This window comes from Rhododendron vialii, chromosome 5a (genome assembly GCF_030253575.1).
Source record: "Rhododendron vialii isolate Sample 1 chromosome 5a, ASM3025357v1".
NCBI classification, from domain to species: domain Eukaryota; kingdom Viridiplantae; phylum Streptophyta; class Magnoliopsida; order Ericales; family Ericaceae; genus Rhododendron; species Rhododendron vialii.
This window is the reverse complement of record NC_080561.1, coordinates 32,517,151-32,762,975: the sequence shown is the minus strand read 5'-3', so window position 1 is coordinate 32,762,975 and position 245,825 is coordinate 32,517,151. Positions and strand designations below refer to the sequence as shown.

General features: G+C 38.4%; 15 protein-coding genes, 2 long non-coding RNA genes, 1 other non-coding gene and 2 pseudogenes across 25 annotated transcripts; 14 read left to right on the top strand and 6 right to left on the bottom strand.

The window, feature by feature from the left end:
* The first annotated feature begins 2,387 nt into the window (after window positions 1–2,387).
* Window positions 2,388–3,867, top strand: LOC131327832 (uncharacterized mitochondrial protein AtMg00810-like). Its single transcript, XM_058360961.1, has 2 exons — window positions 2,388–2,838; window positions 3,572–3,867. The coding sequence occupies exons 1-2, from the start codon at window positions 2,388–2,390 to the stop codon at window positions 3,865–3,867; spliced, it is 747 nt and encodes a 248-aa protein (XP_058216944.1).
* Window positions 3,868–10,879: 7,012 nt separating this feature from the next.
* On the bottom strand, window positions 10,880–12,169 carry LOC131327831 (uncharacterized). Its single transcript, XM_058360960.1, has 2 exons — window positions 12,034–12,169; window positions 10,880–11,880 (listed from the first exon to the last, which is right to left on the bottom strand). Exons 1-2 carry the CDS (start codon window positions 12,167–12,169, stop codon window positions 10,880–10,882), a joined length of 1,137 nt encoding a protein of 378 aa, XP_058216943.1.
* An 8,925-nt stretch (window positions 12,170–21,094) lies between these two features.
* On the top strand, window positions 21,095–23,111 carry LOC131327220 (disease resistance protein RUN1-like). The gene is made up of 2 exons (XM_058360267.1): window positions 21,095–21,693; window positions 21,868–23,111. The coding sequence occupies exons 1-2, from the start codon at window positions 21,167–21,169 to the stop codon at window positions 23,009–23,011; spliced, it is 1,671 nt and encodes a 556-aa protein (XP_058216250.1). The 5' UTR covers window positions 21,095–21,166; the 3' UTR covers window positions 23,012–23,111.
* Window positions 23,112–64,951, top strand: LOC131327219 (disease resistance-like protein DSC1). The gene is made up of 3 exons (XM_058360266.1): window positions 23,112–23,528; window positions 23,617–24,522; window positions 64,050–64,951. Exons 1-3 carry the CDS (start codon window positions 23,127–23,129, stop codon window positions 64,761–64,763), a joined length of 2,022 nt encoding a protein of 673 aa, XP_058216249.1. The 5' UTR covers window positions 23,112–23,126; the 3' UTR covers window positions 64,764–64,951.
* Window positions 37,939–41,765, top strand: LOC131327224 (uncharacterized). 4 transcript variants are annotated; one of them, XR_009200238.1, is made up of 5 exons: window positions 37,939–38,288; window positions 38,381–38,450; window positions 38,541–38,633; window positions 40,015–41,304; window positions 41,409–41,765. It is a non-coding gene; the product is annotated as an uncharacterized LOC131327224 (long non-coding RNA). The 4 variants fall into 4 exon arrangements; XR_009200239.1 differs by having other exon boundaries at window positions 37,961–38,450; window positions 40,018–41,304; XR_009200237.1 differs by having other exon boundaries at window positions 37,961–38,450.
* Window positions 42,681–48,606, top strand: LOC131327216 (disease resistance protein RPV1-like). Its single transcript, XM_058360264.1, has 6 exons — window positions 42,681–42,816; window positions 43,821–44,766; window positions 44,968–46,069; window positions 46,201–46,638; window positions 46,728–47,630; window positions 47,715–48,606. The coding sequence occupies exons 2-6, from the start codon at window positions 44,240–44,242 to the stop codon at window positions 48,354–48,356; spliced, it is 3,612 nt and encodes a 1,203-aa protein (XP_058216247.1). The 5' UTR covers window positions 42,681–42,816; window positions 43,821–44,239; the 3' UTR covers window positions 48,357–48,606.
* On the top strand, window positions 60,547–64,951 carry LOC131327217 (disease resistance protein RPV1-like). 2 transcript variants are annotated; one of them, XR_009200236.1, is made up of 5 exons: window positions 60,547–61,304; window positions 61,480–62,581; window positions 62,703–63,140; window positions 63,231–63,986; window positions 64,292–64,412. XR_009200236.1 is itself a non-coding variant. In XM_058360265.1 (4 exons), exons 1-4 carry the CDS (start codon window positions 60,778–60,780, stop codon window positions 63,357–63,359), a joined length of 2,196 nt encoding a protein of 731 aa, XP_058216248.1. In that variant the 5' UTR covers window positions 60,547–60,777; the 3' UTR covers window positions 63,360–64,951. The 2 variants fall into 2 exon arrangements, 1 of the variants encoding a protein (XP_058216248.1); XM_058360265.1 differs by having other exon boundaries at window positions 63,231–64,951.
* Window positions 64,952–71,064: 6,113 nt separating this feature from the next.
* LOC131327215 (disease resistance protein RPV1-like) lies at window positions 71,065–130,602 on the top strand. 2 transcript variants are annotated; one of them, XM_058360263.1, is made up of 6 exons: window positions 71,065–71,117; window positions 126,274–126,877; window positions 127,053–128,154; window positions 128,276–128,713; window positions 128,804–129,709; window positions 129,793–130,602. In XM_058360263.1, exons 2-6 carry the CDS (start codon window positions 126,351–126,353, stop codon window positions 130,525–130,527), a joined length of 3,708 nt encoding a protein of 1,235 aa, XP_058216246.1. In that variant the 5' UTR covers window positions 71,065–71,117; window positions 126,274–126,350; the 3' UTR covers window positions 130,528–130,602. The 2 variants fall into 2 exon arrangements, with proteins under 2 accessions (XP_058216246.1, XP_058216245.1); XM_058360262.1 differs by lacking the exon at window positions 71,065–71,117 and adding an exon at window positions 125,961–126,216 and having other exon boundaries at window positions 126,297–126,877.
* On the top strand, window positions 77,131–77,237 carry LOC131328100 (small nucleolar RNA R71). The gene has a single exon (XR_009200382.1). It is a non-coding gene; the product is annotated as a small nucleolar RNA R71 (small nucleolar RNA).
* LOC131327830 (disease resistance protein RPV1-like) lies at window positions 86,486–90,738 on the top strand. Its single transcript, XM_058360959.1, has 5 exons — window positions 86,486–87,156; window positions 87,331–88,435; window positions 88,557–88,991; window positions 89,080–89,985; window positions 90,084–90,738. Exons 1-5 carry the CDS (start codon window positions 86,486–86,488, stop codon window positions 90,693–90,695), a joined length of 3,729 nt encoding a protein of 1,242 aa, XP_058216942.1. The 3' UTR covers window positions 90,696–90,738.
* On the bottom strand, window positions 102,420–107,029 carry LOC131327225 (uncharacterized). The gene is made up of 3 exons (XR_009200241.1): window positions 106,934–107,029; window positions 103,438–104,096; window positions 102,420–102,795 (listed from the first exon to the last, which is right to left on the bottom strand). It is a non-coding gene; the product is annotated as an uncharacterized LOC131327225 (long non-coding RNA).
* On the top strand, window positions 112,953–115,107 carry LOC131327221 (disease resistance protein RUN1-like; annotated as a pseudogene).
* On the top strand, window positions 114,697–116,875 carry LOC131327829 (disease resistance protein LAZ5-like). The gene is made up of 3 exons (XM_058360958.1): window positions 114,697–115,101; window positions 115,191–116,099; window positions 116,234–116,875. Exons 1-3 carry the CDS (start codon window positions 114,697–114,699, stop codon window positions 116,873–116,875), a joined length of 1,956 nt encoding a protein of 651 aa, XP_058216941.1.
* LOC131327223 (calreticulin-3-like) lies at window positions 120,935–184,542 on the bottom strand. Of its 2 annotated transcripts, none has more exons than XM_058360269.1 (14): window positions 184,379–184,542; window positions 181,951–182,058; window positions 179,686–179,878; window positions 176,799–177,057; window positions 176,571–176,627; window positions 176,439–176,486; window positions 176,055–176,141; window positions 175,897–175,954; window positions 175,634–175,701; window positions 175,442–175,534; window positions 175,295–175,351; window positions 175,102–175,203; window positions 174,114–174,146; window positions 120,935–121,036 (listed from the first exon to the last, which is right to left on the bottom strand). In XM_058360269.1, the coding sequence occupies exons 1-14, from the start codon at window positions 184,479–184,481 to the stop codon at window positions 121,025–121,027; spliced, it is 1,278 nt and encodes a 425-aa protein (XP_058216252.1). In that variant the 5' UTR covers window positions 184,482–184,542; the 3' UTR covers window positions 120,935–121,024. The 2 variants fall into 2 exon arrangements, with proteins under 2 accessions (XP_058216252.1, XP_058216251.1); XM_058360268.1 differs by lacking the exon at window positions 120,935–121,036 and adding an exon at window positions 173,154–173,438.
* LOC131326779 (uncharacterized) lies at window positions 147,256–172,375 on the top strand (annotated as a pseudogene).
* A 5,884-nt stretch (window positions 184,543–190,426) lies between the features above and the next one.
* LOC131327214 (acyl carrier protein 2, mitochondrial) lies at window positions 190,427–195,620 on the bottom strand. The gene is made up of 2 exons (XM_058360260.1): window positions 195,237–195,620; window positions 190,427–190,848 (listed from the first exon to the last, which is right to left on the bottom strand). Exons 1-2 carry the CDS (start codon window positions 195,453–195,455, stop codon window positions 190,672–190,674), a joined length of 396 nt encoding a protein of 131 aa, XP_058216243.1. The 5' UTR covers window positions 195,456–195,620; the 3' UTR covers window positions 190,427–190,671.
* A 2,565-nt stretch (window positions 195,621–198,185) lies between these two features.
* LOC131327828 (uncharacterized) lies at window positions 198,186–204,737 on the top strand. Its single transcript, XM_058360957.1, has 4 exons — window positions 198,186–198,242; window positions 203,872–204,128; window positions 204,212–204,269; window positions 204,339–204,737. Exons 1-4 carry the CDS (start codon window positions 198,186–198,188, stop codon window positions 204,735–204,737), a joined length of 771 nt encoding a protein of 256 aa, XP_058216940.1.
* A 5,123-nt stretch (window positions 204,738–209,860) lies between these two features.
* Window positions 209,861–231,917, top strand: LOC131327210 (uncharacterized). The gene is made up of 12 exons (XM_058360257.1): window positions 209,861–210,067; window positions 211,179–211,234; window positions 211,345–211,378; window positions 214,208–214,306; window positions 214,411–214,559; window positions 215,102–215,140; window positions 216,003–216,095; window positions 217,086–217,184; window positions 220,521–220,622; window positions 222,171–222,254; window positions 231,077–231,142; window positions 231,673–231,917. Exons 1-12 carry the CDS (start codon window positions 209,992–209,994, stop codon window positions 231,757–231,759), a joined length of 984 nt encoding a protein of 327 aa, XP_058216240.1. The 5' UTR covers window positions 209,861–209,991; the 3' UTR covers window positions 231,760–231,917.
* LOC131327212 (uncharacterized) lies at window positions 226,237–229,355 on the bottom strand. Of its 2 annotated transcripts, XR_009200235.1 has the most exons (4): window positions 228,833–229,355; window positions 226,605–228,712; window positions 226,492–226,542; window positions 226,237–226,251 (listed from the first exon to the last, which is right to left on the bottom strand). XR_009200235.1 is itself a non-coding variant. In XM_058360258.1 (3 exons), the coding sequence occupies exons 1-3, from the start codon at window positions 227,986–227,988 to the stop codon at window positions 226,413–226,415; spliced, it is 507 nt and encodes a 168-aa protein (XP_058216241.1). In that variant the 5' UTR covers window positions 227,989–228,033; the 3' UTR covers window positions 226,398–226,412. The 2 variants fall into 2 exon arrangements, 1 of the variants encoding a protein (XP_058216241.1); XM_058360258.1 differs by lacking the exons at window positions 226,237–226,251; window positions 228,833–229,355 and having other exon boundaries at window positions 226,398–226,542; window positions 226,605–226,891; window positions 227,899–228,033.
* A 1,941-nt stretch (window positions 231,918–233,858) lies between the features above and the next one.
* LOC131327213 (AP2-like ethylene-responsive transcription factor AIL1) lies at window positions 233,859–240,357 on the bottom strand. The gene is made up of 8 exons (XM_058360259.1): window positions 239,933–240,357; window positions 238,583–239,168; window positions 237,683–237,765; window positions 237,283–237,371; window positions 236,939–237,012; window positions 236,701–236,751; window positions 235,774–235,850; window positions 233,859–235,117 (listed from the first exon to the last, which is right to left on the bottom strand). Exons 1-8 carry the CDS (start codon window positions 240,210–240,212, stop codon window positions 234,237–234,239), a joined length of 2,121 nt encoding a protein of 706 aa, XP_058216242.1. The 5' UTR covers window positions 240,213–240,357; the 3' UTR covers window positions 233,859–234,236.
* Between the last annotated feature and the right edge of the window lie 5,468 nt (window positions 240,358–245,825).

Below are 245,825 nucleotides of genomic sequence, written 5' to 3'. Positions count from 1 at the left end.
CACAACAATGTGCGGTGGGAGAATGGAGAAGGGCTTGTGCCCAAAGTAGAACAGATTTGATTTGAGAAAATCTGAATCCAACTGCCGAAATTTGATCTAATAATCTGAATAAAGAATCCGAAACTTAACTGACTGGTTTAGATTTATTCGAATCCGAACCGTTTACGAATCAAAGCCGATATCACACCAACTTAAATTTGGTTGTTTGATCCGTTTTTTTACAAGATACAGAACTAGTATGTTTGCCCTTTTGCAAAACGCAAAACTGGGCTTCAATAAAATAAGAAACTATTTTTTCTTTTGATTTGGGTAACTTAAAATATTAATCCTCCTAGCCAATCAAAATAAAAAGTAGTAATCCCATTAAGGTGTCAAGTTTGATTCTCCTTACAATCTAACTCTTGGAGCCACCTCACCTTAACGTGTAAGCGAGGGAAAATGCTGTGAGTTGGGCTATAGAAATTACTCTCTTGTGCAGCAATTTAGTCTTCCTTTTTCCAAACCTTATGAAATTCAGTGTTTTAGTTGTAATAAAGTCAAGAGCCATAAATTGGCCTTTCCTTTGTCTGTCACAAAATCTGCTAAACCTTTTGACTTGCTTCACATGGATGTGTGGGGACCTGCTCCCATTCCTTCTATCAAAGGCTATAGATACTATCTTCTTATAATTGATGACTGCACAAGATATTCTGGTTGTTTCCTCTATTCTATAAGTCTGAAGTGAAAACTACTATTGCTCAATTCAAGGCTTATGTTCAAAACCATTTTCATACTAGTGTCAAAACATTGAGGTCAGATAATGGTAAAGAGCTTGTGAATAATTTTTTGCTTAGTCTGTTTCTCAATAGTGGTATTGTGCATCAAACTTCATGTTCTCACACTCTTGAACAGAATGGTGTAGTTGAGAGGAAGCATAGGCATTTGATGGACACTACTCTTACTTTGCTTGATCAAGCAGGTATGCCCACTCAGCTTTGGTTAGAAGAACAAGTTACTACTGTATACTTAGCAATAGACTTCCTCACTCTTCATTAAATTTTCAAGTTCTCCTTATGTTCTATTGTTTCACACACAACCTGATTATCTTTCTCTCAAACCTTATGGATGTGCTTGTTTTCCTTGGCTCAAACCATATCATACTCGCAAATTGATTCCCAAATCCACTACTTGTGTTTTTCTGGGGTATTGTTCTACCTCAAAAGGGTATAGGTATTTTGATCCTATTACAAATAAAGTCTATATTTCTAGACATGTTAAGTTTGTTGAAAATCAGTTTCCTTATTCTTCTCTTTCTTCTTCTGATCCTACTACAATCTTTGATGATAGTTTATCTTCTTTTACTGTACCTCTTACTTCTTTTCATGAGTTTATTGTAACTATTTCTCATTCCATTCCTCCTGCTTTTGAGTTTGTTCAACCTGTTTCTGTTTCCATACCTCCTAATTCTTCAGTGCATAACTTCTGCTCCTTTTACTATTCCTCGTCTCTGACTGCATTAGTCCTTCTTTTCCAGTTGTTTCGCAGATGCCTATAGCTGCACCTTCATTTGACACTCCAGTGTCTTGTCCTTCTTCTTCCACAACTATTCCTAATTCTACAGCTGCTCCTATTGTTCCTACTCGTACCATGAGAACAAGGTCAAAAGATGGTATTTTTAAACCTAAGCATCCTTTTGCCTTACTTGCTTGTACTTCTGTTTCTTCTTCTTTTCCATCTACAGAACCCAAACACTTCTTTGAAGCCATTTCTCATTATGTGTGGCAAAAGCCCATGGCAGAAGAGTATGATGCGTTAGTTAAGCAAGGGACATGGGTTTTAGTTCCACCTCCTTTGCATGGTCATGTTATAGGTTGCCAATGGATTTACAAAATCAAAAAGCATTCAGATGGCACAGTTGCTAGGTACAAAGCCAGACTTGTGGCTAATGAAAATCAACAAGCACAAGGTATGGATTTTACTGAGACCTTTAGCCCTGTGATTAACAGCCTACTCTAAGGGTTATCCTTAGTCCTGCTGTCCACCATAGCTGGTCCCTTAGACAGTTGGATGTTTCTAATGCATTTTTACATGGAGTAATTTCTGAGGATGTTTATATGAAACAACCACTTGGCTACAAAGATTCAGCACATCCTGATTATGTTTGCAAGCTGTCCAAAGCTCTTTATGGTTTAAGATCACAAGCTCCACGTGCATGGTATGCAATGTTTTTGCTTATCTTATTGAACTTGGTTTTTCTTCTAGTAAATCGGACACTTCTCTGTTCATTTTGACCAAAGGACCTCATATTACTCTAGTGTTGATTTATGTGGATGACATAGTGATCACTGGCAGTGATACATCTTATATATATTCATACCTTGATTCAGCAACGTAGTCAAAAGTTTGTCATGAAAGATTTGGGAACTCTTAGCTATTTTCTGGGTTTAGAGGTTGTTTCTTCCTCTTTTGGGTTGTTTCTCTCCCAATCCAAGTATGCTTCAGATTTGCTTGTTAAAGGTGGGATGGTGGACTGCAAACCTTCCTCTTCTCCAGCCTCAGTTAAACCTGGAATCTCTGAGTATGATTCTCCTTTTTTAGATGTTCAGCTGTACAGAACATTGGTGGGATCTCTACAGTATTTGACATTGACTAGACCTGAAATTTCTCATTTAGTAAATGTTGCTTGTCAACATATGCATGCCCCCAAGCTAAGCCACTTTGTGGCCGTCAAACGCATTCTCAGATATGTCAAGGGATCAGTGAATCAAGGGCTGCATTTTGTTCTAGGCCCCTTAAACTTGACAGCATTTGCTGATGCCGATTGGGCAGGTGATCCAGTTGATAGAAGATCTACCACAGGTTTTGGAATTTTCATGGGACATAACTTGGTTTCTTGGTGTGCCAAGAAATAGCATACTGTGGCTTGTTCATCCACTGAGGCTGAATACAGAGCCATGGCACACACAGCTACGGATTTGGTTTGGTTACAACAACTGTTTTCTGAGTTACACATCCCTTCTTCTACACCACATGTTTTATGGTGTGACAACAAATCAGCATTGCGCTTGCTGGAAATCCTGTTTTTCATGCCCGAACGAAACATATCGAGAGAGATTATCATTTTATTCGTGAGCAAGTGTTGCACAATCAGATTGTTCTGTATCATATCAGTTCCGAAGCACAAATTGCTGATATCTTTACAAGGCTTTGAGTGTTGCCAGGTTTCAGTTGTTAAAATCCAAACTCATGGTTGGTAACCCTCCCATGTGTTTGGAGGGGAGTGTAAGACAGATGCCTACAGCTGCACCTACCACAGCTGATAATAGCTCTTCAGCTGATTAGTTAGTTGGTCCATCGGTTTGTTAGTAAGTAAGTGGTTTGTTACAAAAGTGGTTAGTGAGTGGAATCTGGAGATTCGGTTGTATAAATACTCTGGTGTGACTTCTCTCACACACACATTGAATGAGAATGAAATTATAGTTTGAGTTCCATTGTTTCTCTCATCTTCTCTGTCTCTCATCTTCTTGATTCAGTAGTTAGGTCAAATTTACTCAGAATTCACAAATTCTTCACACCGATCACCTCTACACAGCTTTGGGCCAAGCCGGATTTCACACCTTCAGAGATGATGATGGCATAGAAAATGGGGAAGATATCAAGTCTGAACTTGACAGAGCGATTCGAGAGTCGAGGATTTCCATAATTATTTTCTCCAAGAACTATGCCGCGTCAACTTGGTGCCTCGAAGAGCTTGTGATGATCCTCAAACTTAGGACTTCTGGACACGTAGTTCTACGTGTCTTGTATGATGTGGACCCATCTGAAGTGGGGAAGCAAACCGGCAGTTTCGAAGAATCATTTACAAGGCATAAAGAGAAGCTCAAATAAAAAACAGATGAACTGGCGAAAGAGAAATTGAAGGATAATGTAGGAACATGGAGGGCTGCACTTAGAGAAGATGCAAATTTGACCGGAATGAATTTGCAAAATCAAGTTGATGGGTAATTTTATTGTACTTGTGTCGTTTTTCAGCTCATACTCATTCGATTATTGCAGCAGGGCAGTGGTGACGCTACCATGTAAGTAGTGAGGTCGAGCGATCCCATGGAGAAAAAAAACCAACGAGTAATATGATACTGAATTTTTTTTTTCCAAATTAATAAAGGACCTCATTACAATTTAATGATTTCACACTAAATTGTTTTTTTCTTACTTGAAACCCACCCTTCCCTGTAAAAGTTAGTAAAACTTAAAACACCACCCTAGTGCAATTCGACAATCAATCACACCGCACTAGATAATTTCTCCATTTGAAACCCACACCATCTCTCTGTAGAAAAATTATTTGGTGGTCTTGGGGCATCGCCTCAACACCCCTAAACACCACACATTTTTGTGGAGTCCACCACTAAGTATATGGACCACACGAAAAATGCGTGGTATTAGTTGTTGAAAGGTGTATGGGAACCACATGGTGGTGCCCCAAAACCAATGAATAATTGCCCATTAATAAATCGCAAGGGCCAAAGAAGCATTTGATGTTATCGACAAATAGACTATATAGCATGCAACGATTCCGAAATATCAAACTCCATCGAATGCAATTGCAGAAGTTTTTGAGTTTTATTTATTTATTTTTTGGTGAAACTTAAAAAAGATTATTATTTATTAGTTTATAATTTTTCATATTTTTTTAATGAAATAATTGTTGAGCTTTTGATGCGTTTTATGTTGAAACTAGGTTATTAATTGTCATTACTACTATTGATGTTTTATTTATAGTTGGTAAGAGAAATTATACTTATGAATAACCTCCTGATTTCAAAATTTTGGAATCGCCACTGTGCGGTAGTGCCAGTGATGTGCTAATTTTTTATAGTTATTGCTTTGAAATGATTAATTCTTTGCTTGTGCTATTCAATTATGTATTCTTATTGTTTTTAATATCCCATCTTCATCACAATTTTCAAACACGAGGGTTCGTTTATCAAGAAAATGATAAAAGTGGTTGGAGACAAGCTAACTCGCATGACCTTGAATATTGCCTCCAACTTGGTTGGAATACATTCACGGGTCAAAAACATTCAGCTTTGGTTAGAAGATGAGCCAAGTAACGTTGGCATAGATGCAATTTGTAGAATGGGTGGAATAGACAAGACAACCACTGCAAAACTTCTGTATGATTTGAACTTCTCGAGATTCGAAGCTAGGTGCAACAATATTTAGTATTGTGAATATATATACTATTGAATGTCATTTGCATGAATGCGTGTTACTCAATCATTCTCTCTGATTGGTTCTTTTGTTCTTTGTCCTAAGTAAACGTTTTAATGTTTTATTAATTTAAGGACTCCGAGAACCAATCACAATGAAAGATGATGCGAACCAACAACGTGACAACGTCGGGACCATTTTCAAATAGTGTAGTGAGAGCATGCGCTATGTTAAGGAAAAGCGTTACTCTTCTCTCACATGACTTGTGCTGACCTCTTCTCTCACATGACTTTATTGTCTTTTAAATTAAAAAAAGTTCACTTACTTGTGCTGACCTATTTTCTCACATGACTTGACTTAGCCCCCCCCGTTCTCTCTCTCATACACACACATCTACGACCAGGGACGGATCTAAGAAAATAGTATAGTGGGAGCACCTGTTAATTATAATGAAAAATGAGCATATATAAAATTCCATACAAAAATTTTAAAGTATGTTTTAAATAAATATCGACAAGTTTTAGAATGATCGAGCTAGTTTTGTTAATGACTTAGTTTTACAATATTTCTCTCAGACGGTTAAAAATAAAGAGAATCGAGAAAGAATAGCTTCAAATATACAAACAGCTCATAAAGCAAAAAGTATAAATACACTATATGATGAAATTCAGACAAAAAATTTATTTTGTATGTGTTTTTTCGAGATATATGCAAGTGTGTATTTTTATATATTAGCACACTTTCATAATTATGCTGACTTATACAAAAAATATATTTTAATTTTGAGCGGGGCACGCGTTCGAGTGGAGCACGTGCCCCCGCTTCAGTCCGTCCCTATCTACAACATCTACAACTATATATAGCAGCAGATTGTAGAAAGAAAAACAATGAGCAACGATCGATTTTACTCTCTGGGTCTTGAAGTGGCGATCTTAAAGCACCAATCACCCCCCGATCTCTTCATCGAAAGCTCCAGCGAGCTCGAAACGGGCATCAAAACGGGCTGTGTACGTAGTTATCTCTGTATATACTACTACATATACTCCATGTGTATTATCTTATAATATGTATTAGATATACTCCATGTGTACATTTTATATACTCCATGTGTATTAGCTTGGAGTTAACTACTACTCCGTAAAATAGTGGTCAAGACCAAATGTCGATCCGCAGGGACAGATTGGCTAAGTTACTATAATTCGATCAACTTCTAGATTAATTCGGAAAAGTAAACATTGATTGGTTGATTTGTTTTGAAGAGGTAATTAAACTAAAGAGCAATTTAATTAAACGATTTAGAAACGATGGAGGAAAATATCTAGGGTTTGGAATCCACTCCAACCGCGTAACAACAATATGCATACGTTTCTTGGCGCGAAATTTCATCTTCTCCCTAGACAAGGGGTTTAGCCGGCCATGGGAATGGGAACCATAGAGGTAGGGATTGATGAAATCATGATCGGAATGCTAGAAAATCCACTGATTCGGTCGAGAACCCCACGTCCAAGAACTGGCGCAGCCCCAAAAACTCTGAAAACCTTGCTGTCGACTTTTTAATCAATTGTCGTGTCCCACTTTTCTGTGCCAGGCCATAACTTAATAATAGAGTTATTACGCCCTAGGTCCTTAGACTTTGGTATATGCTACGAGCTGGTCTCTAAACTTCTTAAAGTTTGCACTTTAACTCATTAAATTGTCAAGCCTTCAAATATCTACAAACACAAGAAACACATCACTAATCTCCAAATAACAATATAAATGGACTTAACAAGGCATAAATTAGAAAGATTAAATGGGTGCTTTTCAGCACCTATCACACCCCCCAACTTACACTTTGCTAGTCCTCGAGCAAAGCGAAGAACTAAACAACTAATGAAAGCAATGAAAGATAGGACATTTGAACCCCCGGGTGCTCCGGTAGGACGAGTTTAGTCTGGTAAAAGTGCGAGGGTTATCAGCAGTGAACACCCACAAACACGGGGAACGTTTCAACACAAAAATCACAACCTATCATGCAACTCATCGACATATCAAGCATAGGACATGAAGCTACCACAAAGATATAGCAAGGCAAATATAGTTCCGAGTGCTAAGAATTCAAGAAATAAACTGTGGCACTTAAGCTTAGCGTGTGTGAATACGGGCCTCAATCACATATGAACAATAACCAACCGCTCTCTCCTGACCGAGTCTCGACTTCAATTCTCACCGTGTCATGCACTCACAAATAAAATAACTCGAAACAAGGTGCATTATGAACTCTCAATTGTGCGGTTAGAAGGTATGTAAATGGAAAGCAAAGTACCTCGCACATAAGACAAGAAAAGAACGCTTTATATAGTGGACACACAATCTCATGAACAAAATGCCAAGCATTGGAGCTCTCCACCAATCAATCCTCAACCCAACACCCCTAAGATCAAACAGGACTTTATGCAAAGTTATAGCATTAGGGATGAGATAATGTATCAAGGCTAGGGTAAAAATAGATTCATGTGTGAGAGAATAGGCGAGTATTTCAACTAAACGGGGCAAATATGTAATGTGTACCCCGCTAACATTAATTCAACTCTACATTATCTCTCCTTCTAACCCTTCAATATCTTTCAATTACAAAGCAACCATTCCTCTCTTTTTTCAACTTATCGATGCCCCTTTTTCTCCTTTTTTTTGTATTTTGCTTTTTTTTTTTTAAGGGACACCACCAATACTCCGCAAAATTCAACAATCTGCTTAAAAATTAACCTTTACATTCTCGCCTTTCTCCAAACACGATATGGAAGCTGGAGCTAACCAAGAAAAGGCTAAATTTGTAAGGCTGAATGTGGTTCGCAAGGAATAAATTTGAACACAAAGGAACGAACTAGTCCAAATATCAAGAAAGTGCCTATAATCCTCTCCCAGGGGTGTAACATCCATGTGACAAACAAAACCAAGAGATACTGTTATGTATTCAAGTCCAACACTCAGCGACCAAAGATGATGAGATTGACAACAATTGTTTCTTTCCATGACAAACAAAGAGTTTATTTGACACCACTCCAACAAAAAGCTTAAGGCACGAAAGCTCACTTGGCATAAGTCTCCACTAATCATAGCCTTTAAGAACAGTCAAATCATAGCTCAAAAGCAATCAAGGCCCGACGTGCAATGTGCAAAAATGCTAAAACAAAAGTGCCAACAGTCTAGCAAATTGAAACTACTCTGCCAAAGAGATATCGAAATGGTAGCAGAATGCTTATACTCAAGTAATCAACAAGCGAGCACAACAAACAACAATCTCATGCACTTATCACAAAAATCCTCAGTCATAATTTTTTTTTGAATTTTAAAGACTCTAAACGAAAACAAGCATCAAAGGGTTCACTCCCCCCAACTTAAAACCTTTTCAATGCCCTCATTGAAAACGAGAACACTAAAAGATAAGACATAAGTAGACAAGAGAGGAAAGAGATCACCGTAGGTACGGAGACACGCAAGCGAAAGGCACCGGGGGAGGAGTGAGGCTCCCCCCAACTTAAGCATAGCAACCTACAAAGCGTTATTCTCCACAAAACAAGACTATAAAAGACAATGACAAAAACAAAAAAAAAACACAAGAAATATTAACGACACCACAAAAATTAAGGAGAAAATAAATAAAATAAATAAATAAATAAATAAGTCCACCAACTTTCTTCACGCGAAAGACACGGGTACTACTTTTCTCCCTTCCCAAAGACTGTGGTTCCTTACTTGTTGGAAGAGCAATATATGTAGGATTCAATGATATCTTGAGAAGTGGTGCCATCATCTAATAGGCTGTCACTCCTTCTGGGGCTACTAGATTCCTTACCCACCACTCGGTTTATGAAGCAATCTCCGCCAAGTTGGACACTAAAGTCGGATGGTTCAGACAGATTTCTCACTGCTAACTACGTGCCTGCCACCAAACCCAACCTCCTAAGTACTACATACATAGCTTTGACAAGGTGGCTATACCAGACCGTTGGAAGCCGTTTGAGCACGGCAAACACTGGAGATATCTCATCCTCCATGGATTTAAAGTCTCCTAGACTTGTCACAATGCACCTCACACTTAACGGTCTAAGAATAGTTTTATCCTCCTCTTAAAATTTACACGAGATGGATCATTCCAAAAGACATCATCCGACTCGTCTGGAAAAATGAAAGATAATTGATCACATAACAAAGTCAAAATTGTCCGTCTAGTCACCATACAAATAAAATTATCATGCCAAGGAAAAATGTGCTTAAATGGCAAGGTTTCGAAACTCACCCAAAAAATTAAGACCGGACAAGGCACGTTACTCTCCATCTCTCCCTCTGAACCATGAATGTTTATGTAAGAACCACCTACCCTCCAACTTTGAGTACACTTCGTATGTCTGTAATCTATCGTGATAGCCTCTACGAAATTAACACATGGAGCCAAAGATTCAGGGGGCACATGTTGTAACCCAAGCTCTAATGGGGGCCCTATAAAAAGAGTGGGCGGTTCACCCAGAAGAGTGGGTGCAAGCTCAACTTCGATTTCTTGAGGAGGGGTGGCCATTATGTGTGTGGAACCACGTAAAGTGTTAACCTCCTCGATAGACTGATCAATATCAAAATTCTCAAAGTCAAAATGAGCCAAACAAGCGGCCAGTGGGTCATCAGTCCAAAAATTAGGCAACGCCTCCTCCACTAAGTCCTCTGTGACATCGACTGCAAAGCAGTCTTCCTCCACTCGAGGAGGTCTCGCGGCCTTGTAAACATTAAGCTTAAGGGTCATGTTCCCAAAGGTCACCTCCATCTCCCCACTCCTCACATGAATGTTTGCATTAACAGTTGCCAAGAAGGGACGGCCAAGAATAATTGGAATTTGCTTTTTGAGGGTTTGCACCGGTTCTGTGTCAAGGACTATAAAATCAGCCGGAAAGTAAAAATCATTAACCTTAACAAGAACGTCCTCAACTACTCCACGTGGCACTTTAATGGATCTATCAGCTAATTGCAAGGTTACTGATGTGGGCTTCAACTCCCCAAGCCCCAATTGTTCATATACCGAGTACGGAATCAAGTTGACACTAGCCCCTAAGTCTAAAAGTGCACGCTCTATGGCATGTTTTCCAATGACTATATCAATAGTCGGGGTACCAGGATCTTGCATCTTAAGGGGAGCGTCCGACTGAAAAACATAGCTCACTTGCTCGGTGAGAATGACCTTTTAGACACATTAGTTTTGTTTTTCCTCTTTTGAGTGCAGAGGTCCTTAAGAAATTTTGCATAAGTTGGGACTTGTTTGATGGCATCTAAGAGTGGGATGTTAACTTTCACTTGCTTGAATACCTCAAGGGTATCCTCCATAGATGCTCCCCTCTTAGGAAAAGGAGATAGTGCATTTAAACATGATGGGAACGGGGCTTTGGGCACATAGGGTGGTAGCGTAGAGCCCTTTGACATGGGAGTGGGTGGTGCAGGTGTGATAGGTGTGACTGGAGGGGTTCCCTCCTTACTCTGTGAACTCTCCTCCCCAAAGTCATCGGGGTCGGAGGGAGCCAAATGCTCCTTCGGCCTCTCTTTCTCTGGTCGGGTTTCAACCTCTCTCTTATTGCGCAAAGTCATGATTACCTTAGCATCAGCAAGAGGCGGGTCATGAACCATAAACTGTCCTCTAGGGGGTTGGACAGGTTGACTAGGCAAGCTACTCTTCCGTACGACTTAGCGCATTGGCTATTTGACCCACTTGGGTTTCTAACCTCGCGATGGACTGTGTGTTGGTACGCACCTGTTGTTGGGTGTTATTTAGTTTGTCAAGCGCTTGTAGCACCTTTTCCTCAAAGGATGGATCCCGTGAGGATTGGGAAGGTGCTTGCTGCTGGTTCTGTGAGAGATAGGCCGCAGGGTTAAACTGAGTGTTAAACGGCCTAGGCTGTTGGGCGAAACTATTGCCCTGTTGTTCCGTCTTCCATGAGAAATTGGGATGTTTGCTCCATCCCTGTTTAAAAGTAGTGGAAAAAGGATCATTACCTGGTTTGGAGAAACCCTGCGCATTGGCATACCCTTGTGCAGCGTTAACCTGTTTTTGCACAAACAAAGGGAATTGTGGTATTGCAGGACAGTCAACAATATAATGGGCCGGACTAGCACATAAAGAACATGCCTCCTGATAAGGTGGAGGCTGTGAGGTGGCCGATCCCTTGGTGAGAAGCTGTTCAACTTTCTCAGTCAGTGCATCTACTTTAGACTGGAGGTCATGAGATGGTTTAATCTCATACATACCTCCTGGGTTATCAGAACCAGTAATGACTGACTTAGTTCTCCTCTCAAAAGAAACATTTTGTAGGGACCCTTCGCTCATAGTTTCAAACAATTGCCAGGCTTCCTGTTCACTCTTAACCATCACAAAGCCTCCACACGAGGCATCAACCATCACACGATGCGGTAGAAGTAGCCCGGAATAAAAACTCTGTACTAATTGCCACTTAGGTACGTCATGGTGCGGACACTTACGGATGATATCCCCATATCTCTCACAAGCTTCATAGAACTGTTCGTTCTCAGCTTGTTGGAAAGTGGTAATCTCCTGCAGAAGTCTGAGTGTTTTTCCTATGGGGAAGAATTTCTTAAGGAATGCCGCACTCATTTGCGCCCAAGATGTTATAGAATTAGCTGGCAAAGTACTAAGCCAATGTTTGGCATTCCCTATCAAAGTGAATTGAAACAAAATCAATCTCAATGCATCCATTGGAAAATTATAAATTAAAAGCGTGGAACTGAGGGCTTCAAATTCAGTGACGTGTTGATATAGATCCTCTTGAGATTGCCCTTGAAACTTAGGGAGCATTTGGAGAGTACCAGGCTTAATCTCATAGTTGTTAGCCGTGATCGTGGGTAGTCGTACACATGATGGTGTATTGTACGCTGTGGGGGCGAAGTGTAAGTTAAGAGGGAGGGGGTCAGGTACAACTAAGTCCCTCTGCTCATCAGCCATTGTGACTAAATTGGTCTTTCTATTACCCCTACGTCTCTTTTCTAAGTCCAAATTAAGAGGTACGAGTTCAGATTCCAGTGACCGACGACCAAGCAAGCAAGTTCAATACCCATCGATTGTAAAAACGGGGTACTCCAGACACAGACACTAATTTGTCAAAAATAACAAACTCACAGTGGGTCAACGAAATCGCTTTATATCACGGCACCGCTTCTCCATAGTGATCTTTGCTCGTCTTGTCGCCTCGTAACCTGTAGCTAAGAGTACCAAAACTAACAAACAAAATAAAAATAAATAACAATGAACTAAACTAAAAACTAATTAAATTAACGCAACCGTGCAAACTATCCCCGGCAACGGCGCCAAAATTTGACCGCGTCGTTCCGTGTCAAAAATAAATTTATAAAAGCTTGGAGTTAACTACTACTCCGTAAAATAGTGGTCAAGACCGAGTGTCGATCTGCAGGGACAGATTAGCTAAGTTACTATAATTCGATCAACTTCTAGATTAATTCGGAAAAGTAAACATTGATTGGTTGATTTGTTTTGAAGAGGTAATTAAACTAAAGAGCAATTTAATTAGACGATTTAGAAACGATGGAGGAAAATATCTAGGGTTTGGAATCCACTCCAACCGCGTAACAACAATATGCATAGATTACTTGGCGCGAAGTTTCATCTTCTCCCCAGACAAGGGGTTTAGCCGGCCATGGGAATGGGAACCATAGAGGTATGGATTGATGAATCATGATCGGAATGCTAGAAAATCCACTGATCCGGTCGAGAACCCCACGTACAAGAACTGCCGCAGCCCCCAAAAACTCTGAAAACCTTGCTGTCGACTTTTTAATCAATTGTCGTGTCCCACTTTTCTGTGCCAGGCCATAACTTAATAATAGAGTTATTACGCCCTAGGTCCTTAGACTTTGGTATATGCTACGAGCTGGTCTCTAAACTTCTTAAAGTTTGCACTTTAACTCATTAAATTGTCAAGCCTTCAAATATCTACAAACACAAGAAACACATCACTAATCTCCAAATAACAATATAAATGGACTTAACAAGGCATAAATTAGAAGGATTAAATGGGTGCTTTTCAGCACCTATCACACTTAATGAGAGACACACTTTGTGAGCGAGTATTGATAGGTGGATTGGCAATAAAACTCCATTCAATCGATTGCGCAATAATCCGTTTAATGGTAGGATCTGTGTGATCTCTGGATCGGTCAATATCCGGTTGGAAAAGGGTTTTGTTTCTTAGAATACAATGGTTCCAACAAGCGAAAAGGAAGACAATACGATGGACTACCGGAGTGGTGCTTAGCCTTAGTCACGGAGATCAGGACAAGCCTGGACAGTTGACGAGCCCAATCAAGTTTAAGGGGGAGTGAGTGTGTTGTGAAGTAGTAAACTTTGATTGGGTGGTAGGTGATTCAATTGGAGGGTACTGGAGAAATTACGTGTGGTTATTTTTTTTTGGGTAAATAATTACGTGTGGTTGTATGGCTGTGCTTTGTTTGTGCAGTGTATAGATCTATTCTTGTATTGTTGTGAATGTAATTGGTGTGGGAAGAGAGAGAGAGAGAGAGAGAGAGAGAGGGTGTGATCGTCTGTGTGAAATGTAATTTTGCAATTTTATGAATACAAAACATAAGTGAGTTTGTGTAATATTCACCATTCTTCTCAGTTTGGTTTTAGGGAAAGCCCATAAAAAGCTTATATACGAATATGGTTCTTCTGCGTTCTTGTAAACTTATAAGGCTGAAATTTATTTTGGTACTTTTAACTTTTTGTGACTTTTTGTTTAGTTTTTCGTCGTAATTTTTGGGGTTAATTATTCGTCTCAAATAGATAGATCGAAAAAGTATAAAATGTGGACCGATATTGCAAAAATTCAAATAAGACAGCACTTTAGACAAATACTAAGATAACTGTTTGATACTTTTTTCGTCTTTAGTGAACTTTTTTTTTCTTTCGGTCATGACTTTGTGCTTTTTAAACTCCTCTCGTTGAGATGAATGATTAATCGAAATTATATCACTCGGATTTAACCAAATTAATTATAAAAAAACGAACAAAACATACATTTCTAACAGAATTAGTTCTGATCACTTATCTCGTCCAATCACCAAACTGTATCCTGAGTTTGATTTTCAAACATGCAAACATGTTTTAGGTCCTGTATTTAGCTTAGGTGCGGACCTCTCCTTTTTCGATTAAATTTCGATGATACAATATGTTCAATGTGATCATAACGTAATTTTAAAGGTTCTTGCGAGAAATCAGCAAAAAATATGATCGGGTGCTTCATTTGAACAGTTTTTTATTGAATATATATACACACACACATGTAGTTAAAGTTTTTTGATAAAGGTAACAAAAACATGAACTCAAATGCCTATATCGAGATTAGGGCTGCAAACGAACCGAGTATGTTAAAGTTAACAGAACATTGAACTCAAGTGCATATATAGATAATAGGACTGCAAACAAACCGAGCTCAACACTATAAAGCTCAGCTCGACTATATAAGCTTGGCTCATTTATAGAGGCTCATTAAGTAAATAAAATAGGCCCGGTTAGATTAGAAACGAGCCGAGCTCGAGTTTTTGGCTTGTTTAGCAAATAAACCGAGCTCAAATACTTCAAAGCTCGGTTTTGCTCACCTTGTTTCTGCCCCTAATATAGAATAATCTATTTTCTTAAGGTAATTGCCCTCCAAAAATCTTTCAATTTATACATTATTACCATTTTTTTCCTCTCTCTCCTTAAGTGTTTTTACCACAACCCTTGTTATTGATAAGCAAAATCCTTTGCAAACTCAAGACTCAAATTATATAAGAAGACAAATTTTCAAATCCTCTAATTATTTGAGAAATTCTTGGCAGAGACTCTGATTGTGCAATCGTAAGAGCGACTGAACTAAGATACTCCATTTTCTGTTAATTTTAATGGAAAACTTGGCAGTGCACATAGTACACACACCACAGGGGAGTTATATGCTACAAAATAAAGTTTGGGGGTCCATCCGCAAATTGATGAAACCATAGGGGGGGTGAGTAAAAGTTACCCAATTAGAAAATATATGTCTTTGCACCAATATTTCATGACAACAAATGTTTTGGCTGACCCGACAGCGTATAATTCTCCAGATGAAAGAGACCAATCCAAACTTCCACGAGGAGTAGGTCCTTCTTGAGCACAAGTAGTTGAAAATTGTTGTCTATAGATGACGACCTAAAATATACTTAATCAACGAAGCTTTCTCACTATCCGTTGGCCAATTCGGGTCAGATGTTCTCCCTCTACTTTATTTGATTTGACAGGGGCAGAGAATACCACTCTCTATCAATAACAAGAAAAAAGTAGCAATTCTGTTTCAAATGGTTTAAGCTGGAATTTTAATTCCGTCGTTTTGGAGGTTTTTCTGCTTTTGTTTTATTTGGGTTGTTTCTCTGTATTTCTTGGTATTGTTTAGGTTGTTTTGGGGCTTTTGGTTGCTGGTTTGTTTCGGGTGTTTTGGCTCTTTTTGTGGTGTTTTCGGTTGGAATCTTACCTTCTGTGAGTTTTGATTCTCGAGTGGCGTTTTTTCACTGATGAGCTCGTGGTCCATTTAATCTTTGTAATATCTTCAAAGATTAATAAAATCTTTTTGCTTAGAAAAAAAAAAAGTGGACCTAGGCTAAAAACTTCTCGAATGGTCTTTGAATCGATATTTCCCTTGGCCTTGTTGAATGTAATAATTTTGATATTTTCGTTTGACAAAAAAAAAAAAAAGAATTTAATAATTTTGCCCAATGAGAGAAGAATTGAATGTTGCAATGGCCAATGGGCGCTACTCCTCCACATTCTGTGGGGGCCTCTAGTCAGACTCATTTGCTCCACTTCCGCGTCTACTGGGTAGCGTGACATAATTCTTGTAAGTGAAAAATATTTCAAGAATATTAATTCCAATTTGCTAAAACTTTAGAGTACAAAGATTGAGAGTGCGAGCGCAGAGAGAATTATACGTACGCAAAGCAAAAATGAAGAACACGAGCGGAGGACGTATAGTAGTGCACTCGTTTGGTATGTTCTCCGCATTTTATCCTTATTTTTTATTTTTTATTTCCTAATTCAAGTCAACGAAGTCGATTTCAAATACTTTTACGGAAAAATGAAACCAGCATTTCATCTTTTATGGGGGAATAAAGTCACTTTTCAAGAGAAACCAAGCTTGCCAAGTTAGACTTCTCATTTTTCTTTCCAATTGTGACCTGAGTTTGAACCACACGGGAAATAGGTTTGGGGATCAGGGCTATGATAACCTCTGAACCTCCGTTGACTAACATATTGATATCCGGCTAACTCTTGTTGATGTATAACGTATGACCAAAACAAAAAGTCACTTTCCAAGTGTTTCTTGAGAATATCTCGGCACACTGCTTATGGGAATGTTTTTGTGTGGTACTCATAATACTACCTTTTAATACGGAAGTAACGAATTAAAATTTTGAAGAAATGTTACAATACACAAACTTATATTGTAGATATTGTTGTAATATTTTAATAAATATAAAACATAATACGTGATTTCTAACTCCCATATAACTCCAAACACTACAAGAAAAATGAAAATTTGTGACGAAAAAGTGGCGACGAAATTTAATTTCGTCACTAAATGAGTATATTTGGCGACGAAAAAATAAATTCGTCACTGTTTTGACAACTTCCGTGACGAAATAATTTCATCACCAATTATACTTATTTAGCGACGAAAAAAATATTTTCGTCACCAAAGGTTCTCATTTGGCGACGAAATACATTTTTCGTCGCCGAAAGCTTAATAAAGGTGACAAAATTATTTTTCATCGCCAAAGATAATCATTTGGTGACAAAAAATATATTTCGTCACCAAATGAGACCAATTTAGTAACGAAATATTTTTTTCGTCACCAAATGCTTAACTTTGGTGACGAAAAATAATTTTGTCACCATTTGAACACTTTCAGCGACGAAAAATATATTTCGTCGGCAAATGGGTACCTTTCGTGACGAAATTTATGAATTGCGCTTTGTCACTAAATGTATTTCGGACATAACTCTTTACTAAAAATTCCGATTGAGATAATTCAAATTGGGTTTGAAAAATAACTCAATTGCCTACAACTTTCATGTTTATCAAAATTGCTAATTTTAATGTTTAAAGGTTCAACATTACATTCGAAATATATTATCATGTTAAACATATATGTTATATATTAGATATTTCAAATATTTACTGAAAAGTGTGTGTGGTGCAGTTGGTCGGAGTTTGCGCGAAAAACTTAAGCGACTCGGGTTCGAAACCCAGCAGGAGCAAGAAAGAAGGATTTTTTTTCCATATGAAAAACGCCTTTTGCAACGAAAAATTTCGTCACCGATTTCTTATATTAGTGACGAAAATTTTCGTCACTGATGTGATGTGATCCATCGGTGATGAATTTTTTCGTCGCCAAAAGGAATAATTGATGACAAAAAATTTCGTCGTCAAAAAGCACAATAAGAGATGAAAAAAACTTCGTCACCAATTATTCACTTTTTGGTGACGAAATATTTCATCATCAAAAGGCGTAGATTTCGTCACCAGGTAGGAATCCTCGACAACCTTTAGTCGACAAATTTTTTTTCGTCACCTATATTATTTGTGACAAAAAACATGCAATTTGTGACGATTTTCAGTCGTCACCCAAAGCAAATTTTCTTGTAGTGAAAGAATTGTAACCCCAAAAATGATTGCATATTTCAGTTTTTTTATTTTCCAATAAAACCTTTCATTTACATCAGGTTTTTTTATTTTCCAATTAATCCTCTTATTCACAGCTATTATATATTGGGGGCTATTCTCTCATTTTCAGAGACACAAGTTACTGACTTTTAGGAGGTGACAACTCTAGAATTTATGATAAAATCTCAAAATTAGGTGTGAACATGGAAAAATGAGAGGGGTGCGAATGGAGACTTGGTATTCTTCTTATGTGTTAGAAGATCACTTTCATTTACTTCTTCAAAGTCTTCTCTCCTCGGTCTTATCTGGAGTCTTGACCAATATTCCTAATTTTTACTAAATGGAGTACTAGTGTATGTTTAATGATACTCCCTTCGTCCTATTTTTAGAGTCCAGTATTTTATTTTGGGTTGTCTCTTAATAAGTATCCATTTTATAAAGTTAGTGGGTAAACGTTGCTGAATTTTTCATTTTGCCCCTAAAAGTATATTTCATTTTGAAAAGTTAGTGAGTAAAAATGTAATAATGATGTTTCCATAGAGGGTAAGAAGAAAAAGTGGAGGCAAAAGTTGATGTGAAAGATGTAATGATGATGTCTTTTTAATAAGTTTGAATTACGAAGCAAGACACTTAAAAATGGACAAAAAGAGTATCATGCATTAGAATTCTTTTTGTATCATTAGCGGTGAGTTGGAGATAATTGGATTCGGATCCTCGCTAGTCCATGTTTTGGACTGGAGGAGACAGTTATGATCATGACTAAGGCTGTAAACGAGCCAAATATTAGAATGTTCAGATTCATTCGTTAAGTTTTTTAGCGAATTCAAACTCAAGCCGAATTCAATGAAAATTTGACGAGCTGAGCTCGAGCCGAGTTTGCCAAGATTTGAGTCGAACTGGAGTTTGTTCACAAGCCTTAACAAGCCAATAATTAATCTCATATATTTATGCTATCATACATGTCTAGAGTTGCAAATAAAATGTTGAGCATGTACATAAATACGCTCATACATATAATAAATGATAAAAACATATACATAAATTACGTAGTTTTTAGCAAGTGTAAGCGTTTATACTTTTACAAATTCAAAAAAAAATTATTATGTACGTACATACATAAGTTTATACATATACAAATCATATAAGTTTATAACTTATTGAAGTTCATATATAAAATTTTCATGATACACAAGTACTCCAGGTTCGCGAGACTAATCGAGCCGAATACTATTAGGTTCATGTTCGGCTAATTTATATATGTAATGAGCCTAAAATTGAGGCTCAGGTTAATGTTATTTAGTAGATGAATCGAACCCAAACGAGCCTTTAATAGCTCACAATTAGGACCGTTACCAGCTCTTACTGATCAAAGTTTTAAAATACATTCAACCCATTGATTGCAGCATATGGTCACGATAAGGACTATTTCCTTTAGTTCAAAACATGGACCGGAAAGGATCCGGATTCGGGATAATTGCGTTAATTGAATGTTTCAAATAAAGAGAAATACACCTTCAAGCTGAAAAAAAGACTCGAACCCCAAACCCTTTTTATTTATTTATTAGGGTGCCCGGATTCTGGCCAATTAAGATAGCCTTAATAGTATAGAATTCTTATAGGCTGATCATTTTAACTGTGTATGAAGGAATCCTACTAAAAGTCCATATAGGAGACGCCGCCATCTGGTCAAAATTCTTGTCTCTCATTAAGAGATCAAAAGTTCAAATCTCTCAACCTGTATATGCTTGTCCTTTTCTTAGAAGACTTCTCATTTATTCTTTGTTTGTTTATTTCACGTGATGGGCTTATTTCTGGTATTGGTTATGTTATTGGGTTTGATTATCTCATAGACTCTCATGATTGATGTCTTGTCCCGGATTTATAATCTGCACTTCATAAATGACATAATTTGATCTCTTTTATCGATTAAAAAAAGAGAGAAGGCATCGCCTCTTTAAAGTATGTTAGGATCAAAGAGAAAACACAACAAAGGCTGAATTATAGAGAACACATTGATTTACACTGGCTTGTACTAACTTGGTTATTACAGTAGGTAGAGATCCCTCCTTTTATAGGCGTAAGGAGGGGTAGCTTGCGTCATAACTTACATCATTGAATAATATTACGTATAATTGATTTTTCCTACTTCATACTGTTTCTACATAGACTTTTACTAAAGTCCATACTTACACTTACGACAATACAAGTGGTACCCATAATTGAATATTACTGTTCACAAGACTACATAATTGATCAAGAGTAAAACTCAATAAGAATGCAACTCCATAAGAGACGAATTATTTAAACCTCTCTTATATTTTTGGAAAAAATAGATTTGCAAATAAACTACTCATATATCTGTAACACCAGGGACCCCACCATAATATTCTAGGGAGACTTTTAGTCAATAATTTTTCATATTTATATTTTTTGAGCTCAATGACAAGCATATTTTGCAATCAAACATAAGGACAAATGTGTTATATGAAAGTGCCTAAAATTCTAGGGTACCCTATGAAAGTGCTTAAAACCCTAGGGTACCCTATAAAAGTAACTAAAACCCTATGGTACCCTATATATGAAAAGTGCATAAAATCTTAAGGTACCCTATGAAAATGTCTGAACCCCTAAAATCCTATAATAGAAAAGTATATCCTAAAATCCTATAAAAATGCCTAACCTAAGATACTCTACCTCATCCAAAGATACCTACGACTTTTGTGGGACTAATTGTAGAGAGAGAGTGAGAGAGGAGAGAGAGAGAGTGCAATTGGGATTTGGGACTGCCCACCGCCTGGCAAAAAAAAAAAGCAGGCGTCACCGGTCCTTTTATTGAAAACCAAAAATGACGACATGTCCTTACGTTGGGGAAAAAAGTTACGTGTCCTTAAAAGGATTGAGGTAGTGGAAACTGATTTTTGCACTCTACTTTTTATTGATAGCATTTTAATTTTAACGTGAAGTTATTAGTAACTTCATGAATAAATTAAGTGAGCACCATCAATCAATTTCGTTTGGCTAATTTCCCCATTCTATACCAGGGACCCCACCATAATATTCTAAGTTACTCCTTATTTAAGTCACTTTAAAATATTAAACAAGACATGACCTTTAACCTACAAGTGCACTCTCATATCTTTACATGTCTGAGTCCGAGGTGTGTAAAAGTAGCAATAACAGAGCCCTCTGAACAGATTTCCAGGGACCACGAACACTCCTTCAGTAGTCTTTTTCTTGGGCTTTCTTCAATGTCTGCGATGAAATCCCAAGAAGCCTCGTCTTCGGCTTCTCCATGTAGTTATCATGTGTTCTTGAGCTTCAGGGGCGAGGACACTCGCAAGACTTTCACCGATCACCTCCACACAGCTTTGGGCCAAGAGGGATTTCACACGTTCAGAGATGATGATGGCATAGAAAAAGGAGAAGATATCAAGTCTGAACTTGACAGAGCGATTCGAGAGTCAAGGATTTCCATAATCATTTTCTCCAAGAACTATGCCACGTCAACTTGGTGCCTTGAAGAGCTTGTGATGATCCTCAAGCGTAGGGCTTCTGGACACATAGTTCTACCTGTCTTCTATGATGTGAATCCATCTGAAGTGATGAAGCAAATTGGCAGTTTCAAAGAAGCATTTGTGAGGTATGAAGAGAGGCTCAAATCAGAAACGTGTGAACTGACGAAAGAGAAATTGAAGGATAAGGTAGGAACATGGAGGGCTGCGCTTAGAGAAGTTGCAGATGTGGCCGGGATGAATTTACAAAATCAAGTTGATGGGTAATTTCCTCATGGCTCGCTTCTTTACCTGTCTTCTTTAGCTATATATTGCAGTAGTGCCAATAACGTGCTCATTTTTTTAGTTTCTACTTTGAAATGTTTTATTCATGGTGTGTGCTATTAAATCATGTATTCTTATTGTGTTTTAAGTACCATCTTCATCGCAATTTTCAGACACGAAGCAAAGTTTATCAAGAAAATTATAGAAGTGGTTCGAGATAAGCTAAGTCGCACAACCTTGAATATCGCACCTAACTTGGTTGGAATTCATTCAAGGGTCAAAGACATTCAACTTTGGTTAGAAGATGGGCCAAGTAATGTTGACATAGTTGCAATTTGTGGAATGGGTGGAATAGGCAAGACAACCACAGCAACATATCTATATAATTTGAACTTCTCAAGATTTGAATGTTGCAGTTTTATTGCAGATGTAAGAGAAATTTCAACACAACAAAGTGGTTTACTTCGTTTACAAAAACAGTTTCTTACAGACATTTTGAAGACGAGGAAAGTAAAACTAGACAGTATTGCTCAAGGAACTGCTTTGATTAAAGATGCCATATGTCGCAAAAAAGTTTTTGTAGTTCTTGATGATGTGGATAAACGTGACCAATTAGAGGCACTACTTGGAATTGGAGGTTGGCTTTTTCCTGGGAGTAAAATCATCATAACCACAAGGTATGAGCGGTTGCTAGGCGCTTCTAAATTCTATAAGGTGCATAGGCTTGAAAGTCTGAGTGCCGAGGAATCCTTGGAGCTCTTTAGCTGGCATGCATTTGGAAAATATTGTTGTCCCAACAATGGGTATGGAGAGGTCTCAAAAAGGGTGGTGAGCTATTGTGGAGGGATTCCATTAGCAATTAAAGTTCTAGGCTCTTCTCTATCAGGGAATTGCTTAAATGTATGGAAAAGTCAGTTGGAAAAATTGAAAGCGATTCCCAACAGTCAAATCCTTGAAAAACTCCGAATAAGCTATGACTCTTTACAAGATGACCACGACAAACATCTATTCCTCAATATTGCATGTTTTTTTGTTGGAAGTGATAAGGAATCCACAGTTACAATCTTAGACGGATGTGAATTTTACACAGTGGTTGGGATTCAAAATCTCGTGGATAGATGTTTGATATCAATTGATAAAAGTAATACACTGGTAATGCATCATTTGCTTCAAGAAATGGGAAGAGAAATTGTTCGCCAACAATCACCAAAAGAGCCAGGAAAACGTAGCATCCTCTGGAATCATCAGGATGCATTTAATGTTTTGAGAGAAAACACTGTAAGAATTATACTTTGCTCTTTATGTATTGTTGTATGAAAATATGTGTAGGGATGCCATTAACTAATTATTATTTTTGCCGCACATGCTTCCCTTCTTTTTTTTTTCAATCTTATGTTAGGGCACAAGAGAAATAGAAGGCCTCAAACTCGATATGTGTCCGTTGAAAAAAGATGTTTGTGCTAGTATGGTTTTTGGTGACAATAGGAAACGCCGCTATGAAGAGTTCCTTGAGAAGCCCTTGTTGAATTTCGGTGGTACGCTTAAAAGATATAGTTTCGGTATCTTCTCCTCTCACCTCGAACCCACTGATCCAGTAAATTTAAATTCAGTAGCTTTGGAAGCTGATGCGTTTGCGAGGATGCACAAACTAAAACTTCTGCAGCTCAATCGTATACATATTAGTGGGCCCTATAAAAAGTTTCCCAAAGAATTAAGATGGTTGTGCTGGTGTGAATTCCCACTGAAGTCCATACCTGATGATTTCCCTTTGGAGAGCTTGGTTGCTCTCGACATGCAATATAGCCAACTAAAAAATGTATGGGGAGGAACAAAGGTATGTCACTACTTTTTTCTTCCTTTCAAGTTTCTTTGGGAAGTGACTTTAAGGCTTTCATACCCATTTTTTCCACCTTCTTTTGCAGTTTCTAGGGTTATTAAAAATCCTCAATCTAAGTTATTCATATAACCTTGCCAAAACACCCAACGTTTCAGAACTCCCAAATCTTGAGAAAATGGTGCTTAAAAGTTGTACAAGTTTGGTTGAGGTTCATGAATCCATTGGATGCCTTGAGAGACTTGTTTTGTTAGATTTGGGAGACTGCAAAAAATTGAGGAATCTTCCGAGTAGCATTTGTATGCTAAAACATTTGGAAACGCTTGTCATCTCCGGTTGCTCAAATCTCAATGGATTGCCGACAAACATTGAAAATATGGAGTCTCTAACTGTGCTCAAGGTAGATGGAATTGCTTTAAATCAATCTCTCCCAACCAATGGACAGGCGAATGCAATGCAATCTTTCATCTGGGCTTGGCGGTTGAAACGAAGAGAAAATCAGGAGATTTCATGGCCTTCTTTACCATGGTCCTTGGTAGAATTAAGTCTAGCAAACTGTAATCTTTCGGATGATGATTTTCCCATAGACCTAAGCAACCTATGCTCACTAAAGGAACTAGATTTGTCATCTAATCAATTTCGTAGCCTCCCAGATTTCATCGGAAGTCTTACTAAGCTTGAGTACTTAACCATTTATTCTTGCCCAAGGCTCCGCAAACTTGATGGGGTCCCGGAACTACGTCATTTGGGTGTCGGAGATAATATATTGCTGGAGGAAATAACATTTCAAAACTCACACCGTCCAACAACCACTTGTCTATTGGACGCATGCCACCATCCAGAGACTCTGAGTGCATTCAAATTGGAATCCATAGGTAACATTGAAGCTGAGATTGTTAACAACTTGGGCTTGTGGAAGTTCCAGTCCATGGGAAACCTAACTGTAAAGCTAACGTCATGGGGTGGCATGCAACAAAGGAGGTTTCCCCTCCAGGTGCTCTCTCTCTCTCTCTCTCTCTCTCTCTCTCTCTCTGCGCGCGCGCATATGCGCATGCGTTTGTGTGACAATTAGATTTTCCTTCTATGACACAGGTTTGTTATGAAACACATATAATCTACGCTTATATTCCTGGTAGCAAGGTTCCACCTTGGTTCAGTTTTAAGAATCGAGGATCCTCAATTGATTTTATTGTGCCTTCATGTCTTAATTTGAGGATCCGAGGCTTGAACATGTGTTCAGTTTATGAGCACTCTGGAGATCCAAAACGTGGTGAACCACATACTGTCATAAGTAATACGACAAAGGGCTTGGTTTGGAGCTATTGTCCATTTGTCTTCGGAACTGGAGAAGTTGGTGAAGATACGATGTGGTTAAGTTATTGGAATTTTGGAAATTATTTGGAAGGCGGCGATGAAGTCAATATTTCAGTGTCTGGAGGTGAATTTGTCCAAGTAACCGAGGTTGGAGTCCGGATTCTGTACAATGAGGAACAAGAAGAGATGATCTCCCAATCAACCTATGAAGATAAAATACCCCATCATGAACTCTGTCAATTTGGAAATATCGTTCCCGGAACTGCAGATCAGCCGAGCACAAAATTGTTCCAAATCGGCCCTCATTTCTGCACATCAGCGGAGCACAAAATTGTTCCAACTCGAGCATTTATATTTTATACCCTCCAAAATTGTACCAACTCGGCTTTCATCTTGATGATTGCAAGTATTGTCGGCATCTGTACCCTCCACCTTGGATCCCTACCACTGCTTCTGATTTTGTTTAGCTGCTACACTTTGTATCGATGATATTTTAGTAGTTAATCTGGATAAGTATCTTTTACTTCTCATTTGCTCTTGTGATACTTTAGATTTCATGATACAAATTTAGTGCAACGTTTATGATCGAGTTTACCTTGCGTCCACCAAAATGTAAGTTCTGTCTAACCAAATCAGCTAACTTGATTGCTGCCAAGATTTCTAGAAAAAATTTGGTGTGCACGGCGATTTGGTGCCCCGGGTCCTCCACCTCCACATTTGGTGTGGGGTGCAAAATCAAGTGTATTCTTTTTTATGTCAATCGATGGGAGAGATTTCTTACATCATGTATGAATTACAAATCACTAGCTCGGGATACTTCATCAATGGTGAGAGTTTACGAGATAATCAAGCCTCACAACTCAACCAATACAAGACATAAGTCCATCATAGGGAATATACAAAGAATGAAAGGAAAAGCCGCTCTAAGGAAAAAACATCCACGTGCAGTTAGAGATATTCAAAATACTGACTTCTCAGTAAGATGCAAGAACTATTGCCAACTGCGCTAGCTCTAATTGTTAAAAAAAAAACACTAATGTGTGGTGGGAGAGTGGAGAAGGACTTGTGCCCAAAGTGGGCCTATAAAACTGGATTAAATACGGATTCGATCCGAGAAAATTCGAATCCAACTGTCGTAATTCGATCCAATAATCTGAATACAAAAAATCTGAAACTTAACGGAACGATTTAGCTTTATCCAAATCGGATCAGTTTACGAATCCAAGCCGACATCACACCAACTTAAATTTGTTTCTTTGATCCGTGTTTTTTTACAAAGAGAAGATAGGAAACTGTTTTTCCCTTATACGAATCCAAGCCAATCTTTTAACACCAAACTTTTTCCTACATCACCTCCACCACCATCAAGCTCCATCCCCACCACTACCAGCAAGCGCCATCACCACCACCACCGAGCTCCATCACCCCTTCTCGTAACTCCCTCTCTCTTCTCTCCACCACCCATTCTTATCATTCATTGTCGGCAACACAACAACCACTGGCATTCAATTAGTGTGTCCCGACATTGTCGGATTTTAAAAAATTAAAAATGCACATATTTTTAGATTTTAAAATATGAAAGTTCGACTTATTTTCAGATTTCAATATTTGAACATTGTACATATATTTTGCGAGAAAATTAAATAGGCATACTATATGGAGATCTTATTTAGGTGTCCATCCTAGTGAGTTTAAATACTTATGTTCTCATCCTTAAATTGGTTGAATGACCAATTTTGCCCTTATTTAATTTCTTCATTAATTAACTCTCTCTCTCCCTTCAAATTAATGTCTATCCAAACACATTCTTTCTCTCAAATCTCGGAGATTACATTGCCGGAGAAGTCTCATTTCTCTCGAACACGTACGCATAATCTAGTAAGGGGACCCCATTACTCCCTCTTCCTCTCTGCTCTTTTCTCTGTCAATCCCCATACATTCCAACATGAATCAAAGCAATAATGCACCGAACAAAACAACTCCTCTTGACCCCATCACCACCACCACACGTGCACGCACGTTTCAAATCGAAGCCATGGATTGGATTTGTGTTTCGGCGACCCACTCCCGTCCGACCGTGACCCACCCTGTTCGTCCCACTTCGCACCCGCGGAGACCTACCACTTCAAACCACTCCAGATCTGGGTTTCAAATCAACGGCGGCGCATCCGGGTTATTGAAAAAAAAGGTCGATGGCGACGTTCTAAAATACCATCATCATAGTCATTGATCTTGGAGAAGAACCCAGAACGACACTGTCGTCATCAATTTTTCGTTACATTGATATTTAGAAACGAGAGTGGATGACATCAAAACAGTCATGAACGGTTGAGGTTCTAAGGTTGAGTCACATCGCTTCCGTGCTCTTAATCGCCGCCGTTATCGGATTCCATTGCCGGAATATCAGTTTTAGGTATTATATTTTTTGATTTTTGTCATGCTTGTGAATTGATGATGTTTTGTTTATCTACCTCGATTGAAACCTACACTTCTCAAAACTTGTCACGTTTTTTAATTTTTGTCGTATTTTTTATTTGATCATGTTTTATTCATCTACCTCGATTGAAACCTACGCTTCTCAAAACTTGTCATGCTTTTTGATTTTTGTAATATTTTTTATTTGATCATGCTTTGTTCATCTACCTTGATCGAAACCTACACTTCTCGAAATTTGCCATGTTTTCCGATTTTGTCATGTTTTTTAATTGATCTTTTCTTGTTCATTTACCTCAATCAATTTTTGCCATATTTTGTGAATTGATCATGTTTTTCATGTTTTCTGGCTTACACATTTATGTTTGTAAGAGTAGTATTTTCTTTTTAGATTTTAGGGAAATGAAAATATGAGAGAGAAGATTAGGAGAGAGAAAAAATTCAAAAGATTAGGTGACAGAAATGTTTGAAAGAGAAGAGAGAATTGAGATAATTAGAAAAGATTAAGAGAGAGAGAGAGAGAGAGAGAGAGAGAGAGAGAGAGAGAGAGAGATTTGAAAAATCAGGAGAAAGAAAGGGTAGTTTAGGATTTAATTGAATTTGAGGATGAAAAGATAAGTATTTAAACACATTAGGATGAACACCTAAATAAGTAGGGTAAAAAGGATGGCTAATTAAGTTCCCCCTTTGTATATTGAAAAACGAGAAGGGTGCGAATGGAATTTCCCGTGGCATATGCTCCAAGCTGGCTCGAGATACCCTACATTACCAAAAGCAAAAAACAAAACTTAAATTTTAGTCATGTCCCTTAGTCTTCCTTAGGATTACATCCTAGTTGAAATTCAACATTATGTTGAGATCAGAAATTCAAACAAACCCACACTACCCTTCCGCTCCCTTAATCTTCCAAATCTCTCTCTCCTAATTTTCTCTCTCCAATTCTATATCCCCTAAAAAATTCCAAGTGCTAAATCTCTATATTAAAAAAAAATTCCGAAACAATAATTTTTATTCTAAATCAAACCACTAAAAGAATAGGTAACCCTTAATGGATAGGATAGACGTTGTACTATATATACTGGCCGAACAAACGAACCTACTCGACCGCATGTTATTAAGGAGCATGTCCCCTATCTGTTAACAAACAGTAATTTTTTGTCAATGTTGTATACATAAAGGGAGGATTACCGGAAAATTAGTGTGTTAACAATCAAGGGGGTTGCAAGTGGAGTGGAGTGCACATAGGCAGGGTTTGATCCCTGTAAGCCCCACCCTTCTCCCCCAAGTCCCCTACTGTTTACACCCGTTTTTTGCACCAAATCTTGGGCCAGTACTCGAAGGCTATTTGATTATTATTTAATTAAATTGGGCCAAAAGATAGAAATGTATTGGGTTTAAAATTAATGGGCCAAGACAATATTGAATGGGCCCGGTTAATTTTGATCCAATCTAGCTATGGGTTCGAAGTTATTTAATGGCCCAAGATTATTTGGAGCCCAAAGGAGCAAATAAGTAGGCCTTTTATTATTTAAGAGGCCCATTATCTTATCTTGAAAGAATCTTGCGGAAATTAGGAGAAATGGATGAGGATTTTCAACACATGGCCATTGGACTAGGTCAAATCAAATGGCCTATTACTTATCAGGTGCCCACAAAAAAATGAAGTGGGAGAAGCCCACTAGTTTCTATTAACTGCCCATGACTAAGAAAAGCATGTGGTAAATATGCTTTGCATATATTAACTATCCATGATCCCACTAAATATGTTAGTGGGGAGTTATTTCGGATACTTGGCAACATTTGGAGGTAACTCAGGACACTTGTTAGCTCGTGATGATGGTGAAAAACTTGGCTTAGATCTGGACCAATGCAGTATTTGCCCATGATCTTTTATAACCTTCAATAACTACCCATTATCCCATGATCTTATGAGTTGGAAGTTACAAGAGACACATGGCGCCACGAGAAGAGGACAGCAAGTCCCTTGTATCTAGAAAATCGAAGACCCTTGGCCTATAAATACAAGAAGTCAAGAAGAAAAAAGGGTTCACACGCCAATCAAGCTCAACACTTAATACCAAAGCCTTCTCAGCGAAACAATTATCTCACTTCTCTCACATTCACTCAATTACTTCTTCAAGTAATTCGAGTTTCTATCTCTCTTGTATCCCCAACTTCATTATTACGACATAATAAAGTTATTTCTACATTGTTACTTCTTTTCCTACACGATTAGAAATTACCAAGTTCTCGCTCGTAGAGGCAAAACCACGAACCAATACTACAATCCAGCCCTTAGTTTTGCAGCACGATCACTCTTACAGATTCAAAGTCAGAAAATGAGCATCCAGTCCTTACGTTAGACGCGACAAGTCTTAGCACGCTCGCTCAGTCCTTGAGCCATTTCAGAGCTGGACATCTTTTTGGCACGCCCAGTGGGACCCTAATCGTCTAAGGATTTTATTATGGCAAGGAAGCAACAACAGCAGCAACAAGCGGATCCACCACCACTACAAGAAAAATTGCATTGGATGACGAATGAAAATCGTCGCAAATTGTATGTTTTTCGTCACAAATAATATAGGTGACGAAAAAAAATTTGTCGACTAAAGGTTGTCGAGGATTCCTACCTGGTGACGAAATCTATTTTTCGATTTCGTCACCTATAGTGCCTTTTGGTGACGAAAAATTTCGTCACGGAAAAATGACTTGCTGATGAAATTTTCTTCGTCACCTATTGTGCTTTTTTGATGACAAAAAATTTCGTCACAAATTATTCCCTTTTGCTCGTCAAAGGTGACCCATCGGTGACGAAATTTTTCGTCGCGAAAGACATTCTTATATGTGAAAAAAATCTCACTTTCTTGCTCCTGCGGGGTTTCGAACCCGAGTCTCCTAAGTTTTGCACACAAGCTTTAACCAACTACACCACACAAACTTTTCAGCATATGTTTGAAATATCTAATATATAACACATACATTGAACATTAAAATATATTTTGAACGCCATTTTGAACTATTAAACATTAAAATTAGCAATTTTAATAAACATGAAAGTCGTAACTCTTTATGTTATTGTTCAAACACAATTTAGATTATCTCAATCGGAGTTCTGAGCAAAGAGTTATGCCCGAAATATACTTGGTGACAAAGCGTAATTCATAAGTTTCGTCACCAAAAGATAAATTTTTCGTCACTGAAAACGTAAAAATAAGACGAAAATAATTTTCGTCGCCAAATTGGTTCATTTGGCGACAAAATATTTTTTCCGTCACCGAATAGTTATCTTTGGCGACAAAAAATAATTTCGCCTCCTTTTTTACTCTTTTGGCGACGAAAATTTTATTTCGTCACCAAATAGGAGCCTTTGGTGACAAAAATATATTTTTCGTCGCTAAATAGTTATAATTGGTAACAAAATAATTTCGTCAAGGAAGTTATCAAAACAGTGACGAATTTATTTTTTTGTCGCCAAATATACTCATTTAGTGACGAAATTAAATTTTGTCACCACTTTTTCGTCACTAAACATACTTTTTCTTGTAGTGAGTACCCATCCCAGATCCACCACAGAATCCTGAGGGAGTGGTAGTCGATGTGCCATTACTCGAGGAAGCTGGTCCTCAGATCAGCGCTCAAGATCTTAGCGATGCTACCGACAGTGTCAAAAATTATATGTTTTTAGCAGGACGTGAGTCTCCCACAATGTTACGCAATCAATCTCGCAATCGTTCTCTGAGTTCTTGGAACCTCTGACCATAGCACTCAACAAAATGGTTGCTACGCCTACAGAGAGGCTACCGCTTGCTCCTCAGCAGTAGGGCTTTCCACAGTTTGGTGTTTATGGCAACAGTCAAGACCAAGCTGGCTTATTAGGGGCACCTCCCCTCCTCAAATATTTTACCACGCTACCTCATCTACCAGCCCTACATTCGGGGGGGCAAAAAGAAAAGGGAGTTATGATTGGAGGAGCCCAGACGCCTCCAGCAAATAACGATCAAAGGTTTGTTTTGGTTGAAGACCAATCCAAACTTGACAAATCTGACAAGACGGACAAAAGGCCTTTGCAAAGAGGCCAAGGTTCTGGAAAAGACAAAGAAAGTACTCACACTCCTCAAAGCTCTGATACTCGGGGGGCAAGTCCAGTCCAGAACCAACAAGCACAAGAGGCACGCCCACAGCCGCCTCCTGTGCCAGACCTGTTTATGGGAAGTGATCAAGTCCTGAACTTGCTCCAGGAGCAGTTAGGGCCTAGTTTCAGACCTTTGGAAAAGCCAATGTATAGGAAGCCTCATACTGAAGAGGTGGACAATACACCTTTCCCAAGGGCTATAGAGTCCCAAAATTCCAAACCTTTAATGGTGAAAGCATGCAGTCAACAGTGGAGCACATTGCCAGGTTTCAAGTTCAATGTGGAGAGGCTGGGACCATAGATGCTCTAAAGTCGAGGCTCTTTCTCAATTCTCTTACTGGGACAACATCTACTTGGTACATCAACTTGCCACCTAACTCAATGCAGACCTGGGCACAGTTGGAGGAAATGTTCCACCAACAGTTCTACATGGTAGAACTAGAAGTGACGTTGGTAGACCTGTCATGCTATTGTCAAATCCATCTCGAATCTGTGGAGTCCTATCTCTTACATTTCAAGACTGTTCGATTCAAATGCAAGATTGTCCGTCCAGAGGCTGAATATGTGCGTATAGCATTAAATGGCTTGGGCTTTGAAATGAAGAAGAAGTTCTATGTGACAGAATTTAGAGACTTGTTTGAATTATCCTCTAAGGCCTCTCATTATGAAAAGTTCTTGGCAGAGGAGTAGGACAGGAAGACAACATCCAAGGGAACGTATTACCGTGACCCTAATTACGAGGTTGCTGCAGTGGAAATAGAGGCAGATCCAGATGTGGCAATGGCTAAAATCATGAACAAGAAGCCATACATTTGCAAGGCCTTTGTCAAGATGGAGCCAACGAAGCAGCCAATCCAGAACACTTTTAACAGGCCAACCAGGGCCTATACTTTTGACGTTGGTAGGGCTAAGGCTATCTTTGATCAACTCCTAGCCGACAAGCTGCTCAAACTGCCCTTTGGCCACAAGATTCCAACTCTGCAAGAACTAAAGGACAAAGAGTCTTGTAAGTACCCCAACTCTTGGAGTCATACAACTAATAACTACATAGTATTTAGAAATGATATCCAGGACAAAATTGAGTTGGGGGGGGCGGAGTTCAAATTTCCCGAGAAGGATAAGCAGCCCATGGGGGTGGATGGCAATCCCTTTCCCTTAGGGTTGAGTACAAATATGGTCTCTGTCAACATGAGAGGCATGCCTAGGACTGCTTCTAGGTAGAAGATAAGTTTAGGAGCCCCTTCCAGAGAAGTATATAAGTCCAGCCTAGGCAGGTACTGGGATCCTTATTATGATGAGAGGGATGTTAGGACTGAGCGGGTCAAGAGGTTTGAAAAACAGAATTCATAGTGGTCCAGACCTATAGGGGTGAAGAAACCAGAAAGGCCAACTTGTTCCATGATATGCATAGAGTGTGGCCATCATGTCAGTCCTAGTAAACCAACCCTAATGAGCATTATTGTGGGAAAGGTTAAACCCAATCCTGAGAAGCCACGTAGATCTAAGGGGAAGATGGTTGCACGTGAACCTGTCTTCAACCGAATTCAGCCATGTTTAGTTGAAGTTGAGGATGAGCTGGAGAATTTAAAGATATCTGCTCCTTCCAAGGACAAGCCAAGGGCTATGAGACCTCCAGTCACTTCTCCAGATGAATGGCACAGGGTTGAGCATCACAAGTTTCTTTCTGGACCTCCACCTTTGTCCACATCTCAGAAGAGACGCCGCCAACGATTCAGGCAGACAGCTAGAAGGGCTGAGGAAGAAATAGATTTATTGGACGACCCAATGATTGAAGATGATCCTAAGGGGAAGATGAAGGGGGAAGTCCCAGTTAAAGAGCTTATAGTTGAAAAGCCTAAGGCTAAGAGAGCATATGAGCCCTTGGAAAGTATTGTAGAAGAGGCTATCATTGAGCCTCCTCCAAGGACTTTATCTAAGAAGCAAGTTCCTATAAGGAAGACATACAAGGTGGTTGTTACCAAACCACCTCCAAAGCAAGCTATTGTGCCCAAGAAACAGCCTCTTTTGGAAAGAACTCTTGAAGAGGCTAGGATTGAGCCTCTTCCAAGACAAATGACTTTACTCAATAAGACAACCCTTGAACCAAGGAAGCAAGACTAGAGGGGCAAGTCAAAGTCTCTGGATGGTTGAACCAAGGAAGCAAGACTAGCGCATTCAAATTACAAATAACCGTTAAATGAAAATGTACCCATATGATAGAAGCCAAGGTAAAAACTTGAAAACCTTTGATTTAGTTTCTCTCTTTTTAACGTTCAAAGTTTGATGTGTGTGTGTGTGTGTGTATGTGTATATACACACACACACTAGTGCATGCCCGTGCCTAAAGGCACGGCTCAACGCTTTCTAAACACAATTTAAATGAAGTATCAAGCACCGGTTGTTTTTGGATTAAAACAATAACTTTTTGAAAGTTTTTTTTAGATACAATGGTTGTTTTTAACTCCATCTCATATGGGGTGAATTCCGTGTATATGTATGTCTCGCCCCATATGAGAGGACATTATAAATAATCGTTAAATGAAAACCTTTGATCTGATTTCTCTCTTTGTAACGTTCAAAATTTAAAAATAGCACAAAGAATGTGAAAGGTTGGTCTTTTTTTTTTTTTTTTTTGAGAGGGGGGGGGGCGCGGGAGAGAGAAAATCACAGAGGATTACAATGTAAATAAATCTGAAATCGAAACAAAATTACAAAATTAAACCTTGACCCAAAGTTAAACAATCCTAGGATAGATTGGATAATGGTGGGAGTTTTGCAATCGAAATAGCCATTTAAATTGAGAAAAAAAAATGGAGTCAACCTGGTTTCAAATCAGCTGTGATTAGGAGTGTGTGTAGAAAGAGAGAGAGGAGGAGGAGGAGGAGTCATTGATCTACCCTTGGATTTGTGACCAAAACTGTCTCGAAGAAAATCACAAGGCTGAGGAGAGATGTCGGTTTTAAGAGCGAAAAGCTAGAAAGGGAACAGAGAGAGAGAGAGTGAGTGAGAGGGAGAGCTATAGGATTTATGAGGCAAATTATGTTAGAATTTATGTAGAACATAAGATTCAAAAACCGTTCTCTCTTATTATGTAGATATATTTTTTTTTTTGGAGAGATATCTCAATTTTGAACGTAAAATTTGATTAATGACAATTGTGCAATTACCACTGTTTGAGAAAGAGGGAAGGAGAGGGAGATTCGTAGGATTCATGGAGCAAATTAATGGTTAGGATTTATGTAGGATATAAGATTCAAAAATCATTCTCCCTTATTATGTAGATGGTCATACATTATGTATTTTGTAGAAGTGGCAATCCCAACCCATATTTTGTAACCCGTTCAAATTCGCCCACTTATAACTCAATCCAATCCTCTGAAATCGAAACAAAATTAAACCTTGACCCAAAGTTAAACAATCCTAGGATAGATTGGATAATGGTGGGAGTTTTGCAATCGAAATAGCCATTTAAATTGAGAAAAAAAAATGGAGTCAACCTGGTTTCAAATCAGCTGTGATTAGGAGTGTGTGTAGAAAGAGAGAGAGGAGGAGGAGCAGGAGTCATTGATCTACCCTTGGATTTGTGACCAAAACTGTCTCGAAGAAAATCACAAGGCTGAGGAGAGGTGTCGGTTTTAGGAGCGAAAAGCTAGAAAGGGAACACAGAGAGAGAGAGAGAGAGAGAGAGAGAGAGAGAGAGAGAGAGAGAGAGAGAGAGAGAGAGAGAGAGGGAGAGCTGTAGGATTTATGAGGCAAATTATGTTAGAATTTATGTAGAACATAAGATTCAAAAACCGTTCTCTCTTATTATGTAGATATATTTTTTTTTTTGGAGAGATATCTCAATTTTGAACGTAAAATTTGATTAATGACAATTGTGCAATTACCACTGTTTGAGAAAGAGGGAAGGAGAGGGAGATTCGTAGGATTTATGGAGTAAATTAATTGTTAGGATTTATGTAGGATATAAGATTCAAAAATCATTCTCCCTTATTATGTAGATGGTCATACATTATGTATTTTGTAGAAGTGGCAATCCCAACCCATATTTTGTAACCCGTTCAAATTCGCCCACTTATAACTCAATCCAATCCTCTGAAATCGAAACAAAATTAAACCTTGACCCAAAGTTAAACAATCCTAGGATAGATTGGATAATGGTGGGAGTTTTGCAATCGAAATAGCCATTTAAATTGAGAAAAAAAAATGGAGTCAACCTGGTTTCAAATCAGCTGTGATTAGGAGTGTGTGTAGAAAGAGAGAGAGGAGGAGGAGCAGGAGTCATTGATCTACCCTTGGATTTGTGACCAAAACTGTCTCGAAGAAAATCACAAGGCTGAGGAGAGGTGTCGGTTTTAGGAGCGAAAAGCTAGAAAGGGAACACAGAGAGAGAGAGAGAGAGAGAGAGAGAGAGAGAGAGTGAGAGGGAGAGCTGTAGGATTTATGAGGCAAATTATGTTAGAATTTATGTAGAACATAAGATTCAAAAACCGTTCTCTCTTATTATGTAGATATATTTTTTTTTTTGGAGAGATATCTCAATTTTGAACGTAAAATTTGATTAATGACAATTGTGCAATTACCACTGTTTGAGAAAGAGGGAAGGAGAGGGAGATTCGTAGGATTCATGGAGCAAATTAATGGTTAGGATTTATGTAGGATATAAGATTCAAAAATCATTCTCCCTTATTATGTAGATGGTCATACATTATGTATTTTGTAGAAGTGGCAATCCCAACCCATATTTTGTAACCCGTTCAAATTCGCCCACTTATAACTCAATCCAACCCGCCCATATTATATAATGGGTTGATATGGGTTCAACCCATATCAACCCATATTTATATGGGTTTAAGTGGGTTAAAAATAGGTTCAATATGGGTTGAACTTAAAAAGACCCAAATTAACTTTGTTAACTAGTTACCCACTGTTTGGTTTCAATTAGTGCTATCTGATTATGTACCAAGCCTGGCTTGTCGAGTGACGCAAACCGAAGTACTAATGCAAAATATATATAGACTATAAACAAATCCTACGGGTGTACATGAAATTGTATAGCATTACTTCGGATTCCTACACAAATAATTCGGTTTGTTTCAAATGTGTTTTTCAAGAGTCGGTTTAAAAAATTAGTTCAATTAAATATCGTTAAAAGCTTCACTAGTTCATTTAATTTTTTGTTCTTGAATTTCAAGAGACGAAATATCTAATGAATCGTTTAAGCTTTTATCGATATTCACTTGAGCTAATTTGATCCAAGATCCTTAGAAAAATATTTTAAATGAATTAAACGGCTCAAGTCATTTGTGTGGCATTTCAGCGTATGTCTCGCACAATCTGGTTTACATTTGGTGTACCCATATTCGGGTTGTGGAAAATATAGAGTAGTTCATAGTAGTACTTAATTGAAAATGATTGTTCCTTTTTTCTCCCCAATATTTAATATTGCTTGATGTGTTGAGTTGCTCCCGTGATTCCTCTGTTTGGGTTGGTTGCATCGTCATACACAAAAGTGGTGTTGATGGGAAAGTCTACAATACACACCCCTTAAAAAGGTGTACCATATGCACCTATTTTATAGTTCATTCATAACATTTTAATGTTTTTCGTAACTTTTATTCTAGAATTCATAACCTTTCAGCAGTAAGATTCGTAACATTTTCATTATGATTCATAACATTTTGGTGTATCTCATAACCTTTATACGATTCGTAACTTTTTAGCAATACGATTCGTAACATTTTCTCTATAATTCATAACATTTTGGAGGTGCATATAATACACACCCAAATAAATGGTGTGTATTGTAGTCTTTCCCGTTGTTGATGGTTCCTCTGTTTGCGGACGGAATAAGAAATCTGTACGTAGTTGGAAAATAATGGGGCAGATTTGGGTCTTATCAATTTCAATCAATTTTTTTTTTACTTTTTCAGTTTCTCTCATTAATACGAATCAATAAGTCGCAAAAGTTTGATGCAAAATTAACAAATACGAAAAAATTTAAATGAAGACAAAAAAAAGAAGAAGGTTTTCTTGGTTGTTTTCTCTCAATTCATACGAGATCAAGGTATAATTTTTACATCGTATTTTCCATCATCGGAAGAGCATAAAAAAGATATCACAGATAAGGAAAAGTGTCGGGGAGAAAGGGAGGGAAAAAAAGGAGGGGGGAAAAAAAAAAAAAAAGAAGAAGAAGAAGAAGAGGGAAATGGATCGGGTCGGGCGGGTTTGGGTTTGGCTTGATCCAAATTCGACCCGACTCATTTCAACCCATTTACTATTTGCCCCATATTTGACCCACCCATATTTGATCCGCGACCCATTTCAATCCACCCAAACCCGTCCAGACACTCTCATTCACCACCTCTAATATTTTGCATGCTTTTTTTAGAAAATTCGTGAAAAATCCTTAGGCAAATATATACTACGACTCTCGTCATCGAATAGCCGAAAAAAAAAGAATAGCCGAAAAATATTCTCATTCCATGAGTCCTGGGCAAAGCTTAAATGTGAAAAATTCTTGGGAAAGTTGAAAGCAATTCCATGTAATCCAGCGACTGTCTCCCTCAATCTCCTCCTCTCTGGCGACTCTCTCTCTCTCTCTTCAATCGGCCCACCGCACCACCGCATCCCTCTCTCCCCTCCCTCTGTTGACTCCCTCTCTCTCCCCCCAACCAAACCTTAAGTCCCCGTGGGACCTCTCTGCGTCGACGGCGGACAATCCGTCCACTTCAGTCATGATCAGTAGGCGGTGGCGGAGAGAGTTCTCCGGTAGCAGTAGTGGCCAAGTGGTTGTTGCTTCAGCAGTAGTTGTTGTTTAAGCCCATATGTGTTGCCGTGTGGATTTCCGATGGTGAATCAGAGTGCACCAAATGGAGCAAGTACTACGATTTTCTCTCATCATCATTTATGGAGTTCAATTCTCGCTTCATGTTTGATTTCATTTGTCTAATTCCTTGGTTTTGTGATTCAGTGGTGGGAAACCAGCAAAGGGAACTGCATTTCGATGAGTGGGTGGCCCTTCATCAGTGATCAGAGCAAAGGTTTTATGTCTCTCTCTCTCTCAATCATCTGTACGGAACTGCATTTCTGTGTAATGGCTAAAATGTTTGATTATTTGTGTGCTTGAGTAGACCTACGGATCAGGAAAAAGGTCAAGTTTGGTCCAGAATCGAGTCTGATAAAGAAGTGCTTTTGGTTATGTTTATCCTGCTGTTGATTATCAGGTATGTCAAATTTGGAACCTTTTTGGTTTTCTGTGTGTTTATAAGTTTGTATATGTTTGCTTTTATAATGAAGTTTCGAGCTAGGGTTAAGGTTAAAGCTGCAGAATTGGGGGATTTTATTTTACCGGAAAATGGAAACGATTATCATTTGCGAGCCTTCAAAGTTTGGTGTTTTTACTCGAAAAAAAGAATTCTTCTCTATGTGGCTTTCCTGTACAGAACCCTAACCCTAACTTTGATAATGGAAGAACTAAGTCGATGTCTTGATCTCGAAAAATTGATTGCAGGAAAAGTCGAATTGGGTCTTAGAAACCCAGGGGACGTGCTTTTGGCTACGTTTACCCCGTTGTTTGTTATCAATTAAAAGGGAAATTTATAGAAATGGTCCTCCTAGTTTCATCCTAGTCTCATTTTCGTCCTTCAAGTATGAATTGTAACTCTTTTGACCTTCAAGTTTAATTTTCGTACCAAGTTGGTCCAATTGATAACATATGTCAGCCAAATTGGACCGAAAAAATCAGATTGAGGGCAGACATTATCAATTGGACCAACTTGGTACGAACTGCAACGTCCAAATTGCGATCAATCTAATTTTTTTCGTCCATTTTGTCTGATAGAAGTTATCAATTGGACCAATTTGGTACAAAAATCAAACTTGAAGATCAAAAGAGTTGCAATTGATACTTGGAGGACGAAAATGAGACTTGGATGAAACTAGGAGGACCATTTCTATAAATTTTCCCAATTAAAATTGTTGATTTTAAGGCAAATTCGGATCCTTTTGTTGGTTTGTCAACGGTTAGAATGAAGTTTTGAGCTAGGGTTCAGGTTAGACCAGCTGAATTGGGGATTTTATTTTGCTGGAAATGATTTTCATTTGCCTTCAAAGTTTGGTGGGTTTTCTTAAAAGTCCTTTGGCTTTTAGGTTTTTTTTCTTTATTCAAGACTTTAAAAATTGCATTCAAGATGTTTGTAAGAATGCCTCAATGGAATAAAGAAACACATTTACCTGGGTGGCTTTTAGTTTTCTTTATTCATGCCATTTGAGAGGCTTCGTAATTTGGTTGAATCTGTGAAATTTGGACTGGAAACAAATTTGGTATGAGTGAGAGAATTGCTAATGCTTCAATTGTTTAAACAATAAGAAACACTATTGTTTAATCAAACCCAAACCCAATAGATTTTGTTCTCTATTGGTCTCTCCGTAAAACCTACAAAACCAACCCACCTTTATCTTTCTTTTAACAAACATTTGCAATCCTCTCAATTCAAATTTGGAATGCTTTTTGTCTTCTGTATCGTTTTTACTTTGGATTTATTCTAATATCTTGAATAGTCTTTTGTTTTTTTCCCTTCTGCCTCCTACATGTATTACGAAAAGAAGGCTCAATGGCCTGAGAAAAAAAAAGTACACGAAGTACTGCCAAGGGAACAACTTGCATTAAGGGAAAGGAAAATGCATTGATATGATTCTTTGAATTTGTATAGAGTTCTTACAAAAAAATGTATATGGCATATTTATTTTTTTTATTTACCATACGCAAGTTCAACATCTTTCAAGTCTCTCTATCAACACTACGCAAGTTCGACCTCCCCAACAAAGAAATGTTGGGATTGTGATACGTGACGAGCAAAATGTCAATGGCATCCATAGCAATGGTAAGTCCATACTATTGATTTTCACTTCAATGTATTTTAGGTTGGAACAAACCCTCAAGAAGTGGTACACCTTCCAACAACAATAGGTAGATGTCAAGATCTAAATGAATTATTGTCGACAGTTTATCCCCAACTAGGAGTGGCAAATGCATCAACCCCAACATTTTTAACTGAACGCACAATTCTCTCAACTCGAAATGATGACATGAATGCTATAAATGGCACTGCACTAACTATTTTTTTTTCAGGAAACAGATACACTTACCTTGCTGCCAACAAGATGTCTGAAGATGACGGAATGGATAGAAGCATCACTAACCGGTATCCCAACGAGTATCTAAACTCACTAGATCCTACTGGGCTACCACCTTTTAAGCTAGAGTTGAAAGTGGGTTGTCCTATAATTTTGCTTAGAACCCCAAAGGATGGATTTTGTAATGGGATGAGGATGATGGTTGGAGGATATGGCACCCGTATTGTTGAAGTTAAGATTTTAACAGGCGATAAATTTGGCCACTTGACTTTCATACCAAGAATATCTCTGTCTCCGTCATCTTTAGATTATCCTTTCCATATGACAATGCGTCAATTTCCAGTACGTTTGGCATATGCTATGACTATTAACAAAGCACAAGGACAATCTGTTAAATTTGTTGGGGTCGATTTGCGTACACCTGTGTTTAGTCATGGGTAACTATATGTGGCATTGTCAAGGTGCACGCCTTTTGACCGCATAAATGTCCTCCCCGAAGAAGCAATAGATTCCATTACCAATATTGTTTATCCTAAAGTTTTGTTGTAGTGTGCTTTATCATACCAGGTACAATAGGTTGCATGGTATTAAAAATGTTTTTTATTTTTTTAGTTACCATATATCATCAAATAAACAAATAATTTGGTCTACTAACTAGGTTTCTATTAACATATCACTATTCTTTTTTAGGATTGGGACCAAGAAGCCTTGAAGCTCAGACTGATCAATACAAGTTGAAGAAAACGGTGGACTAATAAGGTGTCTATAGTGTTTGAACATTTTCCATGAACGCTTATTGTCATACTCAAAATTCAGATTATGTGTACTCAAATGTAACCATGTGATGTGCATGCTCGAAATAGGTATGTAGAAGTGAAGCAATGACGTTTCGGACAATCATGTTGAGGATGTGTGGACACGTTCAACATCGGCTGTGTTTGTGTACGGACTTCTCTATAGATACTCTTAGCGTTATGTTTTATCATCCGGCTCTTTTTTGCGAGTATGACATGTTTTTCTATGACAGCAAGGCTTTGTAGCAAAACAGCTTCTTTGTGAGACAGAGTACTCTGTTTTATTCTTTCTGAGTTTGCCAGATTGAATGATGTTAAGACAGAGCACTAGCAAGGCTTTGGTGTTTGGATGGTCTCTTTTGTTTTTTGTTTTGATGTAACGGTTTTTTAATCTTAACTATAACCAACAGTGTACAATTATCTCCTATGAGGCTATCTGCTATGAGGCAATTTTGGCCTTATCTGCTATGAGGCTAAGCTGCCATCCTTTGCGGTGGGTCGTAAATAGATGAAGCTGCATTGTGTGGGATCGTATTATCCAATATGTAATAGTTTCAGGTGTTCTTTTGCCTCTTTGCAACTCCCAACTCTGGGGAGGGCTAAGAGTTCCACTGAACGTATATCTAATGAATTTTTTTTTTGATCCAATAGCCAATGACTTCTGTTGCTGCTATTGATTGAAGAATGTTACGTGTTAGTACAAATCTGACACGTCACCTACCAAAACCAAGGGGGTGAGGGCAAACTAGAAAAAACATTTTTAGAAAGGGGCCACATGGGATACACACTACAATAGGGGATTAGGAAGGAACCCAACAAATAAATAGGACCGGCCAATAATTTCTTGAATATATAAAGGCAAACTACACAAGACCTTCATAAGGTTCACTATTCCACCTACACCTTTGTCTATCAAGTTGGACAATATGTGGTCAGCCAAATAAGATTTCATAGCACACATCTTTTTCTTTTCATTAATTTTTCAACCAAGAAACCAAAGGGGATACAAATATGTGGCTCCCACTGTGGAAATTTTCAGTGAAGCGTCCGATAAGCAAACAATTACTACACCTTGCAGGCTATAGCGACACCACTGAAAAGACAGCCATCCACTACTCTACACGCTCTCCGTTTGAAAAAAAATTCAGGTGGGTAACACGTGTTGCCGCTCAGCGCATCCGAGTCGTCCATTGTATTTTGGACGGCTCGGCTTTGAAGAGAGAAAGTGTAGGAGTGAGAGGAGAGAGCGGGTTTCAATCCGAGCCGTTCAAAAATGTAATTTTGATGGCCCGAATGTGCAGAGCGGGTACCACATGAGATATAAAAATTTCTCACTCTATCTAGACTTTTTGCGTCCCTCTTCGTTCTCTCTCACCTCACCTTCCACACAAGCTTCTCTCTCTCTATTTTCACGTCCACTCCATTCATGGCTTCTGCTATCAACGAACGACTCTAACCTCAGAGTCTAACTCATAAGGTGAGTTTAGAAACTACTTCACTCTTCAAGAAAACAAAATGCCAAACAATGTCTCCCAGTAGTTATCATCTCTTGGAAAACCCCCAAATCTCATTTTAGGGCTTTTTGTTTTTTGTTTTGTAATTGAGAATGATGGATAGACTAATAAATAAACTCCTAATAGTTAATATTTTCTCAATTTTCCAATAATTTCTATGGCATTCTGCTGATTTAATAATGATACTCACCTTTAATGCTTGGAATTTGGGTTCTTAGGATATTTATGCTGTATTTGGATTTGGATTTGAAAATATTTTTTGAAAAATAGTAAGGGTAATAAGTGGAAAGAAGTAGAGAGAGAAATGTCAAAAGTAGGGAGAATTTAGGGGGTATTTTTTGAAAAATGCTTTTTGAAAAGCATAAAGAACAAGGCATAACCTTTGTGAAATAGAACGCCTGAACACCACACCTAGTGTGGTTGGTTTGCTGCTCTCTCTCCCATAAGCGCAAGGTTTTGTTTTCGAGTCCTCAAGGAGGAGGTGCTCAACCCCCGTTGCAATCGCTAACAACTAACCTCTAACATCCGATCGTCGGGCTAAAAAAAGAAGGGAATAGAACGCCTGATTTAAACCAAGGGATTAACTTGCTATCTGGTTCAACGTTGTAGTCATCCGTTTTGATTTCTCTTAACAGGTGGGAAGTTTGGAAGATGGTCTTAAAAAATCACAGCCCATGGGGCTTTTTTCTGTTTTGTTTTTGTTGCAGAAAATGGGTTTTTTTTTTTTTCCCTTGATGGATATGAACCATGATTTTTGTTGATGGGAATGGTACGTATTCAGAATCGACTGAGTACTACTGATAAACTTCAAAACTGGGGTATGAAAGTAGATGACCACTTGTTTTTAGAATGCCCCTATTCCTCCTCTATCCGGAAAAACAGATAACTTATGGTGACGAACTTAGTGAATTGTGTGCCATATAAAATGGTTTGGCTATTGATTGGTTTTTTCTTTTGCAACATGGAGGGAGAGGAAGCAGAGGATCTTTCAAGCATCTTGTACAGAGTTGGACCACATTTTCCTTGATGTTGCAGGCTCTGTCAGAGATTTCTTGAGTTCTTTTCCCCAGGGTTCAATTTGTTCCAAGGATGAGAAACTTAATACTAATGACGAGTGCCAGACGTCCCAGTAGATGCAACGACTGCGGAATTACTGGTTCCATTTGTGTTTAGTTGCTTCTAGCCTGGCGGAAAATCCATAAATTTATCTTTAGAGAATGCTGTTCTTCCAGTCCTAGAGCTTTTCATGAGTAGATTTCAGTTGACTCTCGTTGGTTAAGCTGGCATCTCTCTTCTTAAATACAAATTGGATTGCGTTTGGAGTCTTGACAGATAGCAGTGATCTCTTGGTGCTTGACTCCTTAGTCTTTTCCTGGGCTTTGTTCAATGTCTCCAATGAAATCCCAAGAAGCCACTTCTGCGGCTTCTCCATGTAGTTATCATGTATTCTTGAGCTTCAGGGGCGAGGACACTCGCAAGACTTTCACCGATCACCTCTACACAGCTTTGGACCAAGCCGGATTCCGCTCCTTTAGAGATGATGATGGCATAGAAAGAGGAGAAGATATCAAGTCTGAACTCGAGAAAGCTATTCGAGAGTCGAGGATTTCGATAATTGTCTTGTCAAAGAACTATGCCTCGTCAACTTGGTGCCTCGAAGAGCTTGTGATGATACTTAAATGCAGGGCTTCTGGACATTTCGTTCTACCTGTCTTCTATGACGTGGAACCGTCTGAAGTGAGGAAGCAAAGCGGCAGTTTAGAAGAAGCATTTACAAGGCATGAAGAGAAGCTCAAATCAGAAACAAATGAACTGGCGAAAGAGAAATTGAAGGATAAGGTGGGTACATGGAGGGCTGCGCTTAGAGAAGTTGCAGATGTGGCCGGGATGAATTTACAAAATCAAGTTGATGGGTAATTTCCTCGTAACTCGCTTCTTTAGCTGGGCATAACTTGCATCGCTTTTCACCTCATACTCATCTCATTCTTGCAATAGTGCCAATAACGTGCTCATTTTTGTTAGTTATTCTCGTGAAATGTTTAATTTTTGGTTTGTGCTATTCAATCATATAATCTTTTTGTTTTTTTATGTCTCATCTTCATCGCATTTTTCAGACACGAGGCAAGGTTTATCCAGAAAATTATAAAAGTGGTTGGAGATAAGCTAAGATGCACAACCTTGAACATTGCGCCCCACTTGGTTGGAATATATTCACGGGTCAAAAACATTCAGCTTTGGCTAGAAGGTGGGCCAAGTAATGTTGGCATAGTTGCAATTTGTGGAATGGGTGGAATAGGCAAGACAACCACTGCAAAACTTCTGTATAATTTGAACTTCTCGAGATTCGAAGGTAGTAGTTTTCTTGAGAATGTAAGAGAAACTTCACGACAACAAGATGGTTTAGTTCGTTTACAAAGAAAGTTTGTTTCAGACATTTTGAAGACAAGGAAAGTAAAACTAAATAGTATTTCTGAAGGAACTGCTATGATTGAAGATGCCATAATTTGCAAAAAAGTTTTTGTAGTTATTGATGATGTGGATAAACGTGAACAATTAGATGCACTACTTGGAATGCAACATTGGCTTTTTTCAGGAAGTAAAATCATCATAACCACTAGGTTTGAGCAGTTACTAGGGGCTTTTGAGTTCTATAAGGTGCATAGGGTTGAAAATCTAAGTAACGAGGAATCCTTGGAGCTCTTTAGCTGGCATGCCTTTGGAAAATGTTCTCCTAACAATGGATATGGAGAGGTCTCAAAAAGGGTGGTAAGCTACTGTGGAGGGCTTCCATTAGCAATTGAAGTTCTTGGTTCTTCTTTGTCAGGGAAATTCTTAAACGTATGGAAAAGTCAATTAGAAAAATTGAAAGCAATTCCTGACGGTCAAATCCTTGAAAAACTCCGAATAAGCTATGACTCTTTACAAGATGACCACGACAAACGTCTATTCCTCCGTCTTGCCTGTTTTTTTGTCGGAAGGGATAAGGATTCTACAGTTACAATCTTAGACAGTTGTGAATTTTACACAGTGGTTGGGATTCAAAACCTCGTGGATAGATGCCTAATATCGATTGATGAAAGTAATACACTGGTAATGCATCATTTGCTTCAACAAATGGGAAGAGAAATTGTTCGCCAAGAGTCACCAAAGGAGCCAGGCAAACGTAGCATCCTCTGGAATCATAAGGATGCATTTAATGTTTTGAAAGAAAACACCGTAAGAATTATTCTTTGCCCTTGATGTATTTTTGTATGAATTTGGGTAGGATTTTTCGATTTACTAATCATTGTTCCAGTTGCCTAAGCTTCCTTTTCTTTTTCTTTTTCTTTTTCTCATTCTTATGTTAGGGCACAAACGAAATAGAAGGCCTCAAACTCGATATGTGTCTTTTCAAAGAGGAAGGATATACGTGTACGGTTTTTGGTGATAATAGAAAACGTCGCTATGAAGAGTACCTTGGGAAGCCCTTATTGTCAAATTTGGGTGGTTCCCTTAAAAGATATGGTTTCAGTATCTTCTCCTCTAACCTCAAGCCCACAGATTCAGAAAATTCAAATCGAGTGGCTTTGGAAGCTGATGCATTTGCAAGGATGAACAAACTAAAAGTTCTGCAGCTCAATGGTGTACATATTAGTGGGTCCTATAAAAAGTTTCCCAAAGGATTAAGATGGTTGTGCTGGCGGGGATTCCAACTTGAGTCCATATCTGGTGATTTCCCTTTGGAGAGCTTGGTTGCTCTTGACATGCAATATAGCCGCTTAAAAAATGTTTGGGAAGGAACCAAGGTATGTTACTACATTTTTCTTCGTTCAAAATTTCTTTGAAAAGTGACCTAAAGGCTATGATACCCATTTTTTTCCCCTTTCTTTTGCAGTTTCTATGGTTGTTAAAAATCCTCAATCTAAGTCATTCATATAACCTTGTGAAAACTCCCAACTTTTTAGAACTCCCCAATCTTGAGAGGCTGGCGCTTAAAAATTGTACAAGTTTGGTTGAGGTTCATGAATCCATTGGACACCTTGAGAGACTTGTTTTCTTAAATTTGGAAGACTGTAAAAATTTGAGGAATCTTCCGAGAAGCATTTGTATGCTAAAACATTTGGAAACACTTGTCATCTCCGGTTGCTCAAATCTCGACAGATTGCCGACAAACATGGGGAATATGGAGTCTCTAACTATGCTCAAGGTAGATGGAATTGCTTTGAATCAATCTCTCCCTACCAATGGGCAGGTGAACGCAGTGCAATCTTTCATCTGGTCTTGGCGGTTGGATCCAAGAAAATGTCCGAAGATTTCATGGCTTTCTTTACCATCCTCCTTGGTAGAATTAAGTCTGGCGAACTGTAATCTTTTAGAGGGTGATTTCCCTGGAGACCTTAGAAACCTATTCTCACTGACGAAACTAGATCTATCGTTTAATTGCTTTCGTCGCCTCCCTGATTTCATCAAAGGTCTTCCGAACCTCGAGTGCTTATATATAAGTCATTGCCAAAGGCTGCGCAAACTTGATGAGGTCCTACAACTACGTTATTTGCGTTGTGGAGCTAATAGATTGCTGGGGGAAGTAACGGTTGAAATCTCGCACCATCCAACAACCACTTGTCATGCGGACGCATGCAACCATCTAGAGACTTTGAGCTCATTCAAATTAGAATCCATAGAAAACGTTGAAGCTGAGATTGTTAACAATTTGGGCTTGTCGAACTTGCAATCCATGAGAAACGTAACTGTAGAGGGAATGTGGTTTGGCATGCAACAACTGGGGTTTCCCCTCCAGGTGCTCTCTCTCTCTCTCTCTCTCTCTCTCTCTCTCTCTCTCTCTCTCTCTCTCTGATGCTTAGATTTTCTTTTCGTGACACAGGTATGTTATGAGCCATATATAATCTACGCTTATAATCCTGGTAGCAAAGTTCCAACCTGCTTCAGTTTTATGAATCTAGGATCCTCAATTGATTTTATTGTGCCTTCATATCTTAATTTGAGGATCCGAGGCTTGAATGTGTGTTCAATTTTTGAGCACTCGAATCCACAAGAATATGAAGCACATACTGTCATAAGTAATAGGACGAAGGGCTTGGTTTGGTGCCATCGCCCATATGTCTTTGGAATTGCAGAAGATGGTGAAGATATGATGTGGTTAAGTTATTGGAAGTTTGGAAATCAATTGGAAGGCGGAGATGAAGTCAATATTTTAGTGTCCGGAGGTAAATTAAAGGAGGTTGGAGTCCGCCTTATTTGCAAGCAGGAACAAGAAGAGATGAGCTCCCAATTAGCCTATGAAGATAAAATACTAGGAAATATCGTTCCAGGAAATGTTTCTTCACATCAGCCGAAAACAAAATTGTACCAACTCGGCCATCATCACGATTGCAAGTATTGTGAGCATCTGTACCCTCCACCTTGGATCCCTGCTCCTTACGATTATGATTATACTGTGGAATGTCTGGTTTCAAGACTTAAGATGGCAAAACCATTTTATGTTTCTCAAGACCTTGGGGGTTGATTTATTAAACTTAACAGTTTGTATCAACAATATTTGGGAAAGTCTACAATACACACCTCTTAAAAGGGTGTACCATATGCACCTATTTTATGGTTCATTCATAACATTTTAGTGTGTTTCGTAACTTTTATTCTAGAATTCATAACATTTCAGCAGTACGATTCATAATATTTTCATTATGATTCATAACATTTTGATGTATTTCGTAACCTTTATACGATTCGTAACTTTTTAGCAATACGATTCGTAACATTTTCTCTATAATTCATAACATTTTGGGAGTGAATATGATACACACCCAAATAAGTGGTGTGTATTGTAGTATTTCCCACAATATTTAGTAGTTAATCTGGAAAAAAGTATGTTTTACATCTCATTTGCTCGTGTAATGTATATGATACTGAAGATTTCATGATACTACAAATTTAGTGCAAATTTGTGGGAATGTGATCGAATTTACTTTGGCGTTCACCAAAACATGGCTCTGCCAAAACAAATTAGCTAACTTGGTGCGCACCAGGATGTGGAGCCCCAGGTCCCCCCAACCACATTCGCTGCAGGATGCAACCTCACGACAATCCGAATTTGATTTGAGAAAATCTGAATCCAGGTACTGAAATTTGATCCAATAATATGAAAAAAGAATCAGAAACTTAACAAGACTGGTTTAGATTTATCTGAATCGTTTATGAATCGAAGCCGATATTCCACCAACTTAAATTTGTTGGTTTGATTCGTTTTTTTTATCAAAGATATAATTTAAAAAAAAACTAGTATTTTTTTCCTTTTGCAAGACGCAAAACTGGCTTTCAATAAAATACGAATCTATTTCTTTTTATTGGGGTAACTTAAATATTAATCCTCCTAGCCGATCAAAATAAAAAATACTAATGCTCTTAAGTTGTCAAGTTCGATTCTCCTTACAATATAACTCTTGGGGCCACCTCACCCTGATGTGTTAGCGAGGGAAAATGTAGTGAGATGGACTATAAGAATTAATCCGAGATGTGTGTAAGCTGACCCGAGACACCCTGCAACTTGCATTACCAAAAAGCAACAAACAAACAAAAAAAAAACTTAAATTTTAGTCATGTCCCTTAGTCTTCCGATTACATCCAAGTTGAAATTGAAAAATTATGTTTTGATCAGAAATTCAAAAAAAAAAAAGCCACACTACCCTTCCTCTCCCTTAATCTTTCAAATCTCTCTCTTAATTTTCTCTCTCCAATATTCTATCTCTCCCCTAAAAAAATTCCAAAGTACTAAATCTTTAAAATAAAATAAAAAACATTCCAAAACAGTAATTTTGATACTAAACTAGTAACGAATATTGCAAAAATATTATGATAATTATAGGAAATTGAGATGTTCCTCCATTTGTTTAGAGGTCTCATATTGGTATCCAATATTTTGTCACCCGTGTAGTATTGTCCTGAATAATTGTGCGTGGACATTGCGGAGCTGCATAAGAGAACTGCATAAGCCAATGGACTTGGGGACACTACCAAGCAGGTGTTGTCGAGTGCCCAAAACGACGCCGTTTAGGACAAAAAAGGGACGCCACACCATAAGGCAAAACTACATTGTTTGATCTCTTAAAAACTACATAGAAAAAGCCACGTCGTTTTGAGCATGCAAGCAGTATTTTTGTTTTCCACACTTTATATATTAGCAGGGATTAGCGGGTGTTAGTATGTTAGTCAACAAAGGTTCAGAGGCTATCAATAGCTCTGAACCCCAACCAAGCCCCTCGCGGCCCTTGCATCCACTGAGAGAGGAGGTAAGGCAAACAAACTGTGCTAGCAACTGTTATTAGATTTTAGATTTTTGTGGGGCTCATTATGGGTCTTACAAAGATGATTTTTTTTTTTTGGTCATTTGTTAAACCTAATCTACTCTATCCTAGGAGATTTGGGGAGGGGGATGGGTGCTTACGGGAATCGAACCTTGTCCAAGTGCATAGGAGTATAAGATGATTCAAACTGCAAGTTATTCTTTAAATGTATACTTGTGGGTTTCCTGAAAAAAATGAGCTCAATTCGATATCGGTAAGGGCTATTTCAAAATTCATATTGCACCCTACGATTTTGGAAATAGCCTACGAATTCTGAAATAACTTTTACCGATATCGGATTGAGCTAATTTTTTTCCGGAAATCATAAAAAAATAATTCAAGAATAACTTGCAGTTTGAATCATCACTACAACAAAAATGGCATTTTGAGGCATTCAAAAGTGCCCCAACAAGGGACCTGTTGGGGCAGTTTAGCTATTGAGGCACTATGCCTTTAGTGCCGTGTGTATTGATGCAGCTATAGATGTAATGCGGCACTTTTTATGGGGCACGTTATGGAGCCTCTAAATCTCTGTCACTGCATTTTTAAGTGCCGCAAGAAGTGTTTGAAGAGGCACACAAAACTGCCACATAAGCATATGTATTAAGGCACTTTACGGTGTTGCTACAGCATGTTCATCGTTAATGTTTAACCATGGTTAATCATCTCTGGCAACATTTTAAGGTGCTGCGATAGCTTGATTGATGATGCACTTGGAACTGCCTCCATAAATTTCTTAATAGGGCACTTTTAACTGCCCCCAAAAGAAGTTTTTCTTTTAAAAAAAAATCTACTAGCTAGCTAATTGAATCCCATACTACTCACCAACCATCCAAAATTACGAACCTCTTAAACATATAAAATTCGATTGCCAATCAACATTTACAAATACTTTAATCGAAGTTATAAATACAAGATCCTTCAAATCCAACTAAGTTACGACTAAGATAAAGGGAAATATTCTATCAACCATATTTACAAGTAACTGAAGCTTAAAAATATAACGCCGCAATCACCATCTTAATCCTCCCCGCAATCACTACCTTTATCCTTCGCTACCTGAATTGACAAACAATGATATACAATAAGAAACACTCGCTCATCCAGAAAAAAGGAAATTTAAGGAGTTCTATTATTGTTGCCAAGAATAAAAAACCAGGAAAACTAACGAGAAAATCAGTCACATCTTCATATTCTATGCCCTTTTAACACTATTGTAGTATACCAAACTCAATCTCAGCAAGTCTATGCTGGTACAAGTAGGTATGTTGACCTGGATATCCTGGAAAAAATGATCATCGTAATCCATAAACGAATCCGAATTGATCATTTGTCCAAGAGAGACATATTTGTTAAACATGAAGTAATATATCCATAAATAAATCATTACCGAATTGACGGTTTTTCACATCCAACCCGTTGAGTGTGGGTAGGCTAATGAGGCCAATCTTTCAAAACAAGTGTTCAAGTTAACTACCAAAAAGTCTTCAACTCCAGCTTGGTTAACTATCAAAAAGTAACTCCATTTTGTAACTTACCTATACAAAATTGCAAACAAAAAATGCAATCAGTTAACATATCAAACATTGGGCTACAGCATAAACATAATTGAAAGGTCAACTATTCTGCTCTGTATTGAGTATTGACCCTACTCTAACCTATGGCAACATTTATTTCCAACTCCAACACATGTGGATGAAATGCGATGTAATGAGCTCACCTAGGCATCGAAGTCAACAGGGACCCAGTAATTTATGAGAATAGAGATACACATCTATATATTAATGTGTAAGTAGTTTAGAGGGGAATAGGACAGTCAGATGATATGGCAAGACCTCTATGTAGTATGACAGTACCTGGAAATGGAAAGAAGTATGTGCATCCATTCAACAGAAGCAACAATAAAAGAGCCCAGAACTGGTTGGGGATCGTATTTGTAAAGAGAAATTTAAAAGAACAAGCAAGTTATCTTGCAATCTGAACAAGTAGTGACTTATCAAAAAAAAAAGTAGTAGTGAGCTACACAGCATCACCACTGAAATCATGATAAAAAAATGATGTTCATGTTGTTACCTGTAAGGCTCCTTGCATGCAAATCGAACTGCAGTTTTCACACTCACAAGGTCTAAGAATCGATCATCCTCAATCTTCTCCATCAAAATTTTGTTCGCCTAATACAAGGAAAAGGGACTGATTAGGAGACCAGATTCATAGAACCAATATTGAAGTCACTTACAACGTCAAAACAGCGAAGTAGAGTCAGTAGACCTAATTACCTGTATAACATCAACCCCTATACAGAGATACAAACACACAAATTTCAATCCATTAAAGGGACCCAAAACTTGAAAAGAAACGCAATTGACGATGTTATGAGCCGCAATTAAAAGAACTTAAGCATAACCCTCAACACTCTAAAAGGATCGAGAATACTAAATCTTCTCTGTGAAAATTATAAAACACGAACACGCACATGCCAAAATCCACGCCACATACAAAGATTCATACATACTAGTTAGTGACCACAAATGATTAACGAAATTTGGATCTGGAGGAAAAAAAACTAGGGTTCACGAACTGGGTTTAGTTCCCTGGTAAAACAATTTAGGGTTTACAAATTGGGGGTTGTATACCCATATGTATATCTATATCTATACACGTAGATATATACAATACCTATATACATGAATAGAGGTACATACCTGTTCGTCGTATCTTTCGCAAGGTGTTGCGAGTTGTATCTGTTGCTTGCCTGCCGTGGAGACCGACGGTTGGAGCGAGATAGAGGGAGATGAAGAAAGGGGCGGGGAGTATCTCTGTCAAGAGAGGAGGGATGGATCTAGTGGGGAAAACTGTTCGAAATTTTTTTTTAACTTGGGCGTAATTACTGTTAATCTCTCTGTTGCTTTTCATGTGAAACGGTGCTCTACACTCCAACTACTGCAGCATGTAGTTCGACACATCCTGTTCTTTACTCAATTATATATTTGATTCATTCATTTTGTAGAAGTCATCAAATTAAATCTCCACTCAAAAGTTTAAATTGATCAGACAAATGCGACTACCTCATTGAAACACCTTTATAGAGAAAAATAAATGAGTGTAATCATTTTTTGCATAAATAAACTATTCCAATGATGTGGTTATGGGTGCTCAATAAACTTGATTCTCGGTATGAATGATCTACTCTATCATTTTTAAAAGATAGACCGTTTTGATCGCAAAAAATACCTCGGGCAATGTTCAAGTGATGCAATATCAGACTTTAATTCCTTCAAACATATTAAATATCATTCGACCATGTGTTTTCGATATTCGATGATTTCTGATTTGGGTGACATTGATGAAATTGGTAAAATGTGAAATCCTAACGGTTCAGATCGATCGTTATAATAATAGACTCATCGATGACCTTTAGAATCTATATGTTCAACTTATTTAATAATTAGCTTTGTCTTGTGCTGTAGTTGAACGTATGGTAGCCACACAACCAAGACACAATCAAGATGATCAAGACTGTTGATTTCGTTGTGCTTATTGATCACCTCATTCACGTAAAATTTTAGCTTGATCCGATTTAGAAAACCCTACTTTATAATAAACCAAGTCTTGTGATGTAATTGAATGTACAGTGGCCACACGAGTGTGACACAATCATGACGATCGAGATCGTTGATTTTGTTCTACTAGTTCATTAAATCATTCACGTGAATTTTTGACTCGATCGGGTTTAGAAAGCCACTTCATTGGGACGCAAATTCATTAACAAAATGGCATTTATTGATCATGCTTATAATGATATGCGATTAACTTCATTCTTGATATGAACAATCTAATCTATATTATATCGTAGATAGATGGTTCCGATTGCAACGAAACTTTTCCTGATTTGTTGGTCGCAAAAGTTAGTCAAAAAATCCCTGATTTGTTGTAGTGAGTAATTGTGAGTCCGGGACCTTCCCAATATATTGAAGTTAAAACCCCCTCAAAACGACGTCATTCCATACTTTTTACCCATATTTTTTAATATATAACTAGTCTGAAAAAATTAAATGCTCCAATTTTCAATCTATTTGAACCATTTAACCATATTTTTAATATATAAAAGTTTAAAAAAATTAAGTGCTTTAACTTTTAATCTGTTAGAACTGGTGGAAAGATCTTATTTTAGATTTGGTCATTTTCGGTGACACCCATTTGCAATTCAATCTACCGCCTAAATGAAAATCACCCGCCCATTCAAAATTTCACGACTTTTTGTGGCAAACTAAGAGGTGTTGCCCAAAATAAAATTTCCAGTGACATGAAAGTTGTCGCCAGAAAAAAAATTATTGTCGCCAAATGTACCTTGAGTTTCATGTCACCATTGGCTATAGTTTAGGAATATGACGTGTCTAATGTTTGTAGGAAAATGCCCTATTATGCCAAGTTTTTGAGGCACTCAAAACTGCCCTATTAGATCGACATTCAAAACTATAAAGAGGAAAAATGGGTGTTAACTTGGAATGCCCCATTAGGTTATACAAATGCGGCACTTAGAAAGGGAATGCCTCGTCAATTACTTGATAAGACTGTTTTGTAAAAGTGCCCAAAAATCCCCTTTTTGTTGTAGTGCATCTTTGTAGGATCCGTAATGAGCCCCACAAATTTTTTTTAAAAAATCATTAATTTCTTGCCCAATCGCCACACCATAAGGCAAAACTACATCGTTTTAATCAGTTCAAAAACTAGAAAAAGCTACTGTCGTTTGAAACCAGACTTCAATCCTTAATTTCCAGATTACAATCTTAAAACTTAAAACCTTAGCATTTCCGGATTTCATCGCTTTTAACACTTAAAACTTTCGCATTTGTAATAAGGCAACAAAAACGTGAAATTTATTTCCTGCTTATACTTCCATTTCCAATTGCATTTCCAATGCCAACAGAAACTTGTAATTTGACCATTTAAGATAAAATGATCAGAAAAATAAGATTTTCGCACCGGTTGAAACATAATAAAAATTGGAACACTTAATTTTTTAACTATATTTTTTAATATGTAAATGGTGTAAAAAAATAAGTGTTCCAATTTTTAATCCGTTTGAACCGATGCAAATTTCTTATTTTTCTGATTATTTTATCTTAAATAGTCATAATAGATTTTTGGCTCTAAGACCTTTCAATGAGCACCCTAAGAGAGCTCTGAAACTAAATAAAGAGTCTTCAGGTGCTCGTTGAAAGACCTTAGAGCCAAAAATTCACCACAACCATCCAGGATAAAATGATCAAAAAAATAAGATCTCCTCACCGGTTCAACCGGATTGAAAATTGAAGTACTAAATTTTTTAATTATATTTTTCTGTTAGTTTCATTAATATGATTTTACCAATTTGAAATGTAAAACAAACTATAGGGTTTATGTAGTAGCAATTAAAACTAGAGGGACGACTATGAAAATTTGCCCAATGAAAAATGCCCACACACTGCCTTGCTCAGATAAATACTTGCACCATCCCACAATGTGGGTCATTTTTTAAGAATTTCAACTTTTGAAGTAGGACATAATAATTGCACTCATGTTCAAATTGAACTAGAAAGGCATTAATTTCAATCGTCGCGCCTTTGTTCCCATTTGTAATACACAAAAAATGCCATTTGCGAAGGACAGTTTTGGAAAACTAACAACTTTTACTTGGACTTTAAAACACGGGTTAAGAAGTTGGGACAAACTCAAAACCAACAATTTGGGATGGAATGAGTAACTAATAAATATTCTTGATAAACTTAATGGTTCAGACCCTTGCCCAAGATCTTCCAAGAAGCAATTATTTACTTCGAAAAAGGTGTGAATCCCAGGGGAAAAGCACGAGGGAAAAAGAACTTCTAAGTTCTAAGCATAGAAGGGAAAATTTCACACAATCCAAAGACGATCTCTATCCCAAGACCAGTTATCGTGGGCAATGGTGACACCACTAGGCAATTCCATATGGTGTCATTGACCAATGGGTAAGCACCAAACGGGAGAGTGGAAATCACTTGGTCACTTAGGCTGGAGAAAAGTTGGTGGGTCCTATTCCACATTATTGCGGGTAATCTTTGGTCGGTGACACGATCTAGCACTGAGACAGGCTATAGTTCTTAAGTGTTCAAGCTCGGCAAAATATAGGTCAGCTCCAACTCGGCTCGAGTTGAGTTATAGTTAGCGATAGTAGGAGATACGTACCCTTCTATATCTGTTTTTATAACGCTCCCGATCTCTGTACCTTCGATCATAACCCCTCTCCTTTCTCCTCCTCTCACGTACCTTCCTCTCTTGCTCTTTGAGCTTCCTGCAAATACATAAAAGCAAACCCTTAAGTAAGACCAAAGCTCATAGCTACATTTACCTAATTGTACTGAACATTAAGCCCATGCCACTTGCACTACTCGAAACCAAGCCCTGCCGACAGAAGGAGGGAAGCTCAACCAACGAGACAAATTACTGCACACAAATTACATTGTAACACCAGAATTAACAATATCCCTTAAAATCTAAACCAAACAAAGTCGTGGGTCTCAAAGGGACTCCACCAGGTCTTACCTAGACCCCCCATCCCCCATCCTCTCCCCAACCCAAATACCCGAATTTCCAGAAATACAGTCACCAATCCACCCAGAACACACCGCAATACAACTCAAACTTCAGAGCATGCGCTCAAGCTTAGGTAAAATGTCATTTTAGCCAAAATAGCTAGGCAAATACACAAAATTGGCCTCCCCCAGCCTCAAATCCTTTTTTAATTATTTTTCTCTCTCTCTTTACTCCGGCTAGGATGCTCTCAAGTGATTTGGGAGCATCATGCTTCCAAATTGTACTAGCATATACAAAAATGAAAAATCTAAACCATTGATTTCTTAGAAGGCCAATAGGTTACATCCGCTAACACGTTTCTCTGGACAAATTATTCAGTGCTCCCATTATAAAAAAGAAATTGTGTACTTTGGAGTAATGACAAGTTTTTGCAAACTGAGAGGTGATTTGCTCTATTCAAAATTTATATGTCTATATTCAAAATTCTGGATAATAATCCACCTCTCACAAGTCACAAGTGGATTGTTTTTTGTATCTATTCTGGAAAATTCGCTTGGGTTAGTTTTCCGTTAAATTCTGCAAATTATTTATTTATCTTGACGAGAATAACAAAAAAAAGAACAAAAGTATGAATAAAACTTGGAAAATCTGTTGGAGGTGGCTGTAAATAGTTTGACAATAGAGGACCTATTTAATAGTGAGAAAAATGAACATTAAGAACCACAAAATAAATAGCTCAGATTGCAAAGTAGAAACGTGACAGATTTCCTTTTGGCATCACATGAGGGTTACATGAGAGGATCCCCACTCATTCCCAACTTACCCTGGCAATGTGAAACGTGCATGAAGCAAAACCCCACGAATGGGTTGAGAACAATAATGATGTAATTTTCAAATTAATTATTTTTCTCTCTCTTTTTTCTCCGTATTCATCCCTTTAGCCGATAGACCTTAATTAGGAGCTCTCCTTTCCGTTAGGTGAGGGAATTGGATGCCCAAAGAAGGTGAGGGAATTGGATGCCCAAAGAATGTTCCTGAGGAAGGTGAGGGAATTGGGGACTTCGGGTTGGCACTATGCAGATCTCATCTCATCTCGACCATTAATGATCGAGAGCCGTTCATTGCCAAGATGAGATCCGAGCCGTCGGATGCATAATCCGACGGCTCGCAGGTGCGTAGCACAGTGCTGCGCACATCACTGCACAATATATTCCATTCCCCGATTCGGGAATTGGATGCCCAAACAATGTTCCTAGGGAGATCAGGACTTATACGTAGGTATAAAAGACTTTTGAGGTTGTGGACTGGAAAAGAACTCAATTCCATATTGTGTTTTTTACCGAGTTTCTCTTTTGTTTGATTTAGGACCGTAAAGTATGGTTTACGCATATTTGGATCTTTTCTCAAGGATCCAAGCCATTTATAACGTAGAGATTGTCAAATAATTTATCCACGCAAAAATTCAAGATGATCGGACTCATATAACAACTTGATAAGAACATTTTGTTTTTGCGGAAAATGCTTAGACCATGTATTTTCCCGAATAAAAGTACTTCAATGAAGTGGTTCAAAAAGTCTTATCAACGAAGAAACTTTTAGGTATACCGGGGATACCAAGCCCCATGGTATCCCTTCCGGTCTGTTTCTCATTTTTCGGTCATTTTTTGATCACATTCGGATGATCAGCTCCGTTCATTTTGTAGAGTTTGGCGAGGACCATAACCATTCCAAAAATTGTGTTCATCGGACTTTATTTGATACATGATCGGCACACGTGAAAATTAAAGAAACCAAAACTGAGTCCGAAAACACTAAATCAAAACTCAGTTTTAGTTTTTTTGTGATTTTTCGAGTGTGCCGATCATGTATCAAATAAAGTCCGATGATCACAACTTTTGAAAGATTAAGGTTTTCGCCAAGCTCTACAAAATGAACAGAGCTGATCATCCAAACGTGATTGAAAAATAGCTGAAAAATAAGAAACGGACCGAAAGGGATACCATGGGACTTGATATCTCCAGTATACCTAAAAGTTTTCCCTGATCAACGTTCGTTCTTGCTTTCACATTTTATTCGAAGAGCCCTATTATATTAACAGTTTGGATCAATGAGGAGAGATACGGTACGGGAGTCACAAATTGCACCGGTAGGGACGGAGTCATTTTATTAAGTTAGGAAATATGAAAAAAAAATTGCACTTGTAGGGAATTGAGTCCTTTTGCAAATTAAACGAGTTTTGCCGCTCGGTTCGCTGAATTCTTTTAACTTTTTTATGTTAAATAAAATAGGTTTCCTTTCCCTGGAAACAAAATTAGGACTTTTGTAGTATCTTAATGAAAAAATCAGTGGTGAATACTCAAATATGTCTAGGTATTTTAAATTTTTTGGAAGCACCTATAAATCGCTTTCCATATCTTCGGTGTATAATTGGAGTTTACTGTGAGATTTTTACAGTGAAACGTTCTGTTCGGGTGACTCCAATTTTTATTCACCTTATCATCTTCGGGTAAACTGGGCTGTCACAAAGAGAATAAAAGAGCCTAAGTTGTTTAGTGGTCCATGAAAGAGACTTTTGACAAGTGGTTTTGTGGTCCGGACCATGACAAAAGGCCTGTATTTCTTACAGAAAAATGGAACATGGGACGATAAGATGGGGTGGGCTACAAATAGACATTCACAGGACGAAGCCTCATTATAAAGTCCTAGTTGACCTTGTCCTTTCTATGGTTCTAAAGTACCAAATTTATTGCCTTCCAAAAAAAAAAAGTACCAAATTTATTATTTTATATTTTTTCAGAATTAGGTTATATTACTGTTTTCAAAAAACTCATTTGTCTATAACTAAAGGATTTAGAAACTTTTTTGAGGGACAGTTTTTAGTGAGTGCAGCACATACTAGAACTGTCCTAAACCGAAACACTAAGAAAAAGCATGTTGGTTGAGAAAAGTGCGCTAAAATTAAGGTCTTCAATTGAAAGTAGAGTATACTATTCTTCATTGTTGCGGATAATACGATCGATCACATCATACGTGGGATAGCATCTCTTATCACGCGTAACGGAATTAATCAACAGTTCAATGTTGATGCATTTGACAAATGGTGCCCAACGTTTTCAATCTAGGTACAATGCCAATTGGCAAAAGCTTGTTATTACTACAGGTTTCCGATTATATCTTGCACAATTTTTGCAGAGGTGGGGAAAAACCCTAGCTTTACCTAGTTTGATTTGGACCCAAAAGGTAGTTTAGGTTGGTCATGTTCCAAACGAGTTTGAATTATTTTCCATTATCAAATTACTAGGTGCACTCAACATCCGTCCAGGGCCCTGTTGAAATTGGGAGTGATTTAGGAAATAATAAAATGATTTTGACACTTCATTTTGTAATAAAAACAAACTCCAAAACTTATGGTCTACCATGCTTTCATAATTATGTCATCTACAATTTTGAAACAAACATACGAGAGAGATTCAGAATATTCTCCATCCGTCCCATTATAATATTCTATTCTTAGTATTTCAGATATTTTGGAAAAACTTCTGCGTCTACTAATTTATTTCTATTTGTATGATTTTGAAACTTATGTCTAAATAAATGCCATCATTTGGTTGGTATGAAAAAAATTGATATCTTTTATAGATTACGTTGTTGGTGAACGCTCCTAGAATTTCTATGTCCGCCACTGAGAGGTAACAGCTAGATTTTTTTTTATCTGGAGGTGGCAGCGTTAGTTTGGGATTTTATGTTAATAGTGAGAATATAGAAAAATTTGAGGGGTGCGAATGGAATTTTCCTTTTCAAAGTCTCCTCTTCGGTCTTCTCTGTAGCCTTTTTCTTTATTGTAGGACCTCTTCGATTTTAAGCAAGAATCGATTTCACTCTCTGGGTTTGAAGTGGCGATTTAATCCAGGCGATCTCTTCATCGAAAGCTCCGGCGACCTCAATCTTGGCCGGTACACAGTCCACGACACCTCCAACGGGCTCTGTATGTAGATATCTCTATGTATACATAGTCTTTTTCTTGTGGTTTTTTCGATGTCTGCTACAAAATCCCAAGAAGCCTCTTCTTCGGCTTCTCCATGTAGCTACCGTGTGTTCTTGAGCTTCAGGGGCGAGGACACTCGCAAAACTTTCACTGATCATCTCTACACAGCTTTGGACCAAGCCGGATTTCGCACCTTCAGAGACGGTGATGGCATAGAAAAAGGAGAAGATATCAAGTCTGAACTCGAGAAAGCAATTCAAGAGTCCAGGATTTCAATAATAGTCTTCTCGAAGAACTATGCCTCGTCAACTTGGTGCCTTGAAGAGCTTGTGATGATCCTCAAACGCAGGACTCTTGGACACATAGTTCTACCAGTCTTCTATGATGTGGATCCGTCTGAAGTGAGGAAGCAAATCGGCAGTTTCAAAGAAGCATTTACGAGGCATGAAGAGAAGCTGGAATCAGAAACAGGTGAACTAGTGAAAGAGAAATTGAAGGAAAAGCTAGGAACATGGAGGGCTGCGCTTAGAGAAGTTGCAGATGTGGCCGGGATGAATTTACAAAATCAAGTTGATGGGTAATTTTCTCGTACTCGTGTCACTTTTCGGCTCATACTCATCAGATTATTGTAGTATTGCCAATAACGTGCTAATTTTTATAGTTATTGCTTTGAAATGTTGAATTCTTGGTTTGTGCTATTCTGTCATGTGTCCTTATTGTTTTTTCTGTCTCATCTTTATCGCAATTTTCAGACATGAGGCAAGATTTATCAAGAAAATTATAAAAGTGGTTGGAGACAAGCTAAGTCGCACTTCATTGCACATTGCCCCCAACTTGGTTGGAATGCATTCACGAGTAAAAAACATTCAGCTTTGGTTAGAAGATGGGCTAAGTAATGTTGGGTTAGTGGCAATTTGTGGAATGGGTGGAATAGGCAAGACAACTGCTGCAACATTTCTGTACAATTTGAACTTCTCTAGATTTGAACGTAGCAGTTTTATAGCAAATGTTAGAGAAATTTCACAACACCAAGATGGTTTGCTTTGTTTGCAAATACAGTTTCTTACAGACATCTGTAAGACAAGGAAAGTGGAACTCAATAATATTGCTGAAGGAACTCCTATGATTAAAGATGCCATATGTGGCAAAAAAGTTTTTGTAGTTCTTGATGACGTGGATACACGTGACCAATTAGATGCACTACTTGGAATGCGAGGTTGGCTTTTTCCAGGAAGTAAAATCATCATAACCACCAGGCGTGAGCGGTTGCTAGGGGCTTATGAATTCTATAAGGTGCATAGGCTTGAAAATCTGAGTGACGGGGAATCCTTGGAGCTCTTTAGCTGGCATGCCTTTGGAAAAGGTTGTCCCAACAATGGGTATAAAGAGCTCTCAAAAAGGGTGGTAAGCTACTGTGGAGGGATTCCATTGGCAATCAAAGTTCTAGGTTCTTCTCTATCAGGGAATTGCTTAAACGTATGGAAAAGTCAGTTGGAAAAATTGAAAGCGATTCCCAATAGTCAAATACTTGAAAAACTCCGAATAAGCTATGACTCTTTACAAGATGACCACGACAAGCATCTATTCCTCAATCTTGCATGCTTTTTTGTTGGAAGTGATAAGGATTCTACAGTTACAATCTTAGACGGATGTGAATTCTACACAGTGGTTGGGCTTCAAAACCTTGTGGACAGATGTCTGATATCGTTTGATAAAAGTAATACACTGGTAATTCATCATTTGCTTCAACAAATGGGAAGAGAAATTGTTCGTCAAGAGTCACCAAAGGATCCTGGCAAACGTAGCATCCTCTGGAATCATAAGGAAGCATTGAATGTTTTGAGAGAAAACAGTGTAAGAATTATACTTTGCTCTTTATGTATTTTTGTATGAATTTGCGTAGGGATGTTGTTCACTAATCCTTGTTCATGCTACCTATGCTCACTTTCCCTTTTTTTTCTCATTCATGTGTTAGGGCACAAGCGAAATAGAAGGCCTCAAACTCGATATGTGTCTGTTGAAAGAGGAAGCATATGATTGTACGATTTTTGGTGACAATAGAAAACGTAGCTATGAAGAGTTCCTTGGGAAGCCCTTATTGTCAAATTTGGGAGGTTCGCTTGAAAGATATTGTTTTAGTATCTTCTCCTCTCATCTCGAACCCACGATTCTAGAAAATTCAAATCTAGTGGCTTTGGAAGCTGACGCATTTGCAGGGATGAACAAACTAAAACTTCTGCAGCTCAATCATGTACATATTAGTGGGCCCTATAAAAAGTTTCCCAAAGGACTAAGATGGTTATGCTGGCGTGGATTCCCACTTAAGTCCATACCTGGTGATTTCCCTTTGGAGAGCCTGGTTGCTCTTGACATGCAATATAGCCGCTTAAAAAATGTATGGGAAGGAACCAAGGTATGTTACTACCTTTTTCTTTGTTTTCAAGTTTCTTTGGAAAGAAGAATTGAAGGCTCTGATACCCACTTTTCCCCCCTTCTTTTGCAGTATATACGGTTTTTAAAAGTCCTCAATCTAAGTCATTCATATAGCCTTGCCAAAACTCCCGACGTTTCAGAACTCCCCAATCTTGAGAGACTGGTGCTTAAAAGTTGTACAGATTGTCGACAAACATGAGAAATATGGAGTCTCTCAATGTGCTTAGGGCAGATGGAATTGGTTTATATCAATCTGTCCCTACCAATGGCTGGGTGAACGCAGTGCAATCTTTCATCTGGCCTTGGCGGTTGAAGCCAAGAGAAAGTCCGGAGATTTCGTGGCCTTCGATCTTTACCACGGTCCTTGGTAAAATTAAGTCTTGCGGAATGTAATCTTTCGGATGATGATTTCCCAAGAGACCTTAGCAATCTATGCTCACTGAAGGAACTAAATCTGTCATCTAATCAATTTTTTAGCCTCCCAGATTTCGTCAGAGGTCTTGCTAAGCTTGAGAATTTGGCAATACATTCTTGCCCAAGGCTCCGCAAACTTTATGATGTCCCGCAACTACATTATTTTGATTTCAGAGAGAATAGATTGCTGGAGGAACTAACCTTTCAAATCTCGCACTGTCCAACAACCACTTGTCATTTGGACGCATGCAACCATCCAGAGACTCTGGGTTTATTCAAATTAGAATCCATAGGAAATGTTGAAGCTGAGATCATTAACAATCTGGGCTTGTCGAACTTGCAATCCATGGGAAACCTAACTGTAAAGCTAATGTCATGGTTTGGCATACAACAAAGAGTGTCTCCCCCCCAGGTGCTCTCTCTCTCTCTCTCTCTCTCTCTGTCTGTGATGCTTAGATTTTCTTTTGTGACACAGGTATGTTATGAAACACATATAATCTACGCTTATATTCCTGGCAACAAGGTTCCACCCTGGTTCAATTTTAAGAATCTAGGATCTTCAATTGATTTCATTGTGCCTTCATATCTTGATTCGAGGATACGAGGCTTGAACGTGTGTTCAGTTTATGAGCACTCTGGTGATCCAATAGACTATAAACTACTTCCTTTCATGACTGACCCAAAACATCATGAACCACATACTGTCATTAGTAATAGGACAAAGGGCTTGATTTGGAGCCATTGCCCACAAGTCTTTGGAACTGCAGAAGATGGTGAAGATACGATGTGGCTAAGTTATTGGAAGTTTGAAAATCATCTGGACATCAGCGATGAAGTCAATATTTCAGTGTCTGGAGGTGGATTTGTGCAAGTAAAGGAGGTTGGAGTCCACCTTTTGTACAAGGAGGAACAAGAAGAGATGAGCTCCCAATCAGCCTATGAAGATAAAGGATCCAATCAAGTCTATCAATTTGGAAATATCGTTCCAGGAAATGTTTCTGCACATCAGCCGACCTCAATATTGCACCAACTCGGCAATGATTCTAGTCTTTGCGAGTATTGTGAGAATCTGTACCCTCCACCTTGGATCCCTGTCAGTCCTAATTATGATTCTGATTTGCAATATTGTTGGGCTTCAGCACTTATGGCGGGGAGGTCATTTTATGTTTCTCAAGACCTTGGGCGTTGATTTATTAAGCTTCTAACAGCTTGTATCAACGATCGATATTTCGTAGTTAATCTGGAAAAAGTATATTTTACATCTCATTTGCTCTTGTGTAATGTATATGATACTGAAGATTTCATGATACTACAAATTTAGTAGTACCATTTTGGGGGAATGTGATCGAATTTACTTTTGCGTTCTACCAAAACAAATTAGCTGACTTGATTGCTGTCAAGATTTCTAGCAAAAATTTGGTGCGCGTAGCGACTTGGAGCCTCAGGTCCTCCATCGCCTCATTTGGTGCGGGATGCAAACCTAAGTGTATGAATCTCACAACAATGTGCGGTGGGAGAGTGGAGAAGGGCTTGTGCCCAAAGTAGAACAGATTTGATTTGAGAAAATCTGAATCCAACTGCTGAAATTTGATCTAATAATCTGAATAAAGAATCCGAAACTTAACTGACTGGTTTAGATTTATCCGAATCCGATCCGTTTATGAATCGAAGCCGATATCACACCAACTTAAATTTGGTTGTTTGATCCGTTTTTTTACAAGATAGAAAACTAGTATGTTTGCCCTTTTGCAAAACGCAAAACTGGGCTTCAATAAAATAAGAAACTATTTTTCTTTTGATTTGGGTAACTTAAAATATTAATCCTCCTAGCCAATCAAAATAAAAAGTAGTAATCCCATTAAGGTGTCAAGTTCGATTCTCCTTGCAATCTAACTCTTGGAGCCACCTCGCCTTAACGTGTAAGCGAGGGAAAATGCTATGAGTTGGGCTATAGAACTAAGTCTCTTGTGTAGCAGTTTAGTCTTCCTGTTTCCAAACCTTATGAAATTCAGTGTTTTAGTTGTAATAAAGTCAAGAGCCATAAATTGGCCTTTTCTTTGTCTGTCACAAAATCTGCTAAACCTTTTGACTTGCTTCACATGGATGTGTGGGGACCTGCTCCCATTCCTTCTATCAAAGGCTATAGATACTATCTTCTTATAATTGATGACTGCACAAGATATTCGTGGTTGTTTCCTCTATTCTATAAGTCTGAAGTGAAAACTACTATTGCTCAATTCAAGGCTTATGTTCAAAACCATTTTCATACTAGTGTCAAAACATTGAGGTCAGATAATGGTAAAGAGTTTGTGAATAATTTTTTGCTTAGTCTGTTTCTCAATAGTGGTATTGTGCATCAAACTTCATGTTTTCACACTCTTGAACAGAATGGTGTAGTTGAGAGGAAGCATAGGCATTTGATGGACACTACTCTTACTTTGCTTGATCAAGCAGGTATGCCCACTCAGCTTTGGTTAGAAGAACAAGTTACTACTGTATACTTAGCAATAGACTTCCTCACTCTTCATTAAATTTTCAAGTTCTCCTTATGTTCTATTGTTTCACACACAACCTGATTATCTTTCTCTCAAACCTTTTGGATGTGCTTGTTTTCCTTGGCTCAAACCATATCATACTCGCAAATTGATTCCCAAATCCACTACTTGTGTTTTTCTGGGGTATTGTTCTACCTCAAAAGGGTATAGGTATTTTGATCCTATTACAAATAAAGTCTATATTTCTAGACATGTTAAGTTTGTTGAAAATCAGTTTCCTTATTCTTCTCTTTCTTCTTCTAATCCTACTATAGTCTTTGATGATAGTTTATCTTCTTTTACTGTACCTCTTACTTCTTTTCATGAGTTTACTGTAACTGTTTCTCCTTCCATTCCTCCTGCTTTTGAGTTTGTTCAACCTGTTTCTGTTTCCATACCTCCTAATTCTTCAGTGCATAACTTCTGCTCCTTTTACTATTCCTCGTCTCTGACTGTATTAGTCCTTCTTTTCCAGTTGTTTCGCACATGCCTATAGCTGCTCCTTCATCTGACATTCCAGTGTCTTTTCCTTCTTCTTCCACAACTATTCCTAATTCTACAGCTACTCCTATTGTTCCTACTCATACCATGAGAACAAGGTCAAAAGATGGTATTTTTAAACCTAAGCATCCTTTTACCTTGCTTGTACTTCTGTTTCTTCTTCTTTTCCATCCACAGAACCCAAACACTTCTTTGAAGCCATTTCTCATTATGTGTGGCAAAAGGCCATGGCAGAAGAGTATGATGCATTAGTTAAGCAAGGGACATGGGTTTTAGTTCCACCTCCTTTGCATGGTCATGTTATAGGTTGCCAATGGATTTACAAAATCAAAAAGCATTCAGATGGCACAGTTGCTTGGTTCAAAGCCAGACTTGTGGCTAATGAAAATCAACAAGCACAAGGTATGGATTTTACTGAGACCTTTAGCCCTGTGATTAACAGCCTACTCTGAGGGTTATCCTTAGTCTTGCTGTCCACCATAGCTGGTCCCTTAGACAGTTGGATGTTTCTAATGCATTTTTACATGGAGTAATTTCGGAGGATGTTTATATGAAACAACCACTTGGCTACAAAGATTTAGCACATCCTGATTATGTTTGTAAGCTTTCCAAAGCTCTTTTTGGTTTAAGATCACAGGCTCCACGTGCATGGTATGCAATGTTTTGGCTTATCTTATTGAACTTGGTTTTTCTTCTAGTAAATCGGACACTTCTCTGTTCATTTTGATCAAAGGACCTCATATTACTCTAGTGTTGATTTATGTGGATGACATAGTGATCACTGGCAATGATACATCTTATATTCATACCTTGATTCAGCAACGTAGTCAAAAGTTTGTCATGAAAGATTTGGGAACTCTTAGCTATTTTCTGGGTTTAGAGGTTGTTTCTTCCTTTTTTGGGTTGGTTCTCTCCCAATCCAAGTACGCTTCAGATTTGCTTGTTAAAGGTGGGATGGTGGACTGCAAACCTTCCTCTTCTCCAGCCTCAGTTAAACTTGGAATCTTTGAGTATGATTCTCCTTTTTTAGATGTCCAGCTGTACAGAACATTGGTGGGATCTCTACAGTATTTGACATTGACTAGACCTGAAATTTCTCATTTAGTAAATGTTGCTTGTCAACATATGCATGCCCCCAAGTTAAGCCACTTTGTGGCTGTCAAACACATTCTCAGATATTTCAAGGGATCAGTGAATCAAGGGCTGCATTTTGTTCCAGGCCCCTTAAACTTGACTGCATTGCTGATGCTGACTGGGCAGGTGATCCAGTTGATAGAAGATCTACCACCAGTTGATAGAAGATCCACCACAGGTTTTGGAATTTTCATGGGACATAACTTGGTTTCTTGGTGTGCCAAGAAACAGCATACTATGGCTTGTTCATCCACTGAGGCTGAATACAGAGCCATGGCACATACAGCTACGGATTTGGTTTCGTTACAACAACTGTTTTCTGAGTTACACATCCCTTCTTCTACACCACATGTTTTATGGTGTGACAACAAATTAGCATTGCGCTTGCTGGAAATCCTGTTTTTCATGCCCGAACGAAACATATCGAGATAGATTATCATTTTATTCGTGAGCAAGTGTTGCACAATCATATTGTTCTGTATCATATCAGTTCCGAAGCACAGATTGATGATATCTTTACAAAGGCTTTGAGTGTTGCCAGGTTTCAGTTGTTAAAATCCAAACTCATGGTTGGTAACCCTCCCATGTGTTTGGAGGGGAGTGTAAGACAGATGCCTACAGCTGCACCTACCACAGCTGATAATAGCTCTTCAGCTGATTAGCTAGATGAATAGTTAGTTGGTCCATCGGTTTGTTAGTAAGTAAGTGGTTTGTTACAAAAGTGGTTAGTGAGTGGAATCTGGGGATTCGGTTGTATAAATACTCTGGTGTGACTTCTCTCACACACACATTGAATGAGAATGAAATTATAGTTTGAGTTCCATTGTTTCTCTCATCTTCTCTATCTCTCATCTTCTTGATTCAGTAGTTAGGTCAAATTTACTCAGAATTCACAAATTCTTCACACCGATCACCTCTACACAGCTTTGGGCCAAGCCAGATTTCACACCTTCAGAGATGATGATGGCATAGAAAATGGGGAAGATATCAAGTCTGAACTTGACAGAGCGATTCGAGAGTTGAGGATTTCCATAATCATTTTCTCCAAGAACTATGCCGCGTCAACTTGGTGCCTCGAAGAGCTTGTGATGATCCTCAAACTTAGGACTTCTGGACACGTAGTTCTACGTGTCTTGTATGATGTGGACCCATCTGAAGTGGGGAAGCAAACCGGCAGTTTCGAAGAATCATTTACAAGGCATAAAGAGAAGCTCAAATAAAAAACAGAGGAACTGGCGAAAGAGAAATTGAAGGATAAGGTAGGAACATGGAGGGCTGCGCTTAGAGAAGATGCAAATTTGACCGGAATGAATTTACAAAATCAAGTTGATGGGTAATTTTATTGTACTTGTGTCGTTTTTCAGCTCATACTCATTCGATTATTGCAGCAGGGCAGTGGTGACGCTACCATGTAAGTAGTGAGGTCGAGTGATCCCATGGAGAAAAAAAACCAACGAGTAATATGATACTGAATTTTTTTTTTCCAAATTAATAAAGGACCTCATTACAATTAATTTAATGATTTCACACTAAATTGTTTTTTTCTTACTTGAAACCCACCTTTCCCTGTAAAAGTTAGTAAAACTTAAAACACCACCCTAGTGCAATTCGACAATCAATCACACCGCACTAGATAATTAATTTCTCCATTTGAAACCCACACCATCTCTCTGTAGAAAAATTATTTGGTGGTCTTGGGGCATCGCCTCAACACCCCTAAACACCACACATTTTTGTGGAGTCCACCACTAAGTATATGGACCACACGAAAAATGCGTGGTATTAGTTGTTGAAAGGTGTATGGGAACCACATGGTGGTGCCCCAAAACCAATGAATAATTGCCCATTAATAAATCGCAAGGGCCAAAGAAGCATTTGATGTTATCGACAAATAGACTATATAGCATGCAACGATTCCGAAATATCAAACTCCATCGAATGCAATTGCAGAAGTTTTTGAGTTTTTTTATTTATTTTTTGGTGAAACTTAAAAAAGATTATTATTTATTAGTTTATAATTTTTCATATTTTTTTAATGAAATAATTGTTGAGCTTTTGATGCGTTTTATGTTGAAACTAGGTTATTAATTGTCATTACTACTATTGATGTTTTATTTATAGTTGGTAAGATAAATTATACTTATGAATAACCTCCTGATTTCAAAATTTTGGAATCGCCACTGTGCTGTAGTGCCAGTGATGTGCTAATTTTTTATAGTTATTGCTTTGAAATGATTAATTCTTTGCTTGTGCTATTCAATTATGTATTCTTATTGTTTTTAATATCCCATCTTCATCACAATTTTCAAACACGAGGCTTCGTTTATCAAGAAAATGATAAAAGTGGTTGGAGACAAGCTAACTCGCATGACCTTGAATATTGCCTCCAACTTGGTTGGAATTAATACATTCACGGGTTAAAAACATTCAACTTTGGTTAGAAGATGGGCCAAGTAACGTTGGCATAGTTGCAATTTGTGGAATGGATGGAATAGACAAGACAACCACTGCAAAACTTCTATATGATTTGAACTTCTCGAGATTCGAAGCTAGGTGCAACAATATTTAGTATTGTGAATATACTATTGAATGTCATTTGCATGAATGCGTGTTACTCAATCATTCTCTCTGATTGGTTCTTTTGTTCTTTGTCCTAAGTAAACGTTTTAATGTTTTATTAATTTAAGGACCCTGAGAACCAATCACAATAAAAGATGATGCGAACCAACAACGTGACAACATCGGGACCATTTTCAAATAGTGTAGTGACCTCTTCTCTCACATGACTTGTGCTGACCTCTTTTCTCACATCACTTTATTGTCTTTTAAATTAAAAAAAGTTCACTTACTTGTGCTGACCTATTTTCTCACATGAATATACAAATAGCTCATAAAGCAAAAAGTATAAATACACTATATGATGAAATTCAGACAAAAAACTTATTTTGTATGTGTTTTTTCGAGATATATGCAAGTGTGTATTTTTATATATTAGCACACTTTCATAATTATGCTGACTCATACAAAAAATATATTTTAATTTTGAGCGGGGGCACGCGTTCGAGTGGGGCGCGTGCCCCCGCTTCGGTCCGTCCCTATCTACAACTATATATAGCAGCAGATAGTAGAAAGAAAAACAATGAGCAACGATCGATTTTACTCTCTGGGTCTTGAAGTGGCGATCTTAAAGCACCAATCACCCCCCAATCTCTTCATCGAAAGCTCCAGCGAGCTCGAAACGGGCATCAAAACGGGCTCTGTACGTAGTTATCTCTGTATATACTACTACATATACTCCATGTGTATTATCTTATAATATGTATTAGATATACTCCATGTGTACATTTTATATACTCCATGTGTGTTATTGGTAGGTCTATAATGTCTGAGTCTGAGGTTGGTAAAACTAGCAGAAACAGAGACTTTTTTTCCCGGCAAACCGCGTCCATTTAATAAACTTAAGAGTCATACAAGAGTCTAAGGTATGTAACCCAATTTGAATCATCGCTGAGTTGCGAATTAATACAACCCGGAGCAATATCTAATCTAGAATAACAAAAATCAAACAAGCATCCAAATGCATATTTGCTAAGATATCAGTACATGTGTTCCCTTCCTTGTAGACATGCTCAACCTTCTCTGCTCCAGCATCTGCATCAAATGATCTGCAATCATGAATAAAGTAATTGAGGGGATGTCTTGGTTGATCTTTGCGCATGACAAGTTGGATTACTGTAGAAGCATCCATTTCCACCTGCAAAGGGGTCAAATTTTTTTCCCAGCGCCAGAAGAAGGCCATTCCGTAGGGCCAGAAATTCAGCCTCCAAACTTGTTTTTAACCTGCATAGATCTGTGAAAACCAGCAAACGAATTCCCATTCGCATCGCGAATGAGACCACCAGAAGTAGCCACTTTGGAGCTCTTGTTGAGAGCTCCATCCTTATTGAGTTTGAAACAGTTGAAAATAGGAGGGGTCCTTGACCGCGTCGTTCCGTGTCAAAAATAAATTTATAAAAGCTTGGAGTTAACTACTACTCCGTAAAATAATGGTCAAGACCAAATGTCGATCCGCAGGGACAGATTGGCTAAGTTACTATAATTCGATCAACTTTTAGATTAATTCGGAAAAGTAAACATTGATTGGTTGATTTGTTTTGAAGAGGTAATTAAACTAAAGAGCAATTTAATTAAACGATTTAGAAACGATGGAGGAAAATATCTAGGGTTTGGAATCCACTCCAACCGCGTAACAACAATATGCATACGTTTCTTGGCGCGAAATTTCATCTTCTCCCTAGACAAGGGGTTTAGCCGGCCATGGGAATGGGAACCATAAAGGTAGGGATTGATGAAATCATGATCGGAATGCTAGAAAATCCACTGATTCGGTCGAGAACCCCACGTCCAAGAACTGGCGCAGCCCCAAAAACTCTGAAAACCTTGCTGTCGACTTTTTAATCAATTGTCGTGTCCCACTTTTCTGTGCCAGGCCATAACTTAATAATAGAGTTATTACGCCCTAGGTCCTTAGACTTTGGTATATGCTACGAGCTGGTCTCTAAACTTCTTAAAATTTGCACTTTAACTCATTAAATTGTCAAGCCTTCAAATATCTACAAACACAAGAAACACATCACTAATCTCCAAATAACAATATAAATGGACTTAACAAGGCATAAATTAGAAGGATTAAATGGGTGCTTTTCAGCACCTATCACACCCCCCAACTTACACTTTGCTAGTCCTCGAGCAAAGCGAAGAACTAAACAACTAATGAAAGCAATGAAAGATAGGACATTTGAACCCCCGGGTGCTCCAGTAGGACGAGTTTAGTCTGGTAAAAGTGCGAGGGTTATCAGCAGTGAACACCCACAAACACGGGGAACGTTTCAACACAAAAATCACAACCTATCATGCAACTCATCGACATATCAAGCATAGGACATGAAGCTACCACAAAGATATAGCAAGGCAAATATAGTTCCGAGTGCTAAGAATTCAAGAAATAAACTGTGGCACTTAAGCTTAGCGTGTGTGAATACGGGCCTCAATCACATATGAACAATAACCAACCGCTCTCTCCTGACCGAGTCTCGACTTCAATTCTCACCATGTCATGCACTCACAAATAAAATAACTCGAAACAAGGTGCATTATGAACTCTCAATTGTGCGGTTAGAAGGTATGTAAATGGAAAGCAAAGTACCTCGCACATAAGACAAGAAAAGAACGCTTTATATAGTGGACACACAATCTCATGAACAAAATGCCAAGCATTGGAGCTCTCCACCAATCAATCCTCAACCCAACACCCCTAAGATCAAACAGGACTTTATGCAAAGTTATAGCATTAGGGATGAGATAATGTATCAAGGCTAGGGTAAAAATAGATTCATGTGTGAGAGAATAGGCGAGTATTTCAACTAAACGGGGCAAATATGTAATGTGTACCCCGCTAACATTAATTCAACTCTACATTATCTCTCCTTCTAACCCTTCAATATCTTTCAATTACAAAGCAACCATTCCTCTCTTTTTTCAACTTATCGATGCCCCTTTTTCTCCTTTTTTTTGTATTTTGCTTTTTTTTTTTTTAAGGGACACCACCAATACTCCGCAAAATTCAACAATCTGCTTAAAAATTAACCTTTACATTCTCGCCTTTCTCCAAACACAATATGGAAGCTGGAGCTAACCAAGAAAAGGCTAAATTTGTAAGGCTGAATGTGGTTCGCAAGGAATAAATTTGAACACAAAGGAACGAACTAGTCCAAATATCAAGAAAGTGCCTATAATCCTCTCCCAGGGGTGTAACATCCATGTGACAAACAAAACCAAGAGATACTGTTATGTATTCAAGTCCAACACTCGGCGACCAAAGATGATGAGATTGACAACAATTGTTTCTTTCCATGACAAACAAAGAGTTTATTTGACACCACTCCAACAAAAAGCTTAAGGCACGAAAGCTCACTTGGCATAAGTCTCCACTAATCATAGCCTTTAAGAACAGTCAAATCATAGCTCAAAAGCAATCAAGGCCCGACGTGCAATGTGCAAAAATGCTAAAACAAAAGTGCCAACAGTCTAGCAAATTGAAACTACTCTGCCAAAGAGATATCGAAATGGTAGCAGAATGCTTATACTCAAGTAATCAACAAGCGAGCACAACAAACAACAATCTCATGCACTTATCACAAAAATCCTCAGTCATAATTTTTTTTTGAATTTTAAAGACTCTAAACGAAAACAAGCATCAAAGGGTTCACTCCCCCCAACTTAAAACCTTTTCAATGCCCTCATTGAAAACGAGAACACTAAAAGATAAGACATAAGTAGACAAGAGAGGAAAGAGATCACCGTAGGTACGGAGACACGCAAGCGAAAGGCACCGGGGGAGGAGTGAGGCTCCCCCCAACTTAAGCATAGCAACCTACAAAGCGTTATTCTCCACAAAACAAGACTATAAAAGACAATGACAAAAACAAAAAAAAAAAACACAAGAAATATTAACGACACCACAAAAATTAAGGAGAAAATAAATAAAATAAATAAAATAAATAAATAAATAAATAAGTCCACCAACTTTCTTCACGCGAAAGACACGGGTACTACTTTTCTCCCTTCCCAAAGACTGTGGTTCCTTACTTGTTGGAAGATCAATATATGTAGGATTCAATGATATCTTGAGAAGTGGTGCCATCATCTAATAGGCTGTCACTCCTTCTGGGGCTACTAGATTCCTTACCCACCACTCGGTTTATGAAGCAATCTCCGCCAAGTTGGACACTAAAGTCGGATGGTTCAGACAGATTTCTCACTGCTAACTACGTGCCTGCCACCAAACCCAACCTCCTAAGTACTACATACATAGCTTTGACAAGGTGGCTATACCAGACCGTTGGAAGCCGTTTGAGCACGGCAAACACTGGAGATATCTCATCCTCCATGGATTTAAAGTCTCCTAGACTTGTCACAATGCACCTCACACTTAACGGTCTAAGAATAGTTTTATCCTCCTCTTAAAATTTACACGAGATGGATCATTCCAAAAGACATCATCCGACTCGACTAGAAAAATGAAAGATAATTGATCACATAACAAAGTCAAAATTGTCCGTCTAGTCACCATACAAATAAAATTATCATGCCAAGGAAAAATGTGCTTAAATGGCAAGGTTTCGAAACTCACCCAAAAAATTAAGACCGGACAAGGCACGTTACTCTCCATCTCTCCCTCTGAACCATGAATGTTTATGTAAGAACCACCTACCCTCCAACTTTGAGTACACTTCGTATGTCTGTAATCTATCGTGATATCCTCTACGAAATTAACACATGGAGCCAAAGATTCAGGGGGCACATGTTGTAACCCAAGCTCTAATGGGGGCCCTATAAAAAGAGTGGGCGGTTCACCCAGAAGAGTGGGTGCAAGCTCAACTTCGATTTCTTGAGGAGGGGTGGCCATTATGTGTGTGGAACCACGTAAAGTGTTAACCTCCTCGATAGACTGATCAATATCAAAATTCTCAAAGTCAAAATGAGCCAAACAAGCGGCCAGTGGGTCATCAGTCCAAAAATTAGGCAACGCCTCCTCCACTAAGTCCTCTGTGACATCGACTGCAAAGCAGTCTTCCTCCACTCGAGGAGGTCTCGCGGCCTTGTAAACATTAAGCTTAAGGGTCATGTTCCCAAAGGTCACCTCCATCTCCCCACTCCTCACATGAATGTTTGCATTAACAGTTGCCAAGAAGGGACGGCCAAGAATAATTGGAATTTGCTTTTTGAGGGTTTGCACCGGTTCTGTGTCAAGGACTATAAAATCAGCCGGAAAGTAAAAATCATTAACCTTAACAAGAACGTCCTCAACTACTCCACGTGGCACTTTAATGGATCTATCAGCTAATTGCAAGGTTACTGATGTGGGCTTCAACTCCCCAAGCCCCAATTGTTCATATACCGAGTACGGAATCAAGTTGACACTAGCCCCTAAGTCTAAAAGTGCACGCTCTATGGCATGTTTTCCAATGACTATATCAATAGTCGGGGTACCAGGATCTTGCATCTTAAGGGGAGCGTCCGACTGAAAAACATAGCTCACTTGCTCGGTGAGAATGACCTTTTTAGACACATTGGTTTTGTTTTTCCTCTTTTGAGTGCAGAGGTCCTTAAGAAATTTTGCATAAGTTGGGACTTGTTTGATGGCATCTAAGAGTGGGATGTTAACTTTCACTTGCTTGAATACCTCAAGGGTATCCTCCATAGATGCTCCCCTCTTAGGAAAAGGAGATGGTGCATTTAAACATGATGGGAACGGGGCTTTGGGCACATAGGGTGGTAGCGTAGAGCCCTTTGACATGGGAGTGGGTGGTGCAGGTGTGATAGGTGTGACTGGAGGGGTTCCCTCCTTACTCTGTGAACTCTCCTCCCCAAAGTCATCGGGGTCGGAGGGAGCCAAATGCTCCTTCGGCCTCTCTTTCTCTGGTCGGGTTTCAACCTCTCTCTTATTGCGCAAAGTCATGATTACCTTAGCATCAGCAAGAGGCGGGTCATGAACCATAAACTGTCCTCTAGGGGGTTGGACAGGCTGACTAGGCAAGCTACTCTTCCCTACGACTTAGCGCATTGGCTATTTGACCCACTTGGGTTTCTAACCTCGCGATGGACTGTGTGTTGGTACGCACCTATTGTTGGGTGTTATTTAGTTTGTCAAGCGCTTGTAGCACCTTTTCCTCAAAGGATGGATCCCGTGAGGATTGGGAAGGTGCTTGCTGCTGGTTCTGTGAGAGATAGGCCGCAGGGTTAAACTGAGTGTTAAACGGCCTAGGCTGTTGGGCGAAACTATTGCCCTGTTGTTCCGTCTTCCATGAGAAATTGGGATGTTTGCTCCATCCCTGGTTAAAAGTAGTGGAAAAAGGATCATTACCCGGTTTGGAGAAACCCTGCGCATTGGCATACCCTTGTGCAGCGTTAACCTGTTTTTGCACAAACAAAGGGAATTGTGGTGCTGCAAGACAGTCAACAATATAATGGGCCGGACTAGCACATAAAGAACATGCCTCCTGATAAGGTGGAGGCTGTGAGGTGGCCGATCCCTTGGTGAGAAGCTGTTCAACTTTCTCAGTCAGTGCATCTACTTTAGACTGGAGGTCATGAGATGGTTTAATCTCATACATACCTCGTGGGTTATCAGAACCAGTAATGACTGACTTAGTTCTCCTCTCAAAAGAAACATTTTGTAGGGACCCTTCGCTCATAGTTTCAAACAATTGCCAGGCTTCCTGTTCACTCTTAACCATCACAAAGCCTCCACATGAGGCATCAACCATCACACGATGCGGTAGAAGTAGCCCGGAATAAAAACTCTGTACTAATTGCCACTTAGGTACGTCATGGTGCGGACACTTACGGATGATATCCCCATATCTCTCCCAAGCTTCATAGAACTGTTCGTTCTCAGCTTGTTGGAAAGTGGTAATCTCCTGCAGAAGTCTGAGTGTTTTTCCTATGGGGAAGAATTTCTTAAGGAATGCCGCACTCATTTGCGCCCAAGATGTTATAGAATTAGCTGGCAAAGTACTAAGCCAATGTTTGGCATTCCCTATCAAAGTGAATTGAAACAAAATCAATCTCAATGCATCCATTGGAAAATTATAAATTAAAAGCGTGGAACTGAGGGCTTCAAATTCAGTGACGTGTTGATATAGATCCTCTTGAGATTGCCCTTGAAACTTAGGGAGCATTTGGAGAGTACCAGGCTTAATCTCATAGTTGTTAGCCGTGATCGTGGGTAGTCGTACACATGATGGTGTATTGTACGCTGTGGGGGCGAAGTGTAAGTTAAGAGGGAGGGGGTCAGGTACAACTAAGTCCCTCTGCTCATCAGCCATTGTGACTAAATTGGTCTTTCTATTACCCCTACGTCTCTTTTCTAAGCCCAAATTAAGAGGTACGAGTTCAGATTCCAGTGACCGACGACCAAGCAAGCAAGTTCAATACCCATCGATTGTAAAAATGGGGTACTCTAGACACAGACACTAATTTGTCAAAAATAACAAACTCACTGTGGGTCAACGAAATCGCTTTATATCACGGCGCCGCTTCTCCATAGTGATCTTTGCTCGTCTTGTCGCCTCGTAACCTGTAGCTAAGAGTACCAAAACTAACAAACAAAATAAAAATAAATAACAATGAACTAAACTAAAAACTAATTAAATTAACGCAACCGTGCAAACTATCCCCGGCAACGGCGCCAAAATTTGACCGCGTCGTTCCGTGTCAAAAATAAATTTATAAAAGCTTGGAGTTAACTACTACTCCGTAAAATAGTGGTCAAGACCGAGTGTCGATCTGCAGGGACAGATTAGCTAAGTTACTATAATTCGATCAACTTCTAGATTAATTCGGAAAAGTAAACATTGATTGGTTGATTTGTTTTGAAGAGGTAATTAAACTAAAGAGCAATTTAATTAGACGATTTAGAAACGATGGAGGAAAATATCTAGGGTTTGGAATCCACTCCAACCGCGTAACAACAATATGCATAGATTACTTGGCGCGAAGTTTCATCTTCTCCCCAGACAAGGGGTTTAGCCGGCCATGGGAATGAGAACCATAGAGGTATGGATTGATGAATCATGATCGGAATGCTAGAAAATCCACTGATCCGGTCGAGAACCCCACGTACAAGAACTGCCGCAGCCCCCAAAAACTCTGAAAACCTTGCTGTCGACTTTTTAATCAATTGTCGTGTCCCACTTTTCTGTGCCAGGCCATAACTTAATAATAGAGTTATTACACCCTAGGTCCTTAGACTTTGGTATATGCTACGAGCTGGTCTCTAAACTTCTTAAAGTTTGCACTTTAACTCATTAAATTGTCAAGCCTTCAAATATCTACAAACACAAGAAACACATCACTAATCTCCAAATAACAATATAAATGGACTTAACAAGGCATAAATTAGAAGGATTAAAGGGTGCTTTTCAGCACCTATCACACTTAATGAGAGACACACTTTGTGAGCGAGTATTGATAGGTGGATTGGCAATAAAACTCCATTCAATCGATTGCGCAATAATCCGTTTAATGGTAGGATCTGTGTGATCTCTGGATCGGTCAATATCCGGTTGGAAAAGGGTTTTGTTTCTTAGAATACAATGGTTCCAACAAGCGAAAAGGAAGACAATACGATGGACTACCGGAGTGGTGCTTAACCTTAGTCACGGAGATCAGGACAAGCCTGGACAGTTGACGAGCCCAATCAAGTTTAAGGGGGAGTGAGTGTGTTGTGAAGTAGTAAACTTTGATTGGGTGGTAGGTGATTCAATTGGAGGGTACTGGAGAAATTACGTGTGGTTATTTTTTTTTGGGTAAATAATTACGTGTGGTTGTATGGCTGTGCTTTGTTTGTGCAGTGTATAGATCTATTCTTGTATTGTTGTGAATGTAATTGGTGTGGGAAGAGAGAGAGAGAGAGAGAGAGAGAGAGGGTGTGATCGTCTGTGTGAAATGTAATTTTGCAATTTTATGAATACAAAACATAAGTGAGTTTGTGTAATATTCACCATTCTTCTCAGTTTGGTTTTAGGGAAAGCCCATAAAAAGCTTATATACGAATATGGTTCTTCTGCGTTCTTGTAAACTTATAAGGCTGAAATTTATTTTGGTACTTTTAACTTTTTGTGACTTTTTGTTTAGTTTTTCGTCGTAATTTTTGGGGTTAATTATTCGTCTCAAATAGATAGATCGAAAAAGTATAAAATGTGGACCGATATTGCAAAAATTCAAATAAGACAGCACTTTAGACAAATACTAAGATAACTGTTTGATACTTTTTTCGTCTTTAGTGAACTTTTTTTTTCTTTCGGTCATGACTTTGTGCTTTTTAAACTCCTCTCGTTGAGATGAATGATTAATCGAAATTATATCACTCGGATTTAACCAAATTAATTATAAAAAAACGAACAAAACATACATTTCTAACAGAATTAGTTCTGATCACTTATCTCGTCCAATCACCAAACTGTATCCTGAGTTTGATTTTCGAACATGCAAACATGTTTTAGGTCCTGTATTTAGCTTAGGTGCGGACCTCTCCTTTTTCGATTAAATTTCGATGATACAATATGTTCAATGTGATCATAACGTAATTTTAAAGGTTCTTGCGAGAAATCAGCAAAAAATATGATCGGGTGCTTCATTTGAACAGTTTTTTATTGAATATATATACACACACACATGTAGTTAAAGTTTTTTGATAAAGGTAACAAAACATGAACTCAAATGCCTATATCGAGATTAGGGCTGCAAACGAACCGAGTATGTTAAAGTTAACAGAACATTGAACTCAAGTGCATATATAGATAATAGGACTGCAAACAAACCGAGCTCAACACTATAAAGCTCAGCTCGACTATATAAGCTTGGCTCATTTATAGAGGCTCATTAAGTAAATAAAATAGGCCCGGTTAGATTAGAAACGAGCCGAGCTCGAGTTTTTGGCTTGTTTAGCAAATAAACCGAGCTCAAATACTTCAAAGCTCGGTTTTGCTCACCTTGTTTCTGCCCCTAATATAGAATAATCTATTTTCTTAAGGTAATTGCCCTCCAAAAATCTTTCAATTTATACATTATTACCATTTTTTTCCTCTCTCTCCTTAAGTGTTTTTACCACAACCCTTGTTATTGATAAGCAAAATCCTTTGCAAACTCAAGACTCAAATTATATAAGAAGACAAATTTTCAAATCCTCTAATTATTTGAGAAATTCTTGGCAGAGACTCTGATTGTGCAATCGTAAGAGCGACTGAACTAAGATACTCCATTTTCTGTTAATTTTAATGGAAAACTTGGCAGTGCACATAGTACACACACCACAGGGGAGTTATATGCTACAAAATAAAGTTTGGGGGTCCATCCGCAATTGATGAAACCATAGGGGGGGTGAGTAAAAGTTACCCAATTAGAAAATATATGTCTTTGCACCAATATTTCATGACAACAAATGTTTTGGCTGACCCGACAGCGTATAATTCCCCAGATGAAAGAGACCAATCCAAACTTCCACGAGGAGTAGGTCCTTCTTGAGCACAAGTAGTTGAAAATTGTTGTCTACAGATGACGACCTAAAATATACTTAATCAACGAAGCTTTCTCACTATCCGTTGGCCAATTCGGGTCAGATGTTCTCCCTCTACTTTATTTGATTTGACAGGGGCAGAGAATACCACTCTCTATCAATAACAAGAAAAAAGTAGCAATTCTGTTTCAAATGGTTTAAGCTGGAATTTTAATTCCGTCGTTTTGGAGGTTTTTCCGCTTTTGTTTTATTTGGGTTGTTTCTCTGTATTTCTTGGTATTGTTTAGGTTGTTTTGGGGCTTTTGGTTGCTAGTTTGTTTCGGGTGTTTTGGCTCTTTTTGTGGTGTTTTCGGTTGGAATCTTACCTTCTGTGAGTTTTGATTCTCGAGTGGCGTTTTTTCACTGATGAGCTCGTGGTCCATTTAATCTTTGTAATATCTTCAAAGATTAATAAAATCTTTTTGCTTAGAAAAAAAAAAAGTGGACCTAGGCTAAAAACTTCTCGAATGGTCTTTGAATCGATATTTCCCTTGGCCTTGTTGAATGTAATAATTTTGATATTTTCGTTTGACAAAAAAAAAAAAAAAGAATTTAATAATTTTGCCCAATGAGAGAAGAATTGAATGTTGCAATGGCCAATGGGCGCTACTCCTCCACATTCTGTGGGGGCCTCTAGTCAGACTCATTTGCTCCACTTCCGCGTCTTCTGGGTAGCGTGACATAATTCTTGTAAGTGAAAAATATTTCAAGAATATTAATTCCAATTTGCTAAAACTTTAGAGTACAAAGATTGAGAGTGCGAGCGCAGAGAGAATTATACGTACGCAAAGCAAAAATGAAGAACACGAGCGGAGGACGTATAGTAGTGCACTCGTTTGGTATGTTCTCCGCATTTTATCCTTATTTTTTATTTTTTATTTCCTAATTCAAGTCAACGAAGTCGATTTCAAATACTTTTACGGAAAAATGAAACCAGCATTTCATCTTTTATGGGGGAATAAAGTCACTTTTCAAGAGAAACCAAGCTTGCCAAGTTAGACTTCTCATTTTTCTTTCCAATTGTGACCTGAGTTTGAACCACACGGGAAGTAGGTTTGGGGATCAGGGCTATGATAACCTCTGAACCTCCGTTGACTAACATATTGATATCCGGCTAACTCTTGTTGATGTATAACGTATGACCAAAACAAAAAGTCACTTTCCAACTGTTTCTTGAGAATATCTCGGCACACTGCTTATGGGAATGTTTTTGTGTGGTACTCATAATACTACCTTTTAATACGGAAGTAACGAATTAAAATTTTGAAGAAATGTTACAATACACAAACTTATATTGTAGATATTGTTGTAATATTTTAATAAATATAAAACATAATACGTGATTTCTAACTCCCATATAACTCCAAACACTACAAGAAAAATGAAAATTTGTGACGAAAAAGTGGCGACGAAATTTAATTTCGTCACTAAATGAGTATATTTGGCGACGAAAAAATAAATTCGTCACTGTTTTGACAACTTCCGTGACGAAATAATTTCATCACCAATTATACTTATTTAGCGACGAAAAAAATATTTTCGTCACCAAAGGTTCCCATTTGGCGACGAAATACATTTTTCGTCGCCGAAAGCTTAATAAAGGTGACAAAATTATTTTTCATCGCCAAAGATAATCATTTGGTGACAAAAAATATATTTCGTCACCAAATGAGACCAATTTAGTAACGAAATATTTTTTTCGTCACCAAATGCTTAACTTTGGTGACGAAAAATAATTTTGTCACCATTTGAACACTTTCAGCGACGAAAAATATATTTCGTCGGCAAATGGGTACCTTTCGTGACGAAATTTATGAATTGCGCTTTGTCACTAAATGTATTTCGGACATAACTCTTTACTAAAAATTCCGATTGAGATAATTCAAATTGGGTTTGAAAAATAACTCAATTGCCTACAACTTTCATGTTTATCAAAATTGCTAATTTTAATGTTTAAAGGTTCAACATTACATTCGAAATATATTATCATGTTAAACATATATGTTATATATTAGATATTTCAAATATTTACTGAAAAGTGTGTGTGGTGCAGTTGGTCGGAGTTTGCGCGAAAAACTTAAGCGACTCGGGTTCGAAACCCAGCAGGAGCAAGAAAGAAGGATTTTTTTTCCATATGAAAAACGCCTTTTGCAACGAAAAATTTCGTCACCGATTTCTTATATTAGTGACGAAAATTTTCATCACTGATGTGATGTGATCCATCGGTGATGAATTTTTTCGTCGCCAAAAGGAATAATTGATGACAAAAAATTTCGTCGTCAAAAAGCACAATAAGAGATGAAAAAAACTTCGTCACCAATTATTCACTTTTTGGTGACGAAATATTTCGTCATCAAAAGGCGTAGATTTCGTCACCAGGTAGGAATCCTCGACAACCTTTAGTCGACAAATTTTTTTTCGTCACCTATATTATTTGTGACAAAAAACATGCAATTTGTGACGATTTTCAGTCGTCACCCAAAGCAAATTTTCTTGTAGTGAAAGAATTGTAACCCCAAAAATGATTGCATATTTCAGTTTTTTTATTTTCCAATTAAACCTTTCATTTACATCAGGTTTTTTTATTTTCCAATTAATCCTCTTATTCACAGCTATTATATATTGGGGGTTATTCTCTCATTTTCAGAGATACAAGTTGCTGACTTTTAGGAGGTGACAACTCTAGAATTTATGATAAAATCTCAAAATTTGGTGTGAACATGGAAAAATGAGAGGGGTGCGAATGGAGACTTGGTATTCTTCTTATGTGTTAGAAGATCACTTTCATTTACTTCTTCAAAGTCTTCTCTCCTCGGTCTTATCTGGAGTCTTGACCAATATTCCTAATTTTTACTAAATGGAGTACTAGTGTATGTTTAATGATACTCCCTTCGTCCTATTTTTAGAGTCCAGTATTTCATTTTGGGTTGTCTCTTAATAAGTATCCATTTTATAAAGTTAGTGGGTAAACGTTGCTGAATTTTTCATTTTGCCCCTAAAAGTATATTTCATTTTGAAAAGTTAGTGAGTAAAAATGTAATAATGATGTTTCCATAGAGGGTAAGAAGAAAAAGTGGAGGCAAAAGTTGATGTGAAAGATGTAATGATGATGTCTTTTTAATAAATTTGAATTACGAAGCAAGACACTTAAAAATGGACAAAAGGAGTATCATGCATTAGAATTCTTTTTGTATCATTAGCGGCGAGTTGGAGATAATTGGATTCGGATCCTCGCTAGTCCATGTTTTGGACTGGAGGAGACAGTTATGATCATGACTAAGGCTGTAAACGAGCCAAATATTAGAATGTTCAGATTCATTCGTTAAGTTTTTTAGCGAATTCAAACTCAAGCCGAATTCAATGAAAATTTGACGAGCTGAGCTCGAGCCGAGTTTGCCAAGATTTGAGTCGAACTGGAGTTTGTTCACAAGCCTTAACAAGCCAATAATTAATCTCATATATTTATGCTATCATACATGTCTAGAGTTGCAAATAAAATGTTGAGCATGTACATAAATACGCTCATACATATAATAAATGATAAAAACATATACATAAATTACGTAGTTTTTAGCAAGTGTAAGCGTTTATACTTTTACAAATTCAAAAAAAAATTATTATGTACGTACATACATAAGTTTATACATATACAAATCATATAAGTTTATAACTTATTGAAGTTCATATATAAAATTTTCATGATACACAAGTACTCCAGGTTCGCGAGACTAATCGAGCCGAATACTATTAGGTTCATGTTCGGCTAATTTATATATGTATTGAGCCTAAAATTGAGGCTCAGGTTAATGTTATTTAGTAGATGAATCGAACCCAAACGAGCCTTTAATAGCTCACAATAAGGACCGTTACCAGCTCTTACTGATCAAAGTTTTAAAATACATTCAACCCATTGATTGCAGCATATGGTCACGATAAGGACTATTTCCTTTAGTTCAAAACATGGACCGGAAAGGATCCGGATTCGGGATAATTGCGTTAATTGAATGTTTCAAATAAAGAGAAATACACCTTCAAGCTGAAAAAAAGACTCGAACCCCAAACCCTTTTTATTTATTTATTAGGGTGCCCGGATTCTGGCCAATTAAGATAGCCTTAATAGTATAGAATTCTTATAGGCTGATCATTTTAACTGTGTATGAAGGAATCCTACTAAAAGTCCATATAGGAGACGCCGCCATCTGGTCAAAATTCTTGTCTCTCATTAAGAGATCAAAAGTTCAAATCTCTCAACCTGTATATGCTTGTCCTTTTCTTAGAAGACTTCTCATTTATTCTTTGTTTGTTTATTTCACGTGATGGGCTTATTTCTGGTATTGGTTATGTTATTGGGTTTGATTATCTCATAGACTCTCATAATTGATGTCTTGTCCCGGATTTATAATCTGCACTTCATAAATGACATAATTTGATCTCTTTTATCGATTAAAAAAAGAGAGAAGGCATCGCCTCTTTAAAGTATGTTAGGATCAAAGAGAGAACACAACAAAGGCTGAATTATAGAGAACACATTGATTTACACTAGCTTGTACTAACTTGGTTATTACAGTAGGTAGAGATCCCTCCTTTTATAGGCGTAAGGAGGGGTAGCTTGCGTCATAACTTACATCATTGAATAATATTACGTATAATTGATTTTTCCTACTTCATACTGTTTCTACATAGACTTTTACTAAAGTCCATACTTACACTTACGACAATACAAGTGGTACCCATAATTGAATATTACTGTTCACAAGACTACATAATTGATCAAGAGTAAAACTCAATAAGAATGCAACTCCATAAGAGACGAATTATTTAAACCTCTCTTATATTTTTGGAAAAAATAGATTTGCAAATAAACTACTCATATATCTGTAACACCAGGGACCCCACCATAATATTCTAGGGAGACTTTTAGTCAATAATTTTTCATATTTATATTTTTTGAGCTCAATGACAAGCATATTTTGCAATCAAACATAAGGACAAATGTGCTATATGAAAGTGCCTAAAATTCTAGGGTACCCTATGAAAGTGCTTAAAACCCTAGGGTACCCTATAAAAGTAACTAAAACCCTATGGTACCCTATATATGAAAAGTGCATAAAATCTTAAGGTACCCTATGAAAATGTCTGAACCCCTAAAATCTTATAATAGAAAAGTATATCCTAAAATCCTATGAAAATGCCTAACCTAAGATACTCTACCTTATCCAAAGATACCCTACGACTTTTGTGGGACTAATTGTAGAGAGAGAGTGAGAGAGGAGAGAGAGAGAGTGCAATTGGGATTTGGGACTGCCCACCGCCTGGCAAAAAAAAAAAGCAGGCGTCACCGGTCCTTTTATTGAAAACCAAAAATGACGACATGTCCTTACGTTGGGGAAAAAAGTTACGTGTCCTTAAAAGGATTGAGGTAGTGGAAACTGATTTTTGCACTCTACTTTTTATTAATAGCATTTTAATTTTAACACGAAGTTATTAGTAACTTCATGAATAAATTAAGTGAGCACCATCAATCAATTTCGTTTGGCTAATTTCCCCATTCTATACCAGGGACCCCACCATAATATTCTAAGTTACTCCTTATTTAAGTCACTTTAAAATATTAAACAAGACATGACCTTTCACCTACAAGTGCACTCTCATATCCTTACATGTCTGAGTCCGAGGTGTGTAAAAGTAGCAATAACAGAGCCCTCTGAACAGATTTCCAGGGACCACGAACACTCCTTCAGTAGTCTTTTTCTTGGGCTTTCTTCAATGTCTGCGATGAAATCCCAAGAAGCCTCGTCTTCGGTTTCTCCATGTAGTTATCATGTGTTCTTGAGCTTCAGGGGCGAGGACACTCGCAAGACTTTCACCGATCACCTCCACACAGCTTTGGGCCAAGAGGGATTTCACACGTTCAGAGATGATGATGGCATAGAAAAAGGAGAAGATATCAAGTCTGAACTTGACAGAGCGATTCGAGAGTCAAGGATTTCCATAATCATTTTCTCCAAGAACTATGCCACGTCAACTTGGTGCCTTGAAGAGCTTGTGATGATCCTCAAGCGTAGGGCTTCTGGACACATAGTTCTACCTGTCTTCTATGATGTGAATCCATCTGAAGTGATGAAGCAAATTGGCAGTTTCAAAGAAGCATTTGTGAAGTATGAAGAGAGGCTCAAATCAGAAACGTGTGAACTGACGAAAGAGAAATTGAAGGATAAGGTAGGAACATGGAGGGCTGCGCTTAGAGAAGTTGCAGATGTGGCCGGGATGAATTTACAAAATCAAGTTGATGGGTAATTTCCTCATGGCTCGCTTCTTTACCTGTCTTCTTTAGCTATATATTGCAGTAGTGCCAATAACGTGCTCATTTTTTTAGTTTCTACTTTGAAATGTTTTATTCATGGTGTGTGCTATTAAATCATGTATTCTTATTGTGTTTTAAGTACCATCTTCATCGCAATTTTCAGACACGAAGCAAAGTTTATCAAGAAAATTATAGAAGTGGTTCGAGATAAGCTAAGTCGCACAACCTTGAATATCGCACCTAACTTGGTTGGAATTCATTCAAGGGTCAAAGACATTCAACTTTGGTTAGAAGATGGGCCAAGTAATGTTGACATAGTTGCAATTTGTGGAATGGGTGAAATAGGCAAGACAACCACAGCAACATATCTATATAATTTGAACTTCTCAAGATTTGAATGTTGCAGTTTTATTGCAGATGTAAGAGAAATTTCAACACAACAAAGTGGTTTACTTCGTTTACAAAAACAGTTTCTTACAGACATTTTGAAGACGAGGAAAGTAAAACTAGACAGTATTGCTCAAGGAACTGCTTTGATTAAAGATGCCATATGTCGCAAAAAAGTTTTTGTAGTTCTTGATGATGTGGATAAACGTGACCAATTAGAGGCACTACTTGGAATTGGAGGTTGGCTTTTTCCTGGAAGTAAAATCATCATAACCACAAGGTATGAGCGGTTGCTAGGTGCTTCTAAATTCTATAAGGTGCATAGGCTTGAAAGTCTGAGTGCCGAGGAATCCTTGGAGCTCTTTAGCTGGCATGCATTTGGAAAATATTGTTGTCCCAACAATGGGTATGGAGAGGTCTCAAAAAGGGTGGTGAGCTATTGTGGAGGGATTCCATTAGCAATTAAAGTTCTAGGCTCTTCTCTATCAGGGAATTGCTTAAATGTATGGAAAAGTCAGTTGGAAAAATTGAAAGCGATTCCCAACAGTCAAATCCTTGAAAAACTCCGAATAAGCTATGACTCTTTACAAGATGACCACGACAAACATCTATTCCTCAATATTGCATGTTTTTTTGTTGGAAGTGATAAGGAATCCACAGTTACAATCTTAGACGGATGTGAATTTTACACAGTGGTTGGGATTCAAAATCTCGTGGATAGATGTTTGATATCAATTGATAAAAGTAATACACTGGTAATGCATCATTTGCTTCAAGAAATGGGAAGAGAAATTGTTCGCCAACAATCACCAAAAGAGCCAGGAAAACGTAGCATCCTCTGGAATCATCAGGATGCATTTAATGTTTTGAGAGAAAACACTGTAAGAATTATACTTTGCTCTTTATGTATTGTTGTATGAAAATATGTGTAGGGATGCCATTAACTAATTATTATTTTTGCCGCACATGCTTCCCTTCTTTTTTTTTTCAATCTTATGTTAGGGCACAAGCGAAATAGAAGGCCTCAAACTCGATATGTGTCCGTTGAAAAAAGATGTTTGTGCTAGTATGGTTTTTGGTGACAATAGGAAACGCCGTTATGAAGAGTTCCTTGAGAAGCCCTTGTTGAATTTCGGTGGTACACTTAAAAGATATGGTTTCGGTATCTTCTCCTCTCACCTCGAACCCACTGATCCAGTAAATTTAAATTCAGTAGCTTTGGAAGCTGATGCGTTTGCGAGGATGCACAAACTAAAACTTCTGCAGCTCAATCGTATACATATTAGTGGGCCCTATAAAAAGTTTCCCAAAGAATTAAGATGGTTGTGCTGGTGTGAATTCCCACTGAAGTCCATACCTGATGATTTCCCTTTGGAGAGCTTGGTTGCTCTCGACATGCAATATAGCCAACTAAAAAATGTATGGGGAGGAACAAAGGTATGTCACTACTTTTTTCTTCCTTTCAAGTTTCTTTGGGAAGTGACTTTAAGGCTTTCATACCCATTTTTTCCACCTTCTTTTGCAGTTTCTAGGGTTATTAAAAATCCTCAATCTAAGTTATTCATATAACCTTGCCAAAACACCCAACGTTTCAGAACTCCCAAATCTTGAGAAAATGGTGCTTAAAAGTTGTACAAGTTTGGTTGAGGTTCATGAATCCATTGGATGCCTTGAGAGACTTGTTTTGTTAGATTTGGGAGACTGCAAAAAATTGAGGAATCTTCCGAGTAGCATTTGTATGCTAAAACATTTGGAAACGCTTGTCATCTCCGGTTGCTCAAATCTCAATGGATTGCCGACAAACATTGAAAATATGGAGTCTCTAACTGTGCTCAAGGTAGATGGAATTGCTTTAAATCAATCTCTCCCAACCAATGGACAGGCGAATGCAATGCAATCTTTCATCTGGGCTTGGCGGTTGAAACGAAGAGAAAATCAGGAGATTTCATGGCCTTCTTTACCATGGTCCTTGGTAGAATTAAGTCTAGCAAACTGTAATCTTTCGGATGATGATTTTCCCATAGACCTAAGCAACCTATGCTCACTAAAGGAACTAGATTTGTCATCTAATCAATTTCGTAGCCTCCCAGATTTCATCGGAAGTCTTACTAAGCTTGAGTACTTAACCATTTATTCTTGCCCAAGGCTCCGCAAACTTGATGGGGTCCCGGAACTACGTCATTTGGGTGTCGGAGATAATATATTGCTGGAGGAAATAACATTTCAAAACTCACACCGTCCAACAACCACTTGTCTATTGGACGCATGCCACCATCCAGAGACTCTGAGTGCATTCAAATTGGAATCCATAGGTAACATTGAAGCTGAGATTGTTAACAACTTGGGCTTGTGGAAGTTCCAGTCCATGGGAAACCTAACTGTAAAGCTAACGTCATGGGGTGGCATGCAACAAAGGAGGTTTCCCCTCCAGGTGCTCTCTCTCTCTCTCTCTCTCTCTCTCTCTCTCTCTGCGCGCGCGCATATGCGCATGCGTTTGTGTGACAATTAGATTTTCCTTCTATGACACAGGTTTGTTATGAAACACATATAATCTACGCTTATATTCCTGGTAGCAAGGTTCCACCTTGGTTCAGTTTTAAGAATCGAGGATCCTCAATTGATTTTATTGTGCCTTCATGTCTTAATTTGAGGATCCGAGGCTTGAACATGTGTTCAGTTTATGAGCACTCTGGAGATCCAAAACGTGGTGAACCACATACTGTCATAAGTAATACGACAAAGGGCTTGGTTTGGAGCTATTGTCCATTTGTCTTCGGAACTGGAGAAGTTGGTGAAGATACGATGTGGTTAAGTTATTGGAATTTTGGAAATTATTTGGAAGGCGGCGATGAAGTCAATATTTCAGTGTCTGGAGGTGAATTTGTCCAAGTAACCGAGGTTGGAGTCCGGATTCTGTACAATGAGGAACAAGAAGAGATGATCTCCCAATCAACCTATGAAGATAAAATACCCCATCATGAACTCTGTCAATTTGGAAATATCGTTCCCGGAACTGCAGATCAGCCGAGCACAAAATTGTTCCAAATCGGCCCTCATTTCTGCACATCAGCGGAGCACAAAATTGTTCCAACTCGAGCATTTATACCCTCCAAAATTGTACCAACTCGGCTTTCATCTTGATGATTGCAAGTATTGTCGGCATCTGTACCCTCCACCTTGGATCCCTACCACTGCTTCTGATTTTGTTTAGCTGCTACACTTTGTATCGATGATATTTTAGTAGTTAATCTGGATAAGTATCTTTTACTTCTCATTTGCTCTTGTGATACTTTAGATTTCATGATACAAATTTAGTGCAACGTTTATGATCGAGTTTACCTTGCGTCCACCAAAATGTAAGTTCTGTCTAACCAAATCAGCTAACTTGATTGCTGCCAAGATTTCTAGAAAAAATTTGGTGTGCACGGCGATTTGGTGCCCCGGGTCCTCCACCTCCACATTTGGTGTGGGGTGCAAAATCAAGTGTATTCTTTTTTATGTCAATCGATGGGAGAGATTTCTTACATCATGTATGAATTACAAATCACTAGCTCGGGATACTTCATCAATGGTAAGAGTCTACGAGATAATCAAGCCTCACAACTCAATCAATACAAGACATAAGTCCATCATAGGGAATAAACAAAGAATGAAAGGAAAAGCCGCTCTAAGGAAAAAAACATCCACGTGCAGTTAGGGATATTCAAACTACTGAACTTCTCAGTAAGATGCAAGAACCATTGCCAACTGAGCTAGCTCTAATTGTTAAAAAAAAAAAAAACACTAATGTGTGGTGGGAGAGTGGAGAGGGACTTGTGCCCAAAGTGGGCCTATAAGACTGGATTAAATACGGATTCGATCCGAGAAAATTCGAATCCAACTGTCGTAATTCGATCCAATAATCCGAATACAAAAAATCTGAAACTTAACGGAACGATTTAGCTTTATCCAAATCGGATCAGTTTACGAATCCAAGCCGACATCACACCAACTTAAATTTGTTTCTTTGATCCGTTTTTTTTACAAAGAAAAAAGATAGGAAACTGTTTTTCCCTTGTACGAATCCAAGCCAATCTTTTAACACCAATTTTTTTCCTACATCACCACCACCACCAGCAAGCTCCATCCCCACCACTACCAGCAAGCTCCATCACCACCACCACCACCACCGAGCTCCATCACCCCCTCTCGTAACTCCCTCTCTCTTCTCTCCACCACCCATTCTCATCATTCACTGTCGACAACACAATAACCACGGGCATTCAATTAGTGTGTCCCGACATTGTCAGATTTTAAAAAATTAAAAATGCACATATTTTTAGATTTTAAAATATGAAAGTTGGACTTATTTTCAGATTTCAATATTTGAACATTGTACATACATTTCGCGAGAAAATTAAATAGGCATCCTATATGGAGATCTTATTTAGGTGTCCATCCTAGTGAGTTTAAATACTTATGTTCTCATCCTTAAATTGGTTGAATGACCAATTTTGCCCTTATTTAATTTCTTCATTAATTAACTCTCTCTCTCTCTCTCTCTCTCTCTCTCTCTCTCTCTCTCTCTCTCTCTCTCTCTCTCTCTCTCCCTTCAAATTAATGTCTATCCAAACAAATTCTTTCTCTCAAATCTCGGATAATACATAGCACGAGAAGTCTCATTTCTCGCGAACACGTACGCATAATCTAGTAAGGGGACCCCATTACTCCCTCTTCCTCTCTGCTCTTTTCTCTGTCAATCCCCATACATTCCAACATGAATCAAAGCAATAATGCACCGAACAAAACAACTCCTCTTGACCCCATCACCACCACCACACGTGCACGCACGTTTCAAATCGAAGCCATGGATTGGATTTGTGTTTCGGCAACCACCTCCCGTTCGACCGTGACCCACCCCGTTCGTCCCACTCCGCACCCGCGGAGACCTACCACTTCAAACCACTTCAGATCTGGGTTTCAAGTCGACGGCAGCGCATCCGGGTTATTGAAAAAAAAGGTTGACGGCGACGTTCTAAAATAGCATCATCATAGTCATTGATCTTGGAGAAGAACCCGGAACGACACCGTCGTCATCAATTTTTCGTTTCATTGATATTTAGAAATGAGAGTGAACGACATCAAAACAGTCATAAACGGTTGAGGTTCTAAGGTTGAGTCACATTGCTTCCGTCCTCTTAATCGCCGCCGTTATCGGATTCTGTTGCCGGAATATCAGTTTTAGATATTATGTTTTTTGATTTTTGTCATGTTTGTGAATTGATAATGTTTTGTTTATCTATCTCGATTGAAACCTACACTTCTCAAAACTTGTCACGTTTTTTTAATTTTTGTCATATTTTTTATTTGATCATGTTTTGTTCATCTACCTTAATCGAAATCTACACTTCTCGAAATTTGCCATGTTTTCCGATTTTGTCATGTTTTTTAATTGATCTTTTCTTGTTCATTTACCTCAATCAATTTTTTCCATATTTTGTGAATTGATCATGTTTTTCATGTTTTCTGGCTTACACATTTATTTTTGTAAGAGTAGTATTTTCTTTTTAGATTTTAGGGAAATGAAAATATGAGAAAGAAGATTAGGAGAGAGAGAAAAATTCAAAAGATTAGGTGAGAGAAATGTTTGAAAGAGAAGAGAGAATTGAGATAATTAGAAAAGATTAAGAGAGAGAGAGAGAGAGAGAGAGAGAGAGAGAGAGAGAGAGAGAGAGATAGATTTGAAAAATCAAGAGAGAAAAATGGTAGTTTAGGATTTAATTGAATTTGAGGATGAAAAGATAAATATTTAAACACATTAGGATGAGCACCTAAATAAGTAGGGTAAAAAGGATGGCTAATTAAGTTCCCCCTTTGTATATTGAAAAACGAGAGGGGTGCGAATGGAGTTTCCCGTGGCATATGCTCTAAGCTGGCTCGAGATACCCTACATTACCAAAAGCAAAAAACAAAACTTAAATTTTAGTCATGTCCCTTAGTCTTCCTTACGATTACATCCTAGTTGGAATTCAACATTATGTTGAGATCAGAAATTCAAACAAACCCACACTACCATTCCTCTCCCTTAATCTTCCAAATCTCTCTCTCCTAATTTTCTCTCTCCAATACTATATCCCCTAAAAAATTCCAAGTGCTAAATCTCTATATTAAAAAAAAAATCCGAAACAGTAATTTTTATTCTAAATCAAACCACTAAAAGAATAGGTAACCCTTAATGGATAGGATAGAGGACCTAGAGACCCTGCCAAGCAGGGGTGCTTGGCAGGGGTGCCGAGCACATCTCGGCCGTCCAAAAGTGTTTTGGACGGCCTAGATGTAAAGGTACCGAACGGATTTAAAAAAAAAGAAAGGAAAAGGAAAAAGATGTTTCGATCCGGGCCGTTGATTCCGAGATGAATGGCTGGATTGGCCACTCGACACCCACTTGGCAGGGGTGCCACTCGGTGGGGTCCCCGGGTCCTAGGATAGATGTTGTACTATATATACTGGCCGAACAAACGAACCTACTCGACCGCATGTTATTAAGGAGCATGTCCCCTCTCTGTTAACAAACAGTAATTTTGTGTCAATGTTGTATACATAAAGGGAGGATTACCGGAAAATTAGTGTGTTAACAATCAAGGGGGTTGCAAGTGGAGTGGAGTGCACATAGGCAGGGTTTGATCCCCGTAAGCCCCACCCTCCTCCCTCAAGTCTCCTACTGCTTACACCCGTTTTTTGCACCAAATCTTGGGCCAGTACTGGAAGGCTATTTGATTATTATTTAATTAAATTGGGCCAAAAGATAGAAATGTATTAGGTTTAAAATTAATGGGCCAAGACAATATTGAATGGGCCCGGTTAATTTTGATCCAATCTAGCTATGGGTTCGAAGTTATTTAATGGCCCCGATTATTTGGAGCCCAAGGGAGCAAATAAGTAGGCCTTTTATTATTTAAGAGGCCCATTATCTTATCTTGAAAGAATCCTGCGGAAATTAGGAGAAATGGATGAGAATTTTCAACACATGGCCATTGGACTAGGTCAAATCAAATGGCCTATTACTTATCAGGTGCCCACAAAAAAATGAAGTGGGAGAAGCCCACTAGTTTCTATTAACTGCCCATGACTAATAAAAGCATGTGGTAAATATGCTTTGCATATATTAACTACCCATGATCCCACTAAATATGTTAGTGGGGAGTTATTTCCGACACTTGGCAACATTTGGAGGTAACTAAGGACACTTGTCAGCTCGTGATGAAGGAAAAAAACTTGGCTTAGATCTGGACCAATGCAGTATTTGCCCATGATCTTTTATAACCTCCAATAACTACCCATTATCCCATGATCTCATGAGTTGGAAGTTACAAGAGACACATGGCGCCACAAGAAGAGGATAGCAAGTCCCTTGTATCCAGAAAATCGAAGACCCTTGGCCTATAAATACTAGAAGTCAAGAAGAAAAAAGGGTTCACACACCAATCAAGCTCAACACTTAAAACCAAAGTCTTCTCACTTCTCTCACATTCACTCAATTACTTCTTCAAGTAATTTGAGTTTCTATCTCTCTTGTATCCCCAACTTTATTATTACGACATAATAAAGTTATTTCTACGTTGTTACTTATTTTCCTACATGATTAGAAAATTACTAAGTCCTCGCTCGTAGAGGCAAAACCACGAACCAATACTACAATCCAGCCCTTAGGTTTGTAGCACGATCGCTCTTACAGATTCGAAGTCAAAAAAGGAGCATCTAGTCCTTACGTTAGACGCGACAAGTCTTAGCACGCTCGCTCAGTCCTTGAGCCATTTCGGAGCCGAATATCTTTTTGGCACGCTTGATGGGACCCTAATCGTCTAAGGGTTTTATTATGGCAAGGAAGCAGCAACAAGCGGATCCACCCATCCTGGATCCACCACAGAGTCCTGAGGGAGTGGCAGTCGATGTGCCATTACTCAAGGAAGCTGGTCCTCAGATCAGTGCTCAAGATCTTAGCGATGCTACCGACAGTGTCAAAAATTATATGTTTTTAGCAGGACTTGAAATCTCCCACAATGTTACGCAATCAATCTCGCAATCGTTCTCTGAGTTCTTGGAACCTCTGACCATAGCACTCAACAAAATGGTTGCTATGCCTACAAAGTGGCTACCGCGTGCTCCTCAGCGGTAGGGCTTTCCACAATTTGGTGTTTATGGCAACGGTCAAGACCAAGTTGGCTTATTAGGGGCACCTCCCCCTCCTCAAACATTTTACCACGCTACCTCATCTAACAGCCCTACACTCAGGAGGGCAAAAAGAAAAAGGAGTTGTGATTGGAGGAGCCCAGATGCCTCCAGCAAATAACGATCAAAGGTTTGTTTTGGTTGAAGACCAACCCAAACTTGACAAATCTGACAAGACAGACAAAAGGCATTTGCAAAGAGGGCAAGGTTCTGAAAAAGACAAAGAAAATACTCACACTCCTCAAAGCTCTGATACTCGAGGGGCAAGTCCAGTCCAAAACCAACAAGCACAAGAGGCACGCCCACAGGCGCCTCCTGTGCTAGACCTATCTATGGGAAGTGATCAAGTTCTGAGAACTTGCTCTAGGAGCAGTTAGGGCCTAGTTTCAGACCTTTGGGAAGGCCAATGTATATGAAGCCTCATGCTAAAGAGGTGGACAATACACCTTTCCCAAGGGCTATAGAGTCCCAGAATTCCAAACCTTCAATGGTGAAAGCATGCAGTCAACAGTGGAGCACATTGCCAGGTTTCAAGTTCAATGTGGAGAGGCTGGGACCATTGATGCTCTAAAGTTGAGGCTCTTTCCCAATTCTCTTACTGGAACAACCTTTACTTGGTACATCAACTTGCCACCTAACTCAATACAGACCTAGGCACAGTTGGAGGAAATGTTCCACCAACAGTTCTACACGATAGAACTAGAAGTGACATTGGCAGACCTGTCATGCTATCGTCAAATCCATCTCGAATCTGTGGAGTCCTATCTCTTACGTTTCAAGACTGCTCGATTCAAATGCAAGATTGTCCTTCCAGAGGCCGAATATGTGAGTATAGCATTAACGGGCTTGGGCTTTGAAATGAAGAAGAAGTTCTATGGGATAGAATTCAGAGATTTGTTTGAATTATCCTTTAAGGCCTCTCATTATGAAAGGTTCTTGGCAGAGGAGTAGGACAGGAAGACAGCACCCAAGGGAACGTATTACCGTGACCCTAATTACGAGGTTGCTGCAGTAGAAACAGAGGCAGATCCAGACATGGCAGTGGCTAAAATCATGAACAAGAAGCCATACGTTTGCAAGGCCTTTGTCCAGATGGAGCCAACGAAGCAGTCAATTCAAAACACTTTTAATAGGCCAACTAGGGCCTATACTTTTGACGTTGGTACAACTGAGGCTATCTTTGATCAACTCCTAGCCGAAAAGCTGCTCAAACTGCCCTTTGGCCACAAGATTCCAACTCTGCAAGAACTGAAGGACAAAGAGTCTTGTAAGTATCACAACTCTTGGAGTCATACAACTAATAACTGCATAGTATTTAGAAATGATATCCAGGAAAAAATTGAGTGAGGGGGAGTTCAAATTTCCCGAGAAGGACAAGCAGCCCATAGGGGTGGATGGCAATCCCTTTCGCTCAGGGTTGAGTACAAATATGGTCTCTGTCAACATGAGAGGCATGCCTAGGACTGCTTCTAGGCAGAAGATAAGTTTGGGAGCCCCTTCCAGAGAAGTATATAAGTCCAGCCCAGGCAGGTACTGGGATCCTTATTATGATGAGAGGGATGTTAAGACTGAGCGGGTCAAGAGGTTTGAAAAATAGAATTCATGGTGGTCCAAACCTACATGGGTGAAGAAACTAGAAAGGCCAAATTGTTCCATGATATGCACAGAGTGTGGCCATCATGTCAGTCCTAGTAAACCAGCCCTAAAGAGCATTATTGTGGGAAGGATTGAACCCCAATCCCAAGAAGCCACGTATATCTAAAGGGAAAAAGGTTGCACGTGAATCTGTCTTCAACCGAATTCAGCCATGTTTGGTTGAAGTTGAGGATGAGCTGGAGAATTTAAGGATATCTGCTCCTTCCAAGGACAAGCCAAGGGCTATGAGACCTCCAGTCACTCCTCTAGATGAATGGCACAGGGTTGAGCATCCCAAGTTTCCTTCTGGACCTCAACCTTTGTCCAAATCTCAGAAGAGACGCCGCCAACGATTCAGGCAAACAGCTAGAAGGGCCGAGGAAGAAACAGATTTACCGAACGATCCAATGATTGAAGATGATCCTAAGGGGAAGATGAAGGGGGAAGTCACAGTTGAAGAGCTTACAGTTGAAAAACCTAAGGCTAAGAGAGCATATGAGCCCTTGGAAAGTACTGTGGAAGAGGCTATCATTGAGCCTCCTCCAAGGGCTTTATCTAAGAAGCAAGTTCCTATAAGGAAGACATACAAGGTGGCTGTTACGAAACCACCTCCAAAGCAAGCTACTGTGCCCAAGAAATAACTTATCTTGGAAAGAACTCTTGAGGAGGCTAGGATTGAGCCTCTTCCAAGACAAATGACTTTACTCAAGAAGACAGCCCTTGTACAGGAAAGTTATTCTCAGGAAAAGTCAAGTAAAGTGAAGTAAAGGAAAAAGAAATCTATTTTCCTGTGAGTGTTCATTTGACAAAAGAATTTTGCAAGAATAATTAAGATTTAGTTGTTCATTTGTCAGGAAAAAGAAACTTTCGGGAAAATTTTGTGAGTGTTCACTCATTTTTCTTTTCCCGCGACGCAAAATCCTGTGTTTTTTGCAGGATCACTTTTGCAGGAAAGTAATTCCCGCAGGAAAACTTAAAAACATGTTTCCCATTACTTTCCTGCCAACTGAACACTACAAAAATCATGGGAAAGTTGATTTTCCCATCTTTTCCTGTACTTTCCTGGCAACTGAACGGGGCCTAAGGGGCCAAGTCAAAGTCTCTGGATGGTTGAACCAAGGAAGCAAGACTAGCACATTCAAATTACAAATAACCGTTAAATGAAAATATACCCATATGATAGAAGCCAAGGTAAAAACTTGAAAACCTTTGATTTAGTTTCTCTCTTTTTAACGTTCAAAGTTTGATGTGTGTGTGTGTGTACACACACACACACACTAGTGCATGCCAGTGCCTGAAGGCACGGCGTAACGCTTTCTAAACACAATTTAAATGAAGTATCAAGCACCGGTTGTTTTTGGATTAAAAAAATAACTTTTTCAAAGTTTTTTTAGATACAATGGTTGTTTTTAACTCCATCTCATATGGGGTGAATTCCGTGTATATGTATGTCTCACCCTATATGAGAGGACGTTACAAATAATCGGTAAATGAAAACCTTTGATCTGATTTCTCTCTTTGTAACGTTCAAAATTTAAAAATAGCACAGATAATGTGAAAGATTTGTCTCTTCTTTTTTTTTCTTTTTTTGGGGGGGAAAGAGAAAATCACAGAGGATTACAATGTAAATAAATCTGAAATTGAAACAAAATTACAAAATTAAACCTTGACCCAAAGTTAAACAATCCTGGGATAGATTGGATAATGGTGGGAGTTTTGCAATTAAAATAGCCATTTAAATTGAGAAAAAAAATGGAGTCAACCTGGTTTCAAATCAACTGTGATTGGGAGTGTGTGTAGAGAGAGAGAGAGGAGGAGGAGGAGTCATTGATCTAGCCTTGGATTTGTGATCAAAACTGTCTCGAAGAAAATCATAGGGCTGAGGAGAGGTGTCGGTTTTAGGAGCGAAAAGCTAGAAAGTGAACACACACACAGAGAGAGAGAGAGAGAGAGAGAGAGAGAGAGAGAGAGAGACTTTGAACGTAAAATCTGATTAGTGGCAATTGTGCAACCTGTTTGAGAGAGAGAGAGAGAGAGAGAGAGAGAGAGAGAGAGAGAGAGAGAGAGTGAGTGAGAGGGAGAGCCGTAGGATTTATGAGGCAAATTAATGGTTAGGATTTATGTAGAACATAAGATTCAAAAACCGTTCTCCCTTATTATGTAGATATATATTTTTTTTGGAGAGATATCTCAATTTTGAACGTAAATTTTGATTAATGACAATTGTGCAATTACCACTGTTTGAGAAAGAGAGAAGGAGAGGGAGAGCCGTAGGATTCATGGAGCAAATTAATGGTTAGGATTTATGTAGGACATAAGATTCAAAAACCATTCTCCCTTATTATATAGATGGTCGTACATTATGTATTTTGTAGAGGTGGCAATCCCAACCCATATTTTGTAACCCGCTCAAATCCGCCCACTTATAACTCATATTTATATGGGTTTAGGTGGGTTAAAAATGGATTCAACATGGGTTGGACTTAAAAGACCCAAATTAACTTTGTTAACTAGTTACGCACTGTTTCGTTTCAATTAGTGCTATCTGATTATGTACCAAGCCTGGCTTGTCGAGTGACGCAAACCGAAGTACTAATGCAAAATATATATAGAGTATAAACAAATCCTACGGGTGTACATGAAATTGTATAGCATTACTTCGGATTCCTACACAAATAATTCGGTTTGTTTCAAGTGTGATTTTCAAGAGTCGGTTTAAAAAATTAGTTCAATTAAATATCGTTAAAAGCTTCACTAGTTCATTTAATTTTTTGTTCCTGAATTTCAAGAGACGAAATATCTAATGAATCGTTTAAGCTTTTATCGATATTCACTTGAGCTAATTTGATCCAAGATCCTTAGAAAAATATTTTAAATGAATTAAACGGCTCAAGTCATTTGTGTGGCATTTCGACGTATGTCTCGCACAATCTGGTTTACATTTGGTGTACCCATAGTCGGGCTATGGAAAAATATAGAGTAGTTCATAGTAGTACTTAATTGAAAATAATTGTTCCTTTTTTCTCCCCAATATTTAATACTCTCTCCGTCCCTTTTTAAGTGTCCTGCTTCGTAACTCCAACTTATTAAAAAGACATCATCATTACACCTTTCACATCAACTTTTTCCTCTACTTTCCCTACTTATCCATCATCATTACACTTTTACTCACTAACTTTTCAAAATAAAATTTACTTTTAGGGACAAAATAGACAATACATCAATTTTTACCTCCCCAACTTTACAAAATGGACACTTATTAAGGGACAGCCCAAAATGAAATACTGAACACAAAAAAAGGGACGGAGGGAGTATTGCTTGTTGTGTTGAGTTGCTCCCGTGATTCCTCTGTTTGGGTTGGTTGCATTGTCATACACAAAAGTGTTGTTGATGGTTCCTCTGTTTGCACCGTGTGGACGGAATAAGAAATCTGTACGTAGTTGGAAAATAATGGGGCAGATTTGGGTCTTATCAATTTCAATCAATTTTTTTTTTACTTTTTCAGTTTCTCTCGTTAATACGAATCAATAAGTCGCAAAAGTTTGACGCAAAATTAACAAATACGAAAAAATTTAAATGAAGACAAAAAAAGAAGAAGGTTTTCTTGGTTGTTTTCTCTCAATTCATACGAGATCAAGGTATAATTTTTACATTGTATTTTCCATCATCGGAAGAGCATAAAAAAGATATCACAGATAAGGAAAAGTGTCGGGGAGAAAGGGAGGGGAAAAAATGAGGAAAAAAAGAAGAAGAAGAATAAGAGGGAAACGGGTCGGGTCGGGTCGGGTCGGGTTTGGGTTTGACTTGATCCAAATTCAACCCGACTCATTTCAACCCGTTTACTATTTGATCCATATTTGACCCGCCCATATTTGATCCGTGACTCATTTCAATCCACCCAAACCCGTCCAGACCCTCTCATTCACCACCTCTAATATTTTGCATTCTTTTTTTAGAAAATTCGTGAAAAATCCTTAGGCAAATATATACTACGACTCTCGTCATCGAATAGCCGAAAAATATTCTCATTCCTTGAGTCCTGGGCAAAGCTTAAATGTGAAAAATTCTTAGGAAAGTTGAAAGCAATTCCATGTAAAGAGATTCTTGAAAAAACTTGTGGTAGTATGTCTTTGTGATTTGTAGGATAATCAATGTAATTATTCAAAAACTAAGGGGCTATTTGATAAAACTAAAAACTGAAACTGAAAGCTGAAAAATTAAGTACTGGAAACTGAATGCTGAAATTTTTAAACTGAAAAGTTGTTTGATAAATATATTAAGTACTGAATTAAAAAAATGATGAATTAATTTTATTCCAATTCTATCTTAATTTACTAACGGTCATAATATACTTTTGGTAATGGTGGTGGAGTGGTGGTGGGGGAGTAGTGGAGGTAGTAGGAGCGCTGGTAGTGGTGGTGGTGGAGTGGTGGTGGTGGTGTAGTGATGGTAGTGGTGGTGGAGTGGCGGTGGTGGTGATGGTGGTGGAGTGGTGGAGGTGGTTGATTGTGTATACAAATTTCATTTATTATTTTTTCCTTTATTGTTACTTGATAAAATTTCGTGAGCAAAAAAAAAAATTATCTCTCTTTTAAGATAAAACATATCTACATAATAAGGGAGAACGGTTTTTGAATCTTATTTCTCTATAAATCCTAGCCATTGATTTGCTCCATAAATCCTACGGCTCTTCCTCTCCCTCTCAAACAATATTAATTGCACAATCGTCACTAATTAGATCTCACGTTGTGACGTGCCTTCAGAAACGGGCAAACCCTAGTATCTATATAATAAGATAGAACTGGTTTTGAATCTAAAAGACAACTAACGGTCCAGAACTATACCCTACATAAATCTACACCCTACATAAATCTACACCCTCCATTCTATAATGGCATTTTGGTAAATACCTAATCTATCCAAGGGCTATCCTAAATGGAATTTTTGGTAAAATTTTGATTTGATTTGAAAATCAATCAGCTGAGTGGGAACCCTAGCCGCAGACAAATCCAGCGACTGTCTCCCTCAATCTCCTCCTCCCTCTCTCTCTCTCTCTCTCTCTCTCTCTCTCTCTCTTCAATCGGCCCACCGCACCATCGCATCCCTCTCTCTCCTCCCTCTGTCGACTCCCTCTCTCTCCCCCCAACCAAACCTTAAGTCCCCGTGGGACCTCTCTGCGTCGACAACGGACAATCCGTCCACTTCAGTCATGATCAGTAGGCAGCGGCGGAGAGAGTTCTCCGGCAGCAGTAGTGGCCAAGTGGTTGTTGCTTCAGCAGCAGTTGTCGTTTAAGCCCATATGTGTTGCTGTGTGGATTTCCGATGGTGAATCAGAGTGCACCAAATGGAGCAAGTACTACGATTTTCTCTCATAATCATTTATGGAGTTCAATTCTCGCTTCATGTTTGATTTCATTTGTCTAATTCCCTGGTTTTGTGATTCAGTGGTGGGAAACCAGCAAAGGAAACTGCATTTCGATGAGTGGGTGGCCTTTCATCAGTGATCAGAGCAAAGGTTTTATGTCTCTCTCTCTCTCAATCATCTGTATGGAACTGCATTTCTGTGTAATGGCTAAAATGTTCGATTATTTGTGTGCTTGAGTAGACCTACGGATCGGGAAAAAGGTCAAGTTTGGTCCAGAATCGAGTCTGACAAAGAAGTGCTTTTGGTTATGTTTATCCTGCTGTTGATTATCAGGTATGTCAAATTTGGAACCTTTTTGGTTTTCTGTGTGTTTATAGGTTTGTATATGTTTGCTTTTATAATGAAGTTTCGAGCTAGGGTTAAGGCTAAAACTACTGAATTGGGGGATTTTATTTTACTGGAAAATGGAAACGATTATCATTTGCGAGCCTTCAAAGTTTGGTGTTTTTACTCGAAAAAAAGAATTCTTCTCTATGTGGCTTTCCTGTACAGAACCCTAACCCTAACTTTGATAATGGAAGAACTAAGTCGATGTCTTGATCTCGGAAAATTGATTGCAGGAAAAGTCGAATTGGGTCTTAGAAACCCAGGGGACGTGCTTTTGGCTACGTTTACCCCGTTGTTTGTTATCAATTAAAATTGTTGATTTTAAGGCAAATTCGGATCCTTTTGTTGGTTTGTCGGCGGTTAGAATGAAGTTTTGAGCTAGGGTTCAGGTTAGACCAGCTGAATTGGGGATTTTATTTTGCTGGAAATGATTTTCATTTGCCTTCAAAGTTTGGTGGGTTTTCTTAAAAGTCCTTTGGCTTTTAGGTTTTTTTTCTTTATTCGAGACTTTAAAAATTGCATTCAAGATGTTTGTAAGAATGCCTCAATGGAATAAAGAAACACATCTACCTGGGTGGCTTTTAGTTTTCTTTATTCATGCCATTTGAGAGGCTTCATAATTTGGTTGAATCTGTGAAATTTGGACTGGAAACAAATTTGGTATGAGTGAGAGAATTGCTAATGCTTCAATTGTTTAAACAATAAGAAACACTATTGTTTAATCAAACCCAAACCCAATAGATTTTGTTCTCTATTGGTCTCTCCGTAAAACCTACAAAACCAACCCACCTTTATCTTTCTTTTTAACAAACATTTGCAATCCTCTCAATTCAAATTTGGAATGCTTTTTGTCTTCTGTATCGTTTTTACTTTGGATTTATTCTAATATCTTGAATAGTCTTTTGTTTTTTTTCCTTCTGCCTCCTACATGTATTACGAAAAGACGGCTCAATTGTCACGCTCTCGATTTTCAACATAATTAAGTAATACATTTCAATAAAAGAGAAACCTCGCATATCATATACGTTACCCAAAGGAGTTTCCCACCTGTTTAATTTACACACAAGTCCTTAAGTTTTGATACTTACAACTTTAGTCAAAAGAAAATTCAATAGTAATTATTTACAAAACCATCTTTAACAAAAAGAGATCTTCACAACGATGACGAAATAACCAGTGATGTCAGCTTCCAAAAGTCTTTTACTGTCAAGCACACAATGCATGCAATCTATTGCCCGGGATCAGAACCTGAAAAGAAAGATTTGGTTGAGCTACACTAGCCCAGTAGAGAATTCTAAGCTCAAGCTATATGTAGTTTGAATGAATCATACACCGAGAATGAATGAGTATGGACAGATACGCCTATAGTACAAGTGACTACCAACAAGCTGCAAATTATCGCCTAAGAGTCCTAGACTTCACATCAATGTCACTAGCCGTTTACTTCTTTAACTAGTTATGTTATTAAGCTCACTTCATTCCACATTTGTCTATAATCAAATCAAAACATCTTATTCTTCTTTGTACGGTAGTACAATCTTTCTCGTGTCCACATTGACCTTCATTAAATCCCTTTATTGCAAAACCTTTCTTTTCTTTTAATCCGGTATTTCCCATCAATCATCACTAGGGTCACCTCGGGTCTAGTTCCCTCGAGCGCAGGGTCACCCCGAGTCTTTTCCCTTAACAATAATAATCAGTTGGGGTCACCTCGGGTCTAGTTCCCTCGAGCGTAGGGTCACCCCGAGTCTTTTCCTCCAATAATATGAATCAGTTGGGTCACCTCGGGTCTAGTTCCCTCAAGCGTAGGGTCACCCCGAGTCTTTTCCCTCAATAACGACCACTTGGGTCACCTTTCACACTTTTCACAATCGACATCATTTCATAATCAATTTCATCATCCCTTTGACGGTTATACCACTGAATTTTAATTAATCATTACGCGACTCCACAAATGTACATGTTCATGCCTTTTCACTAGTTTACCCATTCGCATCTGACATAGCGTATCAAACCCGTACGTATAATCCTACCATACTTTATCCATTAGTTTCTACACTTGAACCTCATAGAGAGAGTGTCAAAAGGATTAAAAGACTTGACGAGTCGAGAGGACACAAGTTATTTTATCATCTCAAACAATTCTTTCTCACATCGATTTTCACTTCAAGCATTCTAAACAATCTACCAATCCACCACATTGATTACATCTCAAACCGTTCCTAATTGTCATCCATGTCAAGACTCTGACTAATTAATTAATACACGCCCTTTTCCTTCAAGTACACCATAATCTCACACGTCCTCACCGTACCTCTAAGTACATTTCCCGTACCTTTACAAGCCACATATTAATCCACGACTAGACTCTACGATGCCCGATTATCTAGTTTCTATACTCGGAGTCCGTAAAAGCATGTACTAAAGGAATATAAGAATTTTACGAGTCGGGAGAGAGAACAGATTTCAATACTACTCATTGAATCCCTAGACATGTTCACTCTAGTCCATTGAATGCCACTCTAAGTGAGATACGAGTAATACTCACCAAAACACTTGGAAGAATGCTTAAACACACTCATTAGAGTCAATGAAAAGCTTCGACATGGGAGTTGAAGGATATAAGGAAGCAGCTGAAAGATACAGCAGCTGAAACTCCTGATCTCCTACCGGTAGGCAAGCAAGTCCTACCGGTAGAACTTGAAAATAGAACCTACCAGTAGGCAAGCAAGTCCTACCGGTAGAACTTGAAAATAGAAACGCAACCTACCGGTAGGCAAGCAAGTCCTACCGGTAGAACTTGAAAACAGAAAGGCCAACATTCAAGTTCGTGCTTGACCTACAAAACAGAAAGGCCAACATTCAAGTTCGTGCTTGACCTAAAGGCCAACATTCAAGTTCGTGCTTGACCTACAAAACAGAAAGGCCAACATTCAAGTTCGTGCTTGACCTACCGGTAGGTAAGGAATTCCAACCGGACCTACAAAACAGAAAGGCCAACATTCAAGTTCGTGCTTGACCTACTGGTAGGCAAGGAATTCCTACCGGTAGAAGTTAGGTACGTTGAGCAGCTTTTGAGCTGCTGCTATACGTTTGAGCTGGTTGACGAAATTTCTCAAATGTTCTACCGGTAGGTGAAAAGTTCCTACCGGTAGGGAATCGATTTTCTGGTAAAGTAACAATGTTCTACCGGTAGAAAGAACGGGCCTACCGGTAGGAATCCAGGAAAAACAGACAATTCTAACAGCAACTACGAATTTTCAATCCAAACTTAAACACGATATTACAAGCACGATTCATGCACCAAATCACTCATAAAACATATAAAGAGAGGTAGAATTTCCTACCTCAAGTCGAGAAGCGAAACCCACGCAAGCTGAGCAAGCCCTAGCTCTCCAAACTTCGAAAAACAACTGAATACTCCTCCTCCGAGCAAGACCCACGAGATACGAACCACAATACGCGTAGGGATGAATGATTGAAGGTTGATTTGAGTTGATTTTGAGTGGGAGTGGAGGAGAGCCGAGAGAGGGATATGTGAGAGTTAGAGAGAGAGCCAAGAGATAGAAATGAGAAAGAGGAAAGCATTCCTTTGGGAATTTTATTGGAAAACCAAGGAGAAATTTTCTCCTACTTTTCATACCACACTCTCTCACGTGCACCTTTCGCACATTTACCCTTATATCCTTCCACAAATACGTCATTCCATATATCCACACCGTTTATCTCGACAAGCCGTACAATTATATAAATAAAAAAATAGGCCTAAAATACGGGTCTCTACATCAATGGCCTGAGAAAAAAAAAGTACACGAAGTACTGCCAAGGGAACAACTTGCGTTAAGGGAAAGGAAAATGCATTGATATGATTCTTTGAATTTGTATAGAGTTCTTACAAAAAAATGTATATGGCATATTTATTTATTTTATTTACCATACGCAAGTTCAACATCTTTCAAGTCTTTCTATCAACACTACGCAAGTTCGACCTCCCCAACAAAGAAATGTTGGGATTGTGATACGTGACGAGTAAAATGTCAATTGCATCCGTAGCAATGGTAAGTCCATACTATTGATTTTCACTTCAATGTATTTTAGGTTGGAACAAACCCTCAAGAAGTGGTACACCTTCCAACAACAATAGGTAGATGTCAAGATCTAAATGAATTATTGTCGACAGTTTATCCCCAACTAGGAGTGGCAACTGCATCAACCCCAACATTTTTAACTGAACGCACAATTCTCTCTACTCGAAATGATGACGTGAATGCTATAAATGGCACTGCACTAACTATTTTTTTTCCAGGAAACAGATACACTTACCTTGCTGCCAACAAGATGTCTGAAGATGACGGAATGGATAGAAGCATCACTAACCGGTATCCCAACGAGTATCTAAACTCACTAGATCCTACTGGGCTACCACCTTTTAAGCTAGAGTTGAAAGTGGGTTGTCCTATAATTTTGCTTAGAACCCCAAAGGATGGATTTTGTAATGGGATGAGGATGATGGTTGGAGGATGTGGCACCCGTATTGTTGAAGTTAAGATTTTAACAGGCGATAAATTTGGCCACTTGGCTTTCATACCAAGAATATCTCTGTCTCCGTCATCTTTAGATTATCCTCTCCATAAGACAATGCATCAATTTCCAGTACGTTTGGCATATGCTATGACTATTAACAAAGCACAAGGACAATCTGTTAAATTTGTTGGGGTCAATTTGCGTACACCTGTGTTTAGTCATGGGTAACTATATGTGGCATTGTCAAGGTGCACGCCTTTTGACCGCATAAATGTCCTCCCCGAAGAAGCAATAGATTCCACTACCAATATTGTTTATCCTAAAGTTTTCTATAGGGTGCTTTATCATACCAAGTACAATAGGTTGCATGGTATTAAAAATGTTTTTTATTTTTTTAGTTACCATATATCATCAAATAAACAAATAATTTGGTCTACTAACTAGGTTTCTATTAACATATCACTATTCTTTTTTAGGATTGGGACCAAGAAGCCTTGAAGCTCAGACTGATCAATACAAGTTGAAGAAAACGGTGGACTAATAAGGTGTCTATAGTGTTTGAACATTTTCCATGAACGGTTATTGTCATACTCAAAATTCAGATTATGTGTACTCAAATGTAACCATGTGATGTGCATGCTCGAAATAGGTATGTAGAAGTGAAGCAATGACGTTTCGGACAATCATGTTGAGGATGTGTGGACACGTTCAACATCGGCTGTGTTTGTGTACGGACTTCTCTATAGATACTCTTAGCGTTATGTTTTATCATCCGGCTCTTTTTTGCGAGTATGACATGTTTTTCTATGACAGCAAGGCTTTGTAGCAAAACAGCTTCTTTGTGAGACAGAGTACTCTGTTTTATTCTTTCTGAGTTTGCCAGATTCAATGACGTTAAGACAGAGCACTAGCAAGGCTTTGGTGTTTGGATGGTCTCTTTTGTTTTTTGTTTTGGTGTAACGGTTTTTTAATCTTAACTATAACCAACAGTGTACAATTATCTCCTATGAGGCTATCTGCTATGAGGCAATTTTGGCCTTATCTGCTATGAGGCTAAGCTGCCATCCTTTGCGGTGGGTCTTAAATAGATGAAGCTGCATTGTGTGGGATCTTATTACCCAATATGTAATAGTTTCAGGTGTTCTTTTGCCTCTTTGCAACTCCCAACTCTAGGGAGGGCTAAGAGTTCCACTGAACGTATATCTAATGAATTTTTTTTTTGATCCAATAGCCAATGACTTCTGTTGCTGCTATTAATTGAAGAATGTTACGTGTTAGTACAAATCTGACATGTCACCTACCAAAACCAAGGGGGTGAGGGCAAACTAGTAAAAACATTTTTAGAAAGGGGCTGCATGGGATACATACACACTACAATAGGGGATTAGGAAGGAACCCAACAAATAAATTGGACCGGCCAGTAATTTCTTGAATATATAAAGGCAAACGACACAAGACCTTCATTTATAAGGTTCACTATTCCACCTACACCTGTCTCCTTAGCTCACAAAGTTGGACAATATGTGGTCAGCCAAATAAGATTTCATAGCACACATCTTTTTCTTTTCATTAATTTTTCAACCAAGAAACCAAAGGGGATACAAATATGTGGCTCCCACTGTGGAAATTTTCAGTGAAGCGTCCTATAAGCAGACAATTACTACACCTTGCAGGCTATAGCGACACCACTGAAAAGACAGCCATCCTCTACTCTACACGCTCTCCGTTTGAAAAAAATTTCGGGTGGGTAACATGTGGTGCCGCTTGGCGCATCCGAGTCGTCCATTGTATATTTGGACGGCTCAACTTTGAAGAGAGAAAAAGAAGAGAGAAAGTGTTGGAGTGAGAGGAGAGAGCGGGTTTCAATCCGAGCCGTTCAAAAGTGTAATTTGATGGCCCGAATGTGCAAGCAGGTACCACGTGAGACATAAAAATTTCTCACTCTATCTAGACTTTTTGCGTCCCTCTTCGTTCTCTCTCACCTCACCTTCCACACAAGCTTCTCTCTCTCTATTTTCACGTCCACTCCATTCATGGCTTCTGCTATCAACGAACGACTCTAACCTCAGAGTCTAACTCTGTTTGTTTCCAAAAAGTAACAATTGGCCTAGGAACAGCGAGTAGTGCAGTCCTAGGCCTGATGCGGGCGTGCCAGGGCAGGATTGCTGCCCAAATTCGTATCAAGGCTTGGAAGCCTTAATCCAACTTCTAACTGGACGAAAGTGCACGGCCTAAGGGTGGAGACCGTGAGGAGGTTCGTGGTTTGCCTTTGCGGGCTAAGGACTTAAAATTTCCTAATCGTGTGAAAAATGGAAAGAAAGGTATAGCAAGGCCTAAAACAGAAATAAAAGGACTTCATTAACGGTTTAATAAAGTCTGATTACAAGGAAATGAAATAAAATCTAGGCTTGGCTAGATTGAACGGGAAACTAAAGATAATTGAAAGATAAATATGCATAAGCCGTGGGCTTGATGGTCGGGGACCGAAAGATAAAAATAGTTAAAAGATAATTGAAATGTAATTTGGATAAGCCATGGGCTTTGATGGTCGTGGACCTTTGCCAAGGCCTTTAACTCTGGTATTTATAGGAAGATGTTCTAGGTCTTGAGCTATTCAAGCTGCTTCCATAGGCCTTCATGCATGGCTGCCAAGTGTCCCTTTTGAGCTGCTTCAAAATGCTCCAATGAGAGGCTATTCTTTGATAAAAATGTGCCCTTTACTCCAAGGAAATGGTAAAGGCCTGAAAAGCCCTTCTTTTCTGCATAAAACTTTGTAAAAGAGTAAAAGAAACCTCAGCATCCAGGCCTTTGAGCTGCTTGTGAGCAGCTACTGCTTGACTGGACGTCTTTTGGGCCCACCAATGCTGAAGACCAAGGCTTCTTCAGGCCTTCCCACCATTTTATTGGTCCTTGCATCCCTTATGGGCCCTTAAATCCTCTAATCTTGACCCCTTATGGAAGAAGAATCGAGAAACAAAGGCTCAGCCAGATCTGGGTGAGCTGCTTGTGAGCAGCTTGCTTAGGTCTGCATGAATCAGTTACCAACAGCTCCAAAGGGCTGCATGTACTCCACCTGTCCTTGGTCTTGCTTTATGCTGAAGGATGGGGTCCACTCAGACTTTGAGCTGCTTGTAAGCAACTTACCTAGGTCTGCCCAGCAAGAACATTCTAGGCCTTTGAGCTGCTTGGGATGTCTCCATGCATAGCTGCCACGTGTCCTTGGTCTGGTTGAGTTGCTTGCCTGCATGGATGCTTGTAAAAAAGGGATATTGGGGCCCACCAAGGCCAAAAACGCAGGCCTGGTTGAGCTGCTGGAGCAGCTTGCTAGGGAGAAGCTTCTAGATCTTTGAGCTGCTTGTGAGCAACTTGCTTACCAAGCATGACTAAGCAGCTTATGGCCTTCTTGACTTGGTCAGTTTTAGGCCTAAATAAATCCGAAAAACTGGGCCTAGACCTGAAAAACGAATCTTGGCCTTATTGGGCTAGATAGGCCTGAAAAACTAGTCCGGGCTTTGATTAGTTGGGCCGAGGCTTGAAAATGGGCCTAGATCTAAAAATCAATTTGGGCCTTGACTAATTAGGCCATGCTCCAAATATTAATGTGGCCTAATCAATTTTCAAACTCTCTCCTGCCTTTCCAAACTTAATTTGGCCTAATTGTGGCCACTTTAAATTCTTCCAAAGGCCCAATTCTGCAGGTGGTCGATTTATAAGGCTTCTCAAGGCCTGAAACCATCATTCAAGGCCTTCTTTTAAGCAATAAATTGATTTTCTGAATTTTGGCCAAAAATGGGTGTAAACAAACTCATAAGGTGAGTTTAGAAACTACTTCACTCTTCAAGAAAACAAAATGCCAAACAATGTTTCCCAGTAGTTATCATCTCTTGGAAAACCCCCAAATCTCATTTTAGGGCTTTTTGTTTTTTTGTTTTGTAATTGAGAATGATGGATAGACTAATAAATAAACTCCTAATAGTTAATATTTTCTCAATTTTCCAATAATTTCCATGGCATTCTGCTGATTTAATAATGATACTCACCTTTAATGCTTGGAATTTGGGTTCTTGGGATATTTAACCTTTGTGAAATAGAACGCCTGAACACCGCATTAAATTTGGGTTCTTGGGATATTTAACCTTTGTGAAATAGAACGCCTGAACACCACACCTAGTGTGGTTGGTTTGCTGCTCTCTCTCCCATAAGCGCAAGGTTTTGTTTTCGAGTCCTCAAGGAGGAGGTGCTCAACCCCGTTGCAATCGCTAACAACTAACCTCTAACATCCGATCGTCGGGCTAAAAAAAGAAGGGAATAGAACGCCTGATTTAAACCAAGGGATTAACTTGCTATCTGGTTCAACGTTGTAGTCATCCGTTTTGATTTCTCTTAACAGGTGGGAAGTTTGGAAGATGGTCTTAAAAAATCACAGCCCATGGGTCTTTTTTCTGTTTTGTTTTTGTTGCAGAAAATGGGGTTTTTTTTTTTTTCCCTTCATGGATATGAACCATGTTTTTTGTTGATGGGAATGGTACGTATTCAGAATCGACTGAGTACTACTGATAAACTTCAAAACTGGGGTACGAGAGTAGATGACCACTTGTTTTTAGAATGCCCCTATTCCTCCTCTATTCGGAAAAACAGATAACTTATGGTGATGAACTTAGTGAATTGTGTGCCATATAAAATGGTTTGGCTATTGATTGGTTTTTTCTTTTGCAACATGGAGGGAGAGGAAGCAGAGGATCTTTCAAGCATCTTGTACAGAGTTGGACCACATTTTCCTTGATGTTGCAGGCTCTGTCAGAGATTTCTTGAGTTCTTTTCCCCAGGGTTCATATTGTTCCAAGGATGAGAAACTGAATACAAATGACGAGTGCCAGACGTCCCAGTAGATGCAACGACTGCGGAATTACTGGTTCCATTTGTGTTTAGTTGCTTCTAGCCTGGCGGAAAATCCATAAATAAATCTTTAGAGAATGCTGTTCTTCCAGTCCTAGAGCTTTTCATGACTAGATTTAAGTTGACTCTCATTGGTTAAGCTGGCATCTCTCTTCTTAAATACAAATTGGATTGCGTCTGGAGTCTTGACAGATACCGGTGCTCTCTTGGTGCTTGATTCCTTAGTCTTTTCTTGTGCTTTGTTCAATGTCTGCTATGAAGTCCCAAGAAGCTTCTTCTTCGGCTTCTCCATGTAGTTATCATGTGTTCTTGAGCTTCAAGGGTGAGGACACTCGCAAGACTTTCACCGATCACCTCTACACAGCTTTGGACCAAGCCGGAGAACTATGTCTTGTCAACTTGGTGCCTTGAAGAGCTTGTGATGATACTTAAATGCAGGGCGGCTTCTAGACACTTAGTTCTACCTGTCTTCTATGGCGTGGAACTATCTGAAGTGAGGAAGCAAAGCGGCACTTCAGAAGAAGTGTTTACAAGGCATGAAGAGAAGCTCAAATCAGAAACAAATGAACTGGCAAAAGAGAAATTGAAGGATAAGGTGGGAACATGGAGGGCTGCGCTTAGAGAAGTTGCAGATGTGGCCGGGATGAATTTACAAAATCAAGTTGATGGGTAATTTCCTCGTAACTCGCTTCTTTAGCTGGGCATAACTTGCATCGCTTTTCACCTCATACTCATCTCATTCTTGCAATAGTGCCAATAACGTGCTCATTTTTGTTAGTTATTCTTGTGAAATGTTTAATTTTTGGTTTGTGCTATTCAATCATGTAATCTTTTTGTTTTTTTATGTCTCATCTTCATCGCATTTTTCAGACACGAGGCAATGTTTATCCAGAAAATTATAAAAGTGGTTGGAGACAAGCTAAGATGCACAACCTTGAACATTGCACCCCACTTGGTTGGAATATATTCACGGATCAAAAACATTCAGCTTTGGCTAGAAGGTGGGCCAAGCAATGTTGGCATAGTTGCAATTTGTGGAATGGGTGGAATAGGCAAGACAACCACTGCAAAACTTCTGTATAATTTGAACTTCTCGAGATTCGAAGGTAGCAGTTTTCTTGAGAATGTAAGAGAAACTTCACGACAACAAGATGGTTTACTTCGTTTACAAAGAAAGTTTGTTTCAGACATTTTGAAGACAAGGAAAGTAAAACTAAATAGTATTTCTGAAGGAACTGCTATGATTGAAGATGCCATAATTTGCAAAAAAGTTTTTGTAGTTATTGATGATGTGGATAAACGTGAACAATTAGATGCACTACTTGGAATGCAACGTTGGCTTTTTTCAGGAAGTAAAATCATCATAACCACTAGGTTTGAGCAGTTACTAGGGGCTTTTGAGTTCTATAAGGTGCATAGGGTTGAAAATCTAAGTAACGAGGAATCCTTGGAGCTCTTTAGCTAGCATGCCTTTGGAAAATGTTCTCCTAACAATGGATATGGAGAGGTCTCAAAAAGGGTGGTAAGCTACTGTGGAGGGCTTCCATTAGCAATTGAAGTTCTTGGTTCTTCTTTGTCAGGGAAATGCTTAAACGTATGGAAAAGTCAATTAGAAAAATTGAAAGCAATTCCTGACGGTCAAATCCTTGAAAAACTCCGAATAAGCTATGACTCTTTACAAGATGACCACGACAAACGTCTATTCCTCCATCTCGCCTGTTTTTTTGTCGGAAGGGATAAGGATTCTACAGTTACAATCTTAAACAGTTGTGAATTTTACACAGTGGTTGGGATTCAAAACCTCGTAGATAGATACCTAATATCGATTGATGAAAGTAATACACGGGTAATGCATCATTTGCTTCAACAAATGGGAAGAGAAATTGTTCGCCAAGAGTCACCAAAGGAGCCAGGCAAACGTAGCATCCTCTGGAATCATAAGGATGCATTTAATGTTTTGAAAGAAAACACCGTAAGAATTATTCTTTGCCCTTTATGTATTTTTGTATGAATTTGGGTAGGATTCTATTTACTAATCATTGTTCCTGTTGCCTAAGCTTCCTTTTCTTTTTCTTTTTCTCATTCTTATGTTAGGGCACAAATGAAATAGAAGGCCTCAAACTCGATATGTGTCTTTTCAAAGAGGAAGGATATACGTGTACGGTTTTTGGTGATAATAGAAAACGTCGCTATGAAGAGTACCTTGGGAAGCCCTTATTGTCAAATTTGGGTGGTTCCCTTAAAAGATATGGTTTCAGTATCTTCTCCTCTAACCTCAAGCCCACAAATTCAGAAAATTCAAATCGAGTGGCTTTGGAAGCTGATGCATTTGCAAGGATGAACAAGCTAAAAGTTCTGCAGCTCAATGGTGTACATATTAGTGGGTCCTATAAAAAGTTTCCCAAAGGATTAAGATGGTTGTGCTGGCGGGGATTCCCACTTGAGTCCATATCTGGTGATTTCCCTTTGGAGAGCTTGGTTGCTCTTGACATGCAATATAGCCAGTTAAAAAATGTATGGGAAGGAACCAAGGTATGTTACTACATTTTTCTTCCTTCAAAATTTCTTCGAAAAGTGACCTAAAGGCTATGATACCCATTTTTTTCCCCTTTCTTTTGCAGTTTCTGTGGTTGTTAAAAATCCTCAATCTAAGTCATTCATATAACCTTGCGAAAACTCTCAACTTTTTAGAACTCCCCAATCTTGAGAGGCTGGCGCTTAAAAATTGTACAAGTTTGGTTGAGGTTCATGAATCCATTGGACACCTTGAAAGACTTGTTTTCTTAAATTTGGAAGACTGCAAAAATTTGAGGAATCTTCCGAGAAGCATTTGTATGCTAAAACATTTGGAAACACTTGTCATCTCCGGTTGCTCAAATCTCGACAGATTGCCGACAAACATGGGGAATATGGAGTCTCTAACTATGCTCAAGGTAGATGGAATTGCTTTGAATCAATCTCTCCCTACCAATGGGCAGGTGAACGCAGTGCAATCTTTCATCTGGTCTTGGTGGTTGGATCCAAGAAAAAGTCCGGAGATTTCACGGCTTTCTTTACCATGGTCCTTGGTAGAATTAAGTCTGGCGAACTGTAATCTTTCAGAGGGTGATTTCCCTGGAGACCTTAGAAACCTATTCTCACTGACGAAACTAGATCTATCGTTTAATTGCTTTCGTCGCCTCCCTGATTTCATCAAAGGTCTTCCGAACCTCGAGTGCTTATATATAAATCATTGCCAAAGGCTGCGCAAACTTGATGGGGTCCTGCAAATATGTTATTTGCGTTGTGGAGCTAATAGATTGCTGGGGGAAGTAACATTTCAAATCTTGCACCGTCCAACAACCACTTGTCATGCGGACACATGCATCCATCCGGAGACTTTGAGCTCATTCAAATTAGAATCCATAGAAAACGTTGAAGCTGAGATTGTTAACAATTTGGGCTTGTCGAACTTGCAATCCATGAGAAACGTAACTGTAAAGCTAACATCATCATGGTTTGGCGTGCAACAAATGGGGTTTCCCCTCCAGGTGCTCTCTCTCTCTCTCTCTCTCTCTCTCTCTCTCTCTCTCTCTCTCTCTCTCTCTCTCTCTCTCTCTCTCTCTCTCTCTCTCTCTCTCTCTCTCTCTCTCTAAGATGCTTAGATTTTCTTTTCATGATACAGGTATGTTATGAGCCATATATGATCTACGCTTATATTTCTGGTAGCAAAGTTCCACCCTGCTTCAGTTTTAAGAATCTAGGATTCTCAATTGATTTTATTGTGCCTTCATATCTTAATTTGAGGATCCGAGGCTTGAATGTGTGTTCAATTTTTGAGCACTCTAATCCACAAGAATATGAACCACATACTGTCATAAGTAATAGGACGAAGGGCTTGGTTTGGTGCCATCGCCCATATGTCTTTGGAATTGCAGAAGATGGTGAAGATATGATGTGGTTAAGTTATTGGAAGTTTGGAAATCATTTGGAAGGCGGAGATGAAGTCAATATTTTAGTGTCCGGAGGTAAATTAAAGGAGGTTGGAGTCCGCTTTATATGCAAGCAGGAACAAGAAGAGATGAGCTCCCAATCAGCCTTTGAAGATAAAATACCAGGAAATATCGTTCCAGGAAATGTTTCTTCACATCAGCCGAGCACAAAATTGTACCAACTCGGCCGTCATCACGGTTGCAAGTATTGTGAGCATCTGTACCCTCCGCCTTGGATCCCTGCTCCTTACGATTATGATTATACTGTGGAAAGTCTGGCTTCAAGACTTACGATGGCAAAACCATTTTATGTTTCTCAAGACCATGGGCGTTGATTTATTCAGCTTCAACAGTTTGTATCAGCGATATTTAGTATAGTTAATTGGGAAAAAGTGTTTTTTACTTCTCATTTGCTAGCCCAATAATAATTGTGTTTGGCCCAAAAGAGTTATATTTGTGTGGGCTAGTTTTGGTGGAACATTCTACACATTTGGAGCACATGTTTGGCACATGATTTGTTGGGATGAGAAAAGCTTCTCCTGGAAGCTAATTTGGTTTTCGTCTGTTTTAATTTGGGGAAAAACATTATCAGAAAAGTTAGTAGCCTTTGGAAAGAAAAAGGAAAAAACTTTAGCGCACTGTGTGTGAGTGTTTCGGTGGGTAAGAGAACCAATTGGGGCAGCCATTCTCTCTTTCTCTTGAAGCATCATCTTCATCAACATTTGAGGCTGATTTGTGCTCTGTTTCCGGCTCTCCTTTTCAGCTGCGGTTTTGTTCATCTATTTGGTGAGGTCTTTCCTCTTTATATTAGTGATTGTTAGATACACCTTACGGTGTTTGTGAGATCTTGTATTTCTTTGCAAACCCATTTGTAAGAACCTTTGTTGATAGTAGAATCGGACTCCGGTCCCGTAGACGTACTTCACACTTTGAGGGAACCACGTAAAATCTTGTGTTCGTTTGGTTTGTGATTTCCGCATTTCAGATTTTAGTTCGTTGCTGTTACATTGTTTCCTTCGTGATTTATTTGTAGGAAATTCTGCATATTTTTTCCAACATCTCTACTACCAGCGGGCTCCATCACCACCACCACCGAGCTCCATCATACCCACCACCACCATCGAGCTCCACCACCACTCACCACCAGCAAACTCCATCACCCCTCTCGTCACTCCCTTTCTCTCCTCTCCACCACCCATTCCCATCACATACCGTTGGCAACACACGACCAGCACTAGCATTCAAGCCTGTCCCGACATTGTCGGATTTATATATCCAAAAATTGGACATATTTTCGTATTTGCACATATTTTCAAATTTATATATCCGAAGGATTTTTAATCTATGTGCGGGAAGTATCTACAAAGTTCAGATTTTATAATCCGAAAGTATGTCCAACTTGGAAACACCCCATCAACTCTATCAATTTGGAAATATCGTTCCAGGAATTGTTTCTGCACATCAGCCGGGGACAACATTGTACCAATTCGGCAAACATCTTGATGAATGCGAGTATTGTCAGCTTCTGTACCCTCCACCTTGGATCCCTGCCACTCCTTACGATTTTGATCCTAATTTGGAATGTTGGGCTTCAAGAATTATGATGGGGGATCCATTTTATGTTTCTCAACACCTTGGCCGTTGATTTGTTAACCTTCAACAGTTTGTATCAACGATATTTAGTACAGTATCTTTTACTTCTCATTTGCTCTTGTGTAATGAATATGATACTCTCTCATTTATCCAGCTTTACGGATCGATACTCTGTTTCTAAAAAACTCCTCCTGCTTCTCTCTAAAAACAGAGGCGGCTAGGTTTGCCGGGGGGAGGCGGAACCACACACCACCCCCAACCCCCCCCCCCCTTCCTTCCTCTCCTTCCCCCTTCCCTGTTCTCGTCCGTTTTGGATTCCAATCTGGCTGTCAAGTGAGTTTGTCCGGCGTGCTGGTTACCGGCCGTGGGTTGGTTGGCCGGTTTGGTCTGGCTCCTCCTTGTCCTCTCAGATCTGGTTTATCCTTGGCTGGTGGTGGATTTGGGCGGCAATAATCTACAAGGGTGGGTGAGGGTTTCTTTTTCTGCTTCTTTTTCGTTCTCACCGGCAGGTGTTCGGGTTTCTCCGGTCTAGGTCTCCCCTAGATCCGGCTTGTACCGGTCTGGGTCTCCCCCAGATCCGGTGGTTCGTGGGTGGTGGGCAGTAAATTCTTAGTAGGATTGGTGTTTGGTCGGATTTGAAGGTTGCTGTGATCGGCAGTTGATACGGTGGTGTTTATGGGGTTTTCCGGTGGTGGCAACAATGGTGCCCTTGTTGGGGGTTAGCGGAGGCTTGCCATGGAATCTCCTCGAAGGTTTCTCCTTGCTGGAATGGTTCTGCGCTCTAGTTTAGCCGACAATCATTGTGGACGATTCAGATTTTGATTCAGATGAAGTTGCTAGCGAAAACGGACGCTGCCAAAACATATAAAGATCATAGGGACATTTCCATCCGGATAGAGGATAGTCTAGATCGATTCATAGATAGATCTCTCTCCATTCCACCCATATGAAACTCACAACGAGCATTGGGGGCTATACGTACGGAAGATGGAATTCTCAAGTATTCTACACATCCCTGGAGACAGTGCAGGGCTAACACAAAGCAGATAATTAAGAACCCTGCCCATGAGAGTAGTTTTTCCTTTACGCTTGTATTTTGTTCATTGTTTCGATTACATATGTTATTATTGTGTAATGGTTTGTATTGGGATTTTGTTTGAGATCTCTCTGCCTTGTCCGGGATGGGATTCTCATATCGGCACCTCATGTTGATTTGCTTTTTGCAGGGTATCCTAGGGTCCCGGTTTAGGTAGTTTGGTGTACTCCTATACTTTGCGATGTAATCTTCACCTTCAGGGTTGAATGAATTGACTGAATTAAAAAAAAAAAAATGAATATGATACTGAAGATTTCATGATACTACAAATTTTGTGATCGAATTTGCTTTGGCGTTCACCAAAAGATGGCTCTGCCAAAACATTAAATTAGCTGACTTGATTGCTATCAAGATTTCTAGCAAAATTTCGGTCCTCCACCGCCGCATTCGGTGCAGATGCAAAACCAAGTGTATGAACCTCACAAGTCACAACAATGTGCGGTGGCCGATGGGAGAGTGGAGAAGGGCTTCTGCTCAAATTTGGATTAAATCCGGATTTGATCCTAGAAAATTTGAATCCAACTACCGAAATTTGATCCAATAATCAGAATAAAGAATCCAAAACTTAACGGCCTGGGTCAGAATTATTCGAATCCAATCCATTTACAAATCGAAGCCGATATCACACCAACTTAAATTTGTTTGTTTGATCCGTTATTTTCACAAAGATACAAAACTAGAAAAAAAAATTCCTTTTTTTTTTTTGGCCAAAAGGATAGCTATTTATATTGATAAACCGAATAATGCAAAAACAATCAAAGAGCATATCCATCCTTTGTCAAAGGCGTGGACACTGGACAGCTATATTAGTGGGTAGGCTTCCCAAGTGGAGATTTTTCATTTTGCAAGATGCAAAACTGACTTTCAATAAAATAGGAGTAAGAAACTATTTCTTTTAATTGGGGTAACTTAAATATTAATCCTCCTAGCCGAAAAAAATAAAAAATATTAGTCCTCTTAAGGTGTCAAACTTACAAGCTCAAATCAAATTTGGCTCAATAGACTTATAAGCCTTCCACAACTATGTAAAAATGTTACTTAAACGTCTTGAGCTTCACTCATAACCAGCTCAATAGAACCTTCTTGTAATATTTAATCAAAAGATAATATTTAGTCAACACTATGAACTTCCAATGTAGTAATCTAACTATTCTAATAATACCGATTTTTTACCGATCTCGAAAAAAAAAAAAGATTTTCAAGTCCCCAGCTTCCCTCCAGTAAAAGATTAGCTCCAAGCCCAGTTCTCGCAGATAGGTGCTGAAAGTCATATTACCAAAAAGAAAAAACACGGTCCCACTTTGTTCGGTTAACAGTTTTGTTTTAGTTTTAGTTTTGTTTTCAATCATTACTCTATTTTTTTCTTCAATCATTACCCTATTTTTTCAATTATTATTTTCTCATCTCTTTCTATCTCTCTCCAATCATTACCCCTATTTTCAATTATTACTCTATTTCTCTCTCCACCCACTACCAAAACTAAACTAAACTAAACTTCCAACCAAAATTTAGTTTTACTTTAACAACCTGACTCCTGCTTGTTTATAACCCTACACAGTTGCACAAATGTCCAAACATGGAATACATTAGAGTTTCTTCAGAATCCATTGATAAAGGTGGTGAAAAATATTACAACAGTACAGCTACAAAAATGAAATTTCACAAGAATTGGAAGTAATATTTTTTCCAAATGGCCAGATGAAAGTGAACATGCTATTCTAAACCGGTTGATTCTGGTTAAGCACATCGATTGGCGGAGTGGAACAGAAGCGGAACATAGAAGCAAAACACTCCATCAGAGTTCATCTTGCAAAGCCCACAAAATAGAAATGTCTTCTTAGTACCGATCGAGCTCATTCAAAAATCAACAAAAACCACTAGTAACAATACTGCTGCAGTTTGCTGCAAACTGGGGATCTCCACAACCTAAGAGCTCAACAGCTCACATGAACTACTGCATTCGTAAAAGGAAAGCAAAATACACTTTTGCAAATGCACAAATGCGCAGACTTTCGAGAAATTAATATATTGCAACTTAGCAGCTTGTGAACTTATCAAAAAAAAAAACTTAAAATGGTTGAGGTCCACTAGTGCAGCACAAATGTTTCTGACAGCCACATAAGATATAAACTGCAAGACTTTCGGAGTACGTCTCAAATCACCACAGGGATATTGCAATTGATGCAAGTCCACACACAGAGAGAAGAATTATTAAAAGACATTTATATACTTATAAATCAAGTTAAAAGCACATGAAAAGTTGTGTATAATCCCGAAAGACTCAAGTAAACGAGAGGTTTATGCTGACATGGTAATCATCCAAGCAGTCACGACGATCATGCTGCAAAACAAAATTGTAGTAATGTATCGGAAATTCCATTACAATATTTCCGTTTGCACACCTCATATGTAGAATATTGAATATGAAATAATAGGTGGGGGATCAAACAGCCTATCATAAAACACCATAAGGGCAAACAAGTTATAGCAATCCCACAATCATCTCGAAGACTCGAAGTTACACAACCAAATGGAAAATGCCCACAAACTGCCTTGCTCAGATAAATACTTGCACCATCCCCAAATGTTGGTCCTTTTACAAATACTTCGTAAAAGGTGTGAATCCCAGGGGAAAAGCACGAGGGAGAAAGAACTTCTAAGTTCTAAGCATAGAAGGGAAAATTTCACACAATCCAAAGACAGATCTATCCCAGGACAAGTTATCGTGGGCAATGGTGACACCACTAGGCAATTCCACATGGTGTCATTGACCAATGGGTAAGCGCCAAACGGGAGGGTGGAAATCACTTGGTCACTTAGGCAGGAGAAAAGTTGGTTGGTCCTATTCCACGTTATTGTGGGTAATCTTTGGTCGGTGACACGATCTAGCACTGAGACAGGCTATAGTTCTTAAGTGTTCAAGCTCGGTAAAATATAGGTCAGCTCCAACTCGGCTCGAGTTGAGTTCAAGCATTAAAAGTTGGGCTATATAAAGTTAGTGATAGTAGGAGATACGTACCCTTCTGTATCTGTCTTTGTAACGCTCCCGATCGATCTCTGTACCTTCGATCATTATAACCCCTCTCCTCCTCCTCCTCTCACGTACCTTCCTCTCTTGCTCTTTGAGCTTCCTGCAAATACATAAAAGCAAACCCTTAAGTAAGACCAAAGCTCATAGCTACATTTACCTAGCCAATTGTACTCAACATTATTAACCAAGTCTAGCAAGTGACCTCTTCTTCCCGTGCTTTTCTCACATTTTCAGCTTCTTCAAAGGCCGTCTTCTCACTCTGAATTTTCAAACGAAGAGAGTAAAAAGTAATGCACTACCATTGAGATATGGAATAATCCCATGGAAGAAGAAAAAGAGAATGAAATAATGCACACCTCTCTGTTAGAAAACACTTCCTCCGCAACTTGTTTTGCATATGCTGGATCATCATCAGTTATTAAAATGTTGTCGTAAACTGAACCAGCCTTTACCAGCAGCACTCCACCATGTTTGAATAATTGCACCCAGAGACAGGGTATTTACAATCTTAGCAGATTGACACGCGCTCCTATCTCTCCTGCCAAACTTCAATGCCAACGTATTTCATCGGTTTCATAACATAAAGATCTGGGTCATCTTCAAATTCTGTGGAGGAGAAAAAAGGCATGCAATATGTCTCGCGTGAACATTCTTCCAATAATTAAAGGAGGTAATATAAGCCAATTTCTTTGCATCTTTGTATGTGGGTGGTTGTACGTGCGCATGTGCATCTGTACCGATGTAGTCATCCATGTGGATAATACCAAGAGTCCAAGACCAAAGCGTATGTTATACCTGGGTTGTCAATCCAAGGAATCTTCCACTTCCCCTTATAGTTGGGATTCTTTATTTTCTGTTTCAAAAACCGTCAACATATACCGCCGAGAAGTATGTCGGAAAGTAACAAACCTATCAGCTTGATTTGATACCTTCGGTGCTTTTCATATCCCATCCTCATCTTCATCCAAATTATCAGGCTAATGAAAGGAAAAATGACATGATGTTTAAGTTTTCTTCTTCCACTGTGCACCAAATCAAAAAGGAAAAACAAACAAACAGAACCTTAACAAGTAACAATCTACAGTTAGAATCTACGAAGATAAAGCTATAACAGGGGAGAAAGAGCTTTAATAAAAATGAAGTTTTGGAAATTGAAGAGCTTCCTTTGGCTGTAAGTTCACACTAGAGTTAATTTGCAGCCAGTCCCATATCAACTGTTTTTTTTTTTTTTTTATCAAAAAAAGGGTGGGAGGGGGCGACCCACGTAGCAACCCCCTTGGGCGTGACCATAGGGGCTCCCTACCCGCCAGTGAAATGTTCGGTTGAGCCATAGCTACTGTCCGTGAGAATAGGCTGTCACCAAGGCACCGCCGAAGTACGCGTTGGCAGGAGCACAAAATCCCCAACCCATGCCACTTGCACGACTCGAAACCGAGCCCTGCCTATGGAAGGAAGGAGGGAGGCCCAACCAACGAGACAAATTACAAAGCTTTGCACACAAATTACAATGTCACACCAGAAATAACAATATGTCTTAAAATCTAAACCAAACAAAATCGCCGTGTCTCAAAGGGACTCCCCCGGTCTAACCTAGACCCCCCATCCCCCATCCTCTCCCCAACCCAAATACCTGAATACCCGAATTTCCAGAAACACAGTCACCAATCCACCCAGAGCACACCGCAATACGACTCGAACTTTAGAGCATGCGCTCAAGCTTAGGTAAAATGTCATTTTAGCCAAAATAGCTAGGCAAATACACAAAATTGGCCTCCCCCAGCCTCAAATCCATTTTTTAACTCTCTCTCTCTCTCTCTCTCTCTCTCTCTCTCTCTCCTCCGGCTAGGATGCTCTCAAGTGATTTGGGAGCATCATGCTTCCAAATTGTACTAGCATATACAAAAATCTGAACCATTGATTTCTTAAAAGGCCAATAGGTTACATCCGGTAACACGTTTCTCTGGACAAATTATTCAGTGCTCCCATTATAAAAAAGAAATTATGTACTTTGGAGTAATGACAAGTTTGCAAACTGAGAGGTGATTTGCTCTATTCAAAATTTATGTCTTTTGAATAAATTCTGGATAATAATCCACCTCTCACAAGACACAAGTGGATTTTCTTTTTGTATCTATTCCGGAAAATTAGATTTGGTAAGTTTTCCATTAAATTCTGCTAATTATTTATTTATCTTGAGAAGAATAACAAAAAAAGAACAAAAGTATGAATAAAACTTGGAAAATCTGTTGGAGGTGGCTATAAATAGTCCGACAATAGAGAGCCTATTTGATATTGAGAAAATTGATGTAATGATGTAATTTTCAATTAATTATTTTTTATCTCTTTTTTCTCCGTATTCATCCCTTTAGCCGATAGACCTTAATTAGGAGCTCTCATTTCCGTTAGGTGAGGGAATTGGATGCCCAAATAATTTTCCTAGGGAAGGTGAGGGAATTGGGGACTTCGGGTTGGTGTTGTGCAGATCAAGATCTCATCTCGACAACCAACGATCGAGAGCCGTTCATTACCGAGATGAGATTCAAGCCGTCAGATGCACGATCCGACGGCTCGCATGTGCGTAGCACAGTGCTGCGCACATCACTGCACAATACTATCCCCCAATTCGGGAATTGGATGCCTAAAGAATGTTCCTAAGGAGATCAGGACTGATACGTAGGTATAAAAGACTTTTGAGGTTGTGGACAGGAAAAGTGAAATAAGATCCTCGCCAACACTCCTTGACTGGTTATCCAAGGGTAGGGGAATAATTGTCATCCGTTGGTGGCCGGCGGGAAAGGGTGGGAGAGGGTCAGGGGCGAACTTACTAAGGGACCCGTGGGGTCAAGCGCTTCCACTCAATCCCATATTGTGTTGTTGACCGAGTTTCTCTTTTGTTCGATTTAAGACTGTATAGTATGGTTTACACACATTTGGATCTTTTCTCGACGATCCAAGCCGTTTATAACGTAGAGATTGTCAAATAATTTATCCACGCAAAAATTCAAGTTGATCGGACACCGATAACAACTTGATAAGAACATTTTATTTTTGCGGAAAATGGTTAGGCCATGTATTTTCCCGAATAAAAGTACTTCAATGAAGTGGTTCAAAAAGTCTGATCAACGTACATTCTTGCTTTCACATTTTATTCAAAGAGCCCTATTATATTAACAGTTTGGATCGACGAGGAGAGATACAGGTGTCACAAATTGCACCGGTAGGAACTGAGTCGTTTTATTAAGTTGGGAATTAAGAAAAACAATTTGCACTTGTAGGGAATTGAGCCCTTTTGCAAAACGTGTTTTGTCGCTGGGTTCGCCGAATTCTTTTAACCTTTTTATGTTAAATAAAATAGGTTTCTTTTCCTTGGTAACAAAATTAGAACTTTTTGTTGTATCTTAATGAAAAAATCAGTGGTGAATACTCAAATACGTCTCGGTATTTTAAATTTTTTGGAAGCACCTATATATCGCTTTCCATAATGGTGTAGAATTGTAGTTTTTTTTTATATTTGGTGTATAATTGTAGTTTACTGTGAGATTTTTTACGATTACCAATACTTACAGGTACCTGAAATTTCTAAGTCCACCACGGAGAGGTAAGAGGAACAACAGCTAGTATTTTTTTATTTGGACGTGGCAGGGTTAGTTTGGGATTTTATGTTAATACTGAGAATATTGAAGAATTTGAGGGATGGGAATGAAATTTCCCGTGGCATGGGGGTGCTTTTTCTTCTGTGAAATTGACAACCACTTTCATTTTCCTCTTCAAAGTCTCCTCTTCGGTCTTCTCTGTAGTCTTTTTCTTTATTCTAGGATCGCTACGATTTTAAGCAAGGATCGATTTCACTCTCTGGGTCTGAAGTGGCGACCTAAATCCCGGCGATCTCTTCATCGAAAGCTCCGGCGACCTCGATCTTGGCCAGTACACTGTCCACGACACCTCCAACGGGCTCTGTATGTAGATATCTCTATGTATACATAATAGATATACTCCATGTGTGTGATTACTAGCAATAACAGAGCCGTTTGAACAGATTTTCAGTGACCAAGAAGACTCCTTTAGTAGTCTTTTTCTTGGGGTTTTTTCAATGTCTGCTACGAAATCCCAAGAAGCCTCTTCTTCGGCTTCTCCATGTAGCTACCATGTGTTCTTGAGCTTCAGGGGCGAGGATACTCGCAAAACTTTCACTGATCACCTCTACACAGCTTTGGACCAAGCCGGATTTCGCACCTTCAGAGATGATGATGGCATAGAAAAAGGAGAAGATATCAAGTCTGAACTCGAGAAAGCAATTCAAGAGTCCAGGATTTCGATAATAGTCTTCTCGAAGAACTATGCCTCGTCAAGTTGGTGCCTTGAAGAGCTTGTGATGATCCTCAAACGCAGGACTCTTGGACACGTAGTTCTACCAGTCTTCTATGATGTGGATCCGTCTGAAGTGAGGAAGCAAATCGGCAGTTTCAAAGAAGCATTTACGAGGCATGAAGAGAAGCTCGAATCAGAAACAGGCGAACTGGTGAAAGAGAAATTGAAGGAAAAGCTAGGAACATGGAGGGCTGCGCTTACAGAAGTTGCAAATGTGGCCGGGATGAATTTACAAAATCAAGTTGATAGGTAATTTTCTCGTACTCCTGTCACTTTTCAGCTCATACTCATCTGATTATTGCAATAGTGCCAATAATGTGGTAATTTTTATAGTTATTAATTTGAAATGTATAATTCTTGGTTTGTGCTATTCTGTCATGTGTTCTTATTGTTTTTTCTGTCCCATCTTTATCGCAATTTTCAGACATGAGGCAAGATTTATCAAGAAAATTATAAAAGTTGTTGGAGACAAGCTAAGTCGCACTTCATTGCACATTGCCCCCAACTTGGTTGGAATGCATTCACGAGTCAAAAACATTCAGCTTTGGTTAGAAGATGGGCTAAGTAATGTTGGGTTAGTATCAATTTGTGGAATGGGTGGAATAGGCAAGACAACAACTGCAACATTTCTTTACAATTTGAACTTCTCTAGATTTGAACGTAGCAGTTTTATTGCAGATGTTAGAGAAACTTCACAACACCAAGATGGTTTGCTTCGTTTACAAACACAGTTTCTTATAGACATTTGTAAGACAAGGAATGTGAAACTGAATAATATTGCTGAAGGAACTGCTATGATTAAAGATGCCATATGTGGCAAAAAAGTTTTTATAGTTCTTGATGACGTGGATACACGTGACCAATTAGATGCATTACTTGGAATGCGAGGTTGGTTTTTTCCAGGAAGTAAAATCATCATAACCACCAGGCGTGAGCGGTTGCTAAGGGCTTATGAATTCTATAAGGTGCATAGGCTTGAAAATCTGAGTGACGAGGAATCCTTGGAGCTCTTTAGCTGGCATGCCTTTGGAAAAGGTTGTCCCAACAATGGGTATAAAGAGGTCTCAAAAAGGGTGGTAAGCTACTGTGGAGGGATTCCATTGGCAATTAAAGTTCTAGGTTCTTCTCTATCAGGGAATTGCTTAAACGTATGGAAAAGTCAGTTGGAAAAATTGAAAGCGCTTCCCAACAGTCAAATCCTTGAAAAACTCCGAATAAGCTATGACTCTTTACAAGATGACCACGACAAGCTTCTATTCCTCAATCTTGCTTGCTTTTTCGTCGGAAGCGATAAGGATTCTATAGTTACAATCTTAGACGGATGTGAATTCTACGTAGTGGTTGGGATTCAAAACCTCGTGGACAGATGTCTGATATCGTTTGATAAAAGTAATACACTGGTAATGCATCATTTGCTTCAACAAATGGGAAGAGAAATTGTTCGTCAAGAGTCACCAAAGGATCCAGGCAAACGTAGCATCCTCTGGAATCATAAGGAAGCATTGAATGTTTTGAGAGAAAACACTGTAAGAATTATGCTTTGCTCTTTATGTATTTTTGTTTGAATTTGTGTAGGGATGTTGTTCACTAATCCTTGTTCATGCTGCCTATGCTCCCTTTCCCTTTTTTGTCTCAATCATATGTTAGGGCACAAGCGAAATAGAAGGCCTCAAACTCGATATGTGTCTATTGAAAGAGGAAGCATATGATTGTACGATTTTTGGCGACAATAGAAAACGTCGCTATGAAGAGTTCCTTGGGAAGCCCTTATTGTCAAATTTGGGAGGTTCGCTTGAAAGATATTGTTTTAGTATCTTCTCCTCTCACCTCGAACCCACTGTTCCACAAAATTCAAATCTAGTGGCTTTGGAAGCTGATGCATTTGCAGGGATGAACAAACTTAAACTTTTGCAGCTCAATCGTGTACATATTAGTGGGCCCTATAAAAAATTTCCCAAAGGATTAAGATGGTTGTGCTGGCGTGGATTCCCACTTCAGTCCATACCTAGTGATTTCCCTTTGGAGAGCCTGGTTGCTCTTGACATGCAATATAGCTGCTTAAAAAATGTATGGGAAGGAACCAAGGTATGTTACTATCATTTTTTTTCCTTTTCAAGTTCCTTTGGGAAGAAGAATTGAAGGCTCTAATACCGACTTTTCCCCCATCTTTTGCAGCATATACGATTTTTAAAAATCCTCAATCTAAGTCATTCGTATAGCCTTGCCAAAACTCCCGACGTTTCAGAACTCCCCAATCTTGAGAAAATGATGCTTAAAAGTTGTACAAGTTTGGTTGAAGTTCATGAATCCATTGGAAGCCTTGAGAGACTTGTTTTGTTAAATTTGGAAGACTGCAAAAGTTTGAGGAATCTTCCTAGAAGCATTTGTATGCTAAAACATTTGGAAATGCTTGTCATCTCCGGTTGCTCAAATCTCGACGGATTGCCAACAAACATGGGAAATATGGAGTCTCTAAATGTGCTTAGGGCAGATGGAATTGCTTTATATCAATCTGTCCCTACCAATGGCTGGGTGAACGCAGTGCAATCTTTCATCTGGCCTTGGCGGTTGAAGCCAAGAGAAAGTCCGGAGATTTCATGGCCTTCTTTACCACGGTCATTGGTAAAATTAAGTCTTGCGGAATGTAATCTTTCGGATGATGATTTTCCGAGAGACCTTAGCAACCTATGCTCACTGAAGGAACTAAATCTGTCATCTAATCAATTTCTTAGCCTCCCAGATTTCGTTAGAGGTCTTGCTAAGCTTGAGCACTTGGCAATAAAATATTGCCCAAGGCTCCGCAAACTTTATGACGTCCCCCAACTACCTGATTTTGATTTTGGAGATAATATATTGCTGGAGGAACTAACATTTCAAATATCGCACCGTCCAACAACCACTTGTCATTTGGACGCATGCAACCATCCAGAGACTCTGGGCTTTTTCAAATTAGAATCCATAGGAAACGTTGAAGCTGAGATCATTAACAATCTGGGCTTGTCGAACTTGCAATCCATGGGAAACCTAACTGTAAAGCTAATGTCATGGTTTGGCATACAACAAACAGTGTCTCCCCCCCAGGTGCTCTCTCTCTCTCTCTCTCTCTCTCTCTCTCTCTCTCTCTCCTTCCCCGAGTGATGCTTAGTTTTTCTTTTGTGACACAGGTATGTTATGAAACACATATAATTTATGCTTATATTCCTGGTAACAAGGTGCCACCCTGGTTCAATTTTAAGAATCTAGGATCTTCAATTGATTTTACTGTGCCTTCATATCTTAATTTGAGGATACGAGGCTTGAACGTGTGTTCAGTTTATGAGCACTCTGGTGATCCGCACTCTGGTGATCCAATACACTATAATGTACTTTGTATATTGAGTGACCAAAAACATCATGAACCACATACTATCATAAGTAATAGGACAAAGGGCTTGATTTGGAGCCATTGCCCACAAGTCTTTGGAACTGCTGCAGAAGATGGTGAAGATACGATGTGGTTAAGTTATTGGAAGTTTGGAAATCATTTGGAAAGCGGCGATGAAGTCAATATTTCAGTGTCTGGAGGTGGATTTGTGCAAGTAAAGGAGATTGGAGTCCACCTTTTGTACAAGGAGGAACAAGAAGAGATGAGCTCCCAATCAGCCTATGAAGATAAAGGATCCAATCAAGTCTATCAATTTGGTAATATTGTTCCAGGAAATGTTTCTGCACATCAGCCGACCTCAATATTGCACCAACTCGGCAATGATTCTCGTCTTTGCGAGTATTGTGAGAATCTGTACCCTCCACCTTGGATCCCTGTCTGTCCTAATTCTTATGATTCTGATTTGCAATATTGTTGGGCTTCAGCACTTACGGCGGGGAGGTCATTTTATGTTTCTCTAGACCCTGGGCGTTGATTTATTAAGCTTCTAACAGCTTGTATCAACGATCGATATTTCGTAGTTAATCTGGAAAAAGTATATTTTACATCTTATTTGCTCGTGCGTAATGTGATCGAATTTACTTTTGCGGTCTTCCAAAACAAATTAGCTAACTTGATTGCTGCCAAGATTTCTAGCAAAAATTTGGTGCGCACAGCGACGTGGAGGCCCAGGTCCTCCATTGCCTCATTTGGTGTGGGATGCAAAACCAAGTGTATAAACCTCACAACAATGTGCGGTGGGGGAGTGGAGAAGGGCTTGTGCCCAAAGTAGACCAGATTTGATTTGAGAAAATCTGAATCCAGCTACCGAAATTTGATCTAATAATCTGAATAAAGAATCCGAAACTTTAACAGATTGGTTCAGATTTATCCGAATCCGATCCGTTTACGAATCGAAGCCGATATCACACCAACTTAAATTTTGTTGTTTGATCCCTTTTTTTACAAGATAGAAAACTAGTATTTTTTCCCTTTTGCAAAACGCAAAACTGGGCTTTAATAAAATAAGAAACTATTTTTTCTTTTAATTTGGGTAACTTAAAACATTAATCCTCTAGCCAATCAAAATAAAAAGTATTAATCCTATTAAGGTGTCAAGTTCGATTCTCCTTGCAATCTAACTCTTAGAGCCACCTCACTTTAATGTATAAGCGAGGGTTGTGAGTTGGGCTATAGGAATTAGTCCAAGATGTGTGTAAATTTACCCAAAACACTCTGCATTTCCACAAAGCAACTAACACAAACGAAACTTAAATTTTAGTCATGTCCCTTAGGATTACATCATAGTTGAAATTGAACATTATGTTTAGATCAGAAATTCAAATAAACCCACACTACCCTTCCTCTCCCTTAAAATCTCTCTCTCTCCACTATTATATCCTCTAAAAAAATTCAAAGTACTATATCAACAAAAAAAAAAAAAAAAAAAACATATTGAAATTCAACGGTTTTTTTTTCCTTTTCTTTTTCTCCTCGGCCTCGGGTATACCCCTTATAGGCTATATGTTTGGTTAGCCTTTTTTTCTATTTTAAGCTGATTTACCCCCAAAAAAATATTGATACTAGTAACGAACATTCCAAAAATACTATGATAATTATAGGCAAGTGAGACGTTCCTGCATTTGTTCAGAGGTCTCAGATTGGCATACAACATTTTGCTGCCCTTTTTGTGTTCTCCTGAATAAATTGTGCATGGACATTGCGTAATGATCTGCATAAGAGAGCTACTGTAACAACCCGTGCCAACAAATTTGTCTAAGGACTTGTTATTGGGGGCAATGGTGACACCACTAGGCGATTCCACATGGTGTCATTGACCAATGTAAGCACCAAATGGGAGGGTGGAAATCAACAATACATTTTTGGGTTATTTACCTAGACGCCCTATAACGTTTATCCATTTTTCACGAACACCCCCTCCACGAATTCTCGTTACAGTCACACCCTCTCATTAAAGTTTCCATTTGGGGGGCCTAATTCCGTTGGACAGAAATAATGAAAAGATGAATTTGCCCTCAGGTATATTCACCACAGCATACCCACACTCTCCTACTTCTTTCCACTGCCTCATATCACCACCACCACATCCTCCATCGCAACCAAAATCCACCCATCCCTTTTGCCCCAAGCCATCTCTTCCCGGATCCAACCCCACCTCTCCGCCTCCCTATATAAAACCACTGACACAAAACCCCTTTCTCTCTCATTCCTCACTACCACCTTCTCTCTCCACACGAGAAAACAAATTTGAAATTCCTCACTGCAAAAACCCCAAGTTCAAACACAAACCTAGCCGTTCAATTACCGCAACTAGCCCAGCAGTACTTCTATCACTGCTCCTCTCGGCGGTGGCTGCTGCGCCTACCGCGGCCGCGCAAACAAGCACAGATTCTTCTTCGTCATTAGACTCCTCTTACTCGAACGTCAATCCGTCAATGGCGGTTCTCATTCCAGTGTTGTTCCTCGCCTTCTTCCTCATGGGCTTCTTGTCCTTCTACATCCGCTACTGCAACCCAAAAAACTCAAGAGACTCAGGCCTAGCCACCGCCGGACGTCAGAGGCGGGTCAAGCTCGGCCTCGATCAGGAAGTGATCGATTCGTTTCTAATTTTCCAGTGCTCCGATGTGAAAGATCTCAAATTCGAAAGGAGGAGCAACGCTAGAATGCGCCGTGTGCATAGCCGAATTTGAAATTCGAAACCCTTACCTCTGTAACAGTACACCGCAGCCGCCGTTACAGTGAACCACCACTTCTGTCGCCGTACATCAGCCACAAACCCGAATTCAAACCCCCAAAACCCTCCAATTTCGAATTTCGGAACACCAATGTCAAAAATCCCTAAATTCAAAATTAAAGCCCTAACTTCAAAAAACCCTTCTCAGGTCCCGCTCCGATTGTGGGTTTGAACTTTGAGATGGGTTTTCCGATTGTGGTGGTGCTGGTGATTTGGGATTAGGGTTTTGGTTTTGCTTTGAGATTGTGGTGTTCGGTGGTGGTGTTTGGCTGTGGCGAGGGTATGTGTTTGGTTATGGCTAGGACAGCACCAAGAGTGGTGGGGCGAGACGACGATGGTGGGGCCCAGCTTGCTACGCTGGTGGTGGTCAGGTGGGGGCTGAGAGGCGGTGATGGTGGTTTCGCAGAAACGGCAGCATTTGGGCTTGGAGGTGTTGGGATGGGTTTGGATTTTGAGAGAGAGAGAGAGAGAGAGAGAGAGAGGGAGGGAGACATGAATTGCAACGGAGGTCTGTGGTGGTCGGAGGAAGGATTGAGGGAAGAGAGGAAACATGGTTGGTTGAGGGATGAGGGTAATATTGGAACATTTTATTACTTTTGAAATAATTTTAGTAAAAAAATTAACAGAAGTGGACGGAACTCTAACGAAAGGGGCGTACGGGACAAAAAAACTTTAATAAGAGGGTATCGCCATAGCGAGAATTCCTGGGGGGTGGGGTCCGTGAAAAATAGGTAAATGTTAAGGGGTGTCTAGATAAATAACCCTACATTTTTTGTAAGAAAATTTTAAATATTTTTCAACAATTCACTAGATAATGCTGAGTTCTTTTAATTTATGAAAAACGTTTGAATTTTTTCTTGAAAGAAATGCATTGCTTATGAGTCCTCGTTTTACAGACCGGATAAACAATTTGGGACAGAGGTAGTATGAAAATTATAGGCAAGCGAGATGTTCCTCTATTTGTTCAGAGGTCTGAGATGGCGTTCAGGTTTAATTTTATGCCCCTGTTGTGTTCTGTTCTCCTGTATAATTGTTTGTGTGTGGATATTAATTTTGGGAATATTTAAATATTCATTCTTTTTATCCATGTCATATAAGAATTCATCCCGCCCTTTTTTCATACTTATGTTTTCATCTTTTTAGTGTGTGAATTATCTTTTTTACCCTTTTTACTATGATATACATATATTATGTTATATTGCTTTCCTAATTTAGTGGGATTGGATTTGATTGTTTTCCTAATTTAGTGGGATTGGATTGGATTATTTTTCTAATTCAATGTTATATTGTTTTCCTAATTTAGTGGGATTGGATTTGATTGTTTTCCTAATTTAGTGGGATTGGATTGGATTATTTTTCTAATTCAATGGGATTTGGTAAATTTCAATATGATTGATTACTTATTTTTAGGAATATAACATTATAAGTTGACCACATATTTGCATTTTTTCTTCATTCTTCGAATTGGCTAATCAGATAACAGAAAGTCATATTTTTCATTGATCTTATTACATGGAACATGGCTAAATTACCGTAAAAATATATATAACATGACATTCAAACCGTTACATGGTTAAATTACCATGACGATTACTACATGGACACGATTAATATCCCATGATTCGAACAAATATTTCATGATAAATGGTTCAAATAAACAAAAAACCATTCAATCTGTGTATCGTCATGGAAACCTTCATTAATAATCATGGTAAGAATACCCAAACAAGCCATAAATAAAAACAATCAACGAACAAGACAAGAAAAAAAACATGAATATTCAATCGCCGATTCATGGTTAATAAACCATGAATACCCAAACCATATAAACAAAAAAAAAACTTCAAATCATTACATCTTGAAGATTTGCTCCGGCGACAACGATAACGCCCACTTCTCCGTTAAACTTCATTGACGATAGAAGATGATTGATTGGCGAAAGGGAGGAGGGAATCAGTCGACAGCAACGGTACCGAAGGGAGATTTCTGTCGGCTTCATTGATGACGACGGAGGATGATTGATCGGCGAGAGGGAGGAGGGAAACGGCGGCGATAGAGCGGAAGACGTCAGACGATGAGTGGATCGCCGCCCACCGGAGGACGTGTGAATGGTGGCGGTTGTTTATGGAGGACGAATGGAGGACTTTGGAGAGAGAGAGAGAGAGAGAGAGAGAGAGAGAGAGAGAGATGCTTACTTATATATAATTCCACCCGAATTTTTGGGATCCATAATTTTAGGAATTGAACGGAAATCATGGGACGGGATGGGAAAGATTATGTTTTGGTTTCATTTTCTGGTGTGTGTGTGTGTGTGTATTAGGGGCACTTTTGGTATAAAAAAAAATAGGGATGAAATCATAACTGTTCAAAAAATAGAGGATGAATACTTAAGTTGGATAAGATTTGAGGATGGATAATTAAGCCTTCCTTAATTTTGCCTGGTCAAACGCTATGCACGCAAAGTTTAACCACCATTGAACTTGTATGCACGAGATCTGCCTAAGGGACTATATATATTCTCTCCTCATCCAACAGTTAAAAAATAAAATTCTCACCCCTTATCCTACTATTTATCCCATCCTAAACAAACATAGTAAGACTAATCTAATGACATACATAATTACATCCATTATCCAAAAGGTCCCACATGTCTCCTCTATCCCAACGCTAACTTAATCCCATCTTTTCCAACCCTTACCATAATCTATCTGGAAATCAAACGTGCCCTAAAGGGTAAGTTTTTTTTTTTCTTAGCAAACGAAGATTTTTATTAAGCTCGAAGGGCTACATCGAGGTAAAAGGAGAATACAAGATGCATCTCAAGAAAATAGAACAAAAAGGACCACCTTAACATCCAACCAAAGGTTGGATACAGACACCTCACAAGTAAGTTAAAACTTCAGTTTCTGAATCCCGTCCAAATACCCCTTAAAGTCCTCAACCGAGTATATCTTGATATCGCGTTTGGTCCTTATCCACATGGCTACCCGTGTTTTAATAAGATCCGCCACATCCCAAACCACCGTAGACGCATTGTTGAAGATATAATCATTCCGCACTAGCCATAACGACCAAAGAGTTGCATAGAAACAAGAATCCCAAATTTCTTTCTCTAAGTTTCGAAACCTGCTTCCAAACCACCAGTTAGCCATAGCCTCTACAGATGAAGGGCACACCCATTTAACATGCCACCAATCCAAAATCAAAGACCAAACAGCCCATGAGAATTGACAATGAAGGAACAAGTGATGGGGGGTTTCCAAGTGCAAAGAGCAAAGGGAACATACCAATACTTGGGAATTCATTAGAATGTTTCGACTTCGTAGGACCGACCTCGTTGCCACTCGTTCTTGGACAGCGAGCCACGAAAAAATTTCCACCTTTGGAGGGCTTAAGTTCTTCCATAAGGAACCCAACACGGCATTCCTTGTCTGATTCATCCATAACTCCCCCTGTTTATAAGCTGATCTCACCATGAAACATCTATCAGCTGTCCAAATCCATTGCAAACAGTCAGGTTTGGATGAGTCTAGAACCACATTCTGCAACCTTAGCTTTAGTTCCTCCTGTTGTTTCTCCCAGTCAAACAGCCCTCGTCTGGACTTCAAGTCCCACCTTCCATTTTCCACAAACTCCCCCACTGAACTAACCAAATCATCCTGTTGATCAGAGACCGAGAACAATCTTGGATATTCCTCCTTGAGAGCTTTATTCCCCAGCCAAACGTGGTGCCAGAATGAAGTTTCATGCCCTAAAGGGTAAGTTTTCCATCATGTGTTGCAAATGTTGTCGGATGATCGAATTGGTAAGTTTTCTTTAGAGGTGGTAGATGGGCGAGTTTGAGCAGATTGAAATGGATCATGGGTTGAATATGAGTGGATCGAATACGGGTCAATAATAGGCTGGTTGAAATGCGTCGGATCAAATGTGGGTCAAGTCACACCCAAATCCGCCCCGACCCATTTTCCTTCCTTTTCCCCAAAATAAGATTGAAAATAGGGGAGAAAAAAAACTGAACTTACCCACCCCCAATTTTCAACACCAACCTCAACTTCCTCCTCTCCAGCGACATCTCCGTTCGCCAGTGATTTTGGTTTGCAAGAGTAAAGTTGTCAACAACATAAAAACTCAGTTTTGATTAGATTTGTATGGTATAGTAAAAATGCTCTCACGTTGTATGGAATACTAAAAATGCTCTGAAACCAAAGAAAATGTCTTTTGGATTCTTGTAAATTGTCCTTGTTATTTGTACCCAATTTCAACTATTACCTATTCAATGCTTAGATTTTTTTGTATTAAAAAAAAAAAAAACGTATAATGTGTTATCTCGAGACCTACACATCAGGGGACCTACAAAAGAATTGACTTGTGGGAAAAGGATCCACACAACTATGTTATGTAAAATTGGGAGCGTCCCACAAATTTCTAATTATAAATTGGTGTGTGCGAATTTTTTTTTTATGCATAGAACCGGCTTGTAACAACAAGAAATTATTACTTGCTCTTCACGTAGGGCTCCAAGGATCTTTTTCATCGCACATTTGTATTTGGCTCGCACAAATATGTAGTATAGAAAACCCTTGAAGCAACACGTGAAGGTTCTTCAAAAGCACTGAATAATCAGTATGTAACAACTCAACTACGAGCATCTCTAATCAAGTTTCATATCTCTATATTTTGGAGATATAGAGATCAAATGGACTTCAACCAAAATTGATTTTGGAGCTCCAAAATAAAGATCTCATTTTGGGGCTCCAAATATGGAGACCCAACACTAAAATAGCGACCCATCTTGTTAATTAGGGAAAAATGCAAAATACCTCCTAAACTTTACACTCAATTTCAATTAAACTCCCAAACTTTCAAAAATATCAATACTCCTAAACTTAACTTCCGTTAATCAAAATGCACCGCTCTATCCCAATAAGTCAAGTTGGTTACAGATTTTGCTGATGTGGATTGTTGTCTCCGTTACAGTGACTGTTAAATGGTGACATGGCCTAATTTGGAGAAAAAGTCCTAAACACAAACCCACACCCAATAAAAACCTTGTCATCTCCCATTGTGTGTGTTCTTCCTTCCGAACTAAACCCTCCAAGTTCAAAAACATCAATGGAGCCGCCACAACTCCTGTCGACCAAACTCCGGCGGAGGGCTCTCTTCTTCTTTCTCTCTCTCATCGAACTTCAAATTCGCCTCTTGCTAGAGCAAAACCCTGAAAATCTTCACCCAACAGCCTTGCCTCTCGCCTTGTCCAAATATTTTCCGCTACAGTAAGCATCCCCCCCCCCCCCTCCTCTTCTTCTCCTTCTTCTACGATCTTGGTATCCGAATTGTGGGTTGCAACTTGCAAATTTCTGAATAAGGATTTTGGGTTTGGAGGATAAAAATGGGGGTTTGGTGATTATGAGAATGGGAAGTTCAATTTGGGAATTTTGTGAAGATTTCAGCTTGGGTCACCTTCAAATTTGCAAAATTCATTTTTGGGCCAACGAGAAGATAAGTCAGATTATGGTGATTATGGGTCCAAGTTTGTTGTTTTGATCTGCTTGGCGGTGGTGTTTGGGTGTCTGATTATGGTGATTCTATTTTTTGTCGTCCAACAGTTCCTATTGTTGTCAAACAATTTTGGTCAAAATCAAAGTTTCGTCGTCGTCCAGTAGAACTTTGGTCGGAATCAAAGTGAATCAGGTGATGTTGTCTAATAAGGGGGAGATGCTGGTGGAGATGCTCCGATAAGTGGGAGATATATATATTTATGCTGGTCACTATACTGTTACTGTTAAATGTTTTTCTCACATCCAACTCAGCAAGTCCTATTAGTGATTTAACAGATTGGGATGGAGGGGGTCATTTTAATTAATGACAGTTAAGTTTATGAGTAAAATTGATTTTTTTGAAAGTTTAGAAGTTTAATTGAAATTGAGCATAAAGTTTGGGAAGTATTTTAAATTTTTCCTTGTTAAGAAAATATAGTCCCAGGAATGTAATGAATAGTAGGGGATACTTTAAGGGGGCGACTCTTCGCAACCATTTATTTTCTCCATTATTAGCCCACTTCCTTCACTTAACTCATCCCCAATATTTTAAAATACAAATGTTCTCCATATAACCCATTAAATGCACCTAATCTTCCCATTATACCCTTCCACTCTAAAAAAAAAAAAACTAAAATTGCACTTTTAACTCCACTCCCCAAATAAAATCCTACCCAACCAAACCCTACCCCCACATCAAACCCAGTTCCGCCTCCATTTCCATATCCCGCCCCACCATCTCCATTAACACTGCTACACCACCAACAGTCCAACCGCCGCACCACCACCACCCTTCCCTCCTCTCTTCAAGTTCTCTCTCTCTCTCTCTCTCTCTCTCTCTCTCTACAATCACCATTGAACCATCAAACTGCAGCCATTTTGAATTTTTTTGGTAAATTAAAAAATCTGTAAATGTCAAAATTATGGGTTGATGAAGAACACATTTTATTGGGGTGTTTTAGTCGAATTAGTTAACCCTAAACGACATTTAACTACCGAAATAGATTATACACTTTGGAAATTTTAACCCATAATTGTTGAGATAAAACCCGAAGGTAATTAAGTGTCGAAAAAAAATGTGTTTAGATTCTCCAAAGTTTAGATTATGTATGAAGTTGTTAATTCCAGTTGACAAAAACCGAAGAATTATACATATATCGGTTGTTAGATGTTGAAATATGCCTAAGCTGGGCTTGATATTTTACAAATAGTAGATACCGAAATTGGTTAACATTTTTGGGTAACCCAAAACCATATTAGTTGCATATTTTCGATTTTTGAATGTTGAAACTGTTATTGTTGAAATATGCCTAAGCTGGAGTTGATAATTTATGGAAAGTAGATGCCGAAATTGGTTAACATTTTTAACATCTGTGTACATATACGAAAATCCTACATACATTTCGGTAAATAACTATTGAAAAAAAAAACATATTTCGGTAACCACATGTCGGAAATGCATCCACATATCGGTAAGTAACTGTCGAACTAAAGTATAACAAAAATAAGATACATATATTTCGGTAATTGAATGTTGAAATTATGTCTTAATTTCGGTAACTAACTGCCAAATATGGCAATTTTTTGCAGTGGTTAACTACCGAAATAACTTAACTTATTCGGACCTGAAACACCGAAAAATTGATTTACAAATTTGTAAATCAGCAGGCCAGCCACTGTGAACGGGGAAAACTTACCTCCTCATGCGGCTTCCAAAATACAGTGTCCATCACAGTGTCTTTCTTCTCCTCAGCCATCATATCGTTGCCGATAGAATCTGATTCCATTTCAATTTCGAAATCATGACCTAGAAGTGGGTCATTTTTTTCTTCAATGGAAGGATTGGAACCTTCCATTGATACAATATCTGGCTCCTCCATTGAGATTGAAATGATGAACAAGCTTGAGAGAGAGGAGAAAAGAGAGGATGAAGATGAAAGAAGAAAGAAGGATGAGTTTTGGTTCCTCAAAACAAGCTTGAGAGAGAGGAGAAAAGAGAAGATGAAGAACAAGAAGAACCAGTCCAATTGTCTGGTTCTTTTTTTCAAACGCGTGTGATGAATTTTAGGGGGAAAGGGTCGGAAGATAATTTAGGGGTTTTGGTCATAAGGGCATGTAGGTCATTTCATGTATAGGTATAAGGGCAAGTAGGTCATTTCGCATTGGAAGGTCATGTTGTAATTAGTTGAAAATTTTTAACAGACTATAGGAGAAAATAAAGGGTTGCGAATAGCTGCCGCCTACTTTAATGATATAGGCTAGGGATGGGGGAAATTTGTCTTTGGACCCCTTTATTTTCTCAATACCCACTCCTAGCTTAGTCATTAATTATTCGGAAAATTCGTGGCCGGGTCCAAATTTTACATGGGGTTCCATGCGAACCTTTTTTTAAAGCGTTATCCCATTTAGACACTTTTTAAAGATGCTTTTACTATTTTGCCCCTATCACTCTTCATACCCCAGGATTCACCTCCGAGAATTCACACCTTCCATAATTCACACCCCAAGAATTCATACATCTCAGAATTCACACCCCTTTGTAAAATTCACACCTTTGCGGAATTCACACCTATAAAATTCACATCTTTTTTTGCAGAATTTATGCCTCATCTGCATTATTCATACCCCTAGAATTCACATCCCTTTCAAGAATTCGCGCTCATTTTCCTGAATTCATCCCTAAATGCAGAATTCGCAACTCATCTACACAATTCGCACCCACCTAATTACACAATTCACACCCCTTCTGCAATGAAATTTCTCGAAGATTTTTATTACGACCATTCTAATAGATTGGTGTGAAGTCTTGGTATGAATTCTAGGTGTGAATTATGGGTGAAGTTTTGGTGTGAATTCTGAATGAAGTTTGGGTGTGAATTCTCGGTGAAGTCTTGATGTGAATTCTTGGTGTGAATTCCGGGTGAAGTCTTGGTGTGAATTCACACCCCTTTTCGAAATTCTGCAAAATTCACACTCATCTGCACAATTCACACCTCAAAATTTTAGAACATGTGAATTCTGTATTTTGGGACATGTGAATTTTGTATTTTGGGAAAGAATTCACACTTACAAATAAAGAATTCACACCTGTTATAAAGATAAATAGTGCCACGTTAAACAAAACAACACAACAGTGAAGAAAACCCCTCTCTCTCTCTCTCTCTCTCTCTCTCTCTTGATCTCGACCCCAACTAAGCTCGAATTTCACAAATTGCAGACTGTTTTGACTTAGCTATGGCCATGGTGGTGGATCAAACCATTGCGGAACATGAATTATTCGGCTATAGCACCACCACCACCACAATGACAGAGGACGAACACGGCTACAACTGGAACGATTGTTCGCCCATGGTCGACTGGAACACAATTTCCATAGAAATCAGAGGGGCGAGGACCACGATCGTGTTTTTTCACAAAAAGTGCAAAAAACCAAATGGCTAGAGTTGCGGGCGTGCCAGGACTAGATTGCAGTCCAAATTCGTATCAAGGCCTGGATGCCTCATGCTAGGACTGGATTGCAGTCCAAATTCGTACTAAGGCCTAAATGGCTCAGATCTGACTTTGTATTGAGCGATTGCATACGACCTAAGGGGTGAGGCCATATATGGTTCGTGGTTTGCCTTGTCGGGATAAGGACTTAGAATTTCTTAACCGGTATAAGAAAATGGGAAATGAAAATGCAAGGACTAAAAGATAAAGAAGGAACAAACAAACTTCATTAATAGGCTTAACAAAGTTTGGGTACAAGGAAATAAATGACAAGATCTAGGCTGGGCTAGATTGAAAGAAAATACAATACTTTGTTGGAAAGTAAATGACAAATAAATTTAGTAAGCGCAGAGTTTAAGGGTGCAGGGACCTTTGCTAAGGCCTTCAGTTCTGGTATTTATAGGCAAAATTTTTCAGGCCTTGAGCTGCTTGACCTACTTCTTTCTGCTCTTATGCATGGCTGCCAAGTGTCCTCCTAGTAAAGGCCTAGGCTTGAGCGGCTTCTACCTCTTCCAATGAGTGATTACCACCTGTCCCAAGCCTTGCTTCATGCTGAAGAATATGGCTATCCAGGCCTTGAGCTGCTTGTAAAAGCAGCTTGCTTAGACCTACTAAAGAGAACCTTCTAGGCCTTTGAGTTGCTTGTGAGCAATTTGTGCAGGCCTAAGTTGCTTGTGAGCAGCTTGCTAGAGAGAACCTTCTAGGCTTTTGAGCTGCTTGTGAGCAGCTTGCTTCCCAAGCATGACTAAGCAGTTTATGGCCTTCTTGACATGGTCAGTATTAGGCTTGAAAATGGACCCAGATCTGAAAATCAATTTAGGCCTTGACTAATTAGGCCATGCTCCAAATATTAATGCAGCCTAATCAATTTTCAAACTCTCTCCAGCCCTTCCAAACTCAATTCGGCCTAATTGTGACCACTTTAAATTCTACCAAAGGCCCAATTCAATCAAAGCCTAATTCTACCAAGCCCCAAAATAACATTTTGGGCCATTAATCCATTAACAAATTCCTTCTTTTAGAATTTGGCCAAAAATGGGTGTAAACAGATCACCACAAAAATCTTCCTTCTATCACAGTTCTTCGGATCTGTTCGCGTGTTTCGAATGTCACTCTCTATCTTTAGCGGCGGGCCCATCGACTAGAGTTGCTGATGGATAAGCTACAGCCGAGTCCGATGTGCGAACGGCGGCACCGGGAACTGTGACGGCCGTTACGAGGGGGTGAGGATATGAGGAAATGGGGGAAGAGGGTGGCGGAGGTGCGGCAGCCGAACAGTCGCGACAGGATCTGGCTGGGGTCGTACCGGATGGCGGAGGAGGCCGCCCAGGCCTACGATGCTGCCGCCTTCTGCCTCCACGGGCCGTTGGCGACGCTCAATTTCTCGGATTGTCCGCCAGACGTTTCGGACGCGGTCGAACTGTCGTGGTCGTAGATCCAGGTGGCGGGGTCGAGCACGCGCAAAGGGCGGCGGAGGAGGAAGGGGAGTCGGGTGGTGGTGGTGCAGTGGGGACATCGGAGGCGAGTTTTCCAGCGACGGCGCAGATGTTTTATGTCGGAGAGTTTAGTGGTGATTATCTTGGTGGTGGCGAGTTCATGACGACAAGAGATGAAGAAGGGTTTGTGGGAAGGACAGATGAGAGGAGAGGCGAGGATATTGGGGCATGTTGGGTATCTCACTTAAAATAGGGCTTACATGGGTAGAATTTGACATTGGGTGGGGTTGGACGGGAATAGGAAGACAAAACGGGACCGGCCTGGAAGAACCCCTAATTATTTTTGTCTCTTTTTTCTAAGTATTCATCCCTTTAGCCTATACACATTAAGAGCTCTAATTTTCGTTAGGTGGGTGAATTGGGTGCCCAAAGAATTTTCCTTAGGGAGATCAGGATGGATACACAAGTATAAAAGACTACTGAAGTTGTGGACAAGAAAAGTCAGAATTTTCCTTAGGGAGATCAAGACGGATACGAAAGTATAAAAGACTTTTGAAGTTGTGGACAAGAAAAGTGAAATAGGATCCTCGTCAAGTACCCTTCTAGATGGTAATTTATGGGTAGGGGAATAATTGTCATCCATTGGTGGGAAAGGGTGGAAGAGGGCCAAGGGCGGACTTACGAAGGGGCACGTAGGGTCATGCGCCTCCACTTAATTTCATATATTATTACGGAGTATTTTTTTTACCATGTTTTTCTCGTGTTTTATTTAGGATCGTAAAGTATAGTTCACACACATTTGGATCTTCTCGATGATCCAAGCCGTTTATAACATAGAGATTGTCAAATAATTTATCCACTTGAAAATTTATGTTGATTGGACACCCATAACAACTTGATAAGAACATTTTATTTTTGCAAAATATAGTTAGACCAGGTATTTTTCTTGGATAAAAGTACTTCAATGAAGTGGTTCAAAAAGACAGATCAACATACATTCTTGCTCTGATATTTTATTCGAAGAGCCCTATTATATGAACAGTTTCGATTGACGAGCTAGAGGGATATGGGTGTCACAAATTGCACCTGGCAGGGATTGAAAAATGAGAGGGGTGCGAACTGAATTTCCCGAGGCATGAGGTTCGTTTTCTTCTGTGTTGGCGATCAATTTCATTTACCTGTTCAAAGTCTCCTCTAATTGGTCTTCTCTGGAGTGTTTTTCTTCTAGGCTCTATTCGATTTTCCAATGAATTAGTTCAAAAAGTCTTATCAGCGTACATTTTTTCTTTGACATTTTTTTCGAAGAGCCTTATTATATGAATGATTTGGATTGACAAGGAGAGAGATGGGTGTCGCAAATTGCACCGGTAGGAATTGAGTCATTTTATTAACTTATGAAGTAAGAAAAATAAATTGCACTTGTAGGAAATTGAGTCCTTTCGCAAAACGTGTTTCGCCGAAATCTTTTAACCTTCTATGTTAAAATTAGGACTTTTGTTGCATCTTAATGAAAAATTCAGTGGTGAATACTCAAATATGGCTAGATATGTTTGAAAAAATTTTGGAACCACCTATAAATCGCTTTCCATTATGGTGTATAATTGTAGTTTTTTTTTTTCCTATCTTCAATGTATAATTGTAGTTGATTGTGAATTTTTTTAAGATTACCAATAATTAGAGGTCCCCGAAATTCCTGAGTCAACCACTAGAGAGGGCGGAAACTGAGAGGTAATGGTGACGGCAGTGGCGGACCCAAGAATTTGACATAGTGGGAGCACCAATTTTCTTTGTAATGCTGTAATATTTGAGTTACAGTTAAACACATTCACACCAAAATAATTTTAGCATTCATGATAATGTAATAATTTTAAAGTATATACATATTTTAATAAAAGCTAGCTACTTGGGCAAACTGCGTGCGCACCTCGACTATATGAGTTAAAACAAAATTATCACATGTTCATCATCTTTTTTTCTATTATTAACTCTACAAGTACAAGTTTCGGGGACCAAAATGTATAAATACAATGTGCGGGTTCATATTGAGTACTACTCAAGTGATTGGAGACGTTGGGGAGTGGAAGAAGCATTGGTTGTGAAAGAGTTCTAGTGTATTTTGAAAAAAAATAAAAACACTTAGAGGAGTTGGGACTCGAACCCACGTCCTTTTTTCCCAAGAGTGCCACTTACCACTACACCACACACTAACTTCTTGCACATGTAAGACATTATATGTATATATATAAACACACACACACACACACAAAATCTGGAATTTTTTTTTTAAAAAGAGCGTGGGGACACATGACCCCACGTGTCCCAAGGTGAATCTGCCCCTGGGTGATGGTGGCACTGGTTTTGGTGTGGTTGGAGATGGTGGCCAGCAATAGCTAGAACTTTGTATTTGGAGGTGACATGGGTTAGTTTGGGATTTTATCTCACATATGGTGTGAATATTGGAAATTGCAAGGGGTGCGAATGGAATTTCCCGTGACATGGGGGTTCTTTTTTGTTTTTTGTACATGTTTTGTCCTAATCTAAACTGTTTATCTTGTAGGACTTGCAGAGTATTACATCCACACAAAAAATCAACTTCATCGAATATCAGTATATGAAAAATCAAATTTTGATTCATAGTTTAACTTCAAAATCTATGACCATCCATTTTGTAAATTAAACTTTAATTTTTTATATATCTGAAGCTCCATAGGCCAAGCTGCCTTTTTGGGATTGGCACGTTCCTAACCAAAACACACATTTGCGTGTATCTCGAGTTGTAACATTCTCTTTATATATTTAATAGAAGTGTTTGTTTAGGATGTTGGAAAGGAATCATTTTTATGTTGTATTGTTCTCGAGTGCAGTAGTATTTAATCAAGACGTGCAATTGAACTTGCTTGAGCCTCGCTAAAGCAGGTTGTCAAGCGGAACAAGTTGCTCGGGCAGCTTAAAATATTGGCTCCAGCAACGTTATCGAGTTTCGGCAACACTAGATATATTTTTCAATTAGGTCAGGTGTGCGCTGCCGCAATATTCATTTGCAGACCTGGCTTGTGCGTTTGTACCGTATTCCACCAACACTACATATATAATTTTATTTTTTTTTTGCTCAGCACTACATATATATTTTCCAGTTAGGTAAAAAAGGTCTGCCGCTTTTGATTTTGGAGTACGGATTCGGCAGGTAGATTTTAGGACTCTTGGTGAGGATACATAGTCAGTATTAAGATTGCTTGTAATCATACATTTGTTTTAGTGCATGATTTCTTCACGTAATTTTTATCCGATTTTGGGGTTTTTCACGTAAGATTGGTGTTCTGTTCTTTGGTTGATTTTGTGGTGTGTTTGAAGTCATCTAGTAAGGCGAAATAAGTACTCCTAGCGTCACTTTAGAAATTTCAATATCTAATCATATCAGATCAAGCATCCCGGGGTCAAAAGTCAACTGATGAAATCGTAAGCAAAAGTACCTGAGGCCGTATCTTTTTGAATAAAAATCCAACAAAACTTAATTATGTATTTTATTTTTTGGTTGAACGGAATGGTAACAAAGGGAAAGATTACAATACACATCTCTTATTTGGGTGTGTATCATATGCACCCCCAAAAATGTTACAAATCGCATTGCTAAAAAGTTGCGAATCTTATAAAGGTTACAGATACACCAAAATGTTATGAATCATAATGAAAATATTACGAATCGTACTGCTAAAAGGTTATGAATTCTAGAACAAAAGTTACGAAAAACACTAAAATAATATAAATGAACCATAAAATATGTGCATATGGTACACCCTTTTAAGGGGTGTGTATTATAGACTTTCCCGGTAAGAAAATTAAAATTCAATGTTCTGTTTGTCGTTCAACCACGAAAGGTCGCAATTCCAAGTCTCTCCCTCTCTCGCATCTTCCCATACGTTAGGCATTCGGCCTTTGCCAACCTCGCACCGAACCCAACCGAGGCGGCCTAAACTCACCCCATTCTCTCTCAAATCCAATAAAAATTTGATTGAGATACAGATTCATTTGAATTGTTATACTCCATCCGTATATGTTTATCCTCCATGTGTATTATTCTAATGTCTGAGTCTGAGGTATGTAAAAGTAGCAGTAACATAGCCCTTCGAACAGATTTTCAGTGACCAAGACGACTCCTTTGGTAGTCTTTTCTTGGGGTTTGTTTCAATGTCGACTACGAAATCCCAAGAAGCCACTTCTTCGGCTTCTCCATGTAGTTATCATGTGTTCTTGAGCTTCAGGGGCGAGGACACTCGCAAGACTTTCACCGATCACCTCCACACAGCTTTGGACCAAGCTGGATTTCGCACCTTTAGAGATGATGGCATAGAAAAAGGAGAAGATATCAAGTATGAACTAGAGAAAGAAATTCGAGAGTCGAGGATTTCGATAGTCGTCTTCTCGAAGAACTATGCCTCGTCAACTTGGTGCCTCGAAGAGCTTGTGATGATCCTCAAACACAGGACACTTGGACACGTAGTTTTACCTGTCTTCTATGATGTGGATCCTTCTGAAGTGAGGAAGCAAATCGGCAGTTTCAGAGAAGCATTTACGAGGCATGAAGAGAAGCTCAAATCAAAAACAGGTGAACTGGCAAAAGAGAAATTAAAGGATAAGGTGGGAACATGGAGGGTTTCCATTGGCAATTAAAGTTCTAGTAATTGCCCGTGCCTAAAGGCATGGCACAACACCTTCCGAGCACAATTAAATCGAATTATCCTTCCCTTTTGGACAACCCAATAACAAACCCGAATTTTGCGAGCTTATTTTTTTCTTAACTAAGCTTCAAACAACATCCATTTAATCAGATTCAATTAAGCAAATTTAGAAAAATACATCAATATTCAACAATCAATAAAAAGACATGATTATTTGCGTACTGAAATAGGAAATTTCAAAATTCGAGTAATTAAAATGTATTTGTTCTCTACTGCATCAAGACATGATTTCTTGTTGAGAACTTCCACAATGAGTTTCATTTTGTATTTTGTCACTTCTAAAATGAGCATCATATTTTTATTTCTCAAATATACTTTCTGCTCTCATTAATTAATAATTTCTCAAAAGAAATATTCATCTGTTAAAGAATTTTTTACTTTGTCATATACTTTATTGTCCTATCATATATACATGAATCGTTCCTAATTAAAATTTCTGATGCATTTGTCAAATTCTCAAAAATAAAAAACTCTGTTTGAGAATCACTCGTTTTCTCATTCTCCAATTTTCCATTTCACAAATTACTACGAAGAGAGACCATTATATGCACACACACAACTGAATAGGAAATCAAACCTCACATAAGAGGAAAGTTTTTGGAAATCAATTTGGGTTTCACTTTTTACTTTCCTTTGCCTTCTAAAATTTGAATTCAAAGAATCAATTAAAGCATAAGTTTCCTTATCTTTCCTTTGCTGTTTGGAACCTAAACAATTGGATATATATGGTAACAACATATACATTATATGTATTATATGTATAGATGATATTAAAGAATGAAGGGTGGAGATTTATACAGAAAGAGGGAATAAATCTAGACCATTGGTTATGTATTGGATTCAAAAGCAGTCCCCCCCCCCCCCCCCTTCTTATATAAATTGCTTAAACGTATGGAAAAGTCAATTGGAAAAATTAAAAGCGATTCCCAACAGTCAAATCGTAGAAAAACTCCAAATAAGCTATGACTCTGTGCAAGATGACCACGACAAACGTTTATTCCTCAATCTTGCTTGTTTTTTTTGTTGGAAGCGATAAGGATGTTACAGTTACAATCTTAGACGTATGTGAATTTTACACGGTAGTTGGAATTCAAAACATCGTGGACAGATGTCGGATATCAATTGATGAAAGCAATACACTCGTAATGCATCATTTGCTTCAACAAATGGAAAGAGAAATTGTTCGTCAAGAGTCACCAAAAGAGCCAGGCAAACATAGCATCCTCTGGAAACCTGAACCAAAGCCCCAAGAAAGGGGCAAGAATAGAAAGAAGCTAAAATCACTTTTTTATATTTTGTCAGACAGGCCAAGATAAATATTTTGACTATCTCCTAATTTATCGTGAAAATGTGAAACATGAAGCAAGACCCCACGAATGGGCCAAGAACAGTAATGATGTAATTCTAATGAATGGTAGGGGATACTTTAATGATGACAAAAGTGAAATTCGATCCCTCGCCAACCCTCTTAGACTGGTTATCCATGGGTGGGCGGGGGACCGATTGTCATCCATTAATGGGAAAGGGAAAAGTGAAATATGATCCCTCGCCAACCCTCTTAGATTGGCTATCCATGGGTGGGTAGGGGATTAATTGTCATCCATTAATGGTAAAGGGAAAAGTGAAATACGATCCCTCACCAACCCTCTTAGTGGGTGTTTGGACAAATAAGCCAAAGTGGCTTCTTTTTGTTCTTATTCAAATTTTGTTTGCATCACTTGGCTTATTATTTTTTGGGATTATTGCATCCTCACGGCAAGAGGAATCTAAAAAGTAAAAATTTTTGACCGAAATCTAATTTTTTTTGAATAAAGACGAAAATAAATTAATAAGCCAATTTTTTCATCTTTATTCAAAAAAAAACTTAGATATCCATTAATGAGAAAGGGAAAAGTGAAATAAGATCCCTCACCAACCCTCTTAGATTGGTTATCCATGGGTGGGTAGGGGATTAATTGTCATCCATTAATGGTAAAGGGAAAAGTGAAATACGATCCCTCGCTAACCCTCTTAGATTGGTTATCCACGGGTGGGTAGGGGACTAATTGTCATCCATTAATGGTAAAGGGAAAAGTGAAATACAATCCCTCGCCAACCCTCTCAGACTCTCTTAAGACTGGTTATCCATGGGTGGGTAGGGGACTGATTGTCATCCATTAATGGGAAAGGGTGGGAGTGGAGCCAGGAGCAAACTTCCTTAAGGGACACGTGGGGACACGTGGGTTCACGCGCCTCCACTCTATTCCCTTTTTTTTATACCGAGTTTTTCTATTGTACGATTTAGGATTTTAAAGTATAGTTCACACACATTTGGATCTTTTCTCGACGATCCAAGCCGTTTATAATGTAGAGATTGTCATATAATTTATCCACACAAAAATTCAAGTTGATCTGACACCCATAACAACTTGATAAGAATATTTTTTGCAAAAAATGGTTAGACCATGTATGTTTCCTGGATAAAAGTACTTTAATGAAGTGGTTCAAAAAGACAGATCAACGTACATTCTCGCTCTGATAGTTTATTCGAAGAGCCCTATTATATGAACAGTTTGGATCGACGAGGAGAGATATGGGTGTCACAAATTGCATCGGCAGGGATTGAAAAATAAGAGGGGTGCGAATGGAATTTCCCGAGGCATGGGGTTCTTTTTCTTCTGTGTTGACGATCACTTTCATTTACCTCTTCAAAGTCTCCTCTAATTGGTCTTCTCTGGCGTATTTTTCTTTTAGGCTCTATTCAATTTTTCAATGAATTGGTTCATAAAATCTTATCAACATACATTCCTTCTTTGACATTTTATTCGAAGAGCCGTATTATATGAACAGTTTGGATTGACGAGGAGAGATATAGGTGTCGCAAATTGCACCTGTAGGGAAGGATTGAGTCATTTTATTAAGTTAGGATGAAAGAAAATAAATTGCACTTGTAGGGAATCGTCGTTTTGCAAATGTGTTTCGCCGCTTGGTTCGCCAAATTCTTTTAACCTTCTATGCAAAACAAAATAGGTATCTTTTCCTTCGTAACAAAATTAGGACTTTTGTTGTATCTTTATGATAAATTCAGTGGCAAATACTCAAATATGTCTAGATATGTTTAAAAAAAGGGCAAAGTCCACTTTTACCCTGTGATTATCGCCATGTGCGGATACCCCTCTCATGGTTCAAAACCGAGTACATTACCTACCTGTGGTTTTAAAAATATGCGGATAGACCCCCTGCCATTATGTTTTCCATCCATATTAACGGAGGTGTATCTCACACTGCTCTAGAATGTAATCTGAGTCGTACATAATGTATTAAATAAAGAATAGATTATCTCTGTAAAAAATCATCTCGATCAGGTATCAATAACCCAGTGATCTAATTTTTAGTAAATTCAAATTTGAAATTTTAATTTCATACCAAAATCGATTCAACCATGAGCTTTTCATTTTTTGATTGACTTGAATTTTGGCATAGATGTAGTACTAATCAAAATTTACAATATCAATGGTTTGGATTCAATTTTTGGTAAACGGAATGGTGTGGTTAGATTTAAAAAAGAAGAAGAATCAAGGGACATGATGAGGGTATATCGGTCTTTTAATGTTGTGTCTGTTAATATGGATGGAAAACACGACGGCAAAAGGTCTATCTGCACATTTTCAAAATCACAGGTAGCTTATGTGCTCAGTTTCGAACCATTAAGGGGGTATCCACACATGGCAATAACCACAGGGGGTCAAAGTGGATTTCTTTAAAAAAATTTGAAGCACCTAAAAATCATTTTCCATGATGGTGTATAATTGTAGTTTTTTTTTTTTTATCTTCAGTGAATAATTGTTGTTGATTGCGAAATTTTTGAAGATTACCAATAATTACAGGTCCTCGAAATTCTTGAATCCGCCACTGGAGACGGCGGCAACTGAGAGGCAACGGTGAAGGTGGTTCTGGTGCTGGTGTGAATATTGAAGAATGAGAGGGGTGCGAATGGAATTTCCGGTGGCGTGGAGAGTTTCTTTTTCTTTTCTTTTCTTTTCTTTTCTTTTCTTTTTTTTGAATGAGGGGGTAATTCCACTCATTTTTCTTCGATGACGTTCATTTTCCTCTTCAAAGTCTCCTCTTTGGTCTTCTCTATAGTCTTTTTCTTTATTCTAGGATCGCTTCGATTTTAAGCAAGGTGTGGGCAGAATGCCCTTGGAAATTCCGTTTTTCCAAAGTAAGGGCCCGGATCGAGGGAGTGTGAGCGGAGAAGCAAGTGCTCGGAATACAGAGTCGCCACTCAGGTTTGAAGGTCCGACACCCAAGGAACCGTATTTCGAAGCACCTACCACGCTATTTTGATTTGAAAAAGTGAAAGCACCGGTCCATCATAACCATATCTGGGTTCGGGAGCCAGGTTATAAGAGAGAAATGGTTTTAAGGCACCCCTCTCGCCCAATCCGGAGATCAGTCTCTATTTAGGCATTTTGTGAAAATATTTGCGATTCTTCTTTCATTAATCAATTTTTAGCCAATTAGGGCGGGGAACGGTTAATCGGGGATTTAAAATTGTAACACGATTTGCAGGATGTGAATGATAGCATGGATGCAAAAGCAGTTAGTATAGGATGAGAACAGACTCCTGTGGGAGTTTAAACAAACTGGGAGGCCCATGTTTTAGAGTGACGTGCGCAGAAAGAAATCAGTATGCACTGATCAAGTCACAACATGCTAACCAAACATACGCGCGTCACTACAAGACCTGCGCGTGCCAGTAAGCCTAAGCCCACAGCTTTTATTCTCAACCCTCTGGGCTCTGAAAATGACCAGTGCACACCCAGGACAAACCAAGCAGTCTATAGCAGTTGATAGGCAGTTCTAAGCAATTTAAAGGCTGAAAAGCCCTACAAATTAACAAAACACCCCATAAACAGTGTCGGAACAAAACAGTGACCTAAGGCCTAGTTACCCATGCAAAGCCAGCCACTGGTCAGAGAGAGACTTGCAAGCACTGGTAAGCCACAGGCTCATGCGAGTCTAAACCATTTAACCAGTGTTTGGTTTATATGTTTCTAGGCTCTGGAACATATCCAGAATAATCCCAGGGGTACTCCACAATAGCAGGTATGAATATTAACTACAAACTAGCAGTTCTAACAAAGGAAAAGCAGTAAACAAGTTTTTAGCATGCTTACAGTGATCTATATACAAAGTAAAGCATAAAACAGCAAGACACCAATCCCCACGCAGATCCGCCCGCGCAGCCACGAAGTGGCGCACGCGAACATGGGACCGACGCGCGCTGGTTCTTGTCTCTACGGTTTTTGAAACCTTGCCTTTAAGGTCAGGACTGGTATTGATTACTAGCCTTAGCCCTGCCAGCCTCCCTCAGGGATCAGAACAGAAAACAGTAGGTATGCTGTACATAGATTGAGTTTGAAACGAAGTTAAGCTTTGATGCATTTGAGGCTTAATTGAGGTGGAAGAACAAGCTATGCTCTTAAGGGTATATGAGTGATAGAAGCAAGGAAACAAGGTAGCTTGTGTTGCTCGGAATTGGGTTAGGGTTTTTTATCCTTTTGAAAACTTGGAACCTCTTTTTAATGGATGAACCATGGGGGGTATTTATAGAAGGAGAGGAGTGGTAGGTATGGTGGCAAAGAGAGGAGCTCAGCCAGTCCACGAGGCTGGCTGATGGTTACTTGGTGGTTAAGCTTACCAACCCATAAAGGTGATGGGGACAGACTTGGACAGGCGCACGTAAGTCTCAGACAGGCGCACGCTAGCCAAACCAACCCGCGCGTGGGTCAACGGTCAAGTTTTGACTATTGGCCACACGTGGCAGCTTAACCCGCGCGCGCAGGTGCTAAACCCGCGTGCGCGAGCCAAACCAAAACACGTGTTGGTCAAAGGTCAAGCTTTGACTGTTGACCAACACCTATCAATTTGACCCGCGCACGCTGGTTCTCAACCAACGCATGCCAGTAGGATTTTTGGCTTTTTGAAGTGGCTTAGGATTAGGTTAAGTTCAAGAGTTTTGCAAACACTCAAAGCTCGAACACTTGAAATTTCCGAGGGTATTCTTAATCCGTTTCATCATCGGAGAATAAAAAACCGAAAAGTAAACTAATCTGAAAAGTCCAGATTGGAGTGTCTACACAAGGATCGATTTCACTCTCTGGGTTTGAAGTGGCGATCTAAATCCCGGCGATCTCTTCATTGAAAGCTCCGGCGACCTCGATCTTGGCCGGTACACTGTCCACGACACCTCCAACGGGATCTGTATGTAGATATCTCTATATATTGACGCATATATGTATACATGATAGATATATTATTTTAAACTCCATGTGTATTACTTTAAACTCCATGTGTATTATTCTAATGTCTTGAGTCTGAGGTGTGTAATTAAAGTAGCAGTAACAGAACCCGTCCAACAGATTTTCAGTGACCAATTAAGAAGACTCCATTAGCAGTCTTTTTCTTGGGTTTGTTCAATGTCTGCTATGAAATTCCAAGAAGCCTCTTCAGCTTCTTCATGTAGTTATCATGTGTTCTTGAGCTTCAGGGGCGAGGACACTCGCAAGACTTTCACCGATCACCTCTACACAGCTCTAGATCAAGCTAGATTTCGCACCTTCAGGGACGATGATGGCATAGAAAAAGCAGAAGATATCAAGTCTGAACTTGAGAAAGCAATTCGAGAGTCGAGGATTTCGATAATCGTCTTCTCGAAGAACTATGCCTCGTCAACTTGGTGCCTCGAAGAGCTTGTGATGATCCTCAAACGCAGGGCTTCCGGACACGTAGTTCTACCTGTCTTCTATGATGTGGATCCGTCTGAAGTGAGGAAGCAAATCGGCAGTTTCGAAGAAGCATTTACGAGGCATGAAGAGAAGCTCAAATCAGAAACAGGAAAACTAGCGAAAGAGAAATTGAAGGAAAAGCTAGGAACATGGAGGGTTGCACTTAGAGAAGTTGCAGATGTGGCCGGGATGAATTTACAAAATCAAGTCGATGGGTAATTTTTTCGTAGCTCGCTTCTTTAGCTATGCATAACTTGTGTCGTTTTTCATCCTAGTATTACAGTAGAGCCAATCAGGGACGGAGCCAGAATTTTACCCTAACAGTGGCGAAGTGGTAAAATGTATATTAAAAAATGAAAAGATGCATTACAATATGAATAATCATCGACTCTATAAAAATTAAAATAACATAATAAAAACTATAGTTAATGATGTTAGTCATTTGCGCAGAGAGTACAGAAAAAGACTAACTTTAGTTTAATCTATCTATTAAAGTGAGGCATCTTGAATTGTCCCTAACGTTCTTTGATGTCATTAAAAGCATTGATGATAGAATCAGCATTGAAACTTTTAGCTATATCCTTCTCAATGTATGTAATCATGAAATTTCAGAAAATCATCTCCATCCTATTGCGCAATCTAGTCTTTACAAGTTTAATAGCTGAAAATGCACGCTTCGTCGTAGCCCTTGAAACAGGAAAAGTATATAAGATGAATCAATTTATCAACAAGAGGATAATTGCAGACCCTTTTTTGATTTATTTAGTACTTGACATAACTCTGAAATAGTGCACACCTTTACTATCGGCATTGGAGTCGTGCCTGAATACAGGAATATCACACAACCACTATTGCCGGCATTTGAGTTGTGCACAGTGCATACCTAAGGCTTAGTTTGGATGCCTGTAATCTTTTGTAGGAATAGGAATTTGATTACCAAGAATCAAATTTCTAGTAATTCGATATCTGGAGTAAATATATTTTGAGATTAATTAAGTAATCTTCTGTAAGAATTATTTATTTTGGAAATATCCTTAAAGTCAAATGTTTCCTTTTTATATTGATCAAGCAAGGAATCCAAGATTTCCATGGGGGGTGGGAGGGATCAGATTCCTTCGATCTGGATTGGAAGATCATTAATCTCTTCCCATTCTTACTCTTCACAAACATAGAAATGTTAGAGTTCTGAAATCACATTCGCATTCCCCTCTATGATATTTGTCATCCAAACACAGCCTTGGGTTAAGTTGTTTTAGATTTTGCTTTCTTTCCTTTTTGTCTTACCTTATAGAGATTTTTGCAAAAAAAACTAAGCGTGGATTTTTTTTTCTATAATTAGACCTCATTCTTTATATTATTTTACTTTGGTCCATTGAATTTAGTTTTGGAATGCTTTTTTGGTCTCTTTTCTTGAAAAAAAAAATAGAGGATTTAGGCCTAGTATATAGCAAAAAATAATGAAAAAAATTTAGCGGTGGCGGATCTATATAAGTAGGGGTCAAAAAAAAAAAATTTTACATACAATGATTGCATTTTCTAAACATGGTCTAGTGGCCGCTGCCACCACTAGTCCCCCTTGGTTCCATCCTTGGTCTCGATAACGTGGTCATTTTTGTTACTTATTGCTTCGAAATATTTAATTCTTGGTTTGTGCTATTCTGTCTAATCTGTCATATATTCTTATTGTTTTTTATGTCCCATCTTTATCACAATTTTCAGACATGAGGCAAGGTTTATCCAGAAAATCATAAAAGTGGTTGGAGACAAGGTAAGTCGCACAACCTTGAACATTGCCCCCAACTTGGTTGGAATGCATTCACGAGTCAAAAATATTCAGCATTGGTTAGAAGATGAGCTAAGTAATGTTGGCATCGTTGCAATTTGTGGAATGGGTGGAATAGGCAAGACAACTACTGCAACACTTCTTTACAATTTGAACTTCTCAAGATTTGAAGGTAGCAGTTTTATTGCAGATGTAAGAGAAATTTCACAACAAGATGGTTTACTTCATTTACAAAGACAGTTTCTTACAGACATTTTGAAGACAAGGAAAGTAAAAGTAAATAGTATTGCTGAAGGAACCGCTATGATTAAAGATGCCATGTCTCGCAAAAAAGTTTTTGTAGTTCTTGATGATGTAGATGAACTTGACCAATTAGATGCGCTACTTGGAACGCGAGGTTTGCTTTTTCCAGGAAGTAAAATCATCATAACAACCAGGCGTGAGCGATTACTACGGCTGTATCAATTCTATAAGGTGCATAGGCTTGAGAATCTGAGTGACGAGGAATCCTTGGAGCTCCTTAGCTGGCATGCTTTTGGAAAATGTTATCCTGACAATGGGTATGGAGAGGTCTCAAAAAGGGTGGTAAGCTACTGTGGAGGGATACCATTAGCAATTAAAGTTCTAGGTTCTTCACTATCAGGGAATTGCTTAAACGTATGGAAAAGTCAATTGGAAAAATTGAAAGCAATTCCCAAGAGTAAAATTGTAGAAAAACTCCGAATAAGCTATGACTCTTTACAAGATTACCACGACAAGCGTCTATTCCTCAATCTTGCTTGCTTTTTCGTTGGAAGCGACAAGGATTCTATAGTTACAATCTTAGACGGATGTGAATTCTACACAGTGGTTGGGATTCAAAACCTCGTGGACAGATGTCTGATATCAATTGTTGAAAATAAAAAACTGGTAATGCATCATTTGCTTCAACAAATGGGAAGAGAAATTGTTCGTCAAGAGGCACCAAATGAGCCAAGCAAACGTAGCATCCTCTGGAATCATAAGGACGCATTGGATGTTTTGAGAGAAAATACTGTAAGAATTATACTTTGCTTTTTATATATTTCTGTCTGAATTTTTTTAAGGATGCTATTCACTAATCGTTGTTCCTGCTGCCCATTCTCCCTTTCCCATTTTTTCTCATTCTTATGTTAGGGCACAAGCAAAATAGAAGGCCTCAAACTCGATATGGGTCTATTGAGAGAAGATACATATGCTAGTACGTTTTTCGGTGACAATAGAAAACGTCGCTATGAAGAGTTCCTTGAAAAACCCTTATTGTCAAATTTTGGTGGTTTGCTTAAAAGACATGGTTTCAGTATCTTCTCCTCTCACCTCAAACCCACGGATCCAGAAAATTCAATTCGAGTGGCTTTAGAAGCTGATGCATTTGCAAGGATGCACAATCTAAAACTTCTACAGCTCAGTCATGTACATATTAGTGGGCCCTATAAAAAGTTCCCCAAAGGATTAAGATGGTTGTGCTGGCAAGGATTCCCACTTAAGTCTATACCTGGTGATTTCTCTTTGGAGAGCTTGGTTGTTCTTGACATGCAATATAGCCTCTTAAAATATGCATGGGAGGGAACCAAGGTATGTTACTACTTTTTTCTTCCATTCAAATTTCTTTAGAAAGTGAATTGCAGGCTTTGATACCCACTTTCTCCCGCCCCCCTTCTATTGCAGTTTCTAGGGTGGTTAAAAATCCTCAATCTGAGTCATTCATACAACCTTGCCAAAACTCCCGACTTTTCAGAACTCCCCAATCTTGAAAGACTAGTGCTTAAAAGTTGTACAAATTTGGTTGAGGTTCATGAATCCATTGGAAGCCTTGAGAGACTTGTTTTGTTAAATTTGGAAGACTGCAAAAATTTGAGGAATCTTCCGAGAAGTATTTGTATGCTAAAACATTTGGAAACACTTGTCATCTCTGGTTGCTCAAATTTTGATGGATTGCCGACAAACATTGGAAATATGGTATCTCTAACTGTGCTCAAGGCAAATAGAATTGCTTTAAATCAATCTCACGCCACCAATGGGCAAGTGAACGCAGTTCAATCTTTCATCTGGCCTTGGCGGATGAAGCCAAGAGAAAGTGCAGAAATTTCGTGGCCTTCTTTACCACGGTCCTTGGTAAAATTAAGTCTTGTAAAATGCAATCTTTCAGAGGATGATTTCCCGAGAGACCTTAGCTACCTATGCTCATTGAAGGAACTAGATCTGTCGTCTAATCAATTTAGTAGCCTCCCAGATTTCGTCAGAGGTCTTACTAAGCTTGAGGACTTAACCATTCATTCTTGCCCACGGCTCCGCAAACTTTATGATGTCCCGCAACTTGTGTTGTATTGTGATGATAATAGATTGCTAGAGGAAGTAACGTTTCAAATCTCGCACCGTCCAACAACCACTTGTCAGTTGGACGCATGCAACCATCCAGAGACTCTGAGTGCATTCAAATTAGAATCCATAGGAAACATTGGAGCTGAGATTGTTAACAATTTGGGCATGTCGAACTTGCAATCCATGGAAAACCTAACTGTAAAGCTAACGTCATCTTTTGGCATGCAGCAAAGGAGGTTTCCCATCCAGGTTCTCTCTCTCTCTCTCTCTCTCTCTCTCTCTCTCTCTCTCTCTCTCTCTCTCTCTCTCTCTCTCTCTCTCTCTCTCTCTCTCTCTGTGCAGTGGCAGAGCTAGGTTTTAAAGTCAGATGTGGCACTCAAAAATATTACTATCACTAATATTAAGAAAAAGTACACATGTTTTGGATTAATTATTCATAATACTAGAAAAATACACATTTTTATAGGTACTTACAATTATCGAATTGAGCTGATATTTTTCAAGACTACCCAATCAAGTATTTTAAAACAGTTGAACGGCTCGGATCATATAAAAGTAAAAAATAAAAATTGGTTCATAGCTGACAAGGGGTGGCATGTGCCACCCCGCCCCCCTTACCAGCCATTGTGTGTGTGATACTTAGATTTTCTTTTTGTGACACAGGTTTGTTATGAATCACGTATAATCTACGCTTATATTCCTGGTAGTAAGGTTCCACCCTGGTTCAATTTTAAGAATCTAGGATCCTTAATTGATTTTATTGTGCCTTCGTATCTTAATTTGAGGATCCGAGGCTTGAACCTGTGTTCACTTTATCAGCACTCTAGTGATCCAAAACATGAATTACACATTGTCATAAGTAATAGGACGAAGGGCTTGGTTTGGAGCTATTGTCCATTTGTCTTTGGAACTCCAGAAGATGGTGAAGATACGATGTGGCTAAGTTATTGGAAGTTTGGAAATCATTTGGAAGACGGCAATGAAGTCAATATTTCAGTGTGTGGAGGTGAATATGTGCAAGTAAAGGAGGTTGGAGTCCGCCTTCTGTACAAGGAGGAACAAGAAGAGATGAGCTCCCATCAACTCTATCAATTTGGAAATATCGTTCCTGGAAATATTTCTGCACATCAGCGGGGAACAAAATTGTACCAACTCGGCTTTCATCTTTATGTTTGCAAGTATTGTCGGCATCTGTATCCTCCACGGAGAGGTCATTTTATGTTTCTCAGGACCTTGGGCGTTGATTTATTAAGCTTCTAACAGCTTGTATCAACGATTGATATTTCGTAGTTAATCTGGAAAAAGTAAATTTTACATCTCATTTGCTCTTGCGTAATGTATATCATACTTAAGATTTCATGGAACTACAAGTTTCGTGACTGAATTTACTTTGGCGTTCACCAAAACATGGTTCTGCCAAAACAAATTAGCTGACTTGATTGCTGCCAAGATTTCTAGCAAAATTTCGGTGCACACCGCGACGTGGAGCCCCAGGTCCTCCACCGCCACATTCGGTGTGGGATGCAAAATCAAGTATATGAACCTCACAACAATGTGCGGTGGGGGGAGTGGAGAAGGGCTTGTGCCCAAAGTAGACCAGATTAAATCCAAATTTGATCCGAGAAAATCTGAATCCAGCTACCGAAATTTGATCCGATAATCTGAATAAAGAATCCGAAACTTAACGGACTGGTTCAGATTTATACAAATCCGACCCGTTTACAAATCCAAGCCATATCACACCAACTTAAAATTGTTTGTTTGATCCGTTTTTTTTACAAAGATAGAAAACTAGTACTCCATGTTTTGTCCTTTTGCAAGACGCAAAACTTGCTTTTCAGTAAGATAAGAAACTATTTCTTTTAATTGGGGTAACTTAAATATTAATCCTCCTAACCGATCAAAATAAAAAATATTAGTCCTCCTAAAGTGTCAAGTTCGATTCTCTTTGTAAATATGTGTAGGTGGGGGAAAATGCTGTGAGATGGACTCTGCAGCCTGGACTACTAGTAATTATACTAAACTCCAGAGTAATACCAGAAGTATGCTGAAACCTGCTAAGAGGAAAACCGAATGAACCAACCAGTCAATAATGTTTCAATCTTGACATACTAATTGGAAATTGGGAATAATGGCAGACTGAAGACACTACCCAGGCCAACAGCTACCTCCTATGAAGAATGTTTCCATATTTGGTAAAGCAACTACTTACTTGCTGACGTGGTGCTCCATGACCTTCTTCACAAATTGGGATATGTTACTGCAGCCCCTTTGCGTGGGGGGTTTTTAGGAGGATAAAAGAAAAGAAATGGAGAGGAAGAACTTTTCCTCCCGGATGGTTAAAAAGGTGAGAAAGGGTTGGAATCAACAATCCGTGAGGGAGCTATTTTTATTTCTCGCCAAAATTGGTGAGATTTGGTTAGAGGAGAAACTGGAAAGTCTACCTAAATGAGATGGTAAAACGACACACTTTTTAGAGCCACACGCCTTTCTTTTAATTTCTCACCCAAGAAGCCAAAGCCAAAGCGATATAAGTATGTGGCTCCCACTGTGGAAATTGTCAATGAAGCTACGATAAGCGAACAATTAGAGGCAGGATTCCTCGGGCTGAAAACTCATGTGCCTTTTTTTGGCCATTAAATTTAAAACATAATAAAATAACACAATTCAACAGCCGAAAAATTTCTTGTCACAGAGGCACATGAATTATTCGGGACTAAGAAAATTTATTAGGCACGAGTTATTTGGGACAGAGAAAATTGGGCCGGAGGATTACCACCTTGTAGGCTGTAGCAACGGACCCTGGGATCCTACAAAGCGGATCCCTAAAGGGCAAATCTCAGCCGTCCATGAGTGTTTTCAATGGGCCAAATTCAAATGAAACTTTATTGCTCAAAAAAGTTTCATTTAAATCTGGACCATTGAAAATACTCTCGGACGGCTGTGATACACCCTATAGAGACACCACTGAAAAGACAGCCATCCTCTACATGCGTTATTGAGCCGTCGTCTTTGACTTGTCCTGTTGTTTTGACTTTTGAAGTTTTCATCACGAGAGCTGCTACAGGTACAACAAAAGCTGTATAGCAGCCGCATACAGATGGCTTTTGCACCCGTCTCAGGTCCCGCAAAGATGATCGGAGCCGCTCATTTTTTTCAAAACATTTCGTTTAGGGTCCCTCTAAAAAAATCATCTCAATCTGATATCATCGGTAAGGGCAATTACGAATCATCCAACTTTGCTTCAGAATTTAGGCAACGAAATGTTTTGAATAAAATGAATAGCTCCGATCATCTTTGCGGGACCCGAGACAGGTGCAAAAGAGATCTGTAGGCGGCTGTTGTACAACCTTTGCTGTACCATCATCCCTCTTTGTTTTCTCTCAGCTCACCTCCCACACAAGCCTCTCTCTCTCTCATCAAAGGACGACTCTAACCTCTGAGTCTAACTCACAAGGTGAGTTTCGAACTACTTCACTCTTCCAGAAACAAAATGCCAAAGAATGACTCCTAGTAGTTATCATCTCTTGGAAAACCCCCAAATCTCATTTTAGGTTTTTTTTTTTTTTCCTTGAGAATGATGGATAGACTAATAAATAAACTCCTAATAATGATACTCACCTCCTTTCATGCTTGGAATTTGGGTTTGTGGCATATTTAACCTTCGTGAAATAGAACGCCTGAACACCACACTTAATGTGGTTGGTTCATTACTCTCCCTCTCGTAAGGGTGAGCTTTTGTTTTTGAGTCCTCATGGAGGAGGTGCTCAACTCTCGTTTTCATCACTAACAACTAACTTCTAACATCCTATCGTCAACCAAAAAATGAAGAAGGAAGGAAATAGAACGCCTAATTTAAACCACATTGGGCGGGGGATTAACTTGCTATCTGCTTCAACGTTGTACGCATCTGTTTTGATTTCTTTTAACAGGTGGAAAGTTTGGAAGATGTTCTTAAAAATCACGGCCCGTGGGTCTTTTTTCTGTTTTGTTTTTGTGGCTGAAAAATGAAGGGTTTTTTTTTGTTGTTGTTGTTGATGGGAATGGTACGTATTCAGAATCGACCAATGATAGACTTCAAAACTGGGGTATGAGAGTAGATGAAGCGTGCAGTTTATGCAGAGGAAGCAGAGGATCTTTCAAGCATCTTGTACCGAGTTGGACCAGATTTTTCTTGATGTTGCAGGTTCTCTCAGAGATTTCTTAAGTTCTTTTCCCCAGGCCAGGTTCATAATGTTCTAATGACGAGTGCCTAACGTCCCAATTGAGGCAACGACTGCGGAATTACTGGTTCCATTTGTGTTTAGTTGCTTCTAGCCTCGCGGTGAAACAATAACTAAATCTTTATATTTCAGTTGACTCGCATTGGCTAAGTTGGCATCTCTTCTTAAAGAATAAAAAGACCATTTTACCCTTATGTATATATTCCACCTAGACACCTGCCCATTACACACTTCTCTCTCTGCAAATTTTTTTCCCAAATCCCAAACTCCATTCATGCTACCATCATGCCATTTCTAGAAACCCAACGCCGGCGGCCACCTCTCTTTCTCTCTCTCTTCCATAAAAAATGAACCACAAAAATGTCAGACCAAATCGACGGCCGAATCTATAAACGTTTAGAGTGATTCAGGCTCCTAGGAGGAATCTATTTTTTTTGAGGAAGGGCAAGAGGGTAATTTCACCTACCAAACTCACCTAGGCAATTGCTGACTAGGGAGAGGTAGAGTGAACCCTTTAAACACACACACTTCTATTAAGGCAAGGTAAGTTACAACTATGGTTGCTCCCCGTGGTTTTAATTTCTGGGATCTCCCACTGTATATGGATGCTCCCCGTGGTTGGGTTATCGAAGGAATCGAGGTTGATGGGATCTCCCACTGTATATGGTTGCTCCCCGTGGTTGGGTTATCGAAGGTGGACCAAGGCCAAAGACGTCGGAGAAATCGAAGTCGACAGCAGTGGAGGTGGAGGTGGAGGTGGAGGTGGAGGATTCGCGAGAAAGAGAAGGGTGGCTTAGGTGGTGGTCGCCGGCGTGGGTGGTGGTCTTCATTCATTTGTTGATGAAGTTAACAAACTTTGAGCTATTCCTTTTAATTACCTCCAAGGGAAATAGTCAATATGCCTCAAAAACTTGGCTCCCACATTTAGCTCCCAAGTGCTTTGTTAGTTCTCCAAAGCCCTCTAAATAACAAGTTAGACGCAAGCTCAAAAAACCTAAAATCGCTTAACTTTAGATTGTATAATGCGATTTAACAAATGTTTTAGCTAGTCCCTTAACCATAAAATCTTAATTTAAAAAAATAAACTCCGCTTGTGCTCATGTGTCTACGGATTGAGGAAGTTCATACGATCCAAAGGACTCCAAAAACAGCCAAAGCCTTGTTCCAATCTAAGGGATAGAGCCTAGCTAGAATCCTATATAAGGGATAACGGTGGAGAATCCAGATGCCACAGGGGCTCTTAGTCTTGATAGAGATTATAGAGTCCTAAGGTAAAGAGGACACTCCAAACCCTATCCAAGTCCGTTATAAATGGATTAGATCTAAGGGTCCAAGTCCTAAATGGGACTCAACCTCCAAGACCTAGAGCACGTGTGCTTTAGGAAAAAGGGCCTAGAAAGGACGCATATGTTTGGGGGTGGGCCTAAACGGGTACAACCACACAAAAAGAGGCCGGCTTGGAAGAGCCCCAAATATTAGTCCTCCTAATGTGTCAAGTTTTTTTTTTTTTGAAAGGCAAGGTGTCAAGTTCAATTCTCCTTGCAATGCATTACCAAAAAGCAACAAACAAAACAAAACTTTAATGTTAGTCATGTCCCTTAGTCTCCTTAGGATTACATCCTAATTGAAATTGAACATTATGCTTAGATCAGAAATTCAAATAAACCCACACTACCCTTCCTCTTCCAAATCTTTCTCTCTCCTAATTTGTTCTCTCCAATATTATATGATATATCCCCTTAAAATATTCCAAGCACTAATTCTATAAATAAAATAAAATAAAAAGACATTCCAAAACAGTAATTCTAATACTAAACTAGTAACAAACATTGCAAAAATATTACTGTATGATAATTATAGGCAAGTGAGATGTTCCTCCATTTGTTCAGAGGTCTCAGATTGACGTCCAACATTTTATCGTCCCTTTGTATTCTCCTGAATAATTGTGTGTGGACATTGCATAATGATCCGCATAAGAGAGCTGCATAAGCCAATACCATCATACTTACGTGCATTATTAACCACTTGGATTGAAGAGTCGGTACTAATATTGCAGATTGATGTATTTCAGTTAAAAGACCTGAAGTAGTAAAGCCTTCTATAAAAATAACACTTGGCACAGTTATTACACGTAAAGAAATATTATTATTTTTAACATACGGAATGATGTGAATATTGGAGAAAGTCCATGAAAGAAAAATTAGTGATTCATATAAATTACTTAATGGGAAATCCCTGAATAAACCAAACGAGTTACTAATAATCATGTTATACAAAAAAAAAAAAAAAAAAGTAGCTATTAGGCGCCATCCTTTGACGAATCATATAACGGGTGTTCCACTTTCCAAAAAAAGTACATTTTGAAAGAAAAAAAAAATGTAATTTCAAGCTCAAAAATCATGTGTTTATGCAAATAATTTTCCTACTAATATGAATCTTATTTGATAGATCTCGTTAAGATCTTTTAAACGGTGCAAGAAAAATTTTAAAAATATTTTTCATTTTCATTATATTTGAGTTTAAAATTACCTTCTTTTTCCAAAAAGTACTTTTTTTGGAAAGTGAAACACCACCTAGCTTGGTCAAACGTTGCGCACCAAGGTTTAAAATTGTGTATGCCACCATTGAACTTGTATGCACGATATTTGACTATATGGTCATACATTATGGATTTTTCATGCTTTTTTGAGAAAATTCGTGAAATAATCTGTAGGCAAATATATACTCTCCTCATCCAACAGCCGAAAAAAATCCTTACTCGGCCTTTATCCTCGTATTTATTCCATCCTATATTTATATATAAAATAATTTATTTATATATATATATACACACACACACACAGTACGTACGACTAATTCAATGACACACATAATTACATCCATTATCCAATAGGCCCCACTGTCTCCTCTATCCCAACGTTAATCCCATCATTTAATTTGGAGAGCAAAAGAGAGAGTTAGTGCATTGTAATTTTTTGTGACCGAAATGAATTGCATGTGTTTGAGTTTAAGTGTGAAATTCTCCCACAACCAGGTCTTGCGTGTCAGTGGAAAGAGTCCCTTTGAAGAGTTACTTGATAAATCGTTGTTTCAGCGCCCTTCTTCTCTGACCTGGAAGCCACTGGTCCAAAATCAATGCAAATCAAGTCGATTTGGAAGCTGACGCATTTTCAAGGTTGTGCAAACTGAAACATATGCGCACGGCTCAATCATGTACATAGTAGTTGATCGAACATACGAGAATTTTGCCAATAAGTATTAAGATCGTTGCGCTGGTACCGTGAGTTTACTGTGGAATCCATATATACCTAGTGGTTTCCCTTTGGAAGCCTTATTGCTTGGCATTCGGTACACAGCAGCTTGAAAAATATGTATGGGAAGGCACCAAGATATGTTACTCCTTTTTACTAGATGCCTAGAAAGACTTGTTTTGGTAGATTTGAACAACTGCAAAATTCTGAAAGCCGCTTACGTTTTTAAAAATGCTGGTTGGTCCTAGCTAGTTTGTCCAAATCTTGAGCAATTGGCCGGAGAGATGTGAAATATGGAGTCTCTGATAATGATCTGCAAGCGCAGATGGAACTTCTATGAAATGACTGCATTCTACAAATGGTGAGGTGAAAGCCCTGCATTTTTTTTTTTATCAGTCCTCGGCTATTATTGAATCCAAGAAAAAGTCGGGAATTTTACTTACGACGTTCCTTGTTAGAACTAACTCTTGCATACTGTAATCCGTGAATACATGCGTTCCCCGTGATCTTAACAACTTATCCTTGTCGGAAAGCATTTGGCAAAGTGTAAAAATTCCGTATGTTTCTCTCTTGCAATATTAATCGTCTGCTAATGAATAATGTTTTGTTTGCTGCTGAATAAGCTGAAATGTTTCTCTCTTGCATCAGTAGTTTATGCAGTACGTGTGATCTCTTTGGCAAAAAATTAGATGCAAAATTATCTTGTACGATGTTACAGGGGATTAGATTTGCTGGATATTAGGGGAACTAATAGCGATTATTTCTTTATATTCAAATGGGGTACTCAAGTTGGTAGCCACGACACTTGAAAGAGAAAGTAGACCAACTATTTGTCTGGATCATAGAGTTAGTACCAGCCTTAGTTGTTTTTTTTTAATGCTCTGTCACTATATATCCATTTTTTGGTTAAGTACTTAAATGTTAAAACCATCTTGACTCTGCCCGTTGGATTAGCTAGGTTGGTTATTTTTATCATGGCGGCTCCCTGCCTAACCCAGACACGTTAATCCAGGTGTCATCTTGACTCTGCCCGTTGGTTATTTTTATACTTCGACACGCGAATTTTTAAAAAAGAGAGGACACGACATGTTTACATGTTTTAAAAAGCATATGTACACTATCATATGAAGAAAAACTAAAAACATTAAAGTTCTAATCGTAAATATGCAAACACTACATATACATTAAATTAGAACCATCATCATATCATTCGTAAAAGTATTTCGACTAAAGCATTTGATTATTTGTGTGCCTTTTCTATCCAATATTAAACCATCATCAATTCACACACAAAAATATGACTCTCGAAGTTTTAATTAGATCCTACTATTTGTTTTTATCAACCCCGTCTTATTTTCACAGTGTCCGAGAGTTTTTGGAGCATTTTTAAAGTGTCCCCGGAGTGTCTAAACGGAAAACATTGATAAAAAACAGGGAACTTTGAATATGAGTGTTGGACACGTGTTCAGAGAGTGTCGGTGTCCGACAAGTGTCCGACACAAGTACATTACCTCCGACGAGATATCTGTGTTACATAGGTCCCACAGATGCAATGACTGCAGAACTACTGGTTCAATGTGCGTTTTAGTTTGCTTCTAGCCTCATGGACAAACCATAAATAAATCTCTAGAGAATGCGGTTCTTAACTAGCTTATGTTTTTTTTCATTACTAGGTTTCACTTGACTCTCTTCTTATTACACAATGAATTGCTTCTGGAGTAGTACTCTTGACAGATAGTAGTGCTCTCTTGGTGCTTGACTCGGTCTTTTTCTTGGGCTTTGTTCAATGTCTACAATGAAACCCCAAGAAGCCTCTTCCTCGGCTTCTCCAAGTAGTTATCATGTGTTCTTGAGCTTCAGGGGCAAGGACACTCGCAAGACTTTCATTGATCACCTCTATGCAGCTTTGGACCAAGCTGGATTTCGCACCTTCAGAGATGATGATGGCATAGAAAAAGGAGAAGATATCAAGTCTGAACTTGAGAAAGCGATTCGAGAGTCGAGGATTTCGATAATAGTCTTCTCGAAGAACTATGCCTCGTCAACTTGGTGCCTTGAAGAGCTCGTGATGATCCTCAAACGGAGGACTTCTGGACACATAGTACTACCTGTCTTCTACGATGTGGACCCATCTGAAGTGAGGAAGCAATCCGGGAGTTTCGAAAAAGCATTTACAAGACATGAAGAGAAGCTCAAATCAAAAACAGACGAACTAGCAAAAGAGAAATTGAAGGATAAGGTAGGAACATGGAGGGGTGCGCTTAGAGAAGTTGCAGATTTGGCCGGGATGAATTTACAAAATCAAGTTGATGGGTAATTTTCTTGTACTCGGTGTCGCTTTTTAGCTCATACTCATCGGATTATTGCAGCAATGCCAATAACGTGCTCATTTTTGCTAGTAACTTTGATGTAATGTTTAGTTCTTGGTTTGTGCTATTCAATCATATATTCTTATTATTTTATATGTTCCATCTTTATCGCAATTTTCAGACACGAGGCAAGGTTTATGAAGAAAATTATAAAAGTGATTGGAGGCAAGCTAAGTCGCACGTCCTTGAACATTGACCCCCACTTGGTTGGAATGCATTCACGAATCAACAACATTCAGCTTTGGTTAGAAGATGGGCCAAGTAACATTAGCATAGTTGTGATTTGTGGAATGGGTGGAATAGGGAAGACAACCACTGCAACATATTTGTATAATTTGAACTTCTTAAGATTTGAAGGTAGCAGTTTTATTGCAAAATGTAAGAGAAATTTCACAACAACAAGATGGTTTACTTCGTTTACAAAGACGATTTCTTTCAGACATTTTGAAGACAAGGAAAGTGAAACTGAATAGTATTGCTGAAGGAACTGCAATGATTAAAGATGCCATATGTTGCAAAAAAGTTTTGGTGGCTCTTGATGACGTGGATAAACTTGACCAATTAGATGCACTACTTGGAATGCAAGGCTGGCTTTTTCCAGGAAGTAAAATCATCATAACCACCAGGCGTGAGCGGTTACTCGGGGCTTATGAATTTTATAAGGTGCATAGGCTTGAAAATATGAGTGACGAGGAATCCTTGGAGCTCTTTAGCTGGCATGCTTTTGGAAAATGTTTTCCAATAAATGGGTATAGAGAGGTCTCAAAAAGGGTGGTAAGCTACTGCGGAGGGATTCCATTGGCAATTAAAGTTCTAGGTTCTTCTCTATCAGGGAGTTGCTTAAACGTATGGAAAAGTCAATTGGAAAAATTGAAAGCAATTCCCGACAATCAAATTCTTGAAAAACTGCGAATAAGCTATGACTCTTTACAAGATGACCACGACAAACGTCTATTCCTCAATCTTGCTTGTCTTTTTGTTGGAAGCAATAAGAATTTTACAGTTATAATCTTAGACGGATGTGAATTTTACACAGTGGTTGGGATTCAAAACCTCATGGACAGATGTCTAATATCAATTGATGAAAGAAATATGCTGGTAATGCATCATTTGCTTCAACAAATGGGAAGAGAAATTGTTCGTCAAGAGTCACCAAAGGAGTCAGGCAAACGTAGCATCCTTTGGAATCACAAGGACGCATTTAATGTTTTGAGAGAAAACACTGTAAGAATTATGCTTTGCTCTTTATGTATTTTTGAATGAATTTGTGTAGGGATATATGTTATTACTAATCATTGTTCATGCTGCTTTTGCTCCCTTTCCCCTCTTTTTTTTCTCATTCTTATGTTAGGGCACAAGTGAGATAGAAGGCCTCAGACTCGATATGTGTCTGTTGAAAGATGAAGCATATGTTTGTACGGTTTCTAGTAACAATAGAAAACGTCGCTATGAAGAGTTCCTTGGGAAGTCCTTATTGTCAAATTTTGGTGGTTCGCTTAAAAGATATGGTTTCAGTATCTTCCCCTCTCAACTCGAACCCACAGATCTAGAAAATTCAATTCCAGAGGCTTTTGAAGCTGATGCATTTGCAAGGATGAACAAACTAAAACTTCTGCAGCTGAATCATGTACTTATTAGTGGGCCCTTTAAAAAGTTTCCCAAAGGATTAAGATGGTTGTGCTGGCGTGGGTTTCCACGTAAGTCCATACCTGGTGATTTCCCTTTGGAGAGCTTGGTTGCTCTTGACATGCAATATAGCCGCTTAAAAAATGTATGGGAAGGAACCAAGGTATGTTACTACCTTTTTCTTCCTCTCAAATTTCTTTGCAATGTGAACTGAAGGCTTTGATACCATTTTGTCCCCTTCTTTTGCAGTTTCTACGGTTGTTAAAAATCCTCAATCTAAGTCATTCATATAACCTTGCCAAAACCCCCGACTTTTCAGAACTCCCCAATCTTGAGAGGCTGGTGCTTAAAAATTGTACAAGTTTGATTGAGGTTCATGAATCCATTGGATGCCTTGAGAGACTTGTTTTGTTAAATTTGGAAGACTGCAAAAATTTGAGGAATATTCCAAGAAGCATTTGTATGCTACAACATTTGGAAACGCTTGTCATCTCAGGTTGCTCAAATCTCGACAGATTGCCAACAAACATGGAAAATATGGAGTCTCTAACTGTGCTCAAGGTAGATGGAATTGCTTTAAATCAATCTCTCCCTACCAATGGGCAAGTGAACGCAATGAAATCTTTCAACTGGCCTTGGCGGTTGAAGGCAAGAGAAAGTCTTGAGATTTCGTGGCCTTCGTTACCACGAACCTTGGTAGAATTGAGTCTTACGAAATGTAATCTTTCGGAGAATGATTTCCCCAGAGACCTTAGCAACCTATGCTCAGTGAAGAAACTAGATCTGTCGCATAATCAATTTCATAGACTCCCAGATTTCGTCAGTGGTCTTACTAAGCTGGATTGGTTATGGATAGATTTTTGCCCAAGGATCCGCAAACTTGATGGGGTCCCGCTACTACATCTGTGTGTTGGAGATAATACATCGCTCGAGGAAGTAACGTTTCAAATCTCGCACCGTCCAACAACCACGTGTCATTTGGACGCATGCCACCATCTTGAGACTTTGACCGCATTCAAATTAGAATCCATAGAAAAAGTTGAAGCTGAGATTGTTAACAATTTGGGCTTGTCGAACTTGCAATCCATGGGAAACCTAACAGTAAAGCTAAAATCATGGCCTGGCATGCAACAAAGGATGTTTCCCCTTCAGGTGCTCTCTCTCTCTCTCTCTCTCTCTCTCTCTCTCTCTCTCTCTCTCTCTCTGTGCTTAGATTTTTTCTTTCTGTGACAGGTATGCTATGAAACACATATAATCTGCGCTTATATTCCTGGTAGCAAGGTTCCACCCTGGTTCAGTTTTAAGAATCTAGAATCCTCAATTGATTTTATTGTGCCTTCATATCTTAATTCGAGGATCCGAGGCTTAAATGTGTGTTCAGTTTATGAGCACCCTGGTGATCCAAAATCTTGTGAACCACATACTGTCATAAGTAATCGGACAAAGGGCTTGGTTTGGAGCCATTGCCCACATGTCTTTGGAACTGCAGAAGATGGTGAAGATACGATGTGGTTAAGTTATTGGAAGTTTGGAAATCGTTTGGAAGGCGGAGATGAAGTAAGTATTTCAGTGCATGGAGGTGAATTTATGCAAGTAAAGGAGGTTGGAGTCCGCGTTCTGTACAAAGAGGAACCAGAAGAGATGAGCTCCCAATCAGCCCATGGAGATAAAATGCACCATCAACTCTATCAATTTGGAAATATAGTTCCAGGAATTGTTTATGCACATCAGCCGGGGACAACATTGTACCAACTGGGCAAACATCCTGATGATTGCAAGGGTTGTCAGCATCTGTACCCTCCACCTTGGATCCCTGCCACTCCTTACGATTTTGATCCTAATTTGGAATGTTGGGCTTCAAGAAATATAATGGGGATTCCATTCTATGTTTGTCAAGACCACCTTGGGCGTTGATTTATTAAGCTTCAACAGTTTGTATTTTTCATTTTTCATTTGCTCGTGTAATGTATATGACACTGAAGATTTCATGATACTAAAAATTTCGTGCAAAACATGGTTCTGCCAAAACAAATTAGCTAACTTGATTGCTGCCAAGATTTCTAGCAAAAATTTAGTGCGCTCTGCGACGTGGAGCCCCAGGTCCTCCACCGCCACATTCGGTGCGGGATGCAAAACCAAGTGCATGAACCTCACAACAATGTTCAGTGGGAAGTGGAGAAGAGCTTGTGCCCAAAGTAGACTGGATTAAATTCGGATTTGACCCAAGAAAATCTAAATCCAGTTATCGAAATTTTATCCGATAATCTGAATAAAGAATCCAAAACCTAACTGCCTGAGTCAGATTTATTCGAATCCGATCCATTTACAAATCGAAGCCAATTTCACACCAACTTTAATTGGTTTTTTTGATCCATTTTTTGTACAAAGATGGTACAAAACTAGAATTTTTTTTCCTTTTTCTTTTTCCAAAAGGATAGTTATATATATTGATAAACCGAATAATGCAAAAACAATCAAAGAGTATCCATCCTTCGTCAAAGGCGTGGACAGTCATATCGGTGGGTAGGCTTCCCAAGTGGAGATTTTTTCCTTTTGCAAGACACAACTGGCTTTCAATAAAATAAGAAACTATTTCTTTTAATTGGGGTAACTTAAATATTAATCCTCCTAGCCGATCAAAATAAAAAATATTAGTCCTCTTAAGGTGTCACTCATAACCAGCTCAATAGAACCTTCTTGTAATATTTAATCAAAAGATAATATTAATCAACGCTATGAACTTCCAATGTACTAATCTAACTATTCTAACAATAATAACTTTTTACCAATCTCAAAAAAAAAAAGGATTTTCGGGTCAAAGTCATATTACCAAAAAGAGAAAACCCCAAAACTAGTTTTGAAGTCATACTATAACAACTTGACTCCTGCTCACAGTTGCACAAATGTCCAGACATGAAATACATTACAGTTTCTTCAGAATCCCCACATAAAGGTGGTGATAAATATTACAACAGTACAGCTACAAAAATGAAATTTCTTCAGAACATGCTATTCTAAACCAGTTGATTCTGGTTAAGCACATCGTTTGGTGGAGCGGAACATAGAAGCAAAACAGTCCATCAGAGTTCATCCTGCAAAGCCCACAAAAGAGAAATGTCTTCTTAGTACCGAGGTCATTCGGAAATCAACAAAAACCACAAGTAACGATACTGCTGCAGTTCGCTGCAAACTTGGGATCTCCACAACCTAAGAGCTCAAGATCAACAGCTCACATAAACTACTGCATTCGTAAAAGGAAAGCAAAATACACTTTTGCCGATGCACAAATGCACTTCTGAAGTGCTATTAGATAGTGCATGACTAACTCTCAACTCAAACATATTTTAAGTTTCCACTATTAAGCAAAAATGCGCGTCTGATGTAATGAGTGACATAAGATGCCCAACTATCGAGAAATTACTATATTGCAACCTAGCAGCTTGTGAATCCAAGAAAAAATCATGAAAAATCAAACAGGAAAATGAACTCAAAATGGTTGAGGTCCACTAGTGCGGCACAAATGTATGTGACATCCACATAAGATATAAACTGCAAGACTTTTGGAGTACGTCTCGAATCATCACAGGGATATTGCAATTGATGCAAGTCCACACACAGATAGCAGAATTATTTAAAGAAATTTATGTACTTATAAATCAAGTTAAAAGCACATGAAAAGTTGTGTATAATCTTGAAAGTATTCAGGCCATGTCACATGATTATTAATGCCTAAGAAAGACTCAAGTAAATGAGAGGTTTATGCTTACATGATAATCATCCATGTAGTCACGACGATCATGCTGAAAAACAAAATTGTAATGTATTAGAAATTCCATTACAATATTTCCATTTGCACACCTCATATGTAGAATGAATAGGAAATAATAGGGGATCAAACAGCCTATAATAAAACACCACAAGGGCAAACAAGTTAAAGCAATCCCACGATCATCTCGAAGTTACACAACCAAAAGGAAAATGCCCACAAACTGCCTTGCTCAGATAAATACTTGCACCGTCTCACAATGTTGGTCCTTTTGAGAATTTCAACTTTTGAAGTAGACGTAATAATTGCACTCATGTTCAAATTGAACTAGAAAGGCATTAATTTCAATCGTCACGCCTTTGTTCCCAGTTTTAATACACAAAAAAAGCCATTTGTGAAGGACAGTTTCGGAAAACTAACAACTTTTACTTGGACTTTACAAAGAGGGCTAAGAAGTTAGGACAAACTCAAAACCAACAATTTGGGATTGAGGGACTAACTAATAAATATTTTTGATAAAACTCATAAACTAAATGGTTCAGACGCTTGCCCAAGATCTTCCAAGCAGTTATTTACTTCGAAAAAGGTGCCCGGGGAAAAAGCACAAGGGAAAAAGAACTTTCTAAGTTCTAACCACAAAAGGGAAAATTCCACACAATCCAAGGACTAACTATCCCAGGACAGTTATTGTGGGCAAAGGTGACACCACTAGGGGATTCCACATGGTGTCATTAACCAATGCCCAATGGTAAGCACCAAATGGGAGGGTGGAAATCACTTGGTCACTTAGGCGGGAGAAAAGTTGGTGGGTCCTATTACACATTATTGTGTGTAATATTTGGTCGGTGACACAATCTAGCACTGAGACAGGCTATAGTTTTAAGTGTTCACGCTCGGCTCGGCAAAATATAGCTCAGCTAGAACTCAGCTCGAGCTCGAGTCGAGCTGCAAAAGTTGGGCTATAGTTAGTGATAGTAGAAGATACATACCCTTCTATATCTGTCTTTGTAACGCTCCCGATCTCTGTACCTTCGATCATAACCCCTCTCCTTTCTCCTCCTCTCACCTTCCTCTCTTGCTCTTTGAGCTTCCTGCAAATTTATAAAAGCAAACCCTTAAGTAAGACCAAAGCTCATAGCTACATTTACCTAATTGTACTGAACATTAAGTCTAGCAAGTGACCTCTTCTTCCCGTGCTTTTCTCACTTTTTCAGCTTCTTCAAAGGCCTCCTTCTCACTCTGAATTTTTGAACAAAGAGAGTAAAAAGTAATGCACTACCATTGAGATTTGGGCCCATGGAAGAAGAAAGAGAATGAAATAACGCACACCTCTCTGTTTGAAAACACTTCCTCCACAACTTGTTTTGCATATGCTGGATCATCAGTTATTAAAATGTTGTCGTAAACTGAACCAGCCTTTACCTGCATTCCACCATGTTCACACTTGAATAATTGCACCCACAACATAAATATCAGAGACAGGGTATTTACAATCTTGGCAGGTTGATGCTTCTATCTCACCTGCCAAACTTCAATGCCAACGTATTTGATAGGTTTCATAACATAAAGATCTGGGTCATCTTCAAATTCTGTGGAGGAGAAAAAGGTAATATGTCATTCGTGAACAATCTTCCAATATTTAAAGGGAATAAGCCAATTTCTTTGCATCTTAATACAGGATTCTGAGCAGCAGGCATGTATGTGGGTGGTTCTGCATGCACATGTGCATCTGTACAGATGTAGTCATCCATGTGGATAATACTAAGACCAAACGTATGTTATACCTGGGTTGTCAATCCAAGGAATCTTCCACTTCCCCTTATAGTTGGGATTCTTTATTTTCTGTTAATAAACCAGTTAACATATACTGCCGAGAAGTATGTCGGAAAATAACAAAACTACAAGCTTTCTCCTGTCAGTCATGAAAAACTTTTTGGCATACCTTGCGCTTCCAAGGTCCCTTATAAGCTGGATTTGGAACCTTCGGTGCTTTCCATATCCCATCCTCATCTTCATCCCAATTATCAGGCTAATGAAATGAAAAACATGGCATTTAAGTTTTTTTCTTCCATTCAGTATGTGCACCAAATCAAAATGGGAAAAATCAAAAGAAAAAGAAAAGAACAGAACCATAACCAGATCTATGAAGATAAAGCTTACTGGGGAGAAAGAGCTTTAATAAAAAATAAAGTTTAGGAAATTGAAGTAGATTCCTTTGGATGTAAATTCACGCTAATTTGCAGCCAGTCCCATATCAACCGGTTAGAGAACAATCAATTACATAGCTTTGCACACAAAGTATATCGCCACACAAGAAATAACTAACCTTCTTAGCTTTTGGGTCAGGAATTTCTGCTGGGATTGAATCGTATCCCTGTGATGTCACATAAGACATGATCGAATAAATACAAAAATATGTCAAAAAACAAAATTCCTTGTAAGAGGTATAAGATGATACCGCAGGTTTGCCATCATTAGGCTCGTCAATATATTCTCTATCATCCCAGTCTGCAGGCTGTGAGATAAGCAAGTGAATGCTTTAGTCGAACAAGTCAATGGAAAAGTTACCAAGCACAAATATGCAACAGATGATTTGCAGGATGCAATTCTAGGTGAGTTAAAAGCCCAAGACATCTGATTTTATCTTTCCTAGATGAAATTCAACATTCAAAGTTTAGGATGAAACCTTTTTTGCATTGACATCCTTAATTTTCCGAGGAGGAAGGATATCCCAGTCAGTATACATGCTTCCAGAATCTCTCTCTCTATTGTCAATCAAGATGCTATAAGTTGCATCAGGTCTAAGAATTAACGTGTAAAAATGGGTTAACTTATCCGTCTCACACTCCAGATCTTTCTTGATGGGGTAATTCTGGCCCTGGTAAGAGAGTATCACATGTAGCTTCTTTGTTTGCGTGCCACATAGATCTGGTCCAAACATTACACTACACAACATATAATTTGTTAGCCAAGGCAAATTTCTTTCCACGAATTAGTGTGGATAACTTAAAAGGTTGCAAAATGACACTTTAAATGAGGGAAAACAAACTTAATACAGCAGAATAGACAATTCACTACTTACCAAAAAATAGACAATTCACTAAACCAAACCAAATGTAAATTTTAACCCACGGTAACCTAATGATGAGTCATACAGTGAATGTAACTATGAAATAATAGAGATCAGATAATCTAATGGAGGATCATCATGATAGGGTGGACAAATTCACTATTCAATTCAGAAAAAGTGAAGAACCTATTATTAAATCACCAAAAATGCCCCCACGTTGCACCATAAAATGCGTACATTCGGTATAAATGGTTAACAAATCGACCTGGTCAACGATCATGTCCTCAGAAGCACATGCGCCTCATTTTATTCTGTAGCATTGTCAAACACCTATTGGACCCAGACACAGCTTGAACAAGACGAGATAAGTATTGGACCCATCACATGGCATATTTTGTGCTCCTGGAGCAGCAGATGTCACATGGGACTGTTTTTAATGATCACAATGGGTTTGCAAGTTTTTCACGTATGTTAAATGTATGTGACAGTTATTTCGATTTGGACAACATTCACTCATCCAAAACTATGTCCAATAATGCAAAAATATACCCATCTATGATAATGCATCATATCGGATCATAGCTAAACGTTGTACTTCACTGATTTCCAAATTACACCGCACTTAGATATACCAGAAAGGACCAGTAAGTCACAACGTTCACCCAGCTTGACCTCACATAGTTGCAGCATCCCAAACTGATGTGTGTGTATCATGCAGCACAAATCCTAGACTAAACTTCAAAATTTTCGGTTAAGGGTCATAATCAAGGCAATTAGAAATTTGTCCTCAAGACTCTTGTCACCAAAAACCTAGTCATACTAATAAGTTACAAAAAAAATCCAAATAGAACTTCTTGCACCAAATCCTAGTCATACTACACAAAATCAATGCAAATGGAACGGCCGCAGATCGTGAGAGCAAAATTAAGTTTAAATGGATTTGGGCAGAATTCATGACATTTACACACTACTGAGGCTATAGTGTTTTAAATTCAAAATCACCGTTTCTGAATCAAGGAAAAGAAAGGAAATAGAAAAGGACTAACATCTTAAAGATACAGGAAGATGATGGAGATCAAAAAGAATTGGGTAAGAATAATTTTATCTATCGACATTAAGTTTCATTTGAACAACATTTCTAAGAACTTTGTCATCAACATTCCATTACAATCACCTACAAATATCATAGTAACTGTACTAAGCTCCAGAGTAATTACCAGAATTGCAGAAGTATGCCTGGTTATAAGTTCATGTTTAATTACCCACATTTTTTGCCTATCAAAAAAATTTACCCTCATTTTCAAACTGAAACCAGCTAAAAGGAAAACTGAAGGAACCAACCAATTAATAATGTTTAATCTTGACATACTTGGAATTGAGAATAATGACATACCCAGGTCACCCCCAACCCCAACCCCCCGCACACCCGGGGATAACTCCCAGGCAAAAGTTCAGTGGGTTCAGACTTCTGAACAATTTCATCTCAGCATGAAGAGTGAGCAGATGCATCCAAGAGTTTGGGGAGCTTCAAAATACACTTAGTATGCTGCTTTTCACACCCACTCCCTTGTAAGAGAACAATTATAACCAAGTGTCTTGAATACAGTCACCAATGATGGGTGTAATAAGAGAGAGGTGGGGTGGGGTTATCATTTATCAATGCATGTGAAAAGGGTTGGTTGTACCATACTGTTAACAGAAAGTGGGTTTATGAAGAGCAGCAGTCAATAAAAGAACTGGAGGATTATAGTTAAATACAAAAGGAAAACTATGACAGCAAGAAAGGGTTCATTAGTTCTTGTATAGAGGTTTCATTGTTTCACAAAAAGTTCTACGGACAATGACACTGATCACATGTATGCTAGAAAATCTAGAAAGTTGAATGGGTCCAACTGAACCTACTGTACAAAACAGGATATCGCTGTTGTATGCCCTCCTATTAATCCTTGCCTCGAGCCCAAAAACATGATCCAACCGTTACCCATGTAGACCTAGTTTCTAATACATTTTAGGTTCAATTTCTCAATGCATTCTTGTAGTACTGGGTCCGTGTCTCTCCAGAGACCCAGTCTTTCTTATACATTGTTGGTCTCAATAGCTAATGACGAAAAATTTACATCTCTTCTAGAAAGCACGTCATTTGAAGGCCACTAGTCTCAATAGCTAATGACAAAAATTTTACATCTCTAGAAAGCACATCATTTGAAGGTCACTAGTACGACAGTTATTTTCCAATGATTGAGAATTTGCAACTGCCATATTACCCGGCCATGAAACTACACTGAGAGTTGGCTTAACCTACCAGAAGAATATGAAAATTGAAAGCAAAACCTACAAAAGAGTTTCAGTCACCAGAACACAAAACACCCACTCATCTTACTGAACTCGATGATTTGGATCAAGTTCTTTTTGTCCTATATAAGCCCCTTGGCATTTTTCTAGCACCATAGACTTGCATACTACATAGCACGAAATATGAGTACTTATAACAGGTCAAACTCACCTATAAGGAGTGTCGCCTCCAAACTTCTTTTGAGTTACTAATCCAGAAAGGAGTTTAATGTAGCCACCTCCGCATTCAATGTCCTGCTCAATCTTTATAGAATACTGGAGAACCAATGTTCTATCTTTATTGCTGAACTCCGGGATTTTTGCTGATATGGCATAGTGCTTGGCATCCGATGATGTTTGGATACCTAGAACAGTACACAGACAGTTTTAATTCTAAACTATTAGATCCTCTCAGCCTACTTTTTTTTCAATGTATAAGTCAGGCTATAAGTAGACAAAAAAGATAAGTGCAGAATGAGTTGGTTGCAACTGTGCTCAAAGAATTTCGTACACAAATTTGGAAATTCTCATCACTTCGTTTGTCTGACTCAGGCATAGTTACTCTCCACCCCACTGGTCCAATCTTTTTCCAGATTTGAGCAAATAATGGGTTGATTCTGTTGCATATATTTACTTGGAGCCAGTTCTCAGTGGTCCACATTTCACATTCTGACGAAGTTAATATTTTTCAAACAACCATGCTCCTTGATCCTACTTCCCACTCCTCCACAATGGAATCTCCCTTCCAATTGGGATAGATCCTGATGAGTAGTAGCATTTTTTGTTCAACTTAGTCCTGAATAGCTATGCATGTATCTTCATTTGTTGCTTTAGACCCAGAAACAGAAAATATGTCCTTAAGATATACTCCCTCCATCCCAAATTGGATGTCAATTTTTGATATCCATGCCAATTTCAATTCCTTATATCTTTCAATATGGATCTCAAAAAATATGCAATATGGATCTTGTTTGATAGTTCTCGATTAGTTCTATAATACAAAGTTTTCAAACTCATGAAAAACATTATAGATTGAAAAATATAAGAGACAAAAAATGACACGAGTTTCAAAAATTGTCATCCATTTTGGGACGGAGGGAGTATTACATATTGATTAAATGGTTGTAGGACAAGCAAAAAATTCCACAAATGAAGGTCACAGTTAAATTCGGCATGATAGAAAACCCAATGAAACAAACCCAGTCAAGGTTCGGAGTCTTTGGAAACTCAAACTACCAAATTTTACGAGTTCCAATTTCACCCAACCAGAAACCGCTACGTACCATGACATGGTAATCCTTGATGCACCAGATTAAAGCTTGTCATTCAAGACCAAGCCATTTTGGGAGCACCAGACAATAGTATTGAATGGCTACCAATCGATGCTAAACTTTTGGCCTTTCTGATTCTTAAGTTGATGTATATCTTCGGAATCATTTTCTTCATCAAGCCATTACCTTGTCATTCCCCATTAGTTTTTGAATGTAACATTTCCCAAATAATGGAGTTGACTCTCTAACCTAATTTAATTGAGTTGAAAACCAATCCCAAGGCCATGCTATAAATACTACGTACATCAGTGATACCCTAGTAATTCCCTCCATTAACTTTCACCAAATCAAGTTTTACTGATTTCAATTGTAATTTCGTTACCATTTCCTTGCTCCACTTTGTTGTGGATAAACAGCCAATTCATCAATTTTATAATCTGCACTAGAAATTTTTCACAAGTGCGTAATCATCCGAGTACTTTCAAATGTGCCCTCGTGCCCCGCCCAAATTCAGCATTTTTATAATCTGCACTAGAAATTTTTTATAATTTTGAAATCATCCGAGTGCTTTCAAATGTGCCTTCGTGCCTCCACTCCACTCATGCTCAAGCCCCAGCCCCCGCACCTGTTTCATGCAACTATAATCTAGACATCAAGGTACCAATAGCAAAGCCCACTACTAGTTATTAGCTGACCATTTTTTTATTTTGCACTGCATGCTAAAGTATCATAGCCCAGTTCTAGTTTTTACAACATCATACACCTGTTCTAATTTTCAGAATACTATTCCATGGAACCACAACCATGACCACATTAACGACACTAGGATTCAATTTGAAAATCTAGCTCGGAAAGTTAAGTCTGATTCAATTACACACACAAGCAAAGCAAGCAACTCAGCAGTCATAAACTAGGCACTGAACTTGTAATGAATTGATTTCTACATATTCCCTGCAACAATTATATAATTTAGATGCAACAACTTGTCCATCAAGCACTTCAATTGACAAGATAGCATAAGCAGACAGACGCACACATTTATACCCATTTTAAATCTGTTTATATTCAGAATTGGAATAATGAGGGGGGGCAATTTCATACACACACAATACTTGGACGCACGGAACTCAAATAACAAGTGCAAATGAATCTAGAGGGATAATTACCCTTGTCATCTGGGTCTCCAGACCATTTTCCGGCTGTATGCTTGAATGACCCTGCTTTCCCTTCACTTTTTTTCCAATCTGATTTAACCCACCTGCTTTGCCAACCATCTTTTCCAGCCAAACAAACATACAATTAAAACCAAGAATCCAGGTTCCCATCCATGGAAACAAATAGATGGTGAATAATCAAGTAACAAGCTACAACAGAAGAATGAATTATCAGGCCCCTATTCTTCTGGCAAGAGTCTTATCTCTAGAAAGGAGATAGTTCAGAGTTTAAAAAACTGCATTTCAAAATGTAGCAGCTTAGCTAATTTCTCCCATTTTTCACACTTTCCCAATAGGTCTAACTCTCAAGAGTCTTTTCCAATAATAACAAGAAAAATATGTACATTCCATCGGAATATTTGCCTTTGATATAGGGGAGAATTCTAGACAAAAAAGAATAATAGATAATTTGATCTCATCCAAAGGAGAAAGAATTAGGTGAAGACAACAAAGCAATTTACGACAATATTCACCATTCTCAGTTTGGTTCCAGGGAAAGCCCATGAAAAGCTTATATACGAATATGGTTCTTTAGCAACATAGGAACAGAAAAAAGTGGTTTCAGTCAGTAGCGGAACCACCCTATCACATGGTCCAATCATGCTTGAATCTTTAGTGTAAACTGTACAGCCAACTCACCAATATATGAATGTGGCACCCCCTTAATTAGAGAGAACAGCCCCCAACTGGCACCCTTAATTAGAAATTTGTATTCAGTCCTTTGATCTCTTCCCCTTTACATGGACCCCGCGTTCCTCTCTCATTTTTATAATAAGGGCTTCACTCTATAGATTCTTTTCCTAAAATAGTCACTTGTGACCGAACTCACCAAAAAAATATTGGCTCTTTTACTTTTTATCCTTACTTGAACATTGTGGAAAACTACCTCTGTAGATTAAGTGACAAAAATTGAAGGTACTCAAGTATAGTCAAGTATAGTTGCAGTTAACAACATATAAAATCTAATGCCAGTACAATAGAGGTGGTATACTGTGAATTTTGGGTGTTTAATCCCTTTTCTAGTACCATATAAGGTTCGCATGATAAGGGCACTCAAATTTTGCATTCAATAGAACAGGAGATCTGCAGAGTGGAGTGGAAAGAACTTTGGCTTGGCACCCCCAAGAACAAAATCCTGGTTTTGCCTCTAGTTTCAGTCTTGTAATTGCTTTAGCTTACGTGGGAAACAAACAGATTCATTAAGACCAAATACCCAAATAAGTAAAAAGGACAGAATGGACCACAACCGAAATGGGTAATAAACAGACTGGACACTCCACTGAGAATATCCTGCCCTATTTAGCAACATATAAAGCAAATAACAAAGTACGGGAGAGTTTTTCCCCCCCTTTCTATGAAAAAGATGGAATCCAACATTGAAACCCTAGGAAAATGGCATCAAATGGAGAAGGGTAACAAACAGATTCAACACTCCATCTTCTACTCTTTTTTAGTATTATTTCCTAGGAAAAAGCTTGACTTCAAAAGTTCTGGCTGTCTGGGCGTTTTGCAAAGACAATAAGTCAATCCCAACCGGTACAGTTTTTTGATCTATTTCTGTCTGAGGAATGAAGCACGTACATCTAGGGCTGATAAACGAACCAAACCGCTCGAGTTCGAGCTCGTTTTCACTCGTTAAAAGCTCATTTGAGATCGGTTTGTTACATGGACAAACCAAGCTTGAACATCTTTCTAAAGCTCATTAAGCTTTCGAACCAAACTTGAACAAACTACCGCTCAGCTCGTTCCACAAATAATTCTAAGAAATTCATGCAACTCGTGATCGGTTCGTATTCAGCTCGGTTAAAACGCATTTGAGACCGATTTGTCTCACAAACAAGCCAACCCCGAACATGCTTTTAAAGCTCGTTAAGTTTTCAAACCAAGATTGAATAATGAACTGTTCAACTGTTCGGCTCATTTACTAGCCCTAAATATGTCCAAGATTGAAACCCAACCCAACGAATCAAAGTGGGGAAAGGGTAATACACAGAAGATCCAAGTTTTGAACACTCCAATCTCCTACTTGGAACCAGTTGACTAGGAATTTTCTGCCTGATATACAGAGCAAGAAAACAACTAAAAGAGTTACTCCTGCTCAAATCCATGCTTAGTATTTTTTTAGCGAAAGTTTGAGGGTAAGGCTAGAGATGGTCCCACACTTAAATCCAGGAAACTGAATTATAAAAAGGGCACTGAACTGTTTTTTTTATATTTATATCTTAAGGGCAATGAACTGATTGATGCACCACAAAAAGGCAAAAGGGTTGAAATTCAGACTTCTTACTTTTAGAGTAATTCATTTATATTTATCCTTTCCGAGGAACCAAACAGATACATGAAAGATCGAATGAATCAAAAAGTGCAAACAAGAGTTTACCTTCAAAACGTTCTTCGAAAATGATTTCAGAGAGCGAGGAATGAACGAGGAGTAGGAGAAGGAGAAGTGGAAGTGGAAATGGTGTTCGAGCAAGTTCCGCCATTAGCGGCAGACCAGTAGAGAGCTCGTCCGACTGAGAAGACCAGTGGGTTTGGTTGGGCCACTTTTATAGGGAATTTTACTGGGCAACTTCACTTAGGCCCTAGGGTTTGGTCAATGTGCGGATGGACCCGCAAACTTCATTTTGTAGCACATGACTTCCATATGATTTGTGTAGTATGTGGTCACTCAAAAGTTTTCCGTTAAAGTTAACATTTCACAGAACATGGAACCCAAGTGCCTATATAGAGAATAGGGCAGCAAACGAATCGAAATGCTCGCGAGTAGCTTGAGCTCGAATTTTAGGCTCGTTTAGCAAACAAGTCGCGCTCAACACTATAAAGCTCGGCTCAATTGTATAAGTTCGGCTTGTTAAATAAATAAATTAGGCTCGGCTTTATTAGAAATGAGCTGAGCTTGAGCTCGAACACTCCAAAGCTCGGCTTGGCTCACCTCGTTTTACATCGCTAATATAGAATAATCTATTTTTTTAAGGCAATTGCCATCCCAAAATTCTTAAATTTATGGAGTATATATTACCATTTTTCTCTCCCTCCTCTTTGTTTTTACCACAACCTTTGTTATTGATAAGCAAAATCCTTCGCAAACTCAAGACTGAAATTATACAGGAAGACAAATTTTCAAATCCTCTAATCATTAGAGAAATTTTTGATCTTAAGAGCTACTGAAGATTTTCCAAATCTTTTGCAAACTCAAGACTAAAATTATATAGGAAGATAAATTTTCAAATCCTCTAATCATTGGAGAAATTCTTGGCAGAGACTCTGATTGTGCTGATCTTAAGAGCTACTGAAGATCCTCCATTTTCTGTTAGTTTTAATGGAAAGTTTGACCGTGCACATAGTACACACACCACAAGGGATTTATGTGCTATAAAATAAAGTTTGGGGGGTCCATCCACAAAATTGACCAAACCATAAAGGGTGTAAGTAAAAATTGCCCAATTAGAAAAGCGCATGTGATATCAGAGTTGCATGTATATTGCTATTTGTGTTTCACTGATTAAAATAAATATTTATGTTTTAAATAAGTATTTAATTTTTAATTTATTGATAACCTAGTATGAAAGAATGATCTATTTCGTAAAATAAAAAATAAGAACCGTAACGGAACCGACCCTTAATTACATTAGCAGCCACTGGCAGAGTGGTTTTGTGGACTTTTTTTAATGTATTGTCCAATGAGAGAAGAATTGAACGTGGCACTGGCCAATGGGCGCTAGTCCTCCACATCTTGTGGGAGCCTCCAGTCAGACTCCCTTGCTCCACTTCCGCGTCTCTGCCAACTAGTGGGTAGTGTGACATATTAGCGTGTGCGTACGGGAGCGGTAATGCGAGCGCGAGCAAAAAATATTTTAAAAACATTCCAATACTTCAGAGTGCAAAGATTGGAAATGTGAGCGGAAAGAGAGAATTAAGTACACAAAGCGAAAATTGAAAGCGCGAGCGGAGAACGTATGGCAGCGCACTCGTTTGGTATCTTCTCCACATTTTATCCTTATTTTGTAATTTTTCTTTCCCCGAAGTCAAGTCAATGAAGTCAATTTCGATTTTTATGGGGGAATAATTTCGCTTTCCATTTGAGTGTTTCTCGAGGATATCTTGGCAAACTGCTTATGGGAATGTTTTTGTGTGGTACTCCTAAGTCCTAATACCTTTTAATACAGAACCAACGAATTAAATTTTGAAGAAATGTTACAATACACAATTTATATTTGAATATATATGGTGTTCACCCCTTGAATTTCAAAATTTTATAACATTTTTGTGTAAATGTGACATTCATTTTATACGAATGCTATATATTTACGTACAAAAAAATTTCATTAATCTTGAAAATAATACAAGACTTATAGGAGCAAGAAAACGGCATCATGCTCGCAGAGCAATCTTCTGCCCAACCCGAGATTGCATAGCATTATCAATTACAGAAAGAAGCTAAAATCTCGTTTTGATATTTAGTCACACAATCTAATACTATTAATTATTTTGACTACCTAATTGCTTTTAGTTCTAATTTACTTTAAAGATGTGAAACATGAACCAAACCCCACGCATGGGGCAAGAACAGTAATGATGTTATTTTAATGAATGGGGAAATTTGTGTTTGCACCCTCTTATTTTCTCAATACCCACACCGAGCATAGCAATTGATAATTTTGTCTATTTTTCCCCAGTATTCATCCCTTTACGCAATACATGTTAGGAGCTCTAATTTTCGTTAGGAGCGGGAATTGGATGCCCAAAGAATGTTCCTAGGGAGATGGATATGGAGGTATAAAAGACTGTTTCAGTTTGTGGATGAGAAAAGTGAAATCCTGTTCTCATCAACCTTCTTTGATTGGTTACCAATGGGTACAAGTGTAATTGTCATCCCTTGGTGGGAAAGGGTGGGAGAGGGCGGCAACCAAGAGGATGAGTGACAGTGGCTCTGGTGTTGGCGGTAGTAACAGTTGGAGATGCCGGCAAGCTGTGGCTAGAGTTCTCGATTTGGAGGCGACATTGGTTAGTTTTAGAATTTATGATAAATCTCAAATTCGGTGTGAATTTTTAAAAAATGCGAGGGGTGCGAATGGAATTTCCCTTGGCCTGGGCCCGGGGGGGTGTTGTCTTTTTCTGTGTTGACGATGACTTTCATTTGCTTCTTCAAAGTCTTCTCCTTGGTCTTCTCTGGAGTCTTGGCCTCCACAAAGGGAAAGTGTGGAGCAAATGCCTCAAGGGCCATTCCACCGATCTTTTACTAAACGGAGTACTAGTGAATACTTTTAATGATAGCATTAGAATTCTTTTGTATCATTAGGGGTAAGTTTGGGATAATTGGATTCGGATCCTCGCCGGTTCATGTTTTGGATTAAAAGAGACAGTTATAATCGTGACTGTCCATTGGTAGATTCAATAATTCAGATCGATTTTCTCATAAAATCTTACCGGTCAAAGTATAAAAATACATCCAAACCATTGATTGTAGCAAATGAACGGTCACGATTAAAACTGTCTACTCCAGTTCAAAACATGGACCGGAGAAGATCCGAATCTGGGATAATTTCGTTAACTGAATGTTTCAAATAATAAGAAGTTACGTCCAACAATATATTTCATAAGCACAATAATAAGCCCAACTACTACAATTACAACTCTAAAATAAAAAAAACTAAGGCTTTGTTCCACTAAGGGATTAAATGTGATATATTGCAAGAGAATGTCAGGTCTTGTAAAGCAAAAAATAAATACTTAAAAAATAAGAACATTTGCCGAACAGGGCCTAAACCTCCAAGCAGGAAAAAAGACTCGAACCCCAAAACCTTCTATTAAGGTGCGAGGATTCTAGCCAATTAAGATAGCGTTGATAGTACTAGAATTCTAATAGACGGGTCATTTTAACTATGTATGAAGGAATTCTAGCAAAAGTCCATTTAGAAGATGCCGCCAACCAACTATGGCTAGTTCAGTTGGCCAAGACTCTTACTTGGACGTCAGGGGTTCGAAGTTGGAATGTCCCCACCTAGATGTGCTTGTTCTTCTCTTAGATGATTTTTCCTTTCTTTCTGTTTTTTGGTCATGGAGGGGGGACTAGTATGGAAGAAAGAGGTCTCAGGTTCGAGTTAATGGAACAATATTGCCCAGTTGTTGTACTTACTATACACTAACCCGCCAACGTTATCACTGTGAAAAAATAGAATCCATTCGAAACGTACTAAAGGCCTAGGACAAATTCCTCATCAAATTCAAATTGTCCAAGTTCAAATTGCACCATCCCCTTTTGAAAATAACAGCCTTTATTATCAAGGACAAGGGGTCCTGTGGTGTGGCTCAGTACGCTTTATCGAGACCTCAGTATTATAATCCGAACCATTATGCTTGTAGAATGCGTTGAGCAAATAATTCAGGAAATAAAGTTAAATTGATTTGATGTCAACCCTTGGTCGGCCACCATTTGATACGCTCTCTATACCAAATTGCTGAAATCCTATGAAAAGTCATGCAATTTTGAGATCAAAAAATACAATACTTCCAAGAATAAATTTTATGAATTTCTTTGCACCATATTAAAGATCTCATGAAGTACTTTAATTTGATGTAAATACACTAAAAAACTAATGCACGGAAGTACTTTATTTTATCATTTGAAATTGCACGTAAGGGGTGGGCAATTTCTGATGGAGGGAGTAAACAAAAATGGATGGTCAGTATACATTCAAAACGAATATAAGACACAAAAAATCTTGATCATGTGAGTGCCAGTCAAAAAAAAAATTTCTTGATTATGTGGTTATCAATGTCCAATTAACTTTACTTTTTAAATACACCTATAGGCTATAGTGTTCCGCAAACCCGACAAAAAACAACTCAGATGGTAATGATAAGATACCAATGAAGCCTACAGAGAAGCACTACACTCCCATAGTGCATTGGCGCATTTATGGGACCCCTTGTTCATATCATCAGCTAACCATCAATTTCAAACATATTTGCATAATTTTTTATTTTTTTATCAGAAACATATTTGCATGTTGAGGAGATAATTATCGACCTAAAAGGATTCATGTAGCCGACCCCAAGTAATTAGGACATAAAGCTCGGTTCGGTTCTGTATGGCTTGGCTTTTTATGGAACCATACACGAGACATAAAATTGTCAAAGTTAAGGGTCACATCTAACAAGGGTTGTATGCTTATGTCCAGTTGGTGTGGAGTCTCACAGACATCTCTTTTTCCTCGGAATGCAAATTCATATTTGGTTTGGAAGCATATGTTGGTCAAGTGTGGAGTCTTAAGAGATCCAATGAGTCCTGCCATTGGAATATCCTGGACCATTCAGCACCGCAAGGGCGGTTCAGACAAAAAATCGTCCTCAATTCAGCACCTATAATCTTTTCAAAAAATAAAAATAAAATTCAGCACCTATATATTACATATCGGGGGTAATAAGTGTCAAGTGAAGTTGATCCAAAAGGGTCAATTGACTCGAGGGGCTCCCTACCGTCATAGCATGTTTAGTCAATGAAGCAATACTACCCATAAAAGGAGCAGCTCATTGGAGCATCCTTTCGGAGTAACCACTATCCATGGGAGGGTAGTCCATCTCCACAGCCCACAAGTTGAACAAATGGTGCCCAATACATAGCATATGGTTCACGAGGATTAATCCTTGAAAATGGGATTCGAACTCCCGACTGTGTGCTTGGGGGGAGTTTCGCCTTCACACCTCTTGCCATCTTGGCAACCACCTCTGGCAGTACTCACATTGAAATGTTGATGAACATTATATATGTCTGAAATCTATATTACTGTTTCGATCTAAGTCCCACTAGAAGTCCTAAATCGTCCCAATACCAATACCAATCACCAGTACTCCTAAATTGTCCCAAAAAGTTCCACTAGAAAGTGCGATATTGATCAAACCCTTTTAGGCGTTTGACCCCACTATCCAAAAGAGCGGGACAGCAGACTCCTTCAGAAAAATTATCCTTGATAGTTCTAGTGTTACTTTCAGAAGAATACGTGATATGGCACCCTGGAAAAAGAGTTCATCTTCTATGGACACTACGGGAATTGATGACACTTGGAAGGTTTCATATTCCGTGGAAACCGCACGAGGATTGGTGAGGCTTGGGGATTGGTTTCTTTAGTAGGTTTCTGTTGTAAGTGGTGGTTCTGGTTTTCGATCAGCTTGTCCGTGGAAATTGTAAAAACATGTAGCTATGCGTCTGGACAGCAGCAAGCAGAGTCAATGATGAGTCAAAGACACAAGAAATCTGTCACGGCCTTCTTGAGGGTGACTACAATTCCAGGTTTTTCAGAATACTGGGTATAATGTATTGCAAGTCCTGTTTGGCATTGCTGTAGCTAATCATGTTCTCTTTTTCCTCTGAATTTCCATCCCCACCTTATCCTTTTCTTCACAAGTCCAAGATTAAAACACAGCATCAAAAGACAAAATCTTAGATTTTAACCAGAAAAGAACCATCTTTTCTGCAGCCAACAGTTGCGGCATATGAAACACAACTCAGTAAACTCTAGTAGCTTCCATCAACTGGAATTATGCAAGAACTTGGAATGAATCCATGTCAACTAAAATTCCCAAAAAACATAACAAAAAACATACAGGATTTGATACCCAAAGAGATGCAAAAGAACGAAGCTAGTTTCTCACAGGGAAGGTGGAGAAATGCATTTATTTCGCCTGGGGGTGAGATGCAATGAAGTCAACAGCAAGGTTGATGGAGTTGATCTTGTCTGCTTCATTATCCGGAATCTCGAAACCAAACTCTTCTTCAAGTGCCATCACGACCTCTACTGCATCTAAGCTATCCAAACCCAGATCATTCTGAAAATGGGCATTTGGAGTAACCTGCAAAGCCAGATTGTAACACACTTAACCAAAAGTCCTCTTAAAGAGAACAAGCAACAAGGCTGTATTTAGCGCGCACTGGAATGGAATACTCATTCCCACATTTGTAATATTAAAAAATGAGGGTGTACCTTACAAACAAAATCTTGATTCACCAATATAGATGAATAGCCATTCTATGGGGAGACCAAGGAATGACTATTTTAGTGGTTGCCAAATTAAATCCAGCGGACCTTACACTTCCTAAAAGAAGACATTTTTTTTCTCTTCAATTTACGTATACATGTCCTTCCATCCATTGTGCAGTGATGTGGTCTAATGGTGCCTTGTTTAGGTGGTGGTGGGTTGTTTCTTAGCAGGAAAATCATATCCACTTCAAAGAGCTTTTAATCCCCTTCAGCCCAATCTCACTACAATCAAGTGGGTCACGTAATAGTGACTGATGATTACTAGATGATAGTAATGGTGAAAATTGAAACTAAAAGTTCTTCAAGAAAAAAGGATAGTTTCCCATTGAAGCACCAAGTTTTACAAAGGTCGGCAACATCTGCATCTTGATGCCCATGTTTTTCCATCCAGAGGGATTGTAGCTTGCATCACGAATTCATAATCATAATATCCATGAGAATAAATACACTTAACAGCAAAATCTACATTTGGAATGCTGCATAGGAAGTTCGCTAGTTCTTTGGGACTTAAGTGAGGGAATTATAAAGGCACCAAGGGTCATTCATAATCTTCTGCGAGGGAACCAAACCCACTATCCTCCTCTCTCAACTCTAGCAACCATACATCCCAGATGTAACATACCAGAACAATAATAAGGAAAATAACATAGTTTAGATTTCTGCTTACTCTCGAAAATACTATAAATAATACTCTATGAAGGCAAAGGTAAGAAATGCATATAAATCTGAAAGATGACACCACAGATCAAGAAACAATGGGAAAAGCCAAGTACGGAGGCTAAAGGAAGAAACAAGACACCTCCACCTTTTCCCATATAACATGTATCGTTAAAAAAAAAAAAAAGCAACTTCACACAGCATTTCTTGCCTCTAACTGAAGCTCAAAGACAAGTTATGGAAGTGTCATGTAATTATGGAAAGGGGGATGAAAAGGGAAGGGAAGGTGGGGGATATGAGTAGGACTTGCCAGATTTTTCGATCTTCTTTCCTAACTTGTGCTGAGCTTCCAATGAGAGCTCCACGGATCCTCTAGGTGTAAGCTCTCTACAACAATGACGATGGATCTCACACCCAAAAGGCTACAGAAACGCTTGAAAGAAGGCGTTGTAAAGACTGTTTTAAGGTGCATGAAAACTTCGGATAGTTTTTAATTTTCTCTTATCAAGAAACCACGGATGGGGTATCAGAGGTACATATAGCGGAGATTTCCAGCGGCTATATGAGAATTTTCAACCCGGCATAGTTGACAACCCAGTGAAGTTGGTCAATACTGTGACCTGGCACTTTTTTGGGACTCTCTGGGACATGCGGTATGGTGAACCACAACCCAGGGATTTCTCTACCAATCTATGAGAATCGAAAATCTGGATTTAAATATAATCAACCACTACACGAGGCTGGTCGACCATAAGCTTAGGCAAGGTCAACCATAACGTTAGCCATGGTCACCAGGTGAAGTGGACATGGCCCATTGGCCCCCAAGGGGACACTAATTTTGAGGGGAAATTCCAACTAATGATGGCATTTCATGCAAAAACAAAACTGAACAACAGAAGGAAAAATTTAAGTCTCTTTTTGAAAGAAAACATGTATCACGGTCTCTTGCAAGAACTTAAAATAACTGATCATCTATTGATGTTCTACCGCAAAACCTATGCCCGTGGTTGAGATCAACGTTATCTGGTTTAGAGTCGGTTTCCATATTGCAGAGGAAGATAACCTTTCTTATATTCTCCTAGCTAGCTAAAAAATTCCCGAAAGATAGGAAAAGCTCAAAGAAATGTGAAGTAGCAGGAAGCAAGAGAACAAACCCTAACCATATGAGGGATGTTAACAGCCTCAAAACGCCCAGTACAAGGGCACAACATGCGTTTGCTCATGGTCGTACAAGTAGCTAGGCTCTAGTCAGGTGGTGGAGGGGCACCCAACGCCTAGGCCGACTAGTCGCCTGTTAGTCGGTGCCTAGAGAATAGTCATTTTTTTATTAAAAAAAATAGATATCCTCCCCTCCCCAAAGTTTGAGCGAGTAGAACAGCGTAAGTAGAACAAACATCAAATAACATGCAAAATGAGAACACCAAACATTCATCCATCTATCCATCCATCAAAACCAAATGTCCTAATGTTTAGTTTTGCACCCATAAACTATTTTCTAGTTCTCGACTCTTCATCGTCGAACATTTCATCAAAATGGACATTCATTCGTTGCACCCATTCTTTCTTTTCAGTCAAAAAAAATTACAAAATATACAGAACGACTAGTCTTCGCCCACCCAACTAATGCCTCCTAACGAACTAATCCCGTCTCACCAAACAATCCCGCCTGGTGGCCAACTAATCATCCTACCGTTTAATGTAACACCTAGAACCCTAGTCGAGGCGGTGGACTGCCACCTAGTGTCTAGGCGGCCACCTAGGCCAACTTTTAGAACACTGGTTTTACTTCTGTCCAATTATCTAAAGATAAAAGTTACCATATTGGTAATCATCTTCACCTTTTCTCTTTTTCTTTTCTTTTCTTTTCTTTAATTGGCAAGTTTAACCCATTCTTGAGTTCTCTCTTTTTCCTTGACATCAAATAATAGCAAAAAAGGTTTCATCCAAACTACAACATTAGAAGCCTCCAAGCCTCACAAATGCCATGCGAAAATCAAAGCAGGATACTATCAAACTATACCACTAAACAGCATATCCTATGCACAAATAAATAAGATAATGACCTGAAATAACAATGAACTGAAAAGTGTTAAACCAGTTGTGTATCAAATTACAAGGCAATCTGTTGGACAAATGGTGGTCCAACATTAGGGAGTCTTAGGAATTATTGAGCCATTTGAGCAAGGCCACCTTACATGAGCTGGGCAAAGTGTCGTTAGGACGAACCTAATAATTGTGGAACATGGATTCGAAATCATTAATTACATGGATTTCCTCGTGTGCAATCTGCATCATCCTTTTAGGGTCTATGGAAAATCAATGGTAGAATCAGACCAATCATTCAAAGAAATCTCCAATATTACTAATTCCATGCGTGTAGGACAACAACTTCGCAGCAGTAATGAAATGCAAAATGGACCACTCTTTATCCAAATAAGGCATGGCCACATGAGCAAATCAATATTCCGATCAAGGTGAATTTTTAATTCTGATAAGCAATCAATGTGAGTATGAATGTTAGAAGAAAACAAAATCACAATAGCGCATTTTCACTCTAAATTTGTTATCAAAAAACACCATGAAACATCTTAGCAAATACTACAACCCTCAATCTTCTACGCCAATCTAACAATCTAAAATATGCATGTACCGGACAACTTCCCATTTCCACTTTCTTAGTAGCAAACAAGACATTTCAAGAACCAAAAGACAATTAGCTGTGATAAACGAACCGAACGAGGTGCACCATTAATTGTTCAAGCTTCGTTTGAAAACTTAAACAAGCTTTAAAAATGAGCAAGCTTGACTTGCTTAGGAGGCAAGCCAATCTCAAACGAGCTTCAATCGAGTAGCTTGAAAGTTTTATGATGTGTTTAGATGAGTTTTTGAGAAATTTTTGAGAAATTTTTTATGAAAGTAATGATTGGAATTAGGGGAAATAAGTGGAGAGAGACAGAGAAAGAAATGAGAATAATGATTAGAGATAAAGGTAATATTGAAAAGTAGTGATTGAAAGTAGGGGTAATGAGTATTTTTTGAGTTGAATTTTTTTTCTCAAAAAGGGAAATGAACAAGGCATTAGGCATTATAAGTTGAACAAACTGAGCAGTAATCTGTCTGAGATTGGCTTGAAAGCTTAACGAGCTTTAAAAAGTTGTTCAAGTTCGGCTTGTTAATGTAACAAACTGATCTCAAAACGAGCTTCAAACGAGTGAGCATGAGTTCGAAACCGAGCGAGCTTTCAACGAGTGAGCACGAGTTTGAACTCGATCGTTTGGTTCATTTATCACTATCAGCCCTACAAACAACTAATTAGACACCTAAAATATGATAACCATCACCCGTTACCCACTCTTTCCAACCGACAAGATTTACAACCAATTCTCCTGCATAATGCAATCCATAGATGACCTAAAACTCATAACTATCAAACTCTAAACACCCAAAAACAAACCCTAATATGATATATAGAACTCAAAAGCAAACCACTGACCAAGTAAGATAATTAATGGAGTTAGATGAGTAGGCATTTGGTACTAGTACCTTGGAAGGATCAACTTTCTGAAAGTTCTTGACGACGGTGACGACTCGATCGGTGACCTCGGATTTGTCGAGGAAGGAGCCCCTCACTTCGTCTGAAAAACGGCGCCGCTGCAGAAGGTTCCCTAAGGAAGAGAAAAGGGTGTTGAAATTAGGGTTTTGGGGCGCGGATCGAACGACGCTCACTCTCAGGTGCTTGAGAAGTGCCATTCTCGCCGCCATCTCTCTAAAATGAAGAAAGGCTAGAAGAGAAGCAGCTGTACGGTGTTTTGCGCTGCGGTGTTTGTTTCACAGCCGAGAGAGGGAGCGTTCCAGAAACCTTGTGAGCAACGTCGTTTGGGAGCAATATGGGAAAATGTGCTCCGTAGGGTAAAAATCAGTTAGATCCATTCAGGTGGCTTTGTTTGGAACCCTGCTTTTTGACTTTTTATTTTCAGCATTTTCAGTTTTTTAATTTTTTGATTTTTTGGATTATAGTTAGAATGTATTTTGAGTATGATAGTAGTATTTGTAAGATTTACGCATAATGTATTTTAAAATGTAGTAGTGTTTGATAGATGATTGTCAAAAATGAATTATGGATTAAATTTTTACTATATTGCCCTTTGTCTTTATTACTTTGTCGAAAATGGAGGGAAGAAAGTGGGTATTTTAATAATTGACCACAAAATGAAAAAATAAAAAAATGTGAAAAACACCTCTAGACCGGTTTCTGGGTTTTTGCCTCTAAGCCAAAAAATCAAGAATTCATTCTCATAATGGAGTGCCAAACACCCAAAATAAAAAAATGAAAATGCAAAAATGAGAAAATGGAGCTCCCAAACACCCCCTCAATCTTTCTGACAGTATCTGTAACGCCTCAATTTTCAAAGAAATTTCGGAAGCATTAACCCTAAAATATACTGAATTTATAAACTATTAGGCCATTATTTGTCGTTATACAAAATGTACATAAAAAAAAAAAATATATATATATATATATATATATATATATAAAATCTAACATTTTATTTAAACATCTTCAGAGCAACTCTAGTCTTCATACAGATCTCAAGCATACTCGGTCTCCGCTCTTGGTATTCTTTCTGTGTCAAATAGCTCCACCATTGAACCCTGCACCCTCTGGCAAATTGATCGCCGAAGCAACTGATTTACCAGGATACAAACGTATCCGTGAGTAATAATTCACCTAGGAGAATAATCTCAATCCTACCAACCCTTTACTCTACAATTAGCATTCAAAAAAATAACAATAATATCACAATTGATAATACATAAGAGGTATAGAATAATAGCACATCATCTTTTTCTTTACCATCCATCATCTTACATGAAATCTAAGGATCATCTCCACAAGATCCTTTCCTCCCATATCCACTAACTACAACCATCTCATGGGTCCACCTTTCCTCTTGCTTATCCTGCACCAGGGTCCTGGGTGAGCGCACCTAAGTTATGTACCGAGCATGTTCTCACTTAAGACCATAACATGAGGATCGAATCATCCCATGACGTATCGTACATTAGGGTCGGACATCCACTACCCCACGCTAACTATAACCTTCTCATGGGACCCATTCTATTCCTAGTAGAGAAACTTCCCATGACATATCATACGTTAGCATCTCACTAACTATAACCGTCTCATAGGACTCATTCTCTTCCTCGAAGAGAAACTTCCCATGACATATCAAACGTTAGCGTCTCACTAACTATAACCGTCTCATAGGACCTATTCCCTTCCTCGAAGAGAAACTTTCCATAACATATCATACGTTAGTGTCACAACATCGGGCCCCGCAGGTAACCTATTTCAACACAGGACTCCATTGGTTACCCTTGTCACCACCATGGCTCAAATCACAATCCACACAATCACACTTTCAACACTTTACCAATTTTCATTTACTTAATATTGTCTACATGAGTTACTACTCGTAACCACCCAGTGAATTTAAGTCCATTCTAACATGTACAACATGATACAATTAACAACAGCTCAATTCATAACATTATACATTTCAATGAGATAAGAAATATAACAATTGATATGTACGAATAATTGAACACACAAAGGGGTTTGGGTTGGGCCAATGCCTTTTGGATTGCTTAAGATTTTTATCGAACAATTATGTTCATTAGACTTTTTATTCATCCACCTGAGAGTTTAATTAATTATTTCGTAAGTCTAGAGCAATTTTAGTAACTTACTACTATTAGGCTTCTATTAAATTAAATTTTACCAGATTTAAGTGCACTGTAATTTAATAGGGACTTGAGAGTACCTTTACTATCATATGAAATTAACATAATTATAAGTTTCGATGTCTACGTACTAGTTACTGACTTCTTAAAATTATTTTCTTAGTTTATTAGTTATAATATCAACATATATTTAAATAATAGTAGTAGAGTTTAATAAGTACATTCAATATTTTTATATACCTAAAATCTCACAGTAATAATTATAAACTAATTAAAAAAACATTGTTATAGGTTAAAACCATAAGTTATTCATACAAGAGGAACCTTAGTGTAGTTAATGCCCAATAATTTAAAATTAAGCACGAGATCACTATTCTAGTTTTCGGAAAAAGAAAAAAAAAAGAGCAAGTTGTAGTTTTAAGGATTTTGATGCATGAATCGATTTGTTTTATTATGACAGTAAGTGATATTTGGATTCAATTCACATATTCACACAATACAAGGATCAATCTGTAATAAAACACTCCACATGCAAACTGTTTTCATCCAGTACTCACATTCATTTTGCCGAGAAACAGAGTATAATTTAGTTTAATGGGTTTTGATGGATGGACTTCATTTGTAACATTATATCTCATCATTACACAATACTAGAACTTAATATACTTAGGAGAGAGTAGGATAGAGATTAATCTACTTTAAATCCGGCAGAAAAAATGGGTACTAGTTTGCGGACGATTCGGTAAAATGAAAAAGACGGCGGCGGCAACAGGGAACTTGGAGCTGACTCGAAATGATTGGAAGGTGATTTGTGGGTGCTTGGTGATGTAGTGATTGATTGGGAATCAGAATATGATGTACGGAGAGATTTTATGTAGAAATCCATCTCTCTTTCTCTCTCTCTATTCTAGACTCAACAATAGAATTGGGAGAGAAATAATATACTGGTGTTCAATTTTTGAATTTTATGTGGGTATGTATAATGAGAGAGAATGAGGTAGTGAGAAGGTGAGAGGATAAGTGTGGAAGTGGTGGAATAGGAAAGGAGATTGAAGGAGAGGAATACTGATAATGATAAGAGAGATAGAGGATAAGTACCACATTTGGTGGGATTTTCTTTAATTCTAATATATGTGGACGAGTGTATGTATGGGGTGAGAATGTTTGTGGACATGTGTATGTATAGGGTGAGAATATATGTGGACGCGTGTATGTATAGGATGAGAGAGAGAGAGAAGTGGAGAGTTAGTTTAAATAGAGTTCTAGTTAGGGTTTAGATAGGAAATATAAGAGATGAATATGAATCCTTGATTCCCTATATATCTAAAGTTTAAATATATATGTTATACAATAGTGCAAATAATATCAATTGTATACATAATAATATATTTTAATTATTTAATCTAATTAGTTATTGAATTAGGAATTTAACAATATAAATTTGTATTAAAAAAAAAATTGGGTCGAAAATCCGGATTGTTACAGTATCACTTAGGCTCTGTTTGGTTTCCTTTCCAAGAATAAAAGAGAAGAAAAATGATAGGAAAATAGAAGAGAAAATTTACTATTCACTATACTTTCTCTTTAAACCAAACAATGGAAGGGAAATTTTTTTAATTTTCCTTTCTTTCCCTTTCCTTTCCATGGGTTCCAAACAGAGCCTGAGCCTGTTCTTTTTAGTATTTTTTAAATATTTATTTTCGCTTTATAAGACAGGTTATTCTTTACAATATATCATCTTTAATTCAAAAAATGAGTACTTCTTTGTGTTAGTAATACCCTTTGTTTTTAAAATCAATCAACCACATGTCACATCTATTACGCAAAATGAAATGTGTAACATCGTTACAGAATTTGTGCATTGGCTAAAATGCCCCCGTTTTTATAAGGGGTGATGAACTACGGTAACACTGTACATACATCCATTTTTTGCATGGAGGGCCTTCATATATGATGTTGAAGGTCCCCTTTTTGAAAGGAAGGTCTTCATTTATGATGTTGAAGGAGGAAGAAGAAACCATCTTTATGTGTTGGAGGATGGAGGAAGGAGTCGGGGATGGAAATGTCTGCTAGTTGTAAAATGTAGGGTTTTATAAACTTTAGAAGGGAAAAGATCAAAAGGAGTGAATTTTTCCACCAAAATGGAAGGTGATTGTGACCCCAAAAAAAATTATTCAGATGGAAGTCGCCAATTTTCGTTCAGAATGTGGATGGAAGGGTGTTAAGTGATAGCGAGTAAAAAATGAGGGGATGTGGTTGATCGATTTTAAAGATAAATAGTGTTAAGTGATAGGGAGTGAAAGATGAGGGGTTAGACTGATTTTTACCTATGTAGTATTAATTGCCAAAAGTCAAATGAAAAAGTAAAAACTAGTTTTTGGCCTTATTATGGGTATTATCGTGGGCCGGCCTAACCCAACCAACTCGAGCACATTTAGGGCTTCTAAATTGTAGTGCTAAATGAGATCATAGTCCAGTTCAAGCAAATGAACTACAAATTCATAAGTGAACTAAAAAATGATGGCTGCCCACGGCTCATTTGCCGAAAACGAATATGGTTTTTGGTGGATAAGAAAGAAGAGTGGATAAATAACGAATACGTTATGAAGGTAAATAAGTAGGATTGTAGGGCTGTTATAGAAACACACGTCTTGTACTCTTTTTTTTTTGAAAGCCAAAAAAAAATTCATTAATCTCTTAAAAATATTATAAAGATGATAGGAATAAGGAATGAAGATATCAAATTCCTAGCCCGAGACCCAAATAATCCACTGCGCTAAGAGTTATCATATGCTCATTCAAGACCCAATTCCCAAGTTTGGCAAGAAACCAAATACGGAAAACTCATAGAGACAAAGCCCATACCTATTAGTCTAAAAGTCCAAATAAAAAAAATTAACACCAAATATCAAAGAGGCATAGTAGCCTATAAAATAGGACAAGCCCAAATCTTTACGGCCCAAATTGTCACACCCTCGATTTTCAACATAATTAATAATGACTTCTAATAAACAAAATCTCTCAAATACGCGCTACTATACCCGAAAGATACTTCATTTCCAAAATAAGCAAATTGAGTTCAAAGGTTACATCCTCGACTTGACGGCTCAAAGTAACATAATACTTATACTAAAGGAAGTTATGAGTTTACAGTCATCCATAGTCAAAATGAAAATGATAATTGAAATTACAATTACATCTCGAAAGGGGTTTTACAAAAAGATGCTAAAGTAATTTTCCATGTTAGTTTTCAAAAGAATGATCAACCATGCACTCCATGCACGTCATGTCAATGCCCCTGCGGTGTACCTGAAAATGATAATAAGGTTGAGCAAACACGCGCCCAGTAGAGAATTCTATACTCATGCTATATGTCAATGAGATGATTATGCACCAATAGGAAGACATATGGATAAGAGATCAAGAATTCAATGAATCAACGAGAATACGAAACGACAAACTGAAAATGAAACAATCAACTAGTTCTCCGTCACATTCAATGTGTCCCGTGTGTCATAGTTAATAAGTCTTTTGTTCCAAGTGCACATTCCGGGTATTTGGGACCCCGTTCGTCCCCTGCCGGTCATCGCACCAATAGGTGGATCCGTTCACCTACTACCGGTCATCACACCAACAGGTGGACCCGTTCATTCCCTGCCGGTCATCGCACCAATAGGTGGACCCGTTCATTCCGGGTATTTAGGACCCCATTCATCCCCTGCTGGTCACCACGCCAATTGATTGGCCCGTTCAAGTTTCCTTAAGCCGTTTCGTTACTCATGTCGTTGATTACTGTTACATCACTAAGTCACGAAGTCACGAAATTCACAACTTGCATTCGGTGTTCGTGTGCTCCGTTTCAATCATATACCTCACATAAAGTGGCTTTAGTTCTCTTTTCGGCATTCGGCAATCGTATACATCAAGCTATCGTCATACTTTCCGTTAATTGTAAGTTAACGTCCTTGAACTCATAAAGATACGTACCATCACTTATGAAAACGAATCACGACATTAGAATATGAGAACAAGAGTTTTTACAAAAATCTGCAGTGGCTATGGGTAGGACCAAAAACGGACTACGGGTAGCGGGACAAATGTTCAGTTTCTGATCAGTGGCTATGGGTAGGACCAAAAACGGACTACGAGTAGCGCTTGGAAATTTCAGCTCGATACACAGTTTTCAAGGACTAACAATACACTTCAAAACAATGATCAAACCTGAGATTTAGGTACAAATTAAACTCATCAACGTATAGAACAAGTAAGAAATCCCTACCTTTTGTCAAGGATTGAAAGCCAAAAAGATTGATCAAGCCCTAAAACTCCAAAGTCGAAACCGAGCAAGAAAACTCCTCCCGAGCTAAACCCAACAAGATACAAGCTCAATAACGCGAATAGATGAAAGATTGAAGGTCATTTGCCATGGGTTTTGAGTGATTGAATGAAATTTTGAGTTTTGGAGGAGAAAGAGAGAGATAGCCGAGAGAGATAGAGAGATCGGGAGGTAGAGAGAGAGAGTGAGGAGTATTTTTACTCCCCTACACACACACACCCACACATATCTATATACTACCTACACTCAAATTGCACATGCACCCTCCTACAAACAATTCCATCACATTCACCCTAATCCATTTAAACTCAATAAATCACATATTTTCTTCCATTATGATAACCAATAAACCTTTTTATTAATTTTTGAAAATACGGGTCCTTACACAAATCATTTCAACACTAGCAACAACAGCCGCTGCCACCACCAAAGCCGGCCTCCACAACAAAGGATCGCTCCTTCGCCAGCCATCACGCCAAGGAAATAGCCACTCGGAGAGCAACCCATATGTCGCTGCCGCCCCACAAGCCGTTAGGCCAAGAACCGAGTCAACTCATTGTAGAGTTTGGCCATAATGAAAATCAAAAGAAAAAAATATTTATTTACCTAAATTAACCTTGCACATTTGAAATATAACAACCTCCTTAATTGTAAGTAAATTAGTGTTTACTAGTGCCTACGGCACTACCTACCTCGATTGGAATTGATTTGTACCCTTCCGCTAGTTTCGAACAATAAGCAAAAGCTAGAGAGGGGCGTGGGGTTCTCGATTGTGGAGAGCTTGAAAGGCGGGTCAGTGTCGTCATGAGTGGTGGAGGACAGTGAAGGAGAAAAAGGCATATGAGAAGAAGAGAGATGGTCTGGGTGAGGTAGCGTTTGTGTGGGATCAAAGAGAGAGAAGGAGAATTCTTCTATAGTAGGGTTTCATATTTGAAAGTGGGTGTAATTTTGATCGGTGGCAATTCTGTAATTAAACGAAAGAGGCTGGACAATTTAATAAAAGGAAAATTTCACCTCAACCATTGGATCAATTCAGTCTCAATCACTGTAACAACTTGTCCCCACACCATAATAGATATAGAGATGTGAAGAGAGGATAAATTTGAAATTTCTTATATAGAGACTCCAATTAGTATCACAAGGAAGTTTAAATTTTCTTGTTCTTTAGGAAGGAAAAAAAATTGAACTTCGAGTGCATTAATGCATCGAACTGTTGTGAAATTAATGACTGACAAAATGTAAGTAATGATGAGAGTCATGAGTTTTAACGAATTAAGTTTACAGAAAACGCAATTGTAACAGGCATATTAAATATACGTTTGTAAACTTGTAATCTTTGGCTCCTATAAAGACAGAATGTAAATTGCAATGAAAAGTAAGAATCAGAAGTATCTGATTGATCCTGCTGATCAATTGTGTTTCTAATAGTTCCAGAAAAACTATATTTAACATATGTTGTGTTATTATTGTCCTTATTTTATGTTCTGTTCTTTTGCTATTATCTTAGTTTTATATCACGTTATCAGTACGAGTCTCTACCCGACTGAGAAGGTAATTGGTTACATTTGACGTTGGTATTTATCACTATTTATGTTTGTCTATTACATGCGTACATAGATATGTAAATTACAAGTAAATTATTGACACAGAAAAAATGTTCTACCAGAAGTAGTTCCCTGATAAATATACAAAGTATTCTTGCTATTAATAAATTCTTGAAGTCAATTGAATTTTGACAACAATAAATACTTGAAGTATTTACTATCGAAAACAAAAGTACTCGAAGTACTTATTTATGAGTACATGTAATACTTATACTATGAAATGAATTTATATTAAGTGGAGGATGTGCATTTAATATCTCATTCATTATCTGTGATAAATTAACATCGACATATTTTTATATTGCTTTGCATATGTGAACTTATAGATGTTGGAGGCTAGAAATTTTTTCATTTGTAAATTAGTGAAAGTCACATTATGCTTTGTGCATTTTATTATTGCCAAACATTTTTTCGTAATTAGTTAAACTTGTACCATTAACTTGATTGTCTTTTGTTTCAACATTCATCTAAATTAATATTTCTAATTTTATAGACGATGTCAAACTACACAAAATTGGATTTCACGGTACTAGACATTTCTGGAATGAATTATTTGTCATGGATACTTGATGTGGAAATCCATCTCAATGCTATGGAACTTAGAAACACAATTACCGATGGTAATGATGCATCCTTGAAGGATCATGCAAAAGCCATGATCTTCATTCGGCACCATCTCCACGAGGACCTGAAGTCTGAATACCTTACAGTGAAAGATCCACTAAGTTTGTGGAACAATCTGAAGGAAAGGTAGGGCATTAGAAGGCTGTAATCCTACCAAATGCTCGTTATCGCTGGTTGAATCTACGGCTGCAAGATTATAAATCTGTTAGTGAGTATAACTCTACTCTGTTTAAGATAGTTTCAATTTTGAAATTATGTGGAGAACAGGTTACTAAAAAAGATATGTTGGAAAAGACTTTTTCCACTTTTTATGCCAACAATTTGCTCCTGCAGTAGCAATACAGAGAGCGTGGGTTTGAGAAATACTCAGATTTAATCTCTTACCTTCTGGTCGCTGAACAAAACAATGAGCTATTACTAAGAAATCACGAGTCTCGTCCAACTGGTGCTCTACCATTCCCTGAAGCGAATAGAATCTCTTTTCCGAGTAATGGACAAGATCGTGGTCGTGGACGTAGACGTGGTCGAGGTAGCCATAACCACCAAGTTCGTGGAGGATATATTCAAAAATCAGGCAAGAAACCGGAGTATCCTCATAAGTGGAATAAGTCGGAAGTGTCCAAAGCAAAGGGCAAGAGGGTGCTGAATAACCCTCTAAGAACTCTGAGGATTCTTGCTACAGATGCTGTGGGAAGGGTCATTGGTCGCGTACTTATCGTACGCCAAAGCATTTGATTGAGCATCACTTAAGGAAAAAGGAAAAGAAATTGAAACAAACTTTACCGATCAAATTAGTCAGAACCAATCTGTTGACCCTTTTGAACCCATTGACATTCCGTCTTTTAACATTTTTGAGTACCTTGAAGGACCAAGTGGAACCAAAGATGATTTTTTGGTGATGGATGTGACTATTCTGAATGGTCACAAGAATAATTGTGTGCTTATAGCATACCTTGTGTTTCTACTTATATCCAAAATAAAGACATACTAAGGTAATATCTCAATAATGTTATGATGTAATAAATTAATCAAGATGCACTTATTCGATAATAATATTTTAAAGTGTTTTTTGATTATTTATTCGTGAAATTTTTTGAAATTATGTTTTGTATATAATAGGGACATGGATACTAATCAGGCACTATCAAACACGAAGATAACTGGTGAAGATATTTGTTTAGTAGACAGTGGTACAACACATACTATTCTTCGAGATAACAAATATTTCAAACAATTGACAAAGGTACAAGCGAATGTCAATACAATATCAGGTTCTGCAAACTTAATTGAAGGCTCTGGAAGAGCAAATATTGTGTTAACAAATGAAACAAATCTAAGTATTAATAATGCTTTGTACTACCAGATCCAGAAGAAATCTGCTAAGTTTCAAAGATATACGTCGTAATGGTTATCATATTGAAATTATCAGCGAAGGTAAAGAAGAGTATTTGCGTATCACTTCTTACGTATCTAGCCAAAAGCTAGTACTGAAAAAACTTTCTGCATTCTCTTCTGGGTTATGTTATACGACGATTAAAACAATTCAATCGTATGCTGTTATGCACCAGAAGTGTATTAACCTAAAACTTGTTATGTTATGGCATGATCGCCTTGGGCATCCAGGTTCAATAATAATGCGTCATATTGTTGAAAATTCACATGGGCATTCGTTGAAGAACCAGAAGATTCTTTTGCCCAGTAATTATCCCTGTACTGCTTGTTCGCAAGGAAAACTAATAACTAGATCATCCATCTCAAAAGTCATTGTTGAATCCCCATTCTTTTTACAAAGAATTTAAGGGGATATTTGTGGCCCGATACACCCACCATCTGGACCATTTCGCTATTTCAAGATTCTAGTTGATACCTCAACCAGATGGTCATATACTTGTTTATTGTCTACACGAAATATTGCATTTGTTAAATTACTAGTCCAAATAATTAGATTGCGAGAACATTTTTCAGACTACCCAATCAAAACAATTCGTCTTGACAATGCTGGAGAATTCACATCTCAAGCATTTAATGATTACTGTATGTCAATTGGTATTGATGTTGAGTATCCTGTTGCACACACTTATATCCAGAATGGTTTAGCGGAATCTTTTATTAAAAGATTTCAATTGATTGCTTGACCATTGCTTATGAAAATAAAATTACCAGTTTCTACTTGGGGACATGCTATCTTACATGCTGCATCTTTAATTCATGTTAGACCAACTACATATCATACATATTCACCTACACAACTTGTACTTGGTCAACAACCGAATATCTCTCACTTACGGTTTTTAGTTGTGCTATGTATGTGCCTATTACACCTCCCCAACGCACTAAAATGGGTCCTCAATGTAGACTTGGTATATATGTTGGTTTTAACTCTCCGTCTATCATTAGATACCTTGAACCCTTAAAAGGTAATGTTTTTAAGGCACAATTTAAGGATTGCCATTTTGATGAATCAGTATTCCCACCATTAGAGGGAGATAAGTTGCAGCCAAAAGCTCAACGAGAAATTATCTGAAATGCTTCGACGTTATCTCATCTTGATCCTCGTACTAATCAATGTGAACTAGAAGTTCAAAGGATCATTCATTTGCAAAGTATTGCAAATCGGTTACCGGATGCATTTACCGACATAAAAAGGGTAACTAAATCCCATATACCAGTTGCTAACGTTCCTACACGGATTGAAGTTCCTGCAGGACAGACCACTTGTACAATAGCTGATGAATCTAAGACATGCTAAAAGCGTGGGAGACCAGTCGGTGCAAAAGATAGACTTCTCCGGAATAGGAAAATCCAAGGCAAAGAGACTGATGCCCAAGAAGAAGCTGGCACTCTCGAAGAGACCAAGCTAACAAACGCAAGCGCTCCCGAAGAAGCTAAACCTACAGGACAGGAAAATGAAAGAATGAATCTACCAATATTTTCTAGTAAGTTTGAATTTCCCGAAGAGAAATCTCCTGAAGAGGTGTTTCCTGAAGATGAACAGGTACCTGCAAATAATGAGATCTCAATACACTATATGAATATGAGAGAAATATTGGATAGAAACAAAATCATTGTTGATAACGTATATTCATTTAAAGTTGTTCTTGACATTACCAGAAGTAATGAGAACATTACTAGAAGTAATGAAGAAAGTGAACCACAAACTGTCGAGCAATGTCGACATAGGAATGATTGGCCAATGTGGAAAGGAGTAATTCAAGCAGAACTAAATTCTCTTGCAAAAAGGGAAGTATTTGGACCTGTAGTTCAAACCCTTGAAGGGATACAACTTGTAGGATATAAATGGGTGTTCGCGCGAAAGCGCAATGAGAAGAATAAAGTTGTGCGATACAGAGCACGATTTGTTGCACAATATTTCTCGCAGAGACCTGGAGTTGATTATGAGGAGACATACTCTCCTATAATGGATGGTATCACATTCAGATTTGTGATTAGCTTAGTAGTCACAGAATGTCTAGAAATGCGTTTGATGGATGTAGTGATAGCATATTTATATGGATCACTGGATGCTGACATATACATGAAGATCCCCAAAGGATATGCTATGCCTGAAGTATGCAATTTAAAATCTCGAAGTGTTTATTCTCTTAAGCTACAAAAATCACTGTATGGGTCGAAACAGTCTGTTCGTATGTGGTACAAACGACTTAGTGATTGATTGCTAAAGGAGGGGTATGAAAATAATCTAATTTGTCCATCTATTTTTACTAAAAAATCAAACTCTGAATTTGCGATTATTGTGGTTTATGTCGATGACTTAAATCTCGTAGGAACTCTGAAAGAGCTTATAAAAACTACAGAATATTTAAAAGGGGAGTTTGAAATGAAAGATCTTGGCAAAATGAAATTTTTTCTCGGCCTACAGATCGAGCATTTGCCAAATGGTATCCTAGTACATCAGTCGGCATACACGAAAAAAGTCTTGAAGCAATTTTACATGGATAAAGCGCATTCATTGAGTACTCCTATGGTAGTTCGATCACTTGATGTTAACAAGGATCCCTTTCGTCCTCTTGAAGAGAGAGAAGATATTCTTGGTCCTGAAGTACCATATATGAGTGCAATTGGTGCACTTACGTGTTTGGCAAATTGTATACGACCAGATATAGCGTTCTTGGTCAATTTATTGGCTCGATACAGTTCTGCTCCAACTTAGCGGCATTGGAAAGGAATTAAACACATATTCCGTTACCTTCGAGGAACGGTTGGCTTGGGCTTATTTTATTCAAAAGAATCGACATCTCAATTAATCGGATATGCAGATGCTGGTTATTTATTGGATCCACATAAAGCCTGATCACAAACAGATATGTGTTTACTTGCGGCGGTGCTGCCATTTCATGGCGTTCTGTGAAGTAAACGTTGACTGCTACTTCTTCTAATCACTCTGAAATCATTGCAATTCATGAAACAAGTCGTGAATGTGTTTGGCTGAGATCAATGATTCAACACATTCGTGAGAAATGCGGATTGTCTTCAATCAAGGATTGTTCAACAATTTTGTATGAAGATAATGCCGCATGTATCACACAAATCAAAGGTGGTTATATCAAAAGAGACAGAACTAAGCACATATCGCTAAAATTCTTTTACACTCATGACCTCTAGAAAAGCGGTGATATTGATGTTCATCAAATACGCTCTAGCGACAATCTGACAGATTTATTCACTAAGACATTACCAGCTACAACGTTCAAGAAGCTGATAGCAAATATCGGAATGCGTCGACTCAAAGATTTATCATGCAGTGTTGAGGGGGAGTCAACGACCTGAAGATTATATACCATATGTACTCTTTTTCCTTCGCTAGAGGTTTTTCTCATTGGGTTTTCCTTGACAAGGTTTTAATGAGGCATACGTTTAATATTTTGTCATCCAAGGGGGAGTGTTGTTAAATTAATGACTGACAAAATGTAAGTAATGATGTGAGTCATAAGTTTCAGCGAATTAAGTTTACAAAAAACGCAATTGTAACAGGCGTATTAAATATACGTTTGTAAACTTGTAATCTTTGGCTCCTATAAATACAGAATGTAAATTGCAATGAAAAGTAAGAATCATAAGTATCTGATTGATCCTGCTGATCAATTGTGTTTCTGATAGTTCCAGAAAAACCATATTTAACATATGTTGTGTTATTATTGTCTTTATTTTATGTTCTGTTTTTTTGTTATTATCTTAATTTTATATCACGAACAAGATTTTTTTTAGTTTCCCTCATTTTCTCTTCATCTCTTTCTAATAAAAACACAAAAGTTATTAAGAGCAACACCTTAAAAAAGGTTATAAAAAAAAAAATCCGAAGCAGACAAATTTTTAAGATTATTTTTAATCATTTGACGTTTTTAAATTTGGTTCATAGTTTTCCATTTTTTAGATCTCATTATTGACAAACACTAATTATTTAAAAAAATAAAATAAAATTGACGCAAAACTAATAAAATTTAGGCTCTGTTTGTTTCAATGTAAAATGTTTTTTTAAAAAACGAATTTTAAATTTTTATTTTCTGGTGCTTGAATGTCACATTCAAAATATTTTCAAAACAATGACAGATTGTAGGTTTTGAAATATTTTAATCAAGTGAGCTTTCTCTCTCCCCTCCTCCTCATTTTGGATCTAATATGATTTGGGTGAAGAAGTGAATGAAATACACGGTTTTAGGAAATGTCGGACAATTGGGAGTAAAATGCAAAAATAACTTACGGTCAAAATTAGAGGAAAACATTAATTTCATCCCGTTGGTGTAAAATATTTTACCTATTTTTCATTGTTTGGCAAAAAAAAAAAGGGAGAGATTATTTTCAAGGTAAATACTCAAAAATATTTTACGTCCAAACGGAGCCTTAAAAAATGGTAACCGAAGGGATTCGAAGATGCTCTGATAAGCCTCGGTTTAATCGCACAGACTTCGACTACAAGGCACCACTCGCCCTTTTCACGTCTACCGACCGACTCTACTGAAGCTGTGGAATAATGCTCGCCCTCATCTTAGCTCTTCTTTCTCTCACTTCAATCGCCGCCGTTTTGTTCAAATTCATCACTGCCGATGGTACCTTCTCCCACGTATCCTTTCTATCTCCCTTTCCCGAGAGCAATTTTGTTCGCCCCGCTTTTGGGTGTTTTAATCCGCATTCGGTGACGCATGTTACGGGTTCCGAACCGCTTGTTTTTTGTATAAATTGATTCGTTAGTAGATCACGCAAAAATTCCTCTCGAGCGCGTAGTGATGAGTATTCGATCGAATAGTCTAATTCTTCGAGTTTGATACAGTAAAATTGGGTTTTCTGATCGGGTAGTTACCGATATCCAGCGGAGCTGAATTTTTGCGTAGTCACCTAACAAGTGAAATCATAATCATTCTAACTTCCGTTTGACCAAAAAAAAAGAAAAGAAATCATAATCATTCAAAATAACCAGGACCCGCAACATACCTCACAACATGGGTGAAGTTATTACAAAGCGAGGGGAACAAAATTGCTCTCCCTATCTTTTTGTGTGTTGCTTATGTTAGTTATGTATTTTTGTGTTGCTTATGTATTTTTTCGGTAACTTAAATTTCATTAGAGCAACCAATTACAAAAGCCAAGGGGCATACCCCAGAACAACGAAGACCCTACACCAATCACAAAAAAAACAAGCTGAACAGGAATCCTCAGGTTTGGACCTGATACAGCAGAAACCAGGCGCAACCCAACAAAATTATCTGGCATTGACAACGCTAGACCAATCAAAGCATGCATTAACCCTGGGGTTGGTCTTGTGGGCTTGGTCTTGTGGGCTTGGTCGGGGACTTAGGTGCTTGCTCCATCCTAAGGTTCCGGGTTTAATTATCCTAGCCAACAACTCTTGGGACCACCTTACCCCACGCTTAGGCGTGTGAAATGGCAAGACTGTAGGGATTAGTCCGAGGTGCGTCCAAGCTGGCCCGGGACACTGTGTGCATTAACAAAAAAAACAAGGCATGCATTCCTGAAGACTACTGATCAGGCCAACTGCTAAGACCTTATATACAATGAAGGAAACACTAGGAACCAGAGAACACCTTGTGGAATTCTCAATTTTGTTGTATGCATATGTTTGTTTATATTGGTACATGTATTTTGTAGTATGCCTCTATTTTCTGCATTTGATTTATTTCTCCACACGAGTCTTATCCTCAGGGGATTTTACACTGCTGTCCAAGAAGCATGCAAAACGCGAAGAAGTTGAAGATAAGGTCTGTATTCTTCTGTACACTGTTAACTTTACTGACTTACAATTGTCCTGTTTTCGCATTCAAACCTATGATGTATTGATTTTGCTTGATAATTTTTGATGAATGGTTAGGTTGTGTGGATTACTGGGGCCAGCCGCGGCATTGGTATGCAATTTAAATTCGGTTTAAATTTTTCACAATTTCTAAGCGTTGCCAAGTCTCTATTTCATGGTTGTATGCTGAAATTAGTTGTTTGATGTATGCCTATGGGGCTTTATTTGGTAGTTTGACTAAATAAATGCATTCCTTACCTGTATATCATGTATCTTTAGCATAGTGGGTTCATTACTTCTATTAAAGGATTCTGTGTATTTATTTCTTGATGCTCCAAAGTTTTCGTGGTTATTTTCACTATATAATTTGTTGCAGTCCATGGGAATCAAGGCCTAAAGCAGTCTTAAGTGCACATCAATAGTATGCATTTTGTAGTTGGCCCAGATCTGGATATTAAGGCGAGTGGAGACCACTTTTGGTTTGAAAGGCTCTCAGTTGGGAGTAGTATGTACACTGGTAGAGACACTCTCGAGCTTGAAATTATTGTGTGTGCATTGTTTTATAAACTAAGCGAAGCTACATTCAAAGTAGACACGTATATTCGAGCTGATCATACACCCTATTTCAAACATCAAATGACATGTTTAATGCCGGCATGGTGATGATGTTGTGGCGGATAACTCTGGAAAATTTGTGCTTTTAATTGCCAAATCATTTATTTGTCTCTCTGCACCTATTGCTTCTTATGTCGCGGGTAACCAATCATATTTGCGCTATGCTTTGAGGTGACTGCCAGAGTGCTTTGTGACTTGAGATCATCTCTAGAAGGGGCATTTGCGCTCATACTAACAATATGGCCATGGGAGTGTTTGCTGCTTCTGATTGGAAGATGTTATTTATTTGTTTATTATCTTGCCATGGATCAAAACATGAGTACTTATTGCAACTTGCGTGATGTTGTGGAGTGTGAAATAACGCCTCTTCTTAAGTTAAGAACAAGAAGAATGATCCTTGATTGAACGAACATTGTAAGAACTAAGAGAACTTTCTCACTGCAGTTGAATCAGGTATTGAGGTTTAAGTTTTGTCATGTGCAAATTTTCTATGACAAATGTTGTGCATAGAGTTGGAAGTCAATGCTCTTATTTAATGCAGCTATGTTGTGGTAACTGAGCTGCAATCACTTGTGGTCTCACCCATCCAAATGAAAATCACGTTTAATTGGCATGCATATCATTTGTGAGGAAGTCTGAGGTGGTATAATCCATCCACCTTGATTGACGATGCACTTAGAAAAGGAAAAACTTAAATCTGTTTTTTCATGGCGAGTTAAGACGCACCAATTTGAGTATGATTGTGGGTTTGTAAATTGGGTCTACCACCAAGGGTGGTGGTCTGGTACTCCAATGGAGTTTTGTAAATGAGAGGAAATGGGTTCTAGTCTCTCAAGCAATGTTGGGGAGACTCATGCACTTAATACTAGTCTGTAGGCTTCGTGCGACAATGCCTCGGTGTGGTTGGTTGGGCTATGATCTTGATGGTTGGTCCTGTGATCTGCTATTGATGAAGTCGATGACTCGGCGAAAGGGGATAGTTTGCTTCATAGGCATTTGATTTGTGGGATCACTCTTTCTGTTGCCTTTGATGCCTTGCCCCCGTCTGACCAATCAATGAGCGTTTTTATTTTCTCATAAAAGCGCTTCACTGTGTTTAAAGGCGATTTTGAGTTCAAATCATAATTGCAAGTTAACCTTTGTCGAGGAGCTGGGAAAAAGATCTGTCAGAGCGAGAGCCTTAAGGTATATCAGTGGGTCAAATTGGGCTGGAGGACAATATTTTTTTTTAGTTTAAGTGTTACTGAACCAAGACCTCATGGAGTCCATAATTCAAATTAAGTTATGAATCAGTTTTTGTTTATTATAAATAAGTGACAATTGAAACTGCTGCTGATACCTCTCATTTGTTTTTGATGCGTGGAATACCTCTCACCTTCTTTCCTTAGAATTTTATATAGGTGCACATAAATCATCAGGCAGGCTAAGTTCATAATACAAAACTAAATTAACGGTTTTAAGAATGGAAATTGCAAATTAGATCGCATTTGGACGGGCCAGATTTTCTTCTGAGGTGGAATCTGATTGTTGTACTAAATCAATGACCCCGCTAAGTTCATGGTACCAAGAAAGCAAATTGTCCAAAGGTGTTGAATTTCAATGGGCCAGATGGCCCAGATCCTGTACTGAAATGTAGAAAAAATCTTTTTTGGAAACCAAATATTTTTAGTTGGTGGAATCTGATTATTTTCTTGATGGATTTTTTTTCATTTGCTTGAAAGATCTCTGTAAGATTTCTAGGTTTCATGCTTATTATGTAGCTTTGCATTGATCACCTTTCGATTGCTCAAGAAAAGGAAGACATAACATATGGTTGAAATTTGTACATTCAATTTTGAACTGTTTGGGTTTGAGGAACTCACTTTGTTACTTTAAATGCCTTGCCTTAAACTTTTCTGCTTCATCTATTTAAGGCAATCCTTATTCTTTGCTGAATGTAAAATTTATCATTGTGTGAAAGGTGGCCTTCATGTTGAACTAAGTCTTTGAACATATTTGTCAGTGGGTCTTCCAAATCTAGATTGCTTCATGTTTCAACTTTGGTATTGTATAGAAAATACTTTGGTGGTATGAGATTCTAGTTTTGGTTCCTTTATTATGTTCTTAGTACTTGACTCTTCAAGCTATGATGGGGTATGAGATTCTAGTTTTGGTTCCTTTATTATGTTCTTAGTACTTGACTCTTCAAACTATAGATGAGGTTCTTCCTTTTAGGCAATTTTCTTTTGTTACTTGCAAGATTGTCCTTGAGTTTTGCCTACTTTGGAGCTTCATGCGTTCAATTTAGTTTGCATTATCTTATTTTTCTCCTAATATTGAATGGAAGGGGAGGTTCTTGCCAAACAATTTGCAAGTTTAGGTGCTAAGCTTATTATTTCTGCTCGAAATGAAGCTGAATTAGAACGAGTAAAGAAACAGCTTACGGGTATATCTTAATCCTTCCACCATGAACTTTAACCTCTTTGGCTATTATAATTATATATAATATATATCTACTACTAAGGTGATATGAGGTCGGCATCCATGCAGGTAAACACGCACCTGATGAAGTAATAATTTTACCTTTGGATTTGGCGTCTGGGGAAGATTCTCTCAATGATGCTGTACAGAAAGCTGAATCCTGTTTTTCCGGTGCTGGTGTGGATTATATGATCCACAACGCCGCTTATGAGCGCCCGGTAAGTGAGAATCGCTGCACTATTGGGACCCAATTCGCATGGACAAGTTGAATAAAGAACCTACGAACATGTATCTGGTTTGATAACATCAATTGTTGCTCCCGTTAGATAGAGGCCAGAGTCGCCAGACTACCCTGTATGCACAAACTAGTGTAGTTGTTTGGTGATAGTTATTGCACATTTAGGTCCATTTTTACTCTTGCTTCTTGTGAGAGACGTTATAGTCAATGCCCTTTTGAAGTAAGCTATTGATTTTCTTGTGCTGAAACATAATAGCTATTTGAGCTTTGAAGAAACATCTCCCAAGTATTGGGTTGATCAAGGGTATATCTCTAAGGATTAGAATAAGGAAATAGGGCATTATTACCTTTTCTAGTACATTGGTGCTGAAGGACATAGCTAGCAGAAGTAATTGGGTCGAATTGAACATGATGAAGCTTGCTTGGCACATGGTAATTTGCCATTTTGCTTTACAATAAAGCATAGTCTCTCAGTCTTTGGAAGATGCATTTTGGGCTGACAATGGTCCTCTTTTTTTGCAGAAAACAACGGCATTGGATGTAACCGAGGAGAGTCTCAAGGTATCACATCAGAAAATATATTATTTTTACGAGTTAAGCCTGTCAACTAATTGAGTTTTATTGCATATCTGATCTGATTGGTAAGAGAGATCAGAAGCTAACCTGACTGATGAAAATCAAGTTGATTAGCGAAGTAAATGTGTTGACCTTGGTTGAGAATGGTCAAATTCCAATTGTGTTTCTATTTGGTTGAATGAAAGATGTGTACAGGAAAGATTATCCTGTCTGGAGTCTGTAACAATCTATATTGAGTTGGGTTTGCCTATCTGGTATCAATCTTCCGTTGAATGCATATTCATAAGCAATCTTTGTTCTTCCTTTTTTAATCTCTGTCTGCGTGTGTGTTAGTAGGTTCACAAGATTTGTAATTTTCTAAGTCATTCATGTTTTTAGATCTAAATGTAACATGAACTAAAATTTATTTACATCTTGATTCTTCTCATGCATACTACATAGTTACAATTATATCTTGTAGAATTCAACTGGGATAGCTGGGGTTTTTTTTTAATGCATCTCTTGGTTCAGAGATGTGTTGATCTGCATTATTAATGCAATACATTGTATCTTATTGAATTTTCCCTTGTGGATCTGATTCAGAGTATTCTTGATCTTTTCTAGTATTGGTTGGATACTTATGATAGATGGTTAGACTAGATTTTGACTGCTGAAACCTTCCTCAGCTACTGTGAGTTTGTGAGCTGCAGTAAGCGTTTGTAGTAGGAGTCAGGTCTCAGACTCTAACTGTCATACGTCAGTACTCAGTACAGAGGTGTTTAAGCTACAATTTTTATTAGTTTTTATAATGATTTCTTGAAACTATTCTCAGAAAACTAATTGTTTTACCACTCTGTTCTGCATGCAGGCTACATTCAACATAAATGTTATCGGGACAATATCTCTTACTCGGCTACTCGCAGCTTCCATGTTGAGGCGGGGGAGGGGTCATTTTGTTGTGGTATGTGGAAATTTGTTGCAACAGGCGACTGCCAAAATTCTATAGACTGATCCAATTAAATTTAAAACCCAACTGATTTGCACCGTCATGTTTAATTCACCTTAAGAGAAGCAAACTCAGTTCCCACTCTTCTTTCATTTTCTGTTCCTTTAAGTACATTTCTTTAAGGAAGCATTAGGTGTAAGCTGTAAGTGAAGGATAACGATGTGATGGTCGAAATTTTTTAGCTGTACCTTTAAGAAGCTTGAGATGGCTTCCTATACTTCATCCTCTAGAATTGTCTGTCTTGCGTGGAATTCAGTGGAGGAGAGGAGACAATTTGGCCGCTCATTGTATATAGCTCAAGGAGAAGCATTTAGATGTAAATTATTGGAATCGTCCACTAGTGATGTGTCATGCCAATTTAAAACACGTTGTAAAAATCACAATTTGGTCGCGCATATGTGATTGTTTAACACATGCACAACCAATCGCATCTCATTTTGTTTAATTACATTCTGCCATAAACAAGCCATGTTTGGAAAATACAACTTAGCAACTTAGCGTGTTAATTTGCACTACTGAATTGAACCCAACCAGACCAAGCCTTTAGTTTGGACAAGGTGTTAGATTGACGATGTCGTTTACTGGTTAAAAGAGACATTTGATTCTCTGATGGCTGATACAAACTTTTTGGACCTCCTTTTTTTGGTTGGGTGGGGTAACACCGTTTTTTATGACAGGTGGATCATGGATCTGTTTTATGGTCAGCTAAGTGTGGTCTATCAATTTATCCTGTTGATTAGGTGCTTTATTGTATGGTAATGTGTTTTCTTTTCTTTTCTTTTCTTTTTTGCTGGCTGCTGTTGACACTAATTGTTGATGAGAAAACGACCGTATTATTTGGGGGACATGTGCTGCGTTTTGTTTTCTTTGTATTATCGTTGTTGTTCTTTTGTTGTCATCATTGCTTCATATTGGTTTGATTTTTCACTTTCATTTGCTTTGCAGATGAGCAGTGCTGCAGGAAAGACACCTGCACCAGGTCAGACTGTATACTCTGCTTCGAAGTTTGCTCTAAATGGCTACTTTCATAGCTTGCGTTCTGAGGTATGACTGAAACTTCAATAAATACTCTCGTACGGAATTCAGTTTGCACTGTAAACATGTGGGACTGTTAGATTTTTGCTTACTAGACGTAACCTGACTTGGGGACTTTGAATTTGATTCCTTCCACCACATTCACCAGATAATTGATCTAATTCCTCAACTATTTAAAGTACAGAGGGACAAGATAACAAATTTAACCTCATCCAAGTGGAAACATCAAATCTCAAGCCCAGGGGAAAACACGATCCCAACACTCAAAACAATTCTACTTACTTATCTTTTTAGAAGATTAAACGATGAAGTCCAATCAATGACTAGAAGTACCGCCATTTTGCATACAATTTAGGAGGATTAAACGGTGAAGGACAAGCTCTAACACACCTTTGAACAGAGTTTTCCCCTCGTACGCTAGGTGTATTGTGACAATTTGACTTGTCTTCCTATCGATGCCCCTCTACTAAATGAACTTCTTTTCTGTCAGCAAATGATTTGTCCACTTGGTCGTGGTATCAGTATGTTTTTAATCACCTAAATATGTTGTTTTAATGGATGGTTGGACGTGTTGTCGTTCTTTCCAACTGAGCTGATCTCCGTAGAGGGAATCTAGATCTAGTCATTCTGCATCGATGTTATTGGTTCATTCGTAGGTAATCTCTGTATGAATTTGCTTGATTGTACTTTTTGGCAGATAGAGAGTTTAGCTCCATTGATAGGATTATGAGCAAGGATGTCAAATCATGACCGGATATTGGAATATTACTAGCAGCATTTTTGTTCTTTTTGCTATATTCAGGCTAGTTGTCCACCTCATTTGTTGCCTCCCTTGATTTTTTGCAAAAGGAGTTGTGGTCAACAAACTTTGAAGCATTGCCTGATTATCCGGCACTACTAGATTCCTTGGTCCTTGTCTTACGAACGAGTAACTTCAACGAGACGTTATCCAAAAATTCAACATGGGCTACAAATTCCTTGCCAGAGAGTTAAAATTCATCAATTTTGTAAGAAAACCTAGGTGGCCTACCTTAGCATCTTCAAACATGTTATGATATCATACCATCCCGAGGTATGCCAAACTATCAATTGGATTGTTTTATTGTGCCAAGCATCTCATTAAGACTGAAATCTAGTTCTTGGAGTTGGAGGTCTTACAGGTCTTTGTAGTCCTTTTCCTGTTGGCTTGTAAACATATCTCGTAACTCGTTTTTATTCACCGTTGATTTCAGTAACGAGAGGCACAAAATGAACAGGCTTGGTTCCAGAATTATTTTCAGGGAAAACTGACGCACCATCTTGGATATAGTTGATTTCAGGTGGTTGAGAGATGTTTTTTGGTCAAGGGTTGCTACTGATATAGGGGTCTGGAATCACTGTTGGAGGTTTAATGTGGTGGAGGCGAGTGCACCAATGAGTGTAATGTCCTGGGCAATGCCCATTATGTACGAAGCGAACCATATATGAGACATGGCTTCAAACATAGGATAAGGCAATTTTTCGAGGAACAGGTTACTTACAAGTTAGTTGTACAAGCCAAATATGGAAGTGTTCGGCCGAAGCCAGGTGGGCCAAGTCTTAGCTGAACTGTTGGTGCTTGGTCTCGCTAAGGAACATAGGGTTGTGCCTTCACCCAACACCTGCAATTTGGTAAGATGGTAAGCCCTTGATCTCAACAAGTGGTAGCAGAGCCAAGGTCAAGGGTTTGATTCTCCTGGATAGCACGCAACTTGTAGGTAGGTGCTGGAGGGGGGATTGTTGGGCGGAGGCCAGAGGGCCAAGTCCAACATCCTGCGGGGCAGAGGCCAAGTGGGCCAATTCTCAGTCATCCTAGTGCTGTTGGGCTCGCTACATGGTATGAGGAAAGAATGAAATATAGTTGCTCCTTGACTAACACCTGCGGGTTTTAGTGAGATTGTAAGTGCTTGATCCAACAAGAAGTTTAGTTACTATCATATAAAAATTCAACATATTGCAGCCTTTTGCAGCAAAATGTAAACACAGTAAAGATGGATTAGAGCAACATACTAACACATTATGTAAATAAGCTATTTGAACTTAGTTAGAATTGATTATGGAAGTGCAAATATTCAACAATAGTTGTCCGAATGTGTCTTGATATGTGGCTGAACGAGACGTGCGTCCCACAGAAAACTAAGAAAAAATAGTAAATTCCACATGGTATGTTCTGTGCATGTCGAGTTTTGCCAAAGCCTGCTCTGTGTCCTACACATGGTACACTCGTACATTGTATAAGATGAAGTGTTCGTGCTTCATCTCCCATTGCCGTGGATGGAGGCATAGTAATTAGGTGGTTCATATTTGGGCGGCAAGGTATTGGTCAATGACTTGGGCCAAGCGGCTTCAAGGGCCACATAATCGGTTGTGCCTATGTGTGAATGTTCCTTTGCTGTTCTTTGGGCTTGAGTTAGTTCAGGTTCCAGCCTTAGAGCACTCTCATCTTCAGTTTTTCCATTCTCACGCTCTCTGGTGGTGAATGTCCTCGTTCTCTGTGTGTATTCTCCCTTGTCTAAGACACCAGCCCTTGTAACCAGTAGCGGACCCAGAAATCTAAGTTAGTGGGGGCACATATTGCTTACCGTGATAAAGGAGAATTTCACAAAGAAAAAGATAGTGAATTTCATCCATCACTTTTAGTTAACATATTACTGTTTCTTTCAGGTGAACTTACAAGAACTTTCTTATAAGTGTTATGCCTTACAATAATATTTATAAGTAAAGACACAACTCATTCACATTATGATAACTAGAATAGAGCGTGTGGAGAAAAGAAATGTGTAAAGTTCACCGTCTAAGAAGAAGCTTAATAAATACATAGATGCAGAAAATTTTGGTGTAATTGTATAGGACACAGTCGAAATTTTGAGACAATATTAGAAGGGTAGCGAAGATATTTGGAGAAGTAAGACCCAAAGGAATTGGTTTGGTGGTCAAAGCCTGGGACTTAGGGTTTTGTTTCCTCCTAAGGTCTCAGGTCCGACACATCCCTAGTGCCATCAACTCTTACCTGCTAGTCGATGATGAAATTGGTCCCCCAGAGACGTAAGCTGACCCGAACACTCTGGGATATTTAAAAGAAGTTATTCCTGGAGAATTGAGTGGGGACAGGTCACGTGCCACCATGGGACCCTTATTGGGTCCGCCCCTGCTTTTATCATATTTTTTTATACATCAAAATGGAGAAGTTTTCATTTGTTATTTTTTGGTATTCAGTACATTTTCTTGGTTTGCAGAAAACGAAATCAAGATTAGCCATTAATTTGTATAGCAAAGAATTTTGCCCCCTCTTTTGTGATTCTCCGTGTTTTTCTTTTTTGATTGCAGCTCTATCGTAAGGGAATCAAGGTGACTATTGTGTGTCCTGGCCCGATAAAAACCTCGAGTGTTCCTGAATCGAACACCTCCGGACAAAAGGGTTCTTCTGAGGTAACCTTCTTTTAATGGTTTTCTATAATGGTGGTCAAATGAACAATTGTCGTCCTATCGTGACGAAGTTATCTTCTTGATGTCTTTGTCTACATATTGATCAGTTACGTTTCTCCTGGTGGAACCTGTAGGTATGTCTAATTTTTGCCATTTAATAATTAAAAGACAATTGGGTGTTACAAGCTTTGTATTTTGCATACATAGGGTATCATGCGGAAGGGGAATGTAGTTCAAATCCGCCCCCAATGAGAAGGATGGTTTGCTATATGAGTGTCTTAATTATTGGTCCGTTCTTCAGTTCGTTATTTATCAAAAAGATAATATATTTGTGCTTGGGGCCATTTCTTAACTCTTTGTTTTTGAACGGCCAAGAAAATTCCATTAATCATCAAGATCAAAAGATGAAACCAATACAATAGGAGAAGAAATGCCTTGAGAGAGCCTTGAAGAGTATGACGACTCTTCCACTGCTGCTACTCGCAAAAACAAAACCTACGTCCAAGCCACTAAATTTTTTTTAAAAGAAAACCAACCAACCAACAAAAAAACATTGTTGACAAGATGCCAACAAAATAACAAAAGTTAGAAATGAACAGATGTTCTCAAGTCCTCCAAAAAAACTGCGTTCGTAACTCTTAACAGACTGCGTACTCCCGTAATATTAGCCCTTTTGAAAGTTTCAACTTTTTGAGGATACACTCAAATTCAAGTAAAAATATAATGATTTTCATCATCATTTATCCCAGATTTTAAACTACTTTTAACAAACATTTTATGCTTTGGCTTGTCATAGTGGACATACATTTTAGGCTATCATAAATTGGAAACATGAAAAAAACGAACAGAGGGAGTACCATTTTTAACCCACATAGGTGCTTGCTGGAGACTATTGAACCAGACTAGAGCATGTACAACAATGCTATCTATATTAATGGTCAAAAAGTGTTTTTTTTATTTTTAAATTTAGCTCGTCACTTGCTCTTTCAAACTCTAAGTGCCTGAATGCCCTTTTACCTAGCCTGTTGTAATTGCCCTTAGAGATTCTAAATTATAGAACTTAGATTTTGAAATTTAATCACAAGCTTAAAAAGTGTTTGGCTAAGATTTTTAAAATAGGTTATGTATCAAAGTAGTGTTTGGGAGCATAATAAGAAAAACAGATTTCGAGCTGGAATTTGAATAAAATCCCCACCCCTTTGTTTAAAAGTGTGAAAAGCACAATTTATTTATTGGCAGCAGTGGGGGTGGGTGGAAGTGGCGGTGGTGGGTGGTAATTTCACATAAGATTTTATGGGCAAAGTGATTAGGGCCAGAGTCTTCCATCTCAGAATATTAGGACCATGGTATTGAGGATGATTCAAAGTTTTTTGGTCCAAAAATATTATGTAGGAGGGAGGTCATCCGTATCATGCATCCATGTCTCTTTTCACAGTTCATGTACATCAACAGTGATTAATTGCATTGTTGGCTAATTGATAATTGCAAAGGCATTTAGTAGTCGGGGAATTCTAACTATAGGATCCTTTACTCCGATGTTCTGTTTCTTAGAAGCGTGTATCATCTGAGAGATGTGCGGAGTTGACAATTATTGCTGTTACCCACGGTCTAAAGGAAGCGTGGATATCATTTCAGGTATTCTCATTTCAGATTGTTCCTTTCAGTGAGTAACATGCCTTAGTTAGACTTTGAGTGGAAAACGGATGAAAATAAAATTAGTTCACTTGTTTAATGTTGTTTTGAGTTGTTGAAAGTGTTGGGATAAAACCCGGACATTGAGAACTGATTTGACATGAAATTCAGTTAGCAGATGGGTACACCACATATGCATGGTGCATAAAATAATTTGTGGCGGCCTTTTGGCATCTATGATAGAATATTCTGAAGCTTAATACATGAAATAGAAATGGTCTTATCATGACCTAAAGATTGAATGTGTGTTTCATTCATCGAGTCATACCTTCTGGTGCCTTATTTTATCAGAATAAATATAGCTGTGCTGCTAACCAGAAAGCGCAAATTTGTTGGACCTATGGCATGACACTAACATTTGAGCTCCGTACTGTGGAACTTCTTGTCAAATTTGCTATGTAGTAACGTAGTTTGCTGTGTTCTTAAGCGCTCAGTATATGCCTTTCATTTGTTAGAAAAAGGGAAAACTAATTTGATGCAGAACGGTCAAGAAAAAGATGTAAAAAGAACCCTAGGCATTGCTGTGCCAAAGGACTCCTAGACATCTTCATGCCTAAGGTAGTAATAATGTCCATCTATAAAACCATAACCAAAATCTTATATATTTCTACAACTAGCTGAATATCATGTTTAGAGTCTGTAAATAGGCTCTTTGAAGGTAACAAGTGGAGAAAGATAAAAAAAAAAACAAAAAAAACAAACCTAGATTCAAAAATAGGATAACTTCTAAAATGACTACAATCTCTCTTTAAAACCTTGAAAGATAAATTGTAATTATAAATCAACCTCCTCCTGGATCATTTATAAATAGCTCGTGGGGGGTTGAGGGTCATTGGGTAATATTTCCTATTTCCCATTACTTCTCCTTTACGGAGAAGAACTCAACTCAGACGAGTCAGAACTGTGGTCCATCTCCAAAAATTCAAGAACATCCAAGAACGTACGTCACGGAGAAATTGCTATTGATGTTGCGGGAGAAGTCAGAACACCAGCAGGTAACAAAAAGGGCATAAAGATGCCTTGCCGGGAAATGCATTCTCCATGTAGAAACTTAGGTTAATACTCGTGATCGGTCGGTAGCTAGTAAAATCAACTGACTGAAGTTGTGCCGGCACGGCATGTTAAGCGTCTGCACGGCACGCACACTAAGGCCCGACCCACTTGACACCTCTAATTTTGTGTATATCTTGGATCATCTTAAGCTAAGGCTAAAGATGAGTTATCAAAAAAGTAATTGTTTTCCACTACATCTAAACCCACTATCACTTTAAGTAAAACTTGGGGTTCGTTAAAATCTCTGAGCATTTATGAATCACAAGTCTAAGTTAACCCAAGGAGTTTGGCCAAGAGGACATGAGAATGTTTGGTCCCATGAAGACCAAAACATTTCAAAACTTGGGGCTACTGAAGGTTTGCCCGGTCGTTGAATTCAGGGCTTCAAAATTTGTCGAGGTGCGCGCAAGCTTGCCCGGACATCCGATTATCAAAAAATAAAATAAAATCAACCGACTGAATGCCTGGACCAGCCATTATGGACATATATTCTGAATATTAGGAACAAGGCAAAGATGGGGACTAGCAGAAAAGGAATCTTTTGATAAAGGTTCATCTTTGTGAAAATTCAACTCATCATGGCTGTTTTTAGGAGGGAACTTGTAGGGCTGTAGCGATCTGTTGTAAAACTTAGAATCTTTTCTCTGGACCAAGCTTTTGTTGTGACACATTTGGGACAAAGTGGGCAAAGTTTGCTTAGTTGGCACTGTAGAGAGGGCACTGGTGGTGGTTCTCTATCTTTCACTTAGGTTGTGGAGGCTTGATTAAGATAGGTTTTACCTCTGTACGAAATGTGGTAACTATTTCTGGGCCTTTTCGTGGTTTGCACGTCATCCATCCATGGACAATGAAGAAGTTTGTAGCTAACATTAAAGGGAAAGATGTCACCATAAACAGATTCTGAATATAATTAACCATTGTGATTGACAATAAACTCCTTTCTAAGATTGGAAAAGTGTCAGATTCTTCCAAAGTTACCTCAAAAGATTGTTGGTTTGGTTCAATCCCAAGGTTTCCTCTTTTAATACCAGACTCGGAATTCACTTTTATCAAGGAGAATGCGCAAACATTTTTCCCGCTGTAGGCAATGTGTAAAAATTACTGGTAACTTGGTGTGGAACCATATCCGGAGGAGCTTTGTTCTAAGCACTGAAATGGTCAACCTCATTTTACCATTCACACAGGAACTGTGAAAGTTGTCCATAGAAACCCCATCCATATTATTGGTAAAGGTTGAATGAGACACAAGAAGACAAACTTGGACCTTCTGGTGAAATATAGTAATTTCCTCAACAGATCGTATACGATAGCTTGTAGGGCCCATAGGGTATTCCTTTATGATCCCCATCATAATTGCAATTAACACCATTGGAAATTCCACTTTAGTGAAATATAGAGTATTGATGATTTTATTTCCCAGTTCGTCACATTATTGAAATCTTAAATTACACTGTTTGCGAATTTTGAAATGTTTTTTTCATGCTCAAAATATGTTAATGTGGTCTGTGGTTTCTTTCCTGCACTTTAGTGATATTCGCGGCTCATGTCAAGATTATTACCAAAAGAGAGAAACAATAAATTGACTAACTAAATAAGTCATATAAGCCTTTCACTGCGATGTGAAGCGAAGTCACACATTGCCTGTGTACCCAACTAATATGAAGCATACAAGCGTGAGGGCACCTAACTTCAATAGCTAGATTTTGGGGTTGAGTTCTACCCAAGACCGTGTAACATGGTATCAGAGCTAGATACCAGAGATGAGTAGGGTGCGTGTCTCTGGCCTGCATGCGGCATGTGCTGCCCAGTGAGCATGCCACGCATGAAGGAGGGTCTGAAGCGAAGTCCCGCATTGCCTAAGTACCAAAGTAATGTGAAGTATGTAAGCGTGAGGGCACCCTCACTTCAACAACTAGCTTTTGGGGTTGAATTCTACCCAATACCGTGTAGCATGCGGGCAAGTGCAAATTTTGTGTATGCAGATGCATTTTAACTTCCAATTGGTGACAAAGTTGAAGAAAATCATTAGGTTATCTTTGGAACAAGATTGATTTTTCAAAAACTGGAGGTCTACCTAGCCATCACTCATTCAACTACTTGTTTGTGATTCAAAACATTCCTCAAAAGGGGAGAGTGAAGGAAATGGTTGATTTTGAGTCCGATTTTGTTCACCCACCTAAAAAGTAGGTGAACATTATCCTCATTTTCATTGGTTGGTAATAGGGGTGTATATGAGCCGAGTCGAGCCGAGTATTGGCATGTTCGAGCTTGGCTCGGTCAGAATCAGTATGGCTCGAGCTCTAATCGAACCAAAAAATCTGGGCTCGAGCTCGGCTTGCCAAACATGTACAAAGCTCAAGCTTGGCTCGTTAGAACTCGGTCCGGAATAAATGAGCCTGCTCAGCTCGAGCTCGAATTCGTCAATAGAGCCTTAATGAAAAACTGGCTAATTCCATCATTTTTATCACAAAAACTAGCAAATTTCTTTGATTTTATAAAAGGAAAAAAGAAGAAGAAGAAGGCTAATTCAATCATTCCAGACAAGCTGATCATTCATTCCAAAAGCTGATTCCATCATTTTTTCCACAAAATCATTAGCTACCATTACCAGCCTAATTCCACATTGTTAATTGCCATTGTTCACTACAAAATTCCCATCGTTCATCACTGCAATAGGCTCACAAAAAACAACCATCAAAGACATAAATGACCGAGATCAAAGTTCTTCAAACACTTAACCAAAATGACAACCAAGTCTGACTTCCTAACATTCACACCAAACCGCAAAGTAGATATCTATAACAAAAAGGCCAAATGCTGAATGTCTTGAGTAGATAATGCGCCAAACACCAAGTTCCAAAACACCAACTTGGTCCTGAGGTATAAACTAGTGATACAATAGTTAGTATTTTTGGTAGTCCTTACATTCTTAGTTTTCACAAAAAACTGCTTGATGTACGTAGCATATAGACATTAGGCTAATAAAAAGAACTTGTATCAACTAAAATTCAATACTCCAAAGCTATTCAAGTAATAAAAAAGAAGACACTAGACTAATCTGAAGTAAAACAACAAGAACAAAGTAATGCTACACTTACCAGCTAGCATGTACCATTTCCACACATACCACATTACTCCATTAAGGTAGAATGAACTCTTTGTGAGATGGCTCTTTGGTCTATCAAAAAAAGCAACAAAAATTTCATCTCAATAGATATAATTAACACAAATTTCACTTACTTCGGATTCCTTTTTAAGTCCATGATTTGCACGTACATAATCAACTCCACAAAGTAACATTTCAACAGTTTCTGTTGCCAATGATGCACGATATGGATCAATGACTCTACCTCCTGCACTAAATATGGACTCCGAGGCCACCGAGGTAATAGGAATGGACAATATATCACATGCCATCTTGAACAATATGCGGTACTTGAGAGTATTTGCTTTCCACCACTCCAATGCATCAAAATGGGGATCCAAAACTTCTTCACCTTGTGCTTGTGAACCACATATATAAACACCTTCTTCAAGATAGATATCCAAATCAGATTTTATAGGCTGAATGGTATCAGCTTTCCTAACAAAAGACTCATATTTGGATTTACCCGTGACAACTTTTTTCCCTTGTGAAGCACTATTAAGAGAGCAAACTTCTATACTGCTTGCTGCAAAATTTGTTCATTGTACGCTAGGGAATGCATAGCAACATACTCATCATAAAGATCGTACAGAGATTTACGCACCATAGCAATGTTTTGTTCTGCCTTGTCACTGTATATCTCTAGAAAACAAAACCCAATCAGTACCAATTTGTATCTTGGATCCAGTGCTGCACTGAGAGCCATCACTAGATTACACTCACCCCAATACTTGTCAAATTTCACCTTCATCCTTAAAGCCATTGATCTAAGGTATTCCAATTAACTCACTAAATTTTTATCCAAGATTTTTTTCACTCTCCAAACCTCGGTGAGAAACAAATTGGAAGTTGGTTATTCACACCTGGAGATTATATTTGTCACATCATTGAAAATTGACAAACATTCTCAACTTTTTCCCACTCTTCATAGGTAGGCACATAGGCAAAATCCACATCCCTTTCACTGTACCTAGATAAAACATCTTCGAACTCCAAGGTAGCAAACAACATCAAATAAGTTGAATTCCATCGTGTAGAACAATCTAAGATTAGTTTTTTCGAAGGCAATTTCAACTGCTTAGCAATATCACTAAATTGAGTTAGGCGTGCTTTAGAATGTATTAAATACATCACACCATCCCGAACACAATTAGTGATCTCTTTAATTTCACTAAGCCCATCTTGCACCATTAGATTAAGTATGTGTGCACAACACTGCACATGAAAAAGTTTACCATCTAAAGGTAACTTCTTTAACAACTGAAATGTCAATTTCAAGTTTCTCAAAGCAACATCATTATATGAAGCATTATCCACTGTGATAGTAGCCACCTTATTTTCAATATTCCAATCAACTAAACACTTATGAAGAGCATCAAAAATAATTACCCCGGTATGTGGAGGTGGCACATTGCAAAAGCTAAGCACACGTTTTTGTAACTTCCAAGCTTTATTAACATAATGACCAGCCAGGACCATATATTGGATCTTTTGGCCCGACAACTTCCACAAGTCTGTTGTGATGCTAACTCTGCCAACATGCTCCAACGATGTCTTCAGCTTCTTCTTTTGTGTTTGGTAAGTCTATATACAATCATTTTTGGCAGTGGCACAACTTATATTTTGCCAATGAGGAGTTGCCGTCTTCATGAATTTGTTGAACAAAACATGCTCCATATGCATGAACGGATACTCATGGTAAAGTATCATGTGGGAAGCAGCTTCTCTTACTTTTTCATGGTCATACGTGAAGGTTGTAAGGTTCCCACTATCCCATCCACCGGCCTTAAATGACAAAGTCTTTTGCCTTTTCTCTAATACTTCAAGTTTAAGTCGACGTTGCACACACGTCTTTATATGTCTAAGAAGATGAGTAGTAGACCTAGATGCTTGGATGGTAAAATAATCTTTGTAGAATTTACATTGATGCTTCTTGGTACCATCTGGAAGAGTTACATCTTGAAAATTGTTCCAAACAGTTAATGTTTTCTTTCTTGCCTTCTTTTGAAATGGGTTCGACTCTTCTTGCTCAACAACTTCAATGACTTTATCACTGGCCTCTACGCCCACCCCAACACCCGCCTTATTAGCCTTTCATTTGCATTAGCCATGACCGAACTAGTTGATGAATCCTCAAATGATGAAAATTGTGTGCACAAATCTTGTAGTGGTAAAGTGAGATGAAATTGTCTATCCGACATATCTACAACCACAAAAGTACCCAAGAATTAATCGACTATATGCAATTAACAACTCTACAGCAACATAGTTAAACTCTAAAAAAAGAAGTTGTAATGGAGAATGAGTAGAGGAAATAACTAACCACACCAAAGTGGACCGAAAAGAGAAGATGATCTCCCAATCCCAATCTTCACCAAAACAGACCTGAGGTTAAACCATAAAATTTAACATCACGTTAGAAAAGGTCGTAGTTCCTTGTATAAGTCAGAGACCAACACTAATGAACCAACAAGAAAAGTCCAAAAAAAACAACAATTAGGGAGAATTTATTTCTTGTTCACTTTCATTGCTGTTAAAGAATCAATAGTGCAGTTTCAAAAGACAACATGGAAGAATGCAAAAATAAACTAATCCTTCAATAAACTAAACATTTGATAAACTAATCAGTTTCAAAAGGAACATCAACATGGAAGAATGCCCCAATAAACTAATCATTTAATAAATTAACCAGTTTCAAAAGACAACATGGAAAAATGCCCCAACACCACATAATGAATAATTTAACAAACTACTCTACTCCATTTTCGATAGAAATAGAGTCAACACCCAACAACTATAAAATGCTGAGAGTAGTATATCGGTGAACAATTACTAGAGGAAATATAAGAAAGGACAAACTACTCTACTCTCTCTCGTTCACTTATGTGAGTGTGACTATGTGGCGAGAGAGAGAGAGAGCGCGCCCGACGGTGGCGTAAGTGCGAGGCCGGCTTCAATGAATCGGAGAAAAGAGGTGATGGCTAAGGGTGAATCAGAGATCGGAGGTGATGGCTGAAAGTGACTTAGAGACTGGCGTTAGTGTAGGCCGCCCACCCCCCCCTCTCTCTAAGTTATGGTGGATGGATGTAACGTAGAAAAGAAACAGGTGAAGAGAAAGCCTAAAATTAAGAAGTGTATATATATATATATTTCGATCCAAGCTGTTATCGAGTCAAGTCGAGCCAGCTCGCGAGCCTGTTCGAGCCGAGCCTAACTAGGCTCGAGCTCGGTTCGTTTGTCTAACGAGCCACAAAATCGAGCTCGAGCTCGCTCATTTACCCTTCGAACCGAGCCAAGTCGAGCCGTAACTAAGCCGAGTTCGCGAGCTGCTCGTCTCATTTACAGCCCTAGTTGGTAATAACTCATGGTTGAACTATGGTTATGGTTTCAAAGTAGATATATATAATTGCGGATCAAAAAAAAAAAAGTAGATATATATAATTAAGATACACAGGTTCCCTATTTAATTTGTAATCATAACCCACATACCTTCTATTGTAATAATTTTGACAGAAGTTATAAGCAAAAATTTTAAGACCCCAACCAATTTTTTCCTCTCTTTTTTTTTTTAAAGTTGAGCACTGCATTACTTAAATGTCCACAAATCTTTGGTCATGCTTTTGGAGTGGCACCTCAAAGAGTATCTTAAAATCACATATTTATAAAAATCATTATCGATTAACCATTTTCAGATTTTGGCCAATTTTTTTATTTTTGATGTTCTAGACTACTTAAAATCGACAAAGTAAACAAGAATAGAGCAATTTGAAAGAAATCCAACACATGCGCAAATAAGTCTTTCATGGTGTATTCCGGTTTTGGACAATATTATTTTACTTTTTAGTTCCACGTAGGGAGACAGGCAAACCATAAAACTAGTGTTATTCTAACCATACTTGAAAATATGCCCAGAACACACATTCTTGAAATAATTAATACAAACGATGCATAAATTTGCTCAAGAACACTTTTTTTTCCTTTGTAAATACTCATAAGACGTTTGGAGCAATCAATCTTTAGCTTAAATTTCAATCGCATTGGTTACGAATCAAAACAGAGTGCTTGACTTCTCCTTTTACTCTGTAAAGAGACGTGCTAGGCTTGAAACTACTACTCCTAATAAATTAGTATCTTAGTTTATATTTTATTTCTATCTAACAACTAACCATAGTTTAGTTACATTGGTTAAGGATAAGAGGCAAGTAATATAAGGTAACATATCTTGTGAGTATTTAATGTTCACCCACTTTTTGGGTGGGTGAACAAAACCGGACTCATTGATATCAATTATTTGTGAACTAGGCTTTTTTTTTTTGACCGGCCATGAACTAAACCTATTGGCTATTTCTGTTTTGTTGAATTTTGTGGATTATGGTTAAACCGTTATGGTAAGCTCATTCTTCTAAAGCAAATCATGATCAATCGGTGATTAACTTGTTTGCTTTACTCTCTTGCTTATTCTATTGCATTTGAAGCTCCTTCCTTTTTTGTCTCTAGTCATCTCTTCTTCTTTTCTTTTCTTTTTTCAATTTTCCTAATCTGTTCTGTTATTTGGCTTCTTGCGCAGCCTGTGCTTGCTGTTATGTACTTGGTGCAATATATGCCATCCATTGGCTACTGGCTTATGGACAAGGTAATCATCTATTCTCCCTACTTAATGAGGTGATTGAAACATTTTCTACGTACTTTACGTGTGATCATCGTTCAAGATGGTACCATCTGTTATGGGAATTGTTCTGTAATTGGAGGGCAATAGGTAAAAGAGAGGTTGACTTGGGAAGGTTTCGGGCCTGAATATGTTTGAAAAAAGTGTGTGTGTCCGAACATGGCTAGCTGATATTAGGCAAGGAAAGAATGCTAGTTATCTGAATTCGCCTTATAAACATCATTTAACCTGGGAAATGAGAAAAAAAGTACAGCAGTTTGTATTTTGTATTTATGCCGTGTTTCCGTTGATATTTAAAACTTAATTAGACAAATCGAAGACTTGGACATATATGCACACTGGACAACCCTTTAGTGCAACATACCTTCACTGTCTGAATTTCATAATGAACAACATTTATGCGAGGTGTTTAATTTTACGGATTCATGTTTTACATTGTATGGTGTCTCTTCCGATTTCCCTATGTGCTTATTGTTCTTGTTGTAAATGGCTCTCAGATTGGAGAAAAACGGATAGAAGTTGCTGCGCAGAAGGGCGATACTTACTCGTTGAGTTTACTATTGGGAAGAAAGAAAGCACTCTAGATTTTCTGATGATTGAAGTCACCATTTATTCTAAATTCCCTGTATAACCACTCCGTAGTGATCCTAATCATATTGAAGAATTCTCTCTCAATACTTCTGTCCAAAAATTGCATCTGGCTTCAACCAGTGGTATACTAAGAAAGAGTATTGATAACGTCTCTCTCTCTCTCTCTCTCTCTCTCTCTCTCTCTCTCTCTCTCTCTCTCTCTCTCTGTATTATCATGATATGGGCCAACAACCACTTCATTTAAGTTAATCATTTAAAATTTTAAGCTAGCATTGTACTCGACCTATTTACAGTTGACGGCAGTTAAAGTTAGTTCTTGCATTGTGAATGGTGAGTGGCATTGGCCTAGGCCCAGAAATAGGACAATAGAACAGATTCAGGCCTCAACCCCTACCTTAACTTTGGGGGATGGATATGACCTGATTTACATGGACTATTTCTCTTTACTCTACCAAACATACATGGGAAGCTATAAGGAACAAAAGCCCAAACGTATGATGGTCTTCCTTTGTGGAGTATTCTATAATTTTTCAAAATTCATTTCTCTAGTAGTATAAAGCAAGAACCAACATTATGTAACAATCAGCTACAAACGACGTTACTTCAAATCAAGCTTAACAATCAGAATCAGAAACCAACTTTTTACAACTCAGGTGTTTAGGTTAGCTTATGTGTACATCAACGATCAATCTCACTGCCCACTTGCGGGAGACTTAATTAAAGTCAGAACAAAGTTCTCTATGGATTGGTCCAAATGAGTTGATAGCATTCAAGAAGAAAACACAAATAAAAAAACTAATAGTAGAAACTGGGCTTGTCAATTGAGCTTGGATTGGGCTTTAATTGTTCTTGGACCAAAATCCTAAATCAAGTTTATAAGTCCAACAACAGTTTGGATGCCCCATCATAAGAGACAATCTACAGTACAATGTACCTGTGCCTGATGGCAAAATACTCCAATTGAAGAACTCCACTAAAGGTGCTGCAACTCCCCTCCAGGCAAAGATTCTCTGCAACCTCCCATTCTTCTTCAGCATTTTGGATGCCATTGCAAAATAACTTCATATGGTAAAAAGCATGGCTCCTTTCCAACAACCAAATATCCGAATCGGGTTTCTAGTAGTCAATTGTTACTGGTTTGAAGGGCTTGAAGTAAAGACCAGCAATTCCTCTTCCCATACGAATAACCCTTGTCTAATTGTTAGGTTCCAACGAAGATCATTATCGGTCATATTATTCAGAATACCTTGCGCGCATAGTTCATCCCTCGTATTTATAACGTAAATGAAGTTTGTTTGGCTACCATCCAAGAATGGGCAATTTTCTGTCAAAACAACTTCGAATGCTATAAGAACTCCCTGAGATAAGTGCAATGGCATCATATTGTGTAAGTAATGTGTTTCTATATAAGTTGGATGTTGTTTTCTGGCTTTGCTGCCAGAGAAAGACCGATTAGTCCTATTCGAAAGGATTGAAAAAGACATTTAGGATAGAATCTCTATGCGGGGATGGTGTCAAGGGCGGTGCTAATGTCTACGGATCAAGTGACCCCACCAAATCTAACAAACAAGTAGAGATATCATATTTATTTTACATATTTGTCCAAAAGTGTTTTGAACAGTCCAAAATCACCTCTCTAAAACTTATTTACGAAACCCTTCGTAAAGGAAATTTTGGTGGGAGTCAATATTAAGCTAAAGGAAAATCTCAGCAATATTGATGATATAATGATAGGTCAATATTTTTATGATTTGATATTATATTAGGGTTAATGTTGCTACATGGCATCAACAACAAAAAGTGTTATTTACTTGAACACCCCTCAAGGTATACCCTTTTTCCTCGGTTACCCCCTCTAAAAATTTCGCCTACGGCTAGATCCACCCATTAAAAACTCAGAAGTCTTTTGTTCAACCATCGTACACAAATACCCAATCAAACTGGAATTTTTTTTGACTAAAGTATATTGTTTTTTTTTTTTTCTGTTGCAAAAGATATGCCCTGTTATATTTAAGTTCTTCAATACTCAAAATCTTTGGAGAAATAGAAAAAAGAAAGAAAAAAATTGAAATCCATGTATCGACCATCCTTTGCATGAATATCATAATCATGTTATTCAAAATTACAAAGTTAGCCCTGGTGTATTACTTTCCGAGATAGATCTACAAGTCCAAAGTCCCCAAAACTAATACCAAGTGAAGTGAGAAATCAGTACTAATCTATCTTCACTTGCTATTGCTGAACTTCCAGTTAGATCCTAACATAACTTCTGCATCAACTAGCAAAAGTCATAAACATCAAAAAAAAAAAAAAGAACAAAAATAGGCCTACCTTCCCTAACATGTTCGGGAGTCGCTTAAATCTAGAAGGAAGAAAGGAAAATGAAAGATCAAAATTAGGACATGATCATCAGTAAGTTGTGTTTTACATCCCTTTTTCTATCCTGCTTCCAATCCGTCTGAGAGTCGTTTTACGTATCGTTCCAAACCGTGAAATTCTGCGCTCCGTGACAAAGGGCCATGTTGTTAGCCCTAGTTGTGAGAGTTGGAACCGCGGTTGGTACCCAATTGTTACAAGCGGAGCCCTGATCGTACACGCCAGATGCCTTCATTGCACCGCCGGCTGACGATTGTTGCTGGAGATAGTACAAGTTCCTTGCTTGATAATTGGGATCCGATGAGCCAAACACGGTGTCATAACCAAGCATCTTGATATCATTATGATCACCGTACCCGTTTCCTTGACCTTGACCGTTGTTCCCTTCTTGAGCAATAACTGTTGCCATTGGGATTCCGAAACCACCATACCCTATACCGTCACTGCCTCCTCCACCACTATAGACCGCGGAATTGGAGCTGGAGCTGTGATCCAGAGTGGAAGATTCCAGGCTCATTAGGTTGTGCAACACAGAAGTAGGTTGGTGGAAGAAGTTGTGTGTGTTTCCCAATTGAATTTGGTTAAGGTCTTGAAAAGTGTGTGTGGAATTATCATCTTGCTCTTGCTTGCACCAAACTCTTTGCTGCACATAAGGATAATGCATGCCGTATGGCTGAGCCTGTGGGAAGGCAATGGTGGGCCAACCGTGGGGATGAGCAGCACCATAGTTTGGTATTCCATTCGCGAGATGGGAAGAACTTAGGGCGTTATCGCTTGTACTCAGCTGGGCGTCGATAGTCATTTCAGCCTGCTCGGCGTCTTTCAATCGCTTGGCTGCTCCTCCAATCGGCAAAGTGCTGCTCTCAAGTATGCTCTTGACATCGTATCTGCTCATATCAAAGTTTGTAACAGCGTTGAGTCCGCGGAACTTTATCGCAGCAATGTCGTAGGCCTCTGCTGCTTCCTCTTGGGTGCCTAGAAAATTCAAGGAACAAAAACATGGAGGGAAATTACTTCAATCATCTTTTCCATTTGACAAATTTGGAACAAACAAAATCTCAGCCATTCAGTGGCGGACAAAGGGGGGTGCCGGGGGTGCCCAGCCCCTGCATAACTCCCAATACTCACGCATATTATAATAGTTTTTCAACTTAAAAAATTCACGAATTGGCCCCTGCAAGTCCCTGGATGCAAAAATTTCTTAAAATTCCCGTGTGGAAACACCGCCACCCCCCCCCCCCCCCCCCCAAATTTCAAGCTACAATAATTTTTAGATTGCGTGTATAAACTTAAATAACATCTACGCACATACACACCATATCGTCTCTTCCTTGGACCTCATAAGAAACAATATATAGTTGTCAAATATATTTTCTGTTATCAATAGAAAAATATATGTGATTTGGACCCCTACTAGCTTAGTCACGAATTCTGTGACCGCCAGTGCAACCATGTTAGTTGCAATTTGCAAAAGAGAAAAAACATCCCAGCCATGCATGTTATTCTCATCCATGGTCCTAATTGTTATTCAAAGCTCAAATCAAAGAAATAAGAAGACCCAGTTTGAATGGAGCAGATTTCTTTGCAGAAGGTGGATATCTGGATAATGCCTCTCCTGTATGCATACTTACTGAAAGTTCCCAAGTAAAGATCCTTGTTTCCAGCAACTCTTCCAATCCTTGCTTGCCATCTTCCATGCTGATGATGCCTGTCATCGAACCGAAATAGATTTGCAGATGAACAAAAAACATAAACAAGATTAATACACATCGTCAAATTAACGCAGATCGATTGTTACTTTTCAAATATGATTAAACTTTCCTCAAGAGCTTTGAAGAAGCTAGAAAATGCAAGTAAAACCAGAGGAGTAATCCTTCCGTTCGTTATCCTAGAATTTTCAACTAAAATATTGACATAGTACATAAGAAATGACGAAAAACAAGGGATGAGGGAAGTTGGTGAAGAAAACACTTCATTGTGAAGCATATATTGTGTTTTTCAAAACATATACGATTGATGATCGATACAAGCATTTCTAAGGAAAACCCTGCTGAAAGCCTAGCATAAGATTGTGTTTCTGAAAACATATACGAGTTGAAGACCGATGCAAGAATTTCTTAGGAAAACCCTGTCAAAAGCCTAGCCTAAGATTGTATATGCCAATGTCCCAAGATTAATGGAAATTAGATGAGAATCAATACAATTTGCTATTGGTTTTCTTCATTTTTTCTCCAGTGCCCATTGAAATTGGATTATGGAACACTATGTGACCAAGCGAACCCGACTTTTCCATGCCTATTGCATCCTATTTGAGGCGAATCACACAACATTTTACTTCAAACACGAACTCAAGCTGTTAAATACTGTCATGAGATCAATCTCTGCCATTATGCTTATTACAGGATACCATTCATAACGAAGTACTAAATCTTAATTTTGAAAACATTTACTCATGACGACAAAGTACTAAATCAATCCACATTTATAAACTTAATTTCATACCATTTTCTTCAAAGAACTGATTGGTATGGGATCAAGCATATTGTCGATATATTTACCTTGTAACTCCACGGTAAATTGATGCACCACGTGAAAAACCACTGCTCTTTCTGCAAGAAGATTTCGAGGATTCAAACTACTTATAATGCGGTCTGCAAGAAAAATCTGTACCTCGAAAGGATTTTTTCAAATACCATTTACTTTTACTATACATTCGAAATTGTTTGCTATTATTATCTTTTGCTTGGTGAATTGCATTGAGCACAATATTTGAACTACAAAAGAGGAAAAACGTACCTTCGAAGGGAGGCAACATACTCCTGCCTTGTCATGTGCTTCATTTCTTCAATTTCTTTCTCATAGTTGCTTATCTAATGTTTCAAATCACAGAAATAAAATAAAATGTGTAAATAACACGAAAATCAGACAATAAAATATGAAAATAAACAGTAACTGGTGTCGTCTTCTTTCATTTGCTAGACAATACAAAAAGAAAGGGTGGACCTCTAAGTGAATATATGTCAAACTATATTAGTTAGTAACTAATTCTCTCTTTATCCCGAATTGCTTGCTCTTTTTGAAAAATCGTGCATTTTGCACATAAAAAGTAATTTACGGGAATTCGATAGGTTGGAACTTACAGGGAAATTTGTGGTGGTTGTGGTACCCCAGTACTTCAATGCTGCTAGATCATAAGCCCTGGCTGCCTTATCTTCCTTATCATAACCTCCTACATATACCAACAACCAAAAAAAAAAAAAAATTTGACACTATTTTAGAAAAAAAATCACATCCCACGGATTTAATGAAACAAAAATTAAAATACTACTTGTACATTAAAAAGAACGAAGAAACGAGGGTTTTTCACTCACCTAGATAAACTGTAGCGGCCGGTTGAAGAAGCCCGTATCGAATCATAAGACAAACATTAGAAGGAAAAGCAAGTTAGTGCAAATTAATATATATGCATTTTTCATCTAATTAAAAAATACTTAATACTACTATTATTTTGTGTTGCAAGTGGAGGACTAATAGGCATACCTTGCCTTCCTTTACGCGTTTGCCCCTCTCTTCTACAGCTATTATCCCATAAGTGAGCCTCATATCGACCAGTCCATCTATGTCTACAAAAATTAAATTTAACCGTTGTAATCCTTCCAATGATTAATAAATTTTTTTTGCCGATAAGAAAAAACACCCTAAAATGATACCCAAAAGAAGGGGGGGGGGGGGGGGGGGAGGGGGGGGGGGGGGGGGGGCAGGGGGGGGGGGGGAAACAGATTGAAAACAGACTAAATACTTATTTCTTAAAACAACTATTAATGTTAGTGCATAGTGTTGCTTGCACCTAAAACCAATTAGTGCGAGGAAAGGATTAAGTTGGAGTAAATGTTATGGCATTCGACATCAACCATTTTACGCGTTACAAATTGGTAAGCCAGAATGACGTTGATTTTATTGAAAATGTCTCCCGATGAGACTATGCAAAACTTAGCCAAAACAAGTAGTATCAAAGCCACGAGTATATATATCACAATTTCGTGTCACAGGAGTTTCATTGCGAGGGACGATAGTCCGCACGACAGGTAAATGAAATGACGTCGAATACCATAAAGACCACAAGCAAGCCACAACCCCTCTTTACAACCAATTTATTTTGGGAGAAAACATTGAATTAATTATACCGAACAAAATTTTGGTATAAATATAAAAATCTTAGAGAAAAGGAAAATGGAGATATTTTAACTACAAAAATACAATAAAGTTACCCAAAAAAGAGAAAAGTGCACCAAAAATAGTGCATGGCCTTCCGCCTCCATTCAATTATGTTGTATTTGCCAAGTACACAGTTGATGAATTCCTTCCCTTTTTTCTTTTTCTTTTTTAAATTCTAAAGGAATTCAAATTTTCATTTTTAAATATTTTGAAAAGAAAATGCACCTGGTTACACCACGGTATATTGAAGTCCTCTGACCAAAGGTATCGATAGACTTGCGAGGCACCGCCTCTATTGCACCGGTTTGGGCATCAAGACTCGTCCCTTTTTGCTTATTATCCACCGAAACAGAACTCTCTCCGCCGCCCCCGCTCACCGCCAGAAGCGGCAGGGGCGACCCGGTCTGGGACTCCGTGCTCATCGACAGCGACAGCGTCTGCACGTTATTCCCACCACCACAGTCGGCTTTGTTATCCGGCTGTGGCGGCGGTACTGGTGTCGGCTGGCTTCGCAACCAGTTCTTTATCATGGACAGGCCTATGGTTGTTGGTCCGCCGTCGATGGTGGCGGTGGCGGTAGGGTCTGCCGTCGACTCCGGTACCGGAAGCTGCAATGGTGTATACATGTTGTAGTGGCTGCGGTGGTCTCCGTGATTGGAAAAAGAGTTGCCACCGAGGAAATTTTCTAGCTTTGGACCCCCTTGATTTTGAGTATTATTGCATGAAGCCCCCATTAGCATGGAGTATTCTGAGGTGGTTTTGTAGTTGGTGGTGTTATCAGAGTCCATGCTCATTTCCTTCATATTCCATTCTGCAAACAAAATACCACAAAAAAAAAAAATAAATAAAATGGGATTTTTTTTGAACGGCAGAATAAATGAAAATGAAATGGGATACTTTTCTTTGTTCTGTTTATTAGGGTTTAACATAATTATTCTTTTTTTTACAAAGGGAAGAGAAACGACACCAAATATGCTATTTACGAATTGTTCGGTTTGGATTTTGAGGGATGTTTTTTAAAAATAATGAGTAAAGATCGATAGATGGACAGATAGATAAAATTTATTTGAGACTGTTGACAGAAGTTTTGAGACTCCAAAATGAACAAAGGATGTTCTAGGGTTTCACTAGGTTAATCTTTGAGAAGCTATTCTAGAATACTTTTTAAAAGCAATGTTTTCCGAAAACATGTACCAGACAAGTTTAGGCCGCTTTATTTAATAAACAAAAACAGAAAAAATAAAAAATAAAGACCCTAAAACCAGTCTTCCCAAACAAGGGCTTTAGTTTTTCTTTTCTCATACTTTTTGTTTTCCCAAAAAAATGGAATCAGAAATCAGAAGATGAAATGAAATGAAAACACCACCAAACATGCAATAAGGCTTTGAAGTGTTTCTTCTTTTAGGGATGAAGAAATAAATAATGTCACTAGGCCTTTGGCTCAGCGGCGGGTGCGAGAATGGAGGTCAGGAGCTCAACTCTTCTTCAAAAATATTAATCTGACTATTTCAATAGTCGTACTGACTTTCGCCGATCAAAAGAAAAAAAAAATAACGAAATGAATTAATAATAAACCTTGTGAGGGGTTATTGTTGCTGCGGTTGAAAGCTTCAAATATCCCAAAAGGGGGAGGGAGGTTAAGAGAGGGAAGAGCCGAGTCGTGAGAAGTGAGATCAAAGCATTCGCCGGAGACGTCGTCGTCGGCGCCGGTGCCGGATATTTCGTCGCCGGAGTTGAAGCCCAGACGAGAGACCGAGTTTTGGGAGTGATCTATCTGATCTTGATGTGATGATGGGATGTTTCCTTCTTGCGGTGAGAGAGAGAAACCCAACCAGTTGTTCATTGAAGAAGCCATTTTCAACTTCTTCGAGAGAGTAAGGAGGTTTTGTGGAATGTTATTTTCAGTTCATGCAGTGCTTTTTAGAGAGAGAAAACCATGAGAGAGAGGTGTGTTCAAAGGAGGAGGAGGAGAAGAAGAAGCTGAAAGGTCTAAAGAGAAAGAAGAGGAGAACTCAATTCTTCCAAGGCAAAAATGGAAGAGTTATTATATAACTAAACTCACTCAAGTGTTATATAATCCCCTCTCTCTCTCTCACTCTCTCTCTACACACACATTTACGTATATTTATGTATGTATATTTCTTGGGGCAATAGTGGTCATAAAAGGGGTGCCCCTCTAATTCAAAGGCAGTCATAACTCTGATCCCAAAACCCCCTCCCATGATAGTATTAATGAGAGTTAATTAACAAAAAATTTAGGGTGATGAGGGGTAGCCTTGTCTTTTTCTCCTAAATCCCAGCAGAAGTGTTTATCAATGACCGAGGACACATTAATTTGATATATGCACGTACACACACAAATGTATTATATTGTAAACTATATAATATATCGTGTATATATAGTATTTATCAACGGTTCCTATCCCATACTCTCTCTTTTAATAATCGGATGTCCGAGATAGTTTGCGTACACTTTGAGTAATTTCAGAGCTCTAAAACTAACAATCGGCCAAACTCTCAATTGGCCTCAAGGTTCGAAATATTTGACCTCCGGCCGTGAGATTCGAACACGCAACCTCGTCCTCGTAAAAGACAATTACTTATTAATTAATTTCTCATGCGTACTTAACCTAACCCTTGGGGTTATCCCGTTCTTTGTTAATTAATGACGAAACACCAAAGATCTTTCTCTTTCTCTATGAGTGAGAATCTAAACTGGCTCATCTGGGTACCTGCCTAAAAAGAATAGTACTACTAACTAAATAATAATATTTGAAAGGTACACGAGGTAGTATTTTGATTTTTTTTTTCTATTGTAATATATTCAGTTCATAATTAACTTGCTTGTTGTAACCCAAAAATAGGGAAGTAGAACTTATCCATCGCTCCTCACCTTCGTTGGTTATCAACTCTTAATTTCTATGCATGCATGTTCTAGTTTGACCACCCAAAAAAAATAATTCTCGAAATAATTATTCGAGTATTGTGAACTTTTACTACTCAGAATTCTATTTTGAGAGTAGAGGATACGGAATTGATTACGTAACGAGTAAATCAATGGTGACCGCATTGGCATTATATTCAAATATATATATGAATACGTGTAGTTAATTTGCCTTAAATGAAACTAGTCGCACAGTGAAATATAAAGTAACACATCGACTAATACTTTTATACTATTATCGTATTCTATCTGTTTTTAATTAAGAGTCTCTTTTGAAAATTTTAACAATTTAAAAAGACATACAATGATTACACTTACATTCAAATTTAATGTCCATCATTTTTATCATTACCACTATATTCTATCTACTTTATAACATTTATATTCACGATGGACACTTTTAGAAAATCTCTAAATTTCTTCTTCCATTTTTGAAAGAGGACCATCATTTTGAAACAATCCAAAATGAAATAATGGTCTCTCAATTAGAAACGGAAGAGATATCAATTAAGTTAGCTTACGCACGATTCAAACTAATTTTGAGAGGAATGTTATTATCAAATTATTACTAGTTTTAAAATGCGCAACTAGTGTTGTAGTAGTACTATGTTAACTCCGGGTACGTGCGTGGTTTCGTAGCGTTGAATTAAACAAACTGATCTTCCCCTTAATTTGGACCATCAAAGATCGATATCCCTGATTCTACTTAACTTTAATTCACTAATCACTTGCATTATTTTACTACTACAACCTACTCTCTCTCTCTCTCTCTCTCTCTCTCTCTCTCTCTCTCTCTCTCTCTCTCTCTCTCTGCTGTAGAACGAACACCTGTAGCAGAGGAAGATGATATCTGACAAGTAGTGAGAAAAAAGCCACACACAGGCTCAAAACGGATTTGTTCTCTTCTAATTTTTCAGATTCGAAACTTTCTAAGTTCTATCGACTTTTTTGGTGCTAGTTCCTACTCAACTTTGCTCTAATTTTAATTGAAACTCCCACTAGTCGAGATTGAAATTCATCTCCTTCCCAATATCAGTCGAAGTTCACATAAGCTAACCGAACACCGAGTTATAAAAAATATAAAACCAACACAGGACCCCTCCCCCTCTCCACACCCATCTGTTCATTCATTTCCATGCCTAGTTGGACATAAGTCATTTCCAGTGTCAGAAATCTGGCCCTGCAGCCACACCCTCTAACCAACCCTCCTTCTCTCCTTCTCTCTCTCTCTCTCTCTCTCTCTCTCTCTCTCTCTCTCCTGTGTGTGTAAGAGACCCCCCCTTCAGGTCAGGCGGCCTTCAAATACCCATAACTTTCTCACATTCCATCCATCCATCCACATTCCTATTTTACTATTATCTTCAGTCCTAATCATCAAACTGCTCCCCCGCTTCGAGCGGGGGCTCTCTGCCTTTTCTCCCCCCCTCTCTCCCGCCTGAAAAAGCGCGCTCTCTCTCTCTCTCTACTGTACACATGACAATAATTCATGCATGACTGACATTAGTTTATTGCAGAATAGAATCACTTGCCCTATTGTGCAAATAAACAATCCATCTTTCGTATTCGTTACAATGTAAATGATTCGATGCATTTTAGAGTGTGTATTTCATTTTCCAGTCCTCTAATATTAGTAGGTTTAAATATAGGTGTGGGAGTCTTTCATCCGATTATTTTTTATTATATTGATAATAGATAATAATTGAAAGTTGAGACTCTTTGTATTCCTTTCTTAGTCAATCTACCCTTTAATTTGGTTGGATCAGTAAACTAATAGAATTATCATTTCATTTTTTTTTTTGTCTGTAAAAGAGAAATTTTATTCAAAACTCAAAAGGGTACATCAAGTAAGGAAAAGAAAAAGAATGCATCTCTACTAGAAATACACATCCCAACGAGGTTGGCACCTATGTCATGAAATTATCATTTGATTGTTAAGGCATTATGTTGGAGATGTGTACGAATAATTGAGCGGGAATTTTTCTATCCCATCATTTTTCATTTTAAGATACACATAACGTTTTTTGGATGAACTTGTTATGGTAGTCCTGCATTATTTTTCTGACTGCTTTGTAGCGATCTGGAGAACTACTTCAATGGTTTTCACTTACCGAAAAATTATACGCAAAAATACTATTTTTTCTTTATGCAAGAAGTAACACAATCTTTAGAAACAGACAAATAAAACGGAACGAAAAGAGTATCAATGATGTACATAGCGACTAGCTAGCGTAATATTTTTCTATTGCTATTGTGTGCAAAATGACAATCCTTTCACATTTGCATTAAAAAAGAGTGAAATAAAATATAGATAGGGTTTTGCTTGCTGTACCCCTATAAGAGGACACTTACCCTTGTCTTCCGGTATATCATTCTAAAAAATTAAGGGACAGAATGGAAGGAAATCTATATCCCTAAGGCCTAAGGGAATTAATAGATAAACCCTCCCCGGCCCCTTAATCAAAGCTTTTTGTCAACTGTTCTCTCTGCACTCTCCCTTTGAGTGATTCTGATTGTTACATAGTATTAATTTCTTCATTTTTTTGTCTAGTCTTATATGGAAAGCCATGAAGGGCTTCTATGATAAAGTTTATACACAAATATTAGGCTCCGTTCTGCAAATTAAAAAAAAATATTATTTATTTTTTGAATTAAATGTGATGTATTGTGAGAGAATGACATGTTTCGTAAAACAGGAAATAAATATTTACAAAATAATTAAGAACCTTAACGGAACGGGGCTTAAACAATTATGTTGGCAATATATATCACTTTATCCGTCGGCTGGAAATTATTTTTTAACAAAACACACAATTAATGCATGTTTGTTTAAAAAGTTTTACTAATTTTTTTAACCCATTATTGTCTACATTTAGAATTACATTAACTACCCCATTTATGAGAGTGAGTTTGATGAAATGTATAGAATCGTTTTATTGACTTTTCAAAAAGGAATAATATTTTAAACAAATATTATGCGATCATATACGAATGAAAAACAAAAGCCCGGATAGCAATATAATGAAATCTTTGTAAAACAGAATATGTGCCGTTGATCAAAATAAATAAATGGGATTTTTTGCTAATGTTACCAATAATTGTTTTTTTGGCGTCTCGCCAACTTTGTTGATGGTATTAAAGTTATCCCATCTTGTTGCAATCTTTTGCCACTAATCCCATCTCTTTTAACTCGTTGCATATATTGTGCTCAAGTTAATTTTTTTTCTAATAAAAAAACATCAAAATAAATGCTCGGACCTTTTATTCGGTTACTTTCATTTTAGGACTGACAAGAAAATCATACAATATAAATTAGAAGATTAATAAGTAGACATCGATCAAGTGTCGAACTTGATGGCGTATCCTTTCTTTATATTGAACTCAGATTAGATTTGAACTGTTCGTGCCAAAATGAATGAAGGGAATTTTGACTGTGCACTCGAGGAAACCCCAAATCCGTAATTTCATAGGTAGGTAGTTCATTTACGTATGTGTGTGGGTAGGGTACGGACAAAGTGTGGGGGTGGTGACTGTTGGGGAATAATTTAAGTGTTTGAGGAGAAGTGGGATGCAGAAAGGAAGAGAGAGATGATCTTGAAGAGTGCAAAAAACCTCACTCTAACTTTGACCGTCAAGAAAGGAATCAAAAGACGGTAAAAACACATGGCCTCTCTCTCTCTCTCTCTCTCTCTCTCTCTAAATGTATATCTTATCTTATTATAAAGCCTGACTCCACACCCCACTGTAAGAAAAATAAATGCTCTCTTGGTAATCTCATCTTATAATTATGCATGCCCCCAACCTTACCAGTTACCCCTCTCCTTTGTTCTCTTTCTCTCTCCTCCCCCCTCCCTCTTTCTCTCTCTAGAGAATGAGTTACAAAGTTTAGAGAGGGAAAGTAGGACTTTTGACCCTAAAATTGTTCTGCTAGGGCTCTTTCGACAATTACTTAACCGTAGTAGTGGGGTTGTTTACCAAATTTTGAAAAATTTTACTGACTAAATTCTAATCCCTGTATTGTGCCCCTTAGGACGTCAATAGGGGCTGTTGTGCCTTAATTATGGGGATCAAATCAAATCCAAAAATTTATTTCATTCGGTTTGTATCGTCAAAGCTCGACTAGTATATATGTTCGCAAAAAATTCTAATTGATTTATGATTGAGTTAAGCTCGACTAGTATATATGTCGCGGAGATGTTTTAGTTGCCAAATTTATAACATAAGGTCAAATGTTTAGACTCGGGATGAGTCCCGTATTGAAGGCACAACAGAAATATGCAATATGAAATTAAGTATACCTTCTCGACATGAATTAACAATGCTTGCATTTCGGATTATGATTTCAAAGTTCGAAATTTTCGACGAACTAGATCATTCCAGATATTATATATAAGAAATGTTCCATTCAAAATCTTAACGTTTTATCATTTACGAACATTAAGACTAAATGAAGGAAAACTGAATCTCTAAATAATTTCTGAATGAATCATTACAAAAGAGAATCAATCTCTTCTTATACAACATACA

Coding starts and splice junctions, on each gene's coding strand:
- LOC131327828 (XM_058360957.1), top strand. CDS start 198,186: ATGAAAAAGACGGCGGCGGCAACAGGGAACTTGGAGCTGACTCGAAAT. Junction 198,243..203,871: donor TGACTCGAAATGATTGGAAG/GTGATTTGTGGG, acceptor CTAATTTTATAG/ACGATGTCAAACTACACAAA. Junction 204,129..204,211: donor TGGAACAATCTGAAGGAAAG/GTAGGGCATTAG, acceptor TAAATCTGTTAG/TGAGTATAACTCTACTCTGT.
- LOC131327831 (XM_058360960.1), bottom strand. CDS start 12,169: ATGGCTGATGAGCAGAGGGACTTAGTTGTACCTGACCCCCTCCCTCTT. Junction 11,881..12,033: donor CAACTATGAGATTAAGCCTG/GTACTCTCCAAA, acceptor TCACTTTGATAG/GGAATGCCAAACATTGGCTT.
- LOC131327216 (XM_058360264.1), top strand. CDS start 44,240: ATGTCTCCAATGAAATCCCAAGAAGCCACTTCTGCGGCTTCTCCATGT. Junction 46,070..46,200: donor ATGTTTTGAAAGAAAACACC/GTAAGAATTATT, acceptor TTCTTATGTTAG/GGCACAAACGAAATAGAAGG. Junction 47,631..47,714: donor AACTGGGGTTTCCCCTCCAG/GTGCTCTCTCTC, acceptor TTCGTGACACAG/GTATGTTATGAGCCATATAT.
- LOC131327212 (XM_058360258.1), bottom strand. CDS start 227,988: ATGGTCCTGGCTGGTCATTATGTTAATAAAGCTTGGAAGTTACAAAAA. Junction 226,892..227,898: donor TGCCACCTCCACATACCGGG/GTAATTATTTTT, acceptor ATCTTGAAGAAG/GTGTTTATATATGTGGTTCA. Junction 226,543..226,604: donor GACTTAAAAAGGAATCCGAA/GTAAGTGAAATT, acceptor TTTTTTTGATAG/ACCAAAGAGCCATCTCACAA.
- LOC131327217 (XM_058360265.1), top strand. CDS start 60,778: ATGTCTGCTACAAAATCCCAAGAAGCCTCTTCTTCGGCTTCTCCATGT. Junction 62,582..62,702: donor ATGTTTTGAGAGAAAACAGT/GTAAGAATTATA, acceptor TTCATGTGTTAG/GGCACAAGCGAAATAGAAGG. Junction 63,141..63,230: donor ATGTATGGGAAGGAACCAAG/GTATGTTACTAC, acceptor CTTCTTTTGCAG/TATATACGGTTTTTAAAAGT.
- LOC131327219 (XM_058360266.1), top strand. CDS start 23,127: ATGTGTCCGTTGAAAAAAGATGTTTGTGCTAGTATGGTTTTTGGTGAC. Junction 23,529..23,616: donor ATGTATGGGGAGGAACAAAG/GTATGTCACTAC, acceptor CTTCTTTTGCAG/TTTCTAGGGTTATTAAAAAT. Junction 24,523..64,049: donor AAAGGAGGTTTCCCCTCCAG/GTGCTCTCTCTC, acceptor TTTGTGACACAG/GTATGTTATGAAACACATAT.
- LOC131327830 (XM_058360959.1), top strand. CDS start 86,486: ATGACCTTTCACCTACAAGTGCACTCTCATATCCTTACATGTCTGAGT. Junction 88,992..89,079: donor ATGTATGGGGAGGAACAAAG/GTATGTCACTAC, acceptor CTTCTTTTGCAG/TTTCTAGGGTTATTAAAAAT. Junction 89,986..90,083: donor AAAGGAGGTTTCCCCTCCAG/GTGCTCTCTCTC, acceptor TCTATGACACAG/GTTTGTTATGAAACACATAT.
- LOC131327829 (XM_058360958.1), top strand. CDS start 114,697: ATGTGTCTTTTCAAAGAGGAAGGATATACGTGTACGGTTTTTGGTGAT. Junction 115,102..115,190: donor ATGTATGGGAAGGAACCAAG/GTATGTTACTAC, acceptor TTTCTTTTGCAG/TTTCTGTGGTTGTTAAAAAT. Junction 116,100..116,233: donor AAATGGGGTTTCCCCTCCAG/GTGCTCTCTCTC, acceptor TTCATGATACAG/GTATGTTATGAGCCATATAT.
- LOC131327215 (XM_058360263.1), top strand. CDS start 126,351: ATGTCTGCTACGAAATCCCAAGAAGCCTCTTCTTCGGCTTCTCCATGT. Junction 126,878..127,052: donor TTACAAAATCAAGTTGATAG/GTAATTTTCTCG, acceptor CGCAATTTTCAG/ACATGAGGCAAGATTTATCA. Junction 128,155..128,275: donor ATGTTTTGAGAGAAAACACT/GTAAGAATTATG, acceptor ATCATATGTTAG/GGCACAAGCGAAATAGAAGG.
- LOC131327832 (XM_058360961.1), top strand. CDS start 2,388: ATGAAAGATTTGGGAACTCTTAGCTATTTTCTGGGTTTAGAGGTTGTT. Junction 2,839..3,571: donor TGATAGAAGATCTACCACAG/GTTTTGGAATTT, acceptor ACCTCTACACAG/CTTTGGGCCAAGCCGGATTT.
- LOC131327223 (XM_058360269.1), bottom strand. CDS start 184,481: ATGGCGGAACTTGCTCGAACACCATTTCCACTTCCACTTCTCCTTCTC. Junction 175,535..175,633: donor TTGGCATTGAAGTTTGGCAG/GTGAGATAGAAG, acceptor GGTGGAATGCAG/GTAAAGGCTGGTTCAGTTTA. Junction 174,147..175,101: donor ACAAAGACAGATATAGAAGG/GTATGTATCTTC, acceptor TTTGTTTTTCAG/CATGATCGTCGTGACTACAT.
- LOC131327220 (XM_058360267.1), top strand. CDS start 21,167: ATGTCTGCGATGAAATCCCAAGAAGCCTCGTCTTCGGCTTCTCCATGT. Junction 21,694..21,867: donor TTACAAAATCAAGTTGATGG/GTAATTTCCTCA, acceptor CGCAATTTTCAG/ACACGAAGCAAAGTTTATCA.
- LOC131327214 (XM_058360260.1), bottom strand. CDS start 195,455: ATGGCGGCGAGAATGGCACTTCTCAAGCACCTGAGAGTGAGCGTCGTT. Junction 190,849..195,236: donor AGAAAGTTGATCCTTCCAAG/GTACTAGTACCA, acceptor CTGGCTTTGCAG/GTTACTCCAAATGCCCATTT.
- LOC131327210 (XM_058360257.1), top strand. CDS start 209,992: ATGCTCGCCCTCATCTTAGCTCTTCTTTCTCTCACTTCAATCGCCGCC. Junction 211,235..211,344: donor GCGAAGAAGTTGAAGATAAG/GTCTGTATTCTT, acceptor ATGAATGGTTAG/GTTGTGTGGATTACTGGGGC. Junction 217,185..220,520: donor TTCATAGCTTGCGTTCTGAG/GTATGACTGAAA, acceptor TTTTGATTGCAG/CTCTATCGTAAGGGAATCAA.
- LOC131327213 (XM_058360259.1), bottom strand. CDS start 240,212: ATGGCTTCTTCAATGAACAACTGGTTGGGTTTCTCTCTCTCACCGCAA. Junction 237,766..238,582: donor ATATACCGTGGTGTAACCAG/GTGCATTTTCTT, acceptor TAATTTTTGTAG/ACATAGATGGACTGGTCGAT. Junction 236,752..236,938: donor TATGTTGCCTCCCTTCGAAG/GTACGTTTTTCC, acceptor ATCTTCTTGCAG/AAAGAGCAGTGGTTTTTCAC.